We start from the raw sequence: 288,358 nt of genomic DNA, 5'->3' as shown, positions 1-288,358 counted from the left end.
TGAGTGATTGAGGGAAAGGAGTGAAAGTTGAAGCGAATTCGGGCGATTGACAGGCGCGCGACCCGTCAGGCTAGGCGCGCGACCCGTCAGGTGCGCGCGGCCTGTCAGAGGGGTTCCTACAGTGCATTTTTATAATGGGCGCGACCCGTCAGGCCCGCGCGACCCGTTGGGTGAGGCGCGCGACCTGTCAGCGACCTCTCTTCCAAACCCTTTGCAAATTTGTTCAAGTACCCGCCAAATCATCAAATTGCTTGAGGTAGGTTCTCCAAACTTGGAAATGATTGCTGGTTATGTTTGAAGATCATCATGATTGTGTTTTTAATGATCAAATTGTGCAAGAGAACGCTCCATATGGCTGTATGTAAATTTGTAAAAATTTGCTAGGGTTTGTTGCTGTTTCAATGGTTTTTTCCCTTGTATTCATTCTTCCTCATTCCCATTTCATTTTCCCTGTATGTCCATATAAATTTCCCTTTTAAATGTGTAAAGAAAATAAACCCTACCCCTTTTCCCTAAAAAATAAAAATCAAGCCCTAAACCCTACCCCTCATAATACCCATGTAAACACATGAATTTGATGATGCATGTGCAGTGATGTTTGCAGTGTTTCTTCCCTAAATTCCCTGTTATATACATGTATTCCCATTTTCCTTGTAAAAATGTCCCTCCCCTAACATTTCCCTCATGTTCCTTGTCCCCTTGAAACAGCATATAAATCAGCTTTTTACAGGCAGAAACAACAGCACAGTTTGTCCACTTTGCTCTTTTAAACAATTTCAGAAATCGAAACCTATGAGCAAAGTGATGACCAGTCATCAGCTTCAGAGATTGAGGTACAGAGGAGGCTTCATAAGGGTGGTAAGGGTGGACATCATAAGCGAGAGGAGCCCACCTCTTTAGCAGAGTTACAGGCTTGTCCTATGGCAGTCACATGTTTTCAGTATATGTCTTGCTATGAGTTTTGTGAGAGGATCTCACGGATTCAGCACCAAAGAGAGTTGGCTCGCCTATTTGTTTTACACTTGCATGATGGACATGTCAACCTTGCAGGGGTGAACTTTACATTGACACCCGAGGTGATCTCACATGCCACAGGGATACCTAACGTTGGGGAGGTGTGGAACAAGCGCAAGGTGCTGGATAATGTTCACTTTGAGCCTTTTGTCCGGCCACCATTCATGAGACATTTGGCAGGTGTGTTTCCATTCAGGTTTCTCAGGAGCGAGTATGCTCCCATGATGAGGCTCATCATGCACTATTTTACCTGTGAGGGTAGATTTTCACAGGTATATTCATATCATATTCGCCTCTTGATGCACTTAACCCGAGTGAGGATGATGAACATCCCTGTTTTCTTCTATCAGAACATTCAGAGGATGGTGCCCATGTTGCAGAGGAAGAGCCCGGCACAGCAGTATAGGAGCCTGTACCATTATGGTTTGATTCAGCTTGTAGTATTGCATCAGTTGGCCCAGCAGGGCATCTCATGGGAGGAGTTCATCTCTCATGAGTTTTTCACAGCACCACCCTCGCCACATCCTGAGGTTGTTCACGAGGAGGGAGGACCATCCCAGCAGCTTGACATCCCTGTCACTAGACATGTCAGCTCCTCACCTCTGGTTACCTATCAGAAAGGCCCGAGGGCCTTATTTGCAGCAGCTCGGCGAGTACTATCTCCACAGCAGGTTGAAGGGGTCTCGCCTTCATCATCAGCTCAGCGAGTGTTATCTCCACATCAGGTGGAAGGGGCCTCGCTCTCTTCAGCAGCACAGGCAGCACAGAGGCGCAAGTAGCCCAAGATTGATGAGGGGCCATCAGGAGTTCCAGATATTGAGCTTGTTGATCTTGAGGCCATTTCTCCGAGCCAAGAGGCAAAGGAGGTCATTCAGCACCTTAGAGCTGAAAATGAGGTATTGCAAAAGAGACTAGAAGGTGCATAATGGACAATCTCATACCTGGAGCAGCGCAACAAACAGTTGGAGGATGAGAAAGTCCTTGATGAGCTATGGAGGATTCGAGGAGACCGAATCTTGAACAGAAGGAGGCTCGGTGACCTATTGCCTGCTGAGAGAGAGTCCATGCTCATCCGGGTAAATGCACACTTGGAGAGGCTGTTGGCTAAGGCCAACCAAGAGAAGAAATTGCTGAGGAACATGAAGAACCATTACTAGGCAAGAATGCATGTGTGCCAGGCAAAGATGAAAATGTTTCAAAGGCGATTGACCGAGGCACTGAAACGGAGAAAGAGGCCCAATCCCCTCCGTATCTTGGCTGAGGCTTCACTCAAGGATCAAGGCACTAAATAGCCTAGCTACAGCACAAATCCCAAGAAATTTTGAGAATTTTGGGTGAATTTTGGCATTTTTTTGGCAATTTGCAGGTTTTTCCCATTAACGGGTCTCACCCCCCGCGCGACCCTACATCAGGGAAACTCCTTTTGACCAAAACTTAGCATTTCCATATTTTTCATGCAAAGTTACATATGCTCATGGATGGACTTGAGATTTGGTGAAGTTTTGGGCCTCCAGAAAGTCAAAAAACTAGTAAAACTTGACTTTCTGCCACTTTTTTGAATTGCAGAAAGCAGTCTTGGGAGATTTGATTTTTGACAGGGAAAATGAACTCCAAATTCAGAAATTCTAGACTCACAGACCTTTCCAACAAGCCTACGTATGCTCACTTTGGCCACCTGCAAGTGCCCCAAATATGGCTCCAAAGGCGCGCAACCCGTCAGGCAGGGGCGCGCGACCTGTCAGGCAGTTTTGTCCAAAAATGCACTGTATAGCTCGGAAAAGCACAGTTTGACCCAGTTTGACTTTTTGGGATGAATTGTGATCCTCTTTGATGTAATGATTGTAATTTTTATACACTTTTACTCTTATGTAACACTTCTAGAAGATTCATTCATGAAAAGGGTAAATATTAAATGAATGAATTGGTTTCCTAGCTTATAGAGGCAAGTTGTTTTGACTGCCTAGTTTGTAGTGCTTAGTTTAGAAGTGGTTGAAACAGCTCCTAGGATAGTGAGCTCGACCCATGGAGGCAGGGAAAAGAGGTTAGATCATCTATATTATGTACTTTATTGCTCATTTTCATGGTTGGACTCTTGAGGGAGAAGCTATCATTGTATTATTTCACTGTATCTCTGCAATTTTTGGCTAAGGAAGACCAGGGTTTTGCAGTCCTTTTTGGGATTCTTGTGGACTCATGTGTTGATGGTGTGTTTCTCAATGTTCTTGTAAGTGTGTTATGTGAATCATTTCCTTTCTTTCACTTCTGCACATTAAACAAATGAAGTGTTAAATTAAGAATTCATGTTTGCCATGCTCTGCTTTTAAATTTGTTTAATTTCAATGTTTTCTACTGTCTAAGGGGAATTCAAAGTTATTGTTTGCTCTCCTTGGCTCCTCACCTGTCATTCTTGATCATCCACCTCAATCAAAGGCATCAATACTGTCTCCTACCTCGCCCCAAAGAACCCCCTGCAGAAACTGTGTCCAATCCCCGCACCCAAAATTGCCATCCCCTCAATTTGCCACCAAAAACCCTAAAAACCCCAAATCAACCCTTTTGATCAGTTTACTAGCCTAAAATCAGTGTTACCCTATTGGTCATCTCATCCATTGAAGATCTCATCGAGATAGACCGGAGAGAGCCCTCTCCCGCCCCGTAGGGCTAGCTACGAGGCGAAGTGGTTTGATGTTGCCTTGAGGTTTACCTTTCTCAGCCTAAGGTGAAATTTCAAGCGCTAACACCTTCTTGCAATGATTTTGGGCTAGAATTTTCAACTTCTTGAAAATCTTGCTCCTCAGTTTGGTTGTGCACCTTAGCAAAGGCTACAGATGGTGATCCTATGGCCTAAAGGGAACTAGTAGGTTGTCTAGAAGCAACTTTTCTAGGTCCTATTGAAGGCTGAGATTCTGCTTTTTTAAGGATTTCGTCTATAAAGGTTGATCGGCCAAGGGTCACCGACCCCTTAGCTTTATTAGGCTTGGGTAGTGGTTTAGGATTCTTTTTAGGCTTTTTCTTCTTAGTCATGCACACAAATCAAATGTTGATTTCTACCCAAAATAACAACAAATTTGCAGGAAAGCAGGCAAGGGAGCAGGGTTATTACATGCTCCATATGCAGGTTCTTACCTTCTATTTTTAAAACCCAATTCTCTCCTAGCAGGTACTTACACTACTCTTAAAAGAAACAAATGGCTACACTCTTCCCCGACAACAGCGCCAAAATGTTGAGCAATAAAAAGGGTCTTTTTAACCTCTATTTACCCTACATTAATTATCAATCTAGGTACAATTTGTTATCTCAAGAGTGTACTCAATCTGAGGCGGTCACTTGTCAAGAGTAATGCTAGTAGTATAGTGCTTTTACAAAAGTAAATAAATGTTGGAAACAAACTCTAAATGTAATGGCAAGGAATTGAAATGCTTTGTAACTAAACCATTCATTTAAGAAACTACAACACCCATCAGTCAAGGGTGCAGTAATGATAACTCATCCCTTTGTAAACCGATGCAATTGAAAAGAAATCAAAGAGAAGATCTCCAATCTGGGAACCAGACAGCAATAGTCAATGTTCACTACAGTTGCAGATCGTTCTGTTCACACCAAAGCAATTACTTGAAATGATAATTCAATTAATAGAAAAGGGAATAGAAACTAATCTATTTGAAAAGGTTGAACAGCAAAGCTTTAACTTACAGAAATTAATCAAGCAGCAATCGTAATCTAAAGGAATTAAGAAACGATCTTTAACTAGGAAATTATTTGAACAGCGGAGCAAGAATGGAACAGCAAACTGAAGTAAGTCTACGAAATATTGAATAGCAAACTGAATCAAGTGTAAACGCACAGCAAACTAAATCAAATGTTAACACCCAGCGAATCTATAATGATGAAATCAGTAATTTGAGTTTAGCCTAATAAATATTAACCAAAGTTATAAAGAAATAGAAATTGTAGTTGCAATAGAACGACAATCCAAATGAACAAAAATCACACTGAGAGGTAAACCGTAGCTAAATAAACAACAATACCGATCTGTAGATGCACGGCAATGTAACTCTGTAAACGAATAGTAATGTTAATCTGTAAAGGAACAGCAATGTTACACAGTAATGTCAATCTATAAGGGAACAACAATGTGATACGATTTTATAATGAACAGCATAACATTTCAGTTGCAAAAGATAACTTTACTATTCAAATACGAATTAAATATAACAGAGCCGGTAAATGAAATGAAAAGGAACAGCAGATTACTAAATGAAGCAAGTAAGAGAAATCAAACCACAACGACTTGGAATTGGAAAATAATGGTACAGAAAGCAAGTGATCCACTAGGGTCGGGCCCTTAGCCTCCAGGGACACACTGTTGCGGTTACTCCAGAATCAAAGACGGAACAACAACAAAGTTTGTGTATTAATCATGAAAACAGAGTTACAATAATCACTCTTTAAAGAGATTCGATGATCAAAGTTTAGTTTGCACCAACAAATTCTATAAAACAACAATAATCCACCCCCTGGGCTAGCAGCACTGTCCCTTTTTATAGCAGCCAGGCGGAAATACCAAAGATACAAATATTATTAAGGTAGCGATCCCTCAGGATCAAAGGATCCTGAGGGATTCGCCATATCGTTATCTTTCAGTTATCTCTTCGTCCTCTTGCGTTGATATGGTATTTCTTCTTCCTTTTCTAGGCTCATGCACTCCAATCTGGATTGCCGTGTCTAGATGCGGTTCCCTGTCAAAGGGATAGCAGTTGGTTTTGCCCTGTCTTTTCCTCTGAAATGGCAATCTTCCATTTTCTTCATTTTCTGCATAGAAAAAGGTAATAATTAGTCATTTTATGTTACTCACAAATCTCTTAAACTTTATCATAATCCTTCATCATATGTCCATCTCATAATGTAAAGAAGTTATGAATTAAAGGAAAAGATAACGAAATAAGTGGCAATTACATACCTTTTCTAATGCTCAACAGTTGCTAGACCCACTCATTAGGCTAGAGGGATCGCCTCTATCCGCAGAGGGGATTTACCTTCACAACAAGGGCCAATTGCTTAACAAACTCTGTTGAGATGAGGTTCTTTTGGCTCCCATTGTCGACAATGAACTGTAGTGGGGAACCCTTCACCCACATCAATGAGTGGAAGAGATTCTCCCCTTCTTCTACATCTTCGGTGGTGGCAATGGTGGCACTAGGCTCCACATCAATAATTTGCTTCCCTTTGTCATTCTCCTTGTTGGGTTTTGAATTATATTTGAAACATGCATCTCACTTTGAAGCCTTCATCTCAACCACTAGTGATTGTTTGTCTCGACACTCACTTGTGTTGTGAGTGGAGCTCTTATGGAACTCACACATCTTTCCTATGTCCTTCTTTGTCTTCATGGTGTTGTCATTTGCTTGCGGCTTCAATAGGTTGTCTTAGGTCACCCCACCTTGGCTTTTTCCTTTTTTTACAATTTGGGGGCACATTTTCCTTTCTTTGGATTCACAAATCCAAAGTCTCACTTCTTCTATTTAAAGTTTTGCTTGATATTGACAGTATATTGATAGGTGGTGCTAATCGAAGAGATTTCCAAGAACTCCATCTAATCCTGGATGTATTTTTGTAGATAACCACGGTACTTGAGTACCATATGCCGCTCAGAATCCTTGATACCCAACTTTGTACGAAGGGTATGAAAAATATTTGTGAACTTCGACACAAATTGGTCCATTCCCTGTCGCAATGTGGTCCACTTTATGTACTTATCTTCATATCTCCTGATATGGTAATATTGTTCCTTGATGGTGTCTCAGAAAGAATTCTAAGTGGGTATGACTGAAAGCAACCAGGGTTCTCTCTCATCCCTCTGCTCATAGTAGGTTTCCCACCAATCCTTGACGTGTGGGCGGCTTTGATTAGTACAAAGTAATCTTCTCCCCATTCGAAAAATCATGAACCCAAAAATATTCTTCCAACATATTTAACCATTTATCTATGGCATCTGCATCTATCTGGCCTTCAAATATGGTTTGACTTGTACATTAAAGGGAGTGGCACCTCCAGGGTGGTTGTTTGTTGAAGATGAATCAATTGTGGGTATCCACCAAAGGATTTGGGAAAAATTGTCCATCATTGTGTTCCTTTTTCGCTTGAGGGATTCCTCGAGCAATATTTTGAGAGGATTATTTCTCCCTTGTCTTTCTCTTCTTCCACCATGGGAGGTCGTTGGGGTCAGTGAGGCCAGTCTTGAAAAGGTTCAACCAATTCAAACCATAACTCCTTATACCCTGACCTCGTTGGGGAAATACACAAAAAAACAGAGAAAGAGCAGACTGCTATGATACAACTATTTATTAAGGAACAAAATGAAATATATATATAAATAGAAACACAGTGATACAATGAAAACAGAACTTCAATTCATTAACAACAAAGTACTACAAATTGTTTACATGCAAAATGGAAATAAACTAGCTCAGGCGATGGTAGATTATCTCTAAGAAGATATGTGGTGGCTACATGCCTTTTGAACTGTTTTACAATGAGGCTTGAAGGCATATTTATTATTGAGAAATAATGGAAAAACCTAAACATCCAAAAACCTAACCCTGTGAGATGAACCACCAAATTTTGGTGGTCCCTGTTGGAGTAAATTGGTACATTAACTTCCCGGGGTCGTAACTTTGGCATACAATCTTTGTTTGAAGCATATCATACCTCATTAGAGATATCTATTTGAGGACTACAAACCCTTATTGTAATTCTTAGATTTTCCTATTTTCCAAAAAAACATCATTTCGGGCCTCAAAACGACTCCAGAAGTCGAGGACCCACAAAACTCCCAAATATAGTAAATTGTACTACAATTAAGGAAACTAAAAGAAACAATGGTGGGGCTCCAAGTGGAATAGGCAGGTGGCCACCAATATCCACCTAGATCATTGAGTATAATGCAATCCCACGTCATTGAAATTTCTGAGTAAAAATAAAATAAATAAAAACTCACCATTGTCATTGTAGTATCCAAGGATCGACGATTTCCCCAACAATGATGCTAAATTTTCAACACTCAAATATACTACATGAAAACCTAAGAAACAAGTATGCATTAATAGCTAAAGGTCACTGCTAACTACGCCTTTGTTCAGAGTGGTGTTATGAAAATGAATTTTAGAAAACTACCAAATATACCCAAGGTACCTAAGATTATCTTGATGAAATAAGATGGAATGGTTTCAATGTGTCACACTAAATAACTTCCACTTGCTCAATCTGCATCCTTTTCCTACTACTCACTAGAACCAAGACTATTGTGCCCCCACTTGCTAAAAATAGCACTATTAAAATAGACATGCCAAAAATGAATAAAATTACTATGACATCACTACAAAATATAATGCATCCAAAAATAGGCACTTCTTAAAATAGAAACATCTTGCATTTCAATGAAATAAATCTCATGATATTTGATTTCCTGTAAGGACTAATCGAATTATATGCTTAGAATCATCACATGAGCTTCGAAACCCTAAGTAATAAAAATCACAATGTCTCATATCTCACCTAGAAAAAGCTCATTAGCATCATGAGCTTGCATGTATCCAAAATATGTGATCACTTCTAACATACAGGCCTCAAAATTCAAACTCTTTGAAAATTCTCTAGAACTAGTGAATATGCCTTTGAAATGCCACAACCCCTTAAATGAACTCTAATCACTAAAATGGACTTTGATCATTGTGAAAACTAACACATTTATCGCCAATACTAACATAATGAAAATTTGTTGGCTCTTAACCCTCCATTTGGGCAAGAAAATTTGAGGATTAGCATTACCCAACTATAGCCTCCTCATATAAAAAACTATAATTCTCTTATCAAACAAAGTGATCAAGCCACAAATAAGTGTGTTGTTTTTTTATATGGCAATAATGCACTTTCTACAGTTGTATTCTAGATTTGCAATCACCTTATTGTTTTCATTATATATGGAACTTGTACCTTCTACTTGTCTTGGATTTCCCTTTTCTAACTAGAAATAAGTTTTAGAAACAACTTTAAGTGCCTTAAATCAACCCTCCCATCTCCTTTAACATCATAATTTTTTTCATCGATTTTTTTACTATTTTTCCATGAAACATTTGTGCAGATGCAACCAAGTAAGCTAGTCAATTATGAAATTATTATATCCAATGATAACATCTTAATGATATTTCATCAAATATTTTCTAATATGATTCCTCTTACAATAAAATCTCTCACTTCATGAGAAAAATACCAAAAGAACAAGTGAAAGACCCACTATGATTACAAGGGGGCCAATTGTCACCTCACTAGCTGTCTTCTCACTTATAGTTGACTCTCATCCAACTCAATGGGGGCAATCTACCTAATAGATTTAGGGATCAAATGGCGTAGTCAAACCAAATCAGGAGCCCCCTACAACTTCTACTACCATCAATCCAAGGATCAATTATCTTGGGTTTAAAGTGGATTTTGAAGATAGGATTTCCAAGGTTTTAGGGTAATTTCCATATTTGAGTTCAAAGGGGAGATCCGAAAACAGACACAACCAAGAAATTATGAGAATAAAGCCCCAACAAAACAATTATATGATTTAAAAGAAAAAATGATGGAGGATAGAAGATCAATTCCTTTCCTTTCCAATATATTTTTTGGGGCATATGAAATAAAGGATCAACATGCTTGAAGAAGATTGCAGTATATTTATATTCCCTAGACTAGAGTAAGTCCAAATTCACTATCCCTAGGTCTTTTAATCTTCAAGGAAAAGATAAGGAAAGGAGCCCACCTACTACTTCCTCGAAGACTTGAAAGAAGGATTTGTTAGGAGAGATCGTGAAAATAAAATACCAAGCCCACCTACTTAATTCTGAATTCAAATCATCCATAAACATAACTAATGCAAAGGAAGTCCGAGTAAATCACATTCATCCAAGCTTCACCAATATTCATCCATGAAAAGAGTGAAACTTACATCAACAAGGCCTCTTCAAGAGGTCATTCAGCTCATCTATCTATAGCCAAATTACAAAAAGATACAATCACATAAAAATCAAATTTTATAATATATTTCTCTCCCAATCCAACCATGAGAAATGAGAAAAAGTGTACCTCTATTTATAGAATAAGTGTTCAACTTCATTTACATCAAAATATAATTTTCTAGGCTAAAATCCGCGTAATCTATCCTATGGAGGGGAAAAAGGCCCTCTTCTTCAATTAATTAATATAAATCACATAAATTAAGAGATGTTTATGTGACATGTTCAAAACAAATGGTCACAAGCCCTCAAAAATGACCTATGTCCATAAATGAAGGAACAAAGGGGGCTTAAATGAAACATTCTACCTCCAAAGGCCCTTCAAGGCTCTTCCTCCACCATACGAGCAAAATTAGTTTCCAAGTATGGGAAAATAGGCTTCAAGGTGCAACTTTATACCTTTATGTCATTATCCAAGTGGGGTTTCTTCATTCATAGAACTTTACCTTATCATATAAGCAGCCATCTAGACTTTAAACGTAACCTCTAAACCAAAGACATAGTTAAGGCTCCAAGATGAAAAAATCAATCGTCAAACCTCTTAATCATATTCCAAGGCAACGAAATACACATCCAAGACAAGGTAGGATTCTTGAATATGCAAGTGACCTCTCCTTGTGGACTCCTTGTCGTAAACTCAAGTTCATTTATAGGTCAGCCCAATCAAATTGTACATATAGGTTGCCTAAATTTACATTAACATCCATATTAATTATTAAGTAAATGTAGGTTGGCCTGGCTCATAACCTATAGGTCAGCCCTTATATTTTTTATTCGATCCAAAATTAGGCCTTATTCCCTAAGAAAGCCTACACTGTAATCAATCTAGAACCTATCACATCAGCTTATTTTGCTAGCTGTGATGTTAAAATTTTCTAGAATTAGAGCACTACAGTGCTCTTAGTTCTTAGAAGTTATGTGATCTTGTACAAGGGTTTCTTAGGTTTGAACCTCCTCTATGTAATTTTTCCTACTAAACATGTGGATAAGACCTCATTCTCCTCTCTATAATGCTCATCATCCTTGACAACTTACACCTATTGCTCATAACCAGATGTGATGTTCCATTTGGATTCTAATGCATCTTGATTTTGAATTAGATCTCAAGATAATACAAAGCAAACACATGCATTTACTCATCCACGTTAGCAAAGTTGCATACCCAAAAAAGAAATTCAACCCTTTCACCAAAAAAGACTATAGCTTTATATGCATAATTGAGATTAAATAATTTATGACAGTTTTAGTGCTATCAACTCCTGTCAATCTGGATGCAATTGTGCTACCAGTTTTCCTTTAACATTCTTGTACTCTCTATGATGAACCCTTCCTTATTTGTATTTCTCTTGTTCCTCATATTTATTTTCATATCTCCATCCCAGTGTTTGATAACAACATTAGCAGTAAACATCATTAGAAGTATGTAATCCGGTCCAAAAAATTCAATCTTCCTTATGCCCAAAAACTCTTAGAAGGCATTGAAGGTGTCTTTTCTGCAGGGAATACCTGCTTGGAGAATTGGTGGAAACGTATTTCGAGCATTAGATACAAATCCAAGGTAACACTCACCAAATGTCAACCATCTTCAAATCATTAGTGCAAAGTTTACAACACCCTATGGATCCAAGTATAACATTGTCTAGATAAAGAATAAGTAATCTAGATTGTATCTAACATTTTGGAAGTATATGCATATTTTCCAAATTCTTTTCTCTCCACAAAATTTTCAACTAACTTGTTGGTAGACGCCTACCTTTATATAAATTTTTAAAGTAGGGTTATTGTCCATGGTCTTCAAAAGATCCACCACAATGGATTGGACATCTTTGGTTTTCTTTGTACATGATTCTATTGTGTGGATGGAAATGATTCAAACTAATCATTTCCCTTCATTTCATCTAGAAAATTCATGCCTGATGTTTTCCTTCATATCCATCAAATAGACACAAAAGCACAAGGACCTTTCCTAAAGGACATATATCCAAACTTGCCCGTGCAAAACTGTGTCTTCCACATAATAATAGTAAAAAATTATTTATATAAAACCCAACACAACAATGGGTAGCAACCTCTAAACATGTTTGAAATGTACAAAAATAGGTAACTTTGAACTATGATCTAACCCTTTGGATAAATTTATCATTAGACCACATTCTAGCCTCTAAATATTTTCAATTTTTAGATCATGTGTGTCCATGGTAATGGGGAAATATTTGTGATAAGCATTTACATTTGTGGGTAAATCACATGTGATCACTTATTACATTTAAATTTCAATATAAAACTATTTCATGTTTTGTACAACATTGAATTTTTAATTTTAAAATATCTAAAAATGTATTACAAAATTTTCGAATAATGTGTACAATCACTAAAATGATAGCAAGATTTGAACATGATTCCTTAAGATTCACTATACTCTCCCTCAAAATATTGGGGCTTCATTAAGTTTTAAATGGACATAGAGAATATGGAGAATATATAGTTGAAAATGATTAAGAAAATGGTTTTGATTTATACTATGGCTTTTTGTTTTATGCATTTCAATAGGCAAGATTGAATACTTTTTGTGGTAGCAATTATGTGGGAAGTTGTTGTTGGTGGCTGAAATTGCATGTTTTCACCCACCTTTTTACATTGTTTCCTTTATCCATTTTACGCCATTGTTGGTCAATTTACATTCTAAACCACACAGGTATACCTCTTGTCATGTTGTTATGAATAATTAATCAATGAAGCATAGTCATAGGGGATTGTTTCCTAAGTGGCTTGCTAATTCGATTATTCTTACAGATTTGGAGGAAGTATGATCAAGAACATGGTTCTACAATGGTGACCATCCAGTTGGCAGTGTTATCTCAAGAAATCAACTACAACGGTGGATCAACCTTTGAATCAACGCATTGTTATCTTTATATTATGTTTCATTTAAGAAACCACTATGTAATTGTAGGCAGAAAACTATCATAATTCTAAGAGTTGTTAGTGTTAACAAATTGTATAAGTAGAGTTACAGGGTTGTGAAAGCTAGCAGTTAAGATTGCAAGGAATTATGTTATCTTTGAGTCATTAATAGCATACATGTATTACTTCTTTTGATTAATGAAATTTTGATATTCTGAGCATTTCGTAACTTCTTGATCTCGCCACAGCCCTAATCTGGGAGTTGGACCCACTCTCCTGACCAGGTGTTGTTGGATAGATGTGTGCATTGGTTTATTTCAGTTAGTTTATTTTTTTTTGTGAATGCTTATCAGTATGTTTTTGTGAGTCTGCTTGATGTTATTGTTGTTTCTATTACAGTCATTATTTCTATTACTCTTATTTTTTGTTACAGTTATCGCTTGTCGTTACACATTGTTAAGTCTATAGTTGAATGTTCATTACTGGGTAGGGAAACTGTGACCTGCATATACTTTTCATGATAGCCTTGAAATACTCGTAGAGCCCTGGGTTGAAAATTATTGTGGAATTGGGTGAATTGCATGATTCATATCTGAACACGGCATTTTGGCGTCGTTTCTAGGGACGTTATTAAGGGCGCGAAAATACGACCATTATTAATCACAAGACTGATCTCTCGTCCTAGGAGAGAATTTTTCACCCTACTCCAGGTCTTGAGCATTAGATCATTCTTGTTTCTTTGATTTCCTTGTTTTATTTTTCATAGGAATCATTCTCTCGTCCTGGGAAGGGAAGTTTTTATGTCACCCTATTTTAGGTCCTAAGCTTAATTTTGTGATTGATTTATTTTCTTTCTTTGCTTTCTCTTTAGGGGACACTCTCTCGTCCCGAGGAGGGAATTTCGCACCCTGCTCTAGGTCTTAAGCTTTCAATTTGTTTGAATGTTTTCCTTTTATCTCCTGATTGTATGAACTGAGATACAAATAAAAGGGGTAGAGGAATACCTCAAAAAAAAGAGGGAGAGATCTAGGCAGAAATACCTACATCCAAGAGATAATTTCAAGAGTTGAGTCAGGAGCATCGTCATGAGCTGCTATTAGGGTGAGATCTCATACGAGATTTGGAGGACAATCAGTTTCACAACCAGAACCTTCCCCAATAATAGAATTGCAATTCAGGGAAGAAGAAGTAGCAAGTAGAGGATATGAGGAACTGCATATTGCAAGTTCAGAGGAAGAATATTTGAGGGAATTATTTGCGCCATTTGATCAAGGGAGCATTTTTAAACAACCTCAACCACCTGTTATAGAACAACTAGACCTAGAACTTATTTAGATTCCAAGTGGATATTGGGAGATATTCATGGCTCCTACAACTTCTTCGATCAAATTTCGAATTGAAGATATCAAGGGTGATGCACCTATGAAGCCTATTCCTTTGATAGAATTACCTAATTTCCATTGTCTTTATTTCGAGGATCTGGACACATTTCTTTTTGAATTCGACGTTGTTTGTTGGGGGTATGATTATATTTCTGATGCTCAGAAATTGAAGATATTCCCCGCTACTTTGAAGGGCACAACTTTGAGATGGTTTATGGGTTTAGGGGGGAATCTATTACTACATGGGACGATATGAAGATGATTTTCCTTGAGAAATATCAAGACCACTGCAAACCCTAAGATGTGAGGGAAGAAATATTTAACATTATGCAGAAAGAGGATGAGAATATGGAGGACTTTATGGAGTGCTTTCAATATATTTTGCAAAGATCAGGCCATCGTGATCTGGATAAGAACATTTTGAAAATAATATTTCTTCGAGCACTGAGGGAGGAATCTCTAGAACTATTGAATGTGGTAGGGAAAGGAGATATATCACAGGAGTAATTTGATGCCATTTGTGAATTATGCATCAATTTTCACGAGGGGTTGTGAGGCATAAGCAGGGGATCTGAACTCTCAAGACATCCAGCGATGGAGTTACAAAAGTAGAAATTGGGAACTTGCTAGATAATTTAAGAATCGATATCCTAAGCATCTTGTCATCCCAGAATTTGCATGGGGATTCTCCTCCTCCTTCAGGACAATTCTCCCAACCTATGTTACAATAGCAGCTACAGCTGCCTTCTAATGCATCCACTAGTAATCCTCCTCTTCTTCTACAACTTCCTGTTCAATCAAATCCAAATCCGAACAATCAGGGGGTTCAAAAGTTGAGACACTCAACCTCCCTGCATATAGTATTTCCACCGCAGAATGTAACAAATTGAATCTCTAGTCTGGTCGGGTGGTGAATACTCAAACTTCACCAATAATTGTTGAACATACTAATGATGAAGTCTCAGAACCAGAACCTATAGATTCTACTAGAACAACTGGGGATGAGACAATACAAATTCCTATGAAACAACAAACCCCTTCAGAAACAATTGTTACTAGAGGATATCAGACTGATCCACCTTATCCTAGGAGATTATCATTGACAAAACCAAGTCCTCATCCTAAATTCAACTTTTTAGGGGAGTTGCATAATTTATTTGTGAAAATATTGTTACTTCAGTCTATGAAGGACATACCAATTTATGCCAAAACAATTAAAGAATATTTCTCTAAGAAACCTGGCAGAAAATCAAAGGATCCACTCACTCTTCACGTTATGGGAAAATTATCAGACATAATGTCGGGGAAGCCTATACCTATTAAATACGAGGATCCAGGGAACTCGATTTTGACAGTAAATATTAATGGGGTTGATATCCGAAATGTACTGGTAGATTTAGGGGCAGCCATTAACGTTATAACCTCTACAACAGTGATTAATTTGGGTCTGCGGAACCTTAAACCAACTCCCTCTCCTAGAATTGGCAGATTGGTCTACTATAAGACCGGTAGGGAAGCTGGAAGATATAAATATTTCAGTAGACTCGTGGAAATTCTCTATCAACCTTTTAGTTTTACATACTCAATCCCCATCCAGTGGACACCCTTTGATTTTAGGAGACCTTGTCTTGCGACCGCAGATGCTTACATTGGGTGTCGGTATAGAAATATGGTAATATCCAATGGGAAAGTTACAAATAATATTATCCTTTACCCCCCTGTCGAACCAAGTTCGTCAGATAAACCAGCATTTACCTTCATGCAAAAATATCTACCTATGAAAGAGCCTAAATCTAAGAATGAAGAAGTTAGACAGATCCTTACCATCAATGAGGCTATTTGTTTCAAGGATGAAATGGAGGATGATGTCATTAATGCCTTTCTCAGCAGTCCCAACTTTGTTTCTGACCCAACTCACCAGCTATTTGAATTTGTCATGGGTTGCAGCATTCAAGAAAATATGGAACCAAAAACAGAAGTTTGAAATATTCCTATAATTGTACCCCTTGACAACATTTCTGTAGAAATTGAACTAGGGAAAACATTGAATATTAATATTGGCCTTTCTCCCTCCCAAACTGAATAGTTACTGAAGGTCCTTCAGGACCATAAAGGAACCTTTGCTTGGGAGTATATAGATATGAAAGGAATCCCTGCTGATTTATGCACATCACATATACATTAAAGAAGAAAGTCGACCTATTAGGCAGCCACAGAAAAGAATGAACCCTACCTTCAAAAACATTGTCAAAGATGAATTACAGAAGCTATTAGATGTGGGTTTCATTTATCCGATATCGGACAGTCAATGGGTTTCCCTGTTGGTCATTGTTCCTAAGAAGAATGGCAGGTGGAGAATTTGTGTGGATTACATGGAATTAATTAAAGCAACTTTAAAATATCATTTTCCCCTACTCTTTATTGACCAGATCCTTGATACATTAGCTGGAAAGAAGTTTCTTTCCTTTCAGCGGATACAACCATATGCAAATAGCTCTTGAGGATCAAGATAAAACTACCTTCACAAGTCCTTGGGGGACCTTTTCCTACCGAGTCCTCCCATTTGGTCTTTGTAACACACCCGCTACCTTTCAAAGGGAAATAATGGGAATTATTTTTTATCTAATCAATGATAGTGTTGAAATTTACATGGATGACTTCACCCCATATGGGGATTATTTTGAAGAAGGTAGAAGAAACTTAGAGAAAGTACTTAAAATATGCATACATACACATGTTTCTCTTAGTATAGTCAAATTCTATATGATGATGGAGGAAGGAATAGTGTTGGGACACCTTCTTTCAACTACAGGAATTTGGGTTGATCCTGCTAACGTAGAAGTGATATTGAATTTTCCTACACCTAAGACACCGACACAGGTACATAATTATATTGGTTATGTTGGCTATTACAAGTGATTTATAGAGATTTTTTCTAATACAACATTCCCTCTTTTTCAATTGTTACCTAAAGATGCAGAGTTTGTGTGGACTGATGAATGTGAAGTAGCCTTTAAAGAAATCAAAGAACTAGTTTGTAAAGCTATGATATTATGAGGTCCTGACTGGAAGCTCCCATTTCACATCTATACAGATGTTTCTCAAACAGCATTAGGGGCAGTCCAGGGGAAACAGGAGGATAAGAAATTGTATGCGATCTATTATGTCAGCAAGAACTTGACTCCTGCTGAACTAAACTATACGGTAAATGAAAAAGAGTTTTTTGCTATTATTTATGTTATTAATAAGTTTCAACACTATATTATAGGGTATCCTACTTTCGTGCACATTGATCATACAGCTATCAGGTATCTGATGAATAAACCAATAACCCTTGGTCGTATTACAAGATGGTTGCATTAATTCAAGAATTTGATATTACCATTGTAGATAAGCCATGGAAAGATAATGTGGTTGCATATTTATTGTCTAGAATGGATACTAGTGATGAAGGTACCCCTGTAGAGGATATTTTTCGAAATGAACATATTTTTGCAATTTCTACTCACACTCTATGGTATGCAAATATTGCTAATTATCTTGGTACAAGAAAATGCCTCAACACCTACCTTATAGAGAATAGAGAAGGATTATCCATCATAGTGCCCGCTACTCATAGATAGAAGTATATCTCTTTTACACGGGATGTGACCAACAAATCTGGCACTGCATAAGTGAGGATGACATCTATGGAGTCTTGAAAGCTGCTCATGATGGCTCCTATAGGGGACATTTTGCAGATAAGCAAATAGGTCATAAGGTGTTGAAAATGGGGTATTATTGGCCCTCCATTTTTCGTGATGCAAGGAAATATGTTAGAGGGTGCGATAGTTGCCAATGGATGGGTCAGCCTGGTCGGGAAAATTAGATGTCAATACAGCCTCAACTAGTTCATGAGCCCTTCAAGAAATGGGCTATTGATTTCATTGGGCCATTCAATCCTCATTTACATTAGAAAGTTCACATTATGGTTTGCACAGACTATGTGACAAAGTGGGTAGAGTCCAAGGTTTTTGTGAAAGCAACAGAACAGGTTGTCTCGAACTTTTTATTTGAAGAAATTTTTTCTCGGTATGGAGCTCCTACAGAGATAGTTTTAGATGGAGGGGTTCAATTTACATCACATTTGATAGTGGGACTTATGAAGAAATATGGGATCAAGAATAGGGTGATGTCTCCACATCACCCTCAGGCGAATGGCAAGTCAAGGGCACAAACAAGGTATTGGAAAATATTCGTACAAAGACTATAGCAAACCATCGCCGAAATTAGGTTGAAAAACTTCCTGAGGCACCGTGGGCATATAGAAAAACATGGTGAAACACAACATGGTTTTCATAATATGAGTTTGTCTATGGGAAATCCCCTTTGTTTCCAATGGAATTCTAAATTAAGATAGTCGGGAAAACCCTTGAAGTAGGTTTGAATCTTTCAAAAGCCCAGAAACACCGACTGGAATAGTTAAATGAGTTGGATGAAATTCATTTGGTAGTTTTCCATAATACTATTGCAATTCAGAAGCAGTGAACTAAATGGAACGATATATTTATCAAGAAAAATGTGTTTCAAAGGGGAGATTGGGCATAGCTCTATGACTCTTGGTACAAGTATTTTAAAGGGAAACTTTGCTCGAGATGGATGGGACCATATGAAGTTGACAGGGTATTTGATAAGAGGATTGTTAGAATTATAACAATTGATGAGGCACATACTCCTTTTCTTGTGAATGGACATTGCCTCAAATTATACCACTGTCCAACTTCTAAATACTCCTTTATCAAACATTTCTTTGATATTTCTGGTTTTGAAATTATTAGTGCAGAGAACTCTTCCCCTGCACCTCTAATCTAAAAAAAAAAGTAACAATATATATCTATATATCTAATATAATAAAATTTTGTTTCTACTCTATCATTCTTTTTCCTGCAGGTATCTCACTGGTGTTGTTACTCCTTCGATGTTGTTACTCTAATCATAGCAATTTTGTCTGAGTACTTCATTGGTGTTATGATATGTTGTTGAATGTTTGTTTTCTTGTGCTAATTTCAACTTCAAAATTAAAAACAACTACTAAATAGGTTTCCTTATGGTGTTTGTGAATGTAAACAAGTAAATTTTATCAAGTCTTATGTTAAGTTCGTGAGAAAAATAGCATGAAAATCAAGTGTTGAAAAGCAGCAAACAAATGTACAGTAAACCATCAAATTAAAAACTTAACACAGTGTTGTTATGAAGGAGTTCACCCCTCCTGGGCTACATCTCCTTGGCCCAGCTTCCATGGCTTGAGCCTCTATATTAGCTTAATAATGGCAAACAGTATATTTAAAATGCTCTACTACTCCTAAAACCTGGTTCAATGTGCTCAGAACATCAAAATCATCCAGGAACACCTTTTCCTAATCCCAATTTGGTCGAATTTTACAAAAGTTATGACCAAAATTGTTTCTCCTAGTAAACCTCCACTAAAACTGGAGGAACTCCAGTTAACTCCACTAAAACTGGAGTTAGTGCCAATTTTGGAGGTACCGCTGAAATTTCTACCATATTAAACTGCAGGTTAATTAGTGGATAACGGAGATTAATTAACAATAAATTGGATAATCACTTTAAGCTCATTTTAATGGCGTGGATTTTGGATAATCGTTAATCGTTAGCCGCGATATTCATAATAGTGGACACATGGTAACATCTGTCATGTTAACTGACGGTGACGGTAGCGCTAGCCGTCGGTCTTCGTGATAGCGGTCACATGTTGCAATAACCGTGAACGATTATGTTTTAATTGGCAGCTGAATAGATTAGCCGTTAGCCATTACCACCGGATGTATGGTGGTGTTCACATGGGAGGGGGCTGGCCCGCGGGCTGGCTCCCTCCTAACCCCCAACCGCAAAACGTTAACATAACAAATATAGGCGGAGACCATTGTATGTTAAGTCACACAGATGTGGTAGAACGGTAGGCCTTGGAGTTAATGCGGGCGAGGTCGTGGGTTCGACTCCGACCAAAAACTTAGTTTTCCAAGATATATGTGCTTTTCCTTCTGTGAAAGTGTGTGTGTAAGTATACACTACTTGTGTTTAGTGAACCTGCATGTATACGCAACTTTGTCAAGATGAACCTGCGTATACCTCTCTTTCTTCATTCTTTGTAGTCTGATCTGTAATTCTTTGTCGTTAACCTGCTACACTATGCACTTTCATCTGAGAGAGTTTCCATTGTACATTACTTCTGAACTGATTCCTTTGAACTGCCCTGCATATTGTCATAATTGTCATGCATTCTATCACATCTGATATCTCTTCTGTAGATTCATCTAGTTACCATATACAAGTGAGTTGTTCTGCTACAAGTGGGTTGCCATCAAGTACAACACATGCATCATAATGCCAACAATATCCCCCTTTGGACTTGATGGCAACCATGTTGGTGTTGATTACCACAAGCTGTAGAAACTGTTAGAGATACCAAGCAACACCAAAATACTCTCCCCCTTTGACATCAAGGGAAAAGGGCTGACCAAAAAGAAGACTTTCATATTTGAACAGCTGAATATAAACATTTATCATGCTCCCCCTAAGCACATGTTGAATTCTCTGATTAAACTCCCCCTTTGTACATGCTGAGATGCACTATATCATCCATGCTCCCCCTGAGCACATGCAGAGTCTGCAAATATTTTTCCAAATGAATAACGTGACTCTATAACTCAACTAAGTGACTTTGACCTTCTTATCATCAAAGACTCATACATATATCAATCTCCCAACCAAGTGGGGGTATACATGACTGAAATATATCAATTATTACATCATCCTTCCCATGCATAGTGGGGTTACAAATTACATCATATGATCAAAAGGGACTCATCAAAATGCTACAACAGACAGAGACAAATTATTACATCATGGGTCTTTATATGTCCTTTATATCGAATAATATACATGATATTTATACCATAGACCAAATATCTAAACAAGACTTGATAGTCATCAGCAACTATCATACACCATGTACGATCTTCTCCATAAGCATTTTTCAACAGTATCCAGGCCAGCAACCTGTATATGTCCATCATTAGTTCCCAAGATATGACAGTGTAAATATCATCAACTTGTGACAAAGTATGTCTGTATATAGATATCAACTCATCTTCTTTATCTCATCAAGATCAACTTGCTTCATTTCCTTAGTAAAAAGAGCCTTATCATAGCCTTCCATGAATCAACTAAGCATATGTCATATTTCCAAGTAATAGCACAAAATCATTCACATCATATCATATGTATGTGAAAACATCATAGTCATCATCTATGATCATAACATCATCATCAAGAACTGCATGATCTTTCCTCAAGAACCTTCAATATATCAACCATGTATCATCACTAAGGAACATCCCACATCTGATAAACATCAACCATGATAATCAACATATGTGAGTATCAACCTATCATCATAAGGTAAGAAATCATCATCATTATGTGATTAATTAATCTATGTCTTTGAATATCCATAAATAGCTATGTCTTCATGTGACCTACAATAACACCATTCTCTTGGCCATCCAACAATATTTATCAATATGAAACTTAAGTAATCATCCATGTATCCAACATAATGTGTGTCCATCAATTATGTATCTAGCAAACCATGAGCGCATGGTCATTTGTCCAGTTTTCTTGATAACATCAACAGCAACAATCCTCAACGATGTGAGAACTATAGGAATCCATATGCATCTTTGAAGGCATGATGACACCAGCATAAAAGAAATGAGTGGCGTATCATCAAATAATGAAGTTGTGTACTCAAGCTTTGTACTTCTCCTTGTCCTTATGAAGACCACCATGTAAGAAACATATATGTATTGTTTACATCATCAAAAATTCATCCACAATCATCCATAAATCTTATCTGAATAACAATTATGTAACCCCAAGCAATACAAGTATCATCTGAGATTTCATCATGGGAAACTCATAACCGTTACATAGCAAGATGTATCAATTAAACACTTTAGCCACATAAGCATCATCATCATTGATTAGGTACCAAATACTTCTAAACATAATGCCAACAATGCTTTATTAGAAACATAGCATGTTCTCCCCCTGAACCTGTTCTACCTGTTCGCTGTCAGATCTAATCATTGCATATATCAGTAAGAAGTATCAAGGCATCATCATCAATCAGATATACATCATGTTATCAACAACTTGTGAGAATCAAAACACTTCTAAATAACATCCACAGAATGTAGTCATCTACGACAGAAAAGATAACTAATAATTGTCTGAATCATATCACATCAGTTTTTTTGAGACTGCCCCACAGCATTTTTCTCAAACTACATATATGCGACTGTACAACTTCAAACTCACGTATATACGTGACTTGTCTTTATGAAACTTGCGTATGATATTTAGAACATTGAAGTTTCATACTTTCGGCTTCCCTTGAGTCTGTCACGTCTGTACATTGTGCCATGCCACATTTTTCTGACTGTACTTCCTTCTTCTTCCATATCTTCAAGTTTGATGATGTTTTCTCCTTTTGGTATGATGCCCGAAATTTTCTCCTGCATTCCTTTGCTATATGTCCAAAATTTTTGCATGCATAACATCTTACATGTTTCATACTTCTTCTATAACAGTCAATGGCTTTGTGACCAAACATATTTCAAGAAAAACAATATCCCTTAAAGTACCTGGAAGCTGATGATCTTTCTATGTGATGATCTTGAACCATTCTACTTCCGCATCTCGCTGCAACATGTCCAAGATTATGACATATAAAACATTCAACATTATTCAATTGAGGAAATAACTGATTATCACTTCCATAGTTAGGAGTAAAATATTTTCTTTGAAGAATTTCTTTCCTTGGCGTTGATCTCTCATCTCCTTGTTGAGCATTTTAGATTTTTCATTAGAGTTCCTTGCCCCACTTTGTGAGCTAGGTTCACCTTCAACAGATTCATGGAAACCAAGACCAGGTTTGATGGCAGGAGACCTTTGACTACTGAGAATATCATCCAAAATCTTAGTACTATCTTGAAATCGTAAAATCTTATCCTTTTCTTCTAATTTACCTTTTAGGATATCTACCTCAACCTGATATTTTTCTTCCTTTTCAAGATATTGTTTCTGCATGATTTCTTCAAATTTTCTTCCTTCTTCATGTTCTTCAAGATCTTGGAGTAGTTCTTCATTCTGCTTATTTGATTTTTCAAAATCTTCTTTTAGAGAGAGGATCTTAGCTTCAAGACTTTCATAGTAATTGGATCTATCCTTGAGTTTCTTGATTGTTGTGCTCCTTTTATTTACTTCATTTCTTAATGATGCCACTTCATCCTATAGCTTTTGACATTGATCTTCATTTTCCTTGAATTGCTTCCTTACTTTGTTTCCTTCCTCTAGTTGAGCTTTTAGTTTGGTAGCTTCTTCTTTAAAGGCACACCCCCTTTTGTCCAATAGATCCTGTTGATCTCTAATTTTGTCTGTGAGCCTTTTAAATTCTACCTCTATTTTATATCTTTCTCTCTCATCCATAAGAGAAAATTCAGTTGTTTCGCTATCACTTTCATCATCTTCAAATGGACAGAGAAATGTATCACCAGAGGATAACAAATTCATACCTGATAGTTCTTTTTCATCTTCATTCTGAGGTGATTCTGAATCTGAACAGTTGCTTCGACATAATCCCCAATTGACTCTCCCACTGTCATAGTTCCTTTGAGATGTATTCTTCTTCTGAGGCGCTTTCTTCTTTAGCTTCTTTCCCATTATTCGACAGATCTCCTTCAAGCGATCAAGCTTCTACCAAAGGACCTGCTCTAATACCATGGAAATAATACTGAGAGGGGGGTGGGTGAATCAGTATTAGTAAATCAATAACTTTTTCATTTCCATAATCAGACTTATATACGCTACTTCAGTGAAGGGAACTTGCGTGTGCACACAATTGTTATTAAGGCAACCAATGTATATCTAGTGAACTTATGATTTACTTAATTCATCATATGTTGACCTTTAATCTATGCATCAATACTTTATTAAACATTAAACAATAACCATGTGTAGTTAATAACATAATGAACCATCACACACAAGCAACACACATGAACACCAAGATTTAAGGTGGAAACCCAATGTGGATGAAAACCACCTACTGTTGTCATCTCTGTCTTCTCTTTAATAATAAGAAAATTTGTTTACAACATTGTACTGGTGCAGACTCATACAAGTACGTAGGCTTCTACCTGCAGAAGGTTACAACCTTCTCTCATTCTCTAGCTTCTACTGGAAGGGAGCTACAACCCCCTAGCTCTTGTACTAGCCGATATGTTTACTAGTACATAGGCACCGACCTACAGAAGGCTACATCCTTCTTTCTTCCTCCAAGGACCACGTTTCATAAATTTTCAGACTGGATACTCTTGGAACACAGCACCACAATCTGAAGACCACGTTTCATTCAATTTTCATACTAGACCCATCAACAACATTGAAGCTCAAAATCAATCACCACTGCAATACAACCATCAAATACATCTACATTAACCAATCATTGAAACTCAATCATTATTCTCTAAATCACCCACAACTGAATCACTAAAGGCCCATCATCACTGAAGCAAATCACAATCAATCAATCTGAACATTCAGAATACTGGCATCAAAACACAGTCACCAGAACACAGAGCAGAACCCAGAACTCTGCAACAGCAAATAGAAACAACTGAAACATACTCCATAAGGTATATGCTACTTCCATGTGTCAAACCAGCGTGTATACATGCTTCTATCAAAGCCAACCAACGTACACCTCTGCAAATATCAATTCATAATTTTTCAGCTATTCTAGACTTCAGTTATACCCAAATCATAACATTTACAGAATAACACATGCGCCAGTATTCAAATCTAGACTATACATGATCAAACCACATAATGATAATTCATTTCAAGCCTTAAGATCCTAATCCATCATTAGATCTTATCCCTTATCAACCGCTAAGGTTCATCCTTGGTTCAGATCAAGCAAAGCACCATAAGCCAATAACCTGCATACTATATCTCACACTTCATCAGATATTCAATACTTTCACACATTGGCCTAATGATCTTCTCCTCCTTATATAGTTTTAAGAATTTCTCAATACCATGGACCAAAACCACTTAGGACCAATACCTTGGACCAAATACCTAGGGTCAATACCTCGGACCAAATACCTTGGACCAATACCATGGATCAAAATACCATGGACCAAAAATTTAGTTTTCCAAGATATACATGCTTTTCCTTTTATGAAAGTGTGTTTCTATGTATACGCTACTTGTGTTTAGTGAACCTGCGTGTATACGCAGCTTTGTCAAGATGAACCTGTGTATACCTCTCTTTCTTCATTCTTTGTAGTATGATCTGTAATTCTTTGTTGTTAACCTACTGCATTGTGAACTATCATCTGAGAGAGTTTCCATTGTACATTAATTATGAACTGATTCCTTTGAACTGCCCTGCATATTGTCATAATTGTCATGCATTATGTCACATCTAATATCTCTTCTGTAGATTAATCTAGTTACCATATACAAGTGAGTTGTTCTGCTACAAGTGGGTTTCCATCAAGTACAACACATGCATCATAATGCCAACAGTAATGCAACTGTTCATCCCATAACTTGGGATGTTTGTTGCAATATCCTCTAAGAAGATGAATTACTGTCCTGTTGACCACCTCGGTTTGTCCATCTATTTGCAGATGAAAGGTTGTACTCTTATTCAACTTAGTGTCCATCATGTCCCACAAATTTGACCAAAAATTCCCAACAAATTGAGAATCTCAATCACTTACAATGGAAGTAGGAAGACCAAAATGAACCCAAATATTTTGAAAGAAAAGATGAGTTGTTTGTTCAGCTGTAATCTGCTTTTTACATGGTGTTAGAATACACATCTTGTTGAACATGTCTACAACTACATACAAGTAATCATGACCTTTCTTTGACAATGGAAGATCTCGTACAAAATCCATTGAGATACTCTCCCATGGACATGAAGGTACCAGAAGTGGAGTGTACACTCCTAGTTTCCTATTACTAGGAGCCTTACTTGTTGCACACAAAGAAAATCCTCTTATGAAACGAGATACATTTCCAAACATGCATGGCCAATAACAATACCTTTGGAGAATTGCTACTATCTTGCCTACACCAAAGTGTCCAACAATCAATGAAGTGTGTGCCTCCCTTATGATATTGTTTCTTTCTCCCTTTGGAATACATAACTTTCCCAAGTGATACAACAAATTGTTATGTACATGGTAATCTAACTCTTCAATTTGGTTTCCTTGCCTCAAGCTTTCATACACATCTTGAAAGTCATTATCATATGCATATTGCTCAATATAACTTTCATGTAAAACAGAATTGTGCTTGAGTATAATAGATGAATTTACAATAGGCCTAGAAATCATATCAGCTACCTTATTGTAGATTCCCTTTTTGTATTTGATAACCAAATGAAATTGTTGTAGAAAACCCATCCATCTGAAGTGTCATGATTTTTGCAACTTTGACTGTGACTATAAGTACTACAATGGTTGATGGTCAGTATGGATAATGGTCTCCTTCTCCATCAAGTAGTGTTTCCATTTTTTGACACTTTGTACCAATGCATAAAGTTCTTTTTCATAAGTGGGATAGTTAGTCACACCACCATTAAAAATTTCAGAATGAAATGAAATGGGCTTACCATGCTGCATAAGAACTACTCCTATGGCATAATCACTAGCATCCATTTGAATCTCAGATGGTTGTCTAAGATCCGGAAGAGCCAATATTGGTGCTGAATTGATCTTTTGCTTTAAAGCATCAAACACTTTCTGTTGTACATCTCCCCAATGAAATACTTTCTTGACACTAGTCAATACATGTAGTGGTGCTGCAATGGAAGAAAAAATAGCAATAAATTTCCTCCAATATTGTGCTGCCTCAAGAAAGCTTCTTACCTTCGTAACTGTATTAGGCTTGGGCCAATTGAGAATGACCTCAACCTTAGAGGGGTCTATCTTCATCTCACCTCCTCCAACAGGTCCCAAATAGACTAAAGAAGTCTTGCCAAATTCACACTTCGAAATCTTTAAAAACAATTGTTCTCTTTTCAAGATATCAAGTACTTTGTTCACATGCATGACATGTTCATCTCTGGATTTGCTGAATATGAGAATATCATCTAAGTAAACAATGACAAATTAATCTAGAAATGGTCTCAATACATCATTCATAACTCTCATGAAAGTAGCTGGAGCATTTGTAAGACCAAAAGGCATAACAAGCCACTCAAACAATCCTTGTTTAGTTTTAAATGTAGTTTTCCAAATGTCTTCTTCATCTATTCTAACTTGATGATAACCACTTCGTAATTCTAACTTAGTGAAATACTTTGCATACCTCAACTGATCAAGAAAATCATCAATTCTTGGGAGTGGATAATGATTCTTTACCGTTATTTTGTTTAATGCACGAAAATCCACACACACGCGCCAAGTCCCGTCCTTCTTTGGCACCAAAACAATGGGTGAACCACATGGCGAAGTAGATGGGCATATGATACCTTTGTTCATAAATTATTGAATTTGCTTCTTTATTTCCATACTCTCCATAATCGACATGTGATACATGCCAATGTTTGGAAGTGGAACATCTTGTTGCAACTGTATCTCATGTTGAATTCCCCTCTTGGGAGGTAACCCCTTTAGTTCCTGAAACATCTCGCCATGCTTTCTTACCACATCAAACAAATCAGATTTTAACTTATCATCAAAACCTTCAAAAGATTCATAATCAATATCATTCTTTTTCTTTATCATGAGAAGCACAAAAGTTTTACTTGCATTTACTAGTCTCTTCATCTGCCCTGCATTAATCAAAGAAATGTTTAACTTTTTTTTATGGGCTCTCATAATGTACTCCACTCTATTATTGAGCAATAGATATTTTTTCTCATGGCGATGAAATACTTATTTCCTATCATACAAATAAGGACTTCCCAAAATGATTCCTGAGATGTCAAGTGGAACTACATCTAACTCAACTTCATCAATGAATTTTTCAGTAATGGCAAACCTGAATAAGGATTTCCTTGTAACATGTAAATTTGAATTATTGACTATCCAACCCATGGGATATGGCTTATGATAAGGTACAGTTTCATGGTTAAGATTTTTGACCAAGTCTTCTGAAATTAAGTTTGATTGTGACCCACTATCAAATAATGCATCAATCTTTGTATGATTTTAAATTACCCTTACATGGAACAACTCTATTCTTCATTCTTCATTTGGAGTGTTGTTGTGACTATGTGAGGAACTAGTGCTTGCAACAACTTCTTTTCCTTTTGTAACCATGGCTGAAATCTTGGTCTCATCACCAGAATCTGATCCAAGATCATGTTGTGTGGTAGCGATCGTCTTTTTTTCCCTTATTGTTTGGTTTCTTAGGCCTTAGTTCGGGATGTAATTTCCAACAATGGGTTTCATCATGCCCCACTTTGGAACAATGTTGACATATAGTTTTCTCCCCTTCTTTCTTCACACTTTCATTCTTCTTTCCTTTCCATTTTCCACCCTTCTCTTTCTCCTTACCCTTGAATTGCTTATTCTTACTAAACTCTTCCTGAATGTTCTTTCCTCTTGCTTCAAGGTGCGTGGCTTGCACACATACCTCATCTAAATTGCTTGGATTGAACATAAGGATAGTATGTTTTAATTAGGAATGTAAACCCCCAATATATTTCAACAATGTATCTTGGGAATTCAAGTTTACTCCTAACAACAAAGCCCTCTTCCTAAACTCCTGGGTATAGTCTTGAACTATTTGGCCCTTGAGTTGCCTAAAATTTTACCAAATCATAATGGATTTTTGCATACAAGTTAAAGGATAAAACTATATTTTAATTGTAGAAACAAATTCAACCCAAGAAATGGATATATTACCATGAATTCGCATTTCCTCTTGAGTCTTTTCTTCCCACCAAACTAGTGTTGCTCCTTCTAGCCTCAATGAAGCCAACTGTATTTTGATGTCATCTTCATGAAGGTTCTGAATTATGCAATAAACCTCCAATTGTCGAATCCAAGTGTCTAACTTTTCTACATTCACCTCACCATTGTACACGGGAAGTTCAAACTTAATGTCCAATTTGAGTAAGGGAGTTTTTTCCTTTGGTTTTTTTGAATGAGTATGAGCAGTTTTTGTGGTGGAAGTGGAAGATGATGTTGTTTAAGATGTTGAGGATGATGAAGATAATGAGGAATATGAAGATCGTGGAGATGGAGGAGGATTTCCTCCATTACCCTTTGAATCCTTATTTTCATCTTTTTTATCTCCTGAGCTTCCCTCTCCATGTGGAGGCTTAGAACTCTCTCCAGCCATTCTAGTATTCCTCTCTTCATAGAGGACTCTAACCATATCATTTAACTCATAGAAAGATTTTTTGAATGCTTCCTCTTCTGAAAGACCTTCAATCTCTCTTGCTCCAAACATGATGGCTTTGGATTTAAGCTTAGCTTCTGGCACTACTTGTACCTCCTGAATATCAATTGAAGGTAAAATTTGAGGTGTTTCAACTGCAACTGGGATTGGAACTTTCGGTGGAGATTGTGGCCTTGTGGCTCCTTATGGGAATTACCTTAGGAGTTGCAACCAGTAGTTTCCCTTCTCCTCTCTGCAACTTTAACCTTGTAAGCATCACAAATTTGCAACCATTAAAACCCTACTTTCACAAAACTCAAGCAATCAAGAAAATAACCTTTGCTCTAATACCAACTTGATCTATTGTTGAATGTTAGTTTTGTTGTGCTAATTTCAATTTCAGAATTAAAAACAACTACTTGTCCATTGCTTCATGTGCATAGGTTTCCTTATGGTGTTTTTGAATGTAAACAGGTAAATTTTATCAAGTTTTATGTTAAGTTCATGAGAAAATTAACATGAAAATCAAGTGTTGAACAGCAGAAAAAAAATGTATAGCAAACCATCAAACTGAACACTTAAAATAGTCTTTTGATGAAGGAGTTCACTCCTCGCGGGCTACATCTCCTTGGTCTAGCTTCCATGGTTTGGGCCTCTGTAATAGCTCAATAATGGAAAAAGTGTTGTTTACAATGCTCTACTACTCCTAAAACTTGCTTCAATGTGCTTAGAACATCAAAATAATCTAGGAACACCTTTTCTTGATCCCAAGTTGGTCAAAGTTTGCAAAAGTTATGACCAAAATTGTTTCTCCTAGTAAACCTCCACTAAAACTGGAGGAAATCCAGTTAAATCCACTAAAACTGGATTTAGAGCCAATTTTGGAGATACCACCAAAATTTCCGCCATACTAAACTATGGGTTAATTAGTGGATAGCGGAGATAAATTAATAATAAATTGGATTAGCGCTTTAAGCACATTTTAATGGCGCTATTTTTGGATAACTGTTAACCGTTAGCCACGTTCTTTTCAATAGTGGACACATGGTAACATTCATCGGGTTTACTAACGATGACAGTAGCGCTAGCTACCAGTCTTCATGATAGCGGCCACATTTTGCAATAACCGTGAACGGTTATGGTTTAACTGGATGCCGGATGGATTAGTCGTTAGCTGTTACCGCCAAATGTATGGTGGTGTTCACATGGGAGGGGGCTAGCCCGTGGGCTGGCTCACTCCTAACCGCCAACCGAAAAATGTTAACATAACAAATATATGCAGAGACCAATGTATGTTAAGTCACACAGTTGTGGTAGAATGGCAAGCCATGGAATTAATGAGGGCGAGGTCACGAGTTTGACTCCACTGACCTGCCTAAAATTTTTCCACTGTGCACCATTGACACTAGTCCTTTGGGAAGGCACACGTGGTGGCCTCCAAGCTTACCACTTGCGCCCTCCTCATTGGTCCACCTCAAACTGATAAAATCGCTCCAAATCACCAATCTGTAAACCAATACAATTGCGCCACTTGACGATTCTTGATTGAACATTAACCATCTCGTTGACCTACCCATACATTTGCCACATCGGCAATACAGACTAGTGACTGTGCAGTGACTGTAACTGTTTTGCAAAATTTCTTTTGTTTGGCAAAGCAGACAGAACGTGATATCTTCCTCATACGAACTCAGTTTTTAGTGAAACAAGTTGCGTTGGGATCATATCGCCAAGACAGACATGGTCATTCAGGTTTCAAGCGATTATAAGAACTTTTATTTTTGAGCTAAATATTGAGCACCTAATCATGTTGTTACTCCTCCGGTGTTGTTACTCTAATCACGGAAATTTTGTCTAAGTACTTCATTGGTGTTGTTACTCCTCTAGTGTTGTTACTCTGATCATAGTGATTTTGTCTAAGTACTGCACTGGTAATGTTACTCCTCCAGTGTTGTTACTCCTTCGGTGTTGTTACTCCATGGTGATAGCGATTTTTTTTAAGTAATCCAATGTTGTTACTCCTCCATTGCTGTTACTCCTCCATGTTGTTACTCCATTGCGATTTCGTCTAAGTACTCTAGTGTTGTTACTCCTCCAATGTTGTCACTCTGTCGTGATTCTGACTAAGTGTTCAAGCGGTGTTGTTACTCCTTGGGCATTGTAACTCCCCCGATGTTATTACTCCTTAGTTTTTGTTACTCCCTCTGATTTTGTTACTCCTCCGTTGTTGTTATTCTGTTAGGGTAAGTCGCAAAGTATGCCCCCGATCAACTTTGTGGATTTGATTGATAATTCATTTGACATGACTCGATATGACCATAGATGGTCATCCCCTTAGTTGTGGGGTATTCTAATAAATACAAAAATGCCATAATTAAATGAAGTAATGACTTGTCGTATCACTATTGAACCATGTGCCACTTGCTTACACTCCAAGATCCCTACCATACCTCACACGGTTATCCATCTGCATTGGGACTTGAATAAGTACGATTGTGTTAATGGATGGTCCTTTCCAATGCTGTGAAACGATCACCATAATCATCACTCATCATTACCATAATCTCCCATGGATTTTTCCATATTTTACCATTATCTTTCTGATTTTCACTATCACTGCACCTCGTCACTACCACAACCCTATCACTACAATTTTACCTATTGACTCTCCTCCTCAACTGTCTTGTTTTTACTCCAATTGTTGTTACAGAGCAACTATAGAATGTGTGGGCAAGCCGTTAGGTAAGAACTAGATAATACATCGCAAATCCGAAGCAATCCAGACATATGGAAGGTTTTTTTAGATGCAATATGGCATGTGTATTTTGAAAGGCTGCAAGGTTTTGACGAAGCCATCACAGTGGAATTCGCATTGATTTTGGATGGAAATAATTCTAGAGTGTGTGGATTCGATATTCCCGGCACAAAGGAAGTGATTTCGACTGTCAGCAAATTGTTGCAAGGAGGGAAGAAATGGTTTTCAAGGAAATCTCCTTTGCTAGAGTTTCCAGAATTGTTCTTACAGGCTAGTGAAACAGCAATTCAGAAGAGTAGGGGTTATGATCGAAAATCTTTGTCACACCCATGGGCTAAGATTGCATATTTTGTCATGAGGTAAATTACTTGTGAAGGCCAGTTTTCTACTTTGTTCAAGTATCATTTTAAGCTTCTTACATGCCTTTGGTTTCAGCATGCACAGGTTCATTCTCTAGACATGCCATATTTTCTATGGAATAGTATTTAGTTGATGGCGCAATCTGCTCGTTGGTCTCAACAAGCATTAGCGGTCCTTACAAATCACGGGCTGGTCAGATTATTAGTGGCGCATGCTCTGTCCCGAACTTATGTGGCTTGGCCACAATTCATTGAGCTAGCCGAGGAAGAACTTGCGACTATGATTCCTGTAAGGGAGGAAGAGGAAGAATTGATGGCAGAAGAAGAAGAAGATGTAGACAACGCTCCTCCAAAAGAACCAGGATCGCCTGCTGGCTCAACAGGAGTAGAAGTAATGGAAACATGAGAGGCCAATGTCAACACTACTCCACAAGAACTGGCATCGCCTACTGGCTCAACGGGAGTAGAAGCAATGGAAAAAGGGGAGGCCACAACCAATGCTGATCCACAAGAACCAGCATTTCCTGTTGGATCAATGGGAATGGAAGAAATGGAGACAGAAGAAGGCACAGCCAACGCTGCTCCACAAGAACCGGCATCACCTATTGGCCCAATGGGAGGAAAAGGAATGGATATAGAAGAAAATGTAGTTGACATTGTTTAGCAGGAACCAGCGGTGACTGCCACTTTGGGGAGAGAATCGCCACCCTTGGATGAAATTATAGGTGGTGCTGACACACAAGAACCATCATTACCCATTGAAGAAATCGAGGAACCATTGGACGAGGCTACAAGCGGTGTTGATACACAAAGACGAAAATCACTTGCTCAAACAATTATGGGACCCTTGAAAGAAGTTGGGGCCATAGTCGACACTGCTCCACAAGAACCAATGTCGAATTTCGAGCAGGAGGACAAACTGGAAGAAGCACAGGAAGAAAAATAGGGCACGGACCAGCCAGTGAGCACAAGGGAAGGAAGACCTGAGGCATCAAGCACTGAGAGAATGGACACTAAAGAAATTATTTTTCATTCTCCGCTTCTTGTGTCCTTACCAATAGGGGAAAGGAAGTTTCATTCCCCTAGGTTCCTGGTGAAGGAAGAAGCCTCTCCCCCTATCTTAAAATTTGTCGAGGCAGTCAAAGGCACCATTGTTGACATTGTTACACAAGAACCAGTATCGACTGGTGAACAAATTGCATAGATTGAGGGATTGATGATTGACACTATTGTTGAAAAGTGTGCAACAAGAAATGCTAAATTTAGAAAGTGCTAAAAATAGAACTACTAAAAATAGCACTTCTAAAAATAGCAGTTTGGCCAATGAGCATTTTGGCCACCTTGGGTGAGAGGTGAAACTGCTAAAAATAGAATCTTCTAAAAATAGCATTTCTAGGTCCCTTCCTATTTTTAGCAGTCCCTGGTCTAACTATAGGAAGTAAAAACGAATTTGGTCTTACCAGTAGTTTAAAATATTAATTAATTAATCTCCATGAGTTAATTAGTTAAGGAAAAACAAACTTGAAGTCTATGTGAGGACATGCAACAGTTTATCTATTAATTGATGAATTTATCCATCAATTAAAGAGATAAGGATGAGTTGTAATTATGAGTTATAATTAGTCGGCTTAGTTAACTGAGTCAAGTCCAATTAGATTAATTTAACAAGTTGTTAAATTAATGAGATTCAATTTGTTAATTCTTGCATGCATGTAACAACTAGTATTTTCAGATAACTGAATATTATAGCTTAAATAACTCATGCATGTCAATTCAGAGAGAGACCCAGTTGAGATCAGAGAAGGGACAGTGTACTATCAGTTGGATGAATATTTTTCCTATAAAGGAAGCTCATCCATGACGAGGATTTATCTCCTTCAGGTTTGTGTAGTTATTTCAGAGGTCAGTGTTGTGTGTGAGGTGAGAATCACACAGGTTGCAACTGGAGGACCCAGGAAAAACTGTGCATAGAAATAGGAGGCTTGGAGGGAAAAGGAGAAGGTTTGTGAGAAGCCTTTGACTGTCTATGAGCAACAGAGGGATTTTACTAAGAGCTAGATAGCTTCCAAGCTAAGGCTTTGTGTAATCCGAACATATTTCCACTTGTATGATAATATAGAGATGGGGTTTTAGGCTGGTGCTTTCCCCTAGTTATATCTTATGTGTTATGTGTGTTTGATTTCTCCATATCAGTTATATGTGTTCTTATTGATGTTGTTCATGGTTGATTAAGCTTTCGCTAAATTGTTTGTAGAAGTAGATCAAGTGTTTTGCTTTAATACATTGCATTACCAGGTGATCTACAGGTGGGAAATTTCTACATGGTATCAGAGCTAGATGATTTGTAGAAAAAGTTCTACATGGTATCAAAGCTAGCTGATTTTAAGGAAAAATTCTACAAAATTCTATATGGTATCAGAGCACAGGTGATCAAGCAAGAACAGTATACTAAGAGGAGATTTCAAAGTTTTGAGTTTTGGGCCGAGAGTTTGCAGAGAAGATCTGAAAATTTATGTACAAAATTTTCAGAAATAAATAGCAGATTTGGATTCCTTACGGAAAAATACCCAAAATCAAAAAAAAAAAAAAATCGGCTGAATCGGAGTTCGGATGAGGGAGATATCGCTGATTTAAGATCAGCTCCTTTTCTAGAAAATTTCGTGACAGTAGGAAAGTGGAAATAGATTGGTGTGCTAGCCAAGATCCTATATGCACTTGAGGTACAAGATGCATGCAAAGCCTTGAGGAGCAAGGAAAAGGTTAGAGACTTGGTGGTTGAGAGGGAGGGTATATTACCTCTCAACATGCAGTGCCAGAAGGAGTCTCAAATGATTATGGAGGAGCCACGATTGGTGTAGCAACTTCATGAGGTTGTGGAGCAACCACAACAGGGGATGTTGAGTGGAGATCGAGTAGAGACATATACTCATGCAGAGACCTCCAGTAGGAGGAAACTTCAAGCCAGGTAGTCAGAGGGATCACATGCAACCATACCTCTAGGTAGGAGGTGGGGCGATGTGGAGTGATCGTCCCAAGGACGAGGGGCAGGATCCTTGAGGTACCCAACCTCTTGGATGAGACCTTGCTACGGGATCCCCGATATGGAGTAGCAGGAACTGACTGATTCGGTAGAGATAGATGCAGATGGAGCGACAGAGAGAGCTATAGTGCAGGGAATCCTAGGACAGCGCAGAGCATGCAGGCTGCAGCAATGCGAGAGGCACAAGTGTTTTGCACAGTGCTAGGTGGCACAAAGAGGTGTGCAATGGTGCGAGATGCATGGAGATTTTGCAGTAGCGCAGATGTCAGAGAGGGAGCACTTGTCAGCAGCAGGTAGAGCTTCAGCATCATAGTATGTTTCTAGCCCAACAAAGTGGTCAGTTGGGAGTGTTTTTTTTCCAAGAGTTGTTGGAGCAAGCGGACCTGGTGGATGTGTTGCATGCAGAACATTCCCAAGTTATAGGATCAGGTTCGAGAGGAAGCCTTTCTTGTTGAGAGGGAGTGTTGAAAAGTGTGCAACAATAAATGATAAATTTAGAAAGTGCTAAAAATAGAACTGCTAAAAATAGCACTTCTAAAAATAGTAGTTTGGCCAATGAGCATTTTGGCCACCTTGGGTGAGAGATGAAACTGCTAAAAATAGAATCTTCTAAAAATAGCATTTCTCGGTCCCTTCCTATTTTTAGCAGTCCCTGGTCTAACTATAGGAAGTAAAAACGAATTTGGTCTTACCAGCAGTTTAAAATATTAATTAATTAATCTCCATGAGTTAATTAGTTAAGGAAAAACAAACTTGAAGTCTATGTGAGGACATGCAACAATTTATCTATTAATTGATGAATTTATCCATCAGTTAAAGAGATAAGGATGAGTTGTAATTAGTTGGCTCAGTTAACTGAGTCAAGTCCAATTAGATTAATTTAACAAGTTGTTAAATTAATGAGATTCAGTTTGTTAATGCTTGCATGCATGTAACAACTGGTATTTTCAGATAACTGAATATTATAGCTTAAATAACTCATGCATGTCAGTTCAGACAGAGACCTAGTTGAGATCAGAGAAGGGATAGTGTACTATCATTTGGATGAATATTTTTCATATAAAGGAAGCTCATCCATGATGAGGATTTATCTCCTTCAGGTTTGTGCAGTTATTTCAGAGGTCATTGTTGTGTGTGAGGTGAGAATCACACAGGTTGCAGCTGGAGGACCCAGGAAAAATTGTGTATAGAAATAGAGGCTTGGAGGGCAGAGGAGAAGGTTTGTGAGAAGCCTTTAACTGTCTATGAGTAGCAGAGGGATTGTACTGAGATATGGATAGCTTCCGAGCTAAGGCTTTGAGTAATCTGGACATATTTCCACTTGTATTTTAATACAGAGATGGGGTTTTAGGTTGGTGCTTTCCCCTAGTTATATCTTCTATGTTATGTGTGTTTGATTTCTCCATATCAGTTATATGTGTTCTTATTGATGTTGCTCATGGTTGATTAAGCTTATACTAAATTGTTTGTAGAAGTAGATCAAGTGTTTTGCTTTAGTACATTGCATTACCAGGTGATCTACAGGTGGGAAATTTCTACATGGTATCAGAGCTAGCTGATTTGTAGAAAAAGTTCTACATGGTATCAAAGCTAGCTGATTTGTAGGAAAAATTCTACAAAATTCTACAACTGTCACACAAGAACCAGTGCCAACCAAAGAACAAACTAAAGGGACTATGGTTGATATTGAGCCCACAAGGCCATTAGAGGAGGACGTTGTTGTTGACGCTACCCCATAAGGACCTACAATGGCTACAGAGCCACCAAAGGAAGGTGTGGAGGGTTCGAGGCCTGAAGGAGAAAACAGTCGAGAAGCGGAGCAGTCAAAAGAAACGGGTGTCAAAGACACTACCCCACAAGGTCCTAATGTGACTCCAGAACCACCAAGGGGAGATATGGAGATTCTGAGACCCGAAGGAGAAGACGTTGGGACCATTCCCCGAGTTGAGGAATAAATAGAGGGGGTCAGGGTAAAGCAAGATCTAGTTGACGAATTTGTTGACGCCAATCCACCAAACCCCACACTAGTTGCGAGACCAGTCGAGGAGGTTTTTTTCAAACAATAATTCATTAAGCAATGTATGAAAAAAATACCTCCTCTTAAATAAAGGTACTAGTCGCAGTTCAAGGAAAACATGCAGCTAAAAATGGAAATTATCAAGTTAAGGAAGAAACTACGGTGCTTACGAAGGAAAGTGAGGAGGCATAAGAAGAATGTTGTGAAACCTGGGGCTGAGACCATCTTAGTAGCAGTGCAAACTGAGGACAGGCCCACAACCTTTGTGGCTACACAGATCGAGTCATTTTTGCATGTGATTGAGGCATGGGAGTTTTCCATGACTGCAGAAATTTAGAAGTGGCAAGTTATTGCATCTCGCCTTCAATGGGGCACCATTACTTTAGAATCCCACTAGAAGGAATGAAGGGAGTTCGGGACAAAGTCGTGAAAGTAGTTACCAATTACATGGAGCAATTGGAGAAAGAGAAACGGAAGCAGGTGAAGCAACAGAAGAAAATCAAGGAACTAGAAGGGGAAGTGCAGCTATTGAAGGCTGATAAGGAAGAAATGTTTGCTCTAGCACAGCATGCAATGGTTTTCTAACCCCCTACCCATAGTTATGCTTTGTTCCTCCATGAACAGTATCTATTCTTTTATTTAGAAAGTGTCCTCCAAAAACTCAGCCATGAGATAGAACACTCAATGTAGATTTTGCGAATCTTGAGATTCCACAATATTTTGGATCAGCACTTGATGTGAAAACTCTATATGAATGATTACTTTTTGGACAATGATCAATCATTTAACCTGGTACCATACGTGGGAGACATTCAATTGAGAGCCTTTACCTCCTACACAGTTAATAAGGTTAAATGGAAGAAGGCCTTCAACACGTTCGAAGAGAATCAAGAAAACAGGCCACTTGTCCTTCAAATAGAGAACTGTCAGTTTGTTAATGTTTATAACAGACATGAAAACCTCTTAGGGATCGAGGGATGGAAAGAACAAATGTTTTCAACCCATAAATGGTGCGTTGACATATGCATAAAATAAATTTTTACTTGTCAAGAGGAGGCCCGGGACAGCTGCCAGAAACGGTGGATGTTATCGTCATCTGCTGTCAAGACACGTGAACCTTTTGGGGCCCCAATTTTGCTCAGGCTTTGAAAAGGGTACCTCGGTATATTGCATGCATATGGTTTCGTGGGGTTTGATGGATGGGTTTGAGGTTCTGATTCCCCATTATCTGGATGCCAGATGATCAATATACTCCAGCTTACGAGGTAGGCGAGGATTGGTGGAAGGAAGTCATCCAAATAGATGGATATAAGCCTTCGGGGACAGAAATGGTTGCAAAATATGATCTCGCACAGCTTCATGTTGATCATCACGCTTCCAACCCTGATCTACGCAGGTGACGGGCTGCATGAGGACATGTAGAAATACTAGTGGGGGGGAGATGTTAGTGGCTGAAATTGCATGCTTTTACCCACCATTTTACCTTGTTTCCTTTATCCATTTTACGTCATTGTTAGTCAATTTACATTCTAAATTGCACAGGTATACCTCTTGTCATGTCATTATGAATCATTAATCAATGAAGCATAGTCATAGGGGATTATTGCCTAAGTGGCTTGCTAATTTGATTATTCTTGCGAATTGGAGGAAGTATGATTAAGACTGTGGTTCTACAATGGTGACCATCCAGTTGGAAGCACTATCTCAAGACATCAGTTGCAATGGTGGATCAATATTTGAATCAGCGCACTGTTATATTTATATTATGTTTCTCTTAAGAAACCAATATGTAATTGTAGGCAGATAGATATTGTAATTCTAGGAGTTGTTAGTGTTAACAAATTGTATAAGTAGAGTCACGAGGCTGTGAAAGCCAGTAATTAATATCGCAAGGAATTATGTTATCTTTGAGTTTATAACAACATACATGTATTACCTCTTTTGCTTAATGAAATTCTGATCTTCTGAGCATTTCGTGACTTCTTGATCTCGCCATAGCCCTGATCAGGGAGTTGGGCCCACTCTCCTGACCAGGAGTTGTTGGATAGATGTGTGTGTAGGTTTATTTCAGTTAATTTATTTATCGTTATGAATTCTTATCAGTGTGTTGTTGTGAGTCTCCTTGTTTTTACTCTTGTTGTTGTTACAGTCATTACTGTTGTTACTCTTATTTTTTGTTACAGTTATCGCTTGTTGTTACCCATTTTTAAGTTTATAGTTGAATGTTCAGTACTGGGTAGGGAAACTGTGGCCTACATATACTTTGCATAATAGCCTTGAAATACTCGTAGAGCCCTGGCTTAACAATTAATGTGGAATTAGGTGAATTGCAGATTCATATCTAAACAACAACAATTGTCATTGTTGAAATTCTATAGCATGTGCAATATAATACAATTTTTTGATATGATAATTACTTCCTAATAATTTTCAACCATTGTTTTTTATGCCACTAATATCATTGAATAATTATACATAGAAAATCTCAATTGTAAATGCAGCGGAAACAATAAAGATCATAGAAAGATAGCTAAGGACAGTAGAGACAACATTTTTACACTAGGAAACCCAAACTTAGGAGAAATCCTAGCAATTTTTTCTTGAGGAGAAAGTGCCTTTTGGGCAAGGTTTACAAATCAGCAATTTGTCTAGAAATATGTGTCAATGTTACAAGTCAAAGCAATAGTCAAACCTAGTCAAACAACTACTTGTCAAAATTAACTTGGTCATTGGTGGTCAAACTATGGCCTATGGTCAAAGTTTGCGATCAACCTAATCAACCTATGGTCAAATTTGTTCAAAATCCTTGTAGTTAAACTTGGTCAATTGCAATCAAACTCGATCAAACAGTGTGGTTAAAACTCTGTCAAACAACATGTGGTCAATGTTGTACGGATCAGACAAATTTGTGTACACATGCAACTGTGGTCAAGGCTAGTTAAACTCAATCATCTCCTCACACATGTGACCTCCAAGAGAAAAAGAAAAATGATAAAGATGATCTCCAACAAACAAATTTCTTCTTATCTGAATTTCTCCTCCACCATAAAGATTCAATGAGCTTGATATGTTGATTATTTGTCTCTTCACATGCTCATTTATTTATATAGAGCTCTAATGTTGAGTGGATACCCATAAAGAGACACATCATCACAAGAAACCCTTCACTTATGGAGCCTACATTACAACTGAACATTAGGCTAGAATTTTGTATTCTACTAATGGGTAAAAACTCCATTAGATAAAATAAAAAAAATCAAAGTCACTCTATAAAAATAGATCAATCCATCCCGGAATAGGCAATGTGAGTATTGTGTGCAAATCTCCCCTAGCCAAATTGGCATGGCCCCATGGGAGAAACACTTCCCCTCGGCCATTCACCCCTATCCAAATCAACATGGTCCCATACATGAATGTATCATTCCCCAATAGTCAAATCCGCATAACCCTATGGGAGAATATCTACCTAATGTTGCAAAAACATCAACGGTTTCCTTCTACATCTACACTTCAATATTTCCAAGTCCATCCTGAAGATGAAAACCTAGGGTAAACTAAAAGCACCACTCATTGTTACTTTGGTGGTTGCTTCCCTCTCTTTGCACTAATTCTTTTCCAGTACAAGTGGAGAATCTCTTTAATAAAGTCACTAAACTGTAATTGAATGCAGATATGAAAATCAAATTAGTGAAGTGAATTATGTTTAGGATTTTATAACGTAAAAATGGGGATTAGGAAGGGTTACAGACCATTTTGTCACATCTTCTCAATAGACCTGAAAACTGGATCAATCAACATCCATGAACACTTTGTCATATTCCCTTTGCAAATCCCTAAGCATCATTTCTCCAAAAAGCCTGAGTTTCTAGGAATATCTGCTAAAAAGCCATGTTTCTAGGCCCAACACACTATGTGTTCTTGTCCACTAACGTTGGATGTAAGTTGCATACCTGAGCACTAGCGTTGATCAGCACATGTTGCTCCCTTTTGTAGGTGCATTGATTCTAGAAATTCAGAAAAATTAAAAAATATTTTTCAAGCCTCTTCTTCCAGAAGCATATAAGGTGCTTTTAACTATGTAAAATGGATAGAGATCTCAAATTCCTATCTGGTCCTATCTTGGAGACCTTATCTCTTATCCCTTGAGTTCATCCTCCCCTCATATGTGGATCTCAAGCCTATATTGGTAAATCCTAAATTACCACTTTCACCCTATATATTTAGTTCCTCCCATAGAGTTTGGGTTTGATTTTGGAGATTGCTAGTGCCCTCATGATGTTGTTTTGAGCATAAGGAATCAACATCCATTTGCATTAGGGTTGAGTGTGAAGGTTTGATTTGTGACAAGGATGGACAAGTCAAGTGGGAGACACATCTACAAAGTCAACTTCTACATATGGTTGTAACTCTCTCCTTTATTTATTAATACAAAAGGCATCATGTTTTCCTATACTTGTGTTATGCTTATTCTCTTGTATTTCAATGCCATGTTGACTCATTGAATGGAGATATTGGATTATACTATGTGGATATTGTAGTTCCTTTGCTTGTTTTATTCATTGTTGCAGGTCCCATTTATAGCGTGTGGAGCTAGGATTGGAACTTAAAAGCAGAGCGGAGATAATCACTTACTACGAATTCCAGGTAGGTTCGTTTTCCATACTCCAAAATCTCTAAGGAAAACATTGATTCTTTTTGTCCTATGTTGTTCTAGATCAAACCACTAGATCTAGGGAATTCATTTTTTTCTACAAAAGTGAAATTCCATATAACAAATTGGCAACTCCACTAGGGATCGATATTTCCCTTAGTGGTTTCCTTGGCCTTAGCATCTTTTCACCTCTCAAAGAAACCTTAATCGACTTATTGAGATAGTGAATGACATTAGGAAAACACATTTTTCAGCTTGGTCGGGTTTCTTGTGTTGTGTTTTCACAAAAATAGCTCCAATGCTTTCTTTGTTCTAAGCCAGAGTGACCGGGTGCATTCGTTTCTTCTATGTACCTATCTTGCAGTGCACTGGTTCATGTTCTGCATCTGCGTTGGTCTTGTGGGATGAAAAAAAATTGTATTCCTTTGCCTTACTCTTTGTTTTGCTTTGGTCCAGCAAGTTTTCCTTAGTCTCTGAGTTTGTCTTTGTCTCTGAAAAGCCTCCATTATGTTTTCTTTTGATTTTATTAGCCTTTGATGAGAATTTCTTTGGATTTTTCTTTGTTCTTATCAATTAGGTATTTGGTGCACATTTTGTTTGATTGTTGATTGGCTTGCAGAAATTTATATTACATTCATATTCTTTGTGATTTATTTTATTAGTGATCTAGTTGCATCTTAGTTTTCATTACATTTGAAGATTAAGAGGAAAGAAACGGAAATTTTCATTATTTGCATCTTATAGGGTTTTGAATTTAAATTGGAGCAATTGCATTAAAAATATCTACTTAGGAATCTTCGTTTGTTCCATTATTGTGTGTCACATTACTCTTTGTTTCTTCCCTCCTGTAGATAGATTTATTTTTTAAATAAAATAGTTCTTATCATCATGTCAGATTGCATTGTAGGGAACTCAATTGAACTCGTGGTGAGCCTTGAAACTAAAACATAATCAAATATCAACTCTAAAGTTTACTCAATAAATCTAAGGAGAATTTGGAACTTAACGCAAGCATATAGAGTTCTAGGCTAGAGATATGTTCCAGTGTCTTTAAACGTAGGAGTTATCATTCTTTGTCTGCATTACCTTCTGAAGGTAGTCGATATTTTGTGTACCTTTTGTTAGGTGTGGAGCCTAATTATATTCTTTATTCAGAGGTATCACCACATTGGACCCCAGTTCATAATGGGGCGGTAACGCCACCCATTTTTTCACCACTAGGGGGGTCCAACGGGGGGAAACAGTGATTTTTAGAGCCCCTACCTAGTGAGGGTTCGGGGGCAGTGCCCTCGAAGCTAAAAATAGATGTAAAAATGTCTTGTAAAATATTATAATTTCGTAGTCAATCTGAGTTGTTCATTAGGTATATGATCTGACGATAGAATTTATGTTTAATTTAGGGCTTTTAATCCCTAGAAGGAAACCCCTCTCTATATATGAGGGAATCCTATTGTGTCTATGTATATGTGTATTCTGAGCGAGAAAGAGAGAGGAGATTGTGTGAGAGTGAAGAGGAAATTACAATGGATCGTTTGTAGGTTTTATCTCTTCATTTTGTTGGATAATATAAAAGGACTAATTGTTTCTCCACTGACGTAGCCCAAATTGGGTGAACAACGTATATCTGTGTTTGTCTCTTGTTTCATACATTTTTTTCTTTATGTTTCTGCAATATTTTGTGTGTTCCATTGCTCTGTAATATATAATTTTCTAACACCTTCAGGTATATCGGATGGTTCTCCACGCATGAAAAGTATATAGTTTAGACAACACTACTACGGATTGTGTTTCCATGTACCTTGAGTAGATTTTGGAAGTCCCCTATAGGTTTTTATCCCTCCATAGGTAACCGAGTTGGACACCTTGTATAATGTGATACATCGAACACACCATTCGAGGAGATTACTTGAATGTATTGGAAGTGGTATTCTGCAGTTCATAGTTACTTGGTAAACCCTTTTTCCTAGTTACCCCCTTTTTTGAGTTATTTTTTGTTGTTAATTTCTAGAATTTACTTAACCATCATGGAAGAACAACCCCATCATTTGCTTCGGATGCAAAGATTGCCTCCTTTACCTCCTAAGGCCACACTTGGGTGTTGCAAGAGTAAAAAGACACAAACTACCGAAATTGGTACTTCAAAAGCATCCCCTTCTCATACTACATTTGAAGTCAATAAACCATAATCCTCTCTTCCTATCAGTATTGAACTTGAGATTACATCTTTACCAGTTGGTGAGTCTGACACAGTCGAAATTGAAAACCTTGAAACTACACTACCTAAGGTCATTGAACCTGAATTTATGGATTCAGATACATTACAACCTGAGGAGTCTCAGTTAACTCAACTTATTACTTCAGGGAATTCTCTTTCTCTTCCTCTACCTTCGACCCAACCACAATTTGTATATTTTGGTCCCACGGAGAACAACTTCCACCTAGTCTCTTAAGTATTGAGTAAATCACTAAAGAAGAGTCTCGACCTTCATCTCCTGTCCATTTCAGAGGGTCTCCCCTCTATCAAGGTCATCCTTTTCCTACTCCTCCTCCTCAATTACAAGCACTTTTTCTTCTGACTCCTCGTTTCAATTCACCCCTCAATTCCTCTCTATTATCACTCTGATAATTCCTTTGAAGTAAGAAGAAATAAAAACCAAACGTAACCACAATCCGCTTTTAGAGATCAGGACCTAGCCTTCCTGATGCTCAAAGAGGGCTCTCTCTTTAAATTTTAACTTTGTTTTAGTTAAGATGTTTTTAGGATAGTTATGATTGTTCAAGGGGTGTTTGATTTGTGTTTGAGATTGGGTGGTGGGATCTGCTTAAAAAGATGGATGAATTAATGTCTTTTATACCATTGGGCTATGGATTCAACTAATAAGGAAGAAAAATTAGATTAACTCACTAAAGGGGATGTTCCAAGGGCAAGATAGCAGAGTGTATTTCAGATATTTGAGACAGAGGGGTGAAAGGGTTTCACTCGGGGTGAGAGAGCAGTTAAGGGTTCTCAGACCCGGATAATGAATGAGGAAGGAAAGGGTAATCAAGATGAAGGGGTAGTTAAGAATCCTTTAACCTGGATTATTCATGAAATCAATCTAAACCAAAGAGAAATTAAGAATTCTTTAATTTAAATATCAGAAGAAAACATTCAAATGCTTAATTGTTAAGACAGAGTGTGATTAAACAAGTTCTGAAATATTATTCTAGTTATAACATTTAGATTGAGAAACACATAAAAGATTATGAATAACTTTGAGAAAAATGACAATAACACATGAAAATACTTGATTGAAATTCGCTCAACACATGAATCCTTGGAAATGTCTAATCTTTATTTATCAATCCAGCTTGCTAGCTCATCAAATGAAACAGTAACCTTCTGGGTCTTCTTGATCAAAAAGTCTATAGAAATGTCTAATAGAATCCACCCTACATACTTCGAATTGTGAAGTATTTATACAAAAGTTTATTACAAAATATCTCAAACTAATTTGAGATTTAATCTAGGAAAGAATAATATCTTCTTGCAAGAAGATAGAGACAACTATTGAACTATTTCATGTTGTCCCTTTTATTTTGGTACTGTTGGCTTTGATCTTTTTCCTTTTAATCTGCTTTGTTGTTTGATCTTTCACGCTGGAAGCTTCATTTACTTTAGGCTTTCATCTGATACACTTTGACTCTGATACACTTTGACTCTGTTGATCTGTCTTCATCCTTTTACCATGTTGTTTTACTTTCACTGTACATTAACCTTTTTACTGCATATTTCTATAGTAAATCAGTTAATTTCTCCCATGTTTCAACATCAGGTAATTGGATTTTTAGCATCTTTCTATATACTTCATCTGCCTCTGTGTATTTGGAAAAAGTAGGCTTATTGATAAACAAGTTTTTTACCTCATGCTAGAGGTAAAACAAGTTTTCAAATGTTTGGTAGAGTACTTTGCCTATTGGCAATGCCTTTATTGATGATGTATTTACCTGATCCTTTGCTACCTCTCTGATTTTCTTGTTGTAATCCTCCTGTGTCATGAGCTTGTCATTTATCACTAAGGGATTGGGTAATCCCTTCTCTCTCAAAATTTGGAACTTAGCCATAAATCTGTTAATGGCTATCTGCATATTCTGACACTTATCCTCCAAGTTTTGCATTAAGTTCCTCTTGGAGAGGACCTTTTTGACCTCCAAAATTGTCTCTGTTTTGTCCTCTATTTCTACTTCCTGAAGCTCATACTTATTCTTGTTGTTAAGGAATTGGATAATTCTAGTAGCCTCTTTTGGAATTTGTCCTAATTCTTCTTTTACTTTCTAGATGGCCTGTGTAGCCATCTTTATCAAATCTACTTTCTCAAAAATTACCTGAATAGATGGCCAAATATCATTGACAGAGTCAATGATATTGGCCCATAGTTGTTCCTTAGCCTTCCCAAGGGGTTCTTTCAGTGTTAAGTCCCTTTCCAGGGCTTTCAATCTTTCACTCAACCTGGTAGCCTTTTTCACTTCTTCTTTGTGTGTGATTTTGGCAAGCTTGTAATCAGTTTCCAAGCTTGTCACTTTCTCTTTGAGATTATTTATCTCTAATTTCTTCCATAGTTTTAACTAATTTTTCTGAGTCATCACCTGATGTACCTGTTACTGACGTAGATGTTGTAGAAACTAGTTGTGATGTGGCCATTGGAGTTGTGGGAGCCAATGAGGCTTCCAATGTGGAAGGAATAGTTGTGGCAACTGCTCGGATGACATTCACCAAGGTAGTGCCAAGATCAATTTTCTTTAATTGGATTAAGTTGTCCAATTCCTTTTCTGTCTCCCTCAATTGATCATTTAGTCTAAGGACTAATTCCATCAACTCTTCATGCCTTGTTTGGTTTTCCAAGACTTCTTATGTCTTGGGGTGTTGTAGTTGAGGTATCTTCAACTCCTTCTTGAGTGTTGCAATGTCATCATTCTTCTTTTTGATTAGTTGTTCAGTAGCCTTGATGTCTTTGGGATCATGTACCAATTCAATTACCAAGTCTTCCAAAGACTTGATCCTGGTGTCTTTGGCCTGTGAGGAGGCCTTTTCCAACTGATACTGGGCTGAAATGTTATTGAATGAATTCTACAACTGATGGGCATCTATGGATTTTCCTGTAAGGGTGGAGTAAATCATTTCTCCAGCCTGTTTGTGAAATTCAATTTGTTCAATGGGATGAATATCCCTTGCCAATACTTCAAAGTCTATCTTCTTGAAATCTGTCGATGTTCTTGGTGGTTGTACAGTTGGATTTATGAAGGACATTTGCATATTTCCTTCCTTGATGTCAAAAGCTGACATCAACCTACTTTGATTAGCGTGTGTAAGATTGACATACTGTGCGTAGGATTGTGCCTTCAATTTCTCATTTCTCATTTTAATTTCCTTGAATCTGTCCTTAATGTCCCTATCTTTATCAGCAGGTTTATTAAATGAGGAGACTTCTACACTGAGCTGCCTTTCTAACATTTGAGTTTTTTATGTAGATGGCTCCTGTGTTTCCCCAAATGGATTTGTGCCCTTGCTCATGTCTAACTCAGTGTTAGTTATTTCTACTGAGTCCTATGTGTCTTCTTGTTCTGAAACAGTATTAAGGCTAGGCCTTTTGCTCTAGTTAGCTTCATATTGTATGTTGGATGTGTCCATACCTGAGCTGGAGGCTCCATCACTGTTCCTTTTGGGATTCTTTTCCTCATTCTGGGGAGTTTGCAAAATAGTAGGAGTACTCATGGGTTCTTCTTGCTCTGGTACCTGCAGGAATGAGCTTTCATCACGCTGTCTCTCTAAATCAAACAAGGTATTTTCAACATCTACCTTTGTACTATCCCTGTCTATGAGAGTTTTTTCCACCACTCAGATTGATTGGCATATCTCTCTATTTCTGGTATGGGGTGGTGAATGTAAGGTCCCAATTTGACCTTTTGTCTTAGTTTGGTTATAAACCCTTGAGGGTCATACCTCCACATGAAACTGTTTTGGAACTTCATTTGTTGCAAAATTTGATCTGCTTCCTCCCCTGTTTCTCTAGAATTGCAAATGAAAGGGCCTAACTAATTTTTGACCTTGAACTGAGTTCTTTTCTTAGTTGAGACAAAGTTGACATCATCAGAGTTCATTATATGCCTATAATATTCCAGAGAAAATAACCTCATGCAGAGGTATTTGGGCAGTTTGTATGGGGAAAGTTGGCAACCATAGATTCTTATTTCGGTGTGATTTTGGTAAAGGTACCAATCTCCCACCTTACTTTGCTTAGATAATTGGAGCACTCTTTTGATTTCATGGCTTATTGTGGGTGGAGGGATTCCTGTCAACATGGTCATGACTGGATGGACAAAAGAGTCAATGAAATCTGTGTAGGTGTATGGTGATGAATAGTTGTGGAATAGTGGTGTCCAAAATATAACATATCTGGGTTGGCCTTTAGTATCCAACTTCTGGATGGTGAAGGGAAATTTGTCTAACTGATAATACAAAAACATGTGGTATAGTACAGATGAGTACTTGAATACTCTTTCATTGTGCATTCTGGTATATTGTTCATGCATCCTTTCAGCTATGAACTGGGCATAATTTTACAAAGTAGCAGGAGGATTTCCTAGGGTGAAAATGGACATGAATGCCAGGATGAGCTCATCAACAAATTCATTTGTGGTATAGCCCAAAATACATGATATCATAGTTACAATTTTCTTTCCCCTTTTAGAGAAAATGGCATAAACATATGGAGGGGCATCTTTAGGAATGTGTTGCTCTTCTACAATGAAAGTTTGGAATATTTGGGCCAATCTAGAGGGACTCAATTTGGTGTACTGGTCTAACAAATCCCCAATGGAGAGTGGGTCATGTTTGGACCTGGTTGGACTTGCAACATTTCATTGATAGATTCAACTGTAATAGTAAACAAGACTTTTTGGTTTGGGGACATTATAGCTCTCTGGTTGGGAATGTAACCGGCATGGCACATATGGACAATCTCAGGAAAGATATGTACTTATGGAAATTGGTATTTTGGAAAATTGGAGTCCCAAAAGCCAATGTCATAAGTATGGTTTAGATATCTATCCTTACTCAAACAATGAATTTTTAGCATGAGTGTATGGTCACTTGTGTCTTTGATTTGAAAATCCCTGTCCACCAGGGGAAGGTGGTCAAGGTCCAAATGGGGGGTTGTGACAAGTTTGACATCCATGGCAATGGGGGTAGCCATAATTCAGTTCTTGTAGATCTGAATTTGGAAATACAAGTTTATATCAAAGGTTTTGAAGGCAATTTGAAAGCTTTCAGAAGGGTTTGGGCACACACTTTAATTTTAAAGTAATTCCAATTAATTTTACTTAATTAAAACACTTTAAAGACTTAACGTTTTCAAATTGAAAGGGTGTCTGGTAATTTCTCTTCAAATACCTGGAATTCGGGTGAATTAGCTTCAAATTGGTGTTCTCGGTGACTGCAAAAGGTTGAATGGGTTCTAGTACGGACTGAGAGCTTGATTTGGGTCTCTGCAACTTCTTCAAGAGTGAATTTGAGGTCAATTAGCGATTTCAGCGTTTGAAGGTGTTGCAATGGTTTACATAGGTTTACAAAGAAATTGAGTGAAAAGGGTGAAATAGGGCTTCTTGGCCTTTTTATTGAACAATGGTCACTTTTTGGCAGGTAAATTACAAATGAACAGTGGGCGGTTTTTCGGGTTGGGCGGGGAAATGGTTTCCTAAGCCATCACAACACTTTTATGGAGGAGGCAGTATTTTGGCGCAGTTACCCAATCTATGCTAGCGCTTGGCACATAGCAGATGGGGGCCCGGGAAAAACCACTTTATCGGGCGGGTAAAGGTTGGACATCAAGTGAACCCGATAAGCCTGTGGACCGTTGTATTTGGGCGCTGACGATCGGATGGCAATCGGTTGACAGATGTGCACGGATGAAATGGGAAAATGTTTCAGGGGGGCCGGGGCTTTAATCCATGGTGGTTTGGGATTATTTATGAGTTAAACATGGGATTAAATGATCGAACGGGGTTAAGGAAGGGATTATCTTAACTTTACCGAGAAGTGGTGAGTTAAGAGGATTTTTTCAGGGATATGGGATAAAAATATAGTTTATAGCTAAACTAAGAGTTGGGATATTATATACGAGATTTATTTATATATGGGAAAAGGTATATCGGGAGCTATTTTATTATGTTAAAAATTAATATGAAATGAAATGAGTAGAGTGAACATACCACTAAGCATAATGTAATATTTGTGCATTTTCTTCACATGCATTTTATACTTAGGATAAAATCTTTTTGTGGGTATTTTGAATGAAATGGAATTTAAGATGGGGTTGTTTACTTTTCATAGGAAAATGGAGTTTAACCTTAGGAAAAGGGGTTTTATTAGGGTAATGAAGGGAAATGAATTTTATGAAGGGAATTCTAATACTTGATGTCCATAAGTCATTAAGCTGAGGGTCCGATCCCACCAAAAATCAGAGAAATTCTCTGAGCCTTTATGGCTTGAAGGATTTTTAGTACTAGAACATACTTGTAGATGAGGAAATTAGTAAGTATAGGGATGAAATGAATGAGGGGTAGTTAATTAAATCAACTTGTAAACCATTATTTTTGCTTTGTTAACTTCTCATGCACATTGAAAGATATGATTAAGCATGATAAATGTGCTTTTGTCCAATCAACTTTATACTTCAGCAACATTTCTTCTACTTACCCATTAGTTACCCTAACATTTTTCTTCAGTTATTTGGGTGCATTTAGGCTAGCAGACCCTTATCATTTTCTTTTCTTTTATAAAACAAACTATCTACTTCTAACCTTATATCATCCAAGGGCTCATATTAAGCTTATGAGATCCTTTTTTTTTCTCTACCTATCTAATGATCTGCCAAGATTAAGTTGTTTGGTCATATTTTATTCTCTAACTATAAACTTAAAATTCAAATCATGAAATAGTCAAGATTAAGCAGTTTGACTACCATGGATTGTGGTATGTATGACAAGTTGCACACAACCATTATTTAAGACAGTAAAGCAGTAAAATAGTAGTGGCATTTAGACTTGCACACTTTCATGATCTGTTTTTGTCTTTTGGGGTTCATATATTTTCATTTTTTTGATCTTTTCTCATTCTTTTTGTCCTTTGATATTTCTTTTAGGACATACCCTCTTTATATTTTTTAATGTTTAATATGGAAAACATTTGCAGAAAGCAAAGGTATGTACAGTATTACAAGGCTTAACCTTAGCCAATTCAAAATTATGAATCCTATAACTATAGGACTCTAATGGTGGCTCCACATGGGGATGGCATTTCTTAGTGAAATGTCAAGAACTCTAAAGATCAGTAGCCTTTGAATTGTGACTAAGGTTGCCTTGCAAAGTGTGCTTCTATGAATCTGCATTATTGATACTTATGACAGTAAATATTTCAAAGCTTAGGGCCTTCTCTCTAGGCTTCAACTTCAAAGGATTACCATCCAATCCAATCTACACTCTGCAATGTTATGTACAATGATGCAAAGAAAAGTGAACTATTGTAAGTCAGTGGAAAAGTAATGCTTCAGCATCCTACCATTAACAGGTCCTCCTGGTAGATCTGATCCATCTATGTTTCTCAAGAAAAAGGCATTGTTGCCTCTGTAGCCATAAATGACATAAGGCCCCTGCCACAGAAAATCAATTTTTCCATGCTTTCCTTTGTCTTCTCTCCTTGAATCCCACTTAAGGACCTTGTCTCCTATGCGAAAATCATCTACTTTAGTCTTTTATCAAAGACTCTCTTGATTTTTTTCCTGGATTACCTGTGATTTTACATATACTTCTTCTCTGGTCTGCTGCAGGTGTATGGTCTGATTTATTCTTCTCTGAATATCATTTGGTTCCACCTATAATTCCTGAAGGATCTTCATAACTGGCACTCCCAAGGATGATGGTAAAATTGCATCCATCCCATAAACCAGCTGACAGGGTGATGTTCCAATGGACTTCTTAGTAATCAGTCTATCTGCCCCTAAGGGATTGAATAACTTCTTGTTCCATGTCTTTTTGTTATCCTCCAGTAACTTTTTGATAATATTGAACAGACTTTTGTTGGATGACTCTGTTAGTCCATTACCTTGAGGGTAATAGGTTATGGAATGGCCAAGGGTGATGTGGTATTTGTTATAGAAATCTATCATTCTTTTGGATTTAAAGTTTGCTGCATTATCAGTAATGAGCTTCTGGGGACATCCAAATCTTGAAAGGATATTACTCTCTAGGAAGGTGATTATGATAGTGTTTGTGGCTTGTCTAGAAGGTATGGCCTCTATCCATTTGGTAAAATAGTTTGTGGCTATTAGAATCCACTTATGTTGAGCTGAGGAGGTTGGGTGTATTTCTCCAATGAAGTATAACCCCCATTGTTGAAATGGCATCTCAGTGAAAATTGGTTTAAGGGGCAAGGGTAACAGTTTCCTCTTTCCCTCAAAAATCTGGCACTTATGACAGGAGGTCACATGTTTTTTAATGTCTGCAAAAAAAGTAGGCCAGTAGAAACCAGCCCTCAGAATCTTGTCAACATTAATCTTCCAGTAAAAAATGTCCTACACAATCTCCTGCATGAAACTCTCGTAAAATCTTGTCAGCTTCATCCTTTAATAAACATGTTAAGATAATACCATTATTGTCCTTCCAAAATAGTGCATTATCTACAAAATAATATCTCAATGCCTTCAATTTTAAGAATCTAGCTTTAGTTCTTGTCAATCCAGGAGAAGCTTGTAATTTTTTTAATACAAATGTAATATCTGCATACCATGGTGAATTAGAAAAAGGTTCAATGATCTGTGGAGTCGCCATCTCCTCCTGATCATCAAGGGCACTAATGAAGTTAATATCAAGCGCCTGACAGTTCGATTCAGCCATGAGTTTGGCTAAACCTTGGCCTTTGATGATCGTGGTGGGTTTTATCTCTATGTCATATTCCAATATTGTGGCAATCCATTTGCCTCTTTTTCCTTCAGGCCCATTTTGAGTCAAAATGTCCTTAACTATAGAGTTCAGAACATAATCAATAATGTGAGAGTATAGAATGTATACTCTAAAATCTTTGATAGCCTTAACCAAAGCTAATGCCTTTTTTTCCATGATATTGTATTTGAGTGTGGCATCTCTTAAGGATTTACTAAATAATGCTATTGGTTGTTCATATCCTTGATTGTTCTTTTGCAGCAAGACTGCTACAATGGTGTGCTTTGAAGCAAAAGAAAAAATGATGAAATCTTGTCTAAAGTCAGGACTAATCAGGACTGGAGTCTTGGTTAAAGCTCCCTTGATGTCTTCAAAGGATTGTTTGGCCTCCAAGGTCCATTTGATTAGTGAGTCCTTTCTTAGCATTTTATTTAATTCCCTAATTAATTCTGCTAGATTAGAGATGAATCTCCTAAGAAAATTAATCTTACCTAGAAATGATTGTAGCTCTTTTATGTTTTAGGTATGGGAAATGGTCAAAATGGCTTCTATTCTAGCAGGATCTATCCTAATCCCATCTTTAGAAATGATGTGTCCTAACATCTTTCCCTCTTCTAGACCAAAAAGTGTCTTTTTAGGATTTAAAGAAATCTCAAATTTCCTGCATTTGATAAATACTTTTCTGAGGTGGTCTAAGTGTTCCTTGTCAGATTTAGAGAAAACTTTGATGTCATTCTGGTATACTACTAAGAAATCATGGATTTCCTTGGAAAAAGATATATCCATGGTTCTTTGAAAAGTGGCACCTGCATTCATTAATCCAAAGGGCATCTTCAAATACATGAAGGTACCCAAGGAGTAGTAAATGCAGTTTTGGGTTGGTCCTCAGGTTGGACTAATATCTGGTTATACCCAAAGAATCCATCTAACAATGAAATCCTAGATGAGCCCACTACCCTTTGCAATATATGGTCCATTTTTGGTAAGGGATAGTTGTCTTTTAAAGAGACCTTGTTCAAGTTTCTAAAATCTATAAAAATTCTAATTTCACCTATCTTTTTCCTAGTTGTAACTAAGTTTGAAATCCAGTCTGAGTATCTAATGGGTGCTATTATTTGGGCATCAAACATTATTTTAACCTCTTTCTCTATGGATGGCATAAGAACTGGGTTTATCCTCCTAAGTTTTTGTTTGAAAGGTTTATGATCTTCTTTTAGAGGTATTTTATGTTGGATTATGCTAGTGTCATAAGATTTTAAGTCTTCATAACTCCAGGCAAATACATCTTGGAACTCCTTAAACAGATTGATATATTTGACCTTTTCCTCTGGGGGTAAGGCTTTAGATATCTTAATGAGTTTTGGACTATTTTCAGTCCCTATATTACACTCTTCTATGTCAGCTCTTAGAGGTTCCATCTTTGGTTTCCTAGCTACATCATTAGAGTCAAAAAAATCTTCTAAAGGTACTAACCCTTTAGGCAAAAAATTGTCTTTCAAATTAAGAATCTCAGGATCATCATCCATTATTTCATCTATCTCTACATTTTCTAAACTATCTATTTCTAGCTTAGTAAATTTAGTTGGTTTAGTTATATCAAAAATATTTACATCTAAGTTGTTTTCTACGTTACTGTCTATTGAACAATCAATATCTATCTTACAATTCCAAAATTCACCTTCATTGTTCATGAAATCATAGATCTGAGAGTCCTAGGAGAAAATTTGCCAATAATTAAGGTTATCTGGTATAACAGGCCTATGTCTGACTTCTGCAGTGTATTGGTGGTTTAGTTGAAATGGCAATTTACAAGTACTAGAAAAAGTAGACAGACTGTGGGCCTGCATGTTTTGTTTTCTAGGAATGGTAGCAAAGTTTGATTCCAGGAGGTCCTTGATCAAGTCTAAAACAGTATCCCTATATCTACCAAGCCTAGGGTTTTTGAAAGAATATTCACCATTGATCTATTTCATAATCAGCTCTAAGTCTCCCATGATGAAAACTCTTTTGGCTCCCAATTTCCTGAGCAATTGTAACCCTAGAATTAGGGCTCCATATTCGGCCATGTTATTGGTACATTTGAAGTTCAATCTGAAAGCATGCCCCTCAGCATGGTTATTTTCCATATTATGGATCCACACTCCTGCGCCAGCCCCTAACCTATTTACAAACCCATAAAATTCTAAATGCCAAAGTGACTCATGGAATATGTTATCACTGTTAGTTGTTTTGTACTTAAGGTCTTTGGCTGTGATTTCCTTTTTATCATTTTATGCATTGTATAAGATGAAAGAGTCCATATCTGAATGCATGGAGTATATGGGAAATTTTTGTGGCTTTTCCTCACTACTGACCATGTACTTCATCAAGGTTTCCCTATATAATTTTCTTGGTTGGCCAAAAACAGATATGGTGGCATAAGACATATCCAACTGCAAATATCCCTACAGTTTTTCTCCCCATGAGCGAGATAGTAGCATTCCATATTTTGGTGGGATGTCTGCAACTACAATGTCCATTAGAATGCTCTTTGCAGGGCACTGGACAAGAGTCACACATAAGTCTTTGATCAGACCAAGGCATTTAACCTGGCTGGAGTCAAAAGAAAATAAATCCTTATAAGGCCTGGTAATGTCTAGGTTCAGTCTTTCCATTATTGCCTTTGGCATGAGATTGTGGGATGCTCCTGAGTCCAACATAGTGTTATGCAAAATTTTATCATGAATGTTTAGGCTGATGTAAAAAGGAGGAACTCCCCCTTGCTGATGAATTCCATTGGTCTCTGGGCCCAACAACAATTCAGGCTAGTCATCGTTCAAATTAACAGAATCCTCTCCCTCTCCTATGTTCAAAGTCTCAGTTATCTGTGACCTATAAGATTCATTCTTTACCAGTTCGGTCAAAGGAACTGATATCTTTAATTTAGCTATTTCATTTTTAATATTGAAAGGGAGCTGAGGTTTGTTTGTTTGATTCAGATCTTCCTTAATGTGTGTAGTTTGAGTGTCTTTATCTTGTTTCTCAGTGGTAGGCATTTCAGTCTGTGTTTCTACTATTTTGCCTTGATTTCTTTTATCTTGATTGTTTTCAATGATTGGCTCTGTTTGGGTTTCAGTGGAGGTTATATCTACAATCCTAGGGGTTGAAGTTTCAGGTGTTCCCCTAGGGAGAATTTATAATACTTTGTTAATTGTAGCTTCTTTTATTACCTTAGTCTGGGTTTGGATGGATCTTTTAATAGGAGTCTCATTATTCTTCTTGCTTCTCAAGCTATATTGTTTATGTACCTCATATATAGTTGATTCATATCCCTGCTTAAAATCAAAAGATTCACCAAATTCTAACTGTAACTGCTGAAACATATATAACTCTTGTTCTTCCTGAGTAAGAAAAAAAGTGTCTTCCTTTATGGTTTCTAGTAAGTTAATCTGGGTATCATCCTCTGCTTCTTGGTTTTGTGAATCCTTAACATAGTTTTCTTGGAAGGGGGGCCTAATATTTTGGTCTGGTGTAGCATTTTTTTGCAGTATTAGGGTTCTTCCTAAAATTTGGGTTTCTTATTAGGGGTTGTTGTTGTTGATTCTACCATTGGTTTTTCCTCTCCATGTTATCTAACCTATCTATGATTCTTCCTAAACTTTTAGCTAAAACATCTACTTTTCCATCTAAAGTTGAAGCTTCTTCTTTAAATACAACTTTCTTTTCATTCCTCATTCATGCTTTCTTAGCTAATAGATTGGCCTCTACACTGACAGCATTACTCTGCATTTTTTCAAGTGTTTCAAGATTTCTCTCCCTTAGCCGGTATGACATACCAGCATCAAAACCATCAGGGAACTTAATTAATGCTAGGTCAGGTGGAGGTTTAATGTTGGCTGGAATTGCAATATAGATATTATTAAACCTAGTGAAATAGCCCTGAACTGACTCGTTAGGAGCTCTCCTAATATTGTCATATTCAGAAAGTATTTGCAATAGGTTATTCTTTCCTTCCCATCGATCAATAAATAACCTTTGAAAATTTGCTAATTCTGCGACATGGTTGGCAGGAAAGGCTTTGAACCACTTCTTGACATCACCAATTAAAGTTTGGGCAAACAATCTCATTTGGACATCTGCCTCATCTATTTCATGTAATTCAAAAAAGTCAGACATCTTGTTTACATGTTGCTGGGCAATGTAATGATCAATAGCATCAAACAGAAAAATATTACTCTGATAATCTGCAGGCATGGGATGGAGTTGGGTAGGTAAAATGGGAGGAGCATATATGTTTGCCATTGCTATGATTCTGGTTTGACTGGGGGGGAAGTTGTGGTGGTTGAAGAAGGGCTTGAAACTGCTGGAGGTGAACTAGATGATTGATTAATAAGTGGTTTAGGTGATTGGATTGTGGTAGATACAATTGATGAAGTTGTGGTAAAGGAAGGTGGATTTACAGCAAATGAAGTTTGTGAAGAAACTCCAAGGGAAGCAGTAGTAAGGGCAACTAGTTCAGTAGATTGTTGCGTGTAATAATCACCTATATTACTTATCAATTTAGAGGCCCAAGCTTCTAATTTATCAAAAGTCTCAACAACTAATTTATCTAAATCTGAATGAATAATCCTTTTTGATTCAATGAGTTGAACAAACTCAGGATCGAAGATTGTTTCGTGGATTGCATTCTCAGATTTACTTCTGAATAATGAGAGGTCAAATGACAAATCGAAAGGGATGTCCTCTAAAGTTGAAAACTCCTCATGGAGTGAATTGGATCTAACTAACCTGCTACTACTGGCTTGAGATTCTATTGTTTTAGGTTGTCTTAAAATTCTCTCTCAGTCATCCACTACAATTGCAGGGTTTTGGATCTGGGTTGGCCCTAGTATAGTGAATCTTTTTAGGAATCAGAATTTTAAGCTTTAAACTGTTTTTATGAAATTTTATGAAAACTTACTTCAGGTAATGACCTTAATGGGCTCAAGATTCAATTTTAGGTTTCCTTAAATTTTTATGATACTGAGGATAGAAGTCCCCAGTATGGTCACCAGAAATGTTATCACTCTGATAATTCCTTTGAATTAAGAAGAAAGAAAAACCAAAGGTAACCACAATCCGCTTTTGGAGATCAGGGCCTAGCCTTCCTGATGCTTAGAGAGGGCTTTCTCTCTAAATTTTAACTTTGTTTTAGTTAAGATGTTTTTAGGTTAGTTATGATTGTTCAAGAGGTGTTTGATTTGTGTTTGAGATTGGGTGGTGGGATCTGCTTAGACAAATGGATAAATTGATGTCTTTTAGACCATTGGGCTATGGAGTCAACTAATAAGGAAGCAAAATTGGATTAACTCACTAAAGGGGATGTTCCAAGGGCAAGACAACAGAGTGTATTTCATATATTTGAGACAAAGGGGTGAAAGGATTTCACTCAGGGTGAGAGACCAGTTAAGGGTTCTCAGACCTGGAAAATGAACGAGGAAGGAAGGGGTAATCAAGATCAAAGGGCAGTTAAGAATCCTTTCACCTGGATTATTCCTGAAATCAATCTAAACCAAAGAGAAATTAAGAATTCTTTAATTTAAATATAAGAAGAAAACATTCAAATTCTTAACTGTTAAGACAGAGTGTGATTAAACAAGTTCTAAAATATTATTCCAGTTATAACATTTAGATTGAGAAACACATTTAAGATTATGAATAACTTTGAGAAAAATGACAATAACACATGAAAATAATTGTCTGAAATTCACTTAACACATGAATCCTTGGAAACGTCTGATCTTTATTTATCAATCCAGCTTGCTCGCTCATCAACTGATACAATAACCTTCTGGGTCTTCTTGATCAAAAAGTCCATAAAAATGTCTAATAGAATCCACCCTACATACTTTGAATTGTCAAGTATTTTACAAAAGTTTATTACAAAATATCTCAAACTAATTTGAGATTTAATCTAGGAAAGAATAATATCTTCTTGCAAGAAGATAGAGATAGCTATTGAACTGTTTCATGTTGTCCCTTTTATTTTGGTACTACTGGCTTTGATCTTTTGCATTTTAATCTGCTTTGTTGTTTAATATTTCAAGCTGGAAGCTTCATTTACTTTAGTCTTTCATCTGATACACTTTGACTCTGCTGATTTGTCTTCATCCTTTTACCATGTTGTTTTACTTTCACTGTACTTTAACCTTTTTACTGCATATTTCTATAGTAAACCAGTTAATTTCTCCCATGTTTCAACATCAGGTAATTGGATTTTTAGCATCTTTCTATATACTTCATCTGTGTCTATGTATTTTTAAAAAGTAGGCTTATTGGTAAAAAAGTGTTTTACCTCATGCTGGAGGTAGAACAAGTTTTCACATGTTTGGTAGAGTACTTTGCCTGTTGGCAATGCCTTTATTGATGATGTATTTACCTAATCCTTTGCTACCTCTCTGATTTTCTTGTTGTAATCCTCTTGTGTCTTGAGCTTGTCATTTATCACTAAGGGATTGGGTAAGCCCTTCTCTCTCTAAATTTTGAACTTAGCCATAAATATGTCAATGGCTATCTACATATTCTGACACTTATCCTCCAAGTTTTGCATTAAATTCCTCTTGGAGAGGACCTTTCTGACCTCCAAAATTGTCTCTGCTCTATCCTCTATTTCCAATCCCTGAAGCTCATACTTATTTTTGCTGTTAAGAAATTGGATAATTCTGGTAGCCTCTTTTGGCATTTGTCCTAATTCTCCTTTTACTTTCAGGATGGCCTATGTAGCCAGCTTTATCAAATCTACTTGCTCAAAAATTACCTGAATAGATGGCAAAATATGTCAATGATATTGGCTCATAGTTGTTCCTTAGCCTGCCCAAGGGGTTCTCTCAATGTTAAGTCCTTTTCCAGGGCTTTCAATCTTTCACTCAACCTGGTAGCCTTTCGCACTTCTTCTCTGTGCATGATTTTGGCAAGCTTGTAATCAGTTTCCAAGCTTGTCACTTTCTCTTTGAGCTTATTTATCTCTGTTGTCTGTATGGACATTTCTTCCATAGCTTTAACTAATTTTGTTGTTTCATCACCTCATGTATCTATTTTTGATGTAGATGTTGTAGAAATTGGTTGTGTTGTGGCCATTAGAGCTATGGGAGCCAATGAGGCTACCAATGTGGAAGGAATAGCCATGGTAACTGTAGGGATGACATTCACCAAAGTAGTGCCAAGATCAGTTTGCTTTAAATGGATTAAGCTATCCAATTCCTTTTCTGTCTCCTTCAACTAATCATTTAATTTAAGGACTAATTCCATCAACTCTTCATGCCTTGTTTGGTTTTCCAATACTTCTTGTGTCTGGGGGTGTTGTAGTTGAGGTATCTTCAACTGCTTCTTGAGTGTTGCAATGTCATCATTCTTCTTTTTGATTAGTTTTTCAGTAGCCTTGATTTCTTTGGGATCATGTCCCGATTCAATTACCAAGTCTTCCAAAGACTTGATCTTGGTGTCTTTGGCCTGTGAGGAGGCTTTTTCCAAATGATACTGGGTTGAAATGTTATTCAATGAATTATGCGACTGATGGGCAGCTATGGATTTTCATGTAAGGGTGGAGTAAATCATTTCTCCAGCTTGTTTGTGAAATTCAATTTGGTCAATGGGACGAATATCCCTTGCCAATACTTCAAAGTCTATCTTCTTGAAATCTGCTGATGTTCTTGGCTATTATATAGTTGGCTTTATGAAGGATATTTGCATCTTTCCTTCCTTGATTTCAAAAGTTGACATCAACCTACTTTGATTAGGGGCTACAATCTTGAGATACAATGCGTAGGATTGTGCCTTCATTTTCTCATTTCTCATTTTAATTTCCTTGTATTTGTCCTTAATGTCCCTATCTTTATCAGCAGGCTTATTAAATGAGGAGACTTTTACATTGAGTTTCCTTTCTAACATTTGAGTTTTTGATGTAGATGGCTCCTGTGTTTCCCCGAAGGGAGTTGTGCCCTTGCTCATGTCTAACTCATTATTATTTATTTCTACTTAGCCTTCTCTGTCTTCCTGTTCTGAAATAGGATTGAGCCTGGGCCTTTTTCTCTAGTTAGCTTCATATTGTACGTTGGATTTGTCCATACCTGAGCTGGAGGCTCCATCTCTGTTCCTTTTGAGATTATTTTCCTCATTCTGAGGAGTCTTCAAAATAGTATGGGTACTCATGGTTCCTTCTTGCTCTAGTACCTGCAGGAATGACCTTTCATCAAGATGTCTCTATAAATCAAACAAGGTATTTTCAACATCTACCTTTCTACTATCCCTGTCTATGAGAGTGTTTTCCAACCACTCAGACTGACTAGCATATCTCCCTATTTCTGGTATGGGGTGATGAATGTAAGGTCCCAATTTGACCTTTTGTCTTAGTTTGGTTATAAACCCTTGAGGGTCATACCTCCACATGAAATTGTTTTGGAACTTCATTTGTTGCAGAATTTGATTTGCTTCCTCCCCTGCTTCTCTAGAATTGCAAATGAAAGGGCCTAACTAATTTTTGACCTTGACCTGAGTTCTTTTCTTGGTTGAGACAAAGTTGGCATCATCAAAGTTCATTATATTCCTATAATATTCTAGAGCAAATAACCTCATGGGGAGGTATTTGGGCAGTTTGTATGGGGCAAGCTGGCAACCATAGATTCTTATTTCAGTGTGATTTTGGTAAAGGTACCAATCTCCCACCTTACTTTGCTTGGACAATTGGAGCACTCTTTTGATTTCTTGGCTTATTCTGGGTGGAGGGCTTCCTGTCAACATGGTCATGACTGGATGGACAAAAGAGTCAATGAAGTCTGTGTAGGTGTATGGTGATGAATACCTATGGAATAGTGGTGTCCAAAATATAACAAACCTGGGTTGGCCTTTAGTATCCAACTTCTGGATGGTGAAGGGAAATCTGTCTGACTCATAATACAAAAACATGTGGTATAGTACAGATGAGTACCTGAATACTCTTTCATTATGCATTCTGGTAAATTTTTCATCCATCCTTTCAGCTATGAACTAGACATAATTGTACAAAGTAGCAGGAGGCTTTCCTAGGGTGAAAATGGACATGAAGGCCAAGATGAGATCATCAAAAAATTCATCTGTGGTATAGCCCAGAATACATGATATCATAGTTACAATTTTCTTGCCCCTTTCAGAGAAAATGGAAGAAACATATGGAGGGGCATCTTTAGGAATGTGCTACTCTTCTACAATGAAAGTTTGGAATATTTGGGCTAGTCTAGAGGGACTCAATTTGGTGTATTGGTCTAACAAATCCCCAATGGAGAGTGGGGTAAGGTTTAGACCTGGTTGGACTTGCAACATTTCATTGATTGATTCAGCTGTAATAGTAAACAAGACTTTTTGACCTGGGGACATTATAGCTCTCTAGCTAGTAATGTAACAGGCATGGCACATATGGACAATCTCAGGAAAGATATGTAATCGTGGAAACTGGTATTTGGGAAAATTGGAGTCCCAAAGGCCAATTCCATCAATATATCTATCCTTACTCAAGCAATGAATTTTGAGCAAGAGTGTATAGGCACGTGTGTCTTTGATTTGAAAATCCTTGTCCGCCAGGGGAAGGTGGTCAAGGTCCAAATGGGGGGTTGTGACAGGTCTGACATCCATGGTGATGGAGGAAGCCATAATTCAATTCTTGTGGATTTGAATTTGGAAATACAGGTTTATATCAGAGGTTTTGAAGGCAATTTGGAAGCTTTCAGAAGGGTTTGGGCACACACTTTAATTTTAAAGTAATTCCAATTTTACTTAATTAAAACACTTTAAAGACTGAACGTTTTCAAATTGAAAGGGTGTCTGGTAATTTCTCTTCAAATACCTGGAATTCGGGTGAATTAGCTTCAAATTGGTGGTCTCAGCAACTGCAAAAGTTTGAATGGGTTCTGGTATAGATTGAGAGCTTGATTGGGGTCTCTGCAACTTTTTTAGGAGTGAATTTGAGGTCAATTGGCAATTTCAACGTTTGAAGGTGTCGCAATGGTTTGCAAAGGTTTACAAAGAAATCGAGTGAAAAAGGCGAAATAGGGCTTCTCGGCCTTTTTATTGAACAATGGTCACTTTTTGGCAGGTAAATTTCAAATGAACAGTGGGTGGTTTTTCGGGTTGGGCGGGGAGGTGGTTTCCCAAGCCATCACATCGCTTTTATGGAGGAGGCGGTATTTTGGCACAGTCACCCAATCTATGTTAGCACTTGACACGTAGCAGTTGCGGGCCCGGGAAAAACCACTTTATTGGGCGGGTAAAGGTTGGACATCGAGTGAACCCGATATGGCTGTGGACCGTTGCATTTGGGCGCTGATGATCGGACGACAATCGAGTGATAGATGTGCACGAATGAAATGGGCAAAGGTTTTAGGGGCGTCCGGGGCATTAATCCATGGTGGTTTGGGATTATTTATGAGTTAAACATGGGATTAAATGATCGGACAGGGTTAAGGAAGGGATTATCTTAACTTTACCGAGAAGTGGTGAGTTAAGAGGATTTTGTCGGGGATATGGGATAAAAATATAGCTTATAGCTAAACTAAGGGTGGGATATTATATACGGGATTTATTTATATATGGGAAAAGGTATATCGGGAGCTATTTTATTATGTTAAAAATTAATATGAAATGAAATGAGCGGAGTGAATGTACCACTAAGCATAATGTAATATTTGTGCATTTTCTTCGCATACACTTTATACTTAGGATAAAATCTTTTTGTGGGTATTTTGAAGGAAATGGAATTTAAGATGGGGTTGTTTACTTTTCATAGGCAAATGGAGTTTAACCTTAGGAAAAAGGTTTTTATTAGGGTAATGAAGGGAAATGAATTTTATGAAGGGAATTCTAACACTTGATGTCCATAAGTCATCAAGTCGAGGGTCCGGTCCCACCAAAAGTCAGAGAAATGCTCTGAGCCTTTATGACTTGAAGGATTTTTAGTACTAGAACATACTTGTAGATGGGGATAGGGATGAAATGAATGAGGGGTAGTTAATTAAATCAACTTGTAAACCATTGTTTTTTCTTTGTTAACTTCTCATACACATTGAAAGATATGATTAAGCATGATAAATGTGCTTTTGTCTGTTGGAAATAACACTGAGAGGGGGGGGTGAATCAGTATTATCACATTAATAAAACTTTTTCATTTCCATATTCAGATTCACATATGCTACTTCCACAACTTCTTTATGATTCAGTTAGTTGATCCTTAATGAGTGCATTAGAATATTATCAACCATATTAATAGTAAATTGGTGCAGTAAAATAGAACAGATCATCACACATAAGTCACACACATGAACACCATGATATAAGGTGGAAACCCAGTGTGGGAGAAAACCACCTGCTGCAAGTCATCTCAATCTTCTTCTTAATAAGAAAATCATTTTACAATATTTGTACTGGTGCAGTCTTATACCAGTACGGGAGCTACAACCCCCTTTGCTCTTGTACTAGCCGATCCATTTACTAGTACGCAAGCTGCTACCTGCTACAATGCTCCAAAGATTTCCCTTAGCTCTTGTACTAGCTTAGATACTAGTATGTAGGTGCTGACCTACAATCTTCTCTCCTCCAGGTACCACGTTTCATCAATTTTCATACTGGATACACTGAAGCACAACACATAATCTGAGAGGCCACGTTTCATCCAACAACAACATTGAAGCATATAAACAATCTTTTGAATTACCCAAGCACTAGATCAATACATATACAAGTGAGTCATCAACCAGATCTAGTCCAAAAATTGAGTCATTAAGAACCTGATCCACTCATCCATCAATGTATAAACATTTAATCAATCACTTCTCAGACTGTTGTTATCAAAACATAATACCAGAAACCAGACATCACTTTAAAACCCAGAACACAACAATAATAAACAGGGGCAGCTAAATAGATTTCATGAAAAGTCCGCAGCTTCACCCATAGACCACCTGCGTACATCCGCACTGTTTCCAACTGCTTTCCTGCGCACCCCCGCACTGTGTCTCACGGACTTCCTGCACACCTCCGCTCTGTGCCCAATGGAATGCTTGCGCCCCTCCGCATCTTCTGCAATTCTGGGCCTGTGAACCTCCGCACCCACAGTGCTTCTGGGCCTGCATACCTACGCACTTTTCCTTCACTGTACTTGCGGTCCTGCGGGTATAGATAATTTCAAGACTTCAAGAATAACCCAGACTGTCAGATCTGAACATGCGCCGAGGAGATATCAACCCATTAGTAGATCCGACTTGTAATTCTCATGTTTCTCCTTGATATTGATTCAACTCTCTCTCACAAACCGATTACAAGAATTTTAGATCTAGCTTCTCTTAAGATCTTCTAATTTCGCAAGTGTCTAGCCAAATGATCTCCTTTGCTTTATATAGGCAAGCTCTTGCTAAAACCATGAATCAATACCATAGATAACCAACAAAAGGGGCCCAAAAACATGGGGCTCAATAATAATAATAATAATATAAAACAATATCACTGACCAAACCATAGGATCAAATACGTCGGGCTAAATACTACGGTCCACCATTGGATTCCCTCGTGAGAATACTTTTTCACTACATGAAAGTGCATGAACTAGGGTCCGCACCTTTTACATGGTGTACCTGCGGGTATGTACGCACCTTATCTATGACATGCCTACAGGTCTGCAGCTTTTGTACGGTGTACCTGCGTACCTCTTATTTTCTTCATTATTTGTGAGCTAATCATCAATCTCTGCTACTGACCTGTTGTACAGTGATCCATCACCTGTATGAGTTGCCATCAAGGACAACACTTTAGCCATAATGCCAACAATCTCCCCCTTTGGACTTGATGGCAAAGCTTACTAAGAACTTGCCATTTGATTCCTTTGAACTGTCCTGCATCTATGTATTATGTCACATCTGATATCTCTTATGTAGATTCATCTGAATGTATATAAGTGAGATGTTCTTATATGAGTGGGTTGCCATCAAGTACAACACATGCATCATAATGCCAACAATCTCCCCCTTTGGACTTGATGGCAACAACACCACATCACTCTCCCCCTTTGACATCAAGGGCAAAGGGTTATGCTCCCCCTGAGTACATGCTCCCCCTGACTATAAATCAGATCAGCTGAAGTCTCTGAATGAGCTCCCCCTTTGTATATGCCATGGTGCACCAATCTAATCATGCTGAAATGTCTGCTCTGCTATATAGTGCTGATCATGCTCAAGCTCCCCCTGACTGTAAGCAAGGTCTGCAAAAAGATGTTCTAAGAGGAACATGACTCTATACATCATAAATGACCTTCCTATCACCAAAAGACTCAATACATACATCCATCACCCAACCAAGTGGGGATACATCAGAAATATGAAAACCAAGTACATTACATCTTCATCCCAGGCATAGTGGGGAAACCAACATAGGCCGTTACATGACCTGAAGAGATGACTACAATAGATACTATTACATCATGAGTCTTGATATGACCTTTACAGAGACCAAACACCTAAATAAGATCATGATAAACATCAGCAACAACATTGTATGATCTGCTCCATAGTATCTGTCAACAGCAACTAGATCAGCAACTTGCATTAGTGCATGAATCATCAAGGTATGTCCGCATCAACAGAATTTCACATTCTATGTGAGAAACACCATAGCCATCATGAACTAAGTATCAACAATCTGCATTAATCATCATATGTATGAAACAATCCTATCATCATAAGAGCTCACAACGCAACTTTGAATAATCATCCCTGTATCCAGCCAACAATCCTCATCCATTTGTGCCAAGAATGAAAGGAATCATGCATCATAACTGTAATATATGATCTTTATGCATATGTCAACAGCAGCATATGAGTGACTCATCATCAAGAAGATGTGAATTAAGTGCTTCTCCTTATCCTTATGAAAGTTACCATGTAAGCACCATTAGAGAATCAACCACAATTCTTATCCAAGAACCATGTGAACAACTCATAGCAAGATGAATCATTTATCTATATAAGCATCATCACCAAGGACTATTAACCATAATGCCAACAATGCATTAAGAGCATATGCTCCCCCTAAACTTGTGCCATCTGTCAGATCTTATCAGTAAGAAAAGTCAGCCAATAAATGCCTCAAGACAGATCTGCAGTTTCTCATTATATGGCCTGCGTGGCTCCGCACGTCACCTTCCGCGCCTCTGCATATCCCAGCACTTCACTTTCTGTGTTTTTGCATATTCCCGCAGACAGCCTTCTACTACAGCGCGTACCCACACACCTGTGCCATCAATTGCGCCGCGTACCTCTACTGTGGCCACGCATTCTTTGCTTCTATCGCGTCGCGTACTTCTATGTACCTCTGCAGGTTTTCCTTCTATCGCGCCGCATACCTCCGATCTTGCTCCGCACCGCTTCTTCTGTCTCGTCGCGTCCATCCGCATGTGCCCTTTTGTTATGCCACGCACTTATATTGTACCTTCGCAGCTCGACCTCCTATGTCGCCGCGTACCTACGCACCAGGACCATTGCTGCGGTGCGTACCCTCTCACTTTCACAGTGAATGGTCTGCGTACCTCTGATTAGAACCCAAATAACAGTCCTCCTCTGTGCTACTGACAGTCAGATTCCCAGATCTGATCTTGTGCTCGAGAGATCACACTTCATAGATTCACTTCCAACTTCACTTTCCCTACTGCCTTTCTTCAAACAATCATATACGCGATTGTGCAGTATCCAACTCGCGTATATACGCGACTTCCCTTTATGGAGTTTTCATATGAGATTCAGGACGCTGAAGTTTTGTACTTTCAACTCCCTCTGATTCTGGTATGTCTGTATGTTGTGCTGTGCCGCCTTTTTCTGACTGTACTTCCTTTTTCTTCCATATCTTCAAGTGTGATGATGACATTTTCTCCTTTTGATATGGTGCCCACACTTTGTTCCTGCATTCCTTAGCTATATGTCCAAGCTTGTTACATGCATAACATCTTACATGTTTCATATTCCTCCTGTAACAGTCGGTAGCTTTGTGACCATACATATTACAAGCAAAGCAATATCCATTAAAGTACCTTGAATGTGATGATGTTTCTGCATAATGGTCTTGAACCCTTCTTCTTCTACATCTAGCTGCAACATTTTCAAGATTATGACATACATAACATTCAACATTATTCATAGGAGGAGTAAAAGATTTTCTTGAAGAATTTCTTTCCTTGGTTGATGATGAGATTGACCTTTCATCTCTCTTATCTCCTTGTTGATCATTTTAGATTTCTCTTTAGAGTTCCTTGCCTCACCTTGTGAACTCGATTCACCTTCAACATTTTCATGGAAGCCAAGACCAGTTTTGATAGCAGGAGACCTTTGACTATTAAGAATCCAAGACTTTAGTACTATCTTGAAATCATAAGAGCTTATCCTTTTCTTCTAATTTACCTTTCAAAATATTTACCTCAACTTGAAGTTGTTCTTCCTTTTCTAGACATTACTTCTTCATGTCTTCTTCAGCTTTCCTTCCTTCTTCCAACTGATGCCTTAGTTTGAGAATCTCCTTTTCTTGTTCTTCATTCAGATCCTACTGCATTTGACGAACTCGGAAGGCACATTCCAGATGAGATTTTAAGCTGATGACTTCGTTGTCTTGTTTTTCAATTGCTTGATGTAGATCTTCATTCTGCTTCTTTGATTCTTCAAGATCTCCTTTTAGTGAGAGGATTGTAGCTTCAATATTTTCATAGTAGCTGGATCTATCTTTGAGTTTCTTGATGGTTGTGCTTCTTTCATTGACCTCTTTTCTTAATGATGTCACTTCATGCTGCAATTTTTGACATTGGTCTTCCTTGTCCTTGAGTAGTTTTCTTACCTTGTTTCCTTCTTCTAATTGGGCCTTTAGTTTGGTAGCTTCTTCTTTGAAGTCACATTCCCTTTTGTTCAATAGATCTTGTTGATCTCTAATTTTGTCTGTCAGCCTTTTAAATTCTGCCTCTATTTGATATCTTTCTTGTTCACCCATAAGAGCAAATTCAGTAGTTTCGCTATCACTTTCATCTCTTCCAAAAGGAAAGATAGTTGGAACATCAGAGGATAGAAAATTCATACCTGAATGGTCATCTTCATTCTGAAATGATTCTGAATCTGAAGAGCTTCTTATACCTAATCCCCAATCGATTCTCCCACTGTCATAGTTCCTCTGATATGTCTTCTTCTTCTTAGCTGCTTTCTTCTTAAGCTTCTTTCCCATTGTTTCACGGATCTCCTTCAAGCGATCAAGCTTCTACAAAAGGACCTGCTCTGATACCAATTGTTGGAAATAATACTGAGAGGGGGGGGTGAATCAGTATTATCACATTAATAAAACTTTTTCATTTCCATATTCAGATTCACATATGCTACTTCCACAACTTCTTTATGATTCAGTTAGTTGATCCTTAATGAGTGCATTAGAATATTATCAACCATATTAATAGTAAACTAGTGCAGTAAAATAGAACAGATCATCACACATAAGTCACACACATGAACACCATGATATAAGGTGGAAACCCAATGTGGGAGAAAACCACCTGCTGCAATTCATCTCAATCTTCTTCTTAATAAGAAAATCCTTTTACAATATTTGTACTGGTGCAGTCTTATACCAGTACGGGAGCTACAACCCCCTTTGCTCTTGTACTAGTCGATCCATTTACTAGTACGCAGGCTGCTACCTGCTACAATGCTCCAAATATTTCCCTTAGCTCTTGTACTAGCTTAGATACTAGTATGTAGGTGCTGACCTACAATCTTCTCTCCTCCAGGTACCACGTTTCATCAATTTTCATACTGGATACATTGAAGCACAACACATAATCTGAGAGGCCACGTTTCATCCAACAACAACATTGAAGCATATAAACAATCTTCTGAATTACCCAAGCACTAGATCAATACATATACAAGTGAGTCATCAACCAGATCTAGTCCAAAAATTGAGTCATTAAGAACCTGATCCACTCATCCATCAATGTATAAACATTTAATCAATCACTTCTCAGACTGTTGTTATCAGAACATAATACCAGAAACCAGACATCACTTTAAAACCCAGAACACAACAATAATAAACAGGGGCAGCTAAATAGATTTCATGAAAAGTCCGCAGCTTCACCCATAGACCACCTGCGTACATCCGCACTGTTTCCAACTGCTTTCCTGCACACCCCCGCACTGTGTCTCACGGACTTCCTGCGCACCTCCGCTCTGTGTCCAATGGAATGCCTGCGCCCCTCCGCATCTTCTGCAATTCTGGGCCTGCGAACCTCCGCACCCACAGTGCTTCTGGGCCTGCGTACCTACGCACTTTTCCTTCACTGTACTTGCGGTCCTGCGGGTATAGATAATTTCAAGACTTCAAGAATAACCCAGACTATCAGATCTGAACATGCACCGAGGAGATATCAACCCATTAGTAGATCCGACTTGTAATTCTCATGTTTCTCCTTGATATTGATTCAACTCTCTCTCACAAACCGATTACAAGAATTTCAGATCTAGCTTCTCTTAAGATCTTCTAATTTCGCAAGTGTCTAGCCAAATGATCTCCTTTGCTTTATATAGGAAAGCTCTTGCTAAAACCATGAATCAATAACATAGATAACCAATACAAGGGGCCCAAAAACATGGGGCTCAATAATAATAATAATAATATAAAACAATACCATTGACCAAACCATAGGATCAAATACGTCGGGCTAAATACTATGGTCCACCATTGGATTCCCTCGTGAGAATACTTTTTCACTGCATGAAAGTGCGTGAACTAGGGTCCGCACCTTTTACATGGTGTACCTGCGGGTATGTACGCACCTTATCTATGACATGCCTGCGGGTCCGCAGCTTTTGTACGGTGTACCTGCGTACCTCTTATTTTCTTCATTATTTGTGAGCTAATCATCAATCTCTGCTACTAACCTGTTGTACAGTGATCCATCACCTGTATGAGTTGCCATCAAGGACAACACTTTAGCCATAATTCCAACATTGTCCAATCAACTTTATACTTCAGCAACCTTTCTTCTACTTACCCATTAGTTACCCTAACATTTTTTCTTTAGTTATTTGGGTGCATTTAGGCTAGCAGGCCCTTATCAGTTTCTTTTCTTTTATAAAAAAAACTATCTACTTCTTATCTTTTATCATCCAAGGGCTCAAATTAAGCTTCTGGGCTCCTTTTATTTTCTCTACCTATCTAATGATTTGCCAAGATTAAGTTGTTTGGTCAGATTTTATTCTCTAACTATAAACATAAAATTCAAAGCATGAAATAGTCAAGATTAAGCAGTTTGACTACCATGGATTGTGGTATGTATGACAAGTTGCACACAACCATTATTTAAGACACTAAAGCAGTAAAATAGTAGTGGCATTTAGACTTGCACACTTTCATGATCTGTTTGTTTTTTTGTTCATATATTTTCATTTTTTATTTTTTCTTATTATTTTTGTCCTTTGATATTGCTTCTAGGACATACCCTCTTTATATTTTTTTAATTTTTAATACGGAAAACATTTGCAGAAAGCAAAGGTATGTACAATATTAAAAGGCCTAACCTTAGCCAATTCAAAATTATGAATCCTAGCACTATAGGACTCTAACACTCTCGACAAATCCCTGCGATAAATTTAACCATGAGCGAGTCATTGGTTTCTCAGCCTATGTCTACTATCATGATTGAATCAACTGAAATTGAAGCTACCTCCATGTTTGTGACTTCGCTAGAAAACCATTTGTATGGTGGCCCCTTTGTGCCACTTGGTTATCATTCCTTATCTGGAACATTTTCTAGCGCAACGACTAGTGCATGGACTTCTCATTCTCCATACTCATCTGCAATGTCATCTGGAACCTCTATAATGAGCACCTCACAACCTATTGCATCCCAACCATCCTTGGAGCAGCAATATGATCCAAATTTTAGTGGAATGGTACATTTACAACAACCTCCTCTACCCTATACTAGGTACCCTCCTCCTGGAGGGCAGCTACCTTCATATACTCCCTATCCCCACCAGAGGGGAAATCTATTGACTGAATGTTCCATTTTCCTAATCAAATTCAACAATTTGTTGCTCCTACCTATTCAAGTCCCCTTCTGTTAAAATTGGAAACTAGGGCCAAACTCCATGTGGGTCATCTTATTAATGGCAGTTGATATTTTTCTTGGATCCCTCTCATTGAGAGGTGTAGGATTGATCTAAATATCATCTGATTCCGATAAGTATTCATGGAGATATGAATTTATTTGTGTTATGGGCAATTCGTCAAGGTTGGCCAGCAACCAAATATTCCCCACTTGTGCTCAACGTTTTAGTATAAATAAAGGTGCCTTGAATCATTTGAGAACACACTCTCATCTCTCTTGATCTTTCCTCTCCACTTGTTTGGGTTGTTCTCTCTCAAAGAGGATGTAGTGGAAAGGGTCTTTTTAGAGAGCCCTAGACGCAGTCAACTAAAGAGCCCTAGCCACAGTCTTATGAGGAGATCCATTCGTAGGTTAGAGGAGACCTATATGTAGCTCAAAGAAACCCCTATACGTTTTCAAGAGGGAGACATATTCGCAGCACAAGGAGGAAGCCTAGCCACTATCCAAACAGGGAGATCTAGCCACAGTAAAGGAGGCCTATGCACAGCTGAAGGAAAAGCCCTAATGTGTTGCCCTAAAAGTACCCTAGCCGCAGGTCAAAGGTGCCTTAATCTTAAGCCCTAATCCGCTGTAAAGATAGCTCCTAAACATAGCTAAAGGGAGTCCCTAATCCGCAGTCATAAAGGAGACTAGAACGTTGCCAAGGGTGGTCCTACTTGCTGTCAAGAAAGCTCCAATACGCAGCGAACAAGTAGCCCTAATTCGTTGTCCCAAGAGGACCTAAATTTGTTGTCCTAAGAAGCTCTATATTCGCAATAAAAGAAGCCTAAAGCCACTATCAATGGAGCCCTAATACTCAGCCATGTAAAGACCCTAAGACGTAGCATAGGTAGCCTTAGAACGCAGCGAGAAAGTGTCTTAAAGGTACATGAATGGACAGTGTGTTTGCTGTAGGTGTCTGTGTGATAAAGGAAGACTGAAGCGCTGAAGAGAAGGATGTGTATGTTTCTAGAAGGTTGAGGATAGAGGGATTTGTTTGAGAGCTCATAAAGGATGGAACAGTCCTCCAGAAAGGTTGCCTCAGACCTGTTATAAGGGTTGTACAATGTTGTTGTAATAAGAGATGGACAATGCCATTGTCAAAGGTTAGAAGTATTGCATTGAGGATCAGTCAGCTAAGAAAGGAGTAGAGTGGTGGTGTAATCATCTTGGAGAACCAGTTGAAGAATGAATACTGAGGAGCTACACATAAAGATGCAGAAGTTATATGCAGCGTAATAGGTAGTGGACAGTATGCATAGCAACATGCAATGGTTGCAGCATAGTGATGACAATATGTACAGCAGCATGTATAGGTACAACTATTGCATAGTGGAGGCAGTGTGTACAACAGTATGTATGGGTACAACCATGACTGGTTTCATTTCCGTGACAAGAGTAGCTCAGTGAATGGGTGCAGCATGATGACGAGATGCAACACAATGGAGAATCAATTGAAGTAGCTTGTCTTCAACTGATCTCACGTATCATCTTCTTAGAGATTATCTATGCTCTTATCTAGATAATTCAAACTGTTGAATTCTGTTGTAAATGTACTCTCTCTCTCTCTCTCTGTTGAACTATTGAAGAACATATACGAAGAATTGATCAAGGGTTTCCCCACATTGGGGTTTGTCCGTGGCTAGCGCCACATCTTATGTCCTGTTGTCTTGGCTTGTCTTCTGCGATTTATGTTTGTGTTCTATCTGCAGTTTACTCTAATGTTGATGTGATTGCTAATCTAGAAAGATATGTGAAAATTGAAATAAATTTCTCTAAGCATAGAACATACCTAAAATTAACATGGTATTGGAGCTGTGGTGAAGACAAAGCCCAAGCAAGAGTGAAAGAGAAATCACCGAAGACAGTTGGAAAAGAACAAAAGGATCAATGGATTCCTTATCCCTCTTCAAATTCACCAAGGGTGAAATCAAAGCAGAGAATATTATCAGAGTAGCGCAGCAGAAGCTTCTGATAGCCTACCTAAAGATCACTTCATTGGTAAGTCTGAATCTAAGGGTGGAAGGAAAGGCAGATGCCTTGGTTGCAATAAGTTCGGCCATTATCCGAAGGAGTGTCCAAATGGCTGGAACACATCACTTGATGATGATAACAATCATTCCAGGGACATCTTCAATGGTCAAAGGAATGATATGTAATGCAGGTCATCAAGAAAATGGATGACTCTTCAGAGAAAGCAAGGAACCCCAGGTATGAAGAATCGAATTTTGTTTCTGATAAGATAAAGAAGCGTTATCTTGTATTGGCCCTCTCCTTCAGATTCTTTGGGAATCTAGCTTATCAATTATAGTGCTTCAAGGCAATTCATCAAATAGAAGGGTGCTCTCTCTAATATGGTAGAGATGGAAACAATCGTGGGATTATACTTGGAGCCGATGCCACCTAATCCGGAAAGGGTGTAGGGAATGTTACCCCGCAATTGAATGAGGGTAACTTGATTCATTTATAGAATTTCTTTTATGTACCTGATCACAAGAAGAACTTGATGTCCATTTCGGCAATGGAAGTCAAAGATTACAGGGTGGCATTCATCGATGGAAAGGTATGTGTTTATAAATGAAATTTTCAAAGATGTTTTTACTCATGGGTTCAGGGTTGGCAATTTGTGTCAAGTTGTAGGATGGTCCATTGGGGATCATGACATATCTCATCTATAACACCTAAGATCTACTTTATGAGGCCCTAACCGATGTGAGTCAAATGGTGACTCGGATACCTGAATTCAAGAAAATCATGAAGGTACATTTCTGAGATGTACTGAAGGAAAATCTTACAAGTAGACCATTCCCCTCATGTAGTAGGTCCACAGGTGTGGAACAACCCGAGGGGTTTGAGATTCATGATAGGGAATCTCATGTATACAAGTGGAAGAAAGACCTCTATGGCTTGAAGTAAAACACCCCGGGCCTAATATGAGAGGATTGATAGTTGTCTGATGAAGCTGAGATTCACTAAAAGTGAAGCCGATCCAAACCATTATTTGAAGGTTGTAGATGATAGAACTCTCATACAAGCACCTTCTGAGAAACAACCAATTTCTGACAAGTGCAGACCCTCTCACTTGCAGAAGTAAGAGGGAGTTGGATTCCCGATATGGAATGGTAAATTGCAAGCCCATGACTACCTCGAGGATCTTAACTTTCAGAAGTTATATGGTGGTGATGCTGGACCAGATTTGGAAAATGCCTCTGAGTTTCATAAACTCATCTGCATTGATGTTCTTGGTGAACTTCCATCCGTATATATGCTTTGCAGTTAGCATAGTGAGCTCATATTTGGTTGAGCCTCACAGATTGGTGCCAAGAATCTTTTGAGATATCTTCAGGGCACAATCTCTCATGGATTGAGATACACTGTCGGAAATATGAAGTTGCGTGATTATTTGAATGCTAACTGGGCAGGCAATGTGGAGGATCACTAGAGCACTTCTCAGTGTTGGTTCTCTTTGGGTTCTGCTTCGATATCATGGATGAGCAGGAAGCAGAAGTCGGTTTTTATAAGCACCGCCAAGACCGAATACATAGCTACACATATGATCTCATATGAAGCTTCCTACTTGTGGAAGCTCTTCAGTGAGCTGTTTGTACACATGATGAATACCACTGTGATTCTTTGTGACAACCAAGGGGGAATTTGATTATTGAGGAATCTCGTGTTCGATGATTGTTCCAGCATATAGAAATCAGATACTACCTTATCTAAGATATGGTAAGTCAATGAGTGAGGAGGCTCCATCGCATTGAGACTGATGTACAGGTTGCAGACACTTTGTCAAAGCCCCGGGGAAAGGTAAAATCTATGATTTTCCCGAACGACTTGGAGTCGTTGAGATACCTTCGTATAAGGGTCCTGCATGTTGCATGCATTTAGCTCTGAGAGCTCTGGGGGGCTTGGGGTACTTACTGGAGCAACATACGACCACAGGGTGACTCACCCTCCTGTGGTGGTGCGCTATGTACAGGGTGACAGGTTCAACCTTTCCCTGTGATACCTTGTGACGACTATGGAACAAGATGATTAGTTCTCCTGTGGGCCAGGATGATCAGTTCTCTCGTGGCGACTATGGAACAGGATGATTAGTTCAACTGTGGGCCAGGATGATTAGTTCTCCCATGGTGACTATGGAACAAGATGATTAGTTCTCCTGTGGGCCGAGATGATTAGTTCTCCCATGGCGACTGTGGGATAGGATGATTCATTCTCCTGTGGGCAGGATGATTAGTTCTCCTGTCAAGGCATCCTACCCATGCAGTCTGGGACTCATGGGAAGTACCTCTCATCTGATCAATGAGCAGGGAAATGGGGTTAGGGACCATATTAGTACTATTGATGGATGCATCGTTGTATATATCGTACTCCCTATGCTAGGATGACCTCCATTGATCTGGGATCAATGAAACTGATATGGGATCAGTATGAGTGGTTTGAGACACTCTCTTGTGATATTGATCTAGGATCAATGAAACTGACTTCGGGTCAATAGAGAATGGTATGAGACATTCTTGACCAATTCTTCTTCTTCATGGTTCAGCAAAGCAGAACTGAGCAGAGCTTAGCAAAGCAGTGCAGGGCACTGATGACAGAGATAGTACAGTCAGACATATGGATTAGCGGATGGGGTTCTCCCTAGTTGGGAGGGAGTGTTAAAATTCGAAACTAGGGCCAAACTCCATGTGGGTCATCTTATTAATGGTAGTTGATATTTTTCTTGGATCCCTCTCATCGAGAGGTGTAGGATTGATCTAAAGATCATCCGATTCCGATAAGTATTCATGGAGATATGAATTTATTTGTGTTATGGGCAATTCGTCAAGGTCGACCAGCAACCAAATATACCCCACTTGTGCTCAACGTTTTAGTATAAATAAAGGTGCCTTGAATCATTTGAGAACACACTCTCATCTCTCTTGATCTCTCCTCTCCACTTGTTTGGGTTGTCCTCTCTCAAAGAGGATGTAGTGGAAAGGGTCTTCTTAGAGAGCCCTATACGCAATAAGCTAAAGAGCCCTAGCCGCAGTCTTATGAGGAGATCCATTCGTAGGTTAAAGGAGACCTATATGCAGCTCAAAGAAACCCATATACCTTGTCAAGAGGGAGTCATATTCGCAGCTCAAGGAGGAAGCCTAGCCACTGTCCAAACATGGAGATATAGCCACAGTAAAGGAGGCATATGCACAGCTGAAGGAGAAGACCTAATGTGTTGTCCTAAAAGTGCCCTAGCCGCAGGTCAAAGGTGACTTAATATTAGGCCTTAATCCGCTGTAAAGAGAGCTCCTAAACACAACTAAAGGGAGTCCCTAATCCGCAGTCATAAAGGAGACTAGAACATTGTCAAGGGTGGTCCTACTTGCTGTCAAGAAAGCTCCAATACACAGTAAACAGGTAGCCCTAATTCGCTGTCCCAAGAGGCCCTAAATCCGTTGTCCTAAGAAGCTCTATATTTGCAATCAAAGAAGCCTAAAGCCACTATAAATGGAGCCCTAATACTCAACCATGTAAAGACCCTAAGACGCAGCACAGGTAGCCTTAGAACGCAGCAAGAAAGTGTCTTAAAGGTACAGGAATGGACAGTGTGCTTGTTGTAGGTGTCTGTGTGATAACGAAAGACTGAAGGGATGAAGAGGAGGATGTGTATCTTGCTAGAAGGCTGAGGATAAAGGGAGTTGTTTGAGATCTCATAAAGGATGGAAAAATCCTCTAGAAAGGCTGTCTCGGACTTGTTCTAAGGGTTGTGTAATGCTGCTGTAATAAGAGATGGACAGTGCCATTGTCAAAGGTTAGAAGTATTGCATTGAGGATCAGTCAGCTAAGCAAGGAGCAGAGTGGTGGTGTAATAGTTAGTGGATAGTATGCACAGAAACATGCAATGATTGCAACATAGTGATGGCAGTATGTACAACAGCATGTATAGGTACTACTTTTGCATAGTGGAGGCAGTGTGTACATCAGCATGTATGGGTACAACCATGACTGGTTGCATTTCCGTGACAAGAGCAGCTCAGTGAATGGGTGCAGCATGATGACGAGATGCAGCACGATGGAGAATCAGTTGAAGCAGCTTGTCTTCAATTGATCTCATGTATCATCTTCTTAGAGATGATCTATGCTCTTATCTAGATAAGTCAAACTGTTGACTTCTATTGTAAATGTATTATCTCTCTCTCTCTCTCTCTCTCTCTCTCTCTCTCTCTGTTGAACTATTGAAGAACATATAAGAAGAATTGATCAATGGTTTCCCCACATTGGGGTTTGTCCCTGGCTAGCGCCACATCTTGTGTCCTCTTGTCTTGGCTTGTCTTCTATGATTTATGTTTATGTTCTATCTGCAGTTTACTCTAATGTTCATGTGATTGCTAATCTGGAAAGATATGTGAAAATTGAAATAAATTGCTCTAGGCATAGAACATACCTAAAATTAACACCTTCCTACCGGTCCTCCCTTTTCAGGAATAGTTGCTAATCCTTGGCACCCTACGTTACATGTTCAACCTAGTTTGACCTTAACTCAATTACCGACTTCTCAACCTATTCCAGTCACACCTCAAGTCCCTACTTGCCAACCTATGCCTCAAATTTCCCAAGTTATATCTCAATTAAGTCAACCTATCCGTTGCATCCCACATGCATCTTGTTCCACCGATATATGGGATGTCTCAAATCCCATCAACCCAACCTCTTCAAGGTGCTTTACAAACCCCATTGCTTGGCTAGTCTACATTTCAAATGCAAGTACAAAAACCTATGCATGGCATGGTGCAAGAACAAGCCGATCAACCTAATGTAGGGATGTTGCAAAATCCCTCTAGGCAACCATACCATGGTATTCTACAAGCACCTGTTGGTCGAAATCCCATTCTCCAAATTCCCTATCAAAACTTTAAATGCAGCATTTCAATCCTATCAAGGTTTTTATGGAACTGGACAGCCTAGTTATACTTATCCTAGTTATCAAAATCCTCCTTACCTAGGGATGCTAATACTCGTGGCTCAGCCTATTCCATCATACCCAGGGTATACTACACCACAGGTTAATCTTCGCCATCAAGGTCAAACTTCCCAAGCAGAATTTAATAGGCAGTTGTCATTTGTTGCAACTCTTGATCTTCCATATTTAACACGGATTACAAATGATCCCATTAGTCACTCTCCTTAGTGGTCGACCATTCCTACAAAATTGCGAGTGACATTCCTAAATTCAATGGCAATCTTGGAGAAGACCCGTCTACTCATGTTATGACATATCATTTATGGTGTTCATCGAACTCTTTAAATGATGACTTTATTCGCTTACGAAATTTCCATAAAACTCTTACTGGTACGAAAACTAAGTGGTATATCGAACTGCCACGAGCTTCTTTCAACAACTTCAGTGCCTTCGCAACTATGTTTCTAACTCATTTTCAGTTGCCTATTTGTTATGAAACCAGAACTGAACTTTTGACCTATTTCAAACAATCCGACTCCACCCATATATTAGATCATAGTCATGAGTGGAGATGTAGACGTCGATTGGTTAAAACCTTCATTCCTGATCAGTTATTGGTTGAATGATTCATCAAATTTTTGTTACCATTCATAACTGAAGATGTTTCTAAAGGCAGAGTCGTTACTGAAGAGCAAGTAATTTCTCGTGCCCAATATCTTGATCTCATCTATACGCAATCTGGCACGCTCTACGATAAAACACCCAATGCGTCGAGACCTCAACACATTATTCCACCACCTCCTACTAAAGAATCGCATGTTGTTGATGGCGTGATTAGTTCTGTTAGCCAATAGACAGTGAGTAAATTATGTGGTTCATCTCCTACTGCGACTACTCAAAACCCATCCTCTACTACTTCTGCGACTACTTCCGAGATTAATGTTGTTCAATCTACGAAAAGCAAATCATAGCAACCTGGAAGTAAAAAGAAAGGAAAAGGAAAGAGGAAGAAAGAAAATTCTTCACAAGAAAAACAAAATAACCAGTCTCCTAAAGACAAACAGAAACCTCATTATCCTTGCTTAATCTGTAATGAGGAACATTTTACCCGGGACTGTCCACATTGGGAGGAAGTTCATTATTTCCTCAAGTTGCCATTTGTCATGCCCGTTGTGTTAGTTGATCCCTTTCCTAACCAGGAGATAAACATGGTTCCACAGGATCCAGCGTCCTCTTCTTCGGTTATGATGTTATCTTCCACCAAATAGAAAAATGAAATCATGGTGGCTACGAGGAATAAATATTACGGTAACCCAAATCCCTAGGCTGGTAACGCTACTAATCAACCTGCCAATTCTACCTCATCTACTTCAGATCCTTCTCCAAATGTAGTTTTGACTGAATTAACTATTAAACCTCCCAAGGGCATTATTCAAAAATTAGCATTTAATCCTCGTGCGAGAGCTGCACAAAATTATAATATAGTAGAACACCTGGCTCAAGCTCCTTTTGTTATGTCAACTCTCGAGGTTTTGTATAATTATCCCACCCAGAAGAGATCTTTACTTTCAGCAATTAGAGTCATAGATCCTTCGGATTCGATTCTTGTGGTATTTAATCGCGAGAATCATACACCCAAACTTCCACCCCAACTGGCATTTATGAACCAAGTTGTTGTTCGAAATAAGACTATTCATCGGACAATTGTGGACAAAGGTGCTTCAACTTGTATCATATCACTTTCCTATTGGAAGGCTATTGGTTCTCCTCAACTTAATTAGTCATCAACTACTATCAAAGCCTTTGATGAAGGAAGTTTCAATCCTACCATAATTTTGAATAAGTTGCAAGTAGAATTAGTTGGAAAAATAGTTTTAGTAGAAGTTGAAGTTATAGACGGGCCATTGGATTATAACCTTTTACTGGGCCGCACATGGATTTATGACATGGCCACCGTTGTTTCGACCTATTTTAGGATGATCGCTTTCCCTCACTAGGGGGGTATTGTGGCCATCGATCAGCTTACCTTTTTGCCAATAATTCTTAGACTACTGGAAGCATCCCTCTTATGGGCGAATCCCCACCACCTTATCAACATGTTGGAGTAGGATTTCTTAAATATTCCTCTTTGATAGGAACTTTTTCCCTTCCTCCACCTGAGATTCCAAATCCGGTTGCCTTCATCAATATGATCTTTTCTTATACTATTCCATTCGATCCTTGGATAGTACCAAACAATTCTAATGTTGATACATTTGGTGACTACATGCCACTCAGACCTATTGAGCTTGAATATGAAGCTATCTATTTAGCCTGTTCAGCACATTATGCTTTCCTCTCCTTGATAGATTGGGTCGATCATTCCCGAGATTATGGTTCATCTTCTGATCATTTCTTCAGTTCATTCTTTACTGATGAAAGCATCATGGAAATCATGATGTCAGATGATACATCGTGGGACGATAGTAATCATCATTCCTCCTTACCTGAGACATTGTAAGATAATCTTGGAGATATTTATTCACCCAATATTGTTGAGATATCTACGGATTCCCTATCTATCCACAACATCAATTCTGAGAAAAATTTATCGAATATTGAAGCGATTGTTGCTCTTGATATTTCAATTAAGCACAAAATTGTCAAAAATTTACACATTGGTGCATCTTGTTCTCCTAGCGAGGTCGACATCTATACAGATTTTTTTCAGTAATTCTGAGACGTTTTTGCCTAGACATATGAAGAGATGCCGGGTATTGATCCAAATATTGTTGTACATGAAATTAAAAGATATCTGTATGTTAATCCAGTGTGATAACGCTTGCGTTCTGTTCATCTTAAGAAAGTTGTCGCTATTAAGGCGGAGATTGAAAAAAAATTGCATGTTGGTTTCATTTAACCAATTCCTCTTACTTATTGGGTCTCAAACATTGTCCCTGTGATGAAGAAACAAGGTACAATTCATGTTTGTGTCGAATATAGAGATATCAACCATGCTTGTCCTGAGGAAAATTATCCAACTCCGTTTATTGACCTAATTGTTGATGATTGCGCTGGAAGTGAAAAAAATTCATTTATGGATGGTTTTTCCGGTTACAATCAAATCAACATCCTTCCATTGGACCAACATAAAAATGCATTTATTTATCCATGGGGAAGGTTTGCCTATCGTAAGCTCCCTTTCAATTTGAAAAACTTTGGTCCAACTTTCCATAGGGTTATGAATTATGTTCCATGATATTAAACACATTGTACAACCCTATTTGGACGACTTACCTGCCCATTTGAAACATCATGAGGATCATCTGATGCATCTCATGGCTATTTTCTTACATTGTCGGCATTATAATATCAGGCTAAATCCACATAAATGTGTGTTTTGTGTCCAATCTGATATAATTCCCAGCTCCTTTGTGTCAAAGCAGGGAATTTGTATTTATCCACTTAAAGTGCAGGCGATCCTCAATTTACATGTGCCTTCCTCACTTGTTCAGTTACAACACCACCAAGGGAAGGCTAACTTTTTATGGAGATTTGTTCCCAACTATGTTCAATTGACTAAAGGATTTACTCAATTGTTAGAGAAAGGAGTTCCCTTCCATTGGGATGACACTACCCAAAAGGATTTTGATATTTTGAAATATGTACTAGTTCGAGCATCATTGTTGTATCCCCCCGATTATCAACACAATTATTTCATGTATCTCGTTGTTGTCGTTACTACCATTGTTATGGTATTGGTCCAAGAAGATGACGTCGGGGACGAACATCCCATTTATTATTTGAATGATAATTTGAACGACACAGAAATCAAATATACTCACGTTGAAAAGTTATCTTTCGCCACTGTCCAAGTTGTCCAAAGGTTTCACCACTACATTCTTCTTTGGAAGACTATGGTAGTTTCTTATTGCAACCCAATGACATATATTTTGTCACGAAAATTGTTGGGGAACAAGTACTCTAAATGGATTGTTATTCTCCAAGAGTTCGATTTGGAATTCATCAAATCCAAATCTAAGAAGTCCCTAGTCTTCACTGAATTAATCTGCGACCTTCCCTCATCCGAAACTGAGTCTACATCTGACGATTCTATTCCTGACGAGTCATTGTTTCTGATTGATTCATCTGATCCTTGGTATGGGGATATCATCATCTATCTCCAGACTCAGACTTTCTGGCCTAATACCTCTCGCTCTGATCAGCGACGTATTCGATACCAGGCTAAAAATTACATTATAATTGGTGACACCCTTTATCATCGTGGTATCAATACCATATTTAGAAGGTGCCTCACTCATGAGGAGGCTGAGAAATCTCTAAACGAATGCCACGCTGGAGCATGTGGCCAACATATGTCTGGCTATGCCACTACCATAAGATTTTGTGTGATGGTTACCTTTGGCCTACTATGTTTTGATATTGCATCATTGTGGTCCAAAAGTGTCACGCTTTCCAGATATATCATTGTAAAACTTGTGCTCCACTCGCTCCTCTACATCCTATTATCATCGTTGGACCTTTTGTAAAATGGGCCATTGACTTTATGACATGTAACCCTCACTCAGCTAGGGGGCATGGCTACATCATTGTGGCAGTAGATTATTTTACCAAGTGGACCGCAGCGATGCCTACATATAATAATATCGGTGAAAAAATTGCTTTATTCTTTTTAATCATGTCATAGCTAGGTTTGGTGTACTGCAAGCCATTGTCACAGACCATGGAAACATTTTCGAAATCACAAGATGTCCGAGCTTACTACCAAGTTGGGCCTTCAACATGAAAGCTCAACTCTCTATTACCCGTAGGAAAATGGGCAAGTAGAAGCTATTAACAAAGTTTTCAAAATAATGTTACAATGCATGATACAGATTCACAAAACGAATTGGCACCTCATCCTTTATGCAACTTTGTGGGCATATCAAACCTCTGTCTGAACTACAATTGGATTCACACCGTTTCAATTGATGTATGGTCTAGAGGCAATCCTTCCCATCTTTGAAGCTTGTCGTCAAACTTCTCCTTGCAACTTTTGCAGAAGAAGAGCGTCTCTTGCATCTAGCATGTTTAGATGAAACCCAACACGATGTTGCGATGGCCAATGAGGCCCACAAGAAACACATCAATGCACAATATGACAAGAATGTTAAACCACGTGCCTCCTCAAAAGGTGATCTAGTCCTTTTGTATGATCAAGCCAATAAGTTAGGAGTTGGGAAGCTTGAACCGATGTGGCTAGGCCCATACATAGTTAAGTGTGTTCTTGCGAAAGAGGCTTACGAGCTCATTGGTTTTGATGGAATCCCCTTAGCATAGCCCAGAAATGGATTGTACCTCAAAAAATACTATGCTTATATCATCTTTGCGTAGTCACTATGTACATATTGTATAAGTGTGTTAATGTGTTTGCAGCGTGTTTCCTTTGAAGTTTCATATTGTCTTTGTTAATCTTGGATTACATTTTATTTGCAGATGTCAACATCCCTTCAACCATATGTTGGTTATGCTAATGGCACTAGTCGTAGTACTCGAAATCTTTCCTCTGCAATGTGGGTTATTTATGCTCTGAATGGTGAATTAGTGAGTTTACAAAGGATTTGTATCGGTCACTCTACCAATAACATCGTTGAGTATAACTCAGTGATCGAATTATTGTCTAACGTTATTTTACGTGGCATTCGTCATTTGATCACCAGAATTGATTCATAGCTCGTAGTACTACATTTAAACAACGTCTATTCAATACGAAGTCCAACTATGCTTCGCATGTTTTTGAAGGTTTGTCGTCTAGAAAGACTTTGATTACATCCAATATCAACACATTCCTAGAAGTCTAAATATGTTAACTGATGCATTGGTGAATTATGTTTTAGATAAACATTTGCAACATATGTAAAAATTTCAATTAACATCACACATTGAACAAGAACAGAGTAAATAGGAAACATCGATAGATAACTATATATATATATATATATATATATATAAGTTTGGTTTTACAAAAATTGTGCCTGAGACACATATGGCCAGACGACTTATACTATCAAAATACATGTTGACAAAATGTGGCTCTATGGCCTCCTAGTAGACTAGTCTTAATGATGATCACGATAATAGACAACCGCATTGGCAACTTTGCACAGCAGTCCATTGATGCACTCTAGCACTCCAATGGTGTATCATTGCAGTCTCATAGGGATTTCATTGACCTTGGTCTCCGATATACTATGGTTCAATCCCTCAAAGTGGTGCTCAAACTCTACAAAAGTCTCATCTACGTTGAGATCTTGCATCTCCTCCTCTGCTCCTTCAACGACGCCAACATGTGCTCCAATATGTGCAAACTGCTACTCTCCTCATCGTTGAATATAAGATGAACCCACTAGTCGAACGGGCCCAACATTTGCATGTGAAATCAATAGCTAGTTCCTGATACATGAAAATTATCAAAAAAATTGTAAAATCTAAAAAACCAAAAAATATTCAAAATGACAGTGTTTTACCTATATCACCCTATTATTCGCCTTCAGGTAAAACGAGCTCTAGATCTCCTCGGAAGTCAGCTCTGGCATAGGGATAATCCTTGATCATAATGAGTTGCATCTACAATCAACGGAAAAAATAAGTGTGAAACTCATCGAAGATACACTTGCACGACAAGCCATGAGATCTACCCATTACCTCGTATGTGGAACTCTAGGATCTGGAAGCCCTAACTCAATATGTTGAGGTCTGAGTATTGGAATCCTCTCTAGAAAAAATGATATCAGAATGGAGCCATATCCAAAGTGCTTTAGTCACCCATCATTTTCCCTATTGAGTTGTTCCTTCATATTTTCCAACACCCCCTCACTCCAGTGAAATACAGTAGGTTTTATGCATTTCAATGCATACTACATGTGGGACTTGCCAGCCAAATGCAAGTAGCATTGGTAGCCAAACAAACAACAATAAAAAGGATTGTCCTGAGAGGCGGTTGAGTCACATCCTTAATCTCTATTTTCCCATTCTTTGTTGGCCGAGAACGAGGTCTACAATGAGCAGTTATATACTCCTTGGCAGTTTCAACGCCTCTTCTCATCCCAAACAATGAGACATGATCTCCTATCCGAGATAAGCTTATCAGAAAATTAATATCCTCAACCTCTATCCTGAGATTATGTTCTCCAATTCTAAAGTATTGTCCTTGAATATCCCATGCCCTGACCAGATATTCTAGTAACTCAAGTTGAGCTCTCATCCCTTAAAGCCAGAAAAACTTGAGTCCACAATTCCTTAAGGCTTGTATTGTTGTTGGGTCATTGGCAACTTCTAAATCTTGGGACTCATGTTCTCTTTCTCTCCAAATTAGAACCATTTTTTCTTTGGTAGATACCTGCAATATCATGAGAGAGACATTTAGAAAGAATTTTATGCAAAAAATTGAGAGAAATTCAAGTGAAAATCAAAAATCTATTTTTTGAACTGTGTTAAGCGCACTTGATTTTAAGAAGACATAGCGCCCCAGTGCACCTCCCCTTTCCAGGAGCGTACACTAAAGTGCTCTTCCCAATGCTAAACAAAGAAAGGCCAACGCACTTTTCAATACAATTGGGGTGTGTTGGACCTAAGGCGCAAATCTAAGACCGTAAATCACCTAAATTTCCCAAAAAAATTGCATGAAATCAAAAATGGAAACCATGAAAATAAAGAGAAAGGATAGAGCTCATAACTAGAACTTACGACACTTGAAATGGTCCACCGGCTTAGCTGCAATCACTTGCTGCAGATCGAGGGTAAAAAGTGCTCAGAGTTCATCACAAGAGGTAAAAATGAAAATGGTAAAAATAAATTTACTTTTTGTCTATTTATGGTCAATTTCATTATTATTTTATTATATTTTATTATTTTGACCTAATTTTACCATATTACATGTATTCTTAATCTTTTGATGATGTTTTGAGTAGGTTTAAAACTATTTGAAAGATATTTTTTACGATTTTAAATTCAATACAGGTCATTTTGATGAAAGAGCATATTTTTATCGCTTTTCGAGTTGTGCAAACTCACGAAAAACGAACCCCTGGAGTCCTCTTTCAGCGCTTTTCAGACTCCCTAAACATGAAAACATTGCCAAGCACTTGTCTTTTTGAACTCGTTAAAGTAAATGAAAAGACGTCTACTCAGTGTAAGTTTAACCCTTTTTCGAACTAGGATAGACTATTTACGAAAAATTGAATACTTTAATAGAACATGACTAAAAGGTTCTCTTTAGTATTGTTTTATGTATTTTCGGACTCAAGAGACAAAATTTACGAAAAGGAATCTTTGGAGTTTTATTTTTCACCTATTTTTCAAACTCTCTAAACATGAAAAGGGAGTTGAGTTACACCTTCGTTGGACCCGTAAAAGCATCAAACAGCGTTGGAGTCGTCAAACATGACGAGAAAGCACCACTCCATTAAAAATACTCTGAGGGATTCATCTGAAGGATGAACTTATAGATCAAGCATATGTTATCCTCCTCAAGCTTGTCAAAAATAAAGAGGTACTGACCAGAAATGGTTGGGGAAATTGGGAAAATGGGATACTTGACCTATTAATGGCAGCAAGTCACTCTTGAACATGACACTCTTTCACTTCATCTCTATGACTGTTGGGTTGGGAAATCTGCGTGACACTTTGGTTAATCATGCCATGTTAAAAGCCTCCGAATTCGGTTTTGGGACAATGCTGCCAACTCCATAAAGTGTCGTCAATATGTTCAAGAGAAGTCCTTCAGTTGATATTTGGTACAATACTGAGCCTTCATTCATGTCAGTCGTCTCTGAACTAATTCCACATCACCATCATTCTGTCTCAAATTTTGATACCCATTTCATGTCATTGATGGGGGATACATCAAAGCCCTCCTACGATGGGTCGCTTGTTGTCAACATCAACTCATTATCTAGGAAGTTGACTTAGAAACCCCCTTTGGTACCTTGGAGCTTGCATACATCAATGGCAAGTTTCCTCGCTCTCAGCAACAAGTCCTCATCATTGGCTTTCAACCAGAATATTTTGTGTGGTGTTCAACTTCAGCTCATCCATTCACACCACATAGATTGTACTATAGTACCTTGAGAGCCATTAACATCATCAGTGGTTTCTCTCACGTCTATTAACAGCTTACATCATTGGTCGGTAATCAGATGGTATCTATCATGTTCAACTCCAGCGCATTTATTCGCATGACTAGACTAATACTATCAAGTGATTGAGTGAACGAGATAGAAGACCCTGGATCTAGTTCCACGCATCAGGGTTGTGATTTCAAGATTCATACAAGATTACAAAGTATGATGACTATGATCATTCAGACAGTCATCCAAGCATGGGTTCACTTTGTCATCAATGGACAAGACTTCTTGATTATTGTACATGTAATTTTGTCCTTAATGCTTAGCATGGGTATGCCTCCCTCAGCAATGATATCATGATGATAATATGCATTGTAACAGATGATGATCTCAACTAATTTGTTCTAGATTTGGACTTGTCACAAGGTAAAGCACTTCAGTCCTATTCTGACTTTGTACTTTAGGGGGCAATCTGTTACAGACCATTTTGTCACATCTACTCAGTGCACTTGAAAACCGGATCAATCAACATCCATGAACACTTTGTCATATTCCATTTGCAAAGCCTTAAGCATCATTTCTCCAAAAAGTCTTGAGTTTTTAGGTCTATCTGCTAAAAAACCATGTTTTTAGGCCTAGCGCACAATGTGTTCTTGTCCACCAAGGTGCAAGTTGCATACCTGAACACTAGCGTTGATCAGTGCATGTTTCTCCCTTCTAAAAGTGCGTTGATTCTAGAAATTCGGGAAAATTAAAATATATTTTCAAAGCCTCTTCTTCCAAAAGTTTCTAAAGTGGTTTTAACTATTTACCATGGATAGAGATTTCGAATTCCTATCTAATTCTATCTTGGAGACCTTATCTCTTATCCCTTGAGCTCATCCTCCCCTCATATGTGGATCTCAAGCCTAGATTGGTAAATCCTAAACTACCACTTTCACCCTATATATTTGTTCCCTCCCGTAGAATCTGGGTTGGATTTTGGAGATTGCTAGTGCCCTCATGTTGTTGCTTTGAGTTTAAGGAATCATCGTACATCTGCATTAGGGTTGAGTGTAAAAGTTTCCTTTGTGACAAGGACAAATCAAGTGGGGAGACACATCTAGAAAGTCAACTTCTACATATGAATGTAACTCTCTCCTTTATTTATTAATACAAAAAGCATCATGTTTTCCTATATGTGTGTTTCTTATGCTCTTGTATTTCAATGCCATGTTGACTCATTGAACAGAGATATTGGATTATGCTATGTAGATATTGTAGTTCGTTTTCTTGTTTTAGTCATTGTTGCAAGTTCCATTTATAGCGCATAGAGCTAGGATTGGAGCTTCCAAGCAAAGTGGAGAGGAGGACTTGCTACAAATTCCAGGTAGGTTCTTTTTCCATATTCCAATCTCTCTAAGGAAAACATTGATTCTTTTTGTCCTCGATTGTTCTATATCAGACCACTAGATCTAGGGAATTCATTTTTGTCCGCAGAAGTAAAATTCGATATAACCGGAAGACAAGCACCTAAGCCCTTGGACAATTGAGTCAAGTCAAAGATTAGAAGCTTGTATGTGTATGTCAAATGCATTATAAAGTTGCTGCAGCAACCCTATTGTTGATTTTTCATAGGTCTTGTAGTGAATAATTACTTCTAATGATTTTGACTTTAAATCCTCTTATATTCACAACCAAACAAGAACACAAACATTTTACCCTGGGAAAACCCACATGGGGGGAACCCAACAACCTTTTTCTTAGATAAATTATTAATTTCAACAGAGATACATCTAAGTCAAACATAAAGTCAAACTAACTAGTAGCATAGCTCTGGTCACACCTAGTCAAACTTCCCTTGAGACAAGTCAAATTGTTGCCCAATCAACTTGGCCTGGTCTGATCTGTTAGGGCTGAATTTCGGCCTCCTACTGTGCCCAAGAATCTCAGTCCTGCTGCTCATGGTATGCCCAGAAACTCTGACTCAGTTTTATGTCTCAGATCTGCCCTATTCTCTGCCTCAGTTCCACATAATATTCTGCATAATATGCATCTTGTTCTTTGCCTCGTATTCGTCTTGTTCTCTGCCTCAGATGGTATGAAATATTCAACCATGCCTCGTAGGCAATCTGAATTCTCGCTCTATTGAGGAGAATAAATGGCATATATATAAACATTTCAAGAGCCCAAATGGGTGTATCCCCTCAATGGGGACGATTTCATCTTTTGGAGGGCCGACTTGTCATTTGGAGCCAAAAAAAATCAACTCTTGAAATTCAAAATTTTTATCTGAATTCTCGCTCTATTGAGGAGAATAAATGGCCTATATATAAACATTTCAAGAGCCCAAATGGGTGTATCCCCTCAATGGGGACGATTTCATCTTTTGGAGGGCCGACTTGTCATTTGGAGCCAAAAAAATCAACTCTTGAAATTCAAAATTTTTCTCTTTTGCAACCGACATGAAGAACATGTCTTATATTAATTATATTTCAAAGGCTAAAATAAAAATGACATGAAGAACATGTCTTACATTATTCAAGGGCTAAAATATTAATTATGAAGACCGACCATATCTACAAAATTCAACACCTATCAGCAAATATCAACCATATTTCAGTGCCAGACACCATGAACTGCTTGTAGATGACACTATTTCATATTAACTTAAAATCAGTTGTATTGTGCAATTATAACCAAAATACAATCACAGAACAGTCCTCTTTATTAGAATAACAACGAACATAACGCCTTGTTTCAGCCTTGATTACACAGCAGGTTCAAGAGAACAAAATATAGTCACACCCAAACCTCTTCTTTGGCCCAAATTACTCACAGATTTGAATTAACAGCCCAACACTTCAATCTGATTTACAACAAGAGAGAAGAATATGAAAGCTTCAAACTATCTATAACCCTTTCCAATAACCTACAAAAGAAAGAACTTGGCTTGGCCTCTATGGGGATTTTCTCAAACTTTAAATCCACCTTTCTAATGAGAGTTGATCTCCTTTTATATCATCCAACCTCTAACCACCTTTCCATAAAATATATACAAAACACTAGAAGCCTTAGTAAAATAGCATAAAGAAAAAGCTTAGAAGCCTCTAAGGAAGAGTGCCCCAAGAAACTTCTGCCTTTGTGAAAATAGCTAAGGGCCCATGAATGTGCAAAGCCATCTCAATATTAAAATTTGCCACAACTTATGTAAAATATGCCTTAAAGTTAGCATGGAATGACATCCTCAATGGTAAAACATGTATTAAAATGTCTAAATTACCTCCAAATATGTGGAAAGGTATCCAAAAGGTGAGATATGCCTCAAAATATGTAGTAAGTCCATCACATGAGCAAACACTCCTCCAGATATGTAAAGATCATCCAAACATGAAAAGACCAATGGATCTCCACCAAGCCACCACTGGTACTCCAAATCCTTTATCTAGCCATAAATGATGAACCGAGTAATGTTCACACAAGACAGAACATGGAAAAAGATGAAAATGCAGTTGATTCTTAGTGCATATCCCCTGGCACTGCGCTGCTGAGAAAATAATGCCTCTGAAAATACAAAATCAACCATGCATATTCAAGCAGTAGGGAACAACAACGGACACGGAAAAAAAATAGTACTTTCCTGTTTTGGATGCAAGCAAATTTAAGACCACACTGATAGATTTGTTGCTGGCATACTTAAATAAGAAAATGATTTTTAATTAGAATATAATATTTTGTTTTACGCATTTCAGTAGCTAAAATGGATTCTCCGGGTAATGGAGATTAAAAGAACAACAAGGGGCACACGGAGAGGTGCTCGCTTGGTTTGGATGCAAGCACAATTTAAGACCATGCTGATACGTTCATTACTAGCACACATGGATGACCGTTTCCTCCTGTCTCACAAGTTCACCAAGGTGAAATACAAGACCTCTGAATCCATGGAACCTAGTAGCCTCATGGACCAATCATACTAGTGGATGGACAAGATGCAGCAGCAATTTGTCAATTGGAATTCAGTAGACTAGAATACTGAACTCCAAAATGAGATAATATGGGTAGTTGACAGTGAAAATTTCTCCCAAAAATTAGAATTAATTTGTAAATTTGTCTCAGATGAAACAATACTAGCTCTCCTCTGGCAAGATTTTTGGATTCGTGTGTGGCATCCAAGGAGGGTAAGGAAGGTAGAGTGGCAATAACAATGTGGAGAACCATAATGGCATCCCTAAAAATATAATTGTCTCTCTTTTTTATGCTTATAGTCAATTGTTGGTCTTCTTCTAGTTCAGTCTCATTATTTTCCAAATTCAGTTCTCTGAGGGAAAGGCCTCTAATTTTGCAAACTGTATAAAAACTTTGGTTGGCAGTAAAGTTTCAACTTCACAAGAGAGGTCAAGACTCAAAATACGTTTACTAGTAGTTAAGTATCCTATGTATCCAAAAAAGGTGTTCCATGTCTGAGATTTACATTTAATTGCTTCTATACTAAGAGTAAATGCTTAACATGCAAATCCACCAACCCAAGATAAAAATAAAATAAAATGCGAAGAAGCTGCAAATCTTTTTTTACAGTTTAGTTTATGCCAAAAAAAAAGATATTATATAAGAAAATACATAGATTATAAAACATGTGCACTCATTTGCACATACAACCCTCAATCCATAATGGGAAACTTGTACAGTCACATACTGTAGGCTGTAGCTCAATGCTATCGAAGTTTTACAAGATTAAGCTCCCATCTTACACAGGGATGGATGATCTGTGCGGTCACATTTTGGCTCCATGATGTCTTCTTATTGTTTAGAAATGAAATATATATTCTACAAAGTTGGCTAAATAGTTAAGCAATTTTGACAATATCAAAGTTTGTGTGAATGGATTCCATAACAGCATTGACAAGCACCTGTGTTTTCCTCGTAATGGAGGGCCAGAATGGTTCATTTTTCCCTCTCTCATCTCTTATATTCTTCACAATTCTTGACAGTTCCTCAATCATGGCAACTTCCTGTGGAACCTCTGGAATCACCTCGTGCTCCTCTGGCCTATTTTCCCACCCAAGGAAAAGTGGCTTGGGCTTCATGTCAGAAATAAATTTGAAAGATGCCTTTGTCTCTTCAAATGGAATGCAGAAGTCCTCCACATGTAATGTCCCTCTGGTGCCCTGTACAATCAAATTCATGGCTGCATGGGATAGAAAGGAAACATGGTAGGTGGCTAAACGCCCATCCTCCCACATGAAAGTAGCCCCACAACTCATTATGACTCCTGCTGCATTGAATGTTGGTGCTGGCATGGCCCTTACGTTTTGGGGCATTTGGTAGTCATTAGCCCACAGGATTGCCCGACAGCAATACCATCCTATGTCTCCCTGAGCACCTAGAGCATCCAAATCTGGCTTCAACCTTATGTTTTTCTCAAGGAACTCTTGAGGGGCAGCATATGAAAATACAGAGTGAACCTGAAATAGGTATTAACATAAATTAGGACACCATGGAAAGAATGAAAAAAGCATTCTGATATGAAGCTGGAATTTGGCAGTTTATAAGCACCCTTCACATAATATTTTATGGTTTGTTTAGAAGTATGGTGTTCTCATTATAACTGATTCCTAAAGATATGTTTCCTGAAAGTAAAACTCACATCATGTAGGGAAGTGCATTAGATTTTCTGTTCTACCATTTTTTCATTTCCCAATAAAATGCAAATATCTCTGTGAGCATTTAACAGGACACATTATATTAGAATATGGTGTGAAAATATTTATAAAAAAAAAAAAGAGTTTTCTGATATTCTACTCATATATGTTTTTGACATTGTCAAACGTTTCAGGAAATTGTTTCAGATTTTGCATTTTCCATCTTTTTGTTTTTTAAGTACTTACTATAGACTCTCTTTCACTAAGCTGCCATGCTATGAGGGGCTTATCTTATCTACCAAAGTCACCCGGTTCTTACATCTGGCCTCTTTTGCACCTATTCTGGGGGTTTTGAACCAGGGTTTCCAAATTAATACAAGCCCAATGGGCCCAATCACCTCGTTACTTGCTGCTAGAGTACACTCCTGTATGCTACATTTTCCATAGTTGTCAAATACATTGTAATGTCCACACTTTCATTTCTAATAGCTGTATGAAACTGATTTTACATCATAACAGTTTGAAAATTTGATCTGATTTGGATTCCCCAAAGCTCATGGTTGTTCCCCTTATGCAAGTATCTAATCACTGTCAAGAGTATGTTTCCAGGGATAATTTTAAGGAACGACTTGCAGCTTGTTTATTTTTGTACTTCATAGCTTTAAACGTAAGATAAAATAAAAATTTGTTTTATTTTAACAGGAAAATTCCAGTAAATTTATACAACAGCATCCTGAAACCTTCAAAAATAAAAGGAAAAAGATGAGCCTAAAGTTTACTAGTGGTTTATAATAATATTTCTGGATAGGTGTGCTCCACAACATAAATTCTACAGTTCTATCAGAAACGATTATGGAGATTAGCCTCGAGGATTAGCTCAAATGGTCATGAACCAGGCATGAGATCTCTCCCTCATAGTTAGGGAGGTCACAGATTCAACTCTCTTGATTCCCTCAGGGTTAGGCTCCTAAATATTTCCCATCCATGGATCATGGAGAAGTACTCAGAGGGTTTTCCACGACATATGTTCCTTTGGAAAAGGGAAATGATTATGGAGATCAATATTTCTTAATTTTGCTTAAATTTGAAGCACAGTCAAACGTGAATAGAAAGCTCGATAATCACTATAGAAATGTGTTTCCAACTACTATAGAAGGCAGTGATGTAAAACTTATATTTCCCTGGTGATTAATTATATTGGCTACCAAATCCCGAAAATGAAGCTGGATCAAAACAAACAAGAAATTATTACAGGCAGTCAGTGTACCACAACAGATCATTGAACTCTATTTAAAAGAATCAGCAGCTGCATCCCCAGAAAAGAAAGTAAATGACACCATGCTACCTCTGAGAAGTCAAGTAGCATAGACAGTTTTTCCCCAAGCTTTGTCCATCCAGCTCTTAATTTTTGTCCCCAACAAAAGGAAATATCAAAAACACAGTTCACCAACGTGTGTACCACAGTGGTTTTCTCATAAGCTTCAACTAGATCATTATCAAGAAAGACATAATGTTGCTTGCAATATCCTGATGCATAGTTGGTATTTATCTCAGGTTTAGTTATATGTTTTAGCCTTTAGGTTGTTAGACATTGTCTTGTTAAAAACTGAGCTTGACCTTCCTGCCATTTCAGAAAGACCGATACATACTATCATTTCCCTTATCGCAGCCCAAAGTTGTGGGGTTGACTTGATCACAGGCAACATAGTCCACCATTTATACCATTCATAGTTGGTATTTCTCTCGGATATAGCATTTATTTCAGGTTGTTAAGCATTGTCTTGTTAAAAATGAGCTTGAGTTTCCTGCCATCTCAAACAGATCAAATACCTTTATTATCATTTACCAATATGTGACCCTACAAAACTTGGGAACTTCAAGATATTCCCTATAATAAAGAAAGAGGAAATTATATTAATGTCCAAAATGACCAAATTAAGTTAATTAGACTTGTTACCCACCAAAAGTGGGTAACCCATAAGATAAGTTTTTTCTCCTCATTTGACAGCCAGCCAACCAGCAACCCTATGATGGTCTTTAGATAGTTTTATGCCAAAGCTCTCCACCTATTTCTCCGGTCAGTGCTTTCGCCCATAAAGCATTCTTCTTAAAGGAAGGTTGGTCATCTACCAATAGGTACTTTAACTATTTTAGCAATCATGTGCTTTCATTTAATGTTACAGGCATATTAATATGAGTCACAGGGAAAACTGGATGATTTACCAACTCCCAATTGTATCCTTATTCCCACACTTCACTTGGGAAGTTAGCCTTTGACCCTAATCTAGCGAGACCTCTTCTAATGCCTTATAGTTTAGCAAGGCCACTAATAGAGGTCACTGATTGATATAGTGTGTCCATGGTAATCCATACTACTTTCCATCCTTCCTTGATATTCATCACCATCCTTTGGTTTGATTGTCATTGGTCATTGGGATTGGAACCATATATCCTCATCTTTGAGTCTTAGCCCAAAAACTTGACCCCAGAGGTTGATGCGGCCTAAAAAACAATAAAAGCATATAAAGCCACAATAGAAATAAAATGTAGAATGCAAAAGATAGCTGGGACTTATTTAGCACGTGGGCAAAAGCATAGCATGAGCTCTACCCCCCTCATTTGCCATCACCCGGTTCCTCAAACGTTTAATACTTCATCTAAAATAAAAGAACTCCTAAATGCTCCAACCCCAATGAGCAAGAAATTGCTACATCTTTAAGGGGTATTGGAAAAGCACAAAGCAAGCTTCGTCTCCTAGGCTATGCACCAAAGAAAGATAAATCATTAAAGAAAAAGGCGCACCACAGGGGTGGGAAAAAAAGGCCAAGGAAAGGGGTAACTCATGCCTCCATGATTGCTCCCTTCTACATCATTGTACTCAAGATGTTGAACCCCCATTAGTTGGTCTCATGGCTGTGACATCTTTCTTGAAGTGTTTCCCACTCCATGACCACATTATTACTCACACCTATGGATTGATGAGTCTAACTAGGACATGTCACTCCCCTTGCGGGCTGCAAAATCTTGATAGGGTTGTTAACCTAATTATCCCTAACATAAGTGAGGTAACTTGTTTACAAATCTTGAGCTAGTTAGATATTTGAAGGTAAGTCTTGTGTGAAGTATTCTCATGCCCCTAGAATTAGATATGGTCTACTATGATGCTTTAATGGTTTTTGTCCCTAATGATGTTGATCTCACTTGATATTGAGAGATTTGTTCAAGTGATATCACACATGCAACAGCGGTCCCTTGGGGGATGGCTTGATTCTTTTCCAATGCATTCTAGAGAATGCTTTGCCCCATTCTGAGAGCAAATGTGACCTTATAGCCCCAACGTTGCCCCTCCAGAAATGAGCATTGGGTCTTGAGCAAAATCCACATGGTTCCACACCTCTTCATGTTCCTCTAGATGCTAAAACATTGACATGGAAGCTTGGGCATTGGCTTGATTGATGATGTGCCCAGATGGATCTAGGAAACCCCCAGGATGGCCTTGACCTTGTTTGATGAACGTAGCCTTGTTCCAAAGCCCAGATGAGGATGGATGTCATCGAGATGACTTGAAAGGGCTAGCACACCATGCCTTGAGGTCAATGCTCGCCAAAGATGATGCCCTGCCATCCCTACATCCTAGGAGGGTGTTGTAAGCCCCTTCGTGGATGACATCATGGTGGAGGAGGTTGCTTTTGGAGATGCACCCATACACTTTGATGATTTCTTGGAGTGAGGAGCACTCAATGGACTATTTTATCAATTGCTTGATGGAGATTGATCATTCTTGGAGGATGATGTCATGGCGGAGAGTATTATTTACCACACACATGGGCCATTTTGCCATTTTTATTATGCTTTTGAGCTATCACAAGGTCAGCTTGTGACCTTTGACCTAGTTGAATGCTAAAAACAAAGTTTTTAGGGATTTTCTTGTAAAACGATGGAAAAGTGGCTTAGTTACCCTCATATAAATAGGGAGGAGTCACTTTTCATTAATCATCATCATCATTCATCACACTTTTGTTATCTTAAGAAGTGCACACTAGTTATTTGTATGCTTCTACTTTGACGCAATGTGATCTTTATGGAGAAAATTATCTTAGGAGGGAGATGTTTGTATGGGGATACTTCTTTGGGATTGATTGAAGTGATTCTACTGGAATGGTGTAAGTTTCAGACTAACTTTCTTTCATTTTGCATGTTATATTACGTGAATCAGGTTTTCTATTTATGCCATATTAAAAATTGCAAAATATTTCCTTGGAATCCTAATTTTTCATGGTATGTAAGATTTGTTTACAAGAATCCTTCAAGAGAGTTTTTTTATTGTTGAATTTTGTGCAACTGAGGGAGAAATTTCCTTAGAAAATAAATTTTAAAAAAACACATTATGAAGCGAATTATTTTCAAGTGGCTCCACAAGTGCTAGGTTGGGTCTTCTAGATGGTCAATTCGACTTGCCTAGAAACTTACATGATGGCTAGTTGGCTTGCCTTGAAACACTCTCATTCAGATCACATGATGGCTATATAAAGAGGTTAATCCGCTTTCCTTGATATGTAATTCGATCATGCACACATTGCTCATTTTCTCTCCTACGCAAAGGTATTCAAAGAGATGTTTAAGGGTCAGATCAAGTGAAGAAATTTCTCTTCTATCTTTTATTGAAGACTGTGATTTGGTTGTTCATTATTCTGTGATTTGAGCTCATTGATTGGTCAGAGATTATAATTGCTTCAGGCCTGTAACTAGGCCGAGATTTACTTCAGATTTACTTCAGATCTGCCTCCAAAGATCTAGATCTGATACATTTCAGATCTGCCTCACACAGATCTAGATCCAAGCCACCTCAAGATCCCATTTTAGAATTGTGATATGGTCTGAGCTTATGCCTTCACAGATCTGTATTCTATCTCAAGTTTGAGCCTCAGAAGGGAAGAAGATCTGAGATCTATCTCTGTGGTATGGTGAGAGGATCAGCCTCTTGTTTCAGATCTAGCTGGAAGACATTGTGAAGAAGACCTTAAAACTTGTGGAAGCTAATATTAGTGAAAGATCTCTTATCAACACTGGTGATCTCTTTCACGTTGGTGATAAGGTTCTTGCCTCAGTATTTTATCTCTCTCACTGTTCGCAGATTTATTGGAAACCTGTTATTTCGTTTCATCATTAGCAAATCTAGTGGAGATTTCTCTCTCGCATTTCAGGAGATTTCTTTCTTGCATTATTGTTTGGCAGAATTTGTATTATTGGCAAGATCTCTATCTTGTATTATCATTGGTGGCAGATATCCCTTGTATCAGATCTGACACTTCAGAAGATTTGTCCTAGTTTAAGAAGGGGTAATGGTGTTGTTATTGAGAAAAGGGTTTTGTACTCTGCTTATGTATCTCTGCTGAACATTTGATGAAGATCTAATAGAAGAATATTCTTAAAGGGTTTTCCCCCACAGTGGGTTTTTCCCTAGTCTTGGACCAAATATATTGTCTTACTGTTCTTTGACTATCTTCTATATGGTTATTGGTTACTGTATGCACTTAAAGGTTGAAAATCTAAGTTAATTAATTGCAAAATTTAACATGTTATTAGAGTCATGGTGAAGATAAGTTCAAGAACAGTAAGTTGAAGGCAATTATCTGCTGAAAGAACTTATTTGCTGCTCAAAATACAACAGTAGATCAGTTCAGATGGCTACATCCTTCTTCAAGGACAACGAGAAATTGACAGGGGCTTCAAATTATGCTGCTTGGAAACTCAGGCTGGACACCAACTTGGATGGAGAAGATGTTCTAGAGTATGTCCAAGGAAGTGTACCCTAGCCTCCTGAAAATGCCCCTGCTGCTACTAAAGCAAGATACAAGAAAGGTGAGATCAAAGCCTGCAAAATTATCATTGATTCTTTGAAAGATCATCTTCTTACCTGTATCTCCAAACTGAAGACATCTAAGGAAATGTATGACAAGATTGTTGGCATGTTTGAAGTCCAAAATCTGAATCACGTCCTTGACCTAAAGAAACAGCTCAAAGATATCAAATTGAATAAGGGAGAATCTATTCAGTCTTATTTTATAAGGATTACTAAACTCAAGGACCAAATTTTGTCTGTTGGCAAGCCCCTGTCTGATAGGGAATTGGTACACACAGCCCTTGATGGACTTCCTGCAGCTTGGGAAGTATTCATTACTACTATCAGTAATAACAATGTTCTACCAACTTTTGATGAATTGATTGGAAGATGCAAGCAGGAAGAATCAAGGATGATTTCAAGGGGCAGAATTCAGAGACATCAAGAAGGATAACCATCTGCCTTCGCTGCACAAGCAAAGAAGAATGAAGGAAAGGGAAAATCTTCTAAGCCAAAGTCCAAACCCAAGTTTTTCAAGAAGAGCATGAGGAATGTTGAATGCTTTAACTGTCACAAGCATGGGCACTATGCTCGAGATTGTCCAAAAAGAAGATCTTTTATAATCAAAGAAGTAGCAGCAACTACAATCAGTCTTCTAACCGAAAAAGGAGGAATTATGGAGGAAGAATATATGAAGGAAGAATCAATGCTCGCAGTAATCATGATCAAGAGCCTCATCCTCAAAAGAGATACATAAATACAAGGTATGAAAATAATGTTGTTGCTTCTCAATCTGAGTACTTTCTGATTTCAGCTTTGTCTAGTGCTTCTCCTCCAGATTCTTTAGATAGTTGGTTAGTGGATAGTGGTGCCTCTAGGAACTTCTTTGGTTAAAATAAATCCTCTCTAATTTGGTTGAGAGCGAGACTGGTTTAAACATTATCCTTGGAGATAACACTAAATACCCTGTAAAATGGTCTGGCTCAGTTTCTTTTCATTTAGATCTTGGAGAAAATATTCACCTTCAAGATGTTTTACATGTACCTAGTCTAAAGAAGAATCTTGTATCTATATCTTCTCTAGAAGATAAAGGAATGAAGGTGGCTTTTATAAAAGGAAAGGTGTTAACCTGGCCAAAGAAAACAAACATGAAAAATGCTTTTACTCTTGAATTGAGAATTGAAGATCTTTACAAGGTCAATGGGAGACCTATTAAAGTTATGGCTCAAGAATGCAATTTCAATCAATTCAAGTTATGGCACCGCATATTTGTTCATCTTCATTATAAGGGACTGCCCAAAGTAAAGAAGATGGTTCTTGGAATGCCAGAAATGCAATCAAAACATGACGGTGTTTGCCCTGGTTGTGAAAGTGGAAAGAAAACGAGAGGGCCTTTCCCCTCTAGCAGTACCAAATCTCATGAAATCTTGCAACTATATCATTCAGATTTGTGTGGACCTATGCCAGTGACACCTATAGGTGGATATTTGTATTATATCACCTTTGTGGATGATTTCTCTAGAAAAGCGTGGATATACTTTCTAAAGCACAAAGATGAAGCCTTTGATATGTTTAAAAAATTTAAAGCATTGATTGAAAACCAAACTGGAAAGAAAATCAAAGTCTTCATATCAGATAATGGAGGAGAATTCATTTCAAATGAATTCATTGACTTTTGCAGAGAAGTCGGTATTAAGAAAGAGACCATTGTACCATATAATCCTGAATATAATGGTGTGGCAGAAAGAAAGAATAGAACTATCATGGAGGTTGCTCATGCCATGCTACATGATCAGAATGTGCCAAGGTTCCTATGGGGAGAAGCTGCCAACACTGTCGTATATGTACAGAACAGGACTCCTCATCGAGCATTATATGACAAGACTCCTGAAGAAGTATTCACAAGCAAGAAACCTGATGTCAGTCATTTAAGGATCTTTGGTTGTCCTGTTTATTTTCATGTACCAAAAGAAAAGAGGAACAAGCTTGAGGCTTCAGGTAAAAAAGGTATGTTTGTGGACTATTGTGAAGATTCTAAAGCATTTAGAATTTGTATACCTGGTCAAAGAACAATAGACTTCAGCAGAGATGTAACATTTGATGAAGATGTAGCTCTTGAAAAAGTAAGAATTAGTCCTTCTATCTCTTCTAAAGAAACAAATGATGATGTGGATCCCTCTACTCATGAACCTGATTATGAGGACCTAGATGAACCTGTTGAGCCTATGGATCCATTAGATCCTCCTCCATATAGGAAAAGGCCTCTATGGCTTCGTGATACTCTACAAGATGTTGAAAAACATACTGCTCCCAGGGGAACTTTTAGAGAAAGCAAGAAAACTAGTCGATATCAAAACTATGTTGTTGCTATGCGTTCTATCATACATAGTGAACCTCAAACATTTGAAGAAGCAGTAAAGCACCAAGTATGGAAGGATGCCATGACAGAAGAATATGAATCCATTACGCAAAATGATGTATGGGAAGTTGTTCCTAGACCTTAGAGCAAATCAATTATGACTTCAAAATGGTTGTTCAAAGTAGAGCATGGCATGGATGGCAGTGTTGAAAAATATAAAGCAAGATTTGTGGCTCGAGGATTCTCTCAAATAGAGGGAATTGATTATAAAGACATCTTTGTTCCTATTGCTCACTATACCACCATTCGCTCTATTATTGCTTTCGCTGCTAGTCAAGGGTGGACTCTCCATCAGATGGATGTCAAGACACCTTTTCTTCATGGTGCTCTTCAGGAGGAAGTATATGTTGAACAACCTCAAGGCTTTCAGGTACATGACAGAAGAACCCATGTATGCAGATTGAAGAAAGCACTCTATGGCTTGAAGAAAGCCCCCAAGGCTTGGTATTCTCGCATTGACAGCTACTTAGTAAAGTTGGGATTCACGAGGAGCAGTGTTGATCCAAATCTCTACTTCAAAGTTGTACAAGGTATGCCTTTGATTTTGGTATTATATGTTGACGATTTGTTTTTGACAGGTAATGAACCTCTGATGATTCAGTGTAAGAGGGAGCTTGCCTCTAAATTTGAAATGAAAGACCTTGGGATGATGCACTTCTTTTTGGGCCTGGAGGTTTGGCAGAGACCTGGCGAAATTATTCTCTCCCAAGGGAAGTATGTTGTAAAGCTATTGGAAAGGTTTGGAATGGTAGAGTGCAAATCCATGAGCACTCCCATGGAGATGAACTTCAAGAAACTTTGTGGTGATGAAGTTGGACCTGATTTATCTGATCCATCTAAGTATCATCAGTTGATTGGAGCACTGATGTTCCTAGTGAACACTCGTCTTGATATTTTCTATGATGTAAACACCTTGAGCCAATCCATGACCAAGCCTTTACATAATCACTAGGTTGTTAATAAACACGTGCTTAGATATCTACATAGGGCAATTAACTTTGGTCTTCGATATATTGCTAGAAATATAGAGTTGTAGGGTTATATGAATGTTGACTGGGCAGGCAACATTATTGATAGAAAAAGCACTTCATGTTGTTTCAGTTTGGATCCGCCATGATCTCTTGGATGAGAAGGAAACAGAGATCAGTTGCTCCTAGTTCTGTTGAAGCTGAGTATATTGTTGCTAGCTTAGCTAGTTGTGAAGTTGTTTGTTTAAGAAAACTCTTTGGAGAGTTATTTGAGCAAGTCTTAGATACTACAATGATATTATGAGTGGGATTTGATTGTCTGAGAATCCCGTATTTCATGACAGATCCAACACATTGAAATCAGATATCATTTTATTCAAGACATCGTACAAAGAGGAGCAGTGAGACTTCACCATATTCCGACTAATGAGAAAATTGTTGATATACTTACCAAAGCACTGTCGAAGAAGAAATTTCTAGTATTCAGAGATATGCTTGGATTAAGGGATGTGCCCCTTTTGGGTCTGTGACCTGGCTGATCAAGAACACTGAGATGTGTGCTCTTCCCCCCTGGTTGAGCTCCCAGGGATGAGGAATTGAGCTAGTGAGCTCCTGGGGATGAGGGACCTCCAATCAGGAGTATGCCCCAGTCATGCATCTTGTTTCCCACCCATCTGGCCAATGGGTGCTAGCTGCTTGAGATCGGATTGTGATCCTTACCACTGATGGTCAATAGTATCTCTCTCAAGTTCAAAGATGTTGGCGTTCTTGAGTTATTATGGATTCTTAGCCTATGCGCTGAGCTATTATGGATTCTTCGCCTCATTGGTTGAGCAGCGATTTCTTAGTCTTCATGACTAAGCAGTATTCATTGTGGTTGGTAGCATGAGTCTCTCCTATGGTATTTGTTCCAGGTTGTAGCATGTGGCTCCCTGATGCTGGGTGGAAGCAACTGGCTCTCTGATGATATTTAGGCCAGGTTGGAGCTTGAGACTCCCCGGTAATGGTTTCTTAGCCTTTCTTTGGCTAAGCTTGGATTCACGGTGGTAGTTGAGGCTCCCCTGCCATGAGTATTCTTCTTTAGATTCGAGAATGTTCAACATGAGTCATGATGATTTGACAAGTACAACAGTTTTGACACTATTGATGGAAATTCCTCCCTGGTTGAGAGGGAGTGTTGAATTTTGTGCAACTAAGGGAGAAATTTCCTTAGAAAATAAATAAAACACTTTATAAAGCTAGGTTGGGTCTTCTAGATGGTTAATTCGACTTGCTTAGAAACTTACATGATGGCTAGTTGGCTTGCCTTGAAACACTCTCATACAGAACACATGATGGCCATTTAAAGAGGTTAATTCGCTTTCCTTGATATGTAATTCGATCATGCACACATTGCTCATTTGCTCTCCTAAGCGAAGGTATTCAAAGAGATGTTTAAGGGTTAGATCAAGTGAAGAAATTTATCTTCTATCTTTTATTGAAGACTGTGATTTGGTTGTTCATTATTCTGTGATCTAAGATCATTGATTGGTCAGAGATTACAATTGCTTCAGGCCTATAACTAGGCCGAGATTTACTTCAGATCTGCCTCCACAGATCTAGATCTATTACATTTCAGATCTACCTCACACAGATCTAGATCCGAGCCCCCTCAAGATGCCATTTTAGAATTGTGATCTGGTCTGAGCTTATGCCTTCACCAGTTTGTATTCTATCTCAAGTTTGAGCCTCAAAAGGGAAGAAGCTCTGAGATCTATCTCTGTGGTATGGTGAGAGGATCAACCTCTTGTTACAGATCTAGCTAGAAGCCATTGTGAAGAAGACCTTAAAACTTATGGAAGCTATTATCAGTTACAAATCTCTTATCATCACTGATGATCTCTTTCACATAGGTGATAAAGTCCTTGCATCAGTATTTTATCTCTCTAACCATTAGCAGATTTATTGGAAGCCTGTTATTTCGTTTCATCATTAGCAAATCTAGTGGAGATTTCTCTCTCACATTTCTAGAGATATTTTTTCTTGTATTCTTTTTTGGCATATTTAGTATTATTGGCAAGATCTGTATCTTGCATTATCATTGGTGGCAGATCTCCCTTGTATCAAATCTCACACTTCAGAAGATTTGTCCTAGTTTAAAAAGAGGTAATGTTGTTGTTATTGAGAAAAGGATTTTGTACTCTGCTTGTGTATCTCTGTTGAATATTTGATGAAGATCTAATAGAATAATAGTCTTAAAGGGTTTTTCGCCACAGTGGGGGTTTTCCCTGGTCTTGGACCAAATCTGTTGTCTTTTTGTTCTTTGATTGTCTTCTATATGGTTATTGGTTACTATCTGCACTTAAAGGTTGAAGATCTAAGTTATTTAATTGCAAAATTTAACATTTATATGCATCTCTTGAGTCTTGAGCTTAAAATATCCTACATAAAGAAGTCAGTAGGGTTTCAAAGTGGAGATCTTCATTCTGTCACAATCTTCATCAACGCCCTCTTCATATATCTTGCCCTAAATAACTCCATTGCCCAATGAGATCGAGGCACTAGTCTAGTAGGTGTTGATAAAACCCTACTTTCTTTCTTTTTCTCTCTTTTCTTGGTATCTAGGGTTGGGTTTAGGTTAAATTTGCATTTTCAACAATTTTATATTTATGTGCTATTGCTCTAGAAAAAGAGATTGCATTTAATAAACTCGAAAAATGGCAAATCTAGCATTTATGGGATGTTAAAAACCCGAAATTAGGGCTGCCATCATCTTATTTATTGTTGTTTTATGCATGTTTCAGCCATAATATTTACATTGTTTGCCCTAAACCTCATATACCTCATCAATAGCCTTCCTTGGGCACTAAGACATGGCCAAACCAGGTGTTCCCTACAATTCAGCTCCTATCATATTAGGGACAACAAGTTGTACAAATGACAATTGAGGTGCATCTACTCCTACTAGGTTTAAGGTGCTAGCCCAAAGATGCAGGCTAGGTCAGACTTACACTAAAATACAATTAAGTAATAAAGTGTAATAATGGTGTAACTACACACTACTACCTACATATTAGCTCATTAAGAGCCTCAACTACCCACAAACTTACCAAGCATGTGGCCACAAGTGAAGATTAGCTAAAACATCTCAACAACCCCCCTTTCACTGAGTAATAGCCTACAGAGGCGAAATTACATCCATGTATTATCATAGAAGATCACCATATCACACACCCATAATGCTAAGTTAGGGTCATCAAAATCCATATTGCTCACAATGAAAGCCTTCGCAATTGATGTTGGAATTGACTATGCGAAAAAGGGTCTTTGAAAGTGCAAACTCATATTTTTCAAGTAAAGGATGGCAAGTTGAAATAAAGGCCCATAATGGGGGTGACCTTGGTTCCTAAGAAGGTCAAGCAAGAAAGTCAACAACATAAGTAAGAGTGGCCTTATGAAGTCACAATTCTTGCTCATTACAAATTTAGACCAAGTAACCAGATGGACACCCGTTGCTTAATATGATAGACTAACCTATATGAGATGCAATTCCTAAGAACTAGGTGTGATGCAAGGGTGTTGGTTAATTTTAGATTAAATGCCTAGTCTAAGTTGAACCTCTCCCTTAACTGTTTTGAGAAACAGTTTTCAGAGTAGGTTGTGAGATGGAAGCCAACGAGAAGCAGGTAGTGGTTTGATTAACGATACCTCCCCCTGTGTTCCAACCACCCAGTGCCTCCAGCACTGCAAACACTATGGCTCTGACGACTGCAAGGTCACTGTGTTAACCACTAAGAAGGGTTGAATCCCTCAAGCTAATTGGAAAAGGGTTGCCCTAGGAGTCTATCAACCAAGCTTATGCTTGGAGGTAAGTTATTAATGCAAACTAAGTCCTAGGATGCTTGTGCAATGATTATGAGTGAAATTATCTTGAGTTAAGATTAGTTTATGTTATTTAAGTACTTAATGTGAATTATCTTGTAGCAAGAGTACTTAACAATGATTAGATAACAATCTTAAACAAGATAAGTGTTTAAAGATACAAGTGCAAGCTTCAACTATAGATTAATCCACAAGATGCTTAACCAATTCTTGACAAGAACTTAGAGCAATTTATCCACTTATCAATTAGCCACAAAGTTATAAGATGTCAATCACAATTACCAAAGATGTTTCCAAACAAGATTATGTGTGATCTTATTACTCAATGCCAATTATTAAGAGAAACTCAACCGGATTCACAAGATACCAATATGCCCAAGAGACTTATCACCAAGATGATTTATGATTTAAGTGCTTTAGTGAGTGAGCCTATTAGATGTGAAATATGAATTCTTATAGCACATAAACTCACAAGAAAAGAAAACAATGTTAGCCACTTCCACAATGTAAATGCTAGGAACAAGTAACAACAAAATATAGAACTATGAAAACACTTATGCACTTTATGTTCCAATGATCCTTTTATGAGCAATAAGTGACTATTATGACAGCAGTAAGAGACTTATGACAGCAGCAAGTAAATTCGTTTTAGATATCAAATTCAAAGTGTATATACTTGTCCAATGTCATAAAGAGAAACCCAACTACCAAATCATCTTAGCCAACTCAAGAATCAAATGCATTAGCCATCTTAAGATGTATTTTGCCATTGTTATATCAGATCTGAAATATTAATTACAACAATAAGGAAAGTGTGTGGACAATGAACTATTAATACTTGAACCAATGCCAAATTTAACCTAAAACTTGGAAAATTTTACCAAAATTGAAAAATCAAGTTTTTAGGCCTTTTAGTGTGTATTATTCAGAAAATTTCTGAACTGATTCAGTTTTTTATGCAGAAATTCCAGCAAACAAAACTTTAGATCTACGCTAGATCCTTGATGCCCAAGTGGCCCAAATTTAGGAAAATTCAAATTTTGCAATTTTGAGTTATTTTGACCAATTTAAATGTGATTTTAGGGCTTATGATATCACTGTTATAAACTGAAAATTACTGCAGCAACAAAACAATGAAATTAGGGTTTAGCGAGCAAACCCTAGACCCAAGGCCTTGAAGATCCCTTGGCCAAAATTTGTTGAAACATTGGGATTGAGTTGCCACCTGAAAAATAGATCTTTTGAGACCCAAAATCTGCAAAACTGTCAAGTATTCAGTCCAAAAAAATTAGAGGTAAATTTAGGGCAAATTAGTGCCAAGAAGGGCCAACGCTAGGCCTAATAGGGCTAGCATTGAGGGCTAAGGGGGGTAGGAGACTGAGGAAAGGGGAAAGGAAGGCGGAAGAGGCCAAGAAAAGTCAACGCTGGAGGGAGAAAGGCCTACAAGGCTAGACATCAAGGGTTTGAGAGAAAACGCCTAGAGTTTAGGGCCTAAAGGCCCATGGCTAGCCCTAAGGGGAGTCGTTTAGGGCTTCTAAGGGAGGCCGAGGCCTTTCAAGGCCACAGCGAGGTCAAAAATGGCATAAAACCCTCAACGCAGGGGTAAAGAGGGAGGGTCGAAGCCCCTAGGGCTCACGGCCAGTCCTAGATAGGGATAAAAGGCTAACGTTGGGCCTTTTTGGGTTGATGCAGAGGCTTAGGAAGGGGGACGCTGGCCGAGGGGCTAGATCTAGGCCCGGGAGGCCTAAAACTCGAAAACCCGACTTTAGAAAATTTTTCTTCTTTCAAATCTGAAATTTTCTACAAAATTTTCAATCGTTGGCCCTGCAAAAAATTCTAGAGACTAGATCTTACCCTCAAGGGCCTAGATCTAGCTCTACTTCAGCCTCTTCTCTTGATTTCACCTACAAAAAATGGAGATAAAATACTCAAAATCAAAATTAGCAAAATAATTTACAAAATTATTCTACAAATATACAAGTATACAAGGGTTTTAAAAAAATAAAAAATTGAGAAATAAAACATTTTTATGGATATTTTCGTTGACAAATGGCTAAAATATACTTTAGAAACCCAATGCACTTAGCGAAGCGAAGATTAAATCCACCACATAAATATTCGGGATCCAAGCAAAGTTGGTTACTGCCCACAGTTTGAGAACTTGGAGACCAAGGACTGAAGTACCTACAAACACTATGTATTTATCTCAAGAAAATCCGTTAACCATATGGCGAATCAAATCACCTAAGATTAGCCCAAAACTATCAATACAATGATTTTATCTCCATCTAATGAAAAACAAAGCTTACCATTTATCAGCGCAACATAGGAAAGCCCGTAGTCAATGCATACCACAAATCAATGAACATGGAACACCTTGAATTGCACCCCAAAGTCTTTATTATGATAGAAATAAAAGTTTCCAATCAAATCAATGAACATGGAACACCTTGAATTGCACCCCAGTCTTTATTATGATAGAAATAAAAGTTCCCAATCAAATCAATGAACATGGAACACCTTGAATTGCACCCCAAAGTCTTTATTATGATAGAAATAAAAGTTCCCAATGGGACAATACTTTGAATAAATGCTTCAGCAACAATTTCTTAGCCAAAAAATCAGATGGCTAGAGACTCAAATGACTCTCTAATTTATAGATAAATCCTCCAAGTGGAAAATAACGACTAGTTTGTTTGATCCTTGTCAAAATAATCTCAACCATTGAAAATTACTTGATCATCTTTTAATCTTAGTCGTTGAATTTTTATTTCTAAGGAATTTTCGAATTTATCATTTAATTTCATTTTTATTACCTCAAAATTAATTATTTTGAGCTACTTTCCTCAAAAAAATGACTTTGACTTAACCACCAAGGTCGAAGGGTCTAATTTTTCTTGAAATATCCAGTATTCCCTTGGTGGAGGGCCTTCAAAAATTAATTCTTTTAAGACCCACGAATTTTTCCACTTGGAGAATTAATTTTGTATAATATTCCTAATGGAATCATACAATGATAAACAAAGCAAACATAATCAAAAACCCAAAAAAATACTCAAGCATCAGAACACCATTTTAAAGCCAAAATTGCGTTGCTGAGCCATTTTATTAATTAATATGAGGGTACAATGAGGTCATGTAAAAGGTGCAGTTGGGCTTGCTCAAGACAAGTTAGCTAAGCACAAATGAATAATAATAAGTCCCCCTCAAATATGTGGTTGCTCTATCTCCTAGCTCTGCACTAAACTGCCCAGAAATACGTTGTTGGCTGAATGGACCCACTGCTAGAGGCCTCTTCATTGCTCAAAAAATTCTAGGAAATTAATGCCAGCCTCTCCACCAGTAACCCACAAAAACCCACGAAGGAATTGGCCAATGTTTGACTTCGGAAATTCGACCTTATTTCCCCTAGCTTCTCTAGTTGCTCGCTGAATTGTGACCCCTATTTGACCCCTCAAATATGCCCTGAAAATTCTACGAATTTGGAATTGTGATCCATGCCCAAACCCCAGAAAAACCCAAAAAGGGTTTCCCTTGGTTCCAAACTTCGAAAATTGACCCTTCACAGCTTGGCCCTCCTCCAATTTCGAATTTTGTTGTTGTGACTGACCCTGTCAATCTCTGTTCTCCCAACTCCAACAATCCTCCTCAAATGGCCCCCCAAATGATCTCCCAGCACCCCAGTTCCAAACTCCCCCAGATAGTGCTGCCCCAAAGAGTCTCACTCCAATGACTGCGCAATTATGGATGAGATGACATAGTCCTGTGTGTGATGAAAATGGGAGTTGCGTGTAAGATGGCCCTCTTATCTAGTAGTGCAAAAAGGCAAGGTGAAACTGCCTCCTTGAGTTGGCACACTCGAAGTCCACCTAAGCAAGTGTTGAGATCTCCGCTCAGAGACACTTGTGTGCTAAGCAGCACTGCAGACTTGGCTTCAGCTCAAGCGTGCTATGTCAAAGACACAATTTCTGATAGATGAATGAATGACCAAAATGATTGCCTCTTGCGCTATGTATAATTCGTGGCCCCTTCTCTCCTTGTGGTCCCCACTCTCTCTCTCCTAATTCGCATTCCCTTCTCTTTCCTCTCTCCTCCAAGAGTGCGAGTTCCCTTCCTTGGGTCGAATTCTCTCTCTTGTGGTCCCCACTTTCCACTAGAGCCACAATATTCTCTTTTCCTCCTAAGTCCCGGTGTCGGAATTGTGTCCTATCACAAACTAATCTCTAACGCTGAAAATCAAAATTGGGGATATTACAGTCCTCGCCGCCAAAAATTACTTGTCCTCAAGCAATGCCTGAACCAGCGCCTCCTCTGTCTGTTGATCACCCCTATCACCATCAGTAATACCGGGGTCCCAAACGTGTCGCTAAGTCATCGTAGGTCCCTGCACTGTCCTGACATGAAAGAATCCCTCAATACCAGGATCCCAATCCATCATGTTCCACCTGAAGCTCCCCTCACTCCACTCACTGTCTTGTCCGGTATAAATACCAGAAGTCCCCACACCATCGGTGACTCGCTAAAGCCCAAAGGAAGATATGAGTGACCTCCCCCTGTTGCAGTCTGCTCACCCGTAATGGTCGCTAAGTTGTCTAGTTCTGTGATGCCTGGGTCCCATGCTAGCCATAGAAGGGTGCCACCATGTTGTTGTTGCGCCACTCTAGCTCTAGCTGACTGCCCATCGTGCATACACTATATCCTCCTCTTCTAGCACCCGATGGTGGAATACTAATAGACGCGAGACACATCCTGCCTAGACATCGCCATGACGCCAAAGTCCACCCATCTAAATCTAACTCTGAACCGGTTCAACCACAAAGAAATCTTGCCTTGCCATCCGATGAAGGCCACTATGTATGATCCAGGTGGATATTGGTGGCCACCCGCCTATTCCACCTAGACCCCCTAGTCAGTTTGATATGTTTCCTTGTTCATTTCAACATTTTCTATTTTTAGCAGTTTTTCGAGTCCTGAACTTCTGGAGGAGTTTTGACCCCCTAAACAGCTTTTTTTTTGGGGTCCGCGGCAGGCCCATAGCCATTGGCAAGGGTCTGAGGTGAAACCTGTAGTACTCAGAGAGACCTTTCCAACAAAGTATCGTATGCACCAAACAGAGATAATATGACCAGTTATCACCCTGGGAAGTTGGCTACCCAACTAACCCCAACAGGGCCCACAAACTCTTGGTGTTACATCTCTTGGGGTTAGGGTTTTGGTTGTTTAGGGTTTTCTCATGTTTTCCAATAATGAATAAGCCCTTGAGCCTCATTGTAAAACAGTTCAGAGGCATGTAGCTGCCACACCTCTTCTCAGAGATAAGCTACCATCGCCTGAGCTATCTGATTTCCATTCTGTTTGTAAGAAAGTTCAGTGTTTTTCTATTAATGAAATGAAGTGTTTTTCTGTTGCATCTCTGTGTTTATGATTATATCTGTAAGTTGTTGCATCCCTGTTTAAGTTCAGAATAGTGTACCCCCATGTATCAATCCAAGAGTGAACTAGACCACTCTCTGCCATGAATCTGACCATCACAAGATAGAGTGATCTATCAATCAACTGAATCCCTGCATCCCATAGTTGGACCTACTGCAACATAGCTCTGGCAACTACAGGTATCCAGTCCTTGCATGTGATCCAATATATAGGCTCCATATATTGATACAGTGGGCTAATTTGATGTTGATTTGTGGTAGCATGGGATGAGCTCTAGCCACGAAATTTGGTGAAGAGGTTGGGGCACATGAGATCTCCAATACCCAGAAAGGGATTGGGCAGATTCTAAACAGTTTGGGAGATATTAAAATAATTAATATTTTTAATGGAGTCCCTTAGTCTAAACTTAGGGAAATTAAAATATTAATATGGATTAATATAAAACTGTGTTAGAATGGTCCAAAAGACATGGATCAAGCCAAATCTAATTTTAGTCGTTGATTAGGGACTTAATCTCGGCCGTTGATATGTCAACGAGAAAAGTATATGAGGAGGCTTGAGGGTCACTTGGAGAGCACACCAGATGATCAGTCATTCTATTCTCTAGAGCGGGGTTTGCTAAGAGAGATAGAATCAGTGATCAGAGTTGCAGCTGAGGGGCAGTGTGTACAGAGACATAGAGAGGCAGAGATAGTGTCAAAAGATCAGCGCAAGAGCCGGAGAGAGTGACGCAGTAGCAGCCAGGACTCACGCAGGGCCACGCAGAGGCAGCAAAGAGTTGTGCAGTGCTTCAAAAAGGCCAGCATGGCTGACACAGAGGGCCAGAAGGCTGACACAAGGCCTCCTGAGGCTGACGCAGACACATTCAAGGTGATGCAGGGCCAGCACTTGGCAGAGAGAGGCTGATGTAGTCCAGAAACGCTTGGGGTTTCTGGGGCAGATTGGAGCTGAGGCGCTGCCGGAAGGTTTATCCAGCGTTTCAGCCGGGACATTTGTCTCAAACTGAGAGGTACTACTGCCAAGGGCGTTCTCTGTTGGGTAAGCCGGATTTGGCACCTAGATTGTACTCTGAAATTTCTTAATAAGAAAACCCTCAGATAGTTGCACCGGTTTTCCCGCATTGGGTTTTTCCGGGGACATTGGTCCAAAAATAACGGTGTCATTTTGTGTGCTTGTTTTTGTTTCCTTCAGTTGATGATCTGCGATATGTTGAGCATGCACTAGTGTTTATTTTCAGTATTTACATTGTAAATAACTTGCTAAGTAACGGAACAAGTAGGTAGGAATAAATCTGGAAAGTGCATGGAGGGTTTCTAACGTGTCAAACTTAGAAATTCCAACATGGTATCAGAGCGTGGTTGCAGATCACAGGAGAACTGAGGACACCAGCCGAGCGGAGCAATAGCAACAGAAAACAGTGGTCCCGAGTGACAGAAGTTGTTCCTAGCAGAGCAGCAACAAGGGAAGGGTCACGCAATGCTTGCATCATCAAGGGTGAGCATGGAAAAGGCAATGCAGAGGCCAAGGGAGGCAAAGGGAGGCTCACGCAGAGCCACGCAGAAGCTAGGAGGGCTGACACAATTGGCTGAGGAGGCCGGGTTGCTGGTGTTGGGATTGCGCAGAGCCTGGGAGCTCTCACCTTCAGGTTGCTAGGGTTTAGGAGGCTGCGAGAAAGTTGTAGAGTAGAGTTGGTGAGGTACTGTAGTCAGAACAGTACCTGACAGGGCAAGGCCAAGAGGAGGGAGTTTCTACCAAGGATTTCTAGCCAAGAAATCCAGATCAGTGGTGCGGTTACACAGACGATCAAAGTAGGGGGCATCTCGACATCGGTAGAAGGATTTCCAGGAGGGAAATCGATACTCAGAGGGAGTCACATCGAGAACTTCCAGGAGGAAAGTAGAAGAGCATCATGGCACTACACGGAGTAAGAGACTAGGGCAGACTGGACGGAGCAATGTTACTTGGGAGCGGGAGCGGAAGCGGGGAGTGGGAGCGGAAGCGGGAGCGGGAGCGACCATTTTCAGAAGCTCCCGGTTTGGGAGCGAATCCCGGAGCGATTTTTTAAAAAATATATATATTTTTTTATATTTTTTAATTTATTTGATACATATATGTCAAAAACATGTAGAATGATGAATTAGATATAAAAAACATAAAAAAGCATACATTGAACCATATAACAACAATCATCTAGAAGTTATAATCTTCATCAACCACATCCGCAAGTTAGTAACATAGTAACATACAACATATTGAGTCTCATCATCAATCTTAAAAATTCAAAATTCAATATATAGCATTTGATCATCATTGATCACCAAAGTTGTACTTGCTAAGCTAAGTGTAACCATTACAACAAATAATATCTAACATGAAATGAAATGTTATAAAATGAAATGAAATGAAACAACTTTCATGAAGCATCATATTCATAATTCATTACTAATGAGTTATAATTGCCAACTTCAAACTTAAATTGTCATATATTGTTTAAAAAAATATCATAATAAATATGAAAGAGTCAATAGTTATAAAAGCTACTAGAAACTAGAAAAGAGAAGTAAATCTATTATCTATTTCTTATGCTTGGGCCTCTTGCCACCACGAGAAATGTCTAATTTTTTAGTCTTGTTGCAAAATCAGGATATTTGTCATTAATATCACCCTCCAAGCATTAATATCCAGAGGTATCTTTGTCATTACCTTTGTATCTGTATAGGGATCTTTGTCATTAATATCACCCTCTAAGCATTAACATAAGATAGAAAAAGCATAGCATGCCAAGTCAAGATTTTGCTTGAGTGATGCGTGCATTTTTAGAAGGGTCATGATAGAGGAGTTCGACAACCAATGTCACTAACATCAAGGTACATAGAGGGATTGGTACTCTTGATTAAATATGAGTTCCATACCCTAATACATGACAAAATTCAATGGAAACATTGCAATCCCCCAATCCTGAAATCCTGAAAAACTGATAAGTCTGCTGGATTTTGAATGAAATCTAAAATTCTACTTTCTCCATATGAAATCCAATGAGGACGAAACCACTCTCAAACATCCTGAGTCATTTCATGGTAATGTTAAAAATTTAAGTAAAAGGATGAAAATGAAAATTAAAGAAAATGTCACTTTTACTTTAAGAATTTAACATTACCATGAATAGCATATCAATACTAGGGCCTAGACTTGATCATTAAGTTGCCCCACTCAAAAACTATTTGTTTCTTTCAAAAAAAATTGCATTTCGAACATTACTACAAAAAAAAAAATGCAAAAAAGGCAAAACGCTCCCGAAAAGGCAGGGAGCGAAATTTTTTTTAGGGAGCACGCTCCCGACCCGCTCCCGAGTCGCTCCCGCCCGGAGCGCGGATCGGGAGCGGGAGCGAGGGGGGGGGGGGCGCTCCCCCGCAACACTGGGACGGAGCATCAAACTTCGCAATCTGGAAGGCCAGAATCTTATCCGTACTTGACTTAAATCGTGTCAAGCACTTCGCCTTGAAGACGATAGCTATCCCAGTCGACCCAGCTGAGAATGACAAGTACAAGGAGGCAATGGCAAGGGCCAAGAGCATCACCCTTGATGGGGTCAAGGACCATGTAGTACCACATATTGCCTAGAAGGAAATGGCAAATGAGATGTGGGAGACCCTAAAGAAATTGTACCAGCATACTTTTGTGCAAATAAGAATGTTACTAGAAAATCAGCTGAGGTCATATCAGATGAAGAAGGGAGAACCGATTGACACCTTCCTCGGAGGACTGAATGAGATCCGAGATCAGCTGACTTCCATAGAAGCCACGCTGGATCAGGAATTGATGGTGAGGACAGCCCTGAATGCAGTCTTAGAAGACTGGGAGGTATTTGTCCAAATTAGACTGGGCAAAGGGACACTTCCACCTTGGGATGAGATGTGGGCGGCTCTTCGCCAAGAAGAGATCAGACGACAGACAAAGGCAAGAAGCAGCAGTAAGGGGATCAAAGTCAAAAAGGAAGAGGAGGAAGATGTTGCCCTAACATCTGAGGGAAAGCAAGAAAAGCGGAAGAAGGATCTCTCCAAGATCAAGTTCTTCCACTGTGGGGAGCTAGGTCATTATGCGACCCAGTGTCCAATGAAGAAGAGTAAGGGAGAGTCTTTTGAGACAAAGGCAACGCCAACAAGGGCATAGAAGGAAGTGGAGACAGACGATGATTGTGCCCTGAGTGCACATGCACCACTTGAGCGGAAGTGGGGAGACATCGAGCTATAGTCAAGTGGACTACAGGTGATGAGAGGCTGGGTACCTCGGGATCCTCGAGGTACCCAGCCTCTTGGATTAGACCTTGCTACGGGAGCCCCGAAGAGGAGTAGCAGGACTGGCTGATGTGGGTAGAGATAGATGCAGATGGAACAGCAAAGAGAGCTACAGTGCAGGATTCCCAGGACAGCGCGAGGCTAGCAGGCTGCAGCAGTGCGAGAGGCACGGGAGTGTTGCACCAGTGCAGGATGTCACAGAGGGGTGCAACGGTGCAAGATGCAGGGAGTTGTTGCTGCAGTGCAGAGGTCAGAGAGGGAGCACTTGTCAGCGGCAGAGGGAGCTTCAGCATCAGGAAGGTCTCTAGCCCAACAATGAGGTTAGGGTTGGGAGATCAATTACTTACTTCTCAGTAACTGAGTTGCAATGCAGCAGTGGGCAGCACGATGCAAAATGATGAGAGGAGTTGCAGTGTGAATGCAGTGTTGGGAGAAAGGACCAACAGCAGCACGGATGCAGAGGGAGTTGTCGTACAGATGCAGCAGTGGTAGTGGCAAAACCATGGGCAGCAGTACAGGATACAGCGGTGCAGAGGATGGTGGGTAGCAAGCCTAGCATCAGCACAGGGACCGATGCCGAATGATCAGAGTAATACTCAGTGAGGAGTATTACTAAAGCACAGTCGTCGCTAAGAAGGAAGTGTTGATTTGTGGTAGCATCGGATGTGCTCTAGCCACGAAATTTGGTGGAGAGGTTAGGGCACATGAGATCTCAAATACCCAGAAAGGGTTAGGGCAGATTCTAAACAGTTTGGAAGATATTAAAATAATTAATATTTTTAATGGAGTCCCTAAGTCTAAACTTAGGGAAATTAAAATATTAATGTGGATTAATATAAAATTGTGTTAGAATGGTCCAAAATACATGGATCAAGCCAGATCTAATCTTAGCCGTTGATTAGGCACTTAATCTCGGTCGTTGATATGTCAACGAGAAAAGTATAAGAGGAGGCTTGAGGGTCACTTGGAGAGCACACCAGATGATCAGTAATTCTATTCTCTAGAGCTGGGTTTGCTAAAAGAAATAGAATCAGTGATCGGAGTTGCAGCTGAGGGGCAGTGAGTACTGAGAGACAAAGAGGCAGAGATAGTACCAGGACATCAACGCAAGAGGCAGAGAGTGACGCAGTAGCAGTCAGGTCTCACGCAAGGCCACGCAGAGGTAGCCAGGTCTCACGCAAGGCCACGCAGAGGCAGCGAGGAGCTGCGCAGTGCTTCAGAAAGGCCAGCGTGTCTAACGCAGAGGGCCAAAAGGCTGACGCAGGGCCTCCTGACGCTGACGCAAACCCATTCAGGGTGAGGAAGGGCCAACGATGGGCAGAGAGAGGCTGACGCTGGGGTTTCTGGGGCAGATTGGAGCTGAGGAGCTGTAGGAAGGTTTATCCGGGGTTTCAGTCGAGACATTTGTCTCACACTGAGAGGTACTACTGCCAAGGGCATTCTCTGTTGGGTAAGCCGGATTTGGCACCCAGATTGTACTTTGAAATTGCTTAATAAGAAAACCCTCAGATAGTTGCACCGGTTTTCCCGCATTGGGTTTTTCCGGGGACATTGGTCCAAAAATAATGGTGTCATTTTGTGTGCTTTTTTCTGTTTCCTTCAGTTGATGATCTGTAATATGTTGAGCATGCACTAGTGTTTATTTTCAGTATTTACATTGTTAATAACTTGCTAAGTAACGGAACAAGTAGGTAGGAATAAATCTGTAAAGTGCATGGAGGGTTTCTAACGTGTCAGACTTAGAAATTCCAACATTTGATGCATGCTAATCTGCCCTATATCTGACATTGTGTAGTATCGATGATCACTCAAAGCCACGCGTGCCAAATAGCTACCCCGTGAATGCAACCCATAAATGGGTATCTGATACTCGTAATCGACTCAGGGTATGTAGATCCCTCTTGTTCCTGCCAACCATCTCCCATGGTTCTGCCATCCGCCCTCTCGATAATATGCCAATATAATGTCTAGAGCTCGGACACATACTGGGAAGCTACCTTAGTCGTACCCAGTATCCTCTGCTCATGCTTGGTCTTGACATGCCATGGGAAAAGAGTGACACAAGTCTCCCTCATGACTAGCTCCCCAGACGTAGGCTCGGTGATGAACGATATGCCACCCCTGCAGATGATCACCTCATCCCCCAACCTGTGGCTTTCAACAAGCGCACCAACCCAATGCCACTGTTGAGAAATCTTTCCCCTAGTGCGCAGAGTGTCATCCAAATATCTTGGGTGAGCTCCTCGTCCCCACTGATCATGCCCTGAGTGCCAAAAGACAATAGCAAAAACGATCGCGCCCATGAGGGATGTAGAAGAGGGTCAAGCGTGTGAGTCCCCACGGATACCATCAAGTATCACTCACTTGTGTCCGCGTCTATCCTGGGTGAACTACACCCAAAGGTATGCCTAGTGTCTCCGTCCATGAGTCTCCATGGAGGCAACACTCCAAGACCCCCCTGCGCAACACCATACACCCCCGCATACCACCAATCATCTCGGTACTTACTATTGGACATGCCACTATACATCGCAGACTACCCCTGTACACCGCTGGATACCCCTTGCTACTAATGTCCCATCCTGTATCACCTCGTGTCCTGCTTGTGTCACTGTACTTGGTACTCCCCATGGGTGCTCAATACTATGTGAGCTACTCCCCCTACTCCATGGTGTAAACCAACAGGCTACGGCACACCGCCCTGCATCTCCATGCTCCTCTACAGGACACTACTCCTCGTTGTATAGCCCTACATACCACTGGATGTTATGGCCTAACATTGGGTCTGTAATGCATCACACTGCATCCCTCTACATAACATTGGACCCTATGACATAACTCTGTGTAGTTCTGTGTACCACTACCCACTGTCGTACCACCCTATAACATATAGTATCTTGCATGGGCCAAAATATCCACCGCTCTGCTAGTACGCCCTCCATGATGTGGGCTACATCTCCCCATCTACTCTGAAAGATCTGAGCGGCCCGACCCCCCACATGCTAACGAAAATGACACTACTGTGCCTATCCTCAATAGTCCCTGTGTCTCATATGCCAATAAGAGAGCATTGTCTCCATAGAATGCCCTGTTTGATAGCCTGTCGATGCTACCTCCTCCTACCAGCTCCTGCCAAGTAAGCTAATCACCTTGTGACTCCACGCACAATCAATATGCCAAGACAACTTACGAAATATGTTTGCTCTCCTGTCAAACCATCCTGTCACTAATGTTGACTGGGGCTCTGATGGAGATCTGCAAATGTGGGTGCGCTCAAACGTCAAATCCATCACGTGACTACTACCATCACCTACCAACTCTATGATGTGATGGGAAATCCCACCTGGATCCCAAAAACAGTCTGGCCCTCGAGTCCCTCCAGTAATCCATGGCCTTTGCTGACATGTGGCCATGGATGTATCCTACCGCCTAACCTGCTCCATCGAGTACTAGCTCAGTACCTCTCGCCATCCAATCCCAAAGGAGGGATACGATGCGTAAACTGTCATGGATATTCCACTGGACAGTTCGTCACAACATATCTTATAATATTATATAAAAAATCTGAGATTCTACACTATTACAGTTTTATTTAATTTCTAGATCTGTAAAATTAACTGTAATTAGTGCATGCATATAAAATTAAATCAAGAAGAAAAGTAGAGAATGACAAAATAAGCTCACACACGTATAATACACAAGATATGCTCTCTGGGAAACTTTTCAGGAGAAAACCCAGTTGGAAGGTGAGGTCGCTTCACTCTCTTTCTTTGTCTGGAAATATGGCTGCAGATACAAAGAAGTAATGCCTGTGGCCCGTGGGTTGCTACAATGCATAGATCCTCTCTATGTGCTCTACCTCCTATCTCTCCTGGCTATCTTTGCTCAAATATGGAACAAAATGCTCTCGAAAGAATGGAATGCCTCTTCCTCCTAGTGGCCCGGTTATAACACAACTCGATAGCCTACTAGTGGTTAAGTTTGACTACATCAACTCTTAACTAGAGTTACAAAATAGACTCTTCTAGAGTCTTTTATATCACAAACACGTAGCTAGCCCCTTTTCCATGAAAAATGGGGGCTGATGTGGCATCCTCGAACTATAGGTGTGAAAACAGGAAGGTAAACTTCTGAGTGGCATAACTTTCGCATACGGACTCTGATTGACGCGATTCTTGCGTCGTTGGAAAGCTTTCTGTGTGTAGAATAGCATGAAAAGGTGCAGCGCATAAGCGGCAAAGTTTTCCCCCCAAAAAAAGTCATTTGATGTCTCAAAACGCTCCAAGAAGGTTTCAGACCCCGTTTCGCCAAACTACATCTCGCCGGTAAACACGGTCCCGTGAGTTGATTCCTACACTTTTTCCACTCCAAATGCATCGAGATGGATGACAAACAATATAATGATCCAATTCGGATCATAATCACCTTGTGACTCCACACACAGTCAATATGCCAAGACAACTCACGAAATTTGTTTGCTCTCTTGTCAAACCATCTTGTCACTAGTGCTGACTAGGGCTCTGATGGAGATCTACAAATGTGGGTATGCTCAAATGTCACATCCATCACGTGACTACTACCATCACCTACCAACTCTATGATGTGATGGGAAATCCCACCTGGATCCAAAAACAGTCTGGCCCTCAAGTCCCTCTGGTAATCCATGGCCTCTGCTAACATGTGGCCATGGATGTATCCAACCACCTAATCTGCTCCATCGAGTACCAACTCAGTACCTCTCGCCATCCAATCCAAAAGGAGGGATCAAATGTGTAATCCTCTGTGGAAGGAACAAGCCCCCCAAGCTGATGTGGTATCATGCTTAGCTCATGTCGCTCAGTCCAGCTAACCTATCCATCCCCTCGGGTACGTCTAGACAACTCGGCCTCCCTCAATCCAACGCATAAGGGAGGGTTGATAACGTTGTAGACCTTGCCAGTGTGCCTTTGAAGCGAACTGTGCTGAAAACCCAACGCGTGGCCTCTATGTTGCCCTTCATCAACAGCTAGCCCAAAGGATGGCTACACATCCTCCTCCATCATGAACTCAACATGAGCCTCCAACCGCTCCTCCATACACAACCCAACACGCAAGACATGCTCACTAGTCAACTGCAGTTGATTGTCGTTTGACAACTCCGTCATGGACCTGGAGGCCTTTGTACCTATCGGCTCCTCAACAACAGTGGAGCTGTCTCCCGGCACCTCATCCATCTGTGGTGTGTCGCTATCACCTGAGAACTCGATCACAACCCTGAATACCTCATCAATAGGTGTATGCTCAACTGCCCCCTTGCCAACCATGGCCCCTTCAACTACTCTTTCTTCTGCTTCCTTAATACTCATCATCCCTGCAAAATCCCACTGAATCTCCATTGGTTTGTGCATGCCCCTTACTACACAGAATTCCTAGAAAGAGAGAGACGCCTGAATGCCATGGCCCAATGATTGGTATGCCCTCCAGTTTTCTCCCAATAAATCCACATCAGTTGCAATCATGTCCAGATTCCCAACTGAGGAATGAATCAACTTCTCCCCCGCATCAATCATCATTTGTTGTATCCTCATCACCTCATTCAAAGTTACCGCCATGTTGTTAGATTCTAATCTTTCCCACAGCCTAATAGATTGTGGCTTTGATACCACTGTAATATTCCTAACGGAATTATACAATGATAAACAAAGCAAACATAACCAAAAACACACAGAAAAATACTCAAGCATTAGAACACCATTTTAAAGCCAAAACTGCGTTGTTGAGCCATTTTATTAATTAATAAGAAGATACACTGAGGTGTTGTAAAAGGTGCACATGGGCTTGCTCAAGGCAAGATAGCTAAGCCCAAATGAATAATAAGAAGTCCCCCTCAAATATGTGGTTGCTCTATCTCCTGGCTCTGCGTTGAACTGCCCAGGAATACATTGTTGGCTAATGGATTTGTTGCTAGGGACCTCTCCGGTGCTCAGAAAATTCTAGGAAATTAGTCCCACCCTCTCTACCAGTAACTCACAAAAACCCACAAAGGAATTGGCCAATGCTTGACTTTGGAAAATCGGCCCTATTTCCCCTACCTCCTCTAGTTGCTAGCTAAAATGGGACCCATGTTTAACCCCTCAAATCTGCCCTGAAAATTCTACGAATTTGGGATTGTGATCCTTGCCCAAAACCCAGAAAAAAACAGAAAGGGTGTCCTTTGGTTTCACACTTCAAAAATTGACCCTTCACAGCTTGGCCCTCCTCCAATTTCGAATTTTGTTGTTGTGACCGACCTTGTCAATCTCTGCTTTCCAAACTCCAACAATCCTCCTCAAATGGTCCCCCAAACGATCTTCCAGCACCGCAATTCCAAACTCCCCGGATCGTGTTGCCCCAAAGAGTCTCACTCCAATGACTGCGTAGTCATGGAGGAGATGACGTAGTCCTGCGTGTGATGAAAATGGGAGTTGCGTGTAAGATGGCCCTCTTGTTTGTAGCTACCCTCTATACTCCTAGAAATCGACCCTCCTACTGGTAGTTGTTGATTTGGGGTAGCATCAAATGAGGTCGTATCAGATGAAGAAGGGTCAATCGATTGACACCTTCCTCGGAGGACTGAATGAGATCCGAGACCAGTGGACTGCCATAGGAGCGACACCGAATCATGAGCTAATGGTGAGGACAGCCCTTAATGTTGTCTCAGAAGACTGGGAAGTATTTGTCCAGAGTATACTAGGCAGAGGGACACTTCCACCTTGGGACGAGATGTGGGCAACTCTTCGCCAAGAAGAGATTAGATGGCAGTCGAAGACAGGTAGCAGCAGCAAGGGGATCAAAGTCAAGCAAGAGGAGGAAGATGTGGCCCTAGTATCTGAGGGAAAGCAGGAAAAGCGAAAGAAGAAAGATCTCTCCAAGATCAAGTGCTTCCACTGTGGGGAGTTGGGTCATTATGCGACCCAGTGTCCAAGAGAGAAGAGTAAGGGAGAGTCTTTCGAGACTAAGGCAGCGCTAGCGCGGGCAGAGAAGGAAGTTTTGACAGATGATGATTGTGCCCTGAGTGCACACGCACCACTTGAGCGGAAGTGGAGAGACATCGAGCTATAGTGAGGTGGACTACAGGCAATGAGGAGCAGGATCCTTGAGGTACCCAGCATCTTGGATTAGACCTTGCTACAGGAGCCCCAATGAGGAGTAGCGGGACTGGCTGAGTGGGTAGAGACGGATGCGGATGGAGCGGCAGAAAGAGCTACAGTGCAGGAGTCCCGAGACAGCGCAGAGCTAGCAGGTTGCAGCATTGCGAGAGGCACAAGAGTGTTGCACCAATGCAGGATGGCACAGAGAGGTGTTCAACGCTGCGAGATGCAGGGAGTTGTTGCAGCAGCGCAGAGGTCAGAGAGGGAGCACTTGTCAGAGGCAGAGGGAGCTTCAAATCAGTGGGTGTCTCTAGCCAAACAGGGAGGTCAGTTGGGAGATCAGTTACTTACTTCTTAGTAACTGAGTTGCAATGCAGGGGCAGCACGATGCAGCATGATGAGAGGAGGTGCAATGCGGATGCAGTGCTGAGAGAAAGGACCAGCAGCAACACGGATGCAGAGGGAGCTATCGTACATATGCAGCAGTGGTAGTGGCAGAACCATGGGCAGAAGTACAGGATGCAGCAGTGGTAGTGGCATAACAATGGGCAGAAGTACAGGATGCAACAGTGCAGAGGATGTTGGGCAGAAAGGCCTAGCATCAGCACACGTACCGATCCCGGATGATCAGAGTAATACACAGTGAGGAGTATTGCTAGAGCACAGTGCTCGCTAAGAGGGAGTGTTGATTTGGGGTAACATCGGATGTGCTCTAGCCACGAAATTTGGTGGAGAGGTTGGGGCACATGAGATCTCCAATACCCAGAGAGGGTTTGGGCAGATTCTAAAGTTTAAATAGTTCAAGAGATATTAAAATAATTAATATTTTTAAATATGAATCTGTGTTAGAGTGGTCCAAAAGACATGGATCAAGCCAAATCTAATCTTAGCCGTCGATTAGGGACTTAATCTCAGCCGTTGAGATGTCAACAGGAAAAGTATAAGAGGAGGCTTGAGGGTCACCTGGAGAAGACACCAGAGAGTGATCAGTCATTCTATTCTCTAGAGCAAGGTTTGCTAAGAGAGATAGAATCAGTGATCGAAGAGCAGTTGAGGGGCATTGAGTACAGAGAGGCAAAGAGGCAGAGATAGTGCCAGGAGAGCAGCAAAGCAGCCAAAGAGAGTGATGCAGGAGCAGCCAGTGCTCATGCAGGGCCACGCAGAGGCTGCTAAGTGCTGCGCAGAGCACCAGAGAGGCCACCGTAGCTGATGTAGAGGCTCAAAGAGCTGACGTAGGGCCTCCTGGGGCTAATGCAGGACAAGATAGGCTGACGCAGGGCCAGCACCAAGCTAGGAGACGCTGACGTAGTCCAAATTGGGCAGACGCTGGGGTTTCTGGGGCAGATTGGTGCTGAGTAGCTGCCGGAAGGATTATCTGGGGTTTCAGCCAGGAGATTTGTCAAAAACTAAGAGGCATTACTGCCAAGGAAATTCTCTGTTGGGTAGGCCAATTTCAGCACCCGGATTGTACTCTGATATTGCTTAATAAGAAAACCCTCGGATAGCTGCACCGGTTTTCCCACATTTTGTTTTTCCGGGGACATTAGTCCAAAAATAATGGTGTCATATGGTGTGTTTGTTTCTGTTTCTTTTTAGTTGTTGATCTGTAATATGTTGAGCATGCACTAGTGTTTATTTTCAGTATTTAGATTGTAAATAACTTGTTAAGGAAAATAACAAAATGGTAGGAATAAATCAAATAAAGTGCATGGAAGGTTTCTAACTAAGTAAACTTAGAAACTTCAACAATAATGCAAAAAGGCAAGGTGAAACTCCCTCCTTGGGCTGGCACTCGAAGTCCACCAAAACAAGGTTGATATCTACGCTCAGAGACACTCGTGTGCTAAACAGCAGTGCAGACTTAGCTTCAGCTCAAGCATGCTATGTCAAAGACACAATTTCTGAATAGATGAATGAATGACCAAAATGAGTCTCTTGCTCTATTTATAATTCGTGCCCCCTTCTCTCCTTGTGGTGCCCACTCTCTCTCTCTCTCCTAATTCACATTCCCTTCTCTTTCCTCTCTCCTCCAAGAGTGTGAGTTCCCTTCCTTTGGTCGAATTCTCTCTCTTGTGGTCCCCACTTTCCACTAGCGTTGCAATATTCTCTTTTCCTCCTAAATCCTGGTGTCGAAATTGCGTCCTATCCCAAACTCAACTCTAATGTTGAAAATCAAAATTGGGGATATTACATTTCCCTAAGACATTTTAAATTGACTCTAAATTAATTAATTTTCTGGCTTAGGATTTAATTTTATGTTGCCAGAAAAATTAATTAATTGACATTTGAGGGGATTTAATGATTTTTCCACCCTCTAATATTTTAACCATGTTGTCTAAGTATGAGGGACCATGCATTAAAACATTTTTTACATAAGATTTTTTTTACAATTCAACCCTTAGAGGGGGAATACCCATTCGGCTTAGACCCTCAAATTACATACCCAATTTTGTGACTCAATATGGTCTAGTAGACCAAGTGAATTGTAATAAAAATAATTTAGCCAATTAACTTAAATTATTCTCAAATCACTTTCACATAAGACTTGACTAAAACACTAGGACTCCCCTAAGACTCTGACGAAGAATTACACCCTAGCTTTGGGGTGAGGTTGGAGGGAAAAACTCTACCGACCATCCATGTTTAGAAACAAAAATGAATTAGTGAGATGAAAAACCTCATAGGCTGAAACTCTTGCCAAAATAATAGGCTTATCTAGGTTGTTCCATACATTCACAATCTTACTGGCATCATTTATATTACATAACTTGTAGAATGGGTTTACAAGACACATAAACTGTTGATAGATGATCTGATCCTGTTGAAAAAATTGGTACTTCTGTTTCCTTGGAACTTTGACAAAAATTGTGCAACAGAATCATCACTAGGATGTGCATCCTCATCGGTAGAGGGAAGGCTGCAAGATACCTTCAAAATAGGAGAGAGGCTAATTGAAGAAGTAGGCCCATAAGTCCCCAACCATTGTCTAGAAGAGAAACTCAAAAAGGTACCCATGGGTGCACCAAGACTCAACTAAGATGTGGTAAGATCCACTACAATACGCTCAAAGTCATCAATAAGTAACTTTGTTGAAGAAGAAGAGACATGTTCCATGGAGACATGTTGATAATCATTCTTAGAAAGAAGTGATAGAAGAGATCATGGTAAACCATGAGGAATTGGCTCATCAAATATAACCTAATGACATGGCAAGTGATGAGGAGATAAAGATGATAACCTCTTGAATAGATCCACTGCAACCAACCATAGTTTGGCCATGAGTATATTATTAAACGAATGATATAGCACACCTTTCATTAAGTGGATGTACCCATCCACCTAATTAACAAATATGGAAATGTGAAATAGGGAGCTTCCATCCATGCAAGTGCTAATAAGGAAATATACCAAAGATAGCACGATTAAGTTTTTGGTTGGATATAAAAGTTGAACAAACAACTACTTCACACCAGAAGGAAAGCTACATGCTTTAATAGTGAAGCATGCAACAAACCATTTCCATCATAACCCTATTCTTGTGCTCAACAACACTATTCTACTGAGTATAGGGAATAGTGTGCTACCAAGAGATGCCATGAGAGCAAAGAAATTGATGAGAGGCAATAACCATGTATTCCCTTCCCCCATCATACCAAAGACACTCGATCTTCTACTTACATCGATCTTGAACACCCCATTCTTGGATTTAATGGTGTAAACCTATAAAATCATAAAAAAGTCATCTAGTTGTGAGAGGAAGTACTTGGCTACCCCAAGAGAAGAAGTGGCCATGGGACCCCAAATATCCATTGTTTTAAAAAACAGCCGAGTCGACTCTAACTTGACCAAGCCAGACCGAGCCAATGCCTGGTCAAGTCGGCTCGGTGCCGAAACGGAACGGTTGGTCGAGTTGTTACCGAGTCGACAGAGTCGGTCACTGACTCGGCCGGCTTGGTAACAACCCGACCGACTCGGCTAGCCTGAGTTAACTCGACCGGCTCAATCACCGAAGCAGAAGCACGGACAACAAAAAATTTTTTGGGGGGGAAATTGGACCCCACAGCGAATTGTAATTTGCCTTAGGGTTATTTTGAGATCCATTTACCTTTCCCAACCCTATTAAAGCTACCCAACCCCTCATCTCCTCACAACTATCTTATTGCATTTGTGTGAGAATTTGTGAGGGGTTTGTGAAGAGTTGTGGAGTTTGTTTTTGGAGGAGCAGTGAGGAGTCTTGAACAAGCATTGGAGCAGCGGTGAGGAGCTTCTTGGGCAGCCATTGGAGCAGCATTGAGGATTGGAGCAGCATTGAGGAGGCAGTTTGTGCCTAGAGGTATCTTTTTTTCACTTCTAAAATTTGTTTTTGCTTATTTATTTTTTTGTGCAAATCTGGAAATTGAAAAAAGTCTTTTTTGTAAAAGAAATGAACATTGAGGCAATGTTATTTTTTTTGTTTTCATTTTCAGTTTTTTTTCCTTTCATTTCCAAGTCAAAAAATGGCTCCTAGAGTGAAAGATGTTGCTTGGGCATATGCTGAAATGGTTGATAATCAAATGCATTGCAAATTTTGCATTAGAAAAATGAAGGAGGGTCCTGGGGGCATTCATAGGCTGAAACAACACTTCACTGGTATTAGAGGCCAAATTACTCCATGTGAATCACCACAAATTGGGGATATTAGGAAGGAGTTGTTAAATAACTTTGAGAAGTTTCGGGGAAGTAAAAGCTAAGCAAAAAGAAATAGAGGTTGAAATTGTAACGGAGAGGAATATACAACAAATGATGGCTACCAACCCCCATTTTGATTTTGAGGGCTCTTCATCTATCCCTCGTACTAATGCATCCAACCCCTTCCACTATGTTCCTCCCTCTTTGGAGTCCATGCAAGAAAAAAAGGGTAATGGTAAAATGAAAAAGAAGGGCGATATGAATATCAAAAGTTATTTCACTATCACACCCTCCTCTCCATCAGATGCACATGGTCCTCAAGCTAGTGGAAGTCATATGCAACCCACTTTAGATGACCATTGGAAGAAAGAATTGAGGGAGACTGCTCGTGATTACATAGCTAGATGGTGGTATGATGCTGATATCCCTTTCAATGCTTTATGTTCACCACAATATGAGCCTATGTTTAATGCCATATTTGTTGCTGGAAAGGGCTTCAAAGGCCCTACTATGCATGAGTTAAGGGGGTCTCATTTGCAAAAAGAAATTTCCTCCATTGATGGATATTTGAAAGATTTCAAAAACTCATGGGCAAAAATAGGATGTACCATCATGTCAAATGGATGGACTGATCAAAGGAATCGTACCATCATAAACTTTCTTATCTTTTGCCCACAAGGAACCATGTTTCTAAAATCAGTTAATGCATCTAATGGGGTGAAAGATGGAAAATTGTTGTTTCAGCTATTGGATGAGGTTGTTGAAAAGGTGGTGGTGGCTAATGTTGTTCAAATCATCACAAATAATGCCTCTAACTATGTTCTTGCTGGTAAATTGTTAGAGGAAAAACACAAAACCATCTTTTGGACCCCATGTGCTACACATTGCACAGACCTCATGCTTCAGGATATCTGCAAATTAGATTAGGTCAAGGACACTGTAGATCATACGAAAAGCATAACAAAATGTATCTACAATCATTCATGGATTTTGAGCCTGATGAGGAGACACGGGGGGCAGGGATATTATTAGGCCTGCCATCACTAGGTTTGCAATTCATTTTTTGACATTGCAATCTATGCTTTCCCAACATAGAAACTTGCAAAAGATGTTTTCCAGTGATGAATGGAATGAAAGCCAGTGGTCTCACAAACAAGATGGCAAAGATTTGAAAAAGAAAGTTAATGAAGAAATATTTTGGAAAAAGGCAGCAAAGATTGTGAAGGTTGTTGAGCCACTGGTTAAGGTGTTGCGTTGGTGGATGGGGAAAGATTGGCTATGGGATTCATTTATGAGGCTACGGATCAAGCAAAGGAGCAAATAAAGACAGCATACAAGGATAGAGTGGCTAAGTATGGGCCCATTTGGGCAATCATTGATGAAAGATGGAACAATCAACTTCATCACCCTATACATGCAGTTGGGTATTTTTTGAACCCAAGGTATCATTATAAAGCTCTAGACGCAGGAGCTTTGGGTGGGGAGGTTAGAGATGGATTGATTGACTGCATTGATTGCACAGTCCCATTGGAAACTGATCAGCTGGAGATACACCGACAGGTCACTTGTTTCAGCAAACCCACAGGTACCTTTGGCAAGAACCTAGCAAAGATTACAAGGGAAGCAGATGAGCCAAGTAAACAAAAATTTCAATTTTCAAATTCTTATTTTGTTAAATTGTTTATAATTTGAAAGTTGGATATAATTCGTTGAGCTAACTCATTACACTACTATGCGTTTTGCAGCACAATGGTGGGAGGCTTTTGGAGCCATTGTCCTCAATTGCAGAAGTTTGCAATTCATATTTTGAGTCAAACTTGCAATGCTACTGGGTGTGAGTGCAATTGGTCTGTCTTTGAGAGAATTCACACGAAGAAGAGAAACCGTTTGGATAAAAAATGGTTAAATGATCTAGTCTACGTCCAATACAACCTCCAGCTCAGACGCAGCCAATTGTTGAACAAAAGACCTGATTCAGATCCCATTGTGTTGGAAGATATTGATCCAACATCAAATTGGATAGTGGAGACAGAGATTGATTCTGATGAGGATCTTGATTTGGGTTTATAGATGGAGGCATTACTTGAACAAAATGTTCAGTTGAATGCAGATCCACTTGTACCAGCGTCAAGCCCAGCCCCAAGTCCTCCAGTTGCAAGCACTTCCTCTACTCAGCCACGACGAAAGCGCATATCTCGTCTATCTCAGTGTGCAGCTGCTGCGCAGCCTGCTAGTGCTACCACTTCTACAGTTGCAGTTGGAGATGATGATGAGGAGCCATAGGTTTCCCTATCTGACTCTGATTCACAGTCTGAGCTAGATGATGTTGGCTCCTCTAGCAATAGCAAGTAGTACTGGTGACTAGTGATGTTTCACAGTTTACTTTTGTTGTAGAGGCCATTTCTAGCCTCCTTGGTTATGTGTTTTTGTTTTGATCTCTATATCATCATTCATGTATGTATTGGATAGTGTACTGGGTGCCATTTTGGTATAATGGATATATGTAATATTCCTAATTAGCCATGGCTAATTGGAATATTCGATTTTGTTCAATTTTTGCCTTATATAGTTATTTGTAAATAAAAAAGTGAGGACGGGGGACATAACTCACTTTTAGAATAAAAAGTCACTTCCTAGTAGCACAACGTTGTGACTTAAAGGGGAGCCAAGGGGTCCAAGGGGCGACGCAGAAATGGAGCCCACGCAGACACATGGAGAGACTGCGCAAGAGGGAAGGAACACGTGGCAAAAGGGGAACCACGCAGGAAGAGGTGAACCTTGGGATTGAGAGAGGCGAAGGCTATAAGAAAGAGAGGAGCCCCCTCATTTTGATCATTTAGTTATGTGTATTTTGAGCTAGTCATTTCGACTTCTGAGCACACTGGCTGTTTAGCTAGTCTGCAGCGCTGTTTAGTGCATTGAGTGTCTCCATTCGGAGATCTCACCCTTAGCCCTGGGGGACTTCGAGTGCCTGCTCGGGCAAGGTATTTCCATTGGCATTTCAGCAGTAGTTTATCAGCATTTCAGCAGCAGTTTCATCAGCTTTCTGGAGGACTGCGCAGCACTGAGAGAGGGACGCAGTTCTTTCTGGCAGTAGTGTTGGATTGGGGTTTTTGCAGGAGGATTTATGCTAGGTGATTGAGCAGGGGACCCACCCTTGCCTATTGGAGGATTTTGGTAGAGTTTCAGGCAGAGTTTTGGAGGGCTTTCTTCAGTGGCAGCGCAGAGCATTGAGGAACTACGCAGATCCCCAAGGGGGTGATTTTCGAGGGTCAGCTATTCCAGGAGGGCTTTCTAGGTTTTTCTGGGTTTCTTGAGTAGAACCCGATTCCAAAGTTTCAGCATTTTCTGAGGAGGGGAGCAGCCCCAAATCATCATTTGTTTTCTAGCAGTAACAGCACGGTAGTTTTCCAGCAGCGTCCACACAGAGAGGCCATTCTTTGTTATTTTGAGAGTATTTCTTCACTTGCCTTGTGCAAGTCGAGGTGCCATCTTTCTGATCACCTCTGTACTCATTCCTTTACTCAGTATAATAAAACGGCTTAGCATTTCTCGCTGCATTTCTTGTGTATCTGTTTATATTTCATACGAACATTATTGTTGTTGCACTACTATTATATCTCTGTTATTATATCTCTGTCATTTTCTCGATTACTATACCACTTGTGCATTTTTCTGGTTGAGATTTTTGCTGGGTTTGAGAAATATTCCGGGTTAGGGATATTACAGTGGTATTAGAGCATAGATCTGGCTCAGCCTATGGAGCTAGCAATCTATGACACCAGGGGAAAAACCCTACATTTGTTACAGAGATAGGAGGTACAGAGGCACTGAGCGTAGGTTGGAGAATACCTATGAAGAGGGAGATTGTGTTCCAGTGGTGGACGTAGAACACGAGGAGCCTGTGGTGGACACAGAACAGAGGGATCCGATGGCAGACGAGGATGGGAAGAGATTTGCGGATATGCTCCTCAAATCAGTACAGGATCTGTCGAGGCAGATTGAGGTGATGGGGCAGAGATTCACGGCAGTAGAGGCTAGACAACGTGAGAGCACACGGGTTTTCCAGGTTGGTGAGGGATCAGGCGCATCCCACCATTTGTGATCAGTGTGATACTGCGCAGCAGGTGGCCTCACATGCCCCTACACGCTCTACCATGCCCACTTTCTTAGGAGCAGACACGGGGGCCGTAGCCCAGAAAGAGGCAGAGCCTGGATATATGGGCGATTATTTTGCAGAGTACCAGGCCTATGGGCAGGAGTTCAGGGAAGCCCTCTCATTCAGGGACTTTGTTCAGCTCCAGTGGGATAGCAGACCCCGCGACCATCACAAAGGGTACCAGCATTACCATGATGGTGACACCCACCGTGCAGCTAGTAGATTCCACTTACCTACGTCTAATGGTTCATCAAACAGTTCGGCAAAGTCTTGGGTGGAGAAGCTGGACATTTATTTCCAGCTTAACCAAATGTCAGAAGCAGAGGCCATCAAGGTGGCAACGTTGCATTTGGATGGTGAGGTCCAGGATTGGTGGTTTCACGGGATAGTTACTCTTGGGCACTCTACAGTGACGACATATGTGGAGTTTACTAGGAGATTGATGGAGCGATTTGATTGGAGGGATCCAGAGCAGCATTTTGTTGAGCTGACAAGGCTCAAACAGACAGGGAGCCTAGAGACCTACATTGCATATTTCTTAAGGGTCTCCGTGATGGTGCCAGACCTATCCACGGTACAGAGGGTCTATATGTATATTGAGGGGTTATCAGAGCCACTTCGGGGTCTAGTCCGATCCACTAGACCAGCCACACTCCAGGATGCTATCAGCAGGACCCGGGACTTACAGGATGTCTTACCCAGGACCCAGACACCTTACCCCCAAAGACAGCCCTTTCAATCTAAGGGGAAGGATGTGAAGATTCCACCTCCAAAGGGGAATCCAGGACAAGTACAGATTGAGGACAATGTCAGGAGGGAGCTGAAGAAAAAGCGGTTGTGCTTCACATGTCAGGGGCCGTGGGCACCGGGACATAGATGTGCTACTGGCAAAGCACATTTTATTGAGGTCTTCTCCGAGAGCAGTGGAGAAGAGGATGACGAGGATGATGTGGAGGCAGGAGATAACCATGCCATACAAGGACCTTTGCCACCTCCATCATCAACAGCAGGTGGTGCATCTTTTGCACCTACCGAATGGGCTCTTGCAGCATTGCGAGGAGTACCCAAGTATCTGACGCTAAACGTACGAGGGACAGTACGTGGCCAGCGGGTATCAGTTTTGGTTGACAGTGGGGCGACCCACAACTTCATCGATGCACAGATGGTTGAGCGGAGAGGTATTCATACAGAGAGCTTCGATGGGTTTTCAATCTTAGTCCCAGGAGATCAGACCATGACGTGTGCTTGTTATGTTCCAAAGCTTTCAATGACGATGGGCACTTACACATTCACTGACCACTTTTTCGTGGTCGATATCCCTGACACCAACATGATACTGGGTGTTCAGTGGCTTATCACTCTAGGGAAGGTCACGACGGATTGGAAGACCCTAGAAATGGAGTGGGATGATGAGAAGACAGGGAGGCATGAGAAGATACGGGGATAGCACACATATCCGCCTCAGACCGTGTCAGCTCATCAGATGGAGGCAGTCTTCCGAAAGGGAGACATAGAGTGGGCAGTGGAACTGCGTGCATTAGAGGCAGGGACTATAGGGCAGACGGTACATCCAGAGATACAGTCCATCCTTGATCGGTATGCCATAGTGTTTGGGGAGATTCCACTAGGACAGCCATCGGATTGGGGGTTTGAGCACACCATCGAGCTTGAGCAGGGCATACAGGCAGTGATCACCACCCCCTATAGGCACCCCAAGGCCTATCGGGATGAGATTGAGCGGGCTATCCAGGAGTTGTTGGCACTTGGGCACATTCGACCAAGCACGAGTCCTTTTGCTTCTTCTGTGGTGTTGGTGAAGAAGAAGGACGGTACATTGAGGATGTGCATTGACTACAGGGCCCTGAACAAGAAGACCCTGAAGAACAGGTACCCCATACCCAGGATCGATGAGTTGATGGACGAGTTGAGGGGAGCACGATTCTTCTCAAAGATTGATTTGAGATCTGGGTACCATCAGATTCGCGTGAGGGAGCAGGACATTCCCAAGACCGCCTTCATGTGTCACTATGGGCACTTTGAGTTCTTGGTGATGTCGTTTGAGCTAACCAATGCCCCCGCTACATTTCAGTCCTGCATGAATCACATCTTTCGTAATCACTTGAGGAAGTTTGTGTTGGTATTCTTTGATGACATTATCATTTACAGCAGGACTTGGGAGGAGCATCTCCAACACATTGAGACGGTATTGCGTATCTTACAGGAGCAGCAGTTCTATGCCAAACTCTCCAAGTGTGAGTTTGGGTTGACGGAGATGTTGTATCTGGGACACATCATAGGAGTGGACGGAGTGAGAATCCACGAGGAGAAGATCAGGGCCATCAAAGAATGGTCGGAGCCAAGAAATGTGACAGAACTTCGAGGATTCATTGGCATTTGTACTTACTACCGGAAGTTCGTCAAAGGTTTCTCGCAGCTTGCTACACCCCTGACAGATTTGACGAGGAAGGGGGCATTCAGTTGGTCAGATACAGCGCAGCGAACCTTTGACAGGCTCAAGGAGGTTATGAGCAGCGGCCCAGTGCTTGCATCGCCAGATTTTACGCAGCCTTTTGTTTTGGAATGTGATGCGTCAGGAGAGGGGATTGGCGCAGTGTTGATGCAGGGAGGTCACCCTATAGCCTTTGAGAGCCGGAAGCTCCTTCCGCACGAGAGGTTGTATTCTATATACGACAAGGAGATGCTAGCCATCATGCATGAATTGGCAAAGTACCGGCAGTATCTGGTGGGTAACAGGTTCAGGGTGAGGACTGATCATAACAGCCTCAAGTTCTTTTTGGAGCTGAAGCAGCTATAGGAGAGGCAGCAGAAGTGGATCAGCAAGATCCAAGCATATGACTTTGACATTGAGTATGTCAAGGGTAAGAACAACGTGGTAGCAGAGGCCCTTTCACGTAGACCAACCACGTTGTCTCTTATGAGCTTGGATACAGACTGGAGGGCTCGACTCTTAGTAGAGTAATCCAAGGACAGGTTTGCATGTGAGGTTCTGGATGGGCAGGTGGCAGATGACAGGTACAGGGTGGTAGATGAGATCATCTATTACAGAGACCAGATCTTCTTGACTGAAGGGTCTCAGCCCAAGAAGAAAATACTCCAGGCATCACATGATTCACCGTTGGCCGGACATCAGGGGTTTACCAAAACCTATAGGGCCATTAGGAAGAGGTTCTCATGGAAGGGCCTCAAGGAGGACGTACTCCAGCACATCTGGGAGTGCGATATTTGCCAGAGGAACAAGGGAGAGATGAGCCATCCTGCGGGATTATTGCAGCCTCTTCCCATTCCGGAGGGGAAATGGGAGAGTATTTCGCTAGACTTCATCACAGGGTTGCCCATGGTACAGGGCAAGGATTGTATCTTTGTCGTCGTTGATCGACTGACAAAGTACGCACACTTTTTTGCCATATCCGCACACTATACAGCAACACAGGTGGTCGCGCTATTCTTCAAAGAGATCTTCAGGCTACATGGTCTTCCTAAGACCATCGTCAGTGATAGGGACAACCGTTTCATGGGCGGGTTTTGGCAGGAGCTTTTCCGGTTGGTGGGGACAAAGTTGACACCGAGTACCAGTTATCACCCACAAACGGATGGACAAACAGAGATAGTTAACAAGTGGCTAGAGGGCTACTTGCGTAACTATGTCAGTGGGCAGCAGCGAGCATGGTTGAGGTGGCTTCATCTAGGGGAGTACTGCTACAATACTTCACATCACATGTCCGTCAGTATGTCACCATTCTATGCCTTATATGGGTATCATCCTTTATCTTTTGCTGACATGATGTTTGGTGATAGCAAGGCTCCTAGAGCAAAGATTTGGATCCAAGAGAGTTAGGATATTCTCCGAGCTCTCAAGGATAACATGGTTACAGCGCAAAACCAGCAAAATTTGTATGCCGACAGGGGTCGGGTGGAGAGACAGTTCGAGGTGGGGGACATGGTCTACCTATGATTACAGCCATACCGATAGTCGTCACTAAAGCAGAAGGGGGCTGAGAAGCTCAAGCCCCGCTTCTATGGGCCGTACAGGGTGATACGCAGGGTTGGACAGGTTGCATATGAGTTGGAGTTGCCCCAAGGCAGCAAGATTCATAACATTTTTCATGTATCATGCCTGAAGAAGGCATTGGGGCAGCAGGTGACAGTGACAGATGAGTTACCGCCCATGGATGACGAGGGGCATTTGGTATTGCAGCCCGAGGCTATCATTGATACCAGGGAGAGGCAGCTGCGAAGCAGGACGGTCCGAGAATTCTTGGTGAGGTGGAAGAATTTGCCGGATGAGGATGCCACTTGGGAGAATGAGAAGATCTTGCAGCATCCATCACTTCAGTTGCTTGAGGACAAGCAACATTTTGTCGGGGGAGACTGTAATATTCCTAATTAGTCATGGCTAATTGGAATATTCACTTTTGTTCAATTTTTGCCTTCTATAGTTATTTGTAGATAAAAAAGTGAGGACGGGGGATATAACTCACTTTTAGAATAAAAGGTCACTTCCTAGTAGCACAATGTTGTGACTTAAAGGGGAGCCAAGGGCGCCAAGGGGGGACGCAGAAATGGAGCCCACGCAGACACATGGAGAGACTGCGCAGGAGGGAAGGAACACATGGCAAGAGGGGAACCACGCAGGAAGAGGTGAGCCTTGGGATTGAGAGAGGCGAAGGCTATAAGAAAGAGAGGAGCCCCCTCATTTTGATCATTCAGTTATGTGCATTTTGAGCTAGTCATTTCGACTTCTGAGCACGCTGGCTATTTAGCTAGTCTGCAGCACTGTTTAGTGCATTGAGTGTCTCCGTTCGGAGATCTCACCCTTTGCCTCGGGGGACTTCAAGTGCCTGCTCGGTCAAGGTATTTCCATTGGCATTTCAGCAGTAGTTTATCAGCATTTCAGCAGTAGTTTCATCAACTTTCTGGAGGACTGCGCAGCACTGAGAGAGGGACGCAGTTCTTTCTGGCAGTAGTGTTGGATTGGGGTTTTTGCAGGAGGATTTATGTTGGGTGATTGAGCAGGGGACCCACCCTTGCCTATTGGAGGATTTTGGTAGAGTTTCAGGCAGAGCTCTGAAGGAGTTTCTTCAGTGGCAGCGCAGAGCATTGAGGAACTGCGCAGATCTCCAAGGGAGTGATTTTCGGGGATCAGCTATTCCAGGAGAGCTTTCTAGGTTTTTCTAGGTTTCTTGAGTAGAGCCCGATTCCAGAGTTTCAGCATTTCCCGAGGAGGGGAGCAGCCCCAAATCATCATTTGTTTTCTAGCAACAGCAGCAGCACAGCAGTTTTCCAGCAGCATCCACACAGAGAGGCCATTCTTTGTTATTCTGAGAGTATTTCTTCACTTGCCTTGTGCAAGTCAAGGTTCCATCTTTCTGATCACCTCTGTACTCATTCCTTTACTCAGTATAATAAAATGGCTTAGCATTTCTCGCTGCATTTCTTGTGTATCTGTTTATATTTCATACAAACATTATTGTTGCTGCACTACTATTATATCTCTGTTATTATATCTCTGAGATTTTCTCGGTTACTATACCACTTGTGTGTTTTTCTGGTTGAGATTTTTGCTGGGTTACTCCGGGTTAGGGATATTACAATATATTCTTGAACCTACTTTGATCATATGTTGTCTTCTCTCTATTCTAAAGCTTTGTGTTTGGAAACATGAATGAAAATCTTTAAAATTATGTTTTTTATATAAAAAAAAAATATTTAATGTACTTTTTACAACGACAGAGTCATTGAAATCAAACTGGCCGAGTGGATACCAAGTCAGAGTCGGAGTCGGAGTTTTAAAACATTGCAAATATAATTGTTATTAAGACGAGAGATTTAGAGGTTCATTTTGAGTTGTTCTTTGAAGAGGGATTTCACTGATGCTTAACCATTGCACAACCCTATCAAACACCACCAGGAGGGTTGATTTATGGAAGGCCTTCAAGAAGGTGAAGACAATTCATGTACCTTAAGGATCTATAGTTGATGTGACAGAGTGAAAAATGCCATAATTTACATTCATCATTTCCATTGGCTGCGTTTGCAATCAATCCATTTGAAGTTGGACGCAAAGAAGACTTCCCCAACTTGTACATGCATTTGGTTTCATCATAGTATCCAAAGGAAACAACTTTGGAGTTGTCATTGAAATCTTTAACAAACAAATATTTGGCCAAAATTCAACCTTTATATTGGTGTGAGTAAAGTGGTAAATAGGGAGAAGATTGTGTCTCACTCCAAGAACATAGAGAACATCTTTGTTTTGAGCATTATCAATTTCGATAGTGTTACAACCTGAGACGAAGAGAATGCAATTATCACCAATGGTTACCTGCTCACCTTTACATTGATCACTCTAATCAAAGAGGTGTCAATGCTTCACCATATTTCTGGTAGCCCCAAAATCTGTAATCCATTCCTGAGTGAAGGTGAAAAACCATGAAGTAGTGTGCAAAACCAAGCATGCAGATTTACCAACCTTATCCTTGCAAAGACCATCATTTCCAACTATTTGCCAAGCAACATCTTCAATCTTTTGAAATAAGAAGCAAAAGTGCTTCAATAGGTGTCCCTCGTTGAAATGCAAGTATATTGGCCTCTTCTTATTGAAAAAACTAAAAGTGTCCCTTGGAGAGTCATCCATACATGAGGAGCAAGTAGCCTCAATGTGGCCATGATCCTCGAGAGATGGTTCACACAAGTTTTTCAATGTGACCTAATGTTGAATAAGATTACAAAATATATCTTCCAAAGTAGGAGTGTTGATTTTTGTAGCATCGGACAGGTGTTCTAGCCTCGATGTTGGTCAGAGAGGCTTAGAAACAAAAGAGCTCTAGAACCCAAAAAAAGTTTCAACAAAAACACCTAGAGATGGCTCATTTAAGTTAATTAATCAATAGTTAAATTTTTCCCAAGTCTAACTTAGGGAAAACGATTAATTACCAGGAATTAATGAGAAAGGTAAGATTTCTCTAGAAACTCACATGGATCAACCCAGAAATGATCTTAGTCGTTGATGAGGATCTAATCATGGTCGTTGGTTCACAAACGAAAGATTATACGAGGTCGATGAGGTTGGAGCTAGATACACTTGAGATCGAGTTCCTTTGTAGAAATTGAGTTTCCCAGTGGCAGTGATTCAGCAGAGAGAAGTTCAAGCCAGAGAGAGGATGTAGAGACAGCAAGGGGCAGAGATAGTGGGTCCGAAGGAAGTTTTCCAGTTCCTGTGTGGAGGCCGAGTTTATTCTCCAGAAGGTTGCACAGGGGCTTGCCCAGAGCCTCATAGAGGCAATTCGATTTGGCTGAGAAGCAGGTTGTTTCAGGTGCCGGAGGCCGGGGGATTTCTAGAAGGTCTAGCCAGTACTTCCAGTAGCAACTACAGGCAAAACGACTAACTCAGAGATAGTTCTAGAGGAGTGCGAGTTTGGCCTATGCAAGGACTGTGTAGAACGCTGACGTAAAGGTTTTTTGGAGCAAATTTAAGTGGCCAATTTGGGACAAGATTGCTTGTGAAGGAGGATAAAATTCCCTCAGTAATTTTCCCAGTATTTCTCTCAAAGAGGATCACCAGTTTAGCATCCATTTTATTGTACTTAGAATTTCATTGTTGCATAATAATAAAACCCTCATCTACTACATCGGTTTACTACATTGGTTTTTTTCCGGAGACAATTGTCCAAAAATAACAGCGTCATATTTTCATGTGTGTGCTCTATATTTCTTAGTTTCCAGCATTTTATTTCCCGCAAAGTTTTTATGGTGAAAATTATAGTTGTAATTTTATTCGTTATTTGTCGTAGCAAATAAACTACACTTAATTTTTATTTAGTTAGAAGAATAATTTCTAGTTGTTGCAATAGATTAAAAATTTCACATGGTATCAAAACGAGTTCGACAGATCAAAAACTCAGAGACAAAAGAGGGAGAAATTCAGGGCTCAAAAGGAGCAGCAACACAATTTCTTCAGGGCCTGCACAGAGGCTGGCCAGGCAAGTCGAATTGTTGGACAAAGGTTCAATTTTCTACTTGCGGGTAGCAGGAAGAGTTCAATTTGTCCAATAGTAGTTTCAACAGGTAGTGGTGACGCTGAGAAGCAATTCCGGTGAAGCATATCAGCGAATTCGCAACGGAGATCTAGGCGCAATTTATTAGCAACAGTTTTTCTTGCAGTAGCAGAATCAGCATTGGGTGGAAGAGAAAAAACACATGAAATTATACTCTAGATATCTTCAGTAAATTCTCCATCATTATCAAGTATGGCCATGGACAGAATTTATATTCAAGGGGTTATAGAACTGTCTTCTAGATTGGAGGACGAGCTTGCTTGCCTGACTAGCTCAGCATCACATGGAGTCCGGTATATAGATAGTGGAGCATCAGCTCACATGACAGGAGTTAGAAAATATTTCTCCAACGATAATGAGGAGAAAATCGACTTCCAAATAAAAATGGCAAACAGGACAAAATGTACTCCAGTTGGGAGAGGTTCCATTGACGTAGAGAGGGAGTCAGGAGCAAGCACCAGTGTTACAGAGGTATTGCAAGTGCTAGGATTGGGTATGAACCTGATTTCAGTATCCCAATTACAAGATAAGGGATAGGACGTCCATTTTGTAGGGAAAAAGGTGTTCATCAAACACCAAAACTGGAAGAGGGTGTGCTGACCACTATGTGTCAACTACCCATAGCAGTACACTCCCTTTTTTCGCAAAAGGGTAGCGCTTGATCGTCGTATCCGTGTCATTCGACTTCCATCATCAGCTTGATCGTGTTATGTTGTAAACCCAGTCTGCATGTGTAAATTGTAAATAATCTTAGCAGATCTGAGTCATGTATGTAAATTGCCTAGGCAAACCTAATTTTCTAGTGATAATCTACGTTCCGGAAGGTTTTTTGTCTCGCCGATCCATGATCGGCAGAGTTTTTCTTCAGCCTAACCCCAAAGCCGGAGTGGATTTTGTCATTAGAATCTTAGGGGAATCCTAATGTGCTGGGTCGAGTTTATGTAAAAGTAATTTGGAGATAATTCTAACTATTTGGTTAGGTTATTGCAAATGGATTGATCTGCTAGATTATGTTTGTGTCACAGAACTGAGTAGTCTATGAAGGTCTATGTCAAATGGGTTTTCCCCCTTGAAATGTAAAATTGTAAGGGTCATGATGTAAAGTGTTTTGAGGGTTAGAAAATAATTAATCCCCTCATAAGTCCTAGACCCTAGGTGTTTTTTCCAAAGGCTAAGTTCGAGGGTCCAGTAAAAAATAAAAATAAAAATAATAAATTAAAATAATAAAATTAAAAAATAAAAAATAAATTAAAATAATAAAATTAAAAAATAAAATAAAATAAAAATTAAAAAAATAAATAAATAAATTTTAAAATAATAATAAGTCAAAGTTTTGAGGAAATAAATGCAAGATTTTAATTTTTTAATATATTAAAATGCATTTAAAATTTCGACGGATGAGATTAAAAGAGATTTTGATCCTCATCGAGGTCGAGATCACTTTGACATGGATCACTCGAACTAGCCATTGGGAATTTTTCCTTTAAATAGGGTGTCAGGCGTCATTTGAGATCATTCAATCTTAGAGTCGTGTGCTAAAGAAAGCACTCTTGTAGTCATTTTTCATGTGCAATAAAGAAAGACTTTGGGGTTGAAATCTTGCTGGTGTTACTCTTTTGGAAATGTTGTAAGATGTTTTATTTCTGTGCATGATTTTAATTTCAGCCACTAATGATAGCTTTCTGAAGAGTGATCTTAAACAAAGATATCTTGTTTAGTCGCTAGGGTTTGAATGGTAGTTAAATTTCTGAATATGATGGCAGGTATCTCCATTACATTTGGATTTTAGTATCGTTTTCTCCTTCTTCGTTAATGGTTGAAGTAAGTTGTGCAGGAAAATCTAGATTTCGAAGATCAACGGGTGTTTGGGGAAGTTCTCAGCTGAACCAGCCAACTCCCGAAAAGGGCATTTTCTGAAGGGCCCAGCCAGTTTTGATCCCGGGCTTATCATTTGAAATTTTTCTTGTGAATGCATGAAGGGTTTTCTAAAGCATCTCATGTTAAATTTAAAATTCTGAAAATATATTTGTAGCATACTGAAAAATCTGGCTATTTAAGAGCTTGCAGCCTGTGCATATTGTAATTATTTAGCTAGGTTTTTTTTCAAGTTTCATTATCATTTTGTTTCTGGACATTTTTGCATGTACAGATCTTGAAAATTTGGTTTTCATCAGACAAATCTAAATGCAGGATGATTTAAAATTTACTGGAGAATATTGAGGGTTTTCTAATCCATCTTTCTGCTGCTACCTGGGATTTAAGCTTGTTGCAAAATCAATTTTTTTAGAACCCTCAGGCCTCTCTCACGCTGCCTGTCCGGGTTTCCCTTGCAGTTATCATCCACCTCCTCAACACTACCATCTCCAACTCATTCTCCCTCTGCGGCCACCCCCTTCAGCTCCATTCGCACTGCCCATCCTCATTTCCTTACACTGCTCCAGTCCAACTCTCTTGCCAAGCAAACGCAGCTCTTTCCTGGCTGCGTATCCATTCCCTTTCACACCTCTCCTTTGCGGCATCTCCATACATGCATTCTCCTTCCCACGTTGTAATCTACAAGGAAAATCGATTTTTTTTTTTACGTGGCCTGACCAAGCCGGCGTTCATCCTTTCAGGGTCCCGCATGCAGCATTCTCATCACAATACTCCATCGAGCTTCTCTTTTCCGCCAGACCTGCAAACAAATCGTTGTTTTCTTCTCCACGCAGCTGAACCTTCCATTCAGGCTGCCAACTACCTCACGCAGTCCTTATGCCATCGAGCTCTCAACTCCTTCCTCCGTTCTGCGGTCCTCCCTGCCACCATCAAACTTTTCTGACCTGCACACAAGCAATACGCTCACATTTTAGTTTTTTTTTTTTTTTCGAGTTACGTTTCATGTTTTAGTTTAGGGTTAGTGTAGGTTTGGTTTTATATTACAAGGAAACAAACAAACAAACAAACAAAGAAAAATTTAAAAGAATTCGATTTTCATTTTTGTATTAGATTTCTTTTATTATTTACTTTTTTTATTTTATTTACTTAGGTTTTATTTCATAGGATATCATAGTAATGAGGACTTAGGAATTAAAGCTTTGTTTTAGTTTAGAGCTAGACATTTTTTTTCTAGTTTAGTTTTGTTTTATTTAAAAATTAGCAAAAATATATATATATATATATATAAATCATAAAAGGTTTAAGTTTTACATTTTAATGTTTTATTTTTATTTTTATTTTAGATTTATTTAATTTTAGTTTAATTTTGTTTAAATTTTGATTTTAAAAATACTATCAAAAAATATAAAAAATCCCAAAAGCATAAAAAGTTAATCCTTCGGCTTTTATTTAGAATTTTGTTTTATAGTTTAGATTTTTATTTTCATTTAGATTTAAATTTTATTTATTTAGATTTTAGTTTTGTTTTTCTTAGAATTTTATAAAAATATAAAAATTAAATAATTTTGAAAAGATTAACTAAAAATTGAAAATTCATTTTGGTGTCTTTTGTGGTATTTATGTTCCACTTCTCTATAGTTAAATGCGCTTAAATGTTTATTTAAAGATTAGCTATTGAAAAGTGGTGAATCATTTTGCGGGCTGGTTAGCATTTGAAATTTCATGGTTGAGTAATGAATTTTGATATTTTGAAGTTTAATTGTTAAGGCATTGCGCATCTATATTTTGCATCTGGTGAAATTAATCGTTGCTTGGATTATATAATGCTTGTGACATGTTTGATGTTTTATAAATATTTTCAAGCAATCACTAAATTACTTCATAAAGCAGCAGCAGTTAATTAATTACTCGGTGTTCATTAACTCCATAAGGCATTGGTCTTAAGCATTTAAAGATCTAATCAAATTCTAAAATTGATCAAGTGCTTGTTTCCCCCTACTGTGTCTCCCAACCCAACTGGTTCCCAGTTGGTCTTCATTTTTCCCATAGGGACTACCCCCCTTAGCCTGCTTCAGGGAGACGGCTTAAACGTAGAGATCAGGGATCAAGGTGACAGCCCCCGGTCTGAGCGTTGTTGCGCTGCCTAGACAATCTATGCGACAACATTTTTTGGCGCCGCTGCCGGGGACATATTATTCTCGGCGTTTCAACGACATTTCCTCATTCATTCTCCTCATATCATCTTTATCATTTGAGCCAGCAACGACTACATTTTTTGGTGTCGTTGCCGGGGATAGAGTTTTTTCCTGTCCTAGGTTTATTCGACATTCATCATTCATCTTTCATCTTTCTCATCTCTCATTTGAGCCGGCAAAGTCAACATTTCTTGGCACCTCTCATCTTTTCCGCCATTCATTAGCCTGTCAAATGGCCAACATTCTTTGGCGTCATTTGATCTTTTCATCACCTTATCTTTCGTCATATCGTTTAATCATACCTTTAGCACCTGGACTCTTCAGTTCGTTTCTTGTTTGGGTGTCGACTCCATTTCTTTTCATTTATTTTTTCCCAAACAAGAAGCCTCCTTCATAGCTGCTTGTTTGTTGCTTTTTGGATCCTAGAATTAGATTCATTGTTCAAGTGGCGACTTCACTTCTTTCATCTCTTGATTTTCTTGAGCAAAGATCTCTTTCTATCATCCATTTGGTCCCTCATTATTCATCATGGATTATTCGTTTACCCCATGTCATTTTACTGATGTTCTCCATGATGTTCCGGAAGTGGCCATTTCTAAATTACCTTTGTTCTCGAGTGGTGATTCAGCCGCTGTTAGAAAGCATTTATGCAAGTTTACTCGTATAATGATCATATATTGTAGATATCCTCAGTATCATCATGAAGATGTCAAAATGCGTCTATTTTTCCTTTCTTTAGAGGATGATGCTTTGAATTGGTTTAATAATTGTCCTGAAGATTCTTTCACATCTTTACAAGACATTGTCAATGCTTTTAAAGATAGATATGGTTATCAAGATAGCTCGCCTTGTGCCCCTAAAATTGTGCAACAGAATGAAAGTAATCTTATGAAAGGTCCAGTTGTCGATAAAAGATTTCAAGACAATTCTTCATATCAGAATGTGTCATCCACCTGTACCATTGTAGATCAAATCCATGATAGTGGAAAAGCAGGGACAAACTGTAAAATCAATGTCGACAATGAAAGGGAAAATCAGAAGCAAATTATAGAAGAACTAATGCGGCTGGTAAAAAATATGGAGATCAATCAAACTAATTACGCCAATGATATGAGAACTTTATGCACCCACCTGGAAAAACGTGATAAGGAGATGGAAATCATGAAAATTAAACACTCTGATCACGTAACCGACATGCAAAGTCAGCATGCTAAGGAAATTGAGACCATGAAAGCTAATCATGATAGGGAAATTAATTTTATGCAAAGCAAGTTATCGGGCTTAGAGGAAAATATGATGATCATGGAACTCAATCATTCAAATCAAGTGACTGCCAGGGAAGCAAGTTTTCAAGAAGAAATAAGTGTTATTCAGAACAAGTTGTCAACTATGGATGATGAAATGACCATCATGAGATTCGATTATAATAATCAGTTGGCTACCCTGCAAGCAAATCATAAGAAAGAGATAAACTTTATGCAACATTGTTGGATGACCATAAAGGCAAAGGACGACAAAGTAATAAAAGATATGGAAGCTAATCAAATATGTCTTCAGAATAAGTTACTGACCATGGAAGAAGACCATGCCAGGGAAATCAGTGCTATGAAGGTTGAACACTCTAGTCAGATGGATGCCATTAAAATACAGGTTCAGAAATTTCAACAGCGGTCGGAGGATGAAAGAAACCAGGGAACGTCAATAGATCAAAAGCCTCCTTATCTGCTGCAACAAGCTCCATCTTATTATGAGGTCCTTTGTTCCATTGAAAAGTGGCTAATTGAAGGTGACCTGGATAAAAGGGAAATTAATAATCAGGTTGATGCTCACACGGTTAATCCACCAGTCATAGAAGATCAAGTCATAACTCATGGCACCTATGAGATTGATTCGTCATCCTTGACAGGCAGATGCAGAATGAAGAAAGACATGTCACGCATATCTTACATACTTCATCTGAGAGCTTTGAAGCACAAAGTTCCACGTCATTAGTGATACAGCCTGCCACAAAGAAAAAATGCAAAAGAAAGAGAACGAGAAGAAGATTTGATGCATCAGATGGCCATGAGCAACTTGATTTTCGGATAGGAAAAAGTCCTACCATATGCAGAATTGGACATGGCACATCCGAGAAGCAGCCGACAAATTTGCCTGAAAGCAAGCAAATGCTCAGTATACACTATATTGAACACATCTGATGCCATGGGGCATCCTCTATATTTCTAACCCTACTCTTTGTTTTTTCAGCATTTTCATTTCTGTTTTAGGGTTAGATTTACTTTTCATGTTACTAGATAGTTAATAAATGAAGAGCTTATATCTTTCCTATGCTTAATGTTATATGATGATTTTTGGATGGAAGCTACTTATGTTTTGCTGTGTGTTGCGTGGATGCAGATTCTGGATTCTCACATTCCTACAGTGCAGCAACGTGTCCCCAAGTAGAGCCAGATGTTGACCACTACGTGTCAACTACCCATAGTAGTACACTCCCTTTTCTCGCAAAAGGGTAGTGCTTGATTGTCGTATCTGTGCCATTCGACTTCCATCATTAGGCTGATCGTGTTATGTTGTAAACCCAGTCTGCATGTGTAAATTGTAAATAATCTTAGCAGATCTAAGTCATGTATGTAAATTGCCTAGGCAAACCTAATTTTCTAGTGATAATCTATGTTCCGGAAGGCTTTTTGTCTCACCGATCCATGATCGGCAAAGTTTTCCTTCAGCCTAACCCCAAAGCCGGAATGGATTTTGTCATTAGAATCTTAGGGGAATCCTAGTGTGCTAGGTCGAGTTTATGTAAAAGTAATTTGGAGATAATTCTAACTATTTGGTCAGGTTATTGCAAATTGCTTGATCTACTATATTATGCTTGTGTCGCAGAACTGGGTAGTCTATGAGGGTCTATGTCAAATGGGTTTTCCCCCTTGAAATGTAAAACTGTAAGGGTCATGATGTAAAGTGTTTTGAGGGTTAGAAAATAATTAATCCCCTCATAAGTCCTAAATCCTAGGTGTTTTTTCCAAAGGCTAAGTTCGAGGGTCCAGTAAAAAATAAAAATTAAAAAATAAATTAAAATAATAAAATTAAAAATTAAAATAATAAAATTAAAAATTAAAATAATAAATTAAATAAATTAAAAAATAAATAAATAAATTAAATAAATAAATTTTAAAATAATAATAAGTCTAAGTTTTGAGGAAATCAATGCAAGATTTAAATTTTTTAATATATTAAAATGCATTTAAAATTTCGACAGATGAGATTAAAAGAGATTTTGATCCTCATCGACGGTCGAGATCACTTTGACATGGATCACTCGAACTAGCCGTTGGGAATTTTTCCTTTAAACAGGGTGTCAGGCATCATTTGAGATCATTCAATCTTAGAGTCGTGTGCTAAAGAAAGCTCTCTTATAGTCATTTTTCATGTGCAATAAAAAAAGACTTTGGAGTTGAAATCTTGTTGGTGTTACTCTTCTAGAAATGTTGTAAGATGTTTTATTTCTGTGCATGATTTTAATTTCAGCCATTGATGATAGCTTTATGAAGAGTGACTTTAAACACAGGGATCTTGTTTAGTCGCTAGGGTTTGAATGGTAGTTAAATTTCTGAATATGTTGGATAGTATCTCCATTACATTTGGATTTTAGTATCGTTTTCTCCTTCTTCGTTAATGGTTGAAGTAAGCTGTGCAAAAAAATCTAGATTTCGAAAATCAACGAGGCGTTTGGGGAAGTTCTCAGCTGAACCAGCCAACTCCCGAAAAGGGCATTTTCTGAAGGGCCCAGCCAATTTTGATCCCAGGCTTATCATTTGAAATTTTTCTTGTGAATGCATGAAGGGTTTTCCGAAGCATCTCATGTTAAATTTAAAATTCTGAAAATATATTTGTAGCATACTAACAAATCTGGCTATTTAAGAGCCTACAACCTGTGAATATTGTAATTATTTAGCTAGGTTTTTTTTTTAAGTTTCATTATCATTTTGTTTCCGGACATTTTTGCAAGTACAAATCTTGAAAATTTGGCTTTCATCAGACAAATCTGAATGCAGGGTGATTTAAAATTTACTAGAGAATCTGGAGGGTTTTCTGATCCATCTTTCTGCTGCTGTTTGGGATTTGGGCTTGTTGCAAAATCAATTTTTTTAGAACCCTCAGGCCTCTCTCACGCTGCCTATCCAGGTTTTCCTTGCAGTTATCGCCAGCCTCCTCAACGCTGCCATCTCCAGCTCATTCTCCCTTGCGGTCACCCCCTTCAGCTCCATTCGCACTGCCCATCCTCGTTTCCTTATGCTGCTCCAGTGCAACTCTCTCACCAAGCAAACGCAGCTCTTTCCTGGCTGTCCCTTTCACACGTCTCCTCTGGGCATCTCCATACATGCATTCTCTTTCCCACGCTGTAGTCTACAAGGAAAATCGAATTATTATTTTTTTACGCTGCTTGCCCAAGCCCGCGTTCATCCTTTTAGGCTCCCGCGTGCAGCGTTCTCATCACAGTACTCCATCGAGCTTCTCTTTTCCGCCAAACCTGCAAACAAATCGTTGTTTTCTTCTCCACGCAGCTGAGCCTTCCATTCAGGCTGCCAACTGCCTCACGCAGTCCTTATGCCATCGAGCTCTCAGCTCCTTCCTCCATTCTGTGGTCCTCCCTGACGCCATCAAACTTTTCTGACCTGCACACAAGCAATACGCTCACATTTTAGTTTTCTTTTTTTTTCTATGCAGGTTTTGACTTTTTTTATTTTTGTTTGAGTTACGTTTCATGTTTTAGTTTAGGGTTAGTGTAGGTTTGGTTTTATATTAAAGAAAAACAAAATAAAAATAAAATAAAAACAAAAAAGAATTCAATTTTCATTTAAATATTAGATTTTTTTTATTATTTACTTTTTTATTTTATTTACTTAGGTTTTATTTCATAGGATATCATAATAATTAGGACTTAGGAATTAAAGCTTTGTTTTAGTTTAGAGCTAGACATTTTTTTTCTAGTTTTGTTTTGTTTTATTTAAAAAATAGCAAATATATATATATATATATATATATAATTCATAAAAGGTTTAAATTTTACATTTTAATGTTTAATTTTGTTTAAATTTTGATTTTAAAAATAATATCAAAAAATATAAAAAATCCCAAAAGCATAAAAAGTTAATCCTTAGGCTTTTATTTAGAATTTTGTTTTATAGTTTAGATTTTTATTTTCATTTAGATTTAAATTTTATTTATTTAGATTTTAGTTTTGTTTTTCTTAGAATTTTATAAAACTATAAAAAATTAAAAAAATTAAAAGACTAACTAAAAATTGAAAATTCATTTTGGTGTCTTTTGTGGTATTTATGTTCCACTTCTCTGTAGTTAAATGCGCTTAAATGTTTATTTAAATATTAGCTATTGAAAAGTGGTGAATCATTTTGTGAGCTGGTTAGCATTTGAAATTTCATGGTTGAGTAATGAATTTTGATCTTTTGTAGTTTAATTGCTAAGGCATTGCGCATCTATATTTTGCATCTGGTGAAATTAATCGTTGCTTGGATTATATAATGCTCGTGACATGTTTGATATTTTATAAATATTTTCAAGCAATCATTAAATTACTTCATAAAGCAGCAGCAGTTAAATAATTACTTGGTGTTCATTAACTCCATAAGGCACTGGTCTTAAGCATTTAAAGATCTAATCAAATTCTAAAATCGATCAAGTGCTTGTTTTCCCCTGTTGTGTCTCCCAACCCAATTGGTTCCCAGTTGGTCTTCCTTTTTCCCATAGGATCTACCCCCCTTAGCCTGCTTCAGGGAGACGGCTTAAACGAAGAGATCGGGGATCAGGGTGACAGCCCCTGGTCTGAGCGTTGTTGCGCTGCCTAGACAATCTGTGCGACAACAAGGTGAAACAGATTGGGGTACGAAGCAACATACTATACAAGTTACAATTCAACTCTCCAATGGCACTAGTTAGCAATGGTAATGACAGTGGAAAATACCTTAATGAACTATGGCATAGGAGGATGGGACATTTGCATCATGGAGCACTTAGAATGCTCAGGGAGACAGTAACAGGTGTTCCGGAATTAGGCACGAAACATGACAATGTGTGCAAGGGGTGCGTGCTTGGGAAGTATGTTGCATTCCCATGAAGTGACAACAAATCATATGGTATGTCACAGCCTATACACTCAAATATTTGTGACCCTATGTCCACTAGATCTCTCGGAAGGTACAAGTACTTCGTCACCTTTATTGATGATCATTCCAGGAAAACTTGGATCTATTTTCTGAAGAATGGGGATGAGGTCTTTAATTGCTTCAAGGAGTTTATGGCTTTGGTAGAGAATGCGACAAAAAAGATCAAGGTGCTTCGCTCAGATAACGGAGGTGAGTACACAGATAGTGACTTCACAGGTTTTTACATGAAGGAAAGCATCAAGAGGGAGTGGAAAGCTCCATACAACCCACAGCGGAATGGGGTAGCAAAGCGGAAGAACAAGTCTATAGTTGGGGTTGCAAAGTCGATGTTATATGACCAAGATTTGCCTAGATTCTTGCGAGCAGAGGCATGTAACATGGTTGTGTATATTCTGAACCGGGTTCCTCACAGGGCGTTGGGGAAGATGACACCAGAAGAAGTCTTCTCAAGGAAGAAGCTAGGAGTTAGTCACTTCAGGATCTTTAGTAGCATAGCCTATTGTGATGTACCAGATGAGAAGCGTACCAAGTTAGATCAGACCGCAGAGACAAGATATTTCGTTGGGTATAGCGAAACCTCTAAGGCATAGAGGATCTACATTCCTAGCAGCAGGAAGATCATTGTGAGACGGGACGTAAAGTTTAGGGAGGAAAAGGCCTTCAATAAATCCCGCGAGATTCTAGCGGTGATCAGAGTGAGCCAACAGAAGCTCAAAAAGTCCAGCAACAAGGGCAGTCGTAGGTATCGTCACAAGGACAGTCACAAGGATCAAGTACTGTTACCAATACCAACATATCCTCAGGTGCAAGGAATCCAATGAGTTCATAGCAGACAGAGTGTTGGAATTTCTAAGTCTAACACGTCAGAAATTCTTCCTGCATTATTTCGTTTATTTCACCTACTTGTTTATTCCTTAACAAGTTATTTAACCATATAAATACTGAAAATAAACACAAATGCAGTCTCAACACATCTACAGATCATCAACTAAAATAATAAACAAACACACAAGGGACACTGTTATTTTTAAACAATTGTCCCTGGAAAAACCCAACTTGGGAAAACCGGTGCAGCAGTTCTGAGGGTTTTATTATTAAGCATCTTTCTTAAGTACAATTAGGGTGCCAAACTGGCTCACCCAACAAAGATATCTATCTGGCAATAATACCTCTCTTCGGAAGCAGATATTCAACAAGTCTGCTCCACGAAATTCTCTCTGACACTTCTCTGAAGCTCTGCGGCAGTCCTCCTGGCCTCTGCATCACTCAGAAGCCCCCTGCGTCAGCCTTCTACTGCTCTGTGTTGGCTCTCTAGCCTTCTGTGTCACCCACGCAAGCCCTGCTAGCCTATGCGCAATCACTCTGGCCCTCTGCGTGGCTCCTACTGACTCTGTGTAGCCTCCTCTACCTCAGCACTGATCCCTCGGCACTATCTCTGCCTCTTTGTTATGCACTCACTGCCCCTCGCTGCAACTCTAGTCACTTGTTCGAATTTTCTTAGCAAACCCCGCTCTAGAAAATCGAACTGACTTATCAGTCTTGGTGTATCTCCAACTGATCCTGAAGCCTCCTCTTATACTTTTCATGTCGAATCTTCAACGGCCGAGATTAAATCTCTAATCAATGGCTAAGATTAGATTTGGCTTGATCCATGTCATTTAGAACATTCTCACCCAGTTTTATATTAATACCCATTAATATTTTAATTTTCCTAAGTTTAGACTTGGGAACTCCATTAAAAATATTAATTATTTTAATATTCTCTCTAACCGGGTGGAATTTCCCCAAACCATTTCTAAGTCTTGGAGATCTCATGTGCTTTAGCCTCTCCACCAATTTTCATGTCTAGAGAAGATAAGATGCTACCCCAAATCAACACTCCCTATTAGCGAGGAATGTGCTCTAGTAATGCTCCATAACTGAACATCAACCTGATCATCTGACACCAGTACTTGTGTTGATGCTTGGCCTACTGCGCAACATCCTCTTCACTGTTGCCTCCTGTATTGCTGCCCATGGCTCTACCACTGCCACTGCTAGATCTGTACTGCAGCTCCCTCGACATCTCTATGCTGTTGTTGGTCCTTCCTCCCAATACTGCATCTGCACTGCAGCGCTCTCTCATCATGTTGCATCGTGCTGCCCATAGTACTACCACTACTACTATTGCACTGCAACTCAGTTACTGAGAAGTAAGTAACAGATCTACCCAACTGCCGACATCCTTGTCAGGATAGAAGCCCCCTTGATGTTGAAGCTACCTCTGCTGTTATCCTGTGCTCCCCCTGTTGCCTCTACACTGTTGCAACACCTTTGTGCTTCTCGCACTGCTGCAACCACCTTTGTTCCTTTCTGCACTGCTGCAACCACCTTTGTGCCTCTCGCACTGTTGCAACCCTCACTACGTTGCTAGAGACCACTGCACTCTAGCACTGTCTTGTCGCTCCATCCGCATCTTGCTTCCACCGACATCCGTCATCCTACTACTGTCTCTCGGGGCTCCCATAGCCGAATATGATCCAAGAGCTTGGGTACCTCAAGGATCTTGCCCCTCATCTTCTATAGTCCTCTTGACTACAGCTCGATGTCACCCCACCTCTTCTCTAGAGGTGAATGAGCACTCATGGCACAGTCGTCATCCATCTCGACTTCTTTCTCCGCATAGCCAGAGCTACCTTGGAGTCAGAAGCCTCTCCCTTATTCTTCTTCCTGGGACACTGGGTTGCATAATGACCCAGCTCCCCACAATGGAAGCACTTTATCTTGGATATTTCCTTCTTCTTTCTCTTCCCCTGTTGCCAGAGTTGCATCCTCCTCCTCTTTCTTGATTCGACCTCCTTTGCTGCTACTTCCCGCCTTGGTGAGTCGTTTGATCTCTTCTTGGCGAAGAGTTGCCCACATCTCTTCCCATCCTAGAAGATTAGCTCTGCCCAAAATGCTTTGGACAAATGTCTCCCAATCCTCGAAGACATCATTCAGGGCGGTCCTCACCATGAACACCTGATCGGCATGGCCCCTATGGAAGTAAGTTGGTCTGGAATCTCCTGCAACCTGCTGAGGTATAGATCTATCTGCTCCCCCTTCTGCATCTGATATGACCGCAGCTGATTCTCCAATGGCATCTTCCTCTGCACGAAAGTGCCCTGATACAATGTCACAAAGTGTCCCACATCTCCTTTGTCGTATTCTTCTCAGCAATATGCTAAACTACATGATCCTTGACCCCATCAAGGATTATGCACTTTGCCTTCACCATTGCATTCTCATATCTTTCATTATCAGTTAGGTCGACTAGGATAGCCACGGTTCTCAAGGAGAAGCCCTTGATGCGATGTCTATCCAGAACAGACAGGACCCCAGCCTTCCAAATGAAAAAGTTGGACGCCCCGTCCAACCTATCCTGATCCCTCAGTCTGTTCATTGCCATCTCCTCTCTTCTCCTTGACACCCTTTGTGTCTCTACTTTCCTCCTGGATGTTCTCTCCTAGACTCCCTTTGAGTCCCGATTTCCCTCCTAGAAATCCTCCTACCAGCAGTCAAACTACTCCTCTCCGATCCTCTATGCACCTGCAACATGGATCTGGATTTCTTGGCTAGAAATCCCTTAAGGCAATGACTCCCTCTACCTTGGTTCTATCCCATTAGGTACTGTTCTGCTTCAACAGCAACAACACCCCACCAGCTTCCCAATCCACAATCTACCCACAACTCCCTAGGCCCCAGTAGCTGAAGAAACTGAGCCTCTTAGCTCTGCGCAATCCCAGCAAGGTTGAATTGCTCTTCTGGCCAACTGCGTCAAGCCTACCTGACTGAGTAGGATGATGTGGCTCTTCATGAGCCTCTTCTGCCTTCCTCTGCCTCTATGCTGACCCTTTCTCTGGCTCGAAATGATGACGCGGGCCCTCTACGTCACTCCTTCTCTGCTGCCTTGTGCTTAGGAACAACCATCTCTTGAGACAACTGTTTTTGCTGCAAATTTTCTGATTTCAGTTGGTGCCTTCAGTTCTCCTGTGATCTGCAATGCTCTAATACCATGTTGGAATTTCTAAGTCTAACACGTCAGAAATTCTTCATGCATTATCTGGTTTATTTCACCTACTTGTTTATTCCTTAACAAGTTTTTTAACCATATAAATACCGAAAATAAACACAAATGCAGTCTCAACTCATCTACAGATCATCAACTGAAATAATAGGCAAACACACAAGGGACACTGTTATTTTTGGACAATTGTCTCCGAAAAAACCCAATTTGGGAAAACCGGTGCAGCGATTCTAAGGGTTTTATTATTAAGCATCTTTCTTGAGTACAACTAGGGTGCCAAGCCGGTTCACCCAACAGAGATATCTATATGGCAGTAATACCTCTCTTCGGAAGCAGATATTCAGTAAGTCTGCTCCACGAAATTCTCTCTAACGCTTCTCAGAAGCTCTACGTCAAAATTCTTGGCCTCTACGTCACTCAGAAACCCCCTGCGTCAACCTTCCACTGCTCTGCGCTGGCTCTCTAGCCTTCTGTGTCACCCATGCAAGCCCTGCTAGCCCCTACACAATCACTTTGGCCCTCTGCGTGGCTCCTGCTGGCTCTGCGTAGCCTCCTCTGCCTCAGCGTTGATCCCTCGGCACTATCTCTGCCTCTCTGTTATGCACTCATTGCCCCTCACTGCAACTCTGATCACTTGTTTGAATTTTCTCAGCAAACCCTACTCCAGAAAATCAAACTGACTGATCAATCTTGGTGTATCTCCAACTGACCCTCAAGCCTCCTCTTATACTTTTCCTGTTGAGTCTTCAACGGCCGAGATTAAATCTCTAATCAACGGCTAAGATTAGATTTGGCTTGATCCATGTCATTTAGAACATTCTCACCCAGTTTTATATTAATACCCATTAATATTTTAATTTTCCTAAGTTTAGACTTAGGAACTCCATTAATATTAATTATTTTAATATCTCTCTAACTAGGTGGAATTTCCCCAAACCATTTCTGGGTCTTGGTGATCTCATGTGCTTTAGCCTCTCCACCAATTTTCATGGCTAGAGCACACAAGATGCTACCCCAAATCAACACGGAACAGTAGAGGCAGGATGAGGAGTAGGTCAATCCTCCCACCACTAATGGACAAACCAGTAAGGAAGTTCGTCAGATATTGAGAGACGCAAAGGAGTTCATAGGAGCTCCTAGGACGAACAAAAGAGAATGCAGACAGCCAGACAGGTACCAAGCTTTGGTGGCACAGGTTGAAGAACATTCCAGCTATCAAGAGGTTGCACAACATCGTGTGTGGATAGATGCCATGGTAGAAGAGTATAGTTCTATCATGACGAATGATGTTTGGGAGGTAGTGTCGAGGCCTAAGGGCAAGTCAGTTGTGGGCTCCCGTTGGATCTATAAGATCAAGTACGTAGCAAATGGCAGCGCGGAGAAGTACAAGGCTAAGTTCGTGGCAAAGGGGTATGTGTAGAAAGAAGGGATAGACTATGAGGAAACCTACGCCCAATTGCCAGATATACCTCTATCCGCTCAGTGATATCCCTAGCAGCACAGATGAGATGGCAGATTCACCAGATGGATGTCAAGATAGCTTTCTTGAAAGGGGCGATAGAAGAGGAGGTGTATATAGAATAGCCATAGGGCTTCGAGACTCATGAGAGGCGCACACATGTGTGCAACTAAAGAAAGCTCTATACAGGCTCAAGCAGGCTCCCAGGGCATCATATGGTTGGATTGACAGCTACTTGCAACAAATGGATTTCATCAAGAGTGACACATATCCCAACCTCTACTATTTGATGGTAGAGGATTAGCCACTCATCCTAGTGTTGTATGTGGATGACCTCTTCTTGACAGGGTCATCAGGGCTCATAGAGGACTGCAAGAGGAACCTAGCAAAAAAATTTGACATGAAGGGCTTGGGGTCGATGCATTACTTCCTAGGCTTGGAAGTGTGGCAGAAGTACGGGGAGATCTTCCTTGGTCAAGGGAGATATACTACAAAGAGGAATGGAGAGATTCAAGATGCAAGATTGTAGACACATGTCTACGCCTATGATTACTAACTGAAGGAAGGTTAATGCATCAAAGGACGAGGATGTTGACCCCACCTTGTATAGACAGCTTATTGGTTCCCTCATGTATCTAGTCAACACTAGGCCATATATTTGCTTCACGGTCAACACTCTCATTCAATTTATGATGGAACTGAAGAGACTACATTGGACAGCAGCGAGGCACATTCTGAGGTATTTGCACGGCACAGTCGAGTATGGATTGAGGTATACTCAAGGTGATGGTATCAGACTATGTGGATTCACAAATGCAGATTGGGAAGGCAATTCAATGGACAAGAAGAGCACATTCGAGTGTTGCTTCAATGTTGGATCAGGGATGGCTTCTTGGTGCAGCAGGAAGCAAAAGTCAGTAGCATTGAGCTCTACAAAAGCAGAGTATATGGAATCTAGCATAGCCATGTGTGAATCTATATGGCTTCAGAAGCTGTTGGTGAGTCTTTTCAGTCAAAGGTTGGAGGTGACCAGTATCTACTATGATAATCAAAGTTGCATCAGGCTCTCTAGAATCCAGTGTTTCACAATAGGTCGAAACATAGACATTCGGTATCACTTCATCACGAATTGTGTGTAACATGGAACAGTCTAGCTACAACATGTTCCCGCAGAAGAGCAAGTTGCAGATATACTCACGAAATCTCTAGGGAAAGCCAAGTTCATCCATTTCAAAGAACAGATGGGTATAGTGGAGAACCCCTTTCAGTGGCAGGGACAAGATTTGTTCTCAGTTGCTGTAGTTGCAACAACAACAACAACATGAGATTAGTTGCAGTGCAGTAGTAGAGTTGGCAGCAGTACAGTTGTACAGTGCAATGTCAGTAGTAGCACAATAGTTGTGGCAGATGAATCAAAGTTGCACAATAGTTGGTGGATAGTGGCAGATTGTCACAGTTTTCAGACATCAGCAACGTGTATGGGAGATGATGTTACGAGATAGAGAGAACACCTTCCTCGCTAAGAGGGAGTGTTGATTTTTGTAGCATCGGACAAATGTTCTAGTCTCGACTTTGGTCAAAGAGGCTTAGAAACACAGGGGCTATAAAACCCAGAAAATTTTTGGGAGAAAACACCTAGAGATGGTTAAATTAAGTTAATTTATCAGTAATTAAATTTTTCCTAAGTCTAACTTAAGGCAAATTATTAATCAACAAGAATTAATTGAGAAAGGTAAGATTTCTTTAGAAACTCACAGGGATCAACCCAGAAATGATCTTAGACGTTGATGAGGATCTAATCATGGCCATTGGTTCACCAACGAAAGATTATAAGAGGAGGTCGATGAGGTTGGAGCTAGATATGCTTGAGATCGAGTTCCTTGGCAAAAATTGAGTTTCTCAGTTGCAGTGATTCAGCAGAGAGAAGTTTGAGCCAGAGAGGGGATGCAAAGATAGTGAGAGGCAAAGACAGTGAGTCCAGCGGAAGTTTTCTAGTTCTGGAGAGGCAGTGAGAGTAGGTCGAGTTTATTCTCCAGAAGGTTGCGCAGAGCCTCATAAACGCAGTTTGATTTGGCTGAGAGGCAATTTTTTCATGCGCCGGAGGCCAACAAGATTTCCAGAAGGTTTGGCCAGTGATTTCCAGTAGCAGCTACAAGCAGAACGACTGATTCAAAGACAATTCCGTAGGAGTGCGAGTTTGGCCTACGCAAAGACTGCGCAGAAGGCTAACGCAAGGGCTTTCTGGAACATATTTTTGTGGTCGGTTTGGGCCAAGATTGCTTGTGAAAGATAAAATTCCCTCAGTAATTTTGCCAATTTTTCTCTCAGAGAGAATGGCCAGTTTAGCATCCATTTTATTATACTCAGAATTTCACTATTGCATAATAATAAAACCCTCATCTGTTGCACCGGTTTTCCAACATTGGGATTTTCCGGGGACAATTGTCCAAATATAACAGTGTCATATTTTCGTGTGTGCTCTATATTTCTCAATTTCCAGCATTTTATTTTCCACGTCGTTATTATGGTGAAATTGCAATTGTGTTTTTATTCATTATTTGTCGTAGCAAATAAACTGCACTTAATTTTTCATCAGTTAGAAGAATAATTTCCAGTTGCTGCAATAGATTAAAAAATTCACAAGGAGAAGCTAAATTTGGAAGGAAAAGAAGAATGGTATAAAAAATGGTTGCAAAATTTTTGAATGCAGGAAAGAGGCTATTGAAAACAATATCGATATATTTAGAATCCATTTTAATTTTACCATTGCTTGTAAGTATCTCTGCTTTCAGACCGTTGAACATGGAAATGCATTTCTCAACAGTGACAAAATATGCCATTTTGAGGTTAGACAGATTTGTCTCATGTCTATTGATTTAAGCGGTGCTCACTGCACCAAATAGGGTGTGAAAAGCATCCCAAACCTGCTTTGCACTTTTGTTGTTTGTGTGATCAACAAGATCAGTTTCCATGTACAAAGTGATCAATCCAAGAGCTTCATTTTTCTTAAGACATACAAGATCATAGTTGTCAACAGTTCAGCTGGAAGTGGTTTCTCCAAATACATCCACAAATCTTTACTAGATACTAATCAGTATAGTTTCCATTTGAATATCCCATGCATGATAGTTAGCCCCATTGAAGTGGGGAAAGAAAGCTATTTTTCATCCACGGATGTCATAATATCAGTTCCAATCACCAACAATTTGTGCTTGAATTAAAGGGAAAAAGAGAGCACTACCCTTAAGAATGAGCCAAAATCGCACCAATCTTCCTTAAATTTGCCAAAAAAACCCAAGAAAACATTGTTAACTAGGGGTGTACTGGTGAAGATACGGTTTAAAAACCCTTAAAAAAATAGATTGCTGTCATAAAGGGTGTTTAAAAACCCTAATTTCAGATCTGTACCACACTTGAAACAAAGTTGAAACCCCAATTTTAGCACTGAAAAATTGAAGAGCACTAGATAGAAGAAAAAATCCACACTGACTTTGAACCATGTTAGAGGATCTATTGTAAATTCTCCAACAAAACATAACCCATCAAACAAGTTGAAAATAGCAACTCCACAAAAAGACAATGTTCCACCGAGTTTCCAGGACGGGGAAGCACGGGAGCGGGGATATGCACAAGGGGGGCGTATATAAGCAACCCCAAAATTTCGGGGAAACGGGGGACATCAGAGTCATAAAAATTATAAATTATTAAAAATTTAATATATAAAAATGAAAAATAAAATCCCAACAATAAGTTAATAACTAAATAGTAAATCTTAATATTTATGAAATGTACATCTAAATTGAAATTCATCATTTCATATTAGACTATTATGAATTATCATTTTTTCAGTGTACATCTAAAAGTAAATTGAATCCATCATTTGGCATTATGCAAAATACATCTAAATTAAATTCATCATTTGACAATTGAAATTGTGCAATGAACATCTAAAAGTAAATTCATCATATGACAATGGAATTATGCTAAAGTCTAAAACAATGTTATCAAAATTAGACCGGTCATTGAAATGATAGACCCCCCAGGCCAGGAACCGGTCAAAACCAGACCAAAAAACCAATCAACCAAAAACACATAAAATATTCAAATTTTAAAGAAAAACATATATATTCATGTGCATCCATATGAAACCAAACCATTTATACACAAATAAGCAAAAATTCTCATTTATATAGCATGTAAGGGTGCACACAACCAAAATAACACCGAGTCCAATCCATCTCTAAACCAAAAATACATCAACAAACAAGTTCCATGTGGCCTCTAGCATCCAAAAATAATCATGCTATAACAGATACCTACATATTATTTGTTGGCATTATGATACAAGTGTTGTCCTTGATAGCAACTCACTCACAGGTCAGTTTAGTTTTGATGAAAGGCAACCCACAGTGTAACAAATCCATTTAGATGTTACAGGGCATTGGTACAGAAGAACAGAGAGATGGAACTAAAGTCTACTAATCAAAATGAAGAAGTTGAAGGTAAAGGATGGTGAAAAGCAATTTAAGATTTATACACAGGTCCACTTAATCAAAACAGCGTATACACACAGGTCCATAGAAAAAAAAGCGCGTATATGTATACATGCACTCCCGCAAGAGGAAAAGCATGTACAAGTTGGAAAATCAAGGAATTTCAAGAGTAGAGAATACCAGGGGTCAATACCATGGTATTAGCCTACGATATTGAGCGGAGTAACGACTATTTGATCCCGCCCAAGAATATCACGAGTCCTAAGTGGTTTTGGTTCGAGGTATTGAGAAAGGCCAAAAACTATATAAGGAGGAGAAGATCATTAGGCCAGAGTGTGCAAGTGAAAAGGGTTTCTAAGAATACTTCTGTCTTAAGTATATTTTATGTTGCAGGGGCTATGTTGGTGATTTGATCTGAAATATTGTGTGCACCTTGAATTCAATGTTGGATCAGGATCGTGAGACCTGAAATGACTTATCATTGAATGATGTAATATTGGTTGGGCTAGATCTGATTGTGTACACCTATTTTATTCTTTAAATGTCATGATCTGGGTTTGTCTGAAGTCTGGAATAGCAGCGAAGTTATGAGTTAATATTTGCAGATCTATACGCTGGTTCGTCTCGGTAAAAGAACGTGTACACGCAGGTTCTACTCTTCCAAGTAGCATATACAAAGGAAAAACCTATTCCATCTGATCAGTTTTCTTGTTTTACTGTTGTCTGTCAATGAAGTCTTCTTAGATTTGAATGTAAAACTGAATGTGTTAGCACTTGAAATTTCACCTCAGGCTGAGAAAGGTAAACCTCAAGGCAACATCAAACCATTTAGCCTCGTAGCTAGCCCTACGGGGCAGGAGAAGGCTCTCTCCGGTCTATCTCGGTAAAATCTTCAATGGATGAGATGACCAATATGTTAACACTGATTTTAGGCTAGTAAACTGATCAAAAAGGTTGTTTTGGGATTTTTAGGGGTTTTTGGTGGCAAATTGAGGGGATGGCAATTTTGGGTGCGGGGATTGGACACAGTTTCTGCAGGGGGTTCTTTGGGGCGAGGTAGGAGACAGTATTGATGCCTTTGATTGAGGTGGATGATCAGGAATGACAGGTGAGGAGCCAAGGAGAGCAAACAATAACTTTGAATTCCCCTCAGACAGTAGAAAACATTGAAATTAAACAAATTTAAAAGCAGAGCATGGCAAGCATGAATTCTTACTTTAACACTTCATTTGTTTAATGTGCAGAAGTAAAAGAAAGGAAATGATTCACATAACACACTTACAAGTACATTGAGAAACACACCATCAACACATGAGTCCACAAGAATCCCAAAAAGGACTGCAAAACCCTGGTCTTCCTTAGCCAAAAATTACAGAGATACAGTGAAATAATACAATGATAGCTTCTCCCTCAAGAGTCCAACCATGAAAATGAGCAAGAAAGTACATAATATAGATCATCTAACCTCTTTCCCTGCCTCCATGGGTCGAGCTCACTATCCTAGGAGCTGTTTCAACCACTTCTAAACTAAGCACTACAAACTAGGCAGTCAAAACAACTTGCCTCTATAAGCTAGGAAACCAATTCATTCATTTAATTTTCACCTTTTTCATAAATGAATCTTCTAAAAGAGGTACATAAGAGTAAAAGTGTCAATAAAGTACAATAATTACATCAAACAAGATAATAATCCACCCCAAAAAGTCAAACAGGGTCAAACTGCGTTTTTCTGAGCTGTACACTGAAATCTGGAAAAGTTTGTCTGACGGGTCGCGCGCCTCTGCCTGACGGGTCGCGCGCCTTTGGGACCACATTTGGGGCACTTCCAGGTGGCCAAATTGAGCAAGAGTAGGCTTGTTGGAAAGGTCTGTGAGTCTACTTTCCAACCCAACTGGAATTTCTGAATTTGGTGGTCATTTGCCCCTCCAAAATTGCAATATCCCAAGACTGCTTTCTACAACTCAAAAATGTGGCAGAAAGTCAATTTTTGCTTGTTTTTTGACTTTCTGGAGGCCCAAAACTTGATAAAATCTCAAGTCCATTGATGAACATATGTAACTTCTCATGACAAATCTGGAAATGCTGAGTTTTTGCCAAATGGAGTTGCCATGATGTAGGGTCGCGCGGGGGGTGAGACCCGTTAATGGGGAAAACCTGTAAATTGCCTGAAAAAACCAAAATTTACCCAAAATGCTCAAAATTTTTTGGGATTTGTGCTGAGGCTAAGTTATTTAGTGCCTTGGTCCTTCAGTGATGCCTCGGCCAAGATATGAAGGGGATCAGGCCTCTTTCTCCCTTTTTGTGCCTTTGCCAACCGCCTTTGGAACATCTTCATTTTTGCCTTGCACACATGCATTCTTGCCCAATAATGGTTCTTCATGTTCCTCAGCAACTTCTTCTCTTGGTTGGCCCTAGCCAACAGCCTCTCCAAGTGTGCATTTACCCGGATGAGCATGGACTCTCGCTCAGCGGGCAATAGATCACCGGGTCTCCTCCGGTTCAAAATGCGGTCACTACGAATCCTCCACAGCTCATCAAGAGCTTGTTCATCCTCCAACTGTTTGTTGCGCTGCTCAAGATATGTGATGGTCCATTGTGCCCCCTCTAATCTCCTCTGCAAGGCATCATTTTCAGCTCTAAGGTGCTGAATGATCTCCTTTGACTCTCGACTAGGAGAACTAACATCAAGATCAATAAACTCTATGTCCGGAGCACCTGATGGTCCCTCATCAATCTTGGGTTGTTTGCCCCTCCCTGGTACCTGTGCTGGTGAAGAAAGCGAGGCCCCTTCCACCTGATGTGGAGATAACACTCGCTGAGTCGATGAAGAAGGCGAGACCCCTTCCACATGCTGTGGAGAAAGTACTCGCCGAGCTGCTGCAAATAAGGCCCTCTGGCCTCTCTGATAAGTAACCATAGGTGAGGAGCTGACATGTCTGGTGACGGGGATGTCATGTTGCTGTGAAGGTCCTCCATCCTCATGAATAACCTCAGGATGTGGTGATGATGGTGTTGTGAAAAACTCACGAGAAATGAACTCCTCCCATGAGATGCCCTGCTGAGCCAACTGATGTAACACCACTAGCTGAATCAAACCATAATGGTAAAGGCTCCTGTACTGCTGTGTCGGGCTCCTCCTCTGCATCATGGACACCATCTTCTCAATGTTCTGATAGAAGAAAACAGGGATGTTCATCATCCTCACTCGGGTGAAGTGCATCAAGAGGCGAATATGGTATGAATATACCTGTGAAAATCTGCCCTCACAGGTAAAATAGAGCATGATGAGCCTCATGATGGGAGCATACTCACTCCTGAGAAATCTGAAGGGAAACACTCCTGTCAAGTGTCTCATGAGTGCTGGTCTAACAAAGGGCTCAAAATGAACACTGTCCAGCACCTTGCGCTTATTCCATATCTCCCCGACATTTGGTATCCCTGTAGCCTGTGCAATCACCTCGGGTGTGAAAGTGAAGTCCACCCCGGCAAGGTTGACATGTCTATCATGCAAGTGTAAAACAAACAGGCGAGCCAACTCTCTGTGGTGCTGAATCCGAGAGATCCTCTCACAAAACTCATAACAAGACATGTACTGGAAACATGTGACTGCCATAGGACAAGCTTGTAAACTTGTCAAAGAAGTGGGCTCCTCTCTCCTGTGATGGCCACCCTTTCCACCCTTATGAGGCCTCCTCTGTATCTCAATCTTTGAAGCTGATGCCTGGTCATCACTCTGCTCATAGGTTTCAGTTTCTGACATTGTTTAAGGAGCAGAGTGGACAAAATGTATTGCTGCTTCTGCTTTATAAAATGCTGATTTATATGTTGTTTCAAGGGGACAAGGAACATGAGGGGAATGTTAGGGGAGGGACATTTTTTTTAAAAGGAAAATGGGAATGCATGTATACAAAAGGGAATTTAGGGAAAAACACTGCAAACATCACTGCATATGCATCATTAAATACATGTGTTTACATGGGTATTATGAGGGGTAGGGTTAGGGCTTTTTTTTTACTTTTTAGGGAAAAGGGGTAGGGTTTATTTTCTTCATTACAAATTTAAAAGGAAAATTTACATGGAAATACAAGGAAAATGAAATGGGAATGAGGAGAAATGATTACAAGGGAAAAACCATTGAAACAGCATAAAACCCTAGCAAATTTTACAAATTTAATATGCAGCCATATGGAGCTTTTCTCTTGCACAATTTGATCTTTAAAAACACATTCATGATGTCCTTCTAACATAGCAAGCAACCAATTTTGAGTTTGGAGGGCCTACCTCAAGCAAATCGGCGGTTTGATAGCTCCTTGGGTAAATTTGCAGTTGTTTTGGGAAGCAGGGCGCTGACGGGTCGCGCACCTCACCCAACGGGTCGCGCGCCACTGACGGGTCGCGCCCGTTGAAGAAATACACTGTGGGAAAGCGCTGGACGGGTCGCGCGCCTCTGACGGGTCGCACACCTAGCCTGACGGGTCGCGCGCCTGTCAAACCCCCGAATTCGCTCGACTTTCACTCAATCACTCGCCCAAACTCTCTTGCAAATGTCTTGAATGCATAATGAGGGTAAATGGAGGGAGATTGGGCTTTTATAGCTTTCATTTGAATAAATTTCATGCCCAAACCCACTTTATAATGTTTTGTTTTGACACTTTATAAAACTGACTTTTCTTGGTTTCCTTTGTCCTGAAATTGACTGATATAATGCTTTTGCTCAATTCTTTTTGCAGGGATAGCATCTGAGGGATCTTGGCAAGGGAGCCAGGGTTTCATACTGTCCTTGGAAGCTTTTTGAAATTTCATCACTTTTTACAAAAATTTGAAAAATGACCTTGGCTTTAAAAACAGAGTTTTTAAATCCAAGGTGAAAATTTAAAGTACAAGATTGAAATTTGCGAAGAAACACTTTTAAAATCATCCCTCTGGCTTGCTGGGCACCATTTGACCTTCAAAGACATGACCTTGTAAACCATTTTGACCAAAACCCTAGACCTAGGAATTTGACTTCAAGACAAAACAAGACAAGCTTGAAAGTGACTAAGGACTGCAATGACTTGATTCAGCAATGCCAAGAGGGGGACAAAGACACCAGCTCCTCCATCAGGGTTATGGCATGCCTAATGGGATGCAAAAATTGACACTGATGAGACACCTACCTATGCAAATGCAAAGAGTTTTGATCACTGATGGAGGGCTCAAGACCGACTCTAACAGAATGCATAAGGAGTTTGATATCTGATTGATTGATTGTATAAGTGAGAAGGGTGATCTCTGCTACTGCCTGTGTAAAGCTCTGTACATTGACAGTAGATGTTCAGTGTATTGCTGGTTGGTACAGACTTGATTCGAAAGTTTTATGTTTCAGTGGTTTTGAAGGTATACGCAGGTTTGATTAAAGGAAGTAGCGTATACACGCAACTTGGGTTCAGTAAAGTAGCATATACATTCTGATGCATGATTTTTGAGGTTGCAGTTGGTTCTAAATGATGGTGCAGGTTTCTGGGTTTAGCACAGTGCTCTAGTGACAGTGATATGATTTTTCAGATTAACTGATTGTTGGTTGATGCAGTTTGAGTTTCAAAGTTTTCGATGGGTCCAGTATGAAAATTTGATGAAACGAGGCCTTCATGTATATTGTTGTGTCCCAGGAGCATCCAATCTGAAAATTTATGAAACGTGGTCCCTGGAAGAAGGGAGAAGGTTGTAGCCTTCTGTAGGTCGGCGCCTACGTACAAATAAACACATTGGCTAGTACAAGAGCTAGGGGGTTGCAGCTCCCTTCCAATAGAAGTTGGAAAACTAGAGAAGGTTGTAACCTTCTGCAGGTGGGTGCTTGCGTACTGGTATGAGTCTACACTAGTACAAGATTGTAAACAAATTTTCTTATTATTAGAAGAAGACAGAGACGACAGCAGTAGGTGGTTTTCACCCAAATTGAGTTTCCACCTTAAATCTTGGTGTTCATGTGTGTTGCTTATGTGTGATGGTTTATTCTATTTTTACTGCACTGTTTAATAAGTTATTGATGCACTGATTAAAGATCAACACATGATAAATTGACTAAATCACTAGTTCTCTGGGTATACGCTGATTTCTCTAATCACAGTAGCGTGTACATGCTAATTCACTTCACAGAAGTAGCGTATATAAATCTGTTTGGGAAATGGAAAACGTATTGATCTGATGATGCTGATTCACCCCCCCTCTCAGTATTATTTCCAACAATTGGTATCAGAGCAGGTCCTTCAAAAGAAGCTTGATCGCTTGAAGGAAGATCTTTCAAGATGAATAATCATGAAGGCATGGGATCCATCAGACCACCAATCTTCAATGGGAGCAACTTAGTATATTGGAAAATAAGAACCAGAGCCTATCTACAATCACTTGGAGCCAATGTTTGGGAAATTGTGGAAGGATGATATCAATTTCGAGCAGCAATTCCTACAGACTCTGCAGAAAGAAGTTATACGAAACCAATGCCAAAGCTGCCAATACGTTATTGGAAAGTCTATCAGAATTAGAATTTGTCAAAGTCATGTAGCTCAAGACAGCCAAAGAGATATGGGACAAAATCATTCAAAGCTATGAAGGAGACTCTCAAGTAAAACGTGTTAAGCTCAAACTCTCAGGATTCAGTATGAAACTCTTAAGATGCATAGTGATGAGAGTGTTGCTAGTTACTTTTTACGTATAGATGAGATTGTTAATTGTATGAAGAATCTGGGTGAAGAGATAAAGGAAGCTACTTTAGTTGAGAAAATTTTGAGATCTTTGTCTTCTAAATTTGAGTCAAAAGTGTCTGCCATAGAAGAAAAACAAGATCTTCAAACTATTACTGTGACTCAACTCCATGGAATCCTAACTGCCTTTGAAATGAGAAAAGGAGGTCCATCAGATATGAGAGAAGCCGCTTTTAAAGCGTCAGCAAAGGGAAAAGAAAAGGAAGAGCACAATGAATCAGAACACATTTCAAAAGAAGAAGATGAGGTAAATTTTGTCAAGAAGCTTCAATGGGGTTCCGGAAGATTCAGAGGTAAGCTACCTTTCAAATGCTTTGCTTGTGGTAGAGTCGGCCATTATGTTGCCAAATGTCCTCATAAAGATAAATATGAAAAAGGAAAGGAATATGCAAAAGGAAATAGAAAACAGGTTGTGAATAGGAGTTACTATATGCATGAAGATAGTGATGGCTTATCCAATAGTGATGAAGATGAAACTGACCAAGATTATAGACTACTCATGGCTTATGACAATGATGATTTTTTGGATGCCTTAGAAGAGGAAGACTTTCTTGAAGAAATCACTAAACTCAAAATCTGTTTAGAAGAAAAGAATATGATCATCAATACGTTGACACACCAACTCACTGAAAGAGAAAAACACAATGAAAATTTAGAATGTGAAATTGTGGGTCTAAGAAAAGAACTTGAGAAGACAAAATCTCTTAATCTTAGATTTGCTAAAGGATCTGAAACTTTAAATGAAATCATCAAAGTTCAATGTTCTCCTCTGATAAAGATAGGTCTTGGATATACTGAAGAATCATCTCAATCACAGAAGTCGTTAGCCTCCACCAAAAGCTATCTTGATGCAGCAAAGACCAGTGAACAGTATGTCAATCGTCAGCAAAGGCCTAAAATTACTCATCAGGTAAATCATACCCAATTTACTCCAAGGATGAATATCAGTAGAAGCTTCAACCAACAGGTAAACAATGCCAAAAGATTCTATGATCGTAGAAACTTCTTTAATGGGCAATGTTTTTCATGTCATAACTTTGGGCATAAGGTTGCTCAATGTGTTGCTTACAAAACCATCATGACTAGAGAAGCACAAAATCAAAGGAGTGTAACAGGAATCAAGAAAAGTTCCTATAATAACTTTTCTCCTCTTGAAAATGAAGTAGAATGTTCGATTTGTAACAACTTTGGTCATGAAGAATTTGAATGCAGGAGCAAATTTCGGCCATCACTTCAAAAGGAGCAAACATCATTAAATCCCAAGATATGGAGAAAGAAGGAATCTCAATCAGAAAGATGTGGCATAGCTCTGTATGCAGAAGGAAAAGAAAATCAGTGGTACATCGACAGCGGATGCTCCAAACACATGGCAGGTGATAAAGAGAAACTTCATTCATATAATGCTTTAGAAAAGGAAAAGAATGTCTCATTTGGAAATGACACTCCAGCCGTCATTAAAGGTAAAGGTTATTTCTTCTTGAAAGAAAAGGTTAAAGCTGGAAATGTCATGTATGTAGATGGTTTAAAGCATAACCTATTGAGTGTCAATCAAATATGTGATCAAGGAAATGAAGTTGTGTTTCGATCAACGGGATGTGTGGTTCGTGAGCTTAATACAAGAAAGACCATGATCAAAGGAACAAGAACTCCAAACAACTTATACATATTCAAAGGAGGACAACAACAATACTATTTAAGCAAAACAGATGAAAACTGGCTATGGCATAGAAGATTGGGACATCAAAGCTTTTCTCAAATAAGAAAAGCATGCAGGCTCAAGGTAGTTCGTGATCTTCAAGATATCAGCATCCCAAAAAATACCATATCCAAACCATGTCAAGTCTGTAAGCAAACTAGAACTCACTTCAATGAAAAATAAGGATCAGCAAGTAAGCCTCTTGAACTCAACCATATTGATTTATGAGGACCAACAAGGAAAAAGTTACCTCATGGAGAGGAATACTTTATTTTATTTATTGATGATTTTTCCAGGATGTGTTAGATAGGTCTACTAAAGCATAAAGATGAAGCATTTCAAAAGTTTAAAGCCTTCAAAGCTTTAGTTGAAAATGAATCAGATCGAAAAATCAAATGTCTCAGATCTGATCGAGGGGGAGAATTCATATCAGATGAATTCTTTGACTTTTGTGAACAACATGGAATAAAGAGGCAATTCTTCGTCGCAAGAACTCCTCAGCAAAATGGCGTGGTGGAAAGAATGAACAAAACAATTCAACAAATGGCTCGAGCAATGCTTGATGAATCTGGAACTCCTGCAACCTTCTGGGTGAAGCTGCATTTGCTGCCGTGACTATTCTCAACAAAGCGAATGTTCGGGTAAATAGCAATCAAACTCCATATGAACTTTGGTATGGTAAGCCTCCTACTGTAAAACACTTTAGAGTGTTTGGAAGCAAATGTTTCATCAAAAGGACTGATGAAAAACTTGGTAAGTTTGAACCCAAAGCAGACGAAGGAATTCTTCTTGGTTATTCATCCAGAAGTAAAGGATACAAATGTTATAACAAAAGACTTCGGAAAATTGTTGAAAGCATTGATGTTGTAATTGATGAAGCATGCAAAAATCTGGAACAAATGAAATCAACAGAGGAATATGACAATGAGGAAGATGGGGAATGCTTTCCCACATCAAATCAAAATGATATAGAAGAAGAATCCAATGAAGCACCAGAAGAAGATACAACAGGCAGGGAAAAGACTCCATCCAGGTATATTCAAAAGAATCATCTAGAATCTCAAATTCTAGGAGAAAAAGCGCTGGTGTACAGACAAGAAAAACTCTTACAGGGACCTCAAGTTATCTAGCATTACTATCCTCCACCGAACCTCAGAATGTAAATGAAGCCTGCAAAGATGAATGTTGGGTCAAGGCCATGGACGAAGAACTGGACCAAATTGAAAAGAATGATACTTGGGAATTAGTTCCTAGACCTCATGATAAAAATGTTATAGGAACAAAATGGATATTTAAGAATAAGTTGAATGAAAATGGAGAAGTTATTAGAAACAAGGCAAGACTTGTTTGTAAAGGGTCCTTCTGTACCAAGTAACCTACCTAGATTTGATGTCTAACAGAGTTCGAAGTTGTAAAAGTAAGTCCTTAATACCAAGGCTCTTTATTGTTGCGTGTGCTTGCTCAATTTTTCAGTTAGTGGTCACATTTTGGTATCAAAGTCATAAGCCCGTTCTTGTCAGTTAATACATTCTATAGACAGAGTCTGAAGTTAGCCAAGAAGCCTTCGAAAAGTATTTGTTATATAAATACTCAGTAGATAAAAGCTGCTTTAGTCAATCTCTGAAATAGTTTGTAATAGTTCAACATGGCCAATTTCTTAAGAGCTTTCTCGAATATTTATAGAAGATCAGTATCTGAGGTAGACTCTAGATCTATCGAATCTGATAGCGTAGAGCATGAGAAAGTCGAAGATCCAAAAGGTTGGAACTCTCCTGTTTTACACTCTAAAGAAATTTACACCAAGATGATAGAACATCACTACCAAAAGATGCTCGACGACACAAGGCAACTAACTGATAAACTGAGCAAGGACTTGTGGAGGCCCTGTTACTGAGGTGTGTATTTGGCAGATTGTTTTTCCCACTTGGTAAGAAAAGGTAATGGGCTGATCTCAATATCGAAGAAAGAATCTTTAGAAACATTTCTGATAGTTGGTGATTGTTGTACTGCTCGTTCGATGACATTTAGAAGTTCCCATTTGAAAATTTGAAACATATTGGTGGAACTTTCAATTGCATGTTGAACCCATGCTCTGCAATTATCATTAATATAATCCTTGTTTTGCCAACCTAATTCAAAAATCATAGATGTACAAATTCTATTTGAAATCATCAGACTAATAATATGGATCACATTATTATTCCAATTGCTTGAAATAACACTAATAGTTACCAAAGCCTTTTGATTGATTATGAATCTTAATGCCTTTGGTTCTCCTTGTAAATCATCCATTTTTTGTAGAATCTGTATCTTTTCTGTTAATCTCAGATTTCCAAATTCGTTAAACCAACCAGCATGTTGCTTAATCATTTCTTCATTATTGCTGGTCTGAATTTCTCCGATTTGCTCATGACTAAAAACTTGTGCAAAAGGATTAGGTGTGATACTTTCCCTTAGTCTGAGACTGTGATAATCCCACAGAGATGAAAAAGTTCTGAGATATTGTAAAGTTCTTTGAATACATTGAGATATCCTTGTAGATGGCCTTTTCCTGTAGAAACCATCTTTTATCTCCCAGTCAGCAAACCCTTCAAATATTTCATATTGCGGAAAGGTGTCGTTTGGTGCATAGTTCTCATCAAACCTTTGAAGAAAAGATGCTTCTAATTCTTCAAAAATATCTGGGATTTTTAGAGATACAATGTATTTTTCTACTTCAGGCTTGAAAGGAATAACTTCAAGATCTAAAATTTTTGCTCCTGTGAAAATGCTAAGACCAAAATCAACTCCTCCAATAAGTTGATAATAATTTAAAACTTTTAGGATCCAAATCATTTTTTCAGTATATTCACTAGACCATAGATCTGAGAGGCTTCTGAAAAATAATTTTACTTTCATGTTAGGCAAAGGATATACCTTTACCAGTTCAGCATCCAGGCCTAAAGACATACCTACATTCTTTGATTGCCATGCTTGGCATTTTCTGATCCAAGTGTTTCTTCTTAGTCTCATTCCCACTACTTTCTTGATTTCTTCTGCGATATGACTTGCATGTCCTTCAAGCAATCTGAATCTATCAACAAATGTACTAAAACTGTCATCCTGCGGTTCTTTACCTGGAATAGTAAAAACCGAACCTAGACAAGTAATGAATGCTTTGTTCATATCCCTGGTTAATGAATCAGTTAAATAATTTGAATTACCTGGGATCCATTCAACTTCAAAATCAAACTGTTGGAACCAAATCTGCCATGCAAGTATCCTTCCTTTTGCAATCTGTCTTGATATCTTGGCAGATAAAAAATATTTAAAATTCTTGGAGTATGTTCTTATTAAAAGATTTACAGGTGTAAGATATAATTCAAACTTTTGTATCCCATTGAATATAGCCAGTGTTTCTTTTTCTGCAATGAAATAATTCTTCTGGCGGGGTGAGAATTCACCTGAAGCATAGGCACAAAGTCTTTCCTATCAGTTAATACATTCTATAAACAGAGTCTGAAGTTAGCCAGGAAGCCTTCGAAATGTATTTGTTATACAAATACTCAGTAGATAAAAGCTGCTTCAGTCAATCTCTGAAATAGTTTGTAATAGTTCAACATGGCCAATTTCTTAAGATCTTTCTCTAATATTGATAGAAGATCAGTTTCTGAGGTAGACTCTAGATCTATCGAATCTGATAGCGTAGAGCATGAGAAAGTCGAAGATCCAGAAAGTTGGAACCCTCCTGTTTTACACTCTAAAGAAATTTACCCTGTTCCATCTATGTTCAGTCTATCCAAAAAAGTGTGGCTAAAAGAAGTTGAACTAAAAATAAAAATATCAGGTCCTTCTATACAAATTGTTGGTCTCAATTTGTTTTCTGAAGATGAAATGAAAAAATTCCGAAAATATGTTGCTGAAAAGAAGTTCTCCTATTTGCACTTTGGGGGAATAAGAATTCGATTAGCTCTGTTATTCCGTCATGGTCTTAATACTCCATGCATAACAGAATTTTCGATACCAGACATAACATATATGATCATGCCCGTATAGGAACAATACTTGGAAATTCATCTTCGAGATGTTAATATGGCACTATCTATCCAGATTATGCCATTAGTTTGTCTGATATTCATTTAAAAGATTGTTGGAAAGCTTTGATAGGAGTACAAGGCTTAGAAATGGTTCAAGACAGTGAATATCTATCAGTGTTAATCCAAACCTCTTTCCAGTTAACAAATACAGTGCATCCTAAGTTAAGACAGCCAATTCTAAAAGATTGTGTTACTGTAGGGGTGAGCAATGCTCAAGTAGAAAGTGTTCATTATGATAAAGAAGCTTTACCCAATGACTGGTATATCCAATACAAATCTTTAGCATCAATAGATAATTCAAAAAGTAACATTAAAAGAATGTTTGTATCCAATGGCCGTATCAAAATTCTTCCAGATAGACCAAAAGTACCTCAGCCTATAGTCATGTCAGAAAAACATGTTTTACCAGCCATTCAAGAAAATGAACAACCCCCTGTTAGTGGTAGAAAATCCTTTTACCGTCATATTCCTTCAATAGCTGAAGCCAGTTCTTCCACTAATGCACCGCTGTCTTCCAATCAATTGTACATACCAGAAGAAAAAACTTTCTTTGTTGTAAATAAGATGTTTCGTACATATGTTAATCATAAACCACCCATCGAAGAATTCCAATTTGCAAATCGTAGATTTGTAAAAGGGGGCAAATGGCCACCTAAAACAAAATTCTGTACTTCTTCATCTAATACTAGACAGCCAGCAACAAGAGCTGACTACGCCCCTTTACTAGAACACAATTCACAAAATCCAAATGATTTAGACCAGATATACCAGATAGGAAACTATCTAACCACTTGGTGTTCACATGTTGAAGATGTTCTAGATGATTTGGGCAAACAAGCTGAATTGATAAATGCCAATCTTAAACTGCTCTATGATGAGCAGCAGTCAGAAAAATCAGAAAAGGAAGAAAGAAGAAGAAGGCGACAAAAGAAAAAGGCCAAAGAAATCCCAAGATTTCAAATAGATATGAGTGCACCCAATTATTGGGACCAGGAAGAAGAAGAATCAGAAGAAGTAATAACAGCTACTAGTGCAGAAGAGTCCACTTCAAAAGTCACTGGAAAATTAACCAATGAAAAGAAAGAAGTATATAAAACAGATAAACCATTTGTTTCAAAAAAGGAAGTGATGACCCTTGATCAAGCTGCATCCAAATTTCCTTCTTTTATCCTGCCTTCAATAAATAATCAAAATAAAGCTCATATCCTCAAAGAAGTGAATAAATATCCACGTGTTGAAGAAGATCTGTATGCTACTAATACAAGTGGCTATATTCTAGATTTGGATAGTTCTTCAAATCCTGGAGAATCAATCCGGATTTGGATAGGTGCCCTGTACCAGATGCAGATTACAACAAAATTGGATAATGTATCCATTATGGTCCTAGCAGAAAAACGTATGACTGGTATAGTCTATGATTGGTGGATGGGACCATCTGAAGAAGAGAGAAGAGCCGTCATGGAAGCCAGACTGTCTACATTAGAGTTATTGCTAAAAACACAGTTCGTGCCAGAACCTGTAGATGAGAGAAAACAGTTAATAAGAGATCTTAGTCGGATGGAATTGAAAGATATAAAGTACTTTGATCAATTTAGTAAAGATTTCATGGCTAAGGTTTTCAAAGCTAATCTCTCAAATGATGTGGCTCAAAAAATTTCTTTTTTGTCAAAATTACCAAGCAATCTAGGAGACCTCATTATGAAAGATCTAGATGTACAAAATAAAAGACTAGATCAAGTATATGGGGTTAACCTTCTTTTCAGAATTACAGAGAAAGTTAAATACTTATGTTGGCAAAAGAAGGCGCATGACATCACACCCAGCTCAGATGTTTGCAAAATCATTTTCCCATGGACACCGTTCAAAAAGAAAAAGAAAACGAAGAGATACAGTAAATTTAGACCCAAGAGAGTCTCAAATCCAAGAAAGCCTTTCAAAAAGTATAAATTTCTGAAGAAAAGAACAAAACCGAGAAACAATAATTGTTGTTTCATTTGTAAAAAGGAAGGACATTTTGCACCAAAGTGCCCGAATAATTCATCCAGTAAACTCAAAGCCTGTATAGATATAGAAGAATTTCAAGATGATTGGTCTATAGTAGAATCAGAAGATGATATTTCAGATGCGTACATATTGTCAGAAATTTCAGATGTAGAAGAAGAACAAGAATTTGTACAAAAGATGAATTTATGTCTTTCTTGTTCAGAAGATGATTTTTCAGAAGAACTCCATTACAGTGAACAAGAAGAAGAAAGTGATACTGAAGTCACTAGTGAAACAACTGATGTTTCAGAAGATGAATCCGAAAGTTCACAGCCAGAGCAGAAAGGTAAGCAATCTGTTTTACCATTTCCAGAAGTAAATCCTTTTGCCCATTTCAAAAAATAACAACAGCCTCGACCAGTCTTCCCCAGCCAGAGATCAATAGAGTAGAAGAAAATACTCTATTAAAAAAGATAGTCAAGACAAATAGCCTTATTTATATCTCGATTCAAGTTCAAGTAAAGAATGAATGGATATCTGTTGATGCATTCATAGATACCGGTGGATCAAACAATTTGGCTAGGCCATCTCTATTTAAATCTCTGTGGAAACCATTACAAAATATACTGGTGTCTGAAACCATAGGAGGATCTATGAGTTTAACTCATTATGTAGACAACATTTCATTAAAAGTTGGAGGAAATATAATCAAGATTTCTGCAATACAGCATTATGATCCTTCACCTAGTCTAATGTTGGGAATGCCATTTTTAAATTTTGTGCTTCCAGTAACAATCAGCGAAGATAAGCTGATTATAAATTTGAAGAAAAAGGCTATTGTTGTGCCTAGATTGTTCATTGCAAATTCAGAAGCAAGACATGAAAATAGTCAAAAAAAGAGTCTGAGCCAAAAGACCCTTAAAGATTCTCATGATTGGCAGGAAGTCCTGCAAATATATGAATCTAGAGTAGAATCTAAATCAAGAAAAAAAGCATGTATAGATCCCAACAGGTCTATAGAACAAACTGCTATCCATGAGACTTCTTAAAAGCTGTTCAGAAAATCCACAACAGTTTTGGGTAGTAGAAAGTCCAATGCAAGAAATTGTGACCTTGCATGATAATGGAGTCAAAAGAAAACTGATTCCTTGCACTCCCTCAAACGAGCAAGAAATAAAGAGACAAATTAAAGAATTGTTAGAAATGCAGCTCATCGAGCCAAGCGAGTCTCATTTACTCTTATTCAGCATTTCTGGTACGAAATAATTTTGAGATAGTCAAAGGTAAACCTAGAATGGTAATAAATTACAAGCCTCTGAATGCAATTACTCAGAGTTTTAATTATCCATTGTCAAGACCAGAAACTATAATGCAAAAAATACGGCACAGCAAAGTATTCAGCAAATTTGATATGAAGTCTGGATACTATCAAATATAGATACAAAAGGAGGATCAGCATAAAACTGCTTTCACTTGTCCTATCGGATTTTACCAATGGAAAGTTGTTCCGTTTGGTTTGAAAATGCCCCTGCATGCTTCCAGCGAAGAATGGATTTCATTTTTTTGAAATATGATTTCATTGTAACATACATTGATGACATTCTAATTCATAGTCCAGATGTAAAATCCCATCTAGAACATTTAGAGGTTTTTCTAAAAGAAGTTCAACAGCATGGCATAGTTTTATCAGAGAGAAAAATGGTCTTATTTCAAGACAATATAGATTTTCTGGGAATACATGTAGTCAATGGTGCAATTCAAATGCAACCACATGTGTTGACTAAATTAACCCAATTTCCAGATGAATTGAAAGATACAAAAACAATTCAAAGGTTTTTAGGAGTCTTGAACTACATTCACAAGTACATCCCAAGATTGACAGAAAAAACAGCGCCAATCAGAAAACATCTAAAAGAGGGATGGTCACCAGAAGCAACAACAGCAGTAAAACAGTTGAAAGCAGAATATCGGCAATTGCCAAAGCTTCAACCACCAGGTGATGCTCTGCATATACTTCAAACTGATGCTTCTTTGGATTTTTGGGCAGTTGTTCTTTTTGAACGAAGGGAGAAAGGTGAAGCACCTTTCTTTGTTGTACATAAAAGAAGTTCTCCTATTTGCACTTTGGGAGAATAAGAATTGGATTAGCTCTGTTATTCCGTCATGGTCTTAATACTCCATGCATAGCAGAAATTTTCGATCCCAGACATAACATATATGATCATGCTCGTATAGAAACAATACTTGGAAATTTATCTCCGGGATGTCAATATGGCACTATCTATCCAGATTATGCCATTAGTTTGTCTGATATTCATTTAAAAGATTGTTGGAAAGCTTTGATAGGAGTACAAGGCTTAGAAATGGTTCAAGATAGTGATTATCTATCAGTGTTGATCCAAACCTCTTTCCAGTTAACAAATACAGTGCATCCTAAGTTAAGACAGCCAGTTCTGAAAGATTGTGTTACTGTAGGGGTGAGCAATGCTCAAGTAGAAGGTGTTCATTATGATAAAGAAGCTTTACCCAATGACTGGTATATCCAATACAAATCTTTAGCATCAGCAGACAATTCGAAAAGCAACATTAAAAGAATGTTTGTATCCAGTGGCCATCTCAAAATTCTTCCAGATAGACCAAAAGTACCTCGGCCTATAGTCATGTCAGAAAAACATGTATTACCAGCCATTCAAGAAAATGAACAACCCCTGTTAGTGGTAGAAAATCTTTTTACCGTCATATTCCTTCAATAACTGAAGCCAATTTCCACTAATGCACCGCTGTCTTCCAATCAATTGTACATACCAAAAGAAAAACCTTTCTTTGCTATAAATAAGATGTTTCGTACATATGTTAATCATACATCACTTATCAAAGAATTCCAGTTTGCAAATCGTAGATTTGTAAAAAGGGGGAAATGGCCACCTAAAACAAAATTTTGTACTTCTTCATCTAATACTAAACAGCCAGCAACAAGCGCTGACTGCGCCCCTTTACTAGAACACAATTCACAAAATCCTAATGATTTAGACCAGGTATACCAGATAGGAAACTATCTAACCACTTGGTGTTCACACGCTAAAGATGTTCTAGATGATTTGGGCAAACAAGTTGAAATGATAAATGCCAATCTTAAACTGCTCTATGATCAGCAGCAGCCAGAAAAATCAGAAAAGGAAGAAAGAAGAAGAAGGCAACAAAAGAAAAAGGCCAAATAAATCCCAAGATTTCAAATAGATATGAGTGCACCCAATTATTGGGACCAGGAAGAAGAAGAATCAGAAGAAGTAGTAACAGCTACTAGTGCAAAAGAGTCCACTTCAAAAGTCACTGGAAAATTAACCAGCGAAAAGAAAGAAGTATATAAACCAAATAAACCATTTGTTTCAAAAAAGGAAGTGATGACCCTTGATCAAGCTGCATCCAAATTTCCTTCTTTTATCCTGCCTTCAATAAATAATCAAAATAATGCTCATATCCTCAAAGAGGTGAATAAATATCCACGTGTTGAAGAAGATCTATATGCTACTAATACAAGTGGCTATATTCTAGATTTGGATAGTTCTTCAAATTCTGGAGAATTGATCCGGATTTGGATAGGTGCCCTATACCCAATGCAGATTACAACAAAATTGGATAATGTATCCATTATGGTCCTAGCAGAAAAACGTATGACTGGTATAGTCTATGATTGGTGGATGGGACCATCTGAAGAAGAGAAAAGAGCCGTCATGGAAGCTGGCCTGTCTACTTTAGAGTTATTGCTAAAAACACAATTCGTGCCAGAACCTGTAGATGAGAGAAAACAGTTAATAACAGATCTTAGTCGGATGAATTGAAAGATCTAAAGTACTTTGATCAATTTAGTAAAGATTTCATGGCTAAGGTTTTCAAAGCTAATCTCTCAAATGATGTGGCTCAAAAAATTCCTTTTTTGTCAAAATTACCAGGCAATCTAGGAGACCTCATTATGAAAGATCTAGATGTACAAAATAAAAGACTAGATCAAGTATATTGGGTTGACCTTCTTTTCATAATTACAGAGAAAGTTAAATACTTATGTTGGCAAAAGAAGGCGCATGACATCACACCCAACGCAGATGTCTGCAAAATTATGTTACCATGGACACCGTTCAAAAAGAAAAAGAAAACGAAGAGATATGGTAAATTTAGACCCAAGAGAGTCTCAAATCCAAGAAAACCTTTTAGAGAGTATAAATTTCTGAAGAAAAGAACAAAACCCAGAAACAATAATTATTGTTTCATTTGTAAAAAAGGAAGGACATTTTGCACAAAAGTGCCCGAATAATTCATCTAGTAAACTCAAAACCTGTATAGATATGGAAGAATTTCAAGATGATTGGTCTATAGTAGAAACAGAAGATGATATTTCAGAGGTGTACATATTGTCAGAAATTTCAGATGTAGAAGAACAAGAATTTGTACAAAAGATGAATATATGTCTTTCTTGTTCAGAAGATGATTTTTCAGAAGAACTCCATTACAGTGAACAAGAAGAAGAAATTGATACTGAAGTCACTAGTGAAACAACTGATGTTTCAGAAGATGAATCCGAAAGTTCACAGCCAGAGCAGAAAGATAAGCAATTTGTTTTACCATTTCCAGAAGTAAATCCTTTTTGCCCATTTCAAAAAAGAACCACAACCTCGACCAGTCTTCCCCAGCCAGAGATCAATAGAGTAGAAGAAAATACTCTATTAAAAAAGATAGTCAAGACAAATAGCCTCATTTATATCCCGGTTCAAGTTCAAGTAAAAAATGAATGGATATCTGTTGATGCATTCATAGATACCGGTGGATCAAACAATTTGGCTAGGCCATCTCTGTTTAAATCTCTATGGAAACCATTACAAAATATACTGGTGTCTAAAACCATAGGAGGATCTGTGAGTTTAACTCATTATGTAGACAACATTTCATTAAAAGTTGGAGGAAATATAGTCAAGATTTCTGCAATACAGCATTATGATCCTTCAGCTAGTCTAATGTTGGGAATGCCATTTTTAAATTCTATGCTTCCAGTAACAATCAGCCAAGATAAGCTGATTATAAATTTGAAGAAAAAGGCTATTGTTGTGCCTAGATTGTTCATTGCAAATTCAGAAGCAAGACATGAAAATAGTCAAAAAAGAGTCGGAGCCAGAAGACCCTTAAAAGATTCTAATGATTGGCAGGAAGTCCTGCAAATATATGAATCCAGAGCAGAATCTAAATCAAGAAAAAAAAAGCATGTATAGATCCCAACTGGTCTACAGAACAAACTGTTATCCATGACAGACTTCTTAAAAGTTGTTTAGAAAATCCACAATAGTTTTGGGTAGTAGAAAGTCCAATGCAAGAGATTGTGACCTTGCATGATAATGGAGTCAAAGGAAAATTGATTCCTTGCACTCCCTCAGACGAGCAAGAAATAAAGAGACAAATTAAAGAATTGTTAGAAATGCAGCTCATCGAGCCAAGCAAGTCTCATTACTCTTGTTCAACGTTTCTAGTACGAAATCATTCTGAGATAGTCAGAGGTAAACCTAGAATGGTAATAAATTACAAACCTCTGAATGCAATTACTCAGAGTTTTAATTATCCATTGCCAAGACCAGAAACCATAATGCAAAAAATACAACACAGCAAAGTATTCAACAAATTTGATATGAAGTCTGGATACTATCAAATACAGATACAAAAAGAGGACCACATAAAACTGCTTTTACTTGTCCTGCCGGATTTTACCAATGGAAAGTTGTTCCATTTGGTTTGAAAAATGCCCCTGCATTCTTCCAACGAAGAATGGATTTCATTTTTTCTAAATATGATTTCATTGTAACATACATTGATGACATTCTAATTCATAGTCCAGATGTAAAAACCCATCTAGAGCATTTAGAGATTTTTCTAAAAGAAGTTCAACAGCATGGCATAGTTTTATCAGAGAGAAAAATGGTTTTATTTCAAGATAGTATAGATTTTCTGGGAATACATGTAGTCAATAGTGCAATTCAGATGCAAGCACATGTGTTGACTAAATTAACCCAATTTCCAGATGAATTGAAAGACACAAAAACAATTCAGAGGTTTTTAGGAGTCTTGAACTACATTCACAAGTACATCCCAAGATTGACAGAAAAACAGCTCCAATCAGAAAACATTTAAAAGAGGGATGGTCACCAGAAGCAACAACAGCAGTAAAACAGTTGAAAGCAGAATGTCAGCAATTGCCAAAACCTCAACCACCAAGTGATGGTCTGCTTATACTTCAAACTGATGCTTCTTTGGATTTTTGGGCAGTTGTTCTTTTTGAACAAAGGGAGAAAGGTGAAGAAAGACTTTGTGCCTATGCTTCAGGTGAATTCTCACCCAGCCAGAAGAATTATTTCATTGCAAAAAAATTAACATTGGCTATATTCAATGGGATACAAAGGTTTGAATTATATCTTACACCTGTAAATATTTTAATAAGAACAGACTCCAAGAATTTTAAATATTTTTTATCAGCCAAGATATCAAGACAGATTGCAAAAGGAAGAATAATTGCATGGCAGATTTGGTTCCAACAGTTTGATTTTGAAGTTGAATGGATCCCAGGTAATTCAAATTATTTAACTAATTCATTAACCAGGGATATGAACAAAGCATTCATTACTTGCCCAGGTTCGGTTTTTACTATTCCGCAGGATGACAGTTTTAGTACATTTGTTGATAGATTCAGAGTGCTTGAAGGACATGCAATTCATATCGCAAAAGAAATCAATAAAGTAGTGGGAATGAGACTACAAAGAAACACTTGGATCCAAAAATGCCAAGCATGGCAATCAAAGAATGTGGGTATGTCTTTAGGCCTAGATGTTGAACTGGTAAAGGTATATCCTTTGCCTAACATGAAAGTAAAATTATTTTTCAGAAGCCAATCAGATCTATGGTCTAGTGAATATATTGAAAAAATGATTTGGATCCTAAAAGTTTTAAATTATTATCAACTTATTGGAGGAGTTGATTTTGGTCTTAGCATTTTCACAAGAGCAAAAATTTTAGATCTTGAAGCTATTCCTTTCAAGCCTGAAGTAGAAAAATACATTGTATCTCTAAAAATCCCAGATATTTTTGAAGAATTAGAAGCATCTTTTCTTCAAAGGTTTGATGAGAACTATGCACCAAACGACACCTTTCCGCAATATGAAATATTTGAAGGGTTTGCTGACTTGGAGATAAAAGATGGTTTCTGCAGGAAAAGGCCATCTACAAGGATATCTCAATGTATACAAAGAACTTTACAATATCTCAGAACTTTTTCATCTCCGTGGGATTATCACAGTCTCAGACTAAGGGAAAGTATCACACCTAATCCTTTTGCACATGTTTTTAGTCATGAGCAAATCGGAGAAGTTCAGACCAGCAATAATGAAGAAATGATTAAACAGCATGCTGGTTGGTTTAACGAATTTGGAAATCTGAGATTAATAGAAAAGATACAGATTCTACAAAAAATGGATGATTTACAAGGAGAACCAAAAGCATTAAGATTCAAAAACAATCAAAAGGCTTTGGTAACTATTAGTGTTATTTCAAGCAATTGGAATAATAATGTGGTCCATATTATTAGCCTGATGATTTCAAATAGAATCTGTACATCTATGATTTTTGAATTAGGTTGGCAAAACAAAGCTTATATTAATGATAATTGCAGAGCATGGGTTCAGCATGCAATTGAAAGTTCCACTAATATGTTTCAAATTTTCAAATGGGAACTTCTAAATGGCATCGAACTGGCAGTACAAAGATCACCAACTATCAGAAATGTTTTTAAAGATTCCTTCTTAGATATTGAGATCAGCCCATTACCTTTCCTTACCAAGTGGGAAAAACAATCTGTCAAATACACACCTCAGCAACAGGGCCTCCACCGAATAAAGATGAATACGGAACAAGGAGAGTCATCAAGAGCATCATCAAAAAGGACAATAATATTAGCTGAAGATGCCAAAGGAAAAGGAAAAGGAAAAGGAAAAGAATCTACTTTACAGGACAAACCGCTGGATGCCCAGGACCCAGCAAACATCGATTGGGACAAGGAGTACACCAAGATGATAGAACATCACTATCAAAAGATGCTCTACGACACAAGGCCAGCACATGATTCCTCATAATATTTTGATTTTGATAACGATTATGATTCAGATAGAAGTCCGAAAGGACCATGGTAGAATCTTTTGTACATATGTACCAGAAAAGTTGAGTAGACACCGTCGGTGAAAATATACCGATAGGACCCTCAATTATTTCTACTTTTTCATCATAGTTTAGATGAGTAGGGTTAGAAGATCTATAAAAAGAGAGATCTGCAGATGTTTAAGACATCACTTGACTGAGAACTCTGAGATCTCATGTTGTAATAAGCCTTATGTATTTTGCTTGTTTTTATTAATATCGAAGCCTACTTGGCCGCCTGTCTAAGGACAGTTCTGTAATCCAAAAGAACTTGGAACTGTAAGGCAAAGGCGTTGAAGACCTGTGGAGAGAGGTCGTGTATGCGCTCGCATATTCAGTTGAGGAGAAGTAACCTACCTAGATTTGTTGTCTAACAGACTTCGAAGTTGTAAAAGTAAGTCCTTAATACCAAGGCTCTTTATTGTTGCATTGTGCTTGCTCAGTTTATCAGTTAGTGGTCAAATAGATATGAGTGCACCCAATTATTGGGCCCAGGAAGAAGAAGAATCAGAAGAAGTAGTAACAGCTACTAATGTAGAAGAGTCCACTTCAATAGTCACTGGAAAATTAACCAGTGAAATGAAAGAAGTATATAAAACAGATAAACCATTTGTTTCAAAAAAGGAAGTGATGACCCTTGATCAAGCTGCATCCAAATTTCCTTCTTTTATCCTTCGTTCAATAAATAATCAAAATAAAGCTCATATCCTCAAAGAGGTGAATAAATATCCACGTGTTGAAGAAGATCGGTATGCTGCTAATACAAGTGGCTATATTCTAGATTTGGATAGTTCTTCAAATCCTGGAGAATCGATCCGGATTTGGATAGGTGTCCTATACGAGATGCAGATTACAACAAAATTGGATAATGTATCCATTATGGTCCTAGCAGAAAAACGTATGACTGGTATAGTCTATGATTGGTGGATGGGACCATCTGAAGAAGAGAGAAGAGCCATCATGGAAGCCGAACTGTGTACTTTAGAGTTATTGCTTAAAACACAGTTCGTGCCAGAACCTGTAGATGAGAGAAAACAGTTAATAACAGATCTTGGTCGGATGGAATTGAAAGATCTAAAGTACTTTGATCAATCTAGTAAAGATTTCATGGCTAAGGTTTTCAAAGCTAATCTCTCAAATGATGTGGCTCAACAAGAAGGTATAGATTTTGAAGAAACTATTGCACCTGTTTCTAGACTTGAAGCCATAAGGATGTTTCTTGCTCTCTCTAGTTTTCGAAAATTCAAAGTATATCAAATGGATGTAAAATCAGCCTTTCTTAATGGAGATTTAGAAGAAGAAGTTTATATTGAACAACCAGAAGGATTCATTCTTGGAAATGATGCAAAACTCGTATGCAAACTCAAAAAGGCTCTCTATGGTCTAAAACAGGGTCCAAGGGCTTGGTATTACTGCCTTGACAGATATCTACAACAACAATTCACAAAAGGTTCTGTAGATAGCAATTTATACAAAAAGATTGAAAATGATAAACTGATAATTATTGTTGTTTAGTTGATGATATCATCTTTGGTAGCAATGAAGAATCCATGAGTCAGAATTTTGCTTCAGTAATGCAGTAAGAATTTGAAATGTCCTTACTTGGTGAACTTACTTATTTTCTTGGTCTACAAGTACAACAAACAAAAGATGGTATCTTTCTTTCACAAACCAAATATCTCAAGCAGATATTTAACAAATACGGAATTGAAGATTCTAAACCAGTATGTACTCCAATGGTAACAAGATGCAGTCTCAGCTCTAACGATGAATCACCAACAGTAAACCAACCAACTTACAGGTCTATGATTGGGAGTTTGTTTTATCTAACAAATACCAGACCTGATATCATGCATGCAGTAGGAATTGTTGGAAGGTTCCAAGCAAATCCAAAGGAATCACATCTCCAAGCAGTCAAAATAATTTTCAAATATCTTCAAGGAACTCAGGACTTTGGTCTATGGTATCCTAAAGATACAGATCTTACTCTTCATGCTTATACAGATGTTGATTGGCCAGGAAATGTGGATGATCGAAAGAGTACTAGTGGAGGAGCATTCTATATGGGTTCACGGTTGGTGTCTTGGTTCAACAAGAAACAAAGTTCGATTGCCTTATCTACAGTTGAAGCAGAATATGTGGCTACTGCATCTTGTTGCACACAACTACTTTGGATGATGCAAATATTGCAAGACATTCAGATCACATGTACTCCACCCATCTCCATTCTATGTGATAATACAAGTGCCATCAGTGTTTCAAAAAATCCAGTCATGCTTTCCAAGACCAAGCACATACCCTTTAAGTACCATTTTCTACGAGAACAAGTGCTTGAACAAAAGGTTAAATTGGAGTATGTTCCCTACAAAGAACAGGTTGCTGATATATTCACTAAACCGCTTCTCAGAGAAACATTTGAATATCTCAAACAAAAGCTAGGAGTAGTTGTTGCATCATCCTGCTATTAAATCCAGTTTTTAGAGGAAGGTTATTATACGCGGGTTTCATGAAGTATAGTCATGTATACACGCAAGTTTCTTTGGTAGAAGGAGCATATATGTTTTTCTAACATAAAAACAGTGGGTCAAACTTTGATATGGGTGCTCTATCTGATATTGATGATTACAGTCTAACGATATGCTTTGTTCATTGATTTTTATTTGACTGACAAAGATGCATTGATGAATGACTTGTTGACAATGCACAGGTAGGACAAGTTCAAGGGGAGCATTAGCCTTCACACACATTCTGCATTGTTGGCATCATGATTGTTGAGTTCAGCTATGGCTTCAGATACTTATATCATTTGTTGCATAAGTCATGTAAAGATCTAGGGTGTGATATGACTTCTTTTGTCATGGTCTATATTTCAACGAGTCCTATTAGACATATGATGTAATTTGTATCCCCAATTTGCATGGGATGGATGATATAATAATTGTTGTATTTCTGTCATGTATAAACAATTGGTATATCCCCACTTGGTTGGGTGGATGAGTCAAATATGGTGTATCCCCACTTGGTTGGGTGATTGATGTATGTATGATTCATTGGTCATAGGGAGGTCATACTCACTTAGTTGAGTTATAGGGTCATGTTATTCTTTTGAAACATATCTCTGCAAACTCGGCATGTACTCAGGAGGAGCATGGACAGCATAATGTATATCAAAGGGGGAGAATAACTTGGTCCGCCCTTTGCCCTTGATGTCAAAGGGAGAGAGTATTTCCGTGTTGCTTGTTATCTCTAACAGTTTCTACAACTTGCAATAATCAACACCAGCATGGTTTCCATCAAGACCAAAGGGGGAGATTGTTGGCATTATGATGCAAATGTTGTCCTTGATGGAAACTCACTCACAAGTCAGTTCAGTTTTGATGAAAGGCAACCCATAGTGTAACAGATCCATTCAAAGGTAACAGGGCATTAGTACAAAAAAACAGAAAGATGGAACTAAAGTCTACTAATCAGAATGAAGAAGTTGAAGGTAAAGGATGGTGAAAAGCAGTTTAAGATGTATACGCAAGTCCACTTAGTCAAAACAACGTATACACGCAGGTCCACAGAACAAAATGCGCGTATACATATACACACACTCCCGCAAGAGGAAAAGTGCATATAAGTTGGAAAATCAAGGAGTTTCAAGAGTAGAGAATACCAGGGGACAATACCATGGTATTAGCCCACAATGTTGAGCGGAGTAACGACTATTTGATCCCGCCCAAGAATACCACGGGTCCTAAGTGATTTTGGTCAGAGGTATTGAGAAAGGCCAAAAACTATATAAGGAGGAGAAGCTAATTAGGCCAAAGTGTGCAAGTGAAAAGGGTTTCTAAGGAATACTTCTATCTGAAGTATATTTTATGTTGCAGGGGCTATGTTGGTGATTTGATCTAAAATATTGTGTGCACCTTGAATTCAATGTTGGATCAGGATCATCAGACCTGAAATGACTTATCATTGAATGATCTGGTATTGGTTAGGCCAGATCTAATTGTGTACAACTGTTTTATTCTATAAATGTCATGATTTGGGTTTGTCTGAAGTCCAGAATAACAGAGAAGTTATGAGTTAATATTTGCAGATCTATACGCTGGTTCGTCTCGGTAAAAAAACCTGTGTACACGCAGGTTCTACTCTTCCAAGTAGCGTATACAAAGGAAAATCCTATTCTAACTTATCAGTTCTGTTGTTTTACTGCTATCTGTCAATGAAGTCTTCTTAGATTTGAATGCAAAACTAAATGCATAAGGAGTTTGATATCTAATTGATTGATTGTATAAGTGAGAAGGGTGATCTCTGCTACTGCTTGTGTAAAGCTCTATAAATTGACAGTAGATGTTCAGTATATTGCTGGTTGGTACAGACTTGATTCAGAAGTTTTATGTTTCAGTAGTTTTGAAGGTATACGTAGGTTTGATTAAAGGAAGTAGCATATACACGCAGGTTGGGTTCAGTAAAGTAGTGTATACATTCTGATGCATGATTTTTGAGGTTGCAGCTGGTTCTGAATGATGATGCAGGTTTTTGGGTTCAGCACAGTGTTCTAGTGACAGTGATCTGATTTTTCAGATTAACTGATTGTTGGTTGATGCAGTTTGAGTTTCAAAGTTTTTGATGGGTACAGTATGAAAATTTGATGAAACGAGGCCTTCATGTATATTGTTGTGTGCCAGGAGCATCCAGTCTGAAAATTTATGAAACGTGGTCCATGGAAGAAGAGAGAAGGGCGTAGCCTTCCGTAGGTCGGCGCCTACGTATTAGTAAACACATTGGCTAGTACAAGAGCTAGGGGGTTGCAGCTCCTTTCCAGTAGAATTTGGAAAACGAGAGAAGGTTGTAGCCTTCTGCAAGTGGGTCCCTGTACTGGTATGAGTCTGCACTAGTACAAGTTTGTAAATAGATTTTCTTATAATTAAAAGAAGACAGAGATGACGGCAGCAGGTGGTTTTCACCCACATTGGGTTTCCACCTTAAATCTTGGTGTTCATGTGTGTTGCTTATGTGTGATGGTTTATTCTATTTTTACTGCACTGTTTAATAAGTCACTCATGCACTGATTAAATATCAACATACAATAAATTGACTAAATCACAAGTTCTCTAAGTATACACTGGTTTCTCTAATCAAAATAGCATGTACACGCTAGTTCACTTCACAGAAGTAGCATATATAAATCTGTTTGGGAAATGAAAAAATTATTGATCTGATAATACTGATTCACCCCCCCTCTCAATGTTATTTCCAACATTATCAAAAGCATTGCCTACATTGGGATCTTCGTCATCAATATCACCTTCTAAGCATTAAAATAAGATAGAAAAATCATAGCATGTCAAGTCAAGATTTTGTTTGAGTGATGGTTACTTTTTTAGTTGACTCGTGGTAGAGGAGTTCGACAACCAATGCCACTAACATGAACATCAAGGTACATAAAGGGCTTGGTACTCTTGATTAAATACTAATTCACTACCCTCGTACATGAAAAAATCCAATGGAGCGCTGCAATCCCCCCAATCTTGAAATCCTAGAAAATTGTTAAGTTTGTTGGATTTTGAGTGAGATCTAAAATTCTACTTCTCCATATGAAATCCAATGAGGTCAGAACCACTCTCAAACATCCTGAGTCATTTCATGGTAATGTTAAAAATTTAAGTAAAAGGATGATTTTCATCCTTTATTTTGATAATTTAACATTACCATGAATTGCATAGCATTAGTAGGGCAATATGGTCAAATATTAGGCTTCCCCTATCATAAATCATTGTCTTTTTGAAAAAAAAACTGCGTTCAAAGGGTCCCTGGCAACAATGTACAAAATTGGCGGCGCCCTCTACCCCCCCACAAGGGAAACACATTCCCTCACTAAGAAAAGCTCCCCTCGGTGTTTCCCCACGTTTCCCCAAAAGCGGAAAGTGGGGAAACATTTCCCCAAGAGTTTCCTCGTCCCGGGAATGTGGGGGAGCGAGGGGGCGCGCTCCCCACCCTGGGGGATGTGTCCTTGTGGAACACTGCAAAAAGACTTTATTGGCACAACACAAGTAGAGCAAATTAATGTAGGTCCCAGTTAACACTTGAAACTAGAAGGGCTCCAAGGTAACCAGAGAATGTACCTTGTCACCTTGTACCGACTCACTACAGTTCAAGTTAATACTTGCTAACCACAGGGTGAAATTCCCAAGTGATTAAAGGGGTCAATACTCAAAACAAGAAACAATTAGTAACACCCAAATTAGAAATAAGTACTGTTGTTTAGTTAAAATTCTGCGATTAAATACAAAGAACAGCGAGCTAAAACTGTCCTAGAACACAGAAAATTGAAACTATTTTCAGCACAATAAAATTCCAGAAGAAAGTTTTATATATAAATGTAGGAAAACAGCAAAAATAGCAGCCTCCCTACACCTCAAGTTAGTGCTTGCCAAGAACAGGGGGAAACCCCCAGGTCATTGAAGGGGTCAATACTCAAAACAAGAAAATTAGTAACACGCAAAATAGAAATAAGTACTGCTGTTTAGTTAAAATTCTGCGACAAAATATAAAGACAGCATACTAAAACTATCCTAGAACACAGAAAATTGAAACTATGTTGGGCACAATGCAATTCCAAAAGAAAAATGTCTATATAAATGCAGGAAAGCAGCAAAAATAGAAGACCATCAAGGCTGTTTATAAGACTGTAAATTACAAATTTCAGTGTTTTTTAGTATTTTTAATGTCTCTTTAGCGCGTAGTTTAAGGGGGCAACGCTTTTGCCTGGAAAACAATGGAAATTCCAACATGATTTTGACAAAATCTGGCGGAAATTTTTGGAAATCCGGGTTACAGCTGTCAAGCTTCAGGACTTTGGGCGCCCCAGGGGTTTTTGACAGTGCTGAACCCATTTCCACCATCAAAAAACGATTCAAACACTCCTACAATAGGATTTTTTGAAAAAAATGCCCGGATTCTGGCGAGAAATGGCTGTCCAGGCAAAATTGTCATCTAGGTAGACAACGGCTTTCTTTAGTGTTTCAAGGCTTTTTCAATGCATGCAAATCAAGAACAAATTAAACTTTCCTTCCCTTTCTGCACAGAAAACAAAATTATAAGAACCTATTTTCGTTGCAAAACAAAATTGGAGCTAGCTAATTTCATTGTAGCTTAACAGAAATTTGATTTGAAGTGGCCTAAAATTCCTAAGATGCACAGATTTCAATATAACTAATGTAGTTATTCTTTTATGTGAGGAAATCAATAAATCAAATCAACCACTGCCTTTATGGAGTTGAAAAGATGAGGAGAACAAAAACAGGTAGGGAGATGGCATTATACAGACTCCAATTGGAATGTCAATAATATTCAACCATCTTCGTGAATAGAGAGGCGGGCCCCTTTAATCCAACATTATGCATCAACATTTGTGCGCAATAATCTCGCAAAATGGCACCTGTGGACCAATAAAGCATGAAAAATAATGGATCCAAGTAGGAGTAAGTTAAAATATGCCATGAACCCATGTGCCAAGTCACGAAGAGCTCAATTAACTCATCTAAGAGAAGGATGAACTCATCAAAATATGCATAAAACAGTGACAAATGTGCGTATGCCTCCAAATGTGGACCCATGAAGGGGAGCACTCAAGGTAATACCACAGTCCACGCTACAAGTAATCTGTAGTATCCCTCTTAGAGATATTACCCTTGTGCTGAAATTCTGATTTAGGGTTTCAATAAACACATAACAGAATTGTACCTCTATAACAAAGCTGCAGTGCTTTATAATCTATAAAACAGTGATGATCTTCATTGAATGCACAAATAGTATAATCAAGTACTCAAGCAACAGTTTATTCCTCAAGTAACCACTGTAAATTAGGGCCAATTTGACCAGCAACTAGCAGTATTACTATGCAGTACAAAGATCCACAGTTCCAAAATAGGGATAACAACACAAACTTAGTTTCTAGGATTACAGAACTGAAACTGTCCACTGCTCTGCTACTCAACAACTGGGCACCCAAATTGTTCTAACCTTAGATTAACTGATTTGTCAATGGAAACGTTATTATTTGCAACCCTAAACTCATTGCTACAGTGCTTTTGCGTGCTGCATAGACCCAGATGCACCTTGGTTCAATCAGGTGACACCCCTTACAGCCCAGTCTAGACCTTGTGCTGATTCGATACCACAAAATTCCACCCGTAATATTCCCCGCTGCCTCTGCTTTTAGCCAGTTGCAACTTGCACCCTTTAAAAACCCTGAGCGCGGTCCCTTAGGTCACTCGCTGCCCTGAACTTGGCCTTATGTCAGTACGTTGTTAGAAACCAGCACTTCCTCTGCCTCAGACAATCCGTTGCGCTTCACTGCCTCAAATAACCCAAGCCGCTCCCCCTTTATTAGTCCTTGCTGCCTTGGGAAAGTAGATTCCAGCCACTCATTGCCTCAGAAAGATAGATCCCAGTCACTCACTAGCTCAGAAAGGTAGCTTCCAGAGAGACTTTGTCACCTGTAGCAAGGAAAAGTGGAAAGATTGGCTAGGGTGGAATCTTTCATCATCGAAAGTTGAAACCAATCAGAGATAAAGGTCTTAAAACCCTGCAAGAGCCCTCAGCCCAAAATCAAAAAGAACAACAATCCATGATGGCCATAATGACTCTCCTCCCTTATATAGTTTCTCCTTGGGGTATTTCCTTTCTAAATTCAAATTTGAGTGACTTGCAAGTTTCCCTCCATTTTCCCTAAATTTTTATTATCTAAAGTTACCTAAGTAACATTAAATAATAACCCCCCCTTTTTGAAATGACCATAGCCTACAGGGTCAGATAAGCTACTACATCCTTCCTTGGGCAATTAATTTGAAGAGGGTATTACAATGCCCCCTTCTCGACATTGCTTGTCCTCAAGTAACTGCAACTAAAAGTGCTGCAATATTTGTTCCCCTTCCCACGTGGCATCCTCCCCAAGCAAATCTTTCCACCTAATAAGGTATTCTGGGATCATTCTGCCCGTCAATCTACTCTCTCAAACAGCTATGACAGATTCTAGAATCAATATTAACTGCCCCTCCTCGTCCAAAGGGGGTAGTTCAACTGAAGTGGTAATATGTTGACCCATTGCCTTCTTGAGGCATGATACATGAAGACATTCTGGATTTTTCTCCCCTCCGGCATCTCCAGCTCATAAGCTACTTCACTAATTCATCTGATTAGTCTGTAAGGCTTGTTACCCACTACCTGTGGGTAGTATGCATAGGAGAAAATTTTCTCCTAGATGGTCCTCAGTCGACAGCCCCTTCCAGCCACGAGATAGCTCAATATGCCATTGTCTCCACCACCTGAGCCAGCCATGTGGGCCCTCGCCTATATGTTATGATCGTATGTTTGAAGGTGGGCCTCCTGACCCCGAAGGTAAGGATTTTCATTGGTGTAGTTGAGTGATTTTGCTTACTTATCATGGACACTTTTGGGCATCGATTTGTGGGGCGCTGCGGTGGAAAGAGTGGGCTAGATCTGTACTCTTGTCTCCTCTACCCAGATTTGGTGGTTAGCCTGTATCCTAGTCTTGTGGGATCTCCTTTACTATCCACTAGCTTTAGGGTTGGCACTACATGGGAAATCCCGATTTTGGTAGCGTGGTCTTGTTTCCCAACACCATATACATCACTCCCATTTGCTCGTTTTAACCCCATCCATCACTTTTCTCATCCGGGTCCACATAGGGTTAGCCTCCCCCTCCCCTTGCCCACACTCTAGATCGGGCCTGGAACGATGCCCCGGAGATTGATCCAGCTAAAAGGAAAAGAAAAGGCATAATTTGGCCACTCTAACAGGAAATGTACCACAAAATGCAAAAGATGGTCGGAACATACAAATTTAGCACGTGGGCAAAAGCCAAACATGAGCTTTACCCCTTATTTATGGCCATCACCCTGATTCCTATGGGCCATAGATGAGCCCCCTCCACATTAAGGAACCCATGATTGTCCCAACCCCTAATGGAATATGAAATGCCCCACCTTAAAAGGGGGTACCTATTGCGATATTCCACATGTCATGCTCTCATCCCCTGGAGCCCCGAGTAGTTATGAAGAAAAATCAATCAAAGGCAAAAAGCATATGAAAAAGGGTGTAGAAACAAAGGTCAAAGTAACTCATGTACCATGATTTGCTCCCTCCTACACTCATATACCCAAGTGTGGGTTTCCCTCATCATAGCTACCCTTGTACCATGACATGTGGCTTGGAGCCTTCCCCTGATCCCCACTCCATCTCATAACTATATCACATGCCACCTACCCATTAATGGATGTACCATGGACATGTCACCCCCTTTAAAAGCTAAAACCACCTAATAGGGTCCTTGGTTAACCCCCTTATTGAGCTTGGAGACACTTGTACATGCCAAAGCCCACTATGGAAGGGCATGCCACCATGAATTGCCCACTTGATTCCATGATTTGTAAGCTCTTTTACTTGATTACTCTAATGATTTGTTGTATTGGAGGGCAAGGGGACGCATTGGACCTTATGCAAGATTGTAGATGGGTCTCTATTTTAGGGTTTGGTCTCCTTATATGGGGTCCAAGCCCTCCAGAGGGCCACATTGGCACTTGTAGGGGGAGTGTTTAGAGCCATGGGCCTCTGCCATAGCAGAGAGTACTTCATGGATCTCCAGCACCATTCAGTGATTGCTCGTGTTCCACCTTTTGGATGAGGATGATGTACCTGGACCACCATGCCCAGCTGGTTCCACACTTGTACCACACACTTGGCAAAGGTTCCAGGGTCCAGATGAGGATGTGTCTCACTGCAGGAGACAAAGGGAGGGCTTATGTCATCATCCTAGCCCTTACAGATGGTTTACAGGCATTATCGATCCACTTGGAGACCCATGAGGATGTCATTGTGCCCCCACACCCACTTGGTAGCACCACATATGACTTGCTTCTAAAACAAGGGGTCAACCCCGTGTTCATTATGTTTGGAGCCTTTTCACTCAACTTGGCACATTTGGACTCCATTAGACCTCGTAATTGGCCCAACGACTCATCATATTCATTATTTTGCCCTCTTGAGAGGCTATTCTTTGTATTATTGAGCTATCTTGGTGGGCTTGTCACCAAGTCATGTCATTATTATGTATTATTTTATTATTTGGGGCTAAATTAGGCCAATTAGGCAAATTGAATCCCCTTTAGAGTTGTATAAATATGAGAGAGGCTCATTCTAACCTCTCATCATCACTTGGATTGGATTAGTATCTCTTGAGAGATTTTCACACTTTTTGTTGGGATGAACTTTTGGAGCTTTCTTGATGCACTATGATGTTTGGATTTTCGCTATTGTCTTTGGAGCTTCTTTCTAATGCGAAATTGATGAATGGATATACTCTCTCTCTCATGTAAGTCAAAATTTTTTATGTTATTCTTGTTATCTTACTTGTCAAATGCATGTATCTTGTTATCATTGTTCTTGTATGGGTTAATGTAATGCAAAATTCTTTTGGGACCTTGAATAATTGATTAAATGCATGCGTTGAGCTTTGAGGGATTAGGTGAATGTTCCTAGAGGCACCTCTTAGGTTGAAGACCTCAAAACTGTCTCCTTCGCAAATTTCAAGTATAAATCCCTATTGACCTAGTTGCTTCCCTTGGAGAGGCTAGCGAAGATCAATTAGGGCTCACAAAAATTCTCAATGTGTATCTTGACTCCATTAAGCCCAAGCAATAAGGCACTGACCCTCATATCCCTTGGGTGGTCAAATTTACCTCTCTTTACTTTTTCCAAATTCTAGGCATAACCCTAGAGGGTCACCTAGGGCAGCAATCGAATTCCTTTCTAGCCATCCAAACACCTCGATTTTTGGTCCACTTCTGCACTGGGGTTATCTCTAAAGGTACTCCATGTTTCAAGCAAATCCGACAGTGAAATCCCAAAATATAGCAAGCCCTAGCCACAAGACCAATTTTTGCCCTAGCTTGATTTGGGTTCGTGTCCTCATTGGGATCATGACATTCAAAATCTCAAAGAAAATTAGTCCTTTGATCCTATTCTCTTCCCTAATTAGGTCAAGCCCCTCCTAGATTGATTAACTCCATACCCTTGACCTAGTTTGGGTCCACTTGGCTTCTCTGTGGTCCCACAAATCTATAGCTCAAATTTCACAAGGATTACCTAGAAGTTATTTCTTCATTAGAATCCTTAAGTCTAAGAAACCCCTTGTCAAGGCATATCCCATAAACCTAGACTCAAGTATCCTCTTAGCCCTTCCTAGAGAGCCCATCACCTTGCTTCTTAAGCAAGTAAGCCATATAATTGAGTCTCTCTTGTGAATAGGCCCTAGGAATCACCCTCCATCCACTCATTGATCTATTCATCCTTGTGATTCTTTTCATATCGAGACTCCTCCCATCCGTGAAAGTCTGTAAAGAGCACGAAGCCTTAGTTGAGGTGACAGTGGGCAATCGCTTCATTGTTGCCCCTTAACCTAGTAGTTTCTCTATAGGATCCATTCTTAGGACCCCTGCTAGTTTAAACGGTAACAAGGCCCATAAAATCTTGGTTTTAGTTTCTCTACACCACTTTTCTTGAGTGAAGATTGTCTATATGGATGCAATCTTAGGAAAACTAAATATTCTACCTTAAAGTTGCACTCTACTTTGTGCCTGTCCACATATATCTTCTATTGGTTATGGGCAGCCTATAGATTCTCCTTAAGGACCTTAAGGATGTCTTGGATTTCCTGCATCCAATCTTTTGCTTTGGGACCCTTGCTATCCCCAAACGCCAAATCGACAAATGATGGAGCATTGTACCCATACAGTGCCTTGAATGGGGACATCCCAATGGATAGATGGTAAAGTGGTGGTGTAGGAGTAAAGTGGTGGTGTAGGAGTGCTCCCCAAGATGTAACCATTTAATCCATGCATTTTGTTGTCCTTACACATAGTTATGCAGACACCTCTCAACCCATTTATTCACAATATTTGTTTAGCCATCAGTTTGAGAGTGATCATTGGTACTCAGTGTCAACTCCATGCCCACCAATCTAAACAACACCTGTCAAAATGCACTAATAAACCTAATATTCCTATCACTAGCTATATTTTTAGGCAACCCATGGAGTCTTAACACCTCCTTAAAGAACAGTTTTACCACTTGTGTTGCCTTATAATCTATTGAAATTGCAAAGAAATGTGCAAACTTGGTCAACATGTCAACTATCAGGTAGATGAAATCCTTGCCTTATGCCTTGGGTAGGCCTGTGATAAATTCCATCAATATTCTCTCTCATTTTTGTTCCGGAATTGGCAAGGGTTGTAGCATTCCTATAGGAGGAGTATGCTTGGGCTTGTTTTGTTGGCAAGTCATGCAGTCCCTGATGTGCCTCAACACATCATCCTTAAGGCCCTTCCAAGAGAACCTTTCTCTGACCAGCTTGTAGGTTTTGAAGAATCTTCGGTGTCCTGCTAGTGGTGTGTCATGTGTGGTAGTTCGATTTTCTAAAGAGGGCAGATGTTTTCAGTTCTAGAGGCCGGGAAGGAGTGCCGGAGAGACGTTTTCCTAGCCAACAACAGGGAGGACAGCTAGATTAGTAGTCAGTTCGGCAGCAGTTGTAGCAAGCAGCATCAAGTTGACGTAGATCCTGCACAGACCCAGTTGGACGGCTTGCTTTTCAAAGGCACTCCAATGTCGGAATTGCGCGGAGTGAGGGTAATTTCCCTCTCGTATTTTTGCCAGTATTTTTCTCTGCAGGATTGCTAGATTTCGGCATCCAGATTATTGTACTCAGAATTTCTCACTGCTGCATAATAATAAAAACCCTCAACTATTGCACTGGTTTTCCCAAGTTGGGTTTTTCCGAGGACAATTGTCCAAAAATAACAGTGTCATTTTTATGTGTGTGTGTGCGCTAGATTTTCTCAGTTTCCAACGTTATTTTTCTTCCGCCGTATTTATTTGTGAAAATCACAATGTGAATTATTTGGTATTTGTCGTAGCAAACTGCAAATAAATTGTTAAATAAATTAACAATTAGGAAAATAATTTCCAATTGTTGTGATAGATAAAATTTTCATAGACACATGGGGGATCGTTGAGGCCTCCATTGTTTGGCGAGGCATGCTTTTCTAGTTGATGCTCAAAGATCGGGATTAGCAATGAGTGGGTAGATATTGACATCATAGAGATACCATGGCACGATGAGCTTGGCCTTCGTCAATATTTCACCACCAGGTTTTAGGGGAGGACAATGCAGTGTGCACACAATGGGCAGCCTATTAGAGTTAGAGTGGTGCAGCGATAACATGGTGCCACTTTTCTAAGACGAGCATGGGACCCAGGCATCGCAGTACTGGACAACTCAGCGACCTTTAGGGGTGATCTGGTTGCTACAGGGGGATATCATCCAGATCGTCCATTGGGCTTTTATGACTCGTTGATGGTGTGGGGGACTTCACTAGTGTGGCACAGTGATCAACAGGGGAGGAGATCAGGGGAAGCTCATACAGACGAGGATTCAATCCCATAAGGAATGGATTGCATCTTCAGGAATCTAGTCCTGAAGGGCACGAGGGACTATTCAATAGAGCAATTTCACGAAAAGATGATCAGTGTTTTATTCTACCGTGATACTCTACTTAGTGGCGGTACGCAGAGGGCGTCTGGTGCCCATGTCTGGCTGGGCAGTGAGTGGAGCAAGGGATGCCTCACGCTAATTAGGATGGCATGGGATCCTTGTATTGAGGGATTTCCCCATGGCAGGGTAGTTCAAAGATCAGGGATGACTCAATGGCGCATTTGGGACCCCGGTGTCATTTGCAATGACTGTTTGAGTCAGTTGATCGAGAGGGCGCTTGTTCAGGCATTGCTTGACGACAAGCAATTTTTGGCGAGGAGGACTGTAATATCCCCAATTAATTAATTTTGTTAAGAAAAATTTCCATTTTTGTAATTATGATTTGGTGAACACCAATTTTGGCCCACAACTTAGGATAATGGATAAATCAAAGGAAGATTTAATTTTTGGGTAAAGAGAGGGACCCACTTTAGAGGAAAGGGGAAATCATGAAGCTAGTGGAAGGTGGGGGCCACTCCATGAGGGAATATGCACCCCTTGGAGAGCTCGACTTGGAGAGGGAAGAGGGAAAAAGGAAATTCGATGGAGGGGGGGCCACAAGGCAAGAGAAGGAGCAGAAATTATAAATAGCAGGTTGAGCATGCATTTAGGGACTTTTGCTAATTTGATATTTGAACCATTGTTTGCTCAAGGTGTTTAGCTGGGTCAATAGAGTGTTGTTCAGCACACGAGATTTCTGAGGGGAGATCTCAACTCCCACTTGGGTGGACTTCGTTTACTCAAGTTGTTTAGCTGGGTCAATAGAGTGTTGTTCAGCACACGAGATTTCTGAGGGGAGATCTCAACTCCCACTTGGGTGGACTTCGAGTGCCACCCTAGGGGAGCCTATGTTGCATTCTTGGGGCTATTCTGAAGGGATTTCACGGGAGATTCAAGTTTTTGAGTAGGCTAGGCGAAATAAGGGGCCACGCGCATCTCAGGGGAGTGAGCTTCATGACAAAGTTGGTTCCAACTTCCCGGAATTTAGTGGCACATTCTCTTGGCCTCCAGCAGCATTTTTGCAGTGGTTTGGTGGTCAGGCTGAGGGGACCTCCTTTAGCCCAAATTTTCTTCTTCTTGGGCCAACACAAAAGTAGTTTGACTGGGCCTGCGGAGTCATTAGAGGAGCATCTTGGTTGTGGAGGCTTGAGCCAGAGTTGGGGTCGAGGATTCACAAGGGGACATAAGGAGAAATCTTGGAGAGGTTCTTAGCTAATTTCAGAGGGCCTTGGCAGCTATTTCTCAGTCAGTACGAATTACGCAACTAAGAGAGAGCTCGCACAAATTGGGGATAATTTCGGAAGGTTGCAATGAGGTCCAAACCTTTCTGGGTTTTTGTGGGTTTGGTGAGAGGAGGCTAGGATTAATTTAGCAGAATGTTTTGAGCACTTCTGAGGGTAGAATTCCTAGTTCCATTCAGCAGCCAGCAACAGAAATTGTTGGAGGAGGGCGTAGTTTATTCTAGGATCATTTCCACCACCTGGGTTCGTGAGACATTTATGGGTTTGGTTGGAGCTTGTGTGTAGAGCCTACGTTTAATTTTGCACAATTTTTGGAGTAGATATGAGGGTCGAAATCTCAATGCATCTACAGTGGCAATGGCAGCGATTTTTTGGTTCAGCGCAAAGACTTGGGGAGAGCAGTTTCCAGCACTTGGCAGCTCCATTTTCACCTAGGACTTGACTAGCTTGCAGTAGCAAGCCCAGGTTCCTCTGATCTCATTTATTGTACTCCTATCTATCAAAATTAATACAATGACTCAGTTTTTGCCCATATTTTCGTGTTAAAATGTGTATGGTTGTGCACAATGTTGCACGAAGCGGGCACGCAGTGGGGACGCGGAAGCGTCATTTTCCAAAAATCTAGGAAGCGAAGCGTCTGTGGAAGCGTCTGCTCTATATATATATATATATATATATATATATATATATATATATTTATATTTTTTGCATTTATACTCGAAACAAACATCCCAAACAGGCGGAAGCGTCCAAAACAGGTGGAAGCGTCCAGAAGCATCCAAAACAGGTGGAAGCGCGCTTCTGAATTTTGGAAGCGTGCTTCCGGGGACGCTTCCTGGACGCATCCGCACGGGACGCGCTTTGGGCCTTAGAACTGGGGGGGGACGCTTCCTGCAACATTGGTTGTGCACTTTTGAATTTAGTAGTTGTAGCTAGTTCATTGCTTCTATTATCTATGATATTTTTCCATTTGGAATATTACAGAAATTGTCTAATGTATGGAATAGTTGCTTTAGCACCACATTGAGAGCCATGGAACTCCTATCACTTGCAAAGCATCACTCCATTCCATGGGCACCACAGCAGTCTACGCTTTGCCCCACATTATTCATGAGATGATGAATTTGGACCAGTGTGCCCGAGTCGACTTAGCAATGATCACATAGTTTGGTAGCTAATCTGAGGCCCACACAAGGTTTGTCTCACCCATTGACACATGGGAGGGCTAACACCATCCTCTGAGCGCTCAATGTTGGAAAAAAACTAGTCTATTTTATCACCAAGAGGCCCATGAGACCCATTTTATGCCCCAAAAACAAAATTGGGATCCACATGATGATTTGCATGAAAATCTAGGGGCGAACCCCGAGAGAATGATTTTTGGAGCCCTCTTCACTCAGCTTGGCACTAGAGGAGCCCAACGCATGCCTCCAAGAGGCCTACGCATGCATGACGTTAGCATTTTGGCCCACTTGTGAGTGATTTCTTATGATTTTACATTGGCTCTGAGGTTGAATTCTAACCTCACTTAGTTTTTCCCATCATTTTACAACTAAGAGGGGCTTTTAGGCTAAATTAGAATTCATTAGACATGTAAAAAATCGAGAGAGATCATTTGATCATCTCATCATCATCACATGGGACAATTCGACTTCTTTAGAGAAACCCGCACTTGTTCCTTCTTGGCTATTGGAGATCTATTGGATGCATTTCAATGTTTGGAAGCTATTTTTTATTGTCTTTGGAGCTACTTCTTTGGATAATGGATGGATATACTACATGTTGTCTAGTAAGTACCTTTTGTTGATGAATTTTATCTTGAAATTGTCTAATGTATGGAGTTGTTGCTTCTAGATTATGTTAATTTGTGCCCTAATTGTTGAAAAATAATTTTGAAAGGATATCTAGTTGATAATTGCATATGTTATTCATTGTATAACATGTAATGAATGTTCCCAGTGGAGGAAAATCTTTAATCTCCCCATCAAACTCCATTTTCTTTAGAAGTGGGTAAATGCTAGAAGTTGATACCTAGGGCATCAATTTTTAGCCTCCTTAGAAAGGATCTAGCTTATCTTAAGCCTCCTAGACTCCATATGCCCAAAGGACGAGGCACTAAATCCTTGGTGGTCAACCTTACTTTTTCTCCATAAATATTATCCTTAAAATTTTGTTCCTCTTAAGGTAGGATGTCTAACTAGGGCTTAGACGAATTGTCTTAGGAGAAGTTTTACAAGAACTTGAGAGCTTAAACATCAAGCTTAGGGTCTAGGCTACCTAACCTCCAAGTTTGGTGGGCATTCATTTAAGTTTACTCCATAAAATTTCTTGCCTTAGGTGTTGCCCTCAGAGGGAAACCCTAGTTATTCTTCCTCAACTTGGGGACTTCTTTGAAGGTTGTATGAGCTTAGTATTTGTCGATATACATCATAAGCAACCTTTTCTCCTCATTTCCTTGATCTTGGGTCCCTGCAAATTCACGAAACCCTATATCTCGTGCATTTTATTAATATATCTCTCCTTGAAAACGATCGCTTCTCCAGGCCTTGTGCCATAAAATTGAGCCTTTCTTGGGAGATTCTAGTCTATCACCTTGTTACCACTCAAACTAGCAAGGGACCTAAAGGGGAAGATGCTAGACTAAGGGCAACAAATGGAAAATTGGCCCAACATCACCTTAACTAAGGCTCCCTACTATTTACGGACTTTCACCGATGGGAGGATACCCGTTATATATGGAATCATAAATGAAGGATAAATCAACAAGTGGATATAGAGTGACCCAAATAATCCCCTTCCAGAAGAGGTTGAAGAATAGAGCTTGCTTGCTTTGTAAGCAAAGTACAATGTCTTCTACGAGAAGGATGGAAAGATTTGAGGGTTAGGTTTAGGGAATATGATTTGTGAAAGAGTTTCCCAATCCCTAAAATCCTAATTGAAATTGGTATCCCGGACGTTCTTGAAGAAATGCCTTTTCAAAGGAATGGGACCACACAGGACCAAATGAACCGAGCCTAGGTTAGGAGGTAAGAGTTTAGCAACCAATGATATTCTTAACCCAGACAAAGAGGGGAAAGGATCAAAGAAAGGATTTTCACTTAAAGGTGTTGAATTGATCCTATGAGGCACTAGCCTTGGGGATACCAGGGCAAAGTTTGAACTCGGAGCTAGGGCTTGGATTTTCTCACAACTCCACTGTTGAAATGGCTTCAAAATTGGAGGGCTTGAGGAGACACCAGCTCGAGGGAGGCTAGGAGATCTAACTTTTTGCAAGGCTATTTTGTCGGGAAAATGATGCCCTAGATGACCCAACTTGGCTAGACCTAAGAAAAGGTGAAAAGAATTGATTTTTGGTGACCACCTCTTGGTAGATCAGTGCCTTAGACTTGGGAGAATGGAGTCTGACAAATATGAATGAGGACTTTTGTTTCTTAGTCAAGGAGGCCTTAAGACTACCTCGCTAGCCTTCTAGGGCAAAGGGAAGCAACCTTACAGCTTTTATACTTCGACTTGCAAAAGGTGATGGTTTATCAAGATGAATTCGTTGACAGAATTATCCCTAGGAAATTTCATTCACATTACATGGCCCATACATTGAGAGATGTTATATAGAGACAAAATTCCACAATTTTAAGCAGTAAATGCATACAGCAATTAGCCCTAAAAATAGCAAAAATCCAATCCAATATATATGGAAAAGTAAAACAAGAATAGCATTAAAAGCATTTACTTACATGTAATAGAACATATCCAACCATCCACCATTTGACAATAGAGTTCAGAAATAAGATAAACCAAATCGAAACATCAAAATTCATCCATAAAGTTCCAATTCATCCTCCAAGAAAAAGCACGAAATTCTCAAGCGAGAGAAGAAATCCAATCGAAAGTGATGATAAGCAAATGAACTCATCTCACTTGTATTTATACACTAATGAGGAGTTCGAATTAGTCTCCTTGGCCTACATAAGCCCCAAAAATAAAATAATGTGCTAATAATCTAACTTTTGGTGACAAGCCCACCAAACTAGCTCACAAATGAAAGAATAAGCCTCTTAAGAGGTCAAATGATGAATAATACATGTCGTAGGGCCATCCAAGAGTCCTCATAAGGTCCATGGGGGCCACAATGAAGAATAGGACCTTCAAAAGTGATGGACAAGGGATTGTCCCCTTGTTCTCCAAACAATAAACCTGTGGTGCTCCCAGTGGGTGTGGGGACACAATAACAACCTCATGGGTCTCCAAATGAGTCGAAGATGCATGTAGATCATCTGCAAGGGCTCTAATGATGGTGTAGATGATGCCACATCATCCTATAAGTCCTGGGTCAGCATACAAGTGTATGGTACATCCGTGGGGTTGGTTGGGCAAAGGTGAACCAGGTGTATCTTCCTCGTCCAATAGGTGAATCTCGAGCAATATCTGAACATCCTCGGGGATCCATGGAGTATTGTTTACTGTTGTGGAGGCCCATGGCTCTCAACACACACCCTACATGTACCAATGTAACCCTCTGCAGGATTAGGACCCCATACAGGGAGACCAAACCCAAAATGGAAACCATCTGCAATCCTAAATAAGATCCAATGTGTCCCCTAGCCTTCCGATACAACAAATCATTAGAGCAATAGAGTAAATGAGCCTACCAACCATAGACCACTGGTGGGGACTTCATAATGGCCTGCCCTTCCATAATGGGCTTCTGGATGTGCCAATGTTTCCTAAACTCCAAATGGTTAGGTGATTTCTAGTTCTAAAGGGGATAATATGTTCAAGGTACATCCTTCAAAAAGTGGTGGCATGTGACAGATAGGTGAATGAAGTAGGGGATGAGAAGGGGCAACCCTCAGCCACATGCTGAGGTACAAGGGTAGCTAATAAAAGGGAAGCTCACAATTGGGTTTATAATGTATAGGAGGGAGCAATCGTGGTACATGAGGTGCCCTGGCCTTGATTTTTTCACCCTTCTTTATATGCCCTGGTCCCTTTAATGATTTTCTTTGATTAACTGCTTGAGGTTCAAGAGGTAAGAGCATGATGCATAAGATATAGTGGTGAATACCCCATTTTGAGGTAGGGTGGTTCATTGCCCACAAGGGGTTGGGATAATCATGGGTTCCTATATGATGAAGGAGGCTCATAGAACCTATAGGAGCCAAGGTGATGGCCATGATGATGGGGTAGAGCTCATGTATTAGCTTTTGCTCACATGCTAAATGTGTTTGTCCCATCCATCTTTTACATTTTGTGGTACATTTTCCTATTGAATGTGGTCAAATATGTTTTTATCTTTCTTTTTAGCTGCATCAACCTCCGAGGCATCATTCCAGACTTGAGCCAAGGTGTGTGCAAGAGGAAGGGGTGAGCTAACCCTATGTGGACCTAGCAGAGGAATGTGGACCCAAGTGGGAGAAACGATCAATGGGGTAATAATGAATGGAAAGGGGGCAATATATGCGGATAAGGGAGTTGGACCACACAACCAAAATCAAAGTTTCCCGTGAAATACCATCCCTAAAGCCAAATGGTCAGTAAAACAAATCCCACGAGACTAGAATCCAAGGTTAATATCCAAAAGGGGTCTAGGGGACAAGAGCACAAACCTAGCCCATTCTTTCTGCCGAATCTCCCCATTAATCCATGCCCAGAAGTGTCCAGGATAAGAAAACTATAATAATCAATTACCAAATGACAAGGCATACCTTTAGGTTCGAGAGGCCCACCTTCAAACATACAGTCATGGCAAATGGGCGAGGGACCACATGGTTGGCTCAGGTGGCAGAGAAATGGTACAATGAGCTCGCTAGTGGCTACAAGGGGTTGCTGGCTACCAACTGGGGACCATCTTGGAAAAAAAACTCTCCTAGGGATATCACCCACAAAATGGTGGGTAACATCTGGCTCCAACTAGGACGTGATCTCTGGAAGAAGTGGGCAAAGCTACACGAACAGGAGGTCACGAGAACTCCAACAATCTCTTGGTTACTGTAGACCTGTCACCTGCACAGATAGTAGATGAAAAAGATGGGGCAACACCCTTTCGCGGCATCTCATGATCGCACATGTTATATATATTAGGCCATAAAATCAACAGAAAATAAAATATGCAAATATGCATCTATCTACCATGAGAAATATCATATGACGTTAATTCTAATGCAAAAATCATCATGTGATGCATCCTACTCTACCATGCATATGATATAATGTCAAGTCTCAAGGAAAGAGGTGATACAACTTAATTTGACCGGCTCAGGCCAAAGTTCGTCGTTAAGTTTGGCAATGTAGTAATAATCATCCCCAACCTTTCCATGAATCCTGACAGGTATGGGATCTTTATCAACCAAGACTAAATCCCCAGCCTTATATTCTTTCTTAGGCTTCCACTTTTTACTCGTTTGAGAGATTGGTCACTTGAGGATACAGACTTCTTGAGTCAAGAGAATAGGAGAAGGATTCTCGATCTCATCTGTCTCATAATAAGGTCCAGGCTTGATCACATGAGGTAAGTAAGCAGGCTCCCTATAAAAGATAAAAGGGGTGCCATCGGATTGCGAAATGGTTGCATATGATAAGTCCATTTGAACATGCCCCTAATGGTAGCCCCCCATTTCCTAGATAATAGCATCCCCCGCACATTAGGAATATTAATGACAAAAACATCCATGAGGGATATATCGAGATTCCTAGCTAAAGAAACCTTAAGGTCTTTGATGATACCTTCCACTTCCACGGGTTTGGATCTTAAAATTAAAACCACACCTTATACGGTTGAGTGATGTTGAGACCCAATTGCTTCATAACTGTCAAAGGCGTGATATTTGCGGAAGCTCCTGAGTCTAACATACAACTATGTATGAACAGGTCATTGATAGCCAACGTAAGCAAGAAAGGTTCATGCCCAAGGTTTCGGTCAGGAACATGAATGTTTTGCAACTCTTCAGGTAGTTCTTCTTCCTGAATTCCCAAGGACTTCTTAATTTGTTGTTGTTGCTAAGGAAGTTTAGCAATCTCCTTCAAAGGAACGGGTATAGTCATTCTTCCTATAACAAACCCTATGTCTATGTCCAGTTTAACTTCTTTCCCCTTTTCCTTCTTCTTGATGCATTCTTTCCTTGGAGGATCCTTTTTCAAATTGGCTTTTGTTGGGGATCCTTCTTGGGAGGGGTTTTGGGGATAGATTCTTTGGAAGGGGCTTGCTTAGGTGATGGGTCTTCTTTAGATGGTTCCTTAGGAGTTGAGGGGTTTTCGCCCTTTTCTTTTCGTGAGTATTGGACCCCTTTGAATCTTCCCTAGCTAACCGAGTTAAGAATGGATTCTTCCTTTTCCTCTGTAAGGGTGACCTTACTAATGGGAGGATGTGTATACGACCCCCCTAGCAAAATGTTAAAGATGTCAGATTCCACAAGCTTGGCTTGCTCATCAGTTTGTTCATCCTCACTCTCTTCTCCTTCACTTTCCTCATCCTCAGATGAAGAGTTTGGCTCAACAACATTAGTTGGAGACAAAGTGTTTGGAATTTGAGAAGAGCTTAGCTCATCATCTTCACTTTGCTTTTTGGGAAAAGGCTTTCCTTTAGGGATATAACTAGATTTTTGGTCCCTTTCCAAGGGTGATTTTGTTCACACGTGCTTTGGCTTCTTCGGTGAACATTTCCATCCTTTCGAGGATGGCAAGGAGAGTTTCCTCATGTTGATCTTTGGGTTTCTCCTTCTTGACTTCAGCTTTAGCTCTAGGGTGGTCATTGATATCAACCTTCAAGATTCGTATGTTCTCTTCAACTTCCATTGTTATCTCTTTAGCTTCAGCCAAAGTGGAAGGTTTCTTATCCCTTAACAGATAGGTGAAATGGCCACCCACCACCTTTATGAATTTATCAAGGATATTGGCTTCAGGTGATCAGGTGTATCTTTGACTACCCTATCAAACTTTTGAATGAATTCTCGCACATCCTCCCTTCCCTTGGTTATTTGGTCGAATTTTTCAATATTGAAGGTCGCTCGGGCATTGCACGACCACCTATTCATGAATAGGTCTTCAAATTCATCGGAGTCTTGTATGCATGCAGGGGGAAGGCTAAGGTACCAATCTCTTGCTTGTCCCTCAAGTGATAAAGCAAAAAGCATCATGAGTCTATCTTCATCAAAGATCATTCTAGGGAACATTTGCCAATAGAATTTTTCAATAAAACCATGGGCAGTCCAAGTAGCATCCCCTTTGAATTTGGGTAACCATCGGTTATATTTTTCAGGTAAGGGTTTTGGATCATCACTCAATTTCAAAGGGTCAAAGACACTAACCAAGTGTCTTTCATTCTTGGTCATCTTAGATTTTTGGGTCAATGTTAGAGCTAGATGGCATCTTTGAGGATGGATCACTGACCTTCTCAAATTTAGGGAAAAAAGCAGTTCCAACAAGTGATGGAGTTCGATCTCCCCTTTTTGCAGCATCTCTAGTTAAAGGAGGAATGTTGTCGCCTTCAAGCAAACTAGGGGCTTCGGCAATGAGTGGAGTTGCCAAAGGAGTGTTTTATAGATGTCGTCAACGAATCAACTCCTCAATGATTCACTCGGGAGGTAGACCTGCTTCCTTCCCGGCAATGGCACCAAAATGTTACCGCTCAAACTAGCAGGGTACCTAAAGGGGCAAATGCTAGACTAAGGGAAACAAATGGAAAATTGGCCCACTGTCACCTTAGCTAAGGCTACTTACTATTTACGAACTTTCACCGATGGGAGGAGACCCTGTATATATGGAGTCACAGATGAAGGATAGATCAACAAGTGGATATGGATTGACCCAAATAATCGCTTTCCAGAAGAGGTTGAAGAATAGAGCTTGCTTTCTTTTTAAGCAAGGTACAATGTCTTCTAGGAGAAGGATGGAAGGATTTGAGGGTTAGGTTTAGAGAATATGACTTGTGAAAGAGTTTCCCAATCCCTAAAATCCTTATTGAAATTGGTATCCCAGATGGTTCTTGAAGAATTGCATTTTCAAAGGAATGGGACCACACGGGACCAAGTCGACCCAGCATAGGTTAGGAGGTAAGAGTTTAGCAACCAACAATATTCTTAACCCAGACAAGGAGGGGAAAGGATCAAAGAAAGGATTTTCACTTAAAGGTGTTGAATTGATCCTATGAAGCACTAGCCTTGGGGATACCAGGGCAAAGTTTGATCTCGGAGCTAAAGCTTGGCCTTTTTCACAACTCCACTATCGGAATGGCTTCAAAATTGGAGGAGGCCTTGACGAGACACCAATGCAGGGGAGGCTAGGTGATCAAACATTTTGGAGGGTTATTTTGTCGAGAAAATGATGCCCTAAGTGACCCAACTTGGCTAGACCTAGGAAAAGGTGAAAAGAATTTATTTTTGGTGACCACCTCTTGGTAGATCAGTGCCTTAGTCTTGGGAGAATGCAGTCTATGATAAATATGGATGAGGACTTTTGTTTCTTAGTCAAGGAGGTCTTAAGACTACCTCGCTAGCCTTCTAGCGCAAAGGGAAGCAACCTTACAGCTTTTATACTTCAACTTGCAAAAGGTGATGGCTTATCAAGATGAATTCATTGACGGAATTATCCCTAGGAAATTTCATTCACATTACATGGCCCATACATTGAGAGATGTTATATAGAGACAAAATTCCACAATTTTAAGCAGTAAATGCATGCAGCAATTAGCCCTAAAAATAGAGAAAATCTCAATCCAATGTATATGGCAAAGTAAAACAATAATAGCACTAACAGCATGTACTTACATGTAATAGAACATATCCAACCATCCACAATTTGACAATAGAGAAGCTCCAAGATAAGATAAACCAAATCCAAACATCAAAATTCATCCATAATGCTCCAATTCATCCTCCAAGAAAAAGTGTGAAATTCTCAAGAGAGAGGAGATCCAATCCAAAGTGATGATGAGCAAATGAACTCATCTCACTTGTATCTATACATTAATGAGGAGTTTGAATTAGTCTCCTTGGCCTACATAAGCCCCAAAAATAAAATAATGTGCTAATAATCCAACTTTTGGTGACAAGCCCACCAAACTAGTTCACAAATGAAAGAATTAGCCTCTTAAGAGGTCAAATGATGAATAATACATGTCGTAGAGCCCTCCAAGAGTCCTCATGAGGTCCATGGGTGCCACAATGAAGAATAGGACCCTCAAAGATGGACAAGGGGTTGGCCCCTTGTTCTCCAAACAATAAACATGCGGTGCTCCCAGTGGGTGTGGGGGCACAATAACAACCTCATGGGTCTCCAAATGAGTCGAAGATGCTTGTGGATCATCTGCAAGGGATTTGATGATGGTGTAGGTGATGCCATATCATCCTACAAGTCCTGGGTCAGCTCCCAGTGTATGGTACATATGTGGGGTTGGTTGGGCAAAGGTAAACCAGGGGCATCTTCCTCGTCCAATAGGTGAATCTCGAGTAATATTTGAACACCCTCGGGGATCCATGGAGTATGTTTACTGCTATGGAGGACCATGGCTCTCAAAACACACCCTCCATGTGTCAATGTAGCCCTCTGGAGGATTAGGACCCCGTATAAGGAGACCAAACCCAAGATGGAAACCATTTGCAATCTTGCATAAGATCCAATGCGTCCCCTAGCCTTCCAATACAACAAGTCATTAGATAAATTGAGTGAATGAGCTTACTAACCATGGACCACAGGTGGGGACTTCATAATGGCATGCCCTTCCATAATGGGCTTCGGGATGTGCCAATGTCTCCTAAACTCCAAATGGGGTTAACCAAGTATCCTATTAGGTGGTTTCTACTTCTAAAGGGGATAATATGTTCAAGGTACATCCTTCAAAAAGTGGTGGCATGTGACAGATAGGTGAATAAAGTAGGGGATGAGAAGGGGCAGCCCTAGGCCATATGTTATGTTGAGAAATCTAGGGCATCAAGTATTAGGTGATTTCTCTTCAATTAGTAATTGTTTGTGAGTGCTTTTTACTTCTTTAGATTAGGATCTTCTTTTACTTAGGTTATTAATGTTCTTCTTCATCAAACAGCTACCAATGCATGAACATAAATAGACAAGAGACACAGAATGTAAGCTATCAACTAGGGCCAAAACCTCACACTCTTTGAGAGGAAAACCCGCACAAATTCTTCTTATAGAGATTCCAATTGACGAATACCAAGACCAAGACCCTTGACCTATTTGCCACTCCAAAACCAAGACACAAGTTCTCTTGACAACCAATATTCTTCCTTCAGCGATTCTTCCATCAAGTCATCCATGTTTGTTCTTCCTCTCACTCTGTTAGCATACTAGGATCCATGTCACTGTGTTTTGCACCGAGATCATTATCTCACCTCTGTCATGGCATCGAGATCCTCTCACTGTAGTATCCTTGAGACCTCATCATTGTCATGACACCGAGTTGCACTGTGACCCTCTTTCTGTGGTAGTACCGAGATCATCTCCTATCTGAGCTTCTTCTTGTGGTGGTATTGAAGTAGAGATAGCACTGAAACTGTCTTTACTTAACTGTAATGACACCAAAATAGAGAGACCTCCTTTCTGTGATTATACCGAACCTTGTCATCTGAAATAACACTGAACCATACTGTGACATGTGACCAAAATTGTGTCTAACATCTCTACTGCAATCTGCACTGTGATTTCTGCAATTAGACCGAGATTCTTTGTACCCTTATCCGAGCTTCTTTCCTGAAATGACATCCGAACTTGTCACTGTAATTTCCCATCGAATTTCAGAGGTGATCGAACTTCTTGACTGTGGAATAGGTCGAGCTACCTATTTATAGTAGTTTGTCCATGTATATTAGCCAACATGACCATATGAAGAGTTGTGTCTCCAATTTAGGTGAGCTGACATGAGTTCTATATTTCATCTTGAAGCCGACTTGAAGAAGGATAACTTGTGCTTGTCTTGGAGGGCTACTTGAAAATCCTATTGACTTATATACATTTGTAACATGCCCAAGAAGGGTTCTTCATACATGACATTGACTCTCTTTGACTTTTATGACTAGATGACAAATCCTAAAGGCTCACAATGGGAATCATCTAAAAATAAAATTCCTTGCTCGTGAAACCCATGAGGCAAGCATTAAAATAATAGTTTTATTTTTCTTCTTTATATCATTTACATAAAAATCACAATTACATGACATTATGAAGACCGAACCTAATTACACTTTTCAACATGTTGGGGTACACATGTAGCTAATAAAAGGGAAACCCACACTTGGGTTTATAATGTATAGGAGGGAGTAATTATGGTACATGAGGTGCCCTGGCCTTGATTTTACCACCCTTCTTTATATTCATTTTGCCTTTTAATGATTTTCTTTTATTAACTGCATGGGACTCAAGGGGTAACAGCATGATGCATAAGATATATCAATGAATACCCCCTTTTAAGTTAGGGCGGTTCATTGCTCACCGGGGGTTGGGACAATCATGGGTTCCTATATGATGAAGAAGGCTCATAGAACCTGTAGGAACCAGGATGATGGCCATGATGATGGGGTAGAGCTCATGTATTGGCTTTTGCCCACATGCTAAATGTGTTTGTCTCGACCGTATTTTGCATTTTGTGTTACATTTTCCTGTTGAATGTGACCAAATATGATTTTATCTTTCTTTTTCGCTGCATCAACCTCTGGGGCATCATTCTAGGCCTGACACAAGGTGCGAACAAGAGGAAGGCGTGAGCTAGCCCTATGTGGACCCAGTGGAGGAATGTGGACCCAAGTGAGAGAAATGATGAATGGGGTAATAATGAGTGGAAAGGGGGCAATATATGCGGATAAGGGAGCGAGACCACGCAACCAAAATCAGGGTTTCCCATGAAATACCATCCCTAAAGCCAAATGGTCAGTAAAAGAGATCCCACGGGACTAGAATACAAGGTTAATATCCAAAAGGGGTCTAGGGGACAAGAGCACAAACCTAGCCCATTCTTTCCGCCAAATCCCCCCATTAATCCATGCCCATAAGTGTCCATGATAAGCAAACTACAATACTCAATTACCAAATGACAAGGCATACATTTAGGTTCGAGAGGCCCACCTTCAAACATACGACCATTGCAGATGGGCGAGGGACCACATGGCTGGCTCAGGTGGCGGAGAAATGGCACAATGAGCTAGCTGGTGACTACAAGAGGCTACTCGTTGTTGGCCGGAAACCATCTTGGAAAAAAAATCTCCTAGGTATATCACCCACAAAATGGTGGGTAACACACCTTATACCCCATATTGAGAATACAATTCATAGGCGATTATATCCTACCAGGAATCCTCCCATTGGTGAAAGTCCAGAAAGGGTAGAGGGCCTTGGTTGTGGTGACATTGGGCCATTGCCCCATTGTTAGCATTTGATCTAGCTACTTGTCTTGTAGAGTTTCTCCCTTCAAGGCCTGCTAGATTTTGTGGTAATAGGGCTCACAATCCAACATAATAATGTATTGTTTTTGTCTCTTATTATGCAAGCAATGTGTGTGTTTGCCAATATACTCATGTAAGGTTTTTTGGAATGTAGCTTTATTGAAAATTTGGTAGAGTAGGCTAGTAATTTTCATATAGTATAAGGTCCAACTTCTCTTGGTAGCATTGAAATCTGAAAATCTGATGTATTAGATTGTTGACTGGTGTAGATACAACATTTTTGCTAATAATAAAAAATAACCATTTCCATTAAAAATAAATAAATCTAAAAAAATCCAATGTAAAAATGACTTTAGGTTAAAATCCAAATAGGACAGGTAATAAATATATTTAACAATGAATAAGAGATAGGTTAATGATACAATGACCTGTGACCATGTACTTACAACATTGACTAGTCACAGTGAATAAGGGATCATGTCCCTTGGTAGGTCATGTCCTTTGGATAAGATGTGTCTTGTCATTTATTATTGTTGTTATTATCCTTTCATTGATTGTTAATTATCAATCATTATTGTTATTATTATCCACTGAAGTTTTGTGTCTGTGTGTGTTCATTACAATTACAAACTAGTGTTGTGAACTTTGCAATAATATCACGATTTTATCGAGACATTGTGATTTTTTCCATGCAACGATATTTTCAATGAGTTTTTGCACCTTAAAAACATCACAATAATATCGTGACACGATCCAAAAACTTTTCGTATGCATCCAAGTTCGTTTTTAAAGTTAATTTTTGTTTTTTTTTCCTCATTTTGAAAACAGAAGCCAGGGGTTAGAGAGCAGAGGAGCAAGAGAACGAATTTCCTAAGCTTAAGGAGGAAAAAAGTGATAATATTTAGGAGCCATATCAAAACAATTTGCATTGTTGACAGACTTTCCTCAACAAGCCATGTACTTGCAGGTATGAGCATCAAATTCGGCCTTTTTTTTTGTTTCTCTTAGTTTTTCCTTGGTTTTTCAATCACCCATTTATTTTCCACGATTTTGCTAGGGGCAGGGAGTGTAATATTTTACAAGTTTTGTTTCATTGAGTGGAGAGGGTTTCTTGATTGTAAAAATGTTGTTTTTTACTTTTTAAAATTCTTCTTGTGCCCTAGGTTCAATCTTACATTGAATAATAAACATGCTAAGACATTTATACCTTATATGGGAATATGGTGAACAAAATGGGGGGTTCAATAGACAAACTTTGTGTTGCAAGTTGTGTGGGAAGCATATAGCAGGGGGAATATCTCGATTGAAATACCACCTTGGACAAATTCCGAGACATGACATAGGGCTTTCCCAAGATGCATCTCCATAAATCCTCCGTATTGCCATCAAATCATTAGAAGATAAAGATTCTACCAAAAGTAACAAGGAAGCTATGAAAAGTCAATTGCAATGGGAGGAGTGGGGGCAAGTGAGTGGTTCTTCAGCATCACCTTTTACAATGGCTAGCCCCACATCTACCTCATCATTTCTTGTTCCTAGAACCACACCTGGTGCACAACCGTCTATCAGGTCAATGCTTAAAAGAAAGGAGAAGGAAGAAGTTGACACGCTGGTGGGTAGGTGTTTTCTATGGAGGGACATTCGCTTCAGCATTGCCAAGAACAATCCATTTTACTAGGCTATGTTTGATGCTATTGTTATTGTTGGCCCAAGGTACAAAGCCCCCTCCTATGATGACTTGAGAGGGCCTATTCTTCAAAATGAAAAGGTTGATGCACTGCTAGATTGAAGGAATTCAAGGATCATGGGAAAACACGGGATGCATTGTGACGTCAAATGGTTGGACTAATCAAAATGGTAGAACCCTTATTAACTTCTTGGTTAATTGTCCTAAGTGGAGTTTATGATAAATGTTGATGCATCTGCACATATCAAAGATGCACAACTATTATGTGAATTGTTGGACGTGTTCATTCAGGAGGAAGGTCCAAAAAATGTTGTCCAGATCATAACAGACATTGATGCAAATTATGTTGTTGCTGGTAGGTTGCTTATGCAGAGGGGTATCCTAACTTGTTTTGGATACCTTGCATTGCACACTGTATTGACTTGATGTCAAAGGATATAAGAAAGATTCTTTATGTCAAAGATATTGTTGAATCATTGAAAAGCATAACAAAATTTATATATAATCATGCATCTATGATTCATTTGATGGGAAGATATACCAATAACAAGGAGTTGGAGTGTCCTGCTATTACACGGTTTTCTACTAGCTTGATATCTCTTTAATCTCTCTTGAATTGTGTGGGATGTGAAGAGAATGTTTCTTTTAGAGGAGTAGGGTGTTTTATCTTTTAGCCGCAAACCAGAGCAAGAGGCCATATGTAGGCTAGTTTCATATCAGGAGAGCTTTTGGGCACGAGTGTAGAAGGTATGTGCCATAACTGAACCTTTGGTAAAGGTTCTTCAATTAGTTGATGGAGACAAACCTGCAATGGGTTACTTGTATGAGACCATGGATAGGGCCAAAGAATCCGTTCGTGGCTATTATGAGGATAATGAGGATGAGGGGTTTGAGAAATAACAATTGATATGGAGAGTGATTGATGAGTGATGGAACAATACACTCCATCGTCCTATTCATGCTACAGGGATCTACCTCAACCCCACATTTTCTTAATCCTCTGGTTTAAGATTTGATGTTGAGGTGATGGATGGATTCTTTACTTATGTTCATAAGATGGTGTCATCTTTAGAAAAGCATGCATAAATTTCTAAAGAAATGGAGCTATACAGAATGGCAGGTGGCCCATTTAGCTTTCACATGGTTATCCACGATAGGAAGACCAATATGCCATGCAAGCCTTAGTTTCTTTCAAATTTCATCATCACTTCATATTTTGCTTCAACTTTCAAATTTCGATTTTTTTCTTATGTTTCTCTTATTTGTTGTCGCTGTGTGGTGGACAAGCTATGGCAGCAGAGTACCCAATCTCCAAAAGCTTGTCATTCAAGAGTTCATTTGAACATGTAGCTCATCCAGATGCGAGCACAACTGGAGTGTATTTGAAAAAATAAACATCAAAAAGACCAACAGGTTAAAAAAATTCAAATTAATTTTTTGAATTCATTAAAAATTATAATTTATTATTTTTATAATTATTAATTTATAATTTATGACCCTCATACAGGTTGGAGTCCCAATGCCTTAATGACATGGTCTATGTCTACTACATTCTCCGATTGTGGGTAAGACAACTTCAGGGGACACCTGATGTCGAGGCCATTTCATTGGGATGGGATTGACACCACTACTACATGGTGGGTTGGGGCCAAGAGGCCTGTCATGGAATTAGCCCTTGATTGGTTAGAGGAGGTAGTAGTTGCAAGGGAGAGAAAGGTAGAGGAGGAGAAACAAGAGGAGGAGGTGACAACACCTACAATGGCCACCAATAGAGGACATAGTCTACCTCCTCCTACTTTTTCTATAGGACATCAAAGTCCAATGCCAGCCCAAGGGCCGCCTTCATCTAAAGGAAATGCTATTACTTTTTCTTGAAAAAGGGGCAAAGGAAATCATATCTAATTATTGTATATGACTCATGATATGAGATACATTTATTATATTTTATGGTGAAATTTTGAGGCTACGTGACGACTCAAGATTCATGACATGATTCACTGTTATGTGTGATGTAAAACTAGACATCTTATAAATCTTATATATTAGTTTTCTTTTCATATTATGTGTCAAAGCATTTATTTTATGTTGTTGATGCTTTAGATGCTAAAAAATGAACATTTTGTATTTTTTAATTTTGTCGATGTTTGTCGATTTTTATGATATTTTCATTTTCCGGACCCTCGTCGATATTATCCCAATGCCGATGTTTGCAACACCGCTACAAACACAAGTAAGCTCACACATGTGAAGCAATACATTCGAAGCCTATGCATGTCAAGGTCCAAGGTGATATCATACAAAGCAAGGCTCGAATGCAAAGGCGCTCCACGAGATCTATCCTACACTCCTCCAAGCTTCCAAGAACTCCAACAGTCCTCCTAAGCCATGTGCTCCACTAGCTCCTCTCATCCCACATGAAAACTATCACAACCCATGTGTCCCCAAGTCAACTCCTTGCAAGCATCTAAGCAACCCCATGTAGTCTAGGGCTCAAAGCCCTTCTTTGGAATACCACATATTCCTTCTGTTAGAAAATCATAAAGGTGAAATATTTTCTTATTTTGACAATTACTTGTGAAAGTCCTTGTATTCTTATTAACTTCTTTTTATGTTCTTTTATTTTCTTTTAATCAAGCAACTATCAAATCAAAACATGAAGATCAGTGACACCAAATATAGGCACTCATCCAAGGCAAAACCCTTATGAAGGGGAAAACCTAATCAAACTCTTCCACTAGTAGATTGGAATCAAATTGAGACAATCCAAGACCCTAAACCTAGACAAAGAACCTCCTTCTATCCACCAAGTCAACCTTCCAAGACAAATAGCAAACTTCAATAGTCAAACTGCTTCAATCCTACAACAACCCAGATTATGGCCCTTCTAACTTCAGAATTTTGGCCCTACCACAGACCTGCAACTTCAGCGCTCCTGCAACAGTCCAGAAACTCACATGTGGCAGAAGAGAGAGAATTTTAGCTTGATTTTGCTTGACAAGTGTCTCCCTCTTCTTCACTAGGGTTTTCTCGTTCTTCTCTAGGTATTTCCCTCTTCTTTCTTCCTCTTGCAACTGCAAATCAAACTTTCTTGCTTGGTCTCCAAATGAGGTCGAGTAGCTGCTTATTTATAGTCCTTCTGTGTGGTCGAATGTCCTTAATGAGATCGACTTGGTGGAGGGATCACAAATGACACTTTTGACGCAAAAATAAATTTCTTTCTTGATATATAAAGCCCAAGAAGGGTCTATTACATGATGACAAGGACAAGGACTCATGACACAAACCCTAGAAGCCTTCAATGGAGGCTATGACCTAAAAATAAAATAATAAAGCATGAAACACATGCTAAAAAATAAATTTTCTTTTATAATAAATTTTATTTTTCTTTATTTTTAACATGTACATTACATTGTGACTCAAATACAATTATGAAGACTGACACTAGTTACATTCTTCAACATTCTCTCTTAACTAGGGAGGTATTCATAATTATACATATATATAGGTACAAAGATGAACTCAAAATTATATGTTCTACGAAGAGTCACAACATATGCAATGCTAAAGATTAGATACTTGACCAAGGTATCTAATCGGTCGGGACTAAGGTATTATCCAAGCTTCTGCCACTATAGGTACCATCAGGCTTCAGCTCTAGCACCAGCCCACAGGAATCTAGGTATCGTATCTAAGGTCAGAGCTCCACAAGGCCAACGATACCCTCCCTCTTCGGGATCTAGACATCATCATAGGCCGGCCATATGTCCTCCCAAACATCATACAAGCACACAACCTAGGATGCTTCATCTATCCTATTAACTAAATCAAATACATCTACCAATCCAAGCATGCTTCTAAATATTCAAACTTCTTATGGAGAGATCCTGCATAATCACAACCCCAACTAGTAACAAACTTTCAATATATGTGTGTGTGTGTGTGTGCGTGTTAGCACAAACCTTCGGAGTCTTTAATTATTCTGATGTTGCTTCAGGTCATCGTAATATCTAAACTTATCTTTATAGAAGCTTATTTCTTCAATTTCTTCAACACCACCAACCTCAGCCTCAACACGTTAACATATCTAAATTTTGTTTGCAACTTTATCAATTAAGAGAAATCAACTGTAGTGCTTTAGCTATTCTCTGATCTTATTCTTTCCTTATCAATATTCTTCATATTTCCAAGATCATGTCCTCTTTCTCAACTATGGAGGATATACAATTTCCTTCATCAAGCTTCCTCTCAACTTAGGGAGATCAACAGCTATACAGACTTTCTTTCTATAACGTCATATTATCGAATAATTTTGATTTTCTAAAACTTCATTCCTTCATATGGTGGCAACAAGATCATCTTTCAATCATCAATGTAGACTTTAATGTGATCAGGATTCTTACAGCTCCCTCTTTCCATCATGCTCAACATTATCATCAATTTATGAACAAGTATGAGGTGAGCAATGATCTTCAACATCTTGAACACCATATACCTGCAATTCTTCAACGACAAGGATAACCAAGCGCACACACACACACACACACACATATATATATAAATATATATACAAGAGCATAAAGTTAACTATATCAAAATAGGGTTAGCATGTTATTATAATGGGAGCATCAAGAAATCAAACTTCAGACATTCTAGTTAGGTTTTATACTCAATCAAGGGTTACATCCCCTAGGCTTCTTACAACAACATTTGCTAGGGTTTTGTCACAAACCCTAGATTTTATCATCAAAACTAAACCATAGACACCAATAATCAAGTTAGCATTTTAATCATAGCAAAAGCATTATACTTTTCTAGTTTTCATTATCATACCCTAGAATCTAATTTCAATCTTTACTAGGGTTTTATCATAAACTCTAAATACACAAAACTTTTAATGTTAGATATGCAATAACTCAACCAAACAAGGGTTTCAGGCATGCAGAAGCACATACACCTAGTGTTTCATTCTTATATTAACTATTACAAGGGTTTTTCCATAAACCCTAATTTACCAAACCCTAAAAATCTAGGGTTTTATCATATAACCTAGACATCTGCAACAAACCTTAAAAGGTTAGGGTTCCATAAGATCAACAAACCCTAAACATCAAGACAGTAGGGTTTCATCATATGTTCTAGACATTATCAACAAACCCTAAGTAGGCTAGGGTTTCATTATAGCATCAATATACCCAAAATATCAAAAGGTTAGGGTTTTTATACAGAACCCTAAAGGTTTTAGGGTTTTACCAAAATGAACAAATAGCAAGAGATAGTATGATGAGGGTAGATTCAATCTAGAGATTAATCACCCTAACAATATAGAATTTAATGATTCTATGGCAAGCCCTAGACATGAAAGGGTTAATAATATAAAACGAATTTCAAATGAAGAATGATCATACCTTCTTATATGAAGAAGATCTGCAATAGAACTTGTAGTCTAAAACATACCTAGAGTTGTTCTCTAAAAAACCTTGTAGAGTTTCCTTTGCAGTAAACTTATTTAAGACTTTTCTTTTTATGTCTCCCTCTGAATCTAGCCATAATCTTTATGTGTTTCTGCAAGCTTTCCTACCAAGAAAAATACAAAGAAAGAATTATAAGTATGCAATACAAACATAGCTAGATGTATAGAAGAAATCAATCATGAAAGTGAAAATAAAGAACAGGATACTTATCTTTTGTAAAATGGTGGAGGCTCCCTCTTAAATTTTCATCAATTCAATCTTTATGAGGGATGCCTATACCTTATCAAAACAACTCAAGAATTTCTAACAAGAAATATTAGGTCTATAGACTCTAGAAATCAAAACATAAAAGAAAACTTCACAAAACCTAAAACAATAGTTTATCTTATAAGTAGAAGGATATGCAAGAGATAGTATCCCTAAAAGACTTAATAATATAAGTCTTTGACTTCGGATTCTTCAGCCTTGTTCTTCTTAGGTGGAGCTTCATCTGCAACTGTAGCATGTTCTCTTTCTCTCTCCTTACTTTTAGGATTTTCAAGACATTGATTCTTGTAGTGTCCCATCTTATGACAATGAAAACATTCTATTTTGGATAGGTCAATCTTCTTCTTTGGTCCTTTAAACTTCTTGTGTCCTCCCTTTTTCTTGTAGTGAGAAGAATATGCATTGGATGTGTTGTTCTCTTCATCTTCCTTCTTATTATTTGCTAATGAGATGTGAGCTTCTTCTTGACTGCATACATCTCACATTTCTTCAAAGGATTGTGTTTCTTTCCAACTGCTAATACATGAGGCAAAGGCACTCCATGATTTTGGTAGACCTAGTAGTGCAGCAATCACAAGCCTTTTATCCGGTATAACGTCATCGATGGCTTGGAGCTCATCTCTTATGTGGGCGATCCTTACAAAATAAGAAGACACAGTGTTATCTTTTGTCATCTTTATTGTTCTTAGTTCATTCTTGAGACTAACTACTTGTCCAATGTTCTTGATGATAATAATTTGGAGAGGGCATCATACATCCCTTTTGCAGTATCTATAATGGATATGTTGGGAATTAAGTTATCCTTCACTCCATCTACAATTACATCCATGACCAAGACGTTCGTTTCCTTGTACTTTTCCTTTCCTGCATCATCTGAGCGTTCCTTGACTTTTCCTAGTACAAAAGCCAATACTTTGTGCTTTGCAAGGATGAGATCTATCCTCTTATTCCATGCTCTATAGTTGGTGGCTCCTTCTAGTTTGTTTCTTGTCTTCATTGAAGATGGCATAGATTTTACAGTACCTCCCTTACTTGATATAGATAATAGGCCTTCCTCTTCAAACTCTTAAATGGTCCTTCTCCTTATGGTCTTCCTTGAAACCTTTTCTTGACCCTTTCTTTAAGATATCTTCAAGTTGCCTTTTTGTTAAAATTGGCAACTAGGGCCAAACTCCATGTGGGTCATCTTATTTATGGCAGCTGATATTTTTCTTGGATTCCTCTCGTCGAGAGGTGTAGGATTGATCTAACGATCATCCGATTCTAACATGTATTTATGCAGATATGAATTTATTTGTATTTCTTGACAATTTGTCAAGGTCGGCCAGCAAGATAAAGTGTGTGGCACACCCCCAGCTTAACCCCAACGTTGCATATAAAGGAAGGAGACATTGTGCCTCATTTCTCCATCATCTCAAGACACATCTTCTCTCCCCTAATCTTATTGGCCAGCGTAGGAGCAGTCTCTCTCACACGTGCAAGAAGAAGGATGAAATTTTCTGTTTAGGGTAGCGTTGCCTGTTTCTAGGACAGTGTTGATTTTCTGGGCTGCGTTGACCAAGGTGCAGGGTTGCTAGGAATGCGTTGACCTGCGCATTGCTATTTGGTGTTGTGTTGACCAGTGTTGACTAGTTAGAGTTGACCGCAGGCTACTGATTTGTTGACTGTTGTTTTGACCGTTGACCGAGCGTTGTTTTGGGTTGTTGATGTTTGTTGTTGACGACCAAGTTCTTCAAGGTTGACTTGAGGTCAAATAGGAGTTGTTTGACTAGCTTTGACTTCGCTGGTTGCTGATATATTATTGCTGATATAAAATTTCAGATTTGTGATATTGTACTATCTCTCTCTCTGCTGAATTATTGAAGAATATAGAAGAATTGATCAAAGGGTTTCCCCACATTGGGGTTTGTCCCTAGCTAGCCACCACATCTGGTGTCTCTTGTCTTGGCTTGTCTTCTGTAGATTTATTTATGTTCTATCAAAATATTACTTTATGTTAATGTGATTGCTAAACTGTGAATTGACATTGGGCTAATAAGAAGAAATTGAAGTAAATTGCTCTAAGCATAGAACATACCATAACTTAACATGGTATCAGAGTTGAGGTGAAGACAAAGCCCAAGCAAGAGAAAGAGCAAGAGCAATCACTGAAGACTGTTGGAAAAAGTCTTAAGACTTTATGGGTTCCTCATCACACTTCCCCACCGAAGACAAGCTCTGTTAGAAGTCTGACTATCACGGATGGAAGATGTCTCTCGATCTGACATTGGAAGAGCAAGAAGTGTTGGACTATGTGAGAGGCAGAATTATAGAGCCTCCATCAAATGCACCAGCTGCTACAAGGAACAAGTACACTAAGGGTGAAGTCAAAGCAAAGAAGATCATCCGGGACTCTATTGACAAGCGCCTGGTGGCCTACGTTTCTAAGTTGAACACCTCCAAGGAGATCTACAATAGACTGGTAAGCTTGTTTAAAGTTAGTGATGCAAATCAAGTCTTGTTCCTCAAAAATAAGTTGAAGGAAATTATAAAGAGCAAAGATGAGGATATGCAATCTTACTTCTTAAGGATCACCGAGATCAAGAATGACCTCCTATCGATTGGAGAAGTCATTCCTGACAGGGAACTGACTATCACAACTCTTGGAGGCTCCCATTCGAATGGTATGTATTTACAACCACTCTTCTCAACAATAATGTAATTCCGAGATTTTAGGAATTCATGGCGAGATGCATTCAAGAAGAGACAAGGATGGAAGAGCAGGAAATGACTTCATTTAAGGGCAACCCCACTGCTTTATCCTCTCATGCTAAATGGAGGAATAATTTTGGGTCTAAATCCAAAGGAAAGACCGAATTGAAAGGTGGAAGGAAGGGAAGATGTTTCACTTGCAATAAATTTGGCCACTATGCGAGGGAGTGTCCAAATAGAAAGGACACATCTCATGATGATGATCAAAATCACTCCCGGGGCAATTCCAACTACAATCAAAGGAATGGCAGGTTCAATGGCAAAGGAAAGAGGAATGCCAGAAATCAAGGAAGTGATCAACCCTCCAAGAAAGCAAGGAATTCCAGGCATGAATCTAATGTTGTTAACAATAAGCAAGATGAATATTATCTGATATCGGCCCTCTCCACTACCTCTCCTCCGGACTCGTTGGGCAATTGGCTTATTGATAGTGGTGCCTCAAGGCACTTCACTAGTTACAAGGAAACTCTCTCTAATCTGATAGAGAAAGAGACCAACTTGGAGATAACTCCACCTATCCCGTAAAGGGTGTAGGGAATGTTACTCTTCAGTTAAATCAGAGGTTAACACAATTCATTTGCAAGAAGTCCTATATGTACCTGATCTCAAAAAGAACCTGGTGTCCATTTCGACAATGGAAGACAAAGGCTACAAGGCGGCCTTCATCGATGGCAAAGTACGTGTGTCGAAAAGAATTTTAAAGATGCTTTCACTTTTGGGTTTCGAGTTGACTCTTATATCAAGTTGGAGGAAGGTCGTTGGGAGTTATGTCTTGCAACACAACTCTTCAGTCTGAACTATGGCATCGAAGGTTTGCCCACCTTCATTATAAGGCTCTACCTGATGTGAGACAAATGGTGACCGGGATGCCCGAGTTTAAAGTAGAGCAAGAAGGTGTATGTCCAGGGTGTGCCAAAGGAAAGCTCAAAAGGGGTCCATTCCCCTCAAGCCATAGCAAGACCTCCGACATTTTGCAGTTGGTTCACTCTAACATATCTGGTATGATGCTTGTGAACTCTTTGGGAGGATATTTATATTATCTCACTTTACAAATGGTTTTTCTCGCAAGACTTGGATATACTTCTTGAAAAAGAAGGATGAAGTGTTCTCCTAGTTCCGTCACTTCAAAGCCTTGATCGAAAATCAAACCAAGAAGAGGATCAAGATCTTAAGGACTGATAATGGGACTGGGTATGAATCCACTGAGTTCCATGAATTTTGCAAGGAAGCTGGCATTAAGAGGGAGACCACAACACCATACACTCCTAAGCAGAATGGTGTGGTGAAAAGGAAGAATCGTATGATTTTGGAAGTTGTTTGTTTCATGCTCCATGATCAAGGGCTTCCGAAGTTTCTATGGGCTGAAGCTGTAAATACCGTTGTATGTGTTCAAAACCGATGCCCTCATCAAGCATTGGATTCCAAGACTCCCAAAGAGATGTTCACTAGTAAGAAACCTGATGTCCCTCATTTTAGAATTTTTGGAAGTCCCATATATTTTCATGTGCCGAAAGAGAAAAGGAATAAATTGGGTGCATTTGGAAAGAAGGGAATCTTCGTGGGCTATAGCGAAAATTCTAAGGGCTATAGAATTTATGTGGCTGGTCAAAGGGAAGTCGAGATTAGTCATGACATCACCTTTGACGAAGATATGGCTCTTAGCAAGGTTGACAATCTTCCTCTACTAAGGAAAACTAAAGAAGTTGTCACTAGGAAGCCGGATGAGAAGGAAGATGAGATGATTCCTGATGTGGAAGAACCTATGTACCCTATTGATCCCCCTCCGCAAGAGCCTTCCTCTTCTAGGAAGAGGCCCTCATGGCTTAGGGGGACACTTGATGATGGCGAAGGACACATTGCATCTAGAGGGACTTTCCATGAAAGTAAGAAGCCGACCAAGTATCAAAGATACATGACCATTATGAGCACCATTATTCAAAATGAGCCTTCATCATTCGAAGAATCCATGAAGCATCAAGTGTGGAAGGATGCTATGAATGAGGAATACGAGTCCATCATGAAGAACGATGTCTGGGATGTGGTCCCCAGACCCCAAGACAAAACAGTTGTCACCTCGAAGTGGCTTTACAAAATAAAGCATGGAGCTGATGGGAGTGCTAAAAAGTATAAGGCTCGCTTTGTCGCTCGTGGCTTCTCTCAAAAGGAAGGCATAGACTATGACGAGATATTTGCACCTGTTGCCCGATACACCACCATCCGCTCGATCATAGCCCTTGCTGCTTCGCAAGGATGGAACCTACATCAGATGGATGTCAAGACTGCGTTCTTGCATGTTCAATCAAAGAGGAAGTCTGTGGAACAATCCGAGGGGTTTGAGATTCATAATCGAGAATCTCACATGTGCAGGTTGAATAAAGCCCTCTATGGGCTGAAGCAAGCACCCTGAGCTTGGTATGAGAGGATCGATAGCTACTTGATGAAGTTGGGATTCACTAGGAGTGAAGCCGATCCAAACCTTTACTTTAAGGTTGAGGATGATAAGCCTCTAATATTAGTGTTGTACGTTGGCGACCTCTTTCTGACAGGTGCAAACCCTCTCATTCACAAATGTAAGAGGGTGTTGGCTTCCGAATTTGAGATGAAGGACCTAGGACTGATGCACTATTTCCTAAGGCTGGAGGTCTGGCAGAAGCCAAGAGAGGTTTTCCTATCTCAAGGAAAATACGTGGTGAAGATATTGGAGAGATTCGGTATGGTGGACTGCAAGCCCGTGACTACCCCGATGGAGCTTAACTTCAATAAGTTATGTGGTAGTGCTACCGAACATGTTTTGGGAAATGTTACTGAGTATCGTCAACTCATACGAGCATTGATGTTCCTGGTGAACTCCCATCCGAATATATGTTTTGCAATCAACATGTTGAGCCAATATATGGTTGAGCCGCATCACTCGCATTGGATTGGTGCCAAGAATCTTCTGAGATATCTTCGGGGCACAATCACTCATGGGTTAAGAATCGAGATACATTGTCGAAGATGTGAGGCTACATGGATATACCGATGTTGATTGGGCAAGCGGTGTGGAGGGTTGCAAGAGCACTTCCGAGTGTTGCTGCTCTTTGGGTTCTGCCTCGATATCCTAGATGAGCAGGAAGCAGAAGTCGGTGGCTTTGAGCACCGCTGAGGCAGAGTACATTGCTGCGAGTATGGCCTCCTGTGAGGCTGTCTGGTTGAGGAAGCTCTTCAGTGAGCTGTTTGGACATACATTGGATACTACCGTGATCCTTTGTGACAACCAGAGTGGGATTCGTTTATCCAAGAATCCCGTATTTCATGATCGCTCCAAGCATATCAATATCAGGTACCACTTTATCCGGGATATGGTACAGTGAGGAGCAATAAGGCTCCATCATATTGGTACAGATGAGCAGGTCGCCAACATTCTGACGAAGCCCCTGGGAAAGGTCAAATTCTTGACTTTCCGAGAACGACTAGGAGTCGTTGAGAGACCCTCTTATGAGGGTCCTGTATGATGCATGCATTGAGCTCTGGGAGCTCCGGGGGGCTTGGGGTACTTCTTGGAGCGACGAGCGACCATAGGGCGACTCACCCTCCCCTAGTGATGCAGTGTGCACAGGGTGAATGGTTCAACCTTCCCCTATGATACCCCGTGGCGACTTGTAGGCAGGATAAGTGGTTCAACCTTCTCCTGCCGAGGCATCCTACCCATGCAGTCTAGGACTCATGGGAAGTACCTCTCATTTGGCCAATGAGTAGGGAAATGAGGATAGGAACGATAGTAGTACCAATGGACGCATCATGTATCTACCGTACTCCCTATGCTAGGATGACCGACATTGATCTGGGATCAATTGGAACTAACTTCGGGTTAGTAGGAGTCATATAGCTCACTCTCTCTTGGAACTGATCTGGGATTAGTAAGAGTGGTGTGACACACTCTCTGGCACTGACTTCGGGTCAGTAAGAGCGCTACTGAGCACTCTCTTTTATTTGGGACTGACTTCAGGTTAGTAGCGGATGGTATGATACATCCTTGATCATTTCTTCTTCTTCATAGTTCAGCAGAGCAAAGCAAAGCCGAGCAGTGCAGGGTAGTGCATTTGATGGCAGAGATAGTACCGACGATCAGATGGATTGGCAGATGCAGTTCTCCCTAGTTAAAATTGGCAACTAGGGCCAAACTCCATGTGGGTCATCTTATTTATGGTAGCTGATATTTTTCTTGGATTCCTCTCGTCGAGAGGTGTAGGATTGATCTAACGATCATCCGATTCCAACATGTATTTATGGAGATATGAATTTATTTGTATTTCTTGACAATTTTTCAAGGTCGGCCAACAAGATAAAAGTGTGTGGCACACCCCCAGCTTAACCCCAACGTTGCATATAAAAAGGAAGGAGACATTGTGCCTCATTTCTCCATCATCTCAAGACACGTCTTCTCTCCTAATCTTATTGGGCCAGCGTAGGAGCAGTGTCTCTCACATGCAAGAAGAAGGACAAAATTTTCTGTTTAGGGCAGCGTTGATTGTTTCTAGGGCAGCGTTGACTGTTTATAGGGCAACGTTAATGTTCTGGGTTGCGTTGACCAAGGTGCAGGGTTGTTGGGAATACGTTGACCTACGCACTGCTGTTTGGGTGTTGCGTTGACTAGCATTGACTGGTTACGGCTGACCGCAGGCTACTAATTTGTTGACTGTTGTTTTGACCATTGACCGAGGGTTGTTTTGGGCTGCTGATGTTTGTTGTTGAAGACCGAGTTCTTCAAGGTTGACTTGAGGTCAAATAGGAGTTGTTTGACTAGCTTTGACTTTGTTGGTCGCTGATATATTATTGCCGATATAAAAATATCAATTTGTGATATTGTACTATCTCTCTCTCTCTGCTGAATTATTGAAGAATAAGAAGAATTGATCAAAGGGTTTCCCCACATTGGGGTTTGTCCCTGGCTAGCTGCCACATCTGGTGTCTCTTGTCTTGGCTTGTCTTCTGTCGATTTATTTATATTCTATCAGCATTTTACTTTATGTTAATGTGATTGCTAAACTGTGAATTGACATTGGGCTAATAAGAATAAATTGAAGTAAATTGCTCTAAGCATAGAACATACCATAACTTAACACTTTTTCCTTCTCTTCCTTTACCTTAGCTCATACTATGTTAGAAAATCAGAAAGGCAGAAAGATTTTCTTGTTTTGATAATTACTTATGAAATTTCATGTATTCTTATTAACTTCTTTTTATGTTCTTCTTTTATCTTCTTTTCGTCAAGCAACTATCAAATCAAAACATGAAGATCAGTGACACCAGATATAGGCACTCGGCAAGGGAAAAACCCCTATGAAGGGAAAACCCAATCAAACTCTGTTAAAATTGGAAACCAGGGCAAAACTTCATGTGGGTCATCTTATTCATGGCTAATAATATTTTTATTAGATTCCTCTCGTCGAGAGGTGTAGGATTGATATAAAGATCATCCAATTCCGATAAGTATTCATGGAGATATGAATTTATTTTGATTATGGAATTATTATCAAGCCGACCTACAACTCATGTAGACTCAGAAGCCCAACAGACGCATCTATTCACCCACCAACGTTGTGTATAAATATAAGAGGACTTTTCCTCATTTGGACTCACTCATCTCATCACATCTCTCTCTCTCTCTACTGCGCAGATATGAGTCTCTTCTCTACTGCGCTGAAATGGGTCTCTCTCTCTCACACATGTGAAGCCGGAAACTGCTGAAACTGAAGCTGCAACTGCAGAAGTAAAGATTGACTTGCGTGGCCTAGAAGATCTCCTCATCTGAACTGCGCTGTAGGTTCATCTAAACCTCCTTTGAAAGCCGCAACTTTTGGTGGTGGAATGAAGTCAATCCGACGAACGGTTTGCAAGATATCGACTGCCCTAGTTTGAAGCCGGAAACTGTTGAAACTGAAGCTGCAACTGCAGAAGTAAAGATTGACTTGCGTGGCCTAGAAGATCTCCTCATCTGAACTGCGTTGTAGGTTCATCTGAACCTCCTCTGAAAGCCGAAACTTTTGGTGGTGGAATGAAGTCAATCCGACTGTCGGTTTCTGAGATATGGTCTGCCCTAGTTTGATAATGAAGTCGCTAATGCTGATGCTACTGATCTAGGGTTTGCTACTGCTGATATGAATCAGATTTATTGTACTATTTCTCTCTGCTGAATTATTGAAGATAAAATAAGATTTGATCAAAGGGTTTCCCCACACATTGTGGGGTTTGTCCCTGGCTAGCCGCCACATCTTGTGTCTCTTGTCTTGGCTTGTTTTTTGTCGATCGTTTAATGTTCTATCTGCACTTTACTTTATGTACATGTGATTGCTAATCGGCAGAATATAATAAGAGAAAGAAGTAAACTTTTATAAGCATAGAACATACCATAACTTAACATGGTATCAGAGCCGAGGTGAAGACAAAGCCCGAGCAAGAGCAAGAGCAATCATTGAAGAGAAGATTAGCAAGGCTATCCTAAAAGAACTATGGGGTCCTCAACACTCTTTCCTGCCGAAGACAAGCTCCATGAGAAAGCTGACTATCACGAATGGAAGATGTCTATCGATCTAACCCTTGAAGATCAAGGAGTGCTGGACCATGTAAGAGGCAATATTGTTGAGCCTTCATCAAATGCATCTGCTGCTGCCTGGAACAAATGGAAAAATGGAGAAGTCAAAACAAAGAAGATCATCCGGGACTCTATTGACAAGCGCTTGGTGGCCTACATCTCTAATCTAGACACCTCCAAGGAAATCTACGACACACTGGTGAGTTTATTTAAAGTTAATGATGCAAATCAAGTTTTGTTTCTTAGAAATAAGTTGAGGGAAATCAAGAAGGGTAAAGATGAAAGTATGCAAGCATACTTCTTAAGAATCATCGAGATCAAGAACGATCTCCTATCTATTGGGGAAACCATAACTGACAGAGAAATGGCACTCACAACTCTCGGAGGATTACCATCTGAATGGTATGTGTTCAGGACTACTCTTCTGAACAATAATTCCTAGTTTCGAGGAATTAATGGCTAGATGCATTCAAGAACAAGCAAGGGTAGAAGAGCAGGAAATGCCCTTACCTAAAGGTCCTCCTGCTGCTTTTTCTTCTCATGCTAAGAAAAGAAATAATTCCGGGTCTAAATCGAGAAGAAAGGCTGGATTTAAGGGTGGAAGAAAAGGAAGATGTTTCATTTGCAATAAAGCAGGTCACTATGCAAGGGAATGGCCTGATAGAAAGGACTCTCACCGTGACGATGATCAAAATTTCTCTCATGGTAATCGAAGGAATGACAAATTCAACAGAAAAGGTAAGAGGAGAGTTGGGAATCAAGGAAGAGGACAAGCATTCAAGAAGGCTAGAAATTCTAGGATGTATTAAATGCACCTGACCTCAAAAGGAACCTAGTGTCCATATTGGCAATGGAAGACAAAGGCTACAAGGTAACCTTCAGCAATGGCAAGGTATGTATATGGAAAAATAATGTTAAAGATGCCTTTCCTCTTGGGTTTAGTGTTGATTCATTATACCAAGTCGATGGAAGTCCGCTAGGTGTCATGTCTTATGACACAACTCTTTAGTCCGAACTTTGGCATCAGAGGTTTTCCCACCTTCATTACAAAGCTCTACCTGATGTAAGACAGATGGTAACAGGGATGCCCGAATTCCAAGTAGAGAAAGAAGGTGTATGTTCGGGATGTGCCAAAGGAAAGCTCAAAAGGGGACCATTCCCCTCAAGCCAAAGCAAGACCTCCGATATATTACAATTGGTTTACTCAGGCATACCTGAGGTTGGCATTAAGAGGGAGACTACTACACCACATACTCCTAAGCAGAATGGTGTGGTAGGATGGAAGAACCACACGATGATGGAAGCTGTCCGGGCCATGCTACATGATCAAAGACTTCCAAAGTTTCTATGGGCTGAAATTACAATCACCGCTGTATATGTACAAAATCGATGCCCTCATCAAGCATTGGGTTCCTAAACTCCTGAAGAAATGTTCACCACCGGTCAAAGGGAAGTCGTGATTAGTCATGATGTCACCTTTGACAAAGATATGGCTCTCAGCAAGGTGGACAATCTGCTGACTTTGAGTAGCTCTCAAGAAGCCGACAACAGGGAACCGAAAGAAAAGGATGATGAATCAATGCCTGATGTAGATGAACCCATGGATCCAATTGATCCTCATCCACATGAGCCTTCCTCTTCTAGGAAGAGGCCTTCATGGCTTAGGGGGATACTTGATGATGCTGAAGGACATGCTGCACCCTGAGGAACCTTCCATCAAAGTAAGAAACTTAACAGGTATCAGGGATACCTGACCATCATGAGCACAATCATAAAAAATGAACCTTCATCATTCTCAGATGTCATCAAGCATTAACTATGGAAGGATGCTATGAGAGTCTATTATAAAGAATGATGTCTGGGAAGTAGTTCCTAGACCCTGGACAAGACAATTGTTACTTCAAAATGGATTTACAAGATAAAGCATGCAGCAAATGGAAGTATGGAAAAGTATAAGGTTCATTTTGTTGCTCGTGGTTTATCCCAGAAGGGAGGTATAGACTATGATATTTGCACCTGTATCCAGATATACGACCATCCGCTTGATCATAGCCCTTGTGGCTTCACAAGGATGGACCCTACATCAGATGGATGTTAAGACCGCGTTCTTGCATGGTTCTATCAAAGAAGAGGTCTATGTGGAGCAACCTGAAGGATTTGAGATTTATGATTGAAAATCTCATGTATGCAGGTTGAAGAAGGCTCTCTATGGGCTGAAGCAAGCACCCCGAGCATGGTATGAGAGGATCGATAGCTACTTGATGAAGCTGAGATTCACTAGGAGTGAAGTTGATCCTAACCTTTACTTTAAGGTTGAAGATGACAAGCCTCTCATACTGGTGTTGTATGTGGATGACCTCTTTCTAACAGGTGCAAACCCTCTCATTCAAAAATGTAAGAGGAGATGGCTTCTGAATTTGAAATGAAGGACCAAGGACTTGAAGTGTGGCAGAAGCCAAGGGAAATTTTCCTATCTCAAGGAAAATATGTAGTAAATATATTGGAAAGATTTGGTATGATGGACTGCAAGCCTGTGACTACCTCGAGGATCTTAACTTTTAGAAGTTATATGGTAGTGATGTCGGACCAGACTTGGGAAATGCCTCTGAGTTTCAAAAACTCATTCGCATTGATGTTCTTGGTGAACCTCCGTCCGAACATATGTTTTGTAGTTAGCATTGTGAGCTCATATTTGGTTGAGCCTCACTGGATTGATGCCAGGAATCTTCTGAGATGTCTTCAGGACACAATCTCTCATGGATTAAGATACACTGTCGGAGATGTGAGACTACTTGGATATACTGATGTTGATTGGGCAGGCAGTGTGGTGGACCGTAAGAGCACTTCCGGGTACTGTTTCACCTTGGGATCTACTTCGATATCCTGGATGAGTAGGAAGCAGAAGTCGGTGGCTTTGAGCACCGCCGAAGCAAGATATATTGTTGCTAGCATAACCTCATGTGAGGCAGTCTGGTTGCGAAAGCTCTTCAGTGAGTTGTTTGGATTTACATTGGATACCACTGTGATTCTTCGTAACAACCAGAGGTGGGATTCGATTATTGAGGAATCTCGTATTCGTCAATTGCTCCAGCAGATAGACATCATCTGGGATATGGTAAGTCGATGAGCAAGGAAGCTCCATCACATTAAGATGATGTACATGTTGATACACCTTGTCAAAGCCCCGAGGAAAGATCTAATCTGTGATTTTCCAAACGACTTGGAGTCGGCAAGAAACCCTTGTACAAGGGTCCTGCATGTTGCATACATTGAGCTCTGGGAGCTCTGAGGGCTTGCGGTTCCTACTGGAGCAACATATGACCACAGGGTGACTCACCCTCCCCAGGTGGTGCACACTGGAACAAGATGATTCGCTCTCTTGTGGGACAAGATGATTCGCTCTCTTGTGGAACAGGATGATTCGCTCTCCTGTGTAGCAGGATGATTAGTTCTCCTGTGAGGCCTGGATTGATGTGTTCTCCATGGCAATTGTAGCAGGATTTATGTGTTCTCCTGTGAGGCCTGGATTGATGTGTTCTCCATGGAAATTGTAGCAGGATTGATGTGTTCTCCTGTGAGGACAGGATTGATTAGTTCTCCTGTCGAGGCATCCTACCCATGCAGTCTGGGACTCATGGGAAGTACCTCTCATCTGATCAATGAGTAGGGAAATGAAGTTAGGGACCATAGTAGTACCGATGGACGCATCGTTGTAACTACCGTACTCCCTATTCTAGGATGACCTCCATTGATCTGGGATCAATGATACTGGTCTGGGACCAGTGGTAGGAGTTGTACCATACTATGACGCTGACTTCGGGTCGGTTGAGACTCGTCTCGGATCAGTGGTACATACTCTGAGACTGACTTTGAGTCAGTGGAGGATGATATTGGTCTGGGACCATTGGAGTTGTACTCACTATGACGCTGACTTTGGGTTGGTTGAGACTGGTCTGGGACCAGTGGTACATACTCTGAGACTGACTTTGAGTCAGTATGATACATCCTCGATCATTTCTTCTTCTTCATAATTCGGAAAAAAGCAGAGTAGAACAGAAGCAGAGCAGAACAGAACAAAAAAAAGTATAGATCAGTGCAGGGCAGAACAAGACAAAGCAAAACAGGCAAAATAGAGCAGAGCAGGGCAAGGGTCAGGCTGTACAAGGCAGTGCATTTTATGGATGAATAGTAACGACCGATAGACATATTGCAGATGAAGTTCTCCATGGTTGAGAGGGAGTGTTAAAATTGGAAACCAGGGCAAAACTTCATGTGGGTCATCTTATTCATGGCTAATAATATTTTTATTAGATTCCTCTCGTCGAGAGGTGTAGGATTGATATAAAGATCATCCAATTCCGATAAGTATTCATGGAGATATGAATTTATTTTGATTATGGAATTATTATCAAGCCGACCTACAACTCATGTAGGCTCAGAAGCCCAACAGTCGCATCTATTCACCCACCAACGTTGTGTATAAATATAAGAGGACTTTTCCTCATTTGGACTCACTCATCTCATCACATCTCTCTCTCTCTCTACTGCGCAGATATGAGTCTCTTCTCTACTGCGCTGAAATGGGTCTCTCTCTCTCACACATGTGAAGCCGGAAACTGCTGAAACTGAAGCTGCAACTGCAGAAGTAAAGATTGACTTGCGTGGCCTAGAAGATCTCCTCATCTGAACTGCACTGTAGGTTCATCTAAACCTCCTTTGAAAGCCGCAACTTTTGGTGGTGGAATGAAGTCAATCCGACGAACGGTTTGCAAGATATCGACTGCCCTAGTTTGAAGCCGGAAACTGCTGAAACTGAAGCTGCAACTGCAGAAGTAAAGATTGACTTGCGTGGCCTAGAAGATCTCCTCATCTGAACTGCGTTGTAGGTTCATCTGAACCTCCTCTGAAAGCCGAAACTTTTGGTGGTGGAATGAAGTCAATCCGACTGTCGGTTTCTGAGATATGGTCTGCCCTAGTTTGATAATGAAGCCGCTAATGCTGATGCTACTGATCTAGGGTTTGCTACTGCTGATATGAATCAGATTTATTGTACTATTTCTCTCTGCTGAATTATTGAAGATAAAATAAGATTTGATCAAAGGGTTTCCCCACACATTGTGGGGTTTGTCCCTGGCTAGCCGCCACATCTTGTGTCTCTTGTCTTGGCTTGTTTTTTGTCGATCGTTTAATGTTCTATCTGCACTTTACTTTATGTACATGTGATTGCTAATCGGTGGAATATAATAAGAGAAAGAAGTAAACTTTTATAAGCATAGAACATACCATAACTTAACAAACTCTTCCACTAGTAGATTCAAATCAAATTGAGACAATCCAAGACCTTAGACATAGACAAAGAACCTCCTTCTATCCACCCAGTCAACCTTCCAAGACAAATAGACAAACTTCAATGGTCAACTCTAGTCAAACTGCTCAATCCTACAACAACCCATATTTCGGTCCTTCCAGCTTCAGAATTTCAGCCCTACTGCAGACCTGCAACTTCGGCCCTCTTGCAACGGTCCAGAAACTCACACATGTGGCAGAAGACAGAGAAATCCAGCTTGATTTTGCTTGACAAGTGTCTCCTTCTTCTTTGTTAGGGTTTTCTCCTTCTTCTCTAGGTATTTGCCTCTTTTTCTTCTTCCTGCAACTGCAAATCGAACTTGCTTGTTTGGTCTCCAAATGAGGTCGAGTAGCTACTTATTTATAGTCCTTCAGTGTGGTCGAATGCCTTAATGAGGCCGACTTGTCTTCTTTGAGGTTGACTTGGTGGAGGAGTCACAAATGACACTTTTGACAAAAAAAAAAATTCTTTCTTCATACATAAAGCCGAAGAAGAGTCTATAACATGATGACAAGGACTAGGACTCATGACATAAACCCTAGAAGCCTTCAATGGAGGCTATGACCTAAAAATAAAATAATAAAGCATGAAACCCATGCTAATAAATAATTTTCCTTTTATAATAAAAATTATTTTTCTTTCTTTTTGGCAAGTACATTACATTATGACTCAAATACAATTATGAAGACTGACACTAGTTAGATTCTTCAATACCTTCTTCAATGTGGGGCATCCTCTCAAGCAAACAAGCAATCTACATGTGGCTAGCATGAAGAATGTCCCAAGGCATCCAAATATCTCCAATGCTCCAAGGAAGAGTGCCAAAGAAGCATTCAACTAAGGTCAAGCAACCATTGATTTAGCCACCTCCAATGTTCAAATCCATCATGGACCATCTAGGGGCTACACCATGTACCCCAATTCTCATGAAGCAACCCCAAACATGGTGTACACTGTAAACACTTTCAAAGTAACCCAAAAGCTAACAAAATGAATCCATGAACCATTGATGTTGAATCAATCATTAAAGAATTCACAAACCATCTATTTTAAATCAATCAATATGAACTTTTGAGAAGTTCATTTTGAGTGATAACACAAACAATCCCTTATAAGTGTATGGTTGGAAGCCTCATGTATGCAATGTTTTGTACAAACCCTAGTGTTGCATATATTATCAACAATGTTAATCAATTCACAAATAATCATGGATTGCAACACTAGGTAGTAGTTAAGCAAATTTCAAGTATCTCAAGGGTACAATTAACTTTGACATCACATTCAATCAAGGTTTGCAAGATGCAATGCAACCAGTTGGAAAATGTTATGCGAATTAGGAAAGTGGTGTGAATGATTGTAGATCAACATCATGTTACAACTTCAAGTTGGCTAGTGGAATCATCTTGTGGGTGAGTTAGAAGCAACTTACTATTTTTCTTTTGAGTGTGGAAGCAAAGTACATGCCAACATATGATGCAACCGTGGAGTTAGTGTGGATGAGAGTGTTGCTTGCAAATATTGGGCATAACCAATCAAATCCCATAGTTTTGAGATGTTTGATAGTCAAAGTTGCATTGGCATGACCAAGAATCCTTAGTTTCATGCAAGGACAAAACACATTAAGGAACAACATCACTTTTCTCATAAGCAAGTGGAAAAACAAAAAGTGCAAATGGAGTTTCAAGAGGCCAAAAGGATAACGGTTGACACATTAACAAGGGCTTTGTCAAGGACTAGTGTAAAAACGGTTTGGAATAAACCACAATGTTGGTTGAGTTAGTACAAGGTTAAAGAGAGTGTAAGTGTCACGTAATGCACTCTAAACATTATACAAAATGGGAGTGTTATTGGAATATTAACTCCTTTGTCTTAACTAGTTGTATTGAGGCATGGCTTTAGTACCATAGCTTTGATAAGATGCTCTAATAAATTGTATATGAGATTTTGACAAGTGTTAAGGAAAATTTGACATAGGAAACACTTGTGTCATGGGAAATATTTGTGGTGAGGACCATTAGTTGATTAGAATTTCTTATTTTTAGATGTGTGTGCCGATGTGTCATTAAGGTTATGATATGTAACTACAAAATATTCCTCACTAGTTAGACTTGATCAATGTTGTTAAAATCAACATTGGCATAAAATTGGCAACGGTCCAAAAAATGAAAAATCATAAAAATTATGAAAATATCAATAAAAATCGGCAAACATCTACAAATTTTTAAAAATACAAAAATATTTAGTTTTCCATTTTTTTTTAGCATCTAAAAAGCATCCACAACATCAAATAAACACATTGCCACATAAATATGAAAAGAGATCTAATATATAAAATGTATAAGATATCTAGTGCTACATCACACGTCAACAATGAATCATGTCCTAAATCTTGAGTCCTAACTAAGCCTCAAAATATCAACAAAAAATATAATAAATGTATCTCATAATCATGAGTCATCTACACTGAAATTAGATACATAAATTAGTGATATACTCCCTTTTATGAGCAAAGGTAGTAGCTTTTCTTCTAGAGGACGAAGGCCTTGGGGTTAGCAATGGACTCTAATGTCCTCCAGAAGAAGAAATAGAAGGTAAACTACAACGCCCTCTAGAAGGAGAAATAGAAGGTAAACTACAACGTCCTCTACTAGTGACCATGCTAGGTGGTGTCACCTTTGCCTCTTGATGCTCCTCCTCTACCACTCTCTCCCCTACGGTTGCTACCCCGTTCGGTGCTTCCTCCTCTAACCAATCAAGGGTCGATTCCATAACAGGCATCTTGTGTTGAATTTTCTATAAAGATGCATAGTAGAAAATTAATTTTCTGTTCTGATAATTACTTCTAATGATATTTAATTAATTCTTCTTATGTCATTGATATCATTAAGCAATTATTCATAAAAAATCTCAATAGTAAAGCAACAAAAATAGTAGAAACAAGGAAGATCACAAAGAGACAGCCATGCACAATAAAGACAACAAAATTTTCCCTAGGAAACCCAAACTTGGGAGAAAACCTAGTAATTCTTCTTCTAGGAGAAATTCTTTTTTAGCAAGGTTTACAATAAAATGTCTAAAAATCTGTGCCAAAAAACAAGTCCAAACTTTAGCCATTTCATCATTTTTATGGTCCCACAAGTGAATAAGGGAGATGATGAGTGAGTCAAATGAAGTGCCACATCATGTGCATTTACTCCAAGGAATACACCCTTTCATGGTGGAGCCGACTTGTTCCTTTTGAGCCTACATGAAACCCAAAAATAAAATTTATTTTATTTTAATTTAAACAATTTTTCTAAGCCGACTTAGGAGGTCTCTTGGCATGCAAGAACACCTCTCGATGCTACACAAAAATCAACACCTTGGCCTCAAGCCTCTACGTAGCAGTGGTGTCAATCCCATCCAATGAGATGGTATCAACGTTAGGTGTTTTCTAAAGCTACCTCACCCACAATCGAAGATTGTAGTAGACGTAGACCACGTCATTAAAGAGCTGGGACTCCACCCTGTATGAAGGTCATAAATTGTAAATTAATAATTATAAAAATAATAAATTATAATTTATAATGTATTCAAAAATTTAATTTGAAATATTTTAATATGTTGCACTTCTTGGTGTGTATTTTTTCATATACACTCTAGTTGTGCTCGCATTTAAAGGAGCTACATGTTTGGATGATCACTCAAAATCGGGGAGCAGGAGCAAGAAGCGGGAGCGAGAGCTGAAGAAGGAGCGGGGAGGAGTGACATTTTCAAAAGCTCTCGAGTCGAGAGCAAATTTTTATATAATATATATTTTTATATATTTTGATGCATATATGTCAACAAAAGCATGTAAAGTGATGAATTAGATATAAAAAGCACAAAAAATGGATTAAATCATATAACATCAAACATCTAGAAGTTATAATCTTCATCAACCACGTCCACAAGTTACAAGTTCTCATTTATATAACATGTAAGGGTGCACATAACCAAAATAGCATCGAGTGCAATCCATCTCTGAACCAAAATACATCAACAAATAGGGTCTATATGGCCTCTAGCATCCCAAAAAATCATGCTACAAAAAATAGCTACATATCATCAAAATCATTGCCTATCATGGGATCTTTGTCATTAATATCACCCTCTAAAAAATTAACATAAGATAGAAAAAATGTAGCATGTCAAATCAAGATTTTGTTTGAGTGATGGGTACATTTTTAGTAGGGTCATAATAGAGGAGTTCGACAACCAATCTCACCAACATCAAGGTACATAGAGGGCTTGGTGCTCTTGATTAAATACGAGTCCCATACCCTAGTACATGACAAAATCCAATGGAAACATTGCAATCCCCCCAATCCTGGTATCCCGAAAAACTGATAAGTCCGTTGGATTTTGAGTGAGATCTAAAATTCTACTTTCTCCATATGAAATCCAATGAGGTTGGAACCACTCTCAAACACCCTGAGCCATTTCATGCTAATGTTAAAAATTTAAGTAAAAGGATGAAAATGAAAGAAAAAGGAGAAATTAACATTACTATGAATTACATATCAATACTAGGGCCATAAGCTTGAATATTAGTCTGCCCTACTCAAAAAATCTTGTTCCTTTGAGAAAAAATTTCATTTGGAACATCCTTGTGACAAAAATTTTGTGAAAAAACCAGGGAGAGATTTTTTTTTGCGGGAACGAATTTCGGGAGCACACTCTCGGGTCGCTCCCGCTCGGAGCGTGCTCTGGGAGCGATTCGAAGGGGGGGAGTCGCTCCCCTCAACCTTGCTCAAAAAGAAAGCTTTTGTAGATTCGGTACTCTGCCACCACAAGGTGTCCCCCAAGCATCTACAACAAAAAATAGAAACATAAGAAAAACATTGAAATTTGAAATTTAAAGAAGAGTATGAAGAGAGAATGAAGTTTGAAACAAATTGAAGCTTACATGGCATTTTGGTCTTCCTATCTTGGATAGCCATGTCAAAGCTAAATGTGCCACTTGCCATCCTATATATCTCCATTTCTTTAGAAATCTCCACACATTCTTCTGCAAATGGCACCATCTTCTAAACACAACTAAAGAATCCATCCATCACCTCATCATCAAATTTGAAACCATAGGAGTAAGCAAATGTGAGGTTGAGGTATATCCTTGCATGCAGCATGAATGGGGCAATGGAGTGTATTGTTCCATCACTCATCAATCACCCTCCATATCAATTGTTGTTTCTCTAACCCCTCATCCGCCTTATCCTCATAATAGGTACAGATGGATTCTTTGGCCCTATCCATGGTCTCAAACAAGTAGCCCATTGTGGGCTTGTCTCCATCAACCAATTGAAGAACCTTTGCCAAAGGTTTGATAATAGCACACATCTCTTCCATTCTTGCCCAAAAGCTCTCCTAATATGAAACTAGCTTGCATATGGCCTCTCCCTCCAATTTGTGGATAAAAGATAAAGCATACCACTCCTCTAAAAAAACATTCTCTTCACATCCCACATAGAAGTCAAGAGAGATTGAAAAGATAAGAAGCTAGTGGTGAAACATGTAATGGCAAGACACACCAAATCCCTGTTATTGGTGAATGAGAATCTTCTAATCAAGCTAAGCACAAATGCACAATTATATATAAATTTTGTTATGCTCTTGGATGATTCAACAATATCTGTGACATAAGAAATTTCCTTACATCCTCTAATATCAAATCAATACAATGTCCAGCACAATGTGTCCAAAACAAGTTAAGATACCTCTCCATAAGCAACCTACTAGCAACAACATAATTTGCAGTGTTGTCCATTATGAATTGGACAACATTCTGCAAACTTACCTCCTAAATGAACACTTCCAACAACTCACATAATAAGTATGCATCTTTAAAATGTCGATGCATTAATAGATTTCATAAGCATTTCCCCCTTGAGACAATTAAACAAGAAATTAAGAAGGGTTTTATCCGTTTGATCAATCCAACAATCCAACATCACAACTCATCCAGTGTGTTCCCATTATGCCTTAAGCTCCTCCAGTCTATGAGTGCAATCAGTCTTTTCATTTTGAAGACTAAGCCCTCTCAACTCATCATAGGAAGGGGCTTTGTACCCCGGGCCAACAATAGCAATAGCATCAACTATAAGTTGGTGGAATGGATGGTTCGTAGCAATGTTGAAAAGAACGTCACTCCATAGAAAACACTTACCAACCAACTTGACAGTTTCTTCCTTCTCCTTACTTTTAAGCATTGACCTGATAGAAGGTTGTGCACCAAATGTGGTTCTAAGAACAATAAATGATGAGGTAGATGAGGGACTGGCCATTGTGGAATGTGATGTTGAAGAATCACTCTTCTTCCCACTTCTACGTTCACAATTAAACTTTGTAGAAATTTCTCATTTCCCTCTCCGGTTTTCAGTTTCTCCTTATTCCTCCCATATAGTTAAATGCCCTTTCCCATAACCATGCATTTAATAAGCTGGAAAAAAAAAAATTTGTTGAAAACACAAATTCTGGAAATTTTACAGAATGCTGGAAATTGCAGAAATAAAAATCAGCAGTAATAAACAGCCATTAAAACACATTTAAACACTGAGATTTTTGGTCAATGTGACCCTGGAAAAATCCCCTACAACTCTTGGGGAAAACCAGTTTGAGAGCTCTTCTTTATTTCTGGAAAATGCCTTTTTACAGTAAGAAAAATATTCAGCAAAAATCAGCAAGCAAACTTTTACAACTTATCTCAGCCTTGCTGAAACTCTGCCCTGCTGAAAGTCCGCTGTACAGACTTGTTGAAACTCCGCCCTGCTGAAACTTCGTTGCTGAAACTCCGCTGCTAAAACTCCGCTGTGCTGAAACTTCGCAGCTCACTTGTCTAGAAATCTCCCTTGCTATCTTGCTCTCCTTCTCTCAATCTGCTCATGAAAGAATGAATGACATTTTCCTCATTTTCCTCCTTTAATCTAACCCCGAGTGACTTTTGGGTGATCCCTAAATCCAATGGCTGAAATAGATTGAGATCTAAGGCTGAGATTAAATGCTCATTTAAATCTCACTTTTTATTTTTTAGTTCACCCCACTTTAATAAAGACCCACTTAGTCATTTATTTCCAAAGTCACTTTTCCTTTCTAATTTTTCATTGACTTTATAAAAGTCACTTTAAAATTAAACTTAGTAACTTTATCACTTAAAGTCACTTTTAAATTAGATTTAACTTTATAAAATTATAAAGTCACTTTAGGAGAAAAATTAAATTCTTTTGGACACTTTTCCTTAGGCCAAAGATCAAAGCCTAAGGGAACCACCTGTCCTCCGGTACCAAATTTCAACACTCCCTCTTATCGAGGAAGGTGTTCTTCACCACACCCATCTTGTCTCTGAACTAGACATGCTTGCCCCGTGGTAAGGCTTTGGTAAGAATATCTGCAACCTGCTCATCAGTGGAAATATACTCAAGCTTCACAGCTCCCTTCTGAACATAGTCTCTGATGAAATGATATCTGATCCCGATATGCTTTGACCTGTCATGAAATACTGGATTCTCTGTGAATTTAATGCAACTCTGATTATCACAGTAAATCACTGAAGGTCTCAACGGCTGACCAAATAAGCCAAACAACATCTTGCGAAGCCAGATAGCCTCACAACTAGCTAGACTGGCTGCCATATACTCTGCTTCCGCTGAACTCAGTGCTACTGACTGCTGCTTCCGGCTGAACCATGACACTACTGCTGAACCCAACCCAAACAGCACCCTGAAGTGCTCTTCCTATCAGAAGCACAACCTGCCAGGAAGAAATGCCCCTCCTCCTGCCACACCTCCAAGCCCAAAAAGTAATGCATCAAGCCGATGTCCTTCATCTCAAACTCCGTCGCAAGATCTCTCTTGCAGTGCTCTATGAGTCTCTCTGCACCTGTAATGACCAAGTCATCCACATACAGCACCAGAATGAGAGGCTCCTCACCAATCACAATAAAGTAAAGGTTCGGATCTGCCTCACTCTTTGTGAAACCCATCCCCTGCAAATATGTATATCCTGGAGTACCAAGCTCTGGGAGCTTGCTTCAGGCCATAAAGGGCCTTCTTCAGTCTGCACACATGGGACTCCTTCCCATGCACCTCAAAGCCCTGTGGCTACTCAATGTACACCTACTCCTGTATGAAGCCATTAAGAAATGCAGTCTTCACATCCATCTGGTGGATCTTCCAACCCATCTCTGATGCTATCGATATAATGGAGCGGATCGAAGTATATCGAGCCATGGGAGCGAAGGTCTCCTCATAATCAACTCCCTCTACTTGGGAGAACCCTCTAGCCACAAACCTTGCTTTGAATTTCTCAATGCTTCCATCTGCAGCATGCTTTACCTTGTAAAGCCATCTGGAAGTAACCACGGATTTGCCCTCAAGCCTCGGCACCACCTCCCAAACATCATTCTTCATGATAGAAGAATACTCCTCCTGCATGGCCTCTCTCCAGACCTGCTGGCTAGCTGCCTCCTCATAGCTAGAAGGCTCAGAGTCAAGGATGCTGGTAACCATCGCCATATAGCTACAAAACCTCTCAGGTGGTCTACTCTCTTTGACCGGCCTCTTCGGCTCAGCAACAGATGAGGCATCTCTCAAGATGTGTTGAAGCCACTTGGGCTTCCTCTTCCCTGAGCGCACTTCTCCCACCGGAGAATGAAACTCCTCCTCATCATCATCATCAGGAGCCTGAACTCCTGACTATCTGTCTGTTGTCCTCCTGCCTGCACCTGAACCTGTAGAAGCTGAGATACCGTGTGAACTGTCCATCAGTGGAATCCCTAGTGAACTGCTCTGTGAACTGCTCTGCATGCTGCCCGGAGCACCACCCCTCTGGCTCGGTGAGCCATTACTCACTGACGGACCTGACATCCTCATAGATGTACCTCCTGATCCTCCTGATCCCTGCCCACTGGATCCCTGCGACTGACTCAACTGCTGCTGAGAGTCTGGCTGATCCAGATACTCTAACTCCTGTGACCTCCTAAAGGCCCTGTCCTCCTCGAACTTCACATCCTGTCTGACAACAACTCTCCTCTGTGCAGGAATGTAAATCCGAAAGGCCTTTGAGGTCTCACTGTAGCCCACAAAGATACCCTTCTCTGTGGTGGGCTCTAGTTTGGTCCTCTTTTCCTTGGGTATATAGGAGTATGTAATGCATCCAAAGATATGAAGATGACCAATATCAGGCTTCTTCCCAGAGAAAGCCTCCTCCGGAGTCATGTGCCCCAAGGCACGATGCGGACTCCTGTTCTGCAAGTAAACAGCTGTGTTGCAGGCCTCTGCCCACAAGAACAATGGCAACCCCTGATCATGTAACATGGCTTTGGCAGCCCCTATGATGGATCTGTTCTTCCTCTCTGCAACCCCGTTCTGTTGGGGGTTGTAAGGAACAATGAACTCCCTCCTAATGCCTGCCACCGCACAATAGTCAACAAACTCTCCAAGGGTGTACTCTCCTCCATTGTCCGACCTCAGGGACTTGATCTTTCGACCTATATGTGTCTCCACAAGAGCTCTGAACTCCTGAAACCGCTTGAAGACCTCACTCTTGGTCTTCAAAAAATAAATCCAGGTCCTCCTGGAGTGATCATCAATGAATAAAACATAGTACTCATATCCACTCAAGGAAACATGAGACATCCGACCACTCACATCGGAATGAATCAAATCAAGTATCCCAGTCGCTCTACTGTCACTGCTGGGAAAAGGGGATTTGGCAAACTTGCCCATCGCACAACCTCTGCAAGTATCAAAGTGATCAGTACTGAAATCTAGCACACCTGTAGTGATCTCCCGCAATGTACTCAAGGCTCCATGATACATATGTCCCATCCTGCGGTGTCAAATCTCACACAGCTCAGAACTGCTAGCTCTGTTGTCGGTACTATTGCTCAATGACAAAAGGGGCTGGAATGCAAACTTGTACACCTTTCCATTGCGTACACCTATCACTCTAGCTGAATCAGCTGGAGTGCCCCTGGGATACATCAACACCTGTCCTCCCCTGAACAGTACCTCATATCCTCTGTCCTCCAAAACTGAGACGGATATGAGGTTCTTCCTCATCCCTGGCACATAAAGAACATCTGACACTTTCAAGGGAGGTTTGGACTCCCTTTGAAATGTTAGTGTCCTCACCCCGACTGCTCTAACAACTCTGTCATCACCGAGTACTACCTCTATATCAGTGCCACTCTCTGAAAGCTCTGAGAAGTACTCATGGACTCATGTCATGTGACGTGAAGCCCCATTGTCCACATACCAGATACCTGAAGATGCTCCGCTAATCGAGGGAAAAGCATGTTCCCTCTGAACCTGTGTGGCAGGTGATCCTACACTAGAGGACTCACACGTAGTGAACACAAACTCCCGGTCAAAACGACCTACAAAGTCCTCAATCTCTGTTGAAGTTGCCACGTCCTGGTTCTTCCCCTTCTTCTTCTTCTTCTCCGGACACACAACTGCATAGTGTCCCATCTTTTGACAATTCCAACACTTCACCTTGGAATAGTCCTTCTGTGTGTTCCCCTGTTTACCTTTACCTTTGCCTTTGCCCCCACCATTGCTTGTGGAAGCCTGCTTCTTCCCTTTGCCTTTCTTGCCTCCTGCCAGCAGTGCTACATCTTCATCCTGCTCAACTGGCTTGGCTGCCCCAAGCTGACCTTTCCTGACTCTGTCTGAATGCAATCATCCCAAAACCTCTCCCATGTGGGAAGGGTCTCACGTGCACAAACCCCATCAGCAAAGTTCAACCATGAACGGGGGAGGCCATTCACTGCAATCCACACCAACTCAGTGGGTGGAATGGCCTCCCCAATCGCTGCCAACTCATCTTTCACATTAGTAATCTTTGTGAGATATCCAGCTGCACTATCATTACCCATCTTAATGTTCTTCAGCTTCTCCTTCAGGACTATCTTCCGGTTCTCATTGGTACTCTGGTAGAGATTGGACATGTTGTCCACATCTCATGGGCATTGCTCTTTCCTCTCACATAAGGAATGCAATGGTCTTTGATTCTGTCTAGAATCAGCCTCTTACCCTTGTTGTTCTTTTTATTATAAGTTGTCAACTGAGTAGCATCAGTAGGCACAACAACAGGGTTCTGTGTGGTATGCACCATGATATCCCAGACTTCTGCCTCCTCAAAGATACTCTGCATTCTCTCCTTCCAAACGTTGTAATTTGTATGCCCATCCAGCCTATCCTTCACCCTCAATCCCAATGACATCCTGTTGTCCTAAAACTGAAAAATAGCACTGTTGTAGTAAAGATAAAACTGTTGTTTATGAAAAAATCAGCTTGCTGGAATTTTCTGAGTGAAAAATCAGCAGCTGTAATTTTTCATTTTGCTGTCCCAAACTGTCCTTGAGCACTCAAGCTCTGATACCATGTATAAATTTCTCATTTTTCACTCTGGTTTTCAGTTTCTCCTTATTTCTCCCATATAGTTAAATGCCCTTTTCACATAACCATACATTTTACAAGCTGAAAAAAAATAAATTTGCTGAAAACACAAATTCTAGAAATTTTACAAAATGCTGGAAATTGCAGAAATAAAAATCAGCTGTAATAAACAGCCATTAAAACACATTTAAACACTGAGATTTTTTGTCAATGTGACCCTGGAAAAACCCCCTACAACTCTTGGGGAAAACCAGTTTGAGAGTTCTTTATTTCTGGAAAATGCCTTTTTACAGTAAGAGAAATATTCAGCAAAAATCAGCAAGCAAACTTTTACAACTTATCTCAGCCTTGCTGAAACTCCGCCCTGCTGAAACTCCGCTGCTAAAACTCCGCTCTGCTGAAACTCCGCTGCTGAAACTCCGCAGCTCACTGTCCAGAAATCTCCCTTGCTCTCTTGCTCTCCTTCTCTCAATCTGCTCATGAAAGAATGAATGACCTTTTCCTCCTTTTCCTCCTTTAATCTAACCCCAAGTGACTTTTGGGTGATCCAAGTGACTTTTGGGTGATCCCTAAATCCAATGGCTGAAATAGATTGAGATCTAAGGCTGAGATTAAATGCTCATTTAAATCTCACTTTTTATTTTTTAATTCACCCCACTTTAATAAAGACCCACTTAGTCATTTATTTCCAAAGTCACTTTTCCTTTCTAATTTTTCATTGACTTTATAAAAGTTACTTTAAAATTAGACTTAGTAACTTTATCACTTAAAGTCACTTTTAAATTAGATTTAACTTTATAAAATTATAAAGTCATTTTAGGAGAAAAATTAAATTCTTTTGGACACTTTTCCCTAGGCCAAAGATCAAAGCCTAAGGGAACCACCTGTCCTCCGGTACCAAATTTCAACAAACTTCTCTTAGCTGCCCTATTCTCTTTGGTTGCATCTTTATCTTGCAATGCTTTAATGACAATACGGATGATTTTTGGACTTGCATTTAAGCAAACTCCTACATCATCTCCCAAAATTTGTGCAAGGTGGAATTTCAATCAAGAGATTCTTGTTGTCATATGCTTCCCACACAACTTGCAAGTCAAATTGTGTCTATTGAACCAACCCCCCCCCCCCCCCGCCCAGTCGAGTTCACCATATTCCCAACATAGGGTCAAAATTTCTCAGCATTTTTAGTGTGATATTCCCGCTTAGCAATATTGCTGAGGGGAATATCTATTTTGCCAATTTTGTCATATTTTGCACTTTTGCTTAGGAAAAGTGGGTTCCAGGACCCGACTTGAATTTTTGAAGCTAAGGCAAAGGCCCAACATAGGAGAAAGGGAAAATCGAATGCTTAGTGGATGGTGGGGGCCACACCAAAGAGGGAATATGCTCCCCTATTGGAAATATGCACTCTTGGAGGGAAAGGATGGAGGAAATCCCACATGAGAAAATTGGAGGCACAATGACAAAATAGGAGGACGCACTCATTTTCAGGATCTTTAATCATTTGAACATTCACTCTCACTAGCATGCTTGATCTAGAAGCCAAGTCTACATGTGTTGTTGAGCACAAGAGATTTTCATGCGAGAATCTCACCCATGCTTCGGTGGACCTCGAGTGCCAACCCTAGGAGGGAGTCTTCATCATCTTCAGTCTGATCCGGGAGCCTTTTCAGCGTGTTGTGGAGCTTGTTTAGCAAAGACTACCTGGGCCTGCGCAGTGCCTATTCATGCCACATGTGGGACACTTGGAGGAAGAGGAGTTTGGGGTTGAGACTTGAGGAGGAGTTCCGGAAGGGGATTTGTTGAATATCTCAGCCATTTTGGGAGCCTTTAGCAGTGGAATTTACAGGTGGGTCGAAATACCCAGCAACAAGGGAGCTAGGAGAAATTGGGCCAAAATTCCAAGGTCAGTGTTTGGCCAAACCCTTTCTGGGTTTTGGTGGGTTATTGGAGGAGAGGCCAGGGTTAATTTCCCGGAATTTTCTAAGCACCGGAAGGGGGTCAAATCAGCCATTCTTCACAACCAGCAGTTCAGTTTTCTAGGTGTTCAGCACAAGGCCATAGAGGGAACAGCTACGCAGCAATTGGGGCACTTGTTTTCATCACTTGGGCAAGCCCACGTGCATGCCTTCTGATCTCATATTGTACCCCATCATTTATCTTAATAAAATGGCTCAGGTCAGCACAGATTTTGGCATTTTCTGGGTGTTTAATATTGTGTGAAATTTATGTGTGTTTTTGTTATGTTTGCTTTGTTTATCATTGTAAATTTCCCTTAGGAATATTACAGTGGTATCAAAGCTCATAGTCTTGGCTCAGTCTGTGGGAGCAGCTTAGTCTATGACACCAGAGGATAAGCAGAACGTCACTTACAGGAGGTACATGTATAGAAGCAAGGAAAGGCAACTGCAAATCACTCCTGATCTAGTGACCGTTGAACCGGAGGTTGAGAGGCTAGACATGGGGGATAATGGGGGAGACAAGATGAGTAAAGAAGAGGAGTTTGTCCAACATCTTCTGAAGGCCATCAACGATCTGTCTAAGGGCATTGATGAGTTGCGGCAACAGAATTGCAACAACAACAAGGGCAAAGGGATTCAGGGAGAAATCCATTTGGGTGAAGGCTCAGGCACTTCACACCATCAGGCAACAAATCCACCCAATGCACCACTTATTTCCAACACACTGCCAGATCTACCATTCCCACATTTCTAACATCTGGTGTTGGAGGGTCGCAAGGGCAGGAGGAGATGCCCATGGGGGACTATTTTGTGGAGTATCAATCCTATGGGCCCGATTTTAGAGATGCCATCACCTTCAGGGACTTTTGCCAACTCAAGGGCAAAAATAGGAGCAAGGGGCAGAGTGGAGGAGGCTACACACATGGCACTGACCTTCAGCGCACGATGGGGAGATTATTCCTCCCAGCTTTTTGTTGATTAGTGGTTGTCATTGATATCAACCCAAGCAGCACCAAGGGCTACCCCGATCTTGCATGGCCATTTTGACTTGACAACTTACTCTATTCTGAGTCAAGGATCTTCTAGATGGATTCTACTCATCGAGATGTTTCCGTTGATATATGGCACGCCAAGTAATTCTTCATGGTTTGAGAGATATTCATGTTTGAAGTTAATAACCCCAGTTAGTGGGCTAAAACCCTATGGGGTTGTAGCATGGCACTCATAATTGGTTGTGGTCATTGAATAGTCAATAATTAAAAATAAAAAAATTGCTCCTAAAATCCCTCCAACATTCACTTGTTGAGGACCCTCTCAACTCAAGACATTCATATAAATAATGACCCTCATATCCTCCTCTATTAGGGATCTTGTGGCTTAAAATAGGTCATCGTGGCATTTTCGCTATAACCTTTTCTTCTGCGAAGCTTCAAACGCTGAATTAAAACCCATTTGAGCTGAAATCTTGATGAACCTTGTGAACGAATTTCAGATCTTGATTCACTATATTTTCAAAGATATGATCTGAGGAAGTTAGGGTTTTTGCAAGCTCCTAAATTCCATGTCAAACAGGTGACGTTGGGAAAATTGTCATAACTTTTTCTCTGAGCATTGGATTCAAATTTCGTAAATAGTCACAGAAACAAAAAGAGGATGGACTGTAGTTTGTTGAGTAGCGTTTTCAGGGCCGTAAGTCGCAACAGTGACACGTGGCGCTTCGTACAAGTTCGCTCTACTAAACCAGTCAATAATCAGGTCATTGTGGGAGATTGGGCATAACTCTTTCTTGAAGAATCCAATCTTGATCAGACCTGTGGGGTTGGAAAGAGGACTCAAAGGGCTACCACAAGACAAAATTTCAAACCCTGGAGATCCGAAATTACATAGATACAATAGATTCAATATTGAGCTCCTAGAAGGCAGAAAAAAGCATGCATTCAAGGATCATTTCAGTAAGGACCACACATCAACAGTCAAGAGTAAGTTTCCTACAACAAGGTATGTATGATTAGTGTTTACATTTGAATTTTGAGTATCATCTTTGACATATGTTTTTGCAGGACAACGTAAGTATATACAGTTCTCGTTTATATCTCTATGTCTCTTATGTCACAATTAATTTTTCGGATGTCCTATTCTTGATAATACACATTTTATGTTACATATTCTAGATGCTACACCAAGTTTGCTAAATATATATGATGTTGTAAGTTCATGTTACTTGTCTTATCATAGTTGATAAATGGTCTTTGTTGTTGTACTTATAACTTGGTCCATCACAAGTCTAGGGTCTTTCATTAGATTTTATTGTATATATCTTTATGTCAGTTTTGGATATAGTCTTGCATAGAGTCCAGGCCTATATCAAGAGTGGGAGTCTTTGTCTACTGCTGCAACAAGTCAACAACAAAAGTGACAAGCACACTTCAGGTACGCATTGTAATTTTAATTTGTATTTATTCATTATTATACACTTACATGTGTTTTGCAGACAGAGGTCAGTTGAAGGGTATTTTGTTTTGTTTTGTTTTGGATTGGTTTCGCTGGGCAAATTTTGCATGCAGGTAGAAGAAGATTCTAGTACAACTTCAAGCAAGAATTCAAGAGCAGAAGTATCAAATCAAAGGAAGCATTGCAGCGGGACATCCTTTGAAGACATGAAAACCATCCATATATTGTGAGGAGGTGTCAAGGCCAAGAGTCATCATTGTAAAGTTGTAAAACAATCATTTGTAAAAGTGTCATCATTGGAAGAGTCAATCTGCCAAGAGTCGAAAAGGCATTATTGGGAGGTATAGGAGTCTATGTTGGGATGATGTCATGGTTGGGTTGCAGGGCATAGTGTGATTGGGTGTTCCGTCAAAATCATTGTAAATCATATTGTATCGCTAATTGTTGTCCCTGGTATGGGAATCCACACTCTTGTCTCATTCCAGTCATTATAGGGTGGTAGGGAGGTGTTAGGCTAGTGCATGAAGTCACCTACAGGTTGGAGCCTATGAACACTTCAAGGTGGTAGGTTGGTCTAGGATGTTGGGGCATCCATTTAGTTGACTACAGAAGAAACCAGGGCGTTGGGGCATCCTTCGAGTGGGAGTTGGAGAAGAATGTTTTTCTAGAATTCTAGGAAGTTGTTGCTTTCATTTCAGTTGGGCCTGAAGATTAAAGAATTTATTAGAAAAGCGTTCGGTGATTTTTGACCCAAAGGAGTTTTCTACCTAAAATTCTTGTGTCTACTGTGTTCTTTTATTTACTGTTATTACTGCATAAACATTAATAATAATTGAAGATTAACTAATGCTCTGAAAAGATTTAAAAGTTTTAAATGCTAAGGAACACTGTTTCAGCCCCCCTCTCCGTATTTCCAACAATTGGTATCGGAGCTTGGTTCCTTCAATAGCAGTCTAACAACTGGAAGGAGATCATGGAGTATACTAAGAATAGAGTTCCTTGTTTAATGGAAATAACTATGCACTTTGGAGTGGCAGAATGCATATTCATTTGTTGGCGCAAGGATACGAAGTATGGGAAATCATTGACAAAGGCTTCACACCGACCCATGATGAACAAGGTAAGAAAAATATGGTATATGATGCAAAGGCTAAAGATCTTATTATCAATGGGCTTATCAAATCTGTTTATCTTAAGGTATTGAGTTGCAAAACTGCTAAAGAGGTATGGGGCAAGCTTGAAAATATATATGCAGGTGACTCAAAGGTGAAAGAAGCAAAGCTTCAAATTTTCAGGGCAAAATTTGAGCAACTCAAAATGAGGGAAGATGAAGATATTGTTGCATACTTTCAGCGTGTTGATGAAACAAAAAAACATTGGAAGGTCTGGGAGACCCTGTTGAAACGAAAATTGTTGTCCGAAAGATTCTCAAAACCCTACCAGCAAGATTTAACCCTAACGTATATGTCTTGGAAGATAGATCGAATCTGATCAATATCAGCATAGATGAATTGCATGGAATTCTTACGGCATATGAAATGAGGATTGAAGAAGAGGATGGCACATCTCACTTAGAAATAGCATTTGCCGCATCCAAGAAGAATAGTAAGGACAAGCAGACTCCGAAAGCAAAAACTTGCAATTGTAAGGATGAGGAAAAGGAAGAAGATGAAGAAGAATTCTCAGATAAAGAGTTTGCCTATTTCACGTGGAAAATGAGAATAGGTACGGGAAAATTCAAAGGTAAACTTCCATTAATATGTTTTGATTGTGGTGAGGTTGGGCATTTTGCAGCCAAATGTCCTCACAAAAATGAGGTTGTTACGAAAGGAAAGAAAAGTCCTAGGAAGTTCAACAAGCAAGGCAAGAAGAAATGGTTTAAGAAAAGTTTCTTCTCCAAAGAAGATAGCTCCTCATCTGAATAAAATTGTGATAACAAAGAAGAATTCAATGGAAGAGTATTGTTTATGGCCAAGCACAATAAGCAAGAGGCACCTGACGAAGAAGGAGACGAAGAAGAAGAAATGACTGAGGTTGAATTTCAAAACGAAGTAATCAGGGTTATCAAAGAGCTCAAGGCCAAGAAGAAGCACGTCAACACTCTTGAAGACGAATTAAAGACAGAAAGGGAACAGGTCCTAAATCTTAAAATCAAGGTTGAAGAATACAAACGAATTGAAGAATCGCTCAGGAAAGAATTAAAGGAAAGCAACAAGGAAAGAGAAGCATTGGAAGTTGAAATCGTTTCTTTACGAAAGGAAGTAAAAAATGGAAAACTCTTCAAAACTATGCCAACAACTCAAAGACTTTGGATGAACTCATCAGCAACCAACGATCATGCAGTGACAAGACTAGTCTTGGTTACAAAGAAAAATTCGAAAAGGAGTCAAGTCCTTCTATGACAACTAAAGAAGATGGATATGCAAAATCTACCAAGCAGGTAGATCTCCAAGCTAAATCAAGAGATCGAGATTCGCAGGAAGAACCTTGGAAGACAATTCCTCGAAGAAGATTTCCTCCCAAGTATCAACCTATCTTTTATGGTCATTGTTATTCATGTGGAAAGTTTGGACATAGAGCTGCAAAATGTCGCATGTATGTTTGGAATGAATATAATTCCAGGAGATCTCTCAAAAATGGATATTCCAGAACTCAGCAGAATATCAACAGATTTGATCATTTGAGAGATGATGTTGAATGTTACAAATGTAACAATTATGGGCACATGGCTCGAGATTGCAGGAATAAGAAGGTCTGGAAAAGGAAATAGGTACAGGAAGACAAAGGAGATAACAAGGTTTCAGCAGTTGTGCTTTCAGGATTTGTAAAAGCAAAAGGTCATCAGGAATAAGCAGTTGCTTCAAATAATGGCTCAAGTCAAGATGGCCTGTTAGGTGACTCACTATTTTGAACAATCTGGCTTGTTGACTCCTTAAAGTTTGTAGAGGAGGAGTCTATGCAGTGGTATATGGCACAAGTCTACGATTGACAAGAAGGTAGTTTGAACAAGATGGCAGTTTCATTACAGGTTCAGGGGGAGCAAAACAGTTGAAGGATTACAGGTTACCAAGAACAAGGCAAGATTAGTCTGCAAAGGATATGCACACGTTGAAGGAATCAATTTTGAAGAAACATTGCTCTCGTTGCTAGAATGGAAGCTATCAAGATGTTTCTCACTTATGCTTGCTCGAGAAAAATCAAGGTCTACCAAATGGATGTTAAGTTAGCTTTTCTAAATGGTAAATTGGAGGAAGAAGTTTACATTGAACAACCTGAAGGTTTTCTGCTCTCTGACAAAGAAGACTATGTCTGTAGATTAAATAAGGCTCTATATGGTCTCAAGCAAGCTCCTAGGGCTTGGTATGCTCGTCTTGACGGATATTTACATCAACAAGGATTCAAGAAAGGAAGTGCTGACAGCAATCTTTATGTGAAAATGGATCAAGATAACCTAACAATTATCGAAGTATATGTGGATGATACAATCTTTGAAAGCAGTGATGATAGATTAAGTAAAGACTTTGCCACAAAAATGCAGAGTGAGTTTGAAATGTCTATGACTAACGAATTGACATACCTTTTAGGGCTTTAGATTTCTCAGCGGGATAAAGGAATATCATATATCAAACCAAATACATCAAAGAAATGCTCAAGAAATTCCAGATGGAAGATTGCAAGCTAGTCCTTACCCCCATGGTAACATGTTGCAAGTTAAGCTTAGAAAATTCATCAAAGGATGTGGACCAAAGGTTGTCTAGATCCATGATTGATAGTCTCTTATATGTGACAGCCTCCTGGCCTGATGTGATGTAGGCAGTTGGACAAGTAGCAAGATTCCAAACAACACCAAAAGAATTTCATATTATTACCGTCCAAAGAATTCTTCGGTATCTTAAGGGCACAGCGAAATATGGTCTATGGTATCCCAAAGGAAATGATCTGGTCATCCAAGCTTATACAGATGCAGATTGCGCAGGAAGTGTTGATGATCGTAAGAGTACCAGTGGAGCAGCATTCTATCTAGGTGGTTGTCTTGTTTCATGGTTAAGTAAAAAGCAGTCTTCAATCTCGTTATCCACAGCAGAAGCAGACGGCAGTAGCTTGTTGTACTCAACTTCTTTGGATGAAGCAAACTTTGCAAGATCTTCAATTCAAGTTTGATGAGCCTATTCCCATCTTCTGCGATAACACCAGCGCCATCGGTATCTCCAAGAATCCTGTGATGCATTCTAAAACAAAGCACATTCCAATTAAATATCATTTCGTTAGAGAGCAGGTCACTGGAAAGAATATCAAGCTTGAATATGTTGGCACAAAGGAACAAATTGTTGACATCCTTACCAAACCATTACCTCGTGAAGCATTTAAGTATCTTCGCCAAAAGCTTGGGGTTCTCCCAAGTTTCCATTAGACTCTTTCTCTTATCTACTCGAGCATAAAGAGGGAGTGGAGGTGTGTACAGGTCCGCAAGATGGTTGTTTGTCAAGGGGAGTTACCCTTTGCCATTGATGACAAAGGGGGAGAGAAGGCAGTAGGAAGAGGTGTCATGATCGCAGGAGTACTTGTGTTGCCATCAATGCCAAAGGGGGAGATTGTTGATTAGTGGTTGTCATTGATGTCAACCCAAGCAGCACCAGGGGCTACCCCGATCTTGCATGGGCATTTTGACTTGACAACTTACTCTATTCTGAGTCAAGGATCTTCTAGATGGATTCTACTCGTCGAGATGTTTCTGTTGATATATGGCACGCTAAGTAATTCTTCACGGTTTGAGAGATATTCATGTTTGAAGTTAGTAACCCCAGTTAGTGGGCTAAAACCCTATGGGTTTGTGGGCCTTGTGGCATGGCACTCATAATTGGTTGTGGTCATTGAATATTCAATAATTAATAATAAATAAATTGCTCCTAGAAGCCCTACAATGTTCACTTGTTGAGGACCCTCTCAACTAAAAACATTCATATAAATAATGACCCTCGTATCCTCCTCTAGTAGGGGATTTTGTGGCTTAAAACAAGTCATCGTGGCATTTTCACTATAACTTTTTTTCTGCAAAGCTTCAAAAGCTGAAATTAAAACTAATTTGAGCCGAAATCTTGATGAACCTCGTGACCGAATTTCAAATCTTGGTTCGCTATATTTTCGGAGATATGATCTGAGGAAGTTAGGGTTTTTGCAGGCTCCCGAATTCCATGTCAAACAGGTAACGTTGGGAAAATCATCATAACTCTCTCTGAGCATTGGATTCAAATTTCGTAAATAGTCGCAGAAATAGGACAGACTGTAGTTTGTTGAGTAGCGTTTTCAGGGCCAAAGGTCGCAACAGTGACACGTGGCACTTCGTACAAGTTCGCTCTACTGAACCAGTCTATAATCAGGTCATCATGGGAGATTGGGTATAGCTCTTTCTTGAAGAATCCAATCTTGATCAGACTTGTGGGGTTGGAAAGAGGACTCAGAGGGATACCACAAGACGAAATTTCAGACCCTGGAGATCCGAAATTACATAGATACAACATATTCAATATCGAGCTCCTAGAAGGCAAGAAAAAGCATGCATTCAAGGATCACTGCAGTAAGGACCACACATCAACAGTTAAGGGTAAGTCTCCTACAACAAGGTATGTATGATTAGTGTTTACATTTGAATTTTGAGTATCATCTCTGACATATGTTTTTGCAGGACAACGTAAGTATATACAGTGTCTCGGTTATATCTCTATGTCTCTATATGTCACAATTAGTTTTTCGAATGTCCTATTCTTGATACTACACATTTTATGCTACATATTCTTGATGCTACACCAAGTTTGCTAAATCTATATGATGTTGTAAGTTCATGTTACTTGTCTTGTCATAGTTGATAGAATTGTCTCTGTTGTTGTACTTAGAACTTGGTTGAGAAGTCTTGGGTTGAGAAGATAGATGTTTGTTTAATTTCAGCTCAACCTAATGACAGAGGTGGAGGCGATTAAGATTGCCGCGCAAAAGCCATGATTGGTGGTTCCATGGATTAACCACTATGGTACATGCGGGAGTTACGGCGTATGACGATTTCACCCAGAGGGTATTGGAGCGTTTTGAGAGGAGAGACCCGGAAGAGCACTTTGGAGAGTTGACATGGCTCAAGCAGACTAGTAGTGTTGAGGCCTATATCTCTGAGTTCCTAAGATTGTCAATGATGCTGCCTCATTTATCAGAGGCTAGGAGGGTCTTCATGTTCTTGGAAGGGCTATCAAAGCCACTTAGGGGTTTGGTGAGGTCCAACAGGGCCACTACTTTGCAGGACGCAGTTGGTAGAGCCTGGGATTTGTAGGATGCTCTACCCAAGGCCAAGCGCAAATACCGCCCAGGCAGGTGTTCCAGCAGAGGGGAAGAGACACGAGGGCTCCACCACCGAGAGCCAACTAGGGGCATGGACAGTTGGATGAGGAAACTCGGAGAGATCTACGGAGGAGGAAGTTATGCTTCGCCTGTCAGGAACCTTAGGCACCAAGCCATAGATACACAACGGGCAAGGCCCATTACATTGAGGTCTTCTTTGATAGTGACCAGGAGGATGACATAGAGTTGGAGATAGGTGGAGATGACAGCATGGCACATACGAAGAGGGGACCACCACCACCTCCACCACCAGGGGGAGCCCCTTTCGCACCAGTAGAAGGGGTCCTTGCGTCCTTACACAGTACCCATATTTTTGACTTTGAGGATCATAGGCACTATGCAAGGGCAGCGTGTCTCAGTGTTGGCGGACAATAGGGCCACCCATAATTTCATCGATGCACAAATGGTCCAGAGGAGGGGTATCACGACCAAGGAGTTTGAGGGCTTCTCAATCCTTGTGCCAGGGGACCCGACCATGCAGTGTATGCAATATGTTCTCACTTTGGTAGTGACCATGGGGAACTATTCAGTGACAGACCATTTCTTTGTGGTGGATGTATCGGACACCAATGTGGTGATGGGAGTCCAGTGCTTTATTCTCTTGGTTGGGTCACTACTAATTGGAGGAAGTTGGAGATGGAGTTTACAGGGTCGGATGGCAAATTGGTTGTTCTACGGGGCATGGATTCTTACCCTCCACAAACAGTCTCAGCGCACAGGATGGAGGTTGACCTAAGGCATGGTGACATTGAGTGGGTGGTGGAGTTGAGGATTTTTGAGGCTGGGGGTCAACCCAAGCCACCACACCCGGACATACAGGCCATCCTAGACAGATACCCGGTAGTGTTTGGGGACATACCGCCAGGGAAGCCACCTGACCAGGGGTTTGAGCACACGATTGAGCTAGAGCCGAGGGTACAGGTTGTTATTACCACTCCATACAGACATCCCAAGGCCTACAAGGATGAGATTGAGCAAGCCATTCATGAGTTGCTGGCACTTGGGCATATTAGGCCTAGCTCTAGCCCCTTCGCTTCATCAATTGTCCTAGTGAAGAAGAAGGATGGAATGTTGCGCATGTGCATAGATTACCAGGCACTCAACAAAAAGACCCTAAAGAATTGCTACCCCATTCCACGCATAAATGAGCTGATGGATGAGCTGAGGGGAGCCAAGTACTTCTCCAAGATAGACTTGCGTTCAGGGTACCACCAGATCAGAGTGAGGGATCAGGACGTCCCCAAGACGGCTTTCAGGTGTCACTATGGGCACTTGAGTTTCTGGTTATGCCTTTCGACCTAACCAACGCACCTGCCACCTTCCAGTCCTGCATGAACCATGTGTTCCATGGGCAGTTGCGGAGATTTGTATTGGTATTTTTTGACGACATTTTGATCTATAGTCAGACCTGGGAGGAGCATTTGCAGCACTTGGAGGTGGTGTTGCGCATTCTAGAGGAGCAGCAGTTCTACGCCAAGTTGTCCAAGTGTGAGTTTGGATTGACAGAGATGCTCTATTTGGGGCATATTATTGGGGAGGATGGCGTGAGAGTACATGAGGAGAAGATTAGGGCCATCCAAGACTGGCCAGTACCCCAGAATGTGACAGAGTTGAGGGGTTTCGTGGGTATATGCACCTACTACAGGAAGTTCGTGAAGGGCTTCTCCCAGTTGGCAGCCCCCCTCACCGATTTGACCAAGAAGGGGGCATTTGAGTGGACCGATGGAGCATAAGAGGCTTTTGAGCGCCTCAAACAGGTGATGAGCAGCTGCCCGGTGTTGGCACTTCCAGATTTCACGTAGCCCTTTGTGCTTGAGTGCGATGCATCAGGGGAGGGCATAGGAGCGGTCCTAATGCAAGGGGGGCACCCGATAGCTTTTGAGAGTCGGAAGCTACTTCCCCACGAGCAGCTATACTCCATATACGACAAAGAGATGCTAGCCATCATGCATGCACTGGCCAAGTTTAGACAATACCTGGTGGGCAACAGGTTCCGGGTGAAAACAGATCACAATAGCCTCAGATTCTTTTTGGAGCAGAAGCAGCTGCAGGAGAGGCAACAAAAGTGGGTGAGCAAACTTCAAGCATATGACTTTGACATTGAGTATGTCAAGGGTCGGCACAACGTGGTGGCTGATGCGTTGTCTAGGAGATCGACTACTATTTCGCTGATGAGCATTGTGTCGGATTGGAAGGTGCAGTTTCTAGTGGAGTATTCCAAGGACCGATTTGCATGCGAGGTCCTTGATGGCGCAGTTACAGATGACCGGTACAAGGTGATGAACAAGGTGATCTACTACAAGGACCGGATTATTTAGTGCCTAACTCCCAATTGAGGGAGAAGATTATGCAGGCTGCCCACGATTCACCGTTAGCAGGGCATCAATGGTTCACCAAAACATATAGGGCTATCAAGGAGCATTTTGCATGGAAGAGCCTTAAGGGTGATGTTCTAAGGCACATCCAGGAGTGTGACGTGCCAGAGGAACAAGGATGAGCAGACACACCCTACGAGATTGTTACAACCTCTTCCTATCCCTTAGGGTAAATGGGAGAGTATTTCGATGGATTTTATCACCAGGTTTCCTATAGTCCAAGGCAAGGACTGCATCTATGTGGTGGTAGACCAATTAACCAAATTCGCCCACTTCTTCGCTATTCCTGCCTGGTCTTTGGCTTCACAGGTGGCTGAACTGTTTTTCAAGGAGGTGTTTTGACTTCATGGTCTTCCAAACACTATTGTCAGTGACTCGGACAAAAGGTTCATGGGGGGATTTTGGCAAGATTTATTTCGGTTGGTGGGTACTGAGCTCACCTCGAGCACTAGCTATCACCCCCAGACTGATGGGCAGACAGAGATTGTAAACAAGTGGCTGGAGGGCTATTTATGCAACTATGTGATGGGCTAGCAGCGTGCATGGATACGGTGGTTGCATTTGGGTGAGTACTGCTACAACACAATGTACCACATGTCCATAGGTATGTCCCCATTTCGAGCTTTGTACGATTATGATGCATTGAATTTCGCTGATATGATGTTTGGAGACAGTCGGGCCCCAAGGGCCAAGGATTGGATACAGGAGAGCCAGGATATCCTACAGGCTCTCAAGGACAACCTACAGATTGCGCAGAACCACCAGAAGCTCTATGCTAACAGGGGCCAAGTAGAGAGGCAATTTGAGGTTGGGGATCCAGTTTTCCTGACTTCAATCGTACAAACAGTCCACGCTTAAACAGAAGGGGGCCAAAAAGCTCAAGGCTCACTTTTATGGGCCGTATAGAGTCACTAGGAGGGTTGGTGCATACGGTGGTTGCATTTGGGCGAGAAATGCTACAACACAACATACCACATGTCCATAGGTATGTCCCCATTTCGAGCTTTGTACGGTTATGATGCATTGACTTTCACTGATAGGATGTTTGGATACAATCGAGTCCCAAGGGCCAAGGATTGGATACAGGAGAGCCAAGATATCCTATGGGCTCTCAAGGACAACCTACAGACTGCGTAGAACCAGCAGAAGCTCTATGCTGACAGGGGCCGAGTAGAGAGGCAATTTGAGGTTGGGGATCTAGTTTTCTTAAGGCTTCAGCCGTACAAATAGTCCACGCTCAAACAAAAGGGGGTCGAAAAGCTCAAGCCCCACTTTTATGGGCCATACAAAGTCACCAGGAGGGTTGGAGAGGTAGCATATGAGCTAGAGCTACCTCTAAGGAGCTAAGTTCACAACATTTTTCATGTATCTTGCCTGAAAAAAGGCACTGGGCCAACAAGTGATAGCAACTACAGAGTTACCACGCATGGATGATGAGGGGCATATGGTTTTGGAGCCTAAGGCTATTTTGGACACCCATGAGAGACACTTGCAGAACAGGGTCATCAAAGAGTTCTTGATCAGATGGAGGAATCTGCCTGATGAGGATGCCACTTGGGAGGGAGAGCAGATACTCCAACATCCATCCTTGCAGTTGCTTGAGGACAAGCAACATTTTGGCAGGGAGGACTGTGATATTCCCACTTAGCAATATTGCTAAGGGGAAATATCTATTTTGCCAATTTTGTCATATTTTGCACTTTCACTTAGGAAAAGTGGGTTGCAGGACCCCACTTGAAGTTTTGAAGCTAAGGCAAAGGCCCAACATAGGAGAAAGGGAAAAATTGAATGGTTAGTGGATGGTGGGGGCCACACCAAAGAGGGAATATGCTCCCCTCTTGGAAATATGCACTCTTGGAGGGAAAGGATGGAGGAAATCAATGGTTGGGTCCCACATGAGCAAATTGAAGGCACAATGACAAAATAGAAGGAGGGACTCATTTTGGGGATCTTTGATCATTTCAACATTCACTCTCACTAGCATGCTTGAGCTGGAAGCCAAGTCTGCATGTGTTGTTGAGCACAAAAGATTTTCAGGTGAGAATCTCACCCTTGCTTCGATGGACCTCGAGTGCCAACCCTAGGAGGGAGTCTTCATCATCTTCAGTATGATCTGAGAGCCTTTTCAGCGTGTTGTGGAGCTAGTTCTGCAAAGACTGCATGGGCCTACGTAGTACCTATTCGCGCCACATGTGGGACACTTAGAGGAAGAGGAGTTTGGGGTTGAAACTTGAGAAGGAGTTCCAAAAGGGGATTTGCTGAAATTACAGGTGGGTTGAAATACCCATCCACAAGGGAGCTAGGAGAAATTGGGCCGAAATTCTAGGGCTAGTGTTTGGCCAAACTCTTTCTGGGTTTTGGTGGGCTATTGGAGGAGAGGTCGGGGTTAATTTCCCGGAAATTTCTGAGCACCGAAAGGGGGTCAAATCATCCATTCTTCACAGCCAGCAGTTCAATTTTCTAGGTGTTCAGCGCAGGGCCATAGAGGGAACAATTACCTAGCAGTTGGGGCACTTGTTTTCATCAGTTGGGCTTTACTAGCTTGCCTTGGGCAAGCCCAAGTGCATGCCTTTTGATCTCATATTGTACCCCAGGTGTTTTTTCTATGTTTTCTTTGTTTATCATTGTAAATTTCCCTTAGGAATATTACATTTAGTCTTCAATGTAAGGATTAAACCTAAGGCATAAAAAAAATTGAAAAGAAAATCAACATTTTTAGAATAAAGATTAAAATTTAAAAAAAAAATGCATAAAAAGAGATAAATTTAAAATTTACATAAATTATAGAATAACAAAAAATAACAGAGATATACCTACAAATTTCTAAATACACCAGCGGCTATGTGAAGTTGGAAACTAGTTAGGAAACCTTCTCTACTCCTCAGTAAATTGATATTGGCAAAAAAAACTCTCTTCCCCCTAGTAAAATCATGAAAAACAAATGGGTAACTGAAACACAAAGAAAAATATTAAAAACAAAGAAATGGCAAAAATCGATGCTCATACCTACAAGTGTGCCCACGGTAGAAGGAAATTGATCTCCACTACAAAAAATCACGATAATGGCCAAGAGGAATGGTGTTCTCCCCTCCTTCGCTCAACAAACCATATTCTCCTCATTCTCTGCTCCAAACAATGTTGTTTGCAAAATGAGGGGAGAAAAACCAAAAAATTGGCACACATCCATGCACAGGTGATTTTTTTGCTCATCTTGCAATTTTTTGGGACCCAAAAAATTGGCATTGCTCAAAAAAATCGTGATTTTCTGATTTTATCACAATGTTTGGAACATCGCACTTGATTATATTCCTTGCAATGTGTCATGAGGTAACTAAGGAATCTTATTCGCTAAAGATTCTTCCAACTTGTATAAATAGGTGTAGAATGGGAGTCTCATTTATTGTACTCTTTTTGGCAGAAGAATCACTTTGTATCAAGTTTATATTCTATTATCTTGAGACAGTGGTTCACTCACATGAGGGTCAATGGTGGGTTTATTTTGAAATGGCCAAACTTGGGCTCAAATGTTACTTCATGTTTATTAATGTTTATTAGGCATGATATTCTCACGATGGCTTGGAAGGTCCACATGGGCAGCTAATGCATCCTTCCTATGAATTCAATTATATATAATTATCATTTTTAATTAATATGGAACTGTAAATGATTTGCAGGAAAAAATAATATTTATTCAAAGCAATTACAAAATAAAACCGTCACTATCTTGTTTCACCGCTTTGTGGAACATTTTGCCCGGACCACCTTGCCTGCAGAAACAGACCTTCCCCTAGGTGCTAGGCATATTTGGCGGAGTAGATTCCCTTGATTACAGCACCCCAACGGGTGTTTTGGAGGGTTGTAAGCCCTTTACACCTCATTGCAATATTCTCAAACAGTGGAATGTTTACCACCAAGTTGATTTACATTACTATATGATATTTAAAACAAGTACTAGATACTAATTATTCTCAAACGAAATTAGTATCCCATCAGTTATAAAATCTGAATTACTTCCTAATCCTGTTTAAAATTTCTCAAGGATTGCTTTTGCCAATACCCTATTAGATATTTTATAGATAGATGGATACACGATCAAAAATATTGTTAGTAGTACCTCTTTCAAGTTGCCAAAAAGCTGAGGATTGTGGAGGAGCTCCGCCATTTTGGAGGTTCTGGGGTGGTGCACCCACATTGTGCCATCCATCAACTGGACTCCATGGTGATCACAGGCTTCTATCATCTTATCCATATCTTCGACGGTGAGGGCGGGAGGTTTTTCCAGCAGAACATGTTTTTTGTTCTTAGCAGCCTTGACGACCCACTCAAGGTGGAGAGTTGTGGGCAGAGGGATGTACACCACATCCACATCTGCATCGTCTATGACCTCCTGATAACTCCCATAGAGCTTCATCTGTGACGGGAGATTGTTCTCAGCCGAGAAGGCCTTGGCTTTCTCCAAAGATCGACTCCCCAAGGCATGTATGGTCGCCCCCTTCGCCATCCCAATTGCTCTCCCCACCTTTCGAAAGATTTCCGCACATCCCAACACCCCAAATCTTACACGACATGCTGCTTCTTCTTCGCCCATCACTACTGCGACTGCAAATTCAGGTCAGTAGTTAGATGACACTGCAACTCAACCCCATAATATGCCCTTTACCAACAAATGGGGCAGTGTAATTAAGCCAAACCTTTGACGTAAATAATTAATATAATTCATTTTAACTGACCCATTTTAATGACGGGTGTACCAAAACAGGATCTTTATTTAATTTATTGTATTTTTAAATATTTTATTATTATTATTATTTTATACTAAAAATGGAATGAGTTATATATTTTTTTATTATTTAATTTATTGTATTTTTAAATATTTTATTATTATTATTTTATATTAAAAATGGAATGAGTTATATTTTTTTTTATTATTTAATTTATTGTATTTTTAAATATTTTATTATTATTATTATTTTATATTAAAAATTGAATGAGTTATATTTTTTTTATTAATAATGGTTTATATTGTATTTTTAAATATTGTATTATTAATATTTTATATTAAAAATAAAATAAGTTACATATTTTTTGTTAACGAATATTTACATTATTTTATTTTTAATTTATTTTTTTCAAATAATTAATAGAGAGAAAAAGTTCAATATAGATATTCAAACAATTTATTTAAGTTCTATTGAAATTAAAAAAAATAATAATAATAATTACTTTATCTTTATAAAGTTATATAAAATTATCTCATTTAAGATAAATATGAAAATATTTTATTTATTACTTGAAGAGTGAGTGAAATATCAAATAACCAAATAGAATGAAAGTGAAATATTGGATTGTAAAATGACCCTATCCTCTATTTTTAATTATTTATTTATATGATTATTTAATTTTTTGTTTTGGTTGACCTTAGTGAAAATTATTTTTATTATTTTTAAGTACTTGACATACTTACATATGTCCCTTATGGATTGTAGAATGAGCATCAGAGATTTTTAATTATTTATTTATATAATTATTTAATTTTTATGTTTTTTTGGTTAACAATTATTTTTATTATGTTTTAAGGATTTGGCTTACTTACACATGTCCCTCATACTAAATTGTAAAATGAATACTCAGCTATTTTTAATTATTTATTTATATGGTTATTTAATTTTTGTTTTATGGTTAACAATAGCTAAAATTATTTTTATTATGTTTTAAGGACGTGACATACTTACAGATGTCCCTCATACTAGATTGTAGAACCATTATAGATTCCTTTCAACCACGTTCAAACTTGAAAAAAGATTTACACATGATTTAATCTCTTCTAGTACACCATTATAGATTCCTTTCAACCACGTTCAAACTTGAAAAAAGATTTACACATGATTTAATCTCTTCTAGTACTTGGTAAATATGTGATTAAGATAGATCTATAATAGTAATTTTTCATGGTTTATATTGTATTTTTTTAATATTTTACCATTATTAATATTTTATATTAAAAATTGAATGAGTTACACATTTTCCTTATTAACAAGTAGCTACATTATTTTATTTATCAGGTGAGAAAATGGAAGAAGTTTTGGTTGGAGATCAGTGGTGGGATTTGAAATCATCACAAGCCAATTTATTTATGTTTCTCTTGGATTGGAAATAAACAATTAGAGTCAAAAATTCAGCATGTCCAACAAAATCTCCCTCGGGCAGAATTCTTTTGACCCCAGAAAATTGTAATACCTTCAAAATGACGCTAGAGAGGCTCTTTGAGAAGGAGAAAATTACAATTCACAACCCTCATAGTCATGAATTAACACATTTAATTCAATGTGCACTTGCAAAGTGCAAAAGTACAAAAATTAAGAAGTCTGAAACAAATTGCTTTCCGGTTAATGCTTGGTTTGATGAGGAATGCAAAAAGGCAAGGAGAATGTGGAAGAGAGTCAAACAAGGATAACATAAAGCTCAAATCTTACAAGCAGTTATTAAGCAAGAAAAATGTTGATTTCATGGTTTCAAGGAGGGAAGAACTAATCTTCCTTGGGAAAAATAATCCCAAATTATTTTGGAATGAGCTCCAACCGAAAAAAGATACAAATTGGAAATAATATTACAGATTCTAAATCGTTTCACTATGCAAGTTGACCCTCCCCCCTTGGTCAACACTGATACTGAACTCTTCACAGTACAAGAGGTAGAGATGGGTATCAAGAAGTTGGGTGTTGGAAAAGCAAAAGACTTAGCTGAACTCCAAGCAGAATATCTAAAGTGGGGCTCAAAGATTCTTGCACCTCACATTACAAAAATCTTCAACAACATCATACAACAAGGGCTCCCCACAGATTGGACAACTAGTTTGGCAATACCTCTTTTCAAGAGCAGTGACGTCAATAATCCCTCCAATTATAGGACCATCATGATAAACCCTTTGTTTGCAAAGCTATTTGGAAGCATGCTAGAAAACAAAATTAGCAAGTGGGCAGAAAAAAGAGATAAGCGTGCTAAAGGGCAAGCAGGTTTTAGACCTAAACATTCCACAATTGATCATCGCATAACTTTAAGGCACATCATTGAAGAAGTTTGGGAGAAAAAGGAAGAAGTCTTTTGTTGCTTTGTTGATTTCAGAAAAGCGTTTGACTCGGTTCCTAGGGATAAACTTTGGCAGAGAATGGAGGAACTTGGGGTTCCTAAACATTTGAGAGCAGCTGTGCATAGGCTATATGAAGAGGTGAAAGTCAAAATTAGAACTTCAGCATGCATTTCTAAAAGTTTTAGAAGTGATATCAGGGTCAAGCAAGGTTGTCCACTGTCTCCTACCCTTTTTGGTTTATATACCGACAAGCTTGAGGAGTGGTTAAATTTGCAAGGGGATGATGGTATCTGTTTGTGCAAGTTTGTTATAAGGCTTCTTTTGTATGCAAATGACCTTATTTTGATTGCTAAATCGGCTCTTGGTTTGCAAGAGCACTTACTATCCCTTGAGAATTTTTGTAGAAGTTTGGGGATGCAAATCAATATCAGCAAAATGAAAGTAGTGGTCTTCTCTAAGAAAAGACAACATAACCAGCATAAGTTCTACTTTGAAGGCAACATTCTGGAAGAAGTTGCGGATTACAAATACCTCGGAATTGACTTCAACAAAAATCTAAGCTGGAATAGTTGTAGAAAGAAAAGAACTTTGGGGGGTTGGAAAGCATTTTATGCTTTTCAAAATAGGCGTAGAGAGGCAGAGTTATGGGACTGGAAGACCACTGAAACTCTTTTTGGGCTTCTAGTGATTTTTGTGATTCTCTATGGTTGTGAATTGTGGGCTAGCAGTACCTCCGACATGTAGTGGAGACAAATTGAGAAAATTCAGAAGCGTTTGATTACAAACGAATTTAAGATTAAAAGTGCAGTTCCTTATGATATCTTGTTAAGTGAAACAAGAACTGCTCCTATTGAAGCAATTGCTATGGTGCGAGTCATAAGGTATTTAAAAAAAAATTGAGCAAATGGAAGAGGGTAGATGGCCTAAGGTTGTCTTTAATGATAGATTGTGCAAGAGCAAAAAAACGTGGATGTAGCAAAATAACAAATGGTTTAGTAAATGGGGTATTTGCTTGAACGCGTGTCCCATAAACAACAAAGAGATAAAAGCTTTTGTTATGGAAAAGTTCCACAAACGTACTTGGGATAAGGAGCTACAAAGAAAGAAAAATTACTATATTGAAGTGTTTAATCCCACTCATAATCATCAACCAAAAGCATACATAGAGGCCAATATCTCTTGGAGAGCCAAAATTCTTATTGCTCAGTTAAGGACTAATTCTCATCAACTCTGTTGTGAAACACGGTGCTGGAAAAGGCCAAAGGAAGTGTGGGAGGAAAGGATATGCATTTTTTTGTTCTTCCAGAAAAGTGGAAACAGAAAAACATTTCATTTTAGAATGTGAGGCCTTCAAAGGCAACATGGAAAGTTATGCAAATATGCTGGCAGCTAGCTCTTGGGATAATCTATTTAGCGAGGGGTTTGTCCAGAAGTTGGGAGCATTTATTGTGAAGCTTCACAGAAAAAGGGTCGAATACATCAAGCAAATGAAGAAGCAATCTGTCCCAAAGGCTATCTTTAGCCTCGTGGACGTTAAAATAATTTCTTTCTTTCTTCTTTAATTACTTTTTATTTTCATAACATTGAAATATTTTACTAAGGTAAACATTAATACACACATAATAGAGACAGAGTTCATACTGAAATATATTAATTAATATGGATATTAAAACAATTTTTTAAATTCTATATTGAGATATTTATAAGAGAAATAGAATTTTTTTTTAATTACTTTATCTCTATAAAGTTATATAAAATTATATTATTTAAGATAGACATTGAAATATTTTATTTATTACTTAAAGAGTGAAAGTGAAATATCAAAGAACCAAGTAGAATGAAAGTGAAATAATGGATTGTAAAATGAGTCTATCCATTATATTATTTAAGATAAACATGGAAATATTATATTTATTACTTGAAGAGTGAAAGAGAAATATCAAAGAACCAACTAGAATGAAAGTGAAATACTGGATTGTAAAATGAGCCTATGGTCGATTTTTAATTATTTATTTATATGTTTTTTTTAACATTAGAGAAAATTATTTTTATTATGTTTTAAGGATGTGACATACTTACACATGTCCCTCATACTGGATTGTAGAACCCCCAGTATAGATCTTTATTATGTTTTAAGGATGTGACATACTTACACATGTCCCTCATACTGGTATAGATCCATTTTAACCACATTCAAACTTGAAAAAAAAATTACACGTCAAGAGATTTAATTCTTTCTAGTGCTTGGTAAATATGTGATTAAAATAGATCTATAGTGATAATTTTTCATTGTTTATATTGTATTTTTAAATATTTTATCATTATTAATATTTTATATTAAAAATTGAATGAGTTGCACATTTTCCTTATTAGCAAGTAACTACATTATTTTATCTTTAATTACTTTTTCTTTCTAGCATTGAAATATTTTACTAAGGTAAACATTAATACACACATAATAGAGAGAGAGAGTTCATACTAAAATATATTAGTTAATATGTATATTCAAACAATTTATTTAAGTTATATATTGAAATATTTATAAGAGAAATATATATATATATATATTACTTTATCTCTATAAAGTTATACAAATTTATATTATTTAAGATAGACATGGAAATATTTTATTTATTACTTGAAGAGTGAAAGTGAAATATCAAATAACCAAGTAGAATGAAAGTGAAATATTAGATTGTAAAATGAGCCTCCGTCCATTTTTAATTGTTTATTTATATGATTATTTAATTTTGTTTTTGTTAGATATCATTTTTGGGATTCAACTGCGTTAAGTAAGTCATTCAAAGTATGACCATTTCCATGAGAGGTAGTCGTAAAGTGACTAATTTCTCATGATTTTTGAATAGTTCACTTAGCACTCATTGCATCGGGTGATGCTCACAGGGGTGAAGAAGTGGGATTGAAACTAGTGAAATGTGGAGAACGAATCACATAGCATCAATCATCACTTCCGGGGCTTGCACCCGGTAACCAGGACTTCCCAGGAGGTTACCCATCCCAGAACTCCTCTGGCTCAAGCGCGCTTAACTGTGGAGTTTTTCCCCACAATCAAGCCCACTTAGCTTGCTACCCCATTTGCAAAACCTTAGCAAGTATTGTGCCTCATGAACCATTCAGGTAGAGATCCCTTGACTCTTTTTGAATTTAAGTATGGGGGATTTACGCAGTGCATTATATTAGATATCATTTTTGGGATTCAACTGCGTTAAGTAAGTCATTCAAAGTATGACCATTTCCATGAGAGGTAGTCGTAAAGTGACTAATTTCTCATGATTTTTGAATAGTTCACTTAGCACTCATTGCATCGGGTGATGCTCACAGGGGTGAAGAAGTGGGATTGAAACTAGTGAAATGTGGAGAACGAATCACATAGCATCAATCATCACTTCCGGGGCTTGCACCCGGTAACCAGGACTTCCCAGGAGGTTACCCATCCCAGAACTCCTCTGGCTCAAGCGCGCTTAACTGTGGAGTTTTTCCCCACAATCAAGCCCACTTAGCTTGCTACCCAATTTGCAAAACCTTAGCAAGTATTGTGCCTCATACTGGATTGTAGAATGAACCTCAGCTATTTTTAATTATTTATTTATATGGTTATGTAATTTTTGTTTGGGCGTGACATACTTACACATGTCCCTCATACTACACATGTCCCTCATACTGGGTCGTAGAATGAGCCTCAGCGATTTTTAATTATTTATTATATGGTTATTTAATTTTTGTTTGGGCATGACATACTTACACATGTCCCTCATATCAGATTGTAGAATGAGCCTCTAGGTTCAATAACATGCTAATAAATTTAAAATATACCATTATTATAATTTTCATCAATAAATAAAATAATAATAATTACTAGCAATATAATTAACTTATATAAATTATAATTAAAATAACATTTTATTTAATAACTAACCATATAATTTACTTATATAAATTAAAATCAAAATATTTTATATTTTAATTTAATAAAATTAGCATAAATCAATTTAAGTCTAAATCTACTCTACCATCAAATTTCTCAATATGGATAAATCTATTTTAACTCTAAATCTACTAAGTCATTAGATTTCTCAACATGGACAAAAAAATTTAATGCAAAATTTAAAGGAAAGGTTTACATTTCTAGAAATTGTATTCCTCTCTCTACTTAGTAAATCTGAAATTAAAATGGGTCTATAAAGGTTTTTAGTAATATTATCTATATTTATATAAATTCCACATCTCTATATATGGAAATATTTTTTTTTTCAATTTTATTAAAACCTTGATACATGTAATTACATATATGTGTTTTCTTGAGAAAGAGACATAATTACTATTGAAAATATTTTATAATATTTAATGGAAGTTAAATTTTTACCATCCACTTCATAATTATTGACAATTAAATTAAAACTATAGAACTCATCTTCTAAAGTAAACACACCTAGGTAATTACACATCTCTCTCGCAATAGAATGTGAAAATATAAAATTTATTTTTAACTTCAATTGAGTTATATAAAGTTGATATAAAATTATAGAAGTTGAAATGTTTTATTTATTATGGATAATTTTTGGAAGGAACTATATAAGGATTTTTAAACCGGGTGGACACTCCACCTTTGATATCCATAGTTCTAAAATTAACAAATTTAATACCTAGAATTCTAAAATTAATCTAAAATTAACAAATTGAATACCTAGAATTCTAAAATTAATCAGACAAGCAAAATTTAATCTAAACTTACCAACTTAATTGCAAATACTAACTTGGAAATCTCATTTGAAGTCGATTTTGGATGTCGTAGCTCCCAACATGATCCTTCCAATTTGCTCCTGCTACCAAACCAGTCGTTTCCTCCCCACCTATCTAGGATTAACTTATCTGGTTCCCAAATCCAGAAGCCTTCAAAATTGAGGTTTTCTGGCCCATACCCAAAATTCCAAGAACAATTGCTCAAACTTCCTGAAATTTCAAACTCTTTCCTCAATGGTGTATCCTTCCTCCAATTTTCTCTTGTTTATTTTCCCCCCTTCCCCCTTTGTATTCTCCCATTATCTTATATAAAATCCCTTCATCCAAATGGTGGTCGCCTTCTTTTCTTCAACCAATGATGGGTAAGGGATAGGTGTAGTCGATCCCATGCATACATCTGCCACTTGCGCTAAAGATTGATAGCAGAGTCATATATGGAATTTGTTCGTGAAATTAAGTTTGTTTCATATTTGAAGTTAGAGTAAAAAATAGTCTATGAGACCTTTCATCTCTACAAGCTCGTGAAGTCGTTTATGAGGGGGCAATGACAATGGAGATTGGGCTGAGAGCAGGGCCATTGCAGTTCACTTCATTCTTTGAGAGTTGAGACACAATCTGTGTGGTGTGACTCAATCCACAGAGATGCGTCACGAACTCCACAGGCCTGCAAATTCCGTGAAGCTCGAGGAAAAAAGAACATAGATACATAGGAAGAAAGAAACGGAGGAGGAAGGAAGGGCCTCTTCCCATAAACCTTTTTCATTTCAGATAGCCACCCATCAGGCAGCGGAACAAACGACGGACGAGTAAAACAAGGGCATGTACAATTCCTCATTCAAAGGCATTCAAAGACATATGGACGTGCAGCTCGATTGGAAGTATGATGAGGTTGAGGAAGACAGTTATGAACAAGGTAGGCAAATATGAGATCGAAAGAACCATTGGTGAAGGCACCTTTGCGAAGGTTAAATTTGCTCAGAATACGAAAATTCGAGAGAGCGTCGTTATGAAGGTTCTTGATAAGGGGGCAATTCTCAAGCGTAAAATAGTAGACCGGGACATAGGAGCTGGAGAGAATGAGGGTTCTATGGAAACAAATCAGTTGGGTCAAGTCAAAATTGCTTCAACAGAGAAAACAGGAAAGTGGATTTGGGTAAATGCAACGCAATATCAGGGCATTTTAAGGTGTAGGCTTGCTCGCCTTAAATGGTAACAAAGAAGAAGAAAACCTTTCCAGAGGAAGAAAATAAATAACAACAACAAAAATAAAGAAGAATCAATCATTTACAGTCCCACATCTACACCTCTTACTTGGTCATCAGATCACTATATCCAAGAACTGATGAAGGCCAAGACAAAGCTGGATATTTTGGAAGCCAAAGAATAGGAAAGAGACCGCAAAATTTCAAAGATCACAGTTGCAAATTGGCGTTTAATGGAAGGTAATAGAATTTTAAAAGAACAAGTAACAATGTTACAAGAGACTCTAGAGACGGGAAAACAAGAATGGAAAATCACGAAGACAGAGTGACAAACCATGAAAGAATCAATAGTAGCAAACAAGGATGTGATAATTGCTAAAGAAACTCAGGTAGATACACAAGTATCTCAGCAAACAAACCTTCCAAAAGAGAGGGCAAAAACGAACAATAGGAAAGGCGGTGCAATAGAAATCAAAGTTAGAGATGAAGACGCTAATGGTTACATAAGGACAAAGGAAGAAGAAGATGCAAGTGCTCGTAGAGCATAGGAAAGAGAACACGAAGAAAGAAAGGACAGGGAAACAAATTTTATTATCAGGGGAATAAGCGGTTATGGGAAGAATTAAAGTACTCTCAATTTGACAAGAGACTTTATGAAAGAGAAACTAAATTGGAAAGGGAAAATTTGTCAAGCAAGGAGGGTGGGGAAGATATGTGAAGAGAGGCCTTGACCCATAAAATTCACCATGGCAAGCGTGCAAGACAGACACCAACTCTTGGTCAAGAAGAAACTCTTGAAATTCTCACACTTCTTCCTAGATGAATATTTAACCAGCAAACAATAAGAGCAGAGAAGGGAAGAAGTGGAGAAAATCAGAGCAGCAAGAAATGAAGGGAAAAGGGCATGGTTGTACAATGGTAAAATAATTATTGCAGTGTTTTGGCCTCCAAGAAAATAGGGCAACAAGCTGGCAATAAAGAAAAAATAGAGAATTCGATGATAGGGAGGATAACAACAATATCAACACTGATGAAAAGGGGTGAAGACTCAAATTTGAGTCTTATGTGCCAAACTGCATAGCAATCAAATCCTACCCAGGTCAACCTAAGTTTAGTTTGTTGGAATTGTCGAGGTTACCCTTGGAGGAGGGGACCTGGGTTAGGGCCTATTGCGGAAGGTAGAGACATAATTTATCTCAGGGAAACTCATGAACATGATGGTTGCAAAAATCCTGTGTTTGACGATTATTTGAAGTTAGCAGTTTGAAACAAGGTAGTAGAAAATGGAAAAAGGTGTGGGGGAATACTAGCTTTAGTGAAAGAAAAAGAAGATCGTCACATTCAGTTAATTAAAGAAGATGTAAATAAACAATATTTATGGTTCAAAATATCAGAGAATGAGAATCACATAATAGTTGCAGCATGTTATTTTTCCCCTCAAGTCTCAAAAACTTACAAAAATAAGGGGTTACACAGCAAGGATCCGTATGCATCTTTAAAGCAAGATATTTCTGTGTACTCTCAACAGGGAGAAGTTATTATAGTGGGAGATTTTAACGCTAGAACATCAAACCATCAAGCTAGTATTTTTTTTTTATAAAGAGGATCACAATCCTATTTGGCTTACTGAAGAGGAGAATCCCCAATGGGTGAGGTGTTCAGAAGATGACAAAGTTAGCAATCATTTCGGAGAGGATTTGCTTACACTGTGTGGGGCTTTCAACTTAATTATTTGCAATGGTCTAGATAGATGGAAAAGGTCTAAGAAATTCACTTGCAACACATACAATGGGGCAAGTGTAGTTGACTATATGATATGTTCACAAACCTTGATAGAAAATATAGATGAAGTTAAGATTGGAGAGCATATTTGGGACTTAAAATCAGACCATAACCCAATTTATATAAAGTTATCATGGTTAGAAGAAAGACAGAATGAGAGAAAAACCCAATGCTCTCGGCAATCACTATCAAGGGGCAGAATTCTTCTAACACAATAAAATTGTACTATCTTCAAGACAATGTTAGAGAGATTAATTCAGAAGGAGAAAATTGGTTTCAAAAGTTTCAACAGTCATGAGTTAACAAATATAATCCAAAGTGCACTTGAGAAGTGCAAAAGAGCAAAAAATAGGAAATCAGAATCAAATTGTTTTCCTATAAATGTTTGGTTTGATGAGGAATGGAAAATGGAAAGGAAAACCTTGAAAAAGGTAGGCAAGGAAAAGATGAATGTAAAGTTATATAAGCAAATACTAAAAAGGAAAAAAAATGAGTTCATGCAAACAAGGCGAGAAGAGTTAATATATCTAAGCAAGAATAACCCAAAACTTTTTTGGCAGGAACTTTAACCAAGGAAGAAGCAAATCGAAAATAATATTACAGCCCAACAATAGTTGGAATATGCAAAGCAACTCTATGAGAAAGAATCAGAGGCGGAGCCTCCCTCCAGGATTAACACAACTACAAAGCTCTTCACATTACAAGAGGTGGAGATTGGAATTAATAAGTTGAAAACAGGAAAGGAAAAGGACTTGGTTGAGCTTCAAGCAGAGTATCTAAAATGGGGAATGAACACTCTTGCACTGTACATCATGGAAATATTTAACGACATCATTCAACAAGTATTCCCGAGGGACTGGACAACTAGCCTAACAATACCCCTTTTTAAAAGTGGAGATATTAATAATCCTTTCAATTATAGAACCATTGTGATCAATCCTTTGTTTGCAAAGCTTTTCGCCAACATGGTAGAAAATAGAATCAGTAAGTGGGCAAAAGTAAAAGAAAAGAGGGCAAGAGGACAAGCGGGTTTTAGGTCGAAGAATTCTACATTGGATCATGGTATCACGTTGAGACACATTGTTGAAAAGGTTTGGGAGGACAAATAAGAAGCATTTTGTTGCTTTGTTGACTTCAAAAAGGCATTTGACATAATCCCTAGAGATAAGTTGTGGTGTAGAATGGAAGAACTTGAAATTCCTTTGCATTATAGAGCCGATGTCCATAGACTTTATGAAGAAGTGAAAGCCACTAGAACCTCAGCAGGTATTTTAGAAAGCTTTAGAAGTGACATTGGAGTCAAGCAAAGTTGCCCTCTATCTCCTACTCTTTTTGCTTATATATTGATCAACTGGAAGAGTAGATAAATCTTCAAGGTGGAGATGGTGTTCGGTTGGGGGAGTTTGTTATAAAGCTTCTTTTATATGCGGATGATCTTGTATTGATTTCTAAATCAGCCCATGGATTTCAAATGCACCTATATGCCCTTGAGCATTTTTGTAGAGAAGTGGGGATGCAATTCAATACTAGCAAGACCAAAATAACGATTTTCTCTAATAAAAGGAAGCAGAGCCAACATACATTCTTCTTTGAACGCATCATTCTTGAAGAAGTAAATGAGTACAAGTACCTCGAGATTGATTTCAACAACAAACTTAATTGGGAGGACTGCAGAAAGAAAAGAATTTTAGGAGGGTGGAAAGCATTATATGCTCTTCAAAACACATGTAGAGAGGCAGAGTTATGGGAATGGAAAATGACTAAAATGCTTTTTGGACTCCTAGTTTTTCCAATGATGCTATATGGGTGTGAATTATGGGCTAGCAGCACCCCTGTCTCGAAATGGAAACAAATTGAGAAAATTGGTGGGCCCCAGTATTGCAGCAATAATGCTGCAACTCCTGGGACTCCCTTCTTTACTTTTATCAACCCAATAGTTCGTACAAACTTGGAAGCGACGGTGTTGTATGCATAAGTACTAGCTCTTACTGCGGCTGTCACTTGGTCAGCTGGCACAAGTCCGCTAGGAGCTTATGCCAACTTCTATGAGCTCTTAGAAGAAGCTTTTTAACTGATAGATGAAAGCTAACTCAAAGGAGGCTAATCTACTTGCAGAAAGAAGCGAAAAGCGGAAAGGAAATGCAAACCCTAGCAAACCCTAGTTTTACCGACTAACCCTACTGGTGGAAGAAAAATGATGAAAGCTACGGAAAGAAATGCCATTGACTCTTAGAAAGGTAAAATGCATGTGATTAAGCTACTTCTGAAGTGAAATCTGAAAAGAAACATCTTTTTGTATTTTTGAGTAAGTTGGCAGAATTATTGTGCATGTGCTTTAACTATTTTTTACTGTGCAGAGGTTGATTGGCGAAAGGAAATGCTTGCAGGAGGTTGGGAAGGTTAGAAGAGGTTCTAAGGGGTCCCTAGCACCCTTCCAGAGAGTTTCACAGTGATCGGATCTCAAGAAACCGCTTTCGTGAGCTTCTACAGGAAGTCTGCAGGGGTTCTACAGGATGTTCTGTAATTTCTACAAGATGTTCCGAAAGGGAATTTTGGAGGGTTGATGGAGGAAGAAAGGTGAAGAAGTGGGTATGGAGGTGAGGTAAGGGTGTGAGGAGGTCCAGGACTTGGTGGATGGAGCGAAGGATTGATGAGTGTGGTTGATTTTTTTCAAGGAGTGGTAGAGTAATGTTGTACAAAAATATGGAAATTAGGGAAAAGGGAGAAAACATAGCAAATGAGAGACAAGAATCTAAGTTGGAGGACGAAGCAAGTTGGATGGATGGGGTAAGGGTAGGAGAGGAGGTTTCACAGGCACTCTGCATGTGATTTTTCAAAACTAACCAACAAAGACTAAGAAAATCAAGGACCTAGCTACTTTAACCTAATCTGACCTGAATAACAACAAAGAAAATGAACAACAGTTTATTTGCAACGAAATCATGTGAAATAGCTATGCAAACTAAGCAATCATGAACCTGAGCATGTAATCACAACTAGTATCAACTTCTGCAAATGAGAATCTAACACTAATAATTGCATGATGAAGCAAAGACAATGTTTTTGGTGGCAGCAAGGACACCTTGGTCCCAGCTCATGGTCCCACTGAGGGAGAGGTGAGATCATAGGTGCTTGATAGCCTTTTTCTGAAGATCTTCTCTGTTATTAACCTATCAAATCAATCTAAACATGAAAAGCCTTTTTAATCATCAAAAGCAACCTAAATAAAAAAACAAGATTTAAATCTAAATAGCATATTTTCTTCTAAGAATGCAGTAAAAGCACATAAAAGTAAACAAAGGAGGTATTGGGCGCTTGGGTTAGGCCCAACCCCAAGAGCTACAGCCTCCTAAGAGAGATTAGAGCTGGTGCAAAGCTGGATTCATCTTTATTGATCAAAAGAATAGTTACATTCCAAAATCTGTCCACAAGGAAAAGCTCGAAAATGTGCTGAAATGCAGAGCTAACCTACTACCTAAAAAATGACTAAAATCGAATTGCCAACTAGCTAACTTCTTCCAATCCAAATGAGGCCCTAAGCCCTCTTATTTATACAAATTGAGGACCCCAACAGCCCTCCTAAACTTTAGGAACTCGGCTGCCAAAACTTGTAGTTAACAACAACTTTACTAGCCCTTGCTCGGCTGCCGTTGTGATAATCGATTTGGTGGCCCTTGAACTCCGAGTTGATGGTGGAGAATTCGAGGTAAGGGCCCATAAATTAAGGGGACACCTTCCTAAAAATCCTCTCCGCGAATTTGGCTGCCAAGTGCTCATTTAAACCTTTGATTTTGTCTCCAAATTGACCAAAAAGACTACATAAAGCACACATTAGACTTGTTGGCATAATGACTAACCCAATTCACTCTATTAGCATAAATATAATAAAAAACATGCAATAAAATAATGAGAATGGTGGATTAAGTCGAATTAGGAGGCTAAATGAGCCCATATAATTATCCATTTTTGGGGCTCATCAAAAATCCAAAAACGTTTGATCATGAGCAAGTTCAAAATAAAAAATTCAGTATCTTATGAGATAATATTGAGTGAAATAGGAGCAACTCCCATCGAAGCAATTGCTATGTTGTGGCTCATAAGATATCTAACAATAATTGAGCAAATGGGAGTAGGTAGATGGCCTAATGTTATCTTCAATAAAGGCATGAGTGAAAGAAAGAAAACATTAATGAAAAAAAACTATATATGGATACAAAAATGGAATATCTACCTCAATGCCCGTCCCACAAATAGCAGGAGATAAAGGATTTTGTTATGGAGAAGTTTTGTAAATGGGTATGGGGAAAAGAGTTGGGTAGAAAGAAGAAGTACTACATTGAGGAATTCAACCCTACATGTGATCTACAACAAAAAGAGTTCATTGGAGCTAGCATTCCGTGGAGGGAAAGGTTCTTATTGCTCAATTAAGAACCAACTCGGATCAACTTCGATGTGAAACAGGATGGTGGAAAAGGCCTAAAGAAACTTGGGAAGAACGAGTGTGTACATTTTGCACGTGTGGGGCAGTGGAATCGGAAAAATATTTCATTTTGGAATGTGATGCATTCAAAGACATCAAAGAAAGTTATGGGAATATGCTAGCATCGGTTTCTTGGCATTGTCTTTTCAGTGAGGGGATTGTTGGAAAGTTGGGCCAACTCATCATTAATTTGAACAAGAAAATGATTGAATCGCAAAAGACAAAAAGCAGGGAACTAATAGGCTAGTCTCGTGGACATTAAATTATCATTTCATTTCATTTAATGCTTCTTTAAAAACATGGTTTATTTGTATTTCTTAATTATGTTCATGAATATTATAACATTTGATTATAAATATAATTTATTTATGTTATTTTATTAATTTTAATCATAAATGGTATAATTTTAATTTTAATTTTAATTATATGAATAATTCTTTATTAATTTACTTATAAATATAGGTTTTAAATTTTAATTATAATTATATGAATAATTCTTTATTAATTTACTTATAAATATAGGTTTTAAATTTTCTTTTGAGTTGTGCATGTAATTCAAGATGGGTTATTACACCACTATAGAGTCATCTTAAGCATAGATCTAACATGAGTTAGAGGGATCAAAATTCTTTAAGTGCAAACTTCTTTTAAAGTGCAAAATATAATGTGTAATTTTTCCTTGTTTAAATTGTACTTTTGAATGCTATATAAAGTACATGTCTTAAACTTGTAAGTCCAACAAATCTTTGTTGAATTTGGACAAAAAAAACATAGCTAATAAAAGACCAAACCGTAAAATATTGAAATCACTTCAAACTTTTTAACCATAAAAACTTATTTTTTTCAATAGCTTTATATGATATATACATAATTTTTTTAAAACAATATACAATATATATAGTTGACATTAAAATATTTTACCTAACATGTACATCTAAACATTTTATAAGCGAAGTGGTTTTTTTTATTAATATATTTTTAAGTATAAGAATATTAATTCGTATTAAAATATTTTATTGATAACCACGTTGAATATTTTATTATATATAACATTAAAATATTTTATTTTAACATTTTTTTCTATGTATAGGTATGTGAAGTCATAAATCTATTAACATAGATCTTCAAATAGTTTATTAAATCATGTGTTGATTTTTTTGAAAAGTATAAGATTTAAACATCTTACTCACACATTTTTTGTATTTCTAATTACTTTAACATGAAACTATATTATATCATATGGACAACTAACTAAACATGCATAATATATTCATCTTTGTTCTTTATTATTGTGGACATTTCTTTTCTATTTAGAGAATATCTTATTTTTATTTTAAGAAGGACTTGTGTCAACTCCACATTGAGCACAGACGGAATTACACATCTCCCTCATATTGGGTTGTAGAATGAGTCTCTGAGCTCAATCAAGGACCAACAAGCACAATGATATCGAACAAGTGTTGAGGAGCCTTAAATAGAGAATAATTCAAAGTAATCATTCATAAATAATAATAAAATAATTAGGGTAGTTGTTAAAGGTAAAAGGTTAACAAACCAAATCAAAAGGTTGAGGGACCAAGTCAAAAGGTTAAAAATATTAAATAACTGAAATTAAATATAAAAACAAGGGATATAAAATGGAAGGGTGAAAAAATAGGATAACCTAACTAAAACTAATATGCAATTGATAAGAAAGAGGTGAAAATTTATATATGAACAATATAAATATAAATATGAAAGAAGAGGGGCATGGATGAAAGGATAGGGGAAATGAGGTAAGGAGGAGATCAAAATTAGATATGATTATGATATATATATGTAAAAGAGGATAAGAATAAAGGAATTCAAGATCAAGATCGATAAATCTATTCAAAGGAATTAAAAGGGGGGGAAATGATATAATTGAAGGATTAGGAAGGGAAAAAATGGAGGGAATAAAAAAAGAGAGGACTAGAAAGAAAAAGAATAAGAAGAAGATAGTGAGGGGGAGGGGTGTGGTCCATATCAATAAGTGAGCTGGTGGATAACCGACTTTCATGAATGGCTTAGCTTATAACCATATTCCATGTTGAAGTTGTTAGGGTGTTTCTCAATCTCAAGAGTCTCCCTAATTATTTAAGAGTTATAAAAGGGGGTAGAGGCTAGGATTTTGGATTGATAGAAGCATATGAGGTGTTTAGAATTAAAAGAGTGCTCAACAATGACAGACTTTGATAGCTAGAGATGGTTGGTATCAACTATATGTTCTCTAAGGTGGGCTTTGAAGGGACGACATGTTTGATTGATGTAAGACTTCCCGCATGAACAAGGAATTTGGTAAACCCCAAAACTTAACATGGGGTCATATTTATATTTGGTTGGCCATAGTATCTGCTTAAGAGTTTTATGGGGTTTAAAAGTGGTTTTTATGTTACTTTTTGACAAGATCTTAGCAATGAGATTGGTGGTTCCTTTTATGTAGGGGAGCGAGACCAGTCCTTGAGAAAGAGAGGAAATAGAGAGGTTGGATTTAGGATTAGAAGCAGCCTGAAACACTTTATTAATATAAGATGTGGTACAACCATTGGCTCTGAAAGGTTAGAACGAGTGGGATTTTTTCCTAGGGAAGGAACTAGGGATTAGGGATTTTAAGGACTTAGGAGATAAGAGTTTTTAGAACAAATGACTTGAGTTTTTAGAACAAATGACTTTTGGGATGGGTGGTGGTGAGAATGGGGGTGAAGATAACGATTAGTGTGGATTTTCTTTCTATAAACTCAATGGGTTAGAGAGTCATTGGTTTGTCGGGTGATAAGGACATCTAAGAAGTGGAGGGATTTATCTTATTTGATTTCCGTAGTGAAATGAATATGAGAGGAATTGCTATTGAGATGGGAGAGAAAGGCATAAGTGTTGGTAGGCCACCATGTTGCCAAATGAAAAAAGTGTCATATAAGAATCAAAACTAGCACTTCGAATTTTGATGCCAAGGTTCAAGAGTTATGGTTTCAAAGTATTCCATGAATATGTTAGCCACTACAAGAGATAGGGATGAACCCATTACGGTACCTTCAGTCTTCTCATAGATGGTACCTTTGAAAGAAAAGAAAGTAGATGAGAGGGAAATTTGAACAAAGTTAAGGGTTTCAGAATCTATAATCTTTGAGATCGAATCGATGGCTTAAGGAGCCAATATTTTTGTGAATAGAGACACCACATTGAAGCTAACTAAAATATCTTGTTCATCAACATGGATGTCCTTGGTTTTGAGAATGAAATCAATAGAATATTCAATATAATAGAAGGTACATGCCATGAATTATTGAAGATTTTTTGCTAGATACCAACGAAGAGCATGAGTAGGTGCTTTCATGGCACTAATGATAGGTCTAAGGGGAACTCGAGGTTTGTGTATTTTTTGTTTTCTATATATTTTATGGGTTTGGGAGGTATGGGGAATAAGATGTTGTTGAATTGAGGCATCTAAAAAAGAGGATCTAATAACTTTAATAACAAGTTATGTTATGGAATTAATGGGGTTCTTTGGAAGGCTTTTATAGGAAGAAGAAGAAAGAATATTAAGTAATTTAAATTCATAATCAATAGTGTTCATAATGATGGTAGCATTGCCTTCATCCACCATGAGGATAAGATTATTGGGGCTATTATTATGGCATTTAATGGCTTGGGTTTCATCTTTGAATAAATTAGGCTTGGGGGTTTAGCCCATGAGAGAACTCTGCCACAATCTTATCAAATTTCTTCTACAATATGAGAGTGAAGGTTTTGGCAAACTAACACAATAGAGAGGATAATCTCTTCTTTGGGGATATGGTGAGGGGCTAAGGCAAAATTGAACCCTTTCTAAAGGAGATGAAGGGCTAAGGAATCAAGATCAAAGGAATAAATATTCACAACATGTTAATTTTTCATATGATTGTTCTTTACTTTAGATAATTGCATTTCAACCTTTTCATACATTCACCCCAAATCATCATTTCAACATTAGCAATTATGTAAAAAGAATAATATCATCATCAATGTAGTGAAACATAAAGGAACAACAGAACAAAAGCATACGCAATAGAGACAATTATTGCGTATGCTTTTGTTCCTACTGGAGCGAGATCGAGGCTGCACATATAACCAATATATATATGTGCTTTTGTTGGTTCATCAATGTAGTGTTCCTCTTATTATGGTATATATATATATATATATATACTACTGGAGCGAGATCGAGGCTGCACATATACTGTAGGAGCGAGAGACATATCATATATATACGATTGTGCCAAGTCTACATTGTACATATGTATATCACGAAGCAGGGGCTATATGTCATGTCCCTTCTCAAATACATTTGTAACAGGGTGCTGCTACGCAATTTTGCACAATTTTGGCTAAGGAAAAGAACCCAACATTTTCGACTTAGGGACTTAGGAGGAAATTCGACTTTATTTTGTTGCTATTGGAATGTGGGGGCCACCCACATGTGGATTCGAATTAGGCCATTCAAATGGCTTGGAGGGAATTCAAAGAGCTGAATGGAGGGGCCCACATGAGGCAAGGAAGGCCCACAAAGATAAAAGGAGGAGGAAGCTCTCATTTGGACTCATTCTTACACCTTGCAAATCGAAATTACTTTACTGTTCGCTCTACTGTTTAGCTGAGTCAACTGGTTGTTTAGCCACGAATATCTCAAGTGGGAGATTCAACCTTTCCTTTGGGGGACCTTTCGTGCCCGCCCTAGAGAGGCAGTTCTGTAAACATTTCAGGAGATCCGGGAGTGTATCACAACACTACCATTCAGCGACATACAGGGAGCATGTATTTCTGGGTTATCTGGAGAATACGCAGGAGGAGTTGGAGCCACCATTGATCGGTCATTTGCCGGGAGAGTTAGAGGATTAGGAAAGCATCAGTAAGCCAACAGTTCTTGAAAGTTTTGGAGCTAGTAGAGCCAGCATCCCAACAGTTCAAATTAATGGGTTTGGGGACAATGTAGAGGGCCAATCCAACATTTTCGTGGGGCTTAGGAGCAAGTGCTACAAGGTAGAAGCTCATCCGAGAAGTCAGGGGATTTGTATTGGGGGTCAAACCAACACTTTGGGACATTTTCTTGGAGGATTTACAGGCATAATCTAGCAGGCCGAGTTTTGTAGTTGCAGCTGAAGTTGGGCTCCTTGGGGGTCAAATTTCAAATTCTAAACCAACTAAATTCCTTCGTGGGTTTTTCTGGGTTTAGGACAAGGAACCCGGGGCTCAAATCTTATAATTTTCCGAGCATAGGAAGTGGTGTTTCCAGCCATTCAAACTTAGCAGAAAAGGTATTTTCCTGGGAAGAGCAGTGCAGATTGGTGCAATAGTTGGAGTAGTCATCGATTCAACCATTTATCACCTGGTTTTGGTCATTCTTGTCCATTGAGACAACCCCGGGTGCACCATCCTATTATCTATTGTATTTTGCCCTCAAAGAAGTAATAAAATGGCTCAATAGTTCATTATTTCCAACATTTTTATGGGTGCTTAATACATATTTCGTTTTTATATTTTGCTGAATAGATTATTTGCTTTATATCACTTGTATTCCTTCGAGGGATTTTCTCTTATGAGGGAAGGGAACCAACAGAACATAACATATTGAAGGCAGAGGTAGCAGAGCAGAGAAAGAGAGCTGGAGATTACTCCAGACACGGAGGACATATGGAAAGCAATGGTAGAAGAGGAGGACATGGTGGAACCCAAGAGCATGGAAGAGATGGCTTTCGACAGTCTCTTGAGAGCCCTCAATGACTTAGCCAAGGGCTAGAAAGATATGTTGGAATAAATAAGGTTGCAGAACGGAGAGAGGACCACTCTAAAGGGTTTCTATTTGGGGAAACTTCTGGAGCCTCTCAGTCATTCGATCACCCCTCACCAAAAGCATAGCACCCATCAGCTAGTGGGCCAACTCGTGCCACACTGCCCTCTTTCGTATCAGTGGCACAAATCGAACCAGCAAGGGGTGAAGACCCCATTCAGATGGGAGACTATTTCAGAGAGTGGCAATCTATGGATGCAGACTTCAGGGAAGCACTCTCTTTCAAAGATTTCTGCAAGCTCAAGCAGAGTGAGAAGAATAAAGGTTATGGAGGATAGGGAACCCAAAACTATGAGCTGCAAAGGACCATAGGGAGGATGTACTTCCCTACTTTCGATGGCACTTCCAAGTGCACAGGTAGGGCTTGGGTTGAGAAGATGGACACCTACTTCCAACTCAACCGGATGACAAAACAGGAAGCCATCAAGATGGCCACACTGCACATGGAGGGGGAAGCCCATGACTGGTGGTTTCATGGCTTGGCCACCCTAAGGCATGCCAATGTGGCTTCTTATGAGGATTTCACCAGGAGGGTGGTGGAGCGTTTTGACCAGAGAAATCCAGAGGCCCATTTTAGAGGTGACTTAATTGCGCCAAACAAGCAACCCAAAGCAGTACATCTCAGAGTTTCTGTGAGTATCAGTGATGGTTCTAGATCTATCAGAGGCTAGGAGGGTGTACACCTTCATTGAGGGCTTACTTGAGCCCCTGTGTGGATTGGTGAAGTCATGCAAACCCTCCACACTGCAGGAGGTAGTTTTGTGCACTAGAGATCTATAGGGGGCCATCCCCAAGACTAGAGTGCCTTTTCCTGCATGGACCCCTTTTCCATAGAAGGGGCATGAGATTAGATCTCCACCTCAGAGGATCCACAGGAGCTAGGGAAGCTAGATTATGAGACTTGAAAGGACCTCAGGAGGAGGATGTTGTGCTTCACATGCATGGAGCCATTGAAACTTAGCAGAAAAGGTAGTTTTTTGGGAAGAGCAGTGTAGATTGGTGCAATAGTTGGAGCAGTCATCGGTTCAACCATTTATCCCCTGGTTTTGGTCATGCTTGTCCATTGAGACAAGCTCAGGTGCACCATTCTATTATCTATTGTATTTTTCCCTCAAAGAAGTAATAAAATGGCTCAACAGTTCATTATTTCCAACATTTTTATGGGTGCTTAATACATACTTCGTTTTTATATTTTGTTGAACAGATTATTTGCTTTATATCACTAGTATTCCTTCGAGGGATTTTCTCCTATGAGGGAAGGGAACCAACAGAACATCACATACTGAAGGCAGAGGTACCAGAGCAGAGAAAGAGCGCTGGAGATTAATCCAGACATGGAGGACAGAGGGAAAGCAATGGTAGAAGAGGAGGACATGGTGGAACCCAAGAGCATGGAAGAGATGGCTTTCGACAGTCTCCTGAGAGCCCTGATTGACTTAGCCAAGGGCCAGAAATATATGTTGGAAGAGATAAGGTTGCAGAATGGAGAGAGGACCACTCCTAGAGGGTTTCTATTTGGGGAAACTTCTAGAGCCTCTCAGTCATTCAATCACCCCTCACTAGCAGCGTAGCACCCATCAGCTAGTGGGCCAACTCGTGCCGCACTGCCCTCTTTCGTATCAGTGGCACAAATCAAACCAGCAAGGGGTGAAGACCCCATTCAGATGGGAGACTATTTTAGATAGTGGCAATCTATGGATGTAGACTTCAGGGAAGCACTCTCTTTCAAAGATTTCTGCAAGCTCAAGCAAAGTGAGAAGACTAAGGGTTATGGAGGACAGGGAACCCCGAACTATGAGCTGCAAAGGACAATAGGGAGGATGTACTTCCCCACTTTTGATGGCACTTCCAAATGCACAAGTAGGGCTTGGGTTGGGAACATGGACACCTACTTCCAAATCAACCATATGACGAAACAGGAAGCCATCAAGATGGCCATGCTGGGGAAGCCCATGACTGGTGGTTTCATCCTTGGACACCCTAGGGCATGCTAATGTGGCTTCTTATGAGGATTTCACTAGGAGGGTGGTGGAGCGTTTTGACCAAAGAGATCTAGAGGCCCATTTTAGAGGTGACCCAACTACGCCAAACAAGCAACCAGGAGCAGTACATATCAGAGTTTCTGTGAGTATCAGTGATGGTTCCGGATCTATCAGAGGCTAGGAGGGTGTACACCTTCATTGAGGGCTTACTTGAGTCCATGCGTGGACTGGTGAAGTCATGCAAACCCTCCACACTACAGGAGGTAGTTTTGTCCACTAGAGATCTACATGGACCCTTTCCAACATGGACCCCTTTTCCACAGAAGGGGAATGAGACTAGATATCCACCTCAGAGGACCACACAAGAGCGGGGGAAGCTAGATTACGAGACTCGAAAGGACCTCAAGAGGAGGAAGTTGCGCTTCACATGCATGGATCCATGGGCACCAGGTCATCAATGCAATATTGGAAAAGCACACTATATTGAGGTCTTTTCTGATAGTGACCAGGAGGACGAGGTGGAGCAAGAGTGTGGTGTGGGAGATGGTGAGAGTCTGGCAAATAGAGGGCCACCACTACCACCTCCACAGGGTGGGGCATCCCTTGCCCCATCCGGGGAGGTCCTTGCTTCCTTATGTAGGGTTCCCAAATTTTTGAAATTGAGGATCAGAGGCACCATACAGGGGCAACAGGTGTCAGTCCTAGTTGACAGTGGGGCTACCCACAACTTCATAGATGCCCAGTTGGTTCAGAGGAGGGGCCTCACCATGGTTGAGTTTGAGGGCTTTTTAGTCCTAGTACCAGGTGACCGCACCATACAGTGCACTCGATATGTGCCTGCCTTGACAGTAGTTATGGGGAACTACTCGAAGATGGACCATTTCTTTGTGGCCGACGTGCAAGACACCAACGTGGTGATGGGTGTCCAGTGGTTGTACTCCCTCGGGTGAGTCACTAGGGATTGGAGGAAGCAAGAGATGGAGTTCATTGGGCCAGATGACAAACTGGTAGTTCTGAGGGGCATGTAGTCCTATCCACCTCAGACAGTCTCGGCCCACAAGATGGAGGCAG

The 288,358-nt window shown here is 39.4% G+C and overlaps 1 protein-coding gene across 1 annotated transcript; it reads right to left on the bottom strand.

The window, feature by feature from the left end:
• Nucleotides 1-93,407: 93,407 nt before the first annotated feature.
• LOC149221877 (putative oxidoreductase At4g09670) lies at nt 93,408-264,837 on the bottom strand. The gene is made up of 2 exons (XM_089385259.1): nt 264,266-264,837; nt 93,408-94,268 (listed from the first exon to the last, which is right to left on the bottom strand). Exons 1-2 carry the CDS (start codon nt 264,737-264,739, stop codon nt 93,651-93,653), a joined length of 1,092 nt encoding a protein of 363 aa, XP_089241385.1. The 5' UTR covers nt 264,740-264,837; the 3' UTR covers nt 93,408-93,650.
• Between the last annotated feature and the right edge of the window lie 23,521 nt (nt 264,838-288,358).

This window comes from Pinus tabuliformis, chromosome Q (assembly GCF_031772625.1).
Source record: "Pinus tabuliformis cultivar Carrire ecotype Pingquan chromosome Q, CPIR1, whole genome shotgun sequence".
NCBI classification, from domain to species: Eukaryota; Viridiplantae; Streptophyta; class Pinopsida; order Pinales; family Pinaceae; genus Pinus; species Pinus tabuliformis.
This window is presented reverse-complemented; position numbering and strand designations above follow the sequence as displayed.

Excerpts from the sequence above, each read along its gene's own strand:
- LOC149221877 (XM_089385259.1), bottom strand. The coding sequence starts at position 264,739 with ATGGGCGAAGAAGAAGCAGCATGTCGTGTAAGATTTGGGGTGTTGGGA. Across the intron at positions 94,269-264,265 it reads TTTTTGGCAACTTGAAAGAG|GTTCACTCTGTATTTTCATA; the intron begins GTACTACTAACA and ends TACCTATTTCAG.